Source organism: Salmo salar, chromosome ssa03 (genome assembly GCF_905237065.1).
Source record: "Salmo salar chromosome ssa03, Ssal_v3.1, whole genome shotgun sequence".
NCBI classification, from domain to species: domain Eukaryota; kingdom Metazoa; phylum Chordata; class Actinopteri; order Salmoniformes; family Salmonidae; genus Salmo; species Salmo salar.
This window is the reverse complement of record NC_059444.1, coordinates 22522688-22757596: the sequence shown is the minus strand read 5'-3', so window position 1 is coordinate 22757596 and position 234909 is coordinate 22522688. Positions and strand designations below refer to the sequence as shown.

The following is a 234909-nucleotide window of genomic DNA, read 5'->3' as shown; positions in this document are numbered from 1 at the left end:
CAGATAGAGTTCAGTGTGTCAAATTGGAGGGCCTGTTGTCCAGACCTCTGGCAGTCTCTATGGGGGTGCCACAGGGTTCAATTCTCGGGCCGATGTCACGCCCTGGCCATAGAGAGGTTTTTATTCTCTATTTTGGTTAGGCCAGGGTGTGACTAGGGTGGGCATTCTATGTCCTTTTTTCTATGTTTTGGTATTTCTTTGTTTTGGCCGGGTATTGTTCTCAATCAGGGACAGCTGTCTATCGTTGTCTCTGATTGGGAACCATACTTAGGTAGCTTTTTCCCACAGGGTTGGTGTGGGTAGTTGTTTTCTGTTTGGTGTGTTCACCTGACAGAGCTGTTGCGTTTTGTTCCACTTTGTTTTTTGTTGTTGCAGTGTTCAAGTTATTAATAAACATCATGAACACGTACCACACTGCGGTTTGGTCTACTCCTTCTTCAAAAGACAACCGTTACAGCCGACTCTTTTCTCTGTATATATCAATGACGTCGCTCTTGCTGCTGGTGATTCTCAGATTCACTTCTACGCAGATGACACCATTCTGTATTCATCAAAGCCTCCTTCACTCATGTTGCCAAATATACACTCATAAAACTGACTATCCTACCGATCCTATTTATAAAATAGCCTCCAACACTTTACTCAGCAAACTGGATGCAGTCTATCACAGTGCCATCCGTTTTGTCACCAAAGCCCCATATACTACCCACCACTGTGACCTGTATGCTCTCGTCGGCTGGCCCTCACTACATATTCGTCGCCAAACCCACTGGCTCCAGGTCATCTATAAGGCTTTGCTAGGTAAAGCACCGCCTTATCTCAGCTCACTGGACACCATAGCAACTCCCACCCCTAGCATGCGCTCCAGCAGGTATAATTCATTGGTCATCCCCAAAGCCAACACTTCCTTTGGCCTCCTTTCCTTCCAGTTCTCTGCTGCCAATAACTGGAACGAATTGCAAAAATCACTGAAGCTGGAGACTTATATCTCCCTTTCTAACTTTAAGCATCAGCTGTCAGAGCAGCTTACCAATCACTGTACCTGTACACAGCCAATCTGTAAATAGCACAGCCTACTACCTCATCCCCTTATTGTTACTTATCCTCTTGCTCTTTTGCACCCCAGTATTTCTACTTGCACATAATCATCTGAACATCTATCACTCCAGTATTAATGCTAAATTGTAATTATTTTGCCTCTATGGCCTATTTATTGCCTTACCTCTGTCGTGTCTTTGGGGTACCATTAAACTGAAGACATGCTTATCAATTAACTCCCTGTAATTATTATCAGGCGATTAAACTGATTAATCGTTTAATTGTAATTAACTAGGAGATCGGGGCACCAAGGAAAATATTCAGATTACAAAGTTATAATTTTCCTAATATAACTTTCCTTTATTATAATATAGGCCGATTATCTTCTGGTTTAAATGGTGTATTTTACCTCGTGTTCAGTCTCATTCCAAATGTCGTAAATTGTTGTATCTGCACGAACCCAGTCTTTACTAAAATCATCCATACATCAATTGTCTTAAAATCATTTATTTACTACACTAAGTAATTAACAGAAAACATACAAACAGTCATTATCGTCACAAAGGATTGGTATAGTAATGTGCCCTAATGGCTAACAGGCATGGCTGGTCTGTTAGACAATGGGTCATAAACGGTCAGCTGAGAAGGTACACAGAGTTCATTAATATTAACAATTGACAATTGAAGGCTCGCTCATTCGGGAACAATTGCAATCAATATATATTTACGCTCATGTGTCGTCGAGATCCTTGTTGGAGCGTCGTTCTGTGGAGAGTTTTGTCTCTCTCTCTCTCTCTCTCTCGGTTAGAATGGATCTTTCAAAGCGACATTCATTAATGTCGTCATAGAATGGATGTTTCGTTGGTCTTCGCGTTCGATGATATAATTTACTTAGCTGCAGACTAATAATTAATATCAAAGACTTGTTCTTATTCTGTCGGTCTCGATAGTCTAAAAGTTAACCACGTGGTGTAGTTCACTTTCAGTAGAGGAATTGGATGGTAAAACCTATTGGCCATGGAGTGGAGGCCTGGTCTAAAGAAATGTAAATCAGGGTGGGTTTTATAGTGACCCTTGAACAGGCTTGTCAAATGACGCCTGGTCCTGTCTGTGTCCCTTGGGGGGCGTGCCGATGGCTGAGTGAAGCTTGGTACAGAAATCCAATTCTATCACATTAACATCAGTACATAGCATCTCAATGTATTACAAATAGCTTTATCCTTATTAATACATTTTATACAACCATTATGATGCAAGTCTCAAGCTGAGGCTATTATATAAACAGTTTTATGGTAATATGGCTATATTGTCTCTTCTGAGTATCACAAAATTGTACCAAGCGGACCAGTTCGTAGCTGGATTCTTCACCAATCTTCCATACCTTCTCCAGAACACAAATGTCGCTTGGCTCCCCAATTCTGTGAGTTGGAAGAATTTCCTGTGTCTCTCTATGGGCCATGTGGCCAGAGACTCTCCTGGAATTTTTACAACCCTTTCACACAGGGCCTGGGTGGTTGGGAAGGTAGGTTGGGGGATGGTACAAAGGGGAGGGGGTCAACTGTCCTTCCTGTACCCAAAGAGGCCAACGTCATGACACCTCCCTACTCTTCTACATTTGCACACACTGTACATAGATTTTTCTATTGTGTTATTGACCGAACGTTTGTTTATGTGTAACTCTGTGTTGTTGTTTTTGTCGCACTGCTTTGCTTTATCTTGGCCAGGTCGCAGTTGTAAATGAGAACTTGTTTTCAACTGGCCTACCTGGTTAAATGAAGGTGAAATAAATAAAATAAACGTACATACAAAGTTAGCTAACTTAGCTTGTCTTCACTCATATGAATCACTCGGTCAAAACACTTCAAAATGACCAGAAAAGTCATCACAGTGTAGATTAACATGTTATCTCTAGGTTTTTAAGACGAAAGTGTGCTTATAAATGTTACAATCCTGAAAACAGGATAGATAAGGAGACAGGGAGAGATGGCTTCTTTTCACTGGGCTTCTCTTCCAAAACATGAGGTAGAGAGGCACGCGCCTGTGGCAGTTGAGAATTTATGTGATGTGCACGGTCCAGACATTTCGAGAAACGTATTAATACATAATTGGAATTTACTATCCCAGAAATTCCCATATCACGCAAGTGTTTACGGATGTGTGGAAGTCTACGGCAGGGAAATTCCAACCCACGACCACGCACCTCCAATTTCATGGGATTATTCAGTGTATGGCACACGACTTTTGACCAGGGCCAATTTAAGCCCTGGTCAAAATTAATGCACTACATAAGCAATAGGGTGCAATTTGGGTCACACCCTCAGTGATTAATTAATCACGACGGTCTGCTCTCATCCAAGGTGCCACCAGTCACAAGGTGTTACAATGCCATCATTTGTGGCAGAAGACATTTTCACCCAAGAGCTGCATGTGACAGCTTGACCTTTCGCGGAGCTATCGACTCTCTCCTTCCTCTCATTGCTCATCCAGAGGGAGAACTCATGCTTGGGAGAAACTCTCAGGCCATGCATTCAAATGCATGTTATTACTACTCATTCATTAACTGTGTCAATTCACTTTAACACACTTACTTGCGTCAATTCAAATCAACTGAAAATGTATGTTAATTGCAAGATGAGCACTTGCATGGAGACTCCCTTCCATATTCTCACTATTTTGTGATATTAATATTGCAAATGCATCATGTGGCATGTCTATCCAATTAACATTGTTTCTGGTGATCCGTCTCATGTCAAAGGCCCTCCATTGACGTATAACGCACCGCTGTAATTAGATCCACGATAGTGTGATGGAGGGAACGAGACGTGTGAATCCCGTAGTGATAATCTTCATACAGTATGGATATCATTATCTGTGTTATAAAATGAAATGCTGTAATGATTAATTAAAGGGCCTCACACACTATTCAGCCTGATATAATCATGTATCTGAAAAGAGGAAGGAACGAGTTAATCATGTATTTCAATGAGGGGAACAATAGCGCTGAAGTATGCTCAACTGCATAAAAAAAATGTATGAAAACAGCTATTTCAAATTCAAATAAATTATTGGCCAAATGCTGCTCAAGAACGCCACACCACAGAATACTACTCTAATAAAAAGATAGATATTTTTATTAAATGTTTTATTCTAAGGCACTCATTTGTTGATCTGCTAGGTGCCCCTAAAAAGGGGGGCCCCTCCAGCAGCAGCATGTTGGGACTGTAATATTGTAGCATTGACACTGTGTGTGCATCCCAAATGGCACCCTATTCCCTATTGACCCTGGTCAAAAGTAGTATGTTATATAGGGAATAGGGTGCCATTTGGGATGCCCACCAGTATCACAGTCTCAGAGAATTGGTGTTGGCTACCCCACGCTGATCCTGAAAGGCCACAGAAGAATGTATCTTTTTAGAGCTCGCTGAGGACATGGACTTTCTTTCGCTGCCTGGCTAGTCTGTCCCCTCTCATAGCCATCATCACAGCTCAACACAGATCTCCCCATGCCCTGGTTAACACAGGTCATAGCTGACACATGTAGTGTAGCTGTGCAAGTGCACATAGCAAAGGTACTAAATCAATGTGAGTCATTTCGGTGAAAAAACCCATCCAGCTGAATGAAACGATAAGAGTTAGAGGTAGGCAGGTAGCCTAGTGGTTAAGAGCGTTGGGCCACTAACCGAAAGGTCGCTGTCTTGAATGCCAGAGTGTACTATGTGAAACAAATCTGATGATGTGCCCTTATGCAAGGCACTTAACCCTAAGAGTGTAAGAGTGTCTGCTAAATAAATGAAAGGTAAAATTATAGATAATAGACTTAGGTCCTTTACAAGATAGTTACTACACAGAAAAGTCTAAAGGGATCCTTAGGATGTCCCCTCTGATGCCACCCCTTTGTCTTAAAATCTATTTTTAGTAATTTATCAATTTGAACTGACTTTCCACATCACTAATTTAGTTACAGTAAGTAAGTACTGTAAGTCTTGTCCAAGCCAGAACATCCCATTGGGCAGGACCCTATCTGTTTCTGTAGCAAGAGGCAGCTTGACGCACAATCAAGTCGGGTTAAGTCAAATCTAGTCAAGTTTATTTGTCATATGCACAGGATACACATGGTGTAAACACTACAATGAAATGCTTACTTGCAGGTTCACCTCTCAACAGTGTGACAATAATAAGAATAAAGTATGTCAGTTAAAACAAATAAAAATAAAATGAAAGCTCAATGGAATAACGTAGAACGGATTTAGCAGGAATATAAATATAAGGTAGGCTATCACATGATTATTATGAGGACATCAGAAGCAACGATGAATGGGTTTTTCAGGGCCTTTTCACTTTCTAGTGACAAGCACAAAAGTAGTACTGGCAGCCTACTGTATGTGGTAGGGCAACTTTGAGATGTTTTGGGGTTGGCGGTCCGTACTCTGCATGTTTTGCGTGAGGCCAGCCGTCTAAAGTGCTCTTCCTCACATCACTTGATGTACATAGTGAGTGACATGCCTGAATGTCACTCCTAAGGAGTATGGGATAGATGCTTTTATTCATTGTTATTCATCAAAGTATGAAAACTAGGATTCAGTTATAGTTTAAGATTTGCAGTGAATCAATCTAAACCCCCAGGAGACAGGTTGTGTATTCAGCTGCCAATCATCCTCCTTTTCTTATTATGAGTTGAACTTGATATTAAACATTCATATTTTGCCTACACTCATTTATATTTTCAATTGAAGGCCATCTTTCTCTTTGTGAACTGTACCCTACTGCCTGTTATGTTGTTTTCCTCATCATGATTAGGCTATGCAAAACGTGAGTGGTAGAGACTTGGGTAGACCTCCTAGGTCTTATATGACCCCTGTGCTATATCTCATATATCTATATTACATTCTGTGTGGTAAGGGGCGCTCTGGTACCAGTTCAAACTCCAGACTTCGATCCCCTTCGAGTTGAACCCTTAAGTAAACCCAAAAGCTGAAGGTAAAACACTTGGACATGGCAGGACTCAACAGGATTGTGCATTTGCTCAGGCAACTTGAAAAAAGCAGCGTAAGTTGACTCCTAATCGCAAAAATGCGCAAATGCAAGATTGTTAAATGCACTTAAACTTTTGGTAGTGTAATATCTAACTTACCTAGCTTGTTATCCAGAAGCCAGATGGCAGTGCAGCGTCGACATTAGCCCAAGATGTACTCTTATGGAGATTACCGTTACTTCTTAAGGTCCAAGAACCTTATGTTATTTCCAGAGGTAGACTTGCTCTGGCAGCCAAAACAGCCAAATACTCCATTTAAACGTGAATCGATTCTCAATTGCGATACGGTTCAAGAAACATAAAGCCCTTTACTTTCATATCACATCAAAATAATTTCACACTGTTTAACCTGCTTTATCCCAGTTGCAGCCGACAGTATTTTTCAGTGACGACACATTTCTGGCGGCCTTCTTCCTTTACACACAGGTGTTCAGAGCATGCTAGATAGCTAATTAGCACAGGTGGTCCCTCTGTCTCCCATCTGTCTTCCATAAACACGTGCTGTGACATGGACACCCTAACCATTCGAGGCTCTTAACAAAACTCCCCCGTACAGAAGACGCCTTTGTCAAATGACTCTTATGTGTAATGTAATGGAACTGAGAGTCAAGATCAAGGGCTACATCAACATCAACCCAACCTCATTGCACTAGTGCGTTTACTATGCACCATCATGATAGGATATTTACTTGTACTGATTACACAATGCTTTTTTCATTTACAGGTGCAGATGCCCTGCCCATTCTCATACATTCCATCAAGGTAGTACTTGGATAAAATACAAAAAATGTATTGTTACAAACAGCATTCTTGTTAATTAAGTACATTTTAAATTGTAACATCTAACACAACTTCAGGTACAAACACTCTCACCTGAAAAGAAAGGGGTGCTTTTATAAATGTGATAATCTGTACCACTAAATAGGGTCCCCTGGGAAAACATGGACTGAAACTGTGGTTTCTACCCTTGGTTGTTTTAAAGATGTAATGTTTGTGCTCTAGCTTCAGGACATGACTGTGGGAAAAAAAACTGGCTGCGCATTTGAGGTAACTTGAAATATTAAACCATATTTTAAATCCTCTGAATTTGAAGTGGTTACAGAAGCTTTGCATGATAAGCTCTACAAATTGGCAGACACAGGTTACTCATGCATGATGAGGATAATTAATTAAACGCAATAAAAACAATAACTGTCATGAGGCTCAACATATAACACTCTTAAAAACAGGGTGTGTCTGCAAGTGTGCACTATATTCTAGGGCATGGATCATCAACTAGATTCAGCCGCGGGCCTATTTTTTCTTGAACGGATGGTCGGGGGGCCGGAACATAATTAACTATAATTTGTAGACTGCAAACTGACTGCAAGAAGCCCAAACAGATATAATGCTTGACTAAAACATTATAATTTCAAATCTTGCTTATATTTGTGTACGATCACGTGTCCCTGATTTATGCGTGGGAATACTTGGGAACAGATTTCTTAAATTAATATGACTTGGAGCTCATTTCCTGGTGTTTTTACAGTCTTTTATGTCCAACAATGAAAATATATATTTTTAAATATATACAGTTGAAGTCGGAAGTCTACATACACTTACGTTGGAGTCATTAAAACTAGTTTTTCAACCACACACATTTCTTGTTAACAAACTATAGTTTTGGCAAGTCGTGAAGAGGCGACTCCGGGATGCTGGCCTTCTAGGCAGAGTTGCAAAGAAAAAGCCATATCTCAGACTGGCCAATAAAAAGAAAAGATTAAGATGGGTAAAAGAGGAACTCTGCCTAGAAGGCCAGCATCCCGGAGTCACCTCTTCACTGTTGACGTTGAGACTGGTGTTTTGCAGGTACTATTTAATGAAGCTGCCAGTTGAGGACTTGTGAGGCGTCTGTTTCTCAAACTAGACACTAATGTACTTGTCCTCTTGCTCAGTTGTGCACTGGGGCCTCCCACTCCTCTTTCTATTCTGGTTAGAGCCAGTTTACGCTGTTCTGTGAAGGGAGTAGTACACAGCGTTGTATGAGATCTTCAGTTTCTTGGCAAGTTCTCGCATGGAATAGCCTTAATTTCTCAGTACAAGACTGACGTGTGGTTTTGGGTTTTCTGTTTATAGGTGGGTTTTTTCTAGTATTCTATATCTATGTTTTGTTTTCCAGGTTTTGGCCAGGAATGGTTTCCAATCAGAGGCAGGTGTCTTTCGTTGTCTCTGATTGGAAGCCATACTTAGGCAGCCTGTTTTCCTTTGGGGTTTGTGGGTAGTTGTTTTCCGTTTTGTCTACGTACCTGACGGAACTGTTGGCTGTCGTTTTTTTGTTGAAGTGTTATCATTAATAAAGTAATATGAGCACTTTACACGCTGCGCCTTGGTCCCCTTTCAACGACCCCTGTGACACTACATGTGCACCACCAAGCCAGAATAGTACTCGAAATTAAGAGGTGAAAATGGACCAAATTATTAGGCCGAGGCACATGGGCTACTAACACAACATATTACTTTCTTAGCTACAGTATACATATCTCCCTGGCATATTACATTATTCATGCAGCAGCATACAATCCATTTTTGGACTTACGTTGTTGTGCTGTGCTCACTTGAACAAGAAGGTGGCGTGGCGGTCCTTCTTCGGCAAATTGTTATTAAACTTTGTTATCAAAGTCTGGCATTCTCTGGATGTATGGTGCTTTCAAGATAACTGTGAACTCGAGAGAAAAAAAAGGTGGAATCGTGATGACGTCAGTGATCTTCAGGTCATAGCTCTAGAAAGAGGTTTGAGTTTCCGATTTACAATTACGAGTTGGATGAAAGTTGAAAACATATTTTCCCAGTCGTAGCTTGTTTATCCCGAGTTCCCAGTTGTCTTGAACTCACTAAAGTCAGATTTTTCAATTCCGAGTTAACAGTTGTTTTGAGCGCGGCACAAATCATGCTTCATTGACAGCAGGGCCAATGTTGAATGTTAATCATTTTAAACTAGGACAAGAGACCCTTAATCTTAGACTTAGGACCACACAGCCACTCCACTGAATAGCAGGCTAATGATTGCTTTGCAATGCTTGCAGTTAGCCACTGATTCCTTCCAAACCACTCATTGTTGAATTTGCAATTTCCAACTTGTTGTGTAATGTTTATGCCCAATGGCTGATGAGCACCGATACGTTCTATCTATAATTTCTCTTATTTCTCTTCATATGACAAGGATTAAAAAGGATTTGCCAATAGATTGTCGACTTGAGTCATCATGATAACTGCTAGCTAAGATTTTGAAAGTATGATGTTGACATGATCAGTCCAATCAAAGCTACTGTAGATATAACTTCATTTGACGTCATTTTATTTGTGGCCAATGACCTAAAGCCTTCTTGGATGAGCACTTCTAATGTAACTCTATGGCAGCACCCAAGGGGCTTGAATTTTCAAGCTCTACCCTTAGACTTGGCGGTGACGTAGTGTCCCCATGAGTGACAGAACACTGAGCCAATCACGGCTCAATGCTCCGTATTTTCTGCTGGCTTGCCCCACCACCACAGAAAGCACTGAGCTAGGCTGAAACACCTGCATTTTGAAGCTGCCTTAATCAAGAAAACAAAAAAGAGACCATGTTTGTTTGTGGCTTTATTAACTCAATGATATATATATTGTTTTACATAGTTTGCAAACTGATATGTGACATGTATTAATGCCAAAATAAAATGCAAAACAGGCAACCCCCCCCAAAAAAAAAAAAATTGTTTTATTTATTTTTGCTTTCAATTTGCTAAAATGTATAAAAACCTGTTTTCACTTTGTCATTTTGGGGTATTGTGTGTAGATTGATGGTTGAGTTGATTGTAGTTTTCCTCAGTATAGTCATTTGTTTAACAGTTTTAAATATAAAACTGTTAAACATATTCTTTCCCCAGCAAATACTTTCCTCAAGCCCCCCCAGTAACCCTGGTAGCAGCGCCGTCCCCGGGAACCCAGCTTACCTCCCCCGGAGTGCTTTGATGGAGAGTCGGGCACCTGTCGGGCATTTCTCGCTCAGTGTTCCCTCGTCATGGAGCTGCAGCCTTCCTCCTTCCCCTCAGACTGCTCTAAGATAGCGTACCTCATCACGCTGATGTCTGGGAGGGCTCTCGCCTGGGTTACGGACGTTTGGGAACAACAGTCGGCCGTATGCTTCAGTCTGGAGGGAACGTGGCGGAGGTGAAAAAAGTTTGCGGCTTCGTTGTCTGGGAAAGAGGCTGCCCGGAAGTTTCTCCAGCTTCGGCAAGACTCCCTCAGTGTGGCAGACTATGCGGTGGATTTCCGCACACTAGCAGCGGAGGGTACCTGGAACCCGGAAGCGCTGTTTGACACGTTCCTGCACGGATTATCAGAGGAAGTAAAGGATGAGCTAGCAGCCCGGGAACTACCGACGGATCTCAACTCACTCATCTCCTATGGGAACGTAGGAGAGAGAAGAGGTCTGATTGTGGTCCCAATCGCTCACTCAAGGATCCCACCTTGCATCTGATGAACTCCGAAAGTCCCAGGCGTCAACGTCCCTGAGAGGATCCGAGCTTACCCGAGTTTCTCCAAGATCCTCCGAAGACTGCTGATTCACCCCTTCCTGAGCCGATGCAGCTTGGCAGGGCTAGGCTGTCTCCAACCGAACACGTACGCAGACTTGACACCCAGAGTTGTCTGTACTACGGTACTGCCGGTCATTATGTGTCTACCTGTCCCTTCAAGAGACCTAGCTCATTCGTTGGCGTGAGTACTCTGGTGGGTCTTAAAGATCATTTTTCCTTCTCCCCTTACTCGCCCCCCTCTCCATGCTATCCTGCTGTGGAACAACCAGTCCAAGTCTGTCCAGGTACTCATCGACTTGGGGACCGATGTGAGTCTTAAGGATGTTACCCTGGCGTCCGAGCTGGGCATCCCCACTCAACCCCTCCCCATTCCCATGGATGTTAGAGCGCTGGACGGGTGCTCAATAGGCTGGGAAACCCACCATACCACCCCGATCAACCTACGAGGGTCAGGGAACCACAGCGAGATGATCAAATTCCTGCTAGTTGAGTCTCCGCAGGTTCCCGTGGTATTGGGATTCTCTTGGCTCCAGCGACACAATCCCTCTATGTACTGTCACGCCCTGATCTGTTTCACCTGTCTTTGTGCTTGTCTCACCCATCTTCCCCATTATCTCCTGTGTATTTTCTGTTTGTCTGTTGCCAGTCTTACCTTAAACGTGGTACACATGGAACTTGCTACATACTGTTTTATGATTTTGAATTAAAATCCATGTTTAAAAAACCTTGCTAAGAAAGTAAGCAATTTACATACCTATAAATGTATAATTTTAGTTACCAGTAAGTGAAATCATTCTACTCTGCATCAGTGTACATTTCATAAACATAAAACTTGCTCTTTGGACACCTATAGAGCAAGTTATTTAACAACCAACTTCCACAATTCAAATTAAAGGATATCTCAGGCAGTGTTCCTCCAGAGGCTTCTGACCCTCTGATAAGTGCATGTCTGTAAGGGGTGTTTAACTGGCGGCAGAGAAGTCAGATGCAGGAGAGAAATAACTGTGTTTCCAACGGCGCAGTTTATTACAAAAAAAACACCGGAAAACATAATAATAAAAATCAATGGATAAACATAACCCGACGCACACCAGTACAGACGTACACAAACACTTACAATAAACAGTCTCCGACAAGGAAATGAGGGGAAACAGAGGGTTAAATACACAACATGTAATTGATGGGATTGGAACCAGGTGTGAAGGAAGACAAGACAAAACCAATGGAAAATGAAAAATGGATCAGTGATGGCTAGAAGGTTGGTGACGTCGACCGCCGAACACCGCCCGAACAAGGAGAGGGACCGACTTCAGCGGAAGTTGTGACAGTACCCCCCCCTGACACAAGGCTCCAGCAGCGCGTCTGCCCCGACCTCGGGGACGACCCGGAGGGCGATCCGGATGGAGACGGTGGAAATCTCGCAGCATAGAAGGATCCAACACGTCCTCCACCGGAACCCAGCATCTCTCTTCCGGACCATACCCCTCCCAGTCCATGAGGTACTGAAGGCCCCTCGCCCGACGTCTCAAATCCAGTCTGGAACGAACAGAGTATGCCGGGGCCCCCTCGATGTCCAGAGGGGGCGGAGGGACCTCCCGCACCTCAGACTCCTGGAGCGGGCCAGCCACCACCGGCCTGAGGGGAGACACATGGAACGAGGGGTTAATGCGGTAATCGGGGGGAAGCTGTAACCTGCAACATACCTCGTTCACTCTCCTCAGGACTTTAAATGGCCCCACAAACCGCAGAATCAGCTTCCAACAGGGCAGGCGGAGGGGCAGGTTTCGAGGCCGGGGCCTCACTGCGGGGCCTCACTGCGGTGACGGTCTGCGCCAACTTTCTGGCGCAGTACGGCGCACTGAAGATGGACATGGGCGGCGTCCCATGTCTCCTCCGCACACCAGAACCAGTCGTCCACCGCAGGAGCCTCGGTCTGACTCTGATGCCAAGGAGCCAGAACTGGCTGATACCCCAATACACACTGGAAGGGAGAAAGGTTAGTGGAGGAGTGGCGGAGCGAGTTCTGGGCCATCTCTGCCCAGGGCTGCCCACACTGCCCACTCCCCCAGCCCGTCCTGGTAATAAGACCTCAGAAACCTACCCACATCCTGGTTAACTCTGTCCACCTGTCCGTTACTCTCGGGGTGAAAACCTGAGGTAAGGCTGACTGAGACCCCCAAACGTTCCATGAACGCCCTCCAGACCCTCGACGTGAACTGGGAACCCCGATCAGACACTATATCCTCAGGCACCCCGTAGTGCCAGAAGACGTGTGTAAATAGAGCCTCCGCAGTCTGTAGGGCCGTAGGGAGACCAGGCAAAGGGAGGAGATGACAGGACTTAGAAAAATGATCCACAACGACCAGGATCGTGGTGTTACCCTGTGAAGGAGGAAGATAAGTCAAGAAATCCACCGACAGGTGCGACCATGGCCGTTGTGGAACGGGTAAGGGTTGTAACTTACCTCTGGGCAAGTGTCTAGGAGCCTTGCACTGGGTGCACACCGAGCAGGAGGTAACATAAACCCTCACGTCCTTAGCTAAAGTGGGCCACCAGTACTTTCCACTAAGACAGCCCCCCTGTCCGATACCAGGATGACCAGAGGAAGGTGACGTATGGGCCCAATAGATTAGCCGATTGCGGACAGCAGACGGTACGTACAGACACACAGCCGGACACTGAAGGGGAGTGGGCTCTGTACGCAACGCCTGCTCAATGTCCGCTTCCAGCTCCCACACCACCGGTGCCAGCAGGCAAGAGGCCAGGAGTATGGGAGTGGGATCCATGGGCCGCTCCTCTGTGTCATACAGCCGGGATGCGTCTGCCTTAACGTTCTGAGAGCCTGGTCTGTAGGAAAGGGTAAATACAAAACGGGTGAAAAACATGGCCCACCTTGCCTGGCGAGGGTTCAGTCTCCTTGCCGCCCGGATGTACTCCAGATTGCGATGGTCAGTCCAGATGAGAAAAAAAGTGTTTAGCCCCCTCGAGCCAATGTCTCCACGCCTTCAAGGCCTTGATGACAGTCAACAGCTCCCGGTCCCCCACATCATAGTTTCACTCCGCCGGGCTGAGCTTCTTCGAGAAGAAGGCACAGGGGCGGAGCTTCAGTGGCGTACCCGAGCGCTGAGAGAGCACCGCTCCTATCCCAGTCTTGGACGCGTCCACCTCCACTATGAACGCCAAAGAGGGATCCGGATGGGCCAACACGGGAGCCGAGGTAAACAGAGCCCTCAGGTCACTAAAAGCCCTGTCCACCATAGCTGACCACTGCAAGCGCACCGGGCCCCCCTTCAGCAGTGAGGTAATGGGAGCCGCCACCTGACCAAAACCCCGGATAAACCTCCGGTAGTAGTTGGCAAACCCTAAGAACCGCTGCACCTCCTTTACCATGGTGGGAGTCGGCCAATTACACACGGCTGCAATGCGGTCACTCTCCATCTCCACCCCTGACGTGGAAATGCGATAACCTAGGAAGGAGATGGACTGTGTGAAGAACAGGCATTTCTCAGCCTTGACGTACAGGTCATGCTCCAACAGGCGACCAAGCACTCTGCGCACCAGGGACACATGCTCAGCGCGTGTAGCGGAGTATATCAAAATGTCATCAATATACACCACTACACCCAGCTCGTGCAGGTCCCTGAAAATCTTGTCTACAAAGGCTTGGAAGACTGATGGCGCATTCATCAACCCGTACGGCATGACGAGGTACTCATAGTGCCCAGAGGTGGTACTGAAAGCCGTCTTTCACTCGTCTCCCTCTCGGATACGCACCAGGTTGTAAGCGCTCCTGAGATCTAGTTTAGTGAAGAAGCACGCCCCGTGCATTGACTATCGCTGTGGCTATGAGCGATAGCGGGTAACTATACCTCACAGTGATCTGATTCAGACCCCGATAGTCAATACACGGGCGCAGACCCCCCTCCATCTTCTTCTTTGACCTTCCTAATCAACCCTGACCCTAATGGTCGACTATCTAAGGCGTGAACGGGGAAGGGCACATCTACGGGAACAATGGTGCCGACAAAGATGGCCACCTCGCTTCGCGTTCCTAGGAAACTATGCAGCATTTTGCTTTTTTATGTGTTATTTCTTACATTGTTACCCCAGGTAATCTTAGGTTTTACTACATACAGTCGGGAGGAACTATTGGATATAAGAGCAACGTCAACTCACCAACATTACGACCAGGAATACGACTTTCCCGAAGCGGATCCTCTGTTTGGCCTACCACCCAGGACAATGGATCGGATCCCAGCCGGCGAGCCAAAAGAACAGCGCTGCAGAAGGGGCAGACGGAGCGGTCTTCTGGTCAGGCTCCGTAGACGGGCACATCGAGCACCGCTCCCGAGCATACTACTCGCCAATGTCTAGTCTCTTGACAACAAGGTAGACGAAATCCGAGCAAGGGTAGCATTCCAGAGAGAAATCCGAGACTGTAACGTTCTTTGTTTCACGGAAACATGGCTCACTCGAGACACGCTATCTGAGTCGGTACAGCCACCTGGTTTCTTCACGCATCGCGCCGACAGAAACAAGCATCTCTCTGGTAAGAAGAAGGGTGGGGATGTATGCCTTATGATTAACGACACGTGGTGTGATCATAACAACATTCAGGAACTCAAGTCATTTTGTTCACCTGACTTAGAATTCCTCACTATCAAATGCCGACTGCATTATCTACCAAGAGAATTCTCTTCGATTATAATCACAGCTGTGTATATCCGCCCCAAGCAGACACATCGACGGCCCTGAAAGAACTTCATTGGACTCTATGTAAACTGGAAACCACATATCCTGAGGCTGCATTTATTGTAGCCGGGGATTTTAACAAGGCTAATCTGAAAACAAGGCTCCCCAAATTCTATCAGTATATCGGTTGTGCTACCAGGGCAGGTAAAACTCTGGATCATTATTATTCTAACTTCCGTGACGCATATAAGGCCCTCCCCCGCCCTCCCTTTGGAAAAGCTGACCACGACTCCATTTTGTTGCTCCCAGCCTATAGACAGAAACTAAAACAGGGAGCTCCCGCCCTCAGGTCTGTTCAACGCTGGTCCGACCAATCGGATTCCACGCTTCAAGATTGCTTCGATCACGTGGACTGGGATATGTTCCACATTGCTGCGAACAACAACATTGACGAATACGCTGACTCGGTGTGCGAGTTCATTAATAAGTGCATTGGTGATGTCGTACCAACAGGGTCTATTAAAACATTCCCCAACCAGAAACCGTGGATTGATGGCAGCATTCGCGCAAAACTGAACGCGTGAACCACTGCTTTTAATCAGGGCAAAGTGACCGGAAACATGACCGAATATAAACAGTGTAGCTATTCCCTCCGCAAGGCAATCAAACAAGCTAAGCGTCAGTACAGAGACAAAGTGGAGTCGCAATTCAACGGCTCAGACACGAGAGGTATGTGGCAGGGTCTACAGTCAATCACGGACTACAAAAGAAAAATCAGCCCCGTCGCGGATCACGATCCCTTGCTCCCAGACAGACTAAACAAGTAACTGAGCTAAATGACTACCGCCCTGTAGCACTCACTTCCGTCATCATGAAGTGCTTTGAGAGACTAGTCAAGGACCATATCACCTCCACCCTACCTGACACCCTAGACACTCCAATTTGCTTACCGACCCAATAGGTCCACAGACGACGCAATCGCCATCACACTGCACACTGCCCTAACCCATCTGGACAAGAGGAATACCTATGTAAGAATGCTGTTCATCGATTACAGCTCAGCATTTAACACCATAGTACCCTCCAAACTCGTCATTAAGCTCGAGACCCTGGGTCTCGACCCCGCCCTGTGCAACTGGGTCCTGGACTTCCTGACGGGCCGCCCCCAGGTGGTGAGGGTAGGTAACAACATCTCCACCCCGCTGATCCTCAACACTGGGTCCCCACAAGGGTGCGTTCTCAGCCCCCTTCTGTACTCCCTGTTCACCCACGACTGCGTGGCCATGCACGCATCCAACTCAATCATCAAGTTTGCAGACGACTCTACGGTGGTAGGCTTGATTACCAACAACGACGAGACGGCCTACAGGGAGGAGGTGAGGGCCCTCGGAGTGTGGTGTCAAAAATAACCTCGCACTCAATGTCAACAAAACAAAAGAGATGATCGTGGACTTCAGGAAACAGCAGAGGGAGCAGCCCCCTATCTACATTGACGGGACAGTAGTGGAGAGGGTGGAGAGTTAAGTTCCTCGGCGTACACATCACGGACAAACTGAAATGGTCCACCCACACAGACAGCGTGGTGAAAAAGGCGCAGCAGCGCCTCTTCAACCTCAGAAGGCTGAAGAAATTTGGCTTGTCACCAAAAACAGTCAAACTTTTACAGATGCACAATCGAGAGCATCCTGTATCACCGCCTGGAACGGCAGCTGCTCCGCCCATAACCGGAAGGCTCTCCAGAGGGTAGTGAGGTCTGCACAACGCATCACCGGGTGCAAACTACCTTCCCTCCAGGACACCTACACCACCCGATGTCACAGGAAGGCCAAAAAGATCATCAAGGACCGCAACCACCCGAGCCACTGCCTGTTCACCCCGCTAACATCCAGAAGGAGAGGTCAGTACTGGTGCATCAAAGCTGGAACCGAGAGACTGAAAAACAGCTTCTATCTCAAGGCCATCAGTCTGTTAACCTCTATGGGCTACTCAACAGCCAGTGTAATCCCGTGGCGCGATATTCAAATACCTTAGAAATGCTATTACTTAAATTTCTCAAACATATGACTATTTTACACCATTTTAAAGACAAGACTCTCGTTAATCTAACCACACTGTCCGATTTCAAAAAGGCTTTACATCGAAAGCAAAACATTAGATTATGTCAGCAGAGTACCCAGCCAGAAATAATCAGACACCCATTTTTCAAGCTAGCATATAATGTCACATAAACCCAAACCACAGCTAAATGCAGCACTAACCTTTGATGATCTTCATCAGATGACAATCCTAGGACATTATGTTATACAATACATGCATGTTTTGTTCAATCAAGTTCATATTTATATCAAAAACCAGCTTTTTACATTAGCATGTGACTAGCATGTGACTAGCATTCCCACCGAACACTTCCGGTGAATTTACTAAATTACTCACGATAAACGTTCACAAAAAACATAACAATTATTTTAAGAATTATAGATACAGAACTCCTTTATGCACTCGCTATGTCCGATTTTAAAATAGCTTTTCGGTGAAAGCACATTTTGCAATATTCTGAGTAGATAGCCCGGCCATCACAGGCTAGCTATTTTGACACCCACCAAGTGTGGTACTCACCAAACTCCGATTTACTATTAGAAAAGTTTGATTACCTTTGCTGTTCTTCGTCAGAATGCACTCCCAGGACTTCTACTTCAATAACAAATGTTGGTTTGGTTCCAAATAATCCATAGTTATATCCAAATAGCGGCATTTTGTTCGTGCGTTCAAGACACTATCCGAAGGGTAAAGAAGGGTGACGCGCCCGACGCGTTTCGTGACAAACAAATTCTAAATATTCCATTACCGTACTTCGAAGCATGTCAAACGCTGTTTAAAATCAATTTTTATGCGATTTTTCTCGTAAAAAAGCGATAATATTCCGACCGGGAGTCGTTGTTTTCGTTCACAGAGAGAGAAAGTAAACATGGTGTCGGCTCGTGCACGTGCCTCCAGTCTCATTGTCCTCAGATCGACCACTATCCAAATGCGCTAATGTTTTTCAGCCAGGGCCTGCAAAGCCACCATTCATCGTTCTGGCGCCTTCTGAGAGCCTATGGGAGCGTTAGAAAATGTCACGTTATGCCAGAGATCCCCTGTTTTGGTTAGAGATGATCAAGAAGGCCAAGAAATAGTCAGAGAGAGCGCTTCCTGTTTGGAATCTTCTCAGGTTTTGGCCTGCCAAATGAGTTCTGTTATACTCACAGACACCATTCAAACAGTTTTAGAAACTTTAGGGTGTTTTCTATCCAAATCAAACAATTATATGCATATTCTAGTTACTGGGCAGGAGTAGTAACCAGATTAAATTGGGTACGTTTTTTATCCGGCCGTGCAAATACTGCCCCCTATCCCCAACAGGTTAAACAGCCATCACTAACATTGAGTGGCTGCTGCCAACATACTGACTCAACTCAAGCCACTTTAAAGTGGGAAAATTGATGTAACCAATTTATCACTTGCCACTTTATATTATTTATATTAGATAATGTTTACATAACCTACATTATTAATCTCATATGTATATACTGTACACCATACCATCTACTGCATCTTGCCATCTTGATGTAATTAGATGTATCACTAGCCACTTTAAACAATGCCACTTTATATAATGTTTTCATAACCTACATTACTCATCTCATATGTATATACTGTACTCTATACTATCTACTGCATCTTGCCATCCTGATGTAATGTATCACTAGCCACCTTAAACAATGCTCCTTTATATGTTTTCATACCCTACAATACTCATCTCATATGTATATACTGTACTCCATACCATCTACTACATCTTGCCTATGCCGTTCGGCCATCACTCATTTATATATTTTTATGTACATATTCGTGTTCATTCCTTTACACTTGTGTGTACAAGGTAGTTGTTGTGGAATTGGTAGATTACTTGTTAGATATTACTGCATGGTCGGAACTAGAAGCACAAGCATTTCGCTACACTTGCATTAACACCTGCTAACCATGTGTATGTGACAAATAAATTTGATTTGATTTTGATTTGATTTTGGAGGTCCCTAAACTATGAGCTAACGCTCTATCAATGAAATTCCCAGCCGCGCCTGAATCTACAAGCGCTTTATACTGGGAATGCGGGGAAAACTCAGGAAAAGTGACAGACACAAACATATGTGCAACAGAGGGCTCTGGGTGAGAATGGTGCCGGCTCACCTGGGGTGACGCCAGAGCACCCTGCCTGCTGCCTCGATTCCCAGAGGAACCAACCCGGCACCAACCGGCAGTGTGACCTCTGTGGCCACAGATGGTGCACGAGCTGGAACCCCCTCCGGTCTCCCTGCGCACCGCCCCTCCCAGCTCCATGGGTATCGGAGAGGGGGTGCGGGAGGATGGAACCACCAGACCCTGATCTGGACGTCCGCGAGTAGCCAACAGGTTGTCCAGCCGGATGGACAGGTCCACCAGCTGGTTGAACGTGAGGGTGGTGTCTCTGCAGGCCAGCTCCCGATGGACGTCCTTGCACAGACTGCAACGGGTAATGGTCGATCAGGGCCCTGTTGTTCCATCCCGCGCCAGCAGCCATGGCCCTAAACTCCAGGGCGAACTCCTGAACGCTCCTCGGCTCCTGCCTCAGATGATAGAGGCGTTCACCCGCCGCTCTACCCTCAGGGGGGTGGTCAAAGACTGCCCGGAAACGGCGGATGAACTCTTCAAACTGGTCCAACGCCGCATCTACCTCTCTCCACACGGCGTTGGCCCACTCCAGGGCTTTCCCGGTGAGGCACGAGACGAGGGCGGACACCCTCTCACGACCCGATGGAGCTGGGTGGACGGTGGCCAGGTAGAGGTCTAATTGTAACAGGAACCCCTGACAGTTCGCAGCCCTCCCGTCGTACTCCTGGGGCAAGGAGAGATGAATCCCACTGGGTTCAGGCGGGAAAGGGGCGCTCAGGGGAGACCCTGGCTGTGCTGGTGGAGGCGCTGGAAGATCTCCCTGTCTCTCCCAGCGGTCCATTGTCTGGACAATGGGGTCCATGGTGGTGCCAAGATGGTGTAGTATGGCTGCATGCTCCTGGACGCGCTCCTCCACTCCTATGGCCGGGGTACCGTCTCCTGCTGACTCCATAGTAAGGTCGGAGATTCTGTAAGGGGTGTTTAACTGGTGGCAGAGAAGTCAGACGCAGGAGAGAAATAACTGTGTTTCCAACAGCGCAGTTTATTACAAAAAACCCACCGGAAAACATAATAATAAAAATCAATGGGTAAACATAACCCGATGCACACCAGTACAGACGTACACAAACACTTACAATAAACAATCTCCGACAAGGACATGAGGGGAAACAGAGGGTTAAATACACAACATGTAATTGATGGGATTGGAACCAGGTGTGAAGGAAGACAAGACAAAACCAATGGAAAATGAAAAATGGATCAGTGATGGCTAGAAGGTTGGTGACGTCGACCGCCGAACACCGCCCGAACAAGGAGAGGGACCGACTTCGGCGGAAGTCGTGACAATGACCTGCTGTCTCTGTAGCAGCAATAACAATCACCTCCATCAACTTTACTTCTGGTTAATAACAACATTAAATTATAACAAAATATGCATGCTCCATCCAAAGAAATACACACATCTTGAAAACAATAAGTGCAATTTGCTTTTGTAATGACAGCTGAGGTGGAATGCTATAAATTGTGTTTGTAAAAATATAGGGCAGATAGTGAATATGGGACATAATGTGCTCTGTGAATGTTGCAATGCTTTCATCTCTAGGGAGACACATTAGTTAACAGTCTGCAAAGTAGTAACAGTAAATTTCAATATACGTTTTGAAAACTATACATTCAGTATCAAACATGATTCACTGATTAAGTGTTAACAACTAAGATCAGGTGGGGTTTTGTTAAGCAGTAAAACAGCATTAACTTAACTTCAGGTGTGCAATATAAATATTATTTTGGATGACAAAATCTTCAAAAGTTTCAGCACAATAAATTAAAAAGGTACCATTACAATTTCTTTGCACCTTCAACGCAGGAAACATTCATGAAATGCCTCCAACTCTCTCTTGTTATTATGGTCTTCAAGACTTCAATTTATGAATTTCTCTTCATACACACGTATTAAATAATACGTGCTAATGGAGCAAATTCAGAATAAGGTTTTTACATAAAAATAAGTAAGTATGGTAAGTACCAGTTGTAATAAGTGTGATGGGAAAGAGAGAGCTGGTTTCAAGCGCAGGGCGCAGCAGGTGTTTATTAGTAAAGGACCACAGGGGGAAGCAGGTAGCTGGGTCCAGGGACAGGCAGAAGGTCATACACAGGGAATCCAAAAAGGTAACAGTACAGGCAGGGAAAAAGGCTAATAACGTAGTCCAGGAGATCAGGCAAGAGGTTAATGACAGGAAATCTGATAGGCAAAAGTACAGGCAGGGAATAGGCAAAAAACTTTGCTAAAACAGAACTAAACAGCGCTCCGAATAGAATGTGTACAAAAACAAACAATACCTCACAATGATGGGGTGCAATGAACTGAACTAAATAGTGTGTGTAAATGACATACAGGTGTGTGAACAGGTGATCAGAATTCAGGTGATTGGGATCTGGAGAGTGAGCTGCGTTCAGGGGATCCATGTATTTGAGAGTGTGAGCTGGAAAGTGGGCTGGAAAGTGAGCTGCGTTCAGGGGATCTACGTGTTTGAGAGTGTGAGCTGGAAGCAGACGTTACACCAGTATGTAAGAACCAGTATGGTTCATTGGCTACATGTGGTTATGTAATTTTCCTATTAACCTCTAAGCAAAAACAGTCAAATACAGGTGGTTGTTTTGTGTAAAAATAAAAGTAGGAAATCTGATGTTTTGTACCTACAGTAAGATTGTCTAGTAGTATTATACATCTGGGTAAGAATGATCTGAGTGACTTTTTATCAAGCCCTGACCTAAGAGAGCCGTTTTTTCTGTTTTGTTAGGTCAGGATGTGATATGGGGTGGGCATTCTATGTGTTGTGTTTCTATGTTTTGGCCGGGTATGGTTTCCAATCACAGGCAGCTGTCTATCGTTGTCTCTGATTGGGAGCCATACTTAGGCAGCCTTTTCCCACCTGGTTTGTGTGGGTAGTTGTTTTCTGTTTCGTGTATGTCACCTGACAGAACTCTTGGCTGTCGTTTTGTTTCTTTGTCAAAGTGTTTCGTTTTCATTAAATATAAATATGAGCACTCAACACGCTGTGCCTTGGTCCCCTCTATACGACGCCCGTTACAGAACTACCCACCACAATTGGATCAAGCAGCGTGCCCGGGAGGAGATGGATACCTGGTCTATGGAGGAGTGGAGTGAAAGGAGAAACTGGACTTGGGGCCGGGTATTGGACAGGTATCGTAGCCTACCGGGGAAGAACGAGAGGCAGCCCAGAGTCTTCAGCGGCGGTCCGCAGCCCAGAGGCTTCAACGGCGGTCCGCAGCCCAGAGTCTTCAGCGGCGGTCCGCAGCCCAGCGTCTTCAGCAATCTTCCCAAATACCACAGCCTCTCACTCACAGCTCACCTGAAACGTTGACACATTTGTCAGTGTTTCTGATGGTAACTTGACTACTGAATGATCTTCTCACTGATCCTCTCCTCTCACATTGAGGAGATCTTGGGAGTAGAGTTGAGCACTGGCAGTCCTTACTCCAGGGATTTCCTAACTCTCCTGGACGGTGCGTCAACCTGGGTTATAAAACATGGAATGGACAGGACCGTCATTTTATTTTATTTCCATCTATGTTTTATACTCATATATTTATTGGATGGCACTTTGAAGGCATTACCTCTCATGTTCTATTTAGTCTGCGTGTTTTTTGTTGAATGTGTCTGAAGCACAGCTATAACCCTGACATAATTGCCCTAAGGGGACAAATAAAGTTACTTGAATGGAATTGAATTACTTCATAATTACTGGGTGCAAATATCTACGGATGGTTATGGGGTTAGGATACATCATGTTTCCAGGAGGAGCAGAAGCCAGCCTGTGTCACTCCATGAATTAATATATCCACCTCAATCTCCTCTCTCAGCACCTCTTTCTCCAGGTAGGCCAGGGACTGGGGCAGCTGCATATAACAGAACACACACACAGAGAAGCATGAGCAAGGACGTGCACACACACACACACACACACATCTAACAGAACACACACACAGAAGCATGAGCAAGGATGTGCACACACACACACACACACACAGGTACAGTTGCAGAGTACAGCATCCCCTCACACACTGAACAAAATACAACACACCAAATAGACGGAAGACATTAGTTAGAAATGTGTCATTAATGTGTTATAATAAACATACCATCATTTTCAACGGACCCTGCATCTTTTCTTGGGTGGCCGTGGCAATCTTGAAGGGCTTTTGAGTTAGTGGCATGGAAAGCATGACAGCTTTACAAACCTTGGGGGTCCTGAACATTTGTAACACTGATAATACATGTATGGTGTATATGAGAAAACTTTTGGATGTAATGAAATATCAACATAGAACTTCCCTCGAAAACATACTTACCTAGCATTCTCTTTCCAATGCTTGTGTGTTAAGTCCTTGTGGAGGGGGGTGGTGTTGGCATGTTTGTGACCAAGCACTGGGGTGGACGTCAAATCCTCAACTTCAGACACGTTGGAAAACTATAGAGAAACAAAGACAGAACCATCAAGCAAATAGGGATCATAGTTTTTGCCCCATATACTTACTTACAGTGGCAAGAAAAAGAATGTGAACCCTTTGGAATTACCTGGATTTCAAATTTGATTTGATCTTCATCTAAGTCCCAACAATAGACAAACATAGTGCGCTTAAACTAATAACACACAAATTATTGTATTTTTCTTGTCTATATTGAATACATCATTCACAGTGTAGGTTGGAAAAGTATGTGAACCCCTAGGCTAATGACTTCTCCAAAAGCTATTTGGAGTCAGGAGTCACCTAACCTGGAGTCCAATCAATGAGACGAGATTGGAGATGTTGGCTTGAGCTGCCTTGCCCTATAAAAAACACTCACAAAATTTGAGTTTGCTATTCACAAGAAGCATTGCATGATGTGAACCATACCTCGAACGAAAGAGATCTCAGAAGACTTAAGATTAAGAATTGTTGACATGCATAAAGCTGGAAAGGGTTACAAAAGTATCTCTAAAAGCCTTGATGTACATCAGTCCATGGTAAGACAAATTGTCTATAAATGGAGAAAGTTAGGCACTGTTTCTACTCTCCCTAGGAGTGGCCGTCCTGCAAAGATGGCTGCAAGAGCACAGCACAGAATGCTCAATGTGTCACGCCCTGATCTGTTTCACCTATTCCTGTGATTGTCTCCACCCCCTCCAGGTGTCGCTTATTTTCCCCAGTGTATTTATCCCTGTGTTTCCTGTCTCTCTCTGCCAGTTCGTCTTGTATGTTTAGTCAAGTCAACCAGCGTGTTTTTCCCGTACTCCTTTTGTTATTCTCCTTTTTCTAGTCCTCCCTATTTTGACCCTTGCCTGTTTCTGGACTCTGTACCCGCCTGCCTGACCATTCTGCCTGCCTTGACCATGAGCCTGTCTGACACTCTGTACCTCCTGGACTCTGATCTGGTTTTGACCTTTTTGCCTGTCCACGATCATTCTCTTGCCTACCCCTTTGGATTATTAAACATTGTAAGACTCCAACCATCTGCCTCCTGTTTCTGCATCTGGGTCTCACCTTGTGCCTTGATAGTGCGAACTAGCCATGACAGACCCAGCAGACTTGGACCAGCTCCACCACGCTGTCTCCCTGCAGGGAGTCACCAATAGGAGACATGAGGAGTTGGTACAGGGCCTTTTGGAAGGGCTCAGGTCCTTGACGGAACACCACGACCATGGGTTAAAGGCTATTATGGAGCAAATCAGGTAGTTAGCTCAGAGGCTACCTGCCACCTCTGAAAAACCCCAATCACCCAGTAATGTTTCCCCTATCTGTGGTGAGTTTGTACAGCCTATCCCGGCTCCCCGAGAACCCCGCTTACCTCCTCCAGAGCGATATTCGGGGAATCCTGGTACCTGCCGGGGTTTTCTTTCTCAGTGCTCGCTTATTTTTGAGCTACAACCATCTTCGTTTACTTCAGACAGATCGAAGATAGCGTAAATTATTACGCTAATGTCGGGAAGGGCTACGGCAGTTTGGGAGCAACAATCTGCCATTTGTGGTCATCTGGAGGAATTCATGGCAGAAGTGAGAAAGGTATTTGAGTCTCCGGTTTCCGGGAGAAAGGAGGCCAGTAAACTGCTCAACTTACGTCAAAACTCCCGTAGTGTGGCAGACTACGCAGTTGATTTTCGCACGTTGGCCGCCGAGAGTGCCTGGAATCCGGAGTCTCTTTTCGATACTTTTTTGCACAGATTATCTGAGGAGGTAAAGAATGAGCTAGCTGCTCGGGAATTACCGATGGATCTCGACTCCCTTATCGCCCTTACCATTAAAATTGATGGACGCCTAAGGGAACGCAAGAGTGAGAGGAGGTCTGGTCTCGGCCACACTCGTGCACCTGCTATGGCACGTTCACCTCCAAGGGAATCTGGAAGGTTCCGAAGGCAGCTCTTCTGAGAGGATTCGAAGCCATCCGAGCCCTCTCGGGAATCTACGATGGGTGAGTTGGATAGTCCTGAGCCTATGCAGTTGGGAAGAGCTAGGTGATCGGTTGGGGAACACTCACGAAGGATGAATAATAACTGTTGTCTGTACTGTGGAGGGGCAGGTCATTTTATAGCTACCTGCCCTATTAGGAAACCGTTGTCTCTAGTGGGTACCAGTACTATGGTGAGTCAGACTGGGAGTTCCCTAATTCCCATCACCCGCACACCCCTTTTTGCTCTTGTGCTGTGGGGAGACCAATCTATGTCTCTCCGAGTGCTCATTGACTCTGGGGCTGATTAAAGTTTTATGGATGCCACGATAGCTTTGGAACTTGGTATTCCCACTCAGCCTCTCTCTGTGCCCATGGATGCTAGGGCACTGGATGGCCGCTCTATAGGGGAAGTCACCCATAGTACTGTGCCTGTTTAATTATGGGTTTCTGGTAACCACAGTGAGACACTACAGTTCCTCCTCATTGCATCTCCCCATGTTCTGGTTGTTTTGGGATTTTCCTGGCTTCAAAAGCACAATCCAATGATTGATTGGACCACAAGCTCCATCCTGGGTTGAAGCCCATTTTGCCATTCCCACTGCCTTCAAGCAGCACAGCCTTCCTCAAGTCGTCTTCCTCTGGATGTTAGCAAGACTGTGGATGTCTCTGCTATCCCCACAGAATACCATGGCCTCCTGGAAGTGTTCAGTAAGGCACATGCTACTTCCCTTCCCCCACACCGTCCTTATGATTGTGCCATTGATCTTCTCCCAGGCACTACACCACCTCGGGGTCGATTGTATTCTCTGTCTGGACCAGAGACCAAAGCTATGGAGGAGTACATAGAGGAGTCTCTGGCCACTGGGGCCGTCCATCCGTCTGCATCTCCTGCCGGCGCAGGGTTTTTCTTTGTAGAGAAGAAGGACAAGACCCTGCGTCCGTGTATTGACTACCGGGAACTTAATGACATTACTGTCAAGAATCATTACCCCCTACCTCTCCTCTCCTCGGCATTTGAACCTCTCCAGGGGGCCACCATATTTTCCAAGTTGGACATTCGAAATGCCTACCTCCTGATTCGGATACGCGAGGGGGATGAGTGGAAGACAGCCTTCAACACAGCCAGTGGACATTATGAGTACCAGGTCATGCCATTTGGACTCACCAACGCCCCCGCTGTTTTCCAGGCTTTGGTCAATGATGTGCTTCGGGACATGCTAAACCAGTTTGTGTTCGTGTACCTTGACGACATCATGTTTTTTTCCATCTGCACAGGAACATGTTCTTCATGTCAGACGACCTGTCTGCCCAAGGTACCGTTCAAATGGTCTCCAGCTGTCGACAAAGTCTTTGTGGACCTGAAGCCTCGGTTCACAACAGCACCCATCCTCATCCATCTGGACCCCTCGCGTAAATTTGTGGTGGAAGTGGATGCTGCGGATGTTGGAATGGGGGCCATCCTGTCCCAGCAATCTGCCCAGGACCAGAAGCTTCATCCCTGTGCCTTCCTGTCCCATCGTCTCAATCCTGCTGAAAGGAACTACGATGTTGGCAACCGAAAACTCCTGGCGGTGAAGATAGCGTTGGAAAAGTGGAGGCACTGGCTGAAAGGAGCAGAACAGCCATTCCTGGTCTGGACCGACCATAAAAACCTGGAATATCTCCGTACAGCCAAGCCCCTCAACTCCAGGCAGGCCTGGTGGTCACTCCTGTTCACCAGATTTAACTTCACCATCTCCTACCGCCCAGGGTCAAAGAATGTGAAGCCTGATGCACTCTCCCGACTATACAGTTCCTCTGCCACACCATCGACCTCTGAAACCATTCTCCCTACCTCATGCCTTGCTGCCACTGTGAATTGGGGTATTGAGAACCTGGTCCGCGAGGCACAACGCTCCCAGCCTGGACCTGAAGGGGGCCCGGCTAACCGGCTGTTTGTCCCTAATCCAGTCCGGTCCCGGGTCCTGTAATGGGCTCATTCCTCCAGGCTGACCTGTCATCCAGGGTCCTGTCGTACACTAGCCTTCCTCCGACAATGTTTCTGGTGGCCCACAATGGTCCCTGACGTCTGACCTCCTTCAGTCACTACCGGTCTCTCATCGTCCCTGGTCTCATATATCTCTGGACTTTGTCACTGGGCTTCCTCCATCTGATGGCAACACTGTCATTCTGATGGTAGTCAATCGGTTCTCCAAGGCCGCCCATTTCATCCCTCTCCCCAAACTAACTTCTGCCAAGGAGACGGCCCAGCTTATGGTGCAGCATGTCTTCCAGATCCATGGACTCCCGGTAGACATGGTCTCCAATCGGGGTCCTCAGTTCTCATCTCAGTTCTGGAAGGCATTCTGCACCCTTATTGGGTTGTCGGCCAGTCTGTCATCCGGATTCCATCCCCAAACTAACGGTCAGTCGGAGCGAGCCAACCAAGACCTGGAGACCACCTTAAGGTACTTGGTCTCAACCAACCCCACTACCTGGAGCCGTCAACTGGTCTGGGTGGAGTATGCAGGAACACCCTTCCCAGTTCTGCCACGGGACTCTCCCCTTTCGAGTGCTCCATGGGGTATCAGCCTCCATTCTTCCCGGAACAAAAGCAGGTCAGTGTATCCTCGGCCCAGATGTTTGTCCGCCGCTGTTGACGTACCTGGAGGAGAGCCAGGGTGGCTATTCTCAAGACCAACTCCAGCTATCGTCGACAAGCGGACCATCGCCGGAACCCAGCTCCCCGCTACCGCATTGGGCAGACGGTATTTCTTTCCACTCGGGATCTGCCACTTCGGGTAGTCCCGCAAGCTGTCTCCCCGGTTCATTGGTCCTTTTCCCATCTCCAGAGTCCTGACTTCCACTGCTGTCCGTCTTGTGTTACCCCGTACCCTCCGTATTCACCCTACCTTCCATGTGTCTAGGATTAAGCCCGTGTCTCACTGTCCTTTGACTTCTGTCTTCAGGCCCATCCCTCCCCCCCGGATTATCGGTGGCCAGCCAGCGTATATGGTGAGACGCCTTGATACAATGAGGTTAAGAAGAATCCTAGAGTGTCAGCTAAAGACTTACAGAAGTTTCTGGAACATGCTAACATCTCTGTTGACGAGTCTACGATACGTAAAACACTACACAAGAATGGTGTTAATGGGAGGACACCACGGAAGAAGCCACTGCTGTCCAAAAAAAACATTGCTGCACGTCTGAAGTTTGCAAAAGTGCACCTGGATCTTCCACAGTGCTACTGGCAAAATATTCTGTGGACAGATGAAACTACAGTTCAGTTGTTTGGAAGGAACACATAACACTATGTGTGGAGAAAAAAAGGCACAGCACACCAACATCAAACTTCATCCCAACTGTAAGGTATGATGGAGGGAGCATCATGGTTTGGGGCTGCTTTGCTGCCTCAGGGCCTGGACAGCTTGCTATCATCGACGGAAAAATAAATTCCCAAGTTTATCAAGACATTTTGCAGGAGAATGTTAGGCTATCTGTCCGCCAATTGAAGCTCAACAGAAGTTGTGTTATGCAACAGGACAACGACCCAAAACACAGAAATAAATCAACAACAGAATGGCTTCAACAGAAGAAAATATGCCTTCTGGAGTGGCCTGACCTCAACCCGATTGAGATGCTGTGGCATGACCTCAAGAGAGCAGTTCACACCAGACATCCCAAGAATATTGCTGAACTGAAACAGTTCAATATTCCTCCTGACCATTGTGCAGGTTTGATCCGCAACTACAGAAAATGTTTGGTTCAGGTTATTACTACCAAAGGAAGGTCAACCAGTTATTAAATCCAAGGGTACACATACTTTCCCACCTTGCACTGTGAATGTTTACACGGTGTGTTCCATAAAGACATGAAAACGTATAATTGTTTGTGTTTTATTAGTTTAAGCAGACTGTGTTTGTCTATTGTCACGTTGGCATGAAGGATCGGGAGACAGATGCAGGAATGCGTAATAGTTTTTTTTATTAAGCCCAAATTACAGCGTACCGTGTAAGGGCACAGGGACGAAGACCAAACAAACACGTAACAAAAACACAGGGTTGAAACCCAAACAAAAGAGCGAGGAGTACCTCGAATAAATAACACTAACACACAATGATTATCACACAGGATGAGACCCGTAATTATCTGCTCAATCCACAAGGGCACGAAAGCCCAAAACACACAGCACAGGTACTCACACGCACCAACGGACATTGTAACAATAATCGACAGACAACGGAAACCAAAGGGCACACTTATACAAGTACTAATCAGTGGGAATAGGAGACAGGTGTGCGTGATGAAAGTTCCGGAGGGATCCGTGACATATTGTTGTGACCTAGATGAAGATCAGATCAAATGTTATGACCAATTTATGCAGAAATCCAGGTATTTCCAAATGGTTCACATACTTTTTCTTGCCACTGTTTATCACAAACGTACTCTGCTGTATTTCACAAACATACTTTAATATCATACATCATAGATCTGTGGTTTGCATAATGACTCAATGGTGTTAGATTAGATATTATTTGAACAGGAAATCCTACCTGGGATGGAGAGAATGGCAGTGCTTTGACAGGAGAGATCCTAGGTGAGGAGGTGCTGTGACACTTACTGGCAGGAGACTGCTCCCCCTCTCCCTCCACCTTTTCAGGATGGAGGGAGGTGTGCTCAGCTTGGTCAAGGTGGGTGAAGAGGCAGGCATCAGCTCAGTGTAGTTCTTATTCAGGTCAATTATGTATGACTCATCAAAATGGTAGCTAGCGCCTTCTGGCATCCCCACCTGGGAAACAGACGACATCACTTCCTGTTACAGGGGCGAAGTCATTTCCTTCAGGCTGAAACTGGGCACCTCACTCCAAGCCACTGGGTCCTACAGGGTCAGTCCAGACAGAATGGGATATTATTGACATAAACGTATATAATACAATGACTATGATTAATTGTGTTTGATTGTTAACCAGAATTACCCAACCTAACAGTATGTTAAATAAACTCAATGATGAAATAACACCAAATAACACCCTATTCCCTATACAGTGTACTACTTTTACCAGGGCTCATGGTTTTACAGTTTTACAACACGACAAAGAGACAGGAGGAAAAATAGCAGAAACGTCACAAACAGGGACACTAGAGGAACACTGACTGAGTCTATGAGCTTCAGGGTCTCTGTGAACTCGAGGATTGTTTGTAGGGAGTAGAGGACAGCGCTGGCCTCCATGGTCAGGAACCTGCTGGGGGACACAGGGGTGTAGAGAGCTGAGCCATGGCCCTCCGTACTCTAGTCCCTCAAGCTGCTCAGGGTCGTGTTGGTCAGGCAGTCGAGTAGTGACACTCTGAGTGCTGTGGAGCAGGAGGAAGCGAGAGGTCTTGGAGAGGTTAGCTCTGGTCCAGGGTGTTACATTCAGCTTGCTGATGTTGAAGGCTCAGCGTAAGCAAGCCGTACGTAATGCCCTGGATCAGAGCTAGGGGAAGGTCAGAACCAGAGATGAGTAGGGATGTGAGGGCCAGGAGTTTCCCAGATGAAATAATCTGCCCGGGAAAAACTCTTGGCCCTAAACATGATAAGTACATTTACCAATGTAAATGTAATGAGACTAAGGGTGGACATGAGCAGGAGCAGGTGCCTCAGTTTCATTCCAAAACTTTAACATGAACTGTGCATTTTTGCACAGAAGTGAAAATCTACATGATTTTCATTAGAGGTCCACTTCTATCCAAAGAGGCTCACAGGTGTTTTGAACAGCTAGCCTGGGTAAAAGTATGATTCTGCCCTTGCCAACTCCTCATGCAACTGTCATGCCAAGAGAGTAGCTGTTGCTTTGGCAGCAGCAGATGGGGATCCATAATAAATACAAATACAAAAATTGTCATGTTTGGCTTAATCTCCCGTGGGCAGATTCTGTGTGTACAGTAGACCGAAAGAATGTGCCAGGACTGAATGGGATCAGGATTTGCCCAAAGGCAATGCTTAAACTGCTTCGCCTCGAGTGCTTTGTGTGTGTGCCCACACGGATGGTAAGGGGGGGCTTTGGCTGAGAGTTTCCTTTTGCGAGGGTTGCGACTTACTTTTTGCCTGAACGCTCAATTTCTAACACAGAAATGAATCACGGAGCTGACCAAATTACACATGATTTTACCTCTAGGTTAACAGAGATTATGTTCGGTCTGACAATGACAGCATTGGAGTTGGCATGAGCAGAAACAGATGATGAACAGTCACTACTACTCTGAGAAGCTGTTAATGATGACTCACTGCTATATACTACAGTATGAAGCAGGGAGGGACAGGATGGGTAGCAGCTAGGAGGGGCAGCTAACCGGAGGTGAGTGAGATGGAGGATGGGAAGCCGGTGGGAAGGGTGGTAAGGATGTGTTCTAGAGCGTACTACACTATTGACTACACATACAAGGGTTCTGTCTTACACAGGAAGCTGCCCGACTCCCGACTTCGCTCTCAGCTGCCATAAGGAGCTGCTTGAGTTCCTTAATTCTCTGCTCTTTATTGGTCAGTGAATGACTTCTGGGGTACATGCAGCCCAGGACAGATTGGTCAGGAAAAGGAAAAACAGCAAATTTTCTCATTTACAAGTCATATTCCTCTCTTACTGAATTACATAGAAGCTACTGTACGATGGTGGTAGGGGAGGAGTTCACTTGCAACATGGTTAAGTTAAGCTAAGTGAGTGCAGAGATGGGACACTCACTGGGACAAAGTAAGCAGTTTCAGGTACACTGTCCATGTACTGGCCATCCAACAAGCCAAAGGAATATCCTGAAATCTACCAAAACATAAACAAACAAAAAAACAGTGTCATAAAATCAACAAACCGTTTGGGATTGATTTCAGTGATTTTCAATTCAAACACTAGGCTATTGTTCAGTCTAGTTGATTGTGCTGACTGGTAGAAATCATAGATGGGTGCTCAGTGATCACCTTTATGGGGATAATCATGACATAATGATTCTGGCCCCGCAGGAGTCCCTAGAGGAGCAGGATCCTTCTCTTGATGGGAGCCTTGGTCTTGTAGATCTGTGTCGTCCTGCAGGTAGACCTCATGATCCACCTTCCTACGCATGGTGGAGTTCCAGTGATTCTTAAAGAGTTGTCTCTCCTATGGGGGGATTCAGACCAAAGAAATTGAATAAGAACAATATTATGTTCCATATTGTTAACAGTATATTGATTGTTATTTGTTATATATCTCTGCAATTCAGACAAATAAAATATTTGATCAATCTTTAAAAAAATATATATATTTGACAAGGCAAATCAAAATTCTTATTTACAATGACGGCCTATCAATCATGAGATTGACTGCATATCAGAGACTGCGTCCAAAATAGCACCCTGTTCCCTACATTGTGCACTACTTTTGACCAGATCTCTATGGGCCCTGGTCAAAATTTGTGCACTATATAGAGAATAGGGTGCCATTTGGGATGCACACAGAGTGTTAGAGCTTGTTATAACAGTGCTCTAACTTATAAGAGTGTTATTACCTGCCAGACAGCAGCTTAGATTCCTCAATCCAGCGGTTCCCGATACGTTTGTGAGCAGCGTGTATGAACTGGTCCTCCTCCTGAGTCCAGCACAACTTCTTCACCTCAGAGTTAAGGTGGTTGTGCCAGCGCTCCCGGCACTGCTTGCCGATACACCCGTGTAGATGCTTGACAATGATGGACCATTGCTTGGGGCCATACCTGTGCACAGATACATTTACACACGGCGCGTTTCAGAATTTAGCATGTGATAAACCTATTTGGTAGACAGAACACACAGAATAGAAACTGTCTTCACCCTCTCATCTTCCTCCTTGGTCCATGGCCCTTTCACCGTCTCTGGGTTGAGCACCTTTTGCCATCGATGCTGACACTGAGAATCCATGTAAAGAATATTTGCTGGTCTGTGGTGTGTAATGAGGAGAAACCAGGCGCTGCACTTGACGCATTTATGAAATGACTTATTCCAGTTACTAATAACCACGCACCCATTAAGAAAATGACTGTAAAAACTGTTAAATCCCCTTGGATTGATGAGGAATTGAGAAATTGTATGGTTGAGAGGGATGAGGCAAAAGTTATGGCAAATAAGTTTGTCAGCCCAACGGATTGGCAACGTACTGCAAATTAAGAAATCATGTGACTAAACTAAAGAAAAAGAAACAACACTATGAAACAAAGACAAATTATTTAAAGAATGATAGTAAAAAGCTTTGGGGCACCTTAAATGAAATTTTTGGGGAAAAAGCCAACTCAGCTCCTTCATTCATTGAATCAGATAGCTCATTCATCACAAAGCCCACTCATATTGCAAACTACTTTAATGACTTTTTCATTGGCAAGATAAGCAAACTTAGGGATGACATGCCAGCAACAACCGCTGACACTACACATCCAAGTATATCGGACCAAATTATGAAAGACAAGAATTGTACATTTGAATTCTGTAAAGTCAGTGTGGAAGAGGTGAAAAAATTATTGTGACAAGCCACCGGGGTCTGACAATCTGGACGTAAAATCACTGAGGATAATAGCAGACGATATTGCCACATCTTCAATTTAAGCCTACTAGAGAGCGTGTGCCCTCAGGCCTGTAGGGAAACTAAAGTCATTCCACTACCCAAGAATAGTAAAGCCCACTTTACTGCTCAAATAGCCGACCAATCAGCCTGTTACCAACCCTTAGTAAACTTCTGGGAAAAATTGTGTTTGACCAGATACAATGCTATTTCACAGTAAACAAATTGACAACAACATTTCAGCATGCTAATAGGGAAGGACACTCAACAAGCACAGTACTTACACAAATGACTGATGATTGGCTGAGAGAAATTGATGATAAAATGATTGTAGGGGCTTCTTGTTAGACTTCAGTGCAGCTTTTGACATTATCGATCATAGTCTACTGCTGGAAGAACTTATGTGTTATGGCTTTACACCCCCTGCTATAATGTGGATAAAGAGTTACTTGTCTAACAGAACACAGAGGGTGTTCTTTAATGGAAGCCTCTCAAATATAATCCAGAATCAGGAATTCCCCAGGGTAGCTGTTTAGGCCCCTTGCTTTTTTAAATTTTTACTAATGACATGCTACTGACTTTGAGTAAAGCCAGAGTGTCTATGTGTCACGCCCTGACCTGAGAGAGACGGTTTATTTCTCTATGTTGTTAGGTCAGGGTGTGGGGTGGGCATTCTATGTTTTTTATTTCTATGTTTTGGCCAGGTATGGTTTCCAATCAGAGGCAGCTGCCTATCGTTGTCTCTGATTGGGAACCATACTTAGGCAGCCCTTTTCCCTCCTTGAGTTGTGGGATCTTATTTTTGTACTGCTTTGTAAAGCCTGCAAGACGTGACGGTCGTTTTTCCATTGCTTATTATTTTGTTTAAGTGTTCTGATTTAAAATACATTCAAGATGAACACTTACCACGCTGCACCTCGGTCTACTCCTTTTGACGATCGTTACACTATGTATGCGGATGACTCAATACTATACACGTCAGCTACTACAGCGACTGAAATGACTGCAACACTCAACAAAAAGCTGCAGTTAGTTTCAGAGTGAGTGGCAAGGAATAAGTTAACCCTAAATATTTCTAAAACTAAAAGCATTGTATTTGGAACAAAACACTCACTAAACCCTAAACCTCAACTAAATCTTGTAATAAATAATGTTGAAATTGAGCAAGTTGAGATGACTAAACTGCTTGGAGTAACCCGAGATTGTAAATTGTCATGGTCAAAACATATTGATGCAGTAGTAGCAAAGATTGGGAGAAAATATTTTTGATGCATTCCAACAAAGCCACTACACAACACAACACTAAACAATACATTAATTGCACTATAAGGGTGACAAACGGTGCCGACAAACTGTTAGGGCCTACATAAAGCTGTCCCAACATGACATAATGATGTCCCAACAGTCCCTTACCACTGTTACACCTGGCTATCATCAGAGCCTTGTCTGGCAGCAAAACAGCTGGTATGGCTGACTTGCTTAAACAAATCTGGTTTCTATTGACAATTGAGATGTACAAACTATGGCATAAGGGGATGACGAGCAGATAAGAGGCAATCTGTAATTTCGATTAAGACATTACTGAGCGAGCTAGGACAGATGTAGTCAATATAACTATTTGTTCAGCACTTTTGAAATGTACAGCGACAGAATTCAGAACATGGGATATTCTGACAGTATTCTCCCTGTACACCATGTCAGAACCGTACGATAAATAAAGGGGGCATATAAGCAGACAATAAAAGCTCTTACAATATTAAATGATTACATTTTTCTAAAACAGGCTATAGGCTACATGTGCACCACCAAGTCATACCAGTAGGCTAAATTATGAGGGGAAAATGGACCAAATTATTAGGGAGAGGCACACGGGCTAGTAACAGCATACTACACAACATACACTTAGCATTACTTTCTTAGCTACAGTATACATATCTCCCTGGCATATTAAATCATTTATGCAGTAGCATACGAGACACTTTTGGACTCACCTTGTGCTGTGCTCACTTGAACAGGAAGGTGTCATCAAACTCTGTCATCAAAGTCTGGCATTCTCAGGATTTTAGGCTCCCGAGTGGCGCAGCGGTCTAAGGCACTGCATCTCAGTGCTAGAGGTGTAACTATAGACACCCTGGTTTGAATCCAGGCTGTATCACAACCAGCCGTGATTGAGAATCCCATAGGGCGGCAAACAAATGGCCCAGCGTCGTCTGGGTTTGGCCGGTGTAGGCCGTCATTGTAAATAGGAATTTGTTCTTAACTGACTTCCCTAGTTAAATAAAGGTTAAAAAAAATGTATCTTCATATGACAAGGATTTAAAAGGATTTGCCAGTAGATTGTTGACTTGATTCATGATGACTGCTAGCTTGCTAGCTAAGATTTTGAAAGTATGATGTTGACATGATCAGTCCATTCAAAGCTAATGTAGATGTAACGTGGTCATGATGTCACCCCCTTCAAGAGAGGTGCTTGGATCCGCAGCCCCACAAAGACTCTCTTCCCATTGTCAAATATATCAAAATCATTTTCAGGCAGCCAGGTATTTTACAAAGCCCACGACAACACCTGTATTTTTAACTGAGCTGTTGGTCACCAAGTCATTCATGAAGATCTTACAATTACATTATGACAAGGGATAGATGGAACGTGGAATGTTTCTGATATTTGAAAGTTGATGCAATACTACCATCTGGTGGACGACAGATAACAGAGACCCTTGAATTCATAATTGCCTGTCATGAGTCTAATATATATTCTGTCACATTCATGTCTGTACGCCACAATGCAATGACCCATCCCTGGTAAAATTAAGATATACCCGTCAAGTAGACAACAGACAGCGCACACTTACACTGACAACCCTGCCCTGCTGCTACTATTTGTTGTTATTTACCCTGCTGCCCAGTCACTTTTACCCGCTGCCTACATGTACATATCTACCTGAACTACCACTATATCCCTGCACATTGATATGGTACTGGCCTTGTATATAGCATACATTGTTTTTTAATTTTATCTCACCTAGAATGTTCTATTTCTTTACCTTTGATATTGAACACTGCTTTGTTGAGGAAGAGCTTGTAAGTAAGCATTTATTTCACTGTACTGTTTACACCTGTTGTATCGTGTGCACATGACAAATCAAATTTGAATTGACAGGGCAGCAAACTTTTGATAAGAGAACTTCAAGATGGGATCAAACGTATGCTATTGATCAAGTGGGTCTACATGATTGATTTAAAAATAATAATAATTGTAAGTGAATTCAAAGGCAAGTAGTTAAGGAAGTATTAGTGACCACAATACAAAATTGTGAAGAAATTACTTTATTGTTTGGTTGAAAAGTCATCACACATGCAAACAGCAATGTTGTAGCCATGGTATCTTCAATCTTTTATTAGCAAACAAGAAAAAAAGTTAACAAAAAATGAAAGAACTTGAGTTTCTGTACAGATCAAAGTATACTACAATATATACTATTATAATACAACTGGCTTACAATACATATAATTAGTACAGCAGTCACAAAGAAACAAACTTCAAGTTTGTCAAAACAGTGTTGTCTGAGTTTAATATTTCCTTTAAATGTTTCCTTGGACTGACAATATCTATATTTGAGTATATCTAGTATATGTTTTATTCTAATATTCCCTATTTTTCTGAAAGTGCTAAGTTTTACATTTTGTTCACTAGAAAGAAAAGCTGTGGAGCTCTTTAAAAAATGACCTGCAATTAATGTTTTTTTTTTTTTAGGCAGGTACAAATATAACTGCTTTTTGCCATAATAAGAAACCTTGTCCAGAAGTCAGGCCAAGACTCAGTAAGACTGAAGGATTTAAGGCCATAAGCTGATAATGGCAGCATCCAAAGTTACCATGTCATTCTAGAACAACAAGGTGATTTGGAATACTCCAAAATCTGGGTTGGCAACAAAAGTGTAAACTCAATGTGGCCCATAATGCCTTTATCTCAATGGCGACTTAAATTAGTTAACAGTGAGGCCTCTGCCTTTCAATGTGAGGGCCTATAAAACACCAACTCACTTTTTGGTTGAAATTCCAACAAACAAACCAAAAGTTTAATTTTATAATGTCGCGAGAGGAATTGAATGCCACAAAACTGATCTGAATGCAACATGGTACTACACGGTTTGTCTATAAGTTTACAATCAACTGGATTGGCTGAACAACCAATTGGAAATATACTTCACACCACTGAGAGATGTAGTACTTTGTTTACGAGATATCAAAATGTACAACCTCCATGATATCTCTTTCAAGGATTTCTCAAGGCATACGTCACATTCTGCACCAAAAGATCCGACATCTCATGTCACAATCGGCAACAGAAATGTTCACAGCACTTAAAAATATCCCATTGTTCAAGTTCTCTTTGAGTAATTCAAATTGTGGATGTTCTGTTGAAATTCTAGAGCTGAATAGCCATAAAGTAACTAGACATACAGTACAATTCTTAGTAATACCAGCTAATTGTGGTTTCCATTAAATTAGAATGAATAACTATATTTCTATGGTTGGTTCATCCCAAGTTTATATCCTAATGAATGGTAAGAACACTAAAGGGAGCCTACAGGGATCAACACACCCCTGCATAACAACATTCAAGTGCAAACATAAATGTATTAGATTGAATAATAAAATGCCAGCATTGCATGTTTACAAAACAACAAAAACTGCAGGCAGTTCATGGAAAAAGAATTATCCGCTATTCTTGAATTGATTTATCATTCCTAAAAAGATCATCTGTAAATCTGGAAAATTCACAAATCAAGTCTTACACAATTCTAAAGTATTTCAAAAAAATAATAATCCTGCGCTGCATTCCATCTTTCACTAAAGGAAATTGCATACAAGTAATGGAATATACTCCCAGGTGTGTGTAGTATGTTATGCCGGTCCTTCCAACAGAATACAGCACCACATCAAGTAGTTCAGCATTTGCGCAGCACACTTAACTTGGGCCACTCGTTTGGGTTTTATGAGAAATCTCAAAAGTAACATAAATTGCTCTTCAAACATCAGTAAGTAGCCTTGAACCCAAAAGAATCAACAGGTATTTTCCCCCAAACAGTGCACACTTCAATGTCAATCTCTAAATTCCACCAATCAATTGGTTATTTTCAGAACACTGCAACACTTTCTTTCAAATGGCACTCACATTTAAATGATCATTTTAAACAGAATCTTTAAATTCTTATAAAATGGCCCATATACAAACTAAAAAAGATCACAGGGTTTTCCGACAACAAATGTCAGTCGATGCATATGCTTATCATAAGGGCATGTGACGCCTTCCTTCAGGAATTAAGACAGCAAACATTCACATGGAGAGCAAAGTTCAAGAAAAAAAAACTACATTTGGAAAATGTCACTGTTGTTTATAGCAAATATGTTGGTAAATCAGAAAATGTGATGATGGTACTCGTTACATTTACAGTGTGCACTTTGCTGAAGCAGATGTTTGCAGACATTACAATACTGGCGTGGGATGGGATCTCATCAGCTCAAGCTGTTCTACTACCTCTTGTCTTAAGACATGGAGGGTATCTACAGGAATGCATTTCACGCATTAGAACCAGCTTTGCTCCTTGGAGCTTGGTGCATGTTTCTGTATAATAACATTAGTCTGTCACCAAAGGCAGTAACGGTCAACCTCTGGCAATCATGCAGTAAAGACAACAAAACACAATGAATACCAAAGCTTTGATACAACCTGAAGCATTCACATACTAATGTCAACCAGACAGAGGTGTGACTGATCATGAGTGAGAAAACTATAGGACTGGGCCCTTTTCCCATCAGGAATGATCCATCGGCTCCAGGGCGTTGGTATGCTCTGCATCCTGGCTATCCATTTCCTCCAACTCCTCTGACCCTGCATCCTTTCCATCAGGCTTATTCCCTTCCTTCACTGGTGTGCCATGAGCACCAGGAGTAGATACGTCCATAGAAGAGGCTTCCTGGTCACCTACCCCTGGGGCAGATTGGGAAGCACTCATCTTAGCCCCACTTGTCCTCTCTGCAGGGCCCCCAGTGCCTGCCCCTGCATTGCTCTGCTCCCTCAGGTGCCTGTCCATGGAGGCTTGGATGGATGAGACCATCTCCTGTAGTTTTTTCCTCTGTTCTTCGATCATACTAGGGTCTAGGTGTCGGCTGTCTTTCATGGTGATGAAACCAGGAGCCATGCGCACCAGCTCCTTGGTTGCATCTTCTGAGATGTCAGAGAGGTCGGGTCCCTTCGAGACGCTGGCGCTCAGGTCCACCCCGCTGCTGTGCTGGCGGGTGATGGGCTTGTGTTCAGGGGGAGAGCCGCCTGGGGCGCTGCCCAGGGAGTGGCCCTTACCCTGGAAGGCGTTGACACTCTGGAGCTGCTCCTTCTTGCGCACCACACCTCCACTTCCGAGCCTCAGCAGGCTGTGAGAGGGGCTTCCCTCCCGACTCCTGGAGGCAGCCTCGGAGCGGAGCTGCACCAGGGCCTCCTTGACAAGGTCCTCCACGTCAGGGCCCACGGGGAAGTGTCCCGCCGCATCCACACACAGCTCCAGACACTCCTCTGCTGCGTTGTACACAAACGTCTTTCCAGTCAAGTGTGGGAGGGTGCAGTGCTTGCCATCCATCAGGCCTGCAGACGAGACAAGAGCCATTAAAGGTAGTCATGAACACAGATCAGTACATATCACATGCAAAAGTTGAACATAAAAACAAAAAAAATACTGTAGTTGTCCTTTAAGTTATGCAAATTGCAAAGAGCACAATAACAGAAAACATGTTTACATACCCATATCTTTCTTCACAATGTTGAAGAAAACTCCACCTTGCTGGAATAAGTGAGGCAGTTTTTTTGCATATGACCAGACATCTTCTCCTGCGTAGGAATGAAAAATACTGCAATTAGTATGTGAAATAGAATAGAAATTAATAGAATACATGCCATCATGTGGTTTTCCTCAGATAAAAATCCAAATTCTGTAGTTAAAATAGGTTGCCTTGTCATTTGCCTTGCCACCCTTTGCAATTACCAAGGCTTCTATTCCAACTTACATTACTGGCCGTAATATTACAGGCCAGATAAGATTGCATGGCAATATGCTAGTAAGACGGTGAAGGCTGAAGAGTGTCCAGAGACTGGAACTCAGACTCTGTTGTAAGGTGAAGGAGTGGAGATGACCACATCAGCACTTTCATACAGTCTGCCCTCTCCGAGACTGCTGCATGCGTTTCAATGAATTCGAAAAGCCACGTCGCTTATGTACAGAAAAAGCACTTGAATAGATTATAATTATTTTAAGTGGAAAAAAGGCATTATCCCCAAAGATTAGGCCTTGATCCATCCCTGGTTGATCCATCCCACCAGTCACTCAATACCTGTAGCACTATCATTCATCCTGCTTCTTGTAACCAATCCAAGAACAGCATGCCCGTATGCTGTGTAAAGCTACCATCTGTAAAGCCTATAGGCCTATCAGTTACTAGCCTCTCACAATCACACCCATCACATTCTGTTTCTAGCCTTATATTTACTGAAGGGATGATCTAAGAAGGCATGCCTGGTACTATAGTCTTAAAGGTGAATCAACAAACTGGTTCTCCCTCTACAGCAAGTCATTTTTTACTTTTTGTAATGACATCACAGCAGTGTTCTGCATAACTCAAACAGGTAAGTGACGTGTTGCTAGATTGTCTTTTTTTAACAGTAAATAATGATATAAAGTAAAGATAAAGATTCCTAAAGATTTTAATAAGAAACTATTTTCCCACCCTTCCCCTTGCTTACCCATTAAGGTTGCTAGGAGACAGAGGGAGGACATCTCAAGGTCAATGTTCTCCTGCAGCTCTCTGCTAGTATTCATTCTGCTGGAAGTCACTGGATCATCACTCTTCACAGAGTGGAGGGAATGCAGGTTTGAATGGGAACTGGAAGCACTTGGGGCGGAAACCTTGTGATCCTCTGGACCTCTCAGGATCTCCACAGTCACCCTGTCCCCATGTTGGAGAGCCACCGGCTCATTCTCCTCTCCATCCTTGGGAGGAAAAAGTTCTTTGGGAGGAAACCCATGTCGAATACATTGCTGGGCTGGAGACACAATGAACTCGTTCGCAATGCTCCTCTGGAGCTCAGAGAAGGTGGTTTGAGCCTGTAGAGTGAGCATGGCCTGCCGCCCGTCGCTAGTGGTGACACGGATCTTCTTCTCCTTACTGGAAGTGGAAGATTTGGTGGGCGTGGCTGGGGCGGAGGAGGAAGGTTCCTGAGCAGCACTCGGAGAGGACGGCCGCCCATGTCCCTGGACTCCCTTCTGCTCCTGCTTCAGTCGATCTGTCCTCCTTTTCTGGGTCACTAGGGCCTGTTCACTGATGCTCTGCTGAAGGCTCCGCTCTGCTTTACTCATGGTCAGCTCCTCTTTATGAATGGTCTTTGATTTCTGCCCAGTTAGTATGATCTTAGTCGGTGGCTGTGTGTCAACAGCCTGCTGGGTTTCCACCACATCTGTGAGTCTCTGAGCATGCGCACCATCAATGGAGACTGGGTTATACTCATCTGGGTTCTTTTTGGCAGTGTGATGCAAAATGGTGTTCACTACTTTCTGCACTAGGAGCTCACTCCCAAACTCCCCAGGGAAATGCTTGGTAACCAGTTTCATGGCAACATCATAGACGTTGCTGTTCAGGGTCACCTCAACCTCATACTGAAACCAGTACACTGTCTCCCTCACGACACGCCCACCCCACTCCAGAGTGATGGGGAAAGCCTCTGGCAGATTGTCGTACTCCTTTCCCTCCCAGTAGTGCTTGAAGCCGCAGCCGCACTTCCCCCCCTGGGAGCGGGTGTTGGTTCTGTCTCCATCCAAGTACACCACAGAGCCGTTGCCATGGATGTGGCGCACTGAGGTGCCGTGGCACCAGTTGCAGGTGTTCAAGGTGCTCAGTTTGTAGTCAGGAATGAGGATGTCTTTCTCGGGGTCGTAAGAGCAGACCACATTGTTCAACGGAAAGCTGTAGTTCTTGTCGGGTCTGAGCTGCCCGTGGGTGGATTTAGCCAGGTTGTAGAGCTTACCACCTGGAGCCAGCCACTCAGGTAGAACATGAAGCTCAGAGAGTGCATTGCAGATCAGACAGCGATGTAGCCGGTTTTCCATGACTGATTTCTTGGCAGCCTCCGTCACCTCTTCGGGTTGGACGCCGATCATACCGGTCCGTCTGTAAACGTACTGATGCACGTCTGCCACCAGGGAGGGGTGGATTCCATGCTTCTCCATGAAGATCTCCTCCATGGCATTGACCAGTCTCATCACATACTTGTCTTGTAAGCTCCTGTCTCCCGCGATGACGCAGCTTCCGTCTTGCTCCAAATTAATGTACTTCTTGATGAGCTCCTGCGGGACCCCCCAAGCTTTGGGGAGAAGCCTCGGCGGAAGCTTGGGGAGGAGGGTGTTTTTTATTCCGACAAGAGGGATGTAGTGGTTACGCCCAGAGCTACTCCAGGCGATGCATATAGGCTTGTTGAACTTCCCATCTTTTCCCTTGCACTGCTCTTCCGGTACAAGCCCAGGGAGAAAAGTTGCAGAGTAATCCCCAGAGCTCCTCATTCCACTTAGTGAATCTAACAAGATTATGGGGCGGTGCAGCACATTAGCCAAGCCAAATATGTGAATGTTTCGAAGTCCCAGTGGCACACCCTCCGGTGGGATAAAAAGGGGGTCACATTCGTTGATGATGTCCTCCCATTCAGCTGCATCAATAAAATCCTGAAAAAGTGCCTTGTAGCGATCCAGATTTTGCTTGAAATTCTGTTTCAAATTCTCTCTTAAGGCATGCCAGAACAGTTCTCTGCCTACCAGGGCCCTGGACACAGCATGAACAAGGCAATGTCCATCACCATCCACATGAACAGGAATTATGCATTCTTTGTTGCTGTTAGCTTTCTTAATCTCCTCCAAAGTGTCGTGAAGGTATATCAGGCTCCCGGATCTGTCCTTGCCATAGCCAACTGTAGATACATGCTCATGTTCGATTAGAAACGCCCGATCACCTAGAAGTGAGCAGTCGAACATCTCTCCTTGATTCATTTCCCTCAGCAATTTCGCTTTTCCCGTCTGCTTATCCATTCCATACCTTGTGAGAATAGGAGAGAGGAGCTTGCAATGGTAGTTGGAAAGCCCCATCACTTTCACCAGCTCGGTTCCCTTCTTTGGGGCTCCAGTGACACCGAGTAGGGCATTTCTTAACAAATTGTGCAGTACAACATCTGGATCAGTTACTTCTTCCACGTTTAAAAGATTATTCTGTTCGTGGCGTTGGCCACATTCAGTGCATTCAATGCTGATCGAGCCGTAAGCAGGGAAGAATAGCCTCGCCTGGCATTTCGGGTCTGGGCAGGTACCGGACAAAATACGCTTGTCCTTTTTCTTTGAGCCTTGTAGCAACGACATTCTGGCGAATAAAACTACACTAGGTATTGATCTTATAAAACCATTATGGTTAAATCCCAAATTAACTGGCTAGCAATTGCGCTTTGTCTCACGTATTACAAGCTAGCTATTTGCCAGAATAACAACACGGAAGCGGTTGTTTTTTTCTGTTGCGAAACCTAGTTTGCAATGGATTGTGGTACATGTAGTTTTCTAAACTGCGCTTTGGTGCGTTAAGAGTTTCTGTAAAAATAAAGTACTACTTAAGTAGTTTTTGGGGGTATTTATATTTCTGGCAACTTTTACTTCACTACATTCCTAAAGAAAATAATGTACTTTTTACTCCATACATTTTCCATGACACCCAAAAGTACTTGTTACATTTTGACAGGAAACCTTTCCAATTCACAAACTTATCAAGAGAACATCCCTGATCATCCCTACTGCCTCTGATATGGTGGACTCACTAATCACAAATGCTTTATTTGTAAATTATGTATGAGTGTTGGAGTGTGCCCCTGGCTATCAGTCAATAAAAAATAAAATTGAGCCATCTGGTTTGCTTAATATATGGAATTTGAAATGTATACTTTTACTTTCAATACTTAAGTACATTTTAGCAATTCCATTTACTTTTGATACTTAAGTATATTTAAAACCAAATACTTTTAGACTTTTACTCAAGTAATATTTTACTGGATGACTTTCACTTGACTCATTTTCTATTAAGGTATCTTTACTTTTACTCAAGTATGACAATTGAGTACTCTTTCAGCCACTGCATACCATAATTTAACAATACTAAGCAAGATCTTATATTATTGCGTCAATCTTATTGCGTAACTATGCCTGCTTCAATAACGTTTCATAAATGAGTTGTGTATTTACCTTCAAATTGACTACAAGTACCATGATGTATTTTGGTTTTGTTACGTTTCTGTTCAGAGAGGAAGAGGAGGAAAGAGGCGGAAAATCTTGTCTCCCTCCAGCAGGTGGCATTTTTTCGTTGTTTCGCCCACCACGCAAGTTTTTGTAAAGTCAATGACAGTGTACTCCGACCAAACCGAGAGCGACACGCTCCGAATTTACAATTGTCTGGGTCAATTGTGCACCGCCCTATGGGACTCCCAATCACGGCCGGTTGTGATACACCCTGGAATCGAACCATGGTCTGTAGTGACTGATATACAGTGCCTTAGACCGCTGCGCCACTCGGGAGTCATGAGGCTAGTAGCGTCATAGAAATAAGAATTCATATAAAGGGCGTGTCCATTCAAGTCAATGATGGCATAATGGGTGGACTGGCAGCCATTTTGAGCGTACCCATGCCAAGAAGTAAAAGCAGTACGTGTACCCTTCAATCTGTCCTGTGCTTTGTTGAGGGTGTTTTTATAAATTAAATATGGAGTGCCAGAGCTGGGCGTTCGTAAATTCAGAGCGTGTCGCTCTCGGAGCGCACACAGGACGCTGTGGCCGAGGAGTGGGTTGATCCAAGCGTTCTGACCTCACAACGGCACCCAAGCTAATTGGCTAGTTACATCCAGACACCTCACTCTGATCATTTTACTCGCCCTACCTAGCAGAGCTGGTTAGGCTGTTTTCATGTTATCCAGAGCGTTCGTGACTAACTGTGCTGCTGGCAACAATTTAATTACGCTTTTTTCAACTGGTGTTGAGCGTTCGTAAATTCATCGATTATTCTGCGCTCTGGCACACTCAGGCGAGAGTGCTCTGTAATCGGAGTAGATAGCCAGAGGGAATTTACGAAGGTCAACTCGACTGAGTTTACAAAAAATACATTCCATTGCATGAGCCGCATCATTTGAATGAACATTCCACATTACCATGGCAATCCAGCATCAGTTGATTATTGCAGCCATTGCGAGTTTACCGGTTAATTGCCAGAGTTAGAGCTTCCAAGCACGTTCTATTCATTCTTATTTCTATGAGTAGCACAGCGTCCATAGAAATGAGAATGAATAGAACGGACTTCCCTATTCAAGTAAATGACTGCATAATGGGTGGACTGGCAGCCATTGCAAGTGTACCCATAGGAACAAAGCAGGAAGTTAAATCAACTCAAATGACATTACAAAAATGGCATTCCATTGCATGAGACACATCAGCTAGCATAATTTGAATTAACATTCTACATTACATCACAATACCAAACAGCCATTGTGAGTGTACCCATGAGTTTACCAGTCAAATTGCTAGAGTCACTATTCATTCTTATTTATATGACAGCATCTCTCTCCATTGAATACCAGTGGTTGAAGTCAACAACCCTCATACCGCTTTGTGGACAACAACTCCCATAGAGCCCAACAGTGGAAGTGTCATAATACCCATAAAACCTAGCAGTCAAATAGAGAAATGGTTCCAATAGTTTTTCCACCATTCATTTTTCCATAGGGGATTTTAGAAACACTTAAAATAAGGGCTGTGTTTCATGTAGGCTTACCCTGGTGTAACATTTTGATAACCGCGTAAATATCTTTGGCTCAGATTTAAAAATGCTAATTAGCATTAAAGTAGATATCATACAAAACTACAAATCCCTGCATGTCGTCTCTAGCTGACACCTTTGCTAAAAGGTATTGTGTCAATTTAATACTTGCGAAAGACATTTCACAGAATTTTCATTTAAATAAATGTAGCCAGTATATTCAGTACTATATTTAACAAACATTAGATAGTTTATTTTATTTTACCTTTATTTAACTAGTCAAGACAGTTAAGAACAAATTATTATTTACAATGACGGCATACCAAACGGCAAAAGGCCTTCTGTGGGGCTGGGATTACAAAAAATATAAATAAATAAATAAAGGACAAAACACATATCACAACAAGAGAGACAACACAACACTACATAAAGAGAGACCTAAGACAACAACATAGCATGGCAGCAACACAACATGGTAGCAGCACAAAACATGGTACAAACATTATTGGGCACAGACAACAGCACAAAGGGAAGAAGGTAGACAACAATACATCACACAAAGCAGCCACAACTGTCAGTAAGTGTCCATGATTGAGTTTTTGAATGAAGAAATTGAGATAAAACTATCCAGTTTGAGTGTTTGTTAGCTGCAGCGAACTGAAAAGAGGAGCGACCTAGGGATGTGTGTGCTTTGAGGACCTTTAACAGAATGTAACTGGAAGAACGGGTGTTGTATGTGGAGGATGAGGGCTATATACAGTTTAAGTCAGAAGTTTACATACACTTAGGTTGGACTCATTAAAACTTGCTTTTCAACCACTCCACAAATGTCTTGTTAATTAACAAACTATAGTTTTGGCAAGTCGGTTAGGACTTCTACTGTGTGCATGACAGAAGTAATTTTCTAACAATTGTTTACAGACAGATTATTTGCCTACCTTCAAACGCAGTGCCTCTTTGCTTGACATCATGGGAAAATCAAAAGAGATCAGCCAAGACCTCAAAAATAAATTGTAGACCTCCACAAGTCTGGTTCATCCTTGGGAGCAATTTCCAAATGCCTGAAGGTACCACGTTCATCTGTACAAACAATAGTACGCAAGTATAAACACCATGGGACCACGCAGTCGTCATACCGCTCAGGAAGGAGACGCGTTCTGTCTCCTTGAGATGAACGTACTTTGGTGCGAAAAGTGCAAATCAATCCCAGAACAACAGCAAAGAACCTTGTGAAGATGCTGGAGGAAACAGGTACAAAAGTACCTATATCCACAGTAAAATGAGTCCTATATTGACCTAACCTTAAAGGCCGCTCAGCAAGGAAGAAGCCACTGCTCCAAAACCGCCATAAAAAAGCCAGACTATGGTTTGCAACAGCACATGGGGACAAAGATTGTACTTTTTGGAGAAATGTCCTCTGGTCTGTTGAAACAAAAATAGAACTGTTTGGCCGTAATGACTATCGTTATGTTTGGAGGAAAAGGGGGATGCTTGCAAGCCGAAGAACACCATCCCAACCGTGAAGCACAGGGGTGGCAGCATCATGTTGTGGGGGTGTTTTGCTGCAGGAGGGACTGGTGCACTTCACAAAATAGATGGCAACATGAGGAGGAAAATTATGTGGATATATTGAATCAACATCTCAAGACATCAGTCAGGAAGATAAAGCTTGGTCGCAAATGGGTCTTCCAAATGGACAATGACCCCAAGCATACTTCCAAAGTTGTGGCAAAATGGCCTAAGGACAACAAAGTCAAGGTATTGGAGTGGCCATCACAAAGCCCTGACCTCAATCCCATAGAAAATTTGTGGGCAGAACTGAAAAAGCATGTGCGAGCAAGGAGGCCTACAAACCTGACTCAGATACACCAGCTCTGTCAGGAGGAATGGGCCAAAATTCACCCAACTTATTGTGGGAAGCTTGTGGAAGGCTACCCGAAACGTTTCTCCCAACAATTTAAAGGCAATGCTACCAAATACTAATTGAGTATATGTAAATTTCTAACCCACTGGGAATGTGATTAAAGAAATAAAAGCTGAAATAAATCATTCTCTCTACTATTATTCTGACATTTTACATTCTTAAAATAAAGTGGTGATCCTAACTGACCTAAAACAGGGAATTTTTACTAGGATTAAATGTCAGGAATTGTGAAAAACTTAGTTTAAATGTATTTGGCTAAGGTGTATGTAAACTTCTGACATCAACTGTATCTCAGATAGGGGGGGAGTGAGGCCTAAGAGAGTTTTATAAATAAGCATCTTGCGACGGGTATACAGAGATGACCAGTTTAAAGAGGAGTATAGAGTGCAGTGATGTGTCCTATAAGGAGCATTGGTGGCAAATCTGATGGCCGAATGGTAAAGAACATCTAGCCACTCGAGAGCACCCTTAAATGCCGATCTATAAATTGTCGGGTTAGTTTGGCAGCTGGAGTGAAAGAGGAGCGATTACGATAGAGGAAACCAAGTCTAGATTTAACTTTAGCCTGCAGCTTTGTTAAGTGCTGAGAGAAGGACAGTGGACCGTCTAGCCATACTCCCAAGTACTTGTATGAGGTGATTACCTCAGGCTCTAAACCCTCAGAGGTAGTAATCACACCTGTGGGGAGAGGGGCATTCTTCTTACCAAACCACATGACCTTTTTTTTTGGAGGTGTTCACGACAAGGTTAAGGGTAGAGAAAGCTTGTTGGACACTAAGAAAGCTTTGTTGTAGAGCATTTAACACAAAATCCGGGGAGGGGCCAGCTGAGTATGAGACTGTATCATTTGCATATAAATGGATGAGAGAGCTTTTTACTGCTTGGGCTATGTTGTTGATGTAAATTGAGAAGAGTGTGGGGCCTAGGATTGAGTCTTGGGGTACTCTCTTGGTGACAGGCAGTGGCTGAGACAGCACTCTTTGAGAGAGAAAGTTAGCAATCCAGGCCAAAGACCCCTCAGAGACACCAATACTCCTTACTCCTCGGCCCACAAGAATGGAATGGTCTACCGTATCAAAAGCTTTGGCCAAGTCAATAAAAATATCATCACAACATTGCTTGGAATCGAGGGCAATGGTGACATCATTGATGACCTTTAGTTATCCAGTCTTACCTTTGCCTCGATTCGTCAGTCTCGTCCAGATCATCATGGCATTTGTAGTTCTTCATGATAGCCACATTAGCAACTAATTAGATATTAGGTAAATACAGGTGATTCTATTGATAAAAGTCACCTTGTCCTAGAGAGAGTTATACAGTTATCAAACGTCACATCAGGGTAAGCTTACACGAAACACAGCCCTTATTTTAAGTGTTTCTAAAATCCCCTATGGGAAAAATTAATGGTGGAAAAAACGATTGGAACCATTTCCTTGTTTGACTGCTATGACCAATGTTCCCTCTAAACTGCTTGTGTGAAATCAGAACATGAGGACTTATGGTTAGAAATAATAATGGTGATGATGATGATGTTGTTGGGGTTACATTGAAATGCTATTGTAATTCAGTACTGTTGGATTCCGGCTCAAACAGGTTTATGGAAATTATATAGTAGATATAACAGCAAAAAGAGCAGTGAAAAATAATTTTGTGGATATAAAGGTGTAGTTGGTTAGAGGGGAAATTAAAACATTGATTTGTAAAAATGGGTTAGATTGCTGGCAGAGACAATGGGATGAAAGTAGTAAGGGCAGAAATGTGTTATAGTACAAAGAAATCTGTACGGAAGATAGTGTCATGTCATGGGAGCAGAAGGGAGGAGGTTGTGTGGGATGTGATTAGGGCATACGGGATTTAATTAATATTTTAAATTGATAGGTTAACATGGTACTGGAATGTGTAATGGATGTATGGTAGAGGAAACGGTTGAACATGCATTATTATTTTGTGATGATTTGATAGGGTCAGAGATGTTGGACGGGAAGCCACATCGAATGTGGGCCTACATTGAACACCACACATTGGTTGATACTGTATGCTGAATGATAGGACCGCTATTTCCATGTTCAAATGTTATGTGATGCATTTTCTTCATTGTTTTTTATGCTAGGCCCCTCTGGTAGGCCTACATTATGATCAGTTAGCCACAGTAGCCTGATTGGCCACTGTTAGAACAGTAAATTAAAGCGGGTACAGTAAACGCTCGCCGGAAATTGCACAGCAATTTCACAAGGTTCAAGACCTGACATTTGCTAATGTCAATACATATTAGAGGGAACATTTGATTATGACTCATACCGTGGGGCTCAATTGTTAGGGCGGAGAAACGTGTATCTTGTCAGTATATCCATAATCTTTGCTGTTGCTACTTGGCAGCGGTTGCCTTGTAGCTTTAGCTACCTGAGTAGCAAATGTTAGCAAGTTCGCTAGCTAACTTGGTTGCTGAAATGGTGAGTATTGTTTATACCATTTTAATATTTCGCTTGGCGTGTTAGAAAACCAACGCAGCAACAGTTTTCCAGTCTACGCCAGACTTGCATTCATTTGTCGTTGTAGCGTTAGCTAGCAAACAGGTTAACTAGCCAGCTAACGTAATTGAGTTTATAATGAGAATCTGGCATGTTCGCAAACTCGTGTAAAAGTATTCATGTTTGCGTGTAACGTTAACGTCAGTTTGCTTGTTAGCTAGCTAGGTATGGTCTAAATGCTAGTTAGCTAAAACCAGTGCCTGGCCCTAATGTTATTTTTTTTAATGCGCTTCCTTCTGTCTATAGTCAGAATAAACACCAATCAACGGGACCGCTGACTGGACATTCTATTTTTTGTTTAATTAACAACGCAAGAGTTACGAAGTACGATCACATGTCTCTCGCTAAAACATGATTTTTGTGTTCAGTGGTTGCTTGACAACGGAAATTAAAGAGACAGTGGGTCAATGAGATGATCAGAGGATATTACAACAGCATATGTAGATGGTTTAGTTACAGTAATCCTAGCTAACGTTAGACTAGTTGAGTCTAAAGTTCTGTTTCGCTAACGTTACCGGTAACTAGCAATGGGGTAGCTAGCTGCTGCTACTACTACTACTGTACAATAACTTAGCCAGTTAGCTACTAGTAGCGCCCAAATGTTTACAATTCAAGACCTTTCTTGCAAACGTCAACAACATCACTATTTGAACCATTTCACAGAAACATTGAAGTGGCTGTTTACTAGCTAGATAACGTTATACTGTGTGTACGTTGCTAGTACAGTTGTGCTATATTTATACATTATTACATTTTGTCACTGTCTTTCAGTGAGCCTGTATTATAAATGGAGATGGATGATGAACTTGAGAAATTCATCCAGCAACAGAAGGCCAGAGTGGCAGAGGATAAAGCCAGCTTGGAACAGGATCCACCTTACCTTGAAATAAGGGTGTGTTTCAATGCTCCTTTTACTGTGGTGCTAGAATACTGAAAATGTTGGACTTGGACATGAGTGCAATGCATGCTACTTTGTGTTTGGTGACAGCTGAACAAATTATTGCAATTTTCTGACCTGTGACTGGAATTTACTCATCAACAGACAAAAGACTACAAGGCCAATGACCCCACATTCACAAATATCCCAACATTTAAGTCATCCACAGCGCAAGGGAATGGTACAGTATAGATTTGAAGTTATAAACCCAAATTTTAAGCACTTTGTGGTAGATCTAAATCCTTGCTGTTGGGAGGTCTTCTTATTTCATGTATGCCATCCTGTTTTTCAGAGGAGAATTGTTGTCTAAGTTTACCTTTGGGTGAAGACTATGAGAGGAAGAAACAGAAGTTACAGCAAGAGCTCCGTCTGGACTACAGACGCTACGTGGCTCAGGTAATAATATTACCAATGCCAAAAGTTATATCGTTTTTACTACTTTGTAACCTGTCAGCATCCATGCATGGGCCTCAAGATTTACTGGAATGTTACGGGTGCAAGGAGTCAGTGCAGTTTTCTTCCAAATATTTTTCTACCAAATATATATTTTTTTACAATCTCTATGGGCTGATTTGGCCAATTTTGATCCTTAATTATAGAAAAAACATCTCAATGCTGCAGAACCAGACCCATCCCTTCCCCTTGGTGAGAGGAGAGCTGCTAAGGTAACCTAGACAGTTCTGCATATAGCCTATATTATACCATGCTCAGTCAACTGAGGCCACTTAGAGTTAATTGAGAGAGAGAACTTTAGACATCACGTCATCTTAAACATGTCTCAGTAAATTAAGAGAACGTGCTCAACTCTATCTTCTGCCAGTAAAAAGGGTGCTTGGAACCAAAAGTCGATCATCTTTAAGCTGTGCTTTCCCCCTCATACACACAGGAGCAGCTTGCTTCTCTCAGAGCTCCTCCAGACCTACCTGTTGTCCACTGCAGCCCCAGACCCCCGGTGCACCCCAAGCGGGCCCCCTCCATGAGAGACGCAGCCACGCTGACAGAAGGAAGGAGGGGGCTGCACAGGGGGAGGACGCTGCCTAGTGGAGGGCAGGAGGATGGAGGGCCTGTGGCCTGAGGATGAGCTGCTGCTTCCCAGAGAGAGGGCCAGGTTGGTGAGAGTGGACTTTGACTCTGAGGCAGACCTCACAGAGGAAGAGCTGGACCTGATGGTGAGAAGGAGACCAAGGCAGACGAGGCTAGAGAGAGAAGAGAGGACGTGGCAAAGAAGACACTACAAAACAGACTTAAGGTATTTTTTTTAAACACTTCCTATGTGATTCAAATAAAATATATTTTTTGTAATGTTTTTGGACATAAGGTCAAAGCAAATCAATATGTATTGGTCGCGTACTCAGATTTGCAGATTTTATCACCTGTGCAGAGAAATGCTTGTGTTTTCTAGCTCCAACAGAGCAGTAATACCTAGCAATACAAAACAATACACAACTAATCCAAAAAGTTTCAATAAATGAATTAATATCAGAACAAACAATGTCAGAGCCTGGAATATAAATACAGTACCTTCATAAAGTATTCACACCCATGACTTTTTCTTAATTTTGTGGTTACAAAGTTGGATTAAAATGTATTTAATTGTCATTTTTTTGTCAACAATCTACACAAAATACTTCAATGTCAAAGTGGAAGAAAAATGCAAACCTTTTATTTATTAATAGAAATAAAACACATTTTCTTATATAATTATTCAACCCCCTGAGTCCATACCTCTTAGAATCACCTTTGGCATTGATTACAGCTGTGAGTCTTTCTGGGCAAGTCTCTTAAGAGCTTTGCAAACCTGGATTGCACAATATTTCCACCTTTTTAAAATTCTTCAAGCTCTGTCAAGTTCGTTGTTGATCATAGCTAGACAGCCATTTTAAGTCTTTCCATAGATCTTCAAGTGATTTAAATCAAAACTGTAACTAGGCCACTAAGGAACATTCAATGTTGTCTTGGTAAGTAACTCCAGTGTATAATTGGCCTTGTGTTTTAGGTTATTGTCCTGATGAAAGTGGATTTGTCTCCCAGTGTCTGTTGGAAAGCAGACTGAACCAGGTTTTCCTCTAGGACTTCGCCTGTGCTTAGCTCTTTTCCTTTTCTTTTTATCCCCCCCAAAAATCCCTTGCCGATGAAGAGCATACCCATAACATGATGCAGCCACGACCATGTTTTAAAATATGAAGGGTGGTACTCAGTGATGTGTTCTATTGGATGTGCCCCAAACATAATGCTTTGTATTCAGGACATAAAGTAAATTTCTTTGCCACATTTTTTGCAGGTTTAGTGCCTTATTGCAAACAGGATGCATGTTTTGGAATATTTGTATTCTGTATAGGCTTCCTTCTTTTCACTCTGTCATTTAGGTCAGTATTGCGTAACTACAATGTTGTTGATCCATCCTCAGTTTTCTCCTATCACAGCCATTTAACTCTGTAACTGGTTTAAAATCACCATTGGCCTCATGGTGAAATCCCTGAGTGGTTTCCTTCCTCTCCGTCAACTGAGTTAGGAAGAACACACTTATCTTTGTAGTGACTTGGTTGTATGGATACACCATCCAAAGTGTAATTAAGAGCTTCACTATGGTCAAAGGGATTTTCAATGTGTTATTTTTTTAAATGTATTTTTATCTACCAATAGGTGCCCATCTTTGCAAGGCATTGGAAAACCTCCCTGGTCGTTGTGGTTGAATCTAAGCTTGAGATGCACTGTTTGACTGAGGGACCTTGCAATTATCTGTATGTGGGGATTACAGAGATGGGGTAGTCATTCAAAATCATGTTAAACACCCTTATTGCACACAGAGTCCATGCAACTTATCAGACTTGTTAAGCACATTTTTAATCCTAAACGTATTTACGCTTGCCCTAACAAAGGGGTTGAATACTTATTGACTCAAGACATTTCAGCTTTTCATTTTGTATTAATTTATAAACATTTCTAAAAACACAATTCCATAATGGAGGTGTCATAATACCCTTAAAACCTAGCAGTCAAACAGAGAATTGGTTCCAATAGTTTTTCCACCATCAATTTTTCCCATAGGGAATTTTAGAAACACTTAAAATAAGGGCTGTGTTTCATGTAGGCTTACCCTACCGTTTTGATAACAATATAAATCTCTCTCGGACAAGGTGACTTTTAACAATATATTGATAAATCACCAATAGTGACTTTTAGACAGTATGGACAGTATATGAATAGAAGAGGTGTGTACAGCAGTAGTTGTATAGGATGAGACATGACTAGAATACAGTATATAGATATAAAGTGGATAAAACCATATGTAAACATTATTAAAGTGACCAGTGTTCAATGACTATGTACATAGGGCAGCAGTCTCTAAGGTGCAGGGTAGAGTACTGGGTGGTAGCTGGCTAGTAACAGTGACTAAGGTTTAGGGCAGGGTACTGGGCGGAGGCCAGCTAGTGGTGACTGTTTAACAGTCTGATGGCCTGGAGATAGAAGCTGTTTATCAGTCTCTCGGTCCCAGCTTTGATGCACTTGTACTGTCTCCGCCTCCTAGATGGTTGCGGGGTGAACAGGCCAGGGCTCGGGTGGCTGGGGTCCTTGATGATCTTCTTGGACTTCCTGTGACACCGGGTGCTGTAGATGTCCTGGAGGGCAGGCAGTGTGCCCCCGATGATGCGCTGGGCTGACCGCACCACCACCCTCTGGAGAGCCTTGCGGTTGCGGATTTTGCAATTGCCTTACCAGGCAGTGACACAGCACGACAGGGTGCATCTGTAGAAGTTTGTGACGGTCTTGGGGGCCAAGCCGAACCTCTTCAGCCTCCTGAGGTTGAAGAGGTGATGTGGCACCTTCTTCACCACACTGTGTCAAGGGACCATTTCAGGTTGTCCGTGATGTGCATGCCAAGGAACTCCACTGCAGCCCGCCGATGGGGATGTGCTCTCTGCTGTAGTCCACGTTCAGCTCCTTCTGTTGTTGACATTGAGGGAGAGGTTATTTTCCTGGCACCACTCAGCCAGTGCTCTCATCTCCTCCCTGAAGGCTGTCTCGTCGTTGTTGGTAATCAGGTCTATCACTATTGTGTCGTCAGCAAACTTGCTGATTGATTTGGAGACGTGCGTGGCCACGCAGTCATGGGTTAACAGGGAGTACAGGAGAGGGCTGAGCACGGTCCCCTTGTGGGGCCCCTGTGTTGAAGATCAACGTGGTTGAGGTGTTGTTGCCTACCTTCACCACTTGGGGTCAGCCCGTCAGGAAATCCCGGCCCCAGTTGCATAGGGCGGGGTTCAGACCCAGGGTCCTGAGCTTAGTGATGAGCTTGGAGGGCACTATGGTGTTGAAGGCTGAGCTGTAGTCAATGAAAAACATTCTTATATAGGTATTTATCTTGTCCAGGTGGGATAAGGCAGTGTGCAGTGCAATGGCGATTGCATCATCCGTGGATCTGTTGGGGCGGTATGCAAATTGTAGTTGTCGTCAGGTTAAGTGGAGGTGATATGGTCCATAACTAGCCCCTCGAAGCAATTCATGATGACAGAAGCGAGTGCTACGGCGTGATAGTCATTTAGTTAACTTTGCTTTCTTGGTACAGGAACAATGGTGGACATCTTGAAGCAAGTGGGGACAACAGACTGCTATATGGAGAGATTGAATATTTCCTTAAACTCTCCTCCAGCTAGCTAGTCTGCACATGTTGAGGATGCGGCTTGGGACGCTGTCTGGGCCGGCAGCCATGCGAGTGTTAACACGCTTAAATGACCACGGCGAAGGAGAGCGCACAGTTCTCGTGAGCGGCGGGGGCCCATGTCAGCGGCTCAATGTTTTCCTCCAAGCGGGCGAAGAAGGTGTTTAGCTTGTCTGGGAGTGAGGCGTCGGTGTCTTCCACGTGGTTTGCTTTCCATTTTGTAATCCGTGATTGTCTGGAGCCCCTGTCACGTATGTCTCGTGTCTGAGCCGTTGAATCGCGACTCCACTTTGTCCCTGTACTGTCGTTTTGCCTCTTGATTTACAGAGGTCATAGGCGGTATGTTTGTACACGTCCATGTTCCTAGTCACAGTGCCACGGTCGTGCAATTCTTGACATGTGTAAGTACAAATATCGTTTTTTCTTACCTGAACAGCAAACAAAGAAAAAGGCACAAAAACATACAATATGATAATAATATTAAAACAAATTACATTCTATCCCCTCCCTCCACCCATTCCCTGTTGTCCCAACTTGTTAATGATGTTACACTTACCTTTAATGGTTTCAGTTTTTAGCTATGTAATTGGTTAAGTATTTCTACTGACATGGTATTTGCAATATGTTTTTATGTCTATGTTTTGAAAAACTATTGTGCATCGTCTTCCTCTTTTTTTCCCAGGGACATATCAAGGCTCCGGGACAGAGGTGCTGAACTGCCTGATGACTACACAGAGAGTAGTCAATATGCATACAGGAAGGAGACTAACGGGTCTGTTGTTCCTGATGAGGATTATTCGCAGGCAAGCCGGGGGACATCCTCTCTAACCCCCAAACCCAAGTATGTCAAGTAGTATCAAATCACTATACCTATAATTTTGATAACTTTAACATCCAAAGGATTGTGCTAAAACCAATTTGGACAAGTGAACATGATTGGATTGCCATGGCTCTCTTTTTGTTATGGATTTTATAATGCAGTGCATTTTCTCTATGTAAATGTATGTTAACAGTAGACAAAGTATGTACTTTAATCTGGATAAAACACATTTTTTGTTTTAAATTTTAAGGACATTGGATGGAAAAGTACAGATGAAAGGTCTGATGTCACACTGTAGCTGGATCATGGCTTGTTGATTTGGATTCCGCTCGTACAATAAGATCATATTAAATCCCGAGCCAGCCTGAAATCAGACAAACCAATAGTGGACGTCAAGCGTTTTTTTTACCCTCTGCTCTCATAAAACTTCACTCACACAATTCAAACACTCACTCACTAAACAAACATTGAAGAATACCGAGAGACAATCGTCTGTGAGGTATGATGAGTATACTGTGAATGCTGATTGACGTCCTATCTGCCAGGCTGCAGGTACCAGCAGGGATGAGACCCAGTGGAAGATCCAGATCCTCTACCAAGAAGGACGAGCTTGAATTCGCTACCGGGCTTATGATTGGTAAGACCAACTCTGTTCTGAAGTTCATTACTAAGATTAACTGCGGTGTTTTTTTTCTGGACTAATTGAACATTTGATGATATTCCATGTGGTGACATGGCATGTCTGACAGGGGCTGCAGATGCAGCTGCTGCCTTGCAGGTAAGGAAGGAGAGGTACAGGCATGAGCTGCAGGAGCAGATAGCTGAACAGCAGAGGAATAGAAAGAGGTGGGTGTCAATATCTGTGTTTGATCCTGCTGTCCAATGAAGAACAAACCCTTACATTTTCCATCTTAGTGAGATGGGCTACATTTTAGCAGCTTTGTAGTCTGAGGTAGATTTGATTATAAGGCTGCCTTTACACAGGCAACCCAATTCTGATATTTTGACGGATCAGATCTTTTGCCAATAATTATTTAAATATTGAAATTGTATGGGCGACGAGAAAAACATTTGAAGGCCAAATGGAAAACAATAATGCAGGCACTAGGGACGGGGGTGTGAGCATGCGTGTCTGGGAAGATGAGATGAAGTCATTGGGCGGCAGGGTAGCCTAGTGGTTAGAGCGTTGGACTAGTAACCGAAAGGTTGCAAGATAAAATCCCCGAGCTGACAAGGTAAAAATCTGTCGTTCTGCCCCTGAACAAGGCAGTTAACCCACTGTTCCTAGGCCGTCGTTGAAAATAAGATTTTTTTCTTAACTGACTTGCCTAGTTAAATAAAGGGAAAATAAGTTGTTTGTGTGCGTCTGTAAGTTGTTGTTCATATGTATAAGTTTGTATATGGAGTAAAATATATATTTTTATTAAATATCAGAATTGGGCTGCCTGTGTAAACGCAGCTTACAAACAAATCTACCTCCGACCACAATGCTGCTAAAATGTGTCTATGTAGATCATGTAGCCCATCTCACTAAGATAGACAATTTAAGGTTTTCAAACACAGATATGGATACCTCATATGAGCTGTGTGTTATGTCCTTTGTCGTATTAGGGAGAAGGATTTAGAGCTCAGAGTTGCTGTGACGGGGACGACTGACCCGGAGAAAAAGGCAGATCGGATCAAACAGTTTGGAGCAGTGAATAGTGATGACCATGCCAGAAAGAGAAAAGACAGCTGGTACCCACTAGGCCAAGCTGTGGACCTACCAGTGGATGAGTTGAATGGGAGACCCAGTGAGGAAAACAGAGAGAGGCTTCCCCCTGAGCAGCCCGGCGTGGCCTTGCAGTCCCCCCTGCTGGACTACAGCCACACCCTGGGCCTCAGTGGAGGCATCTCCCCTTACAGCCAGGCCATTCACAGGAGCATGGACACTCCCAGGTAAAAAAAAGATTGTCACATAACGTTACACTGGATAGTTTCAGTGAAATGTGCTGTTTTACAGGGTCAGCCATAGTAGTATGGCGCCTCTGGAGCAAAATTAAGGTTAAGTGCCTTGCTCAAAGGCAGATCGACAAATGTTTTACCTTGTCAGGTATTCGAACCAGCAACCTTTCACTTACTGTCCCAACGCTCGAACCACTAGGCTACCTGCCACCTAGGTTGCTATGACAGTAATCCTGGCCTGCGTCCCAAATGGCACCCGGGCTCCAATCAAAAGTGGTGCGCTATATAGGAAAAAGGGTGCCATTTTGAAGAGACCAGGTGTGTTTTCATTCTGATAAATTCACTACATTATTGTTTTTTCTGACATCATTTAACATTGCTGTATGATTTTGAATTTGTGTTTCAGGATGACAGGTTTCTGTCCTCATCCACCATCCACATTGGCAGATGCATATAGAAGTCCCTATGATGAGGCCCATCTCTACCATGGTGCAAGGAACCCACTGGACCCTAACCTGGCCTACTGTAAGCACCACCTGCCTACCAGTCTATTATATATCAACGTTTATTTGTCACATGTGCCGAATACAACAGGTGTAGACCTTACAGTGAAGTACTTACTTACAAGCCCTTAACCAACAATGCAGTTTTAAGAAATAAAATAAGAAAAAAATAAAAGTAACAAATAATTAAAGAGCAGCAGTAAAATAACAATAGCGAGGCTATATACCGGGGGTACCAGTACAGAGTCAATGTGCGGGGGCACCGGTTAGTCAAGGTAATTGAGCTGTACATATAGGTAGAGTCAGTGACTATGGATAGGTAATAAACAGAATAGCAGCGGCGTAAAAGATGGGGGGGGTAATGCAAATAGTCTGGGTAGCCATTTGATTCGATTTTCAGGAGTCTTATGGCTTGGGGGTAGAAGCTGTTTAGAATCCTCTTGAACCTAGACTTGGCGCTCCGGTACCGCTTGCCGTGCGGTAGCAGAGAGAACAGTCTATGACTAGGGTGGCTGGAGTCTTTGACAATTTTTAGGGGTTTCCTCTGACACCGCCTGGTATAGAGGTCCTGGATGGCAGGAAGCTTGGCCCCAGTGATGTACTTGGCCGTACGCACTAGTGCCTTGCGGTCGGAGGCCGAGCAGTTGTGATACCAGGCAATAATGCAACCAGTCATGATGCTCTCGATGGTGCAGCTGTAGAACCTTTTGAGGATCTGAGGACCCATGCCAAATCTTTTCAGTCTCCTGAGGGTGAATAGATTTTGTCGTGCCCTCTTCACGACTGTCTTGGTGTGCTTGGACCATGTTAGTTTGTTGGTGATGTGGACACCAAGGAACTTGGAAGCTCTCAACCTGCTCCACTACAGCCCCTTCGATGAGATCCTCCTTTTCCTGTAGTCCACAATCATCTCCTTTGTCTTGATCATGTTGAGGGAGAGGTTGTTGTCCTGGCACCACACAGCCAGGTCTCTGACCTCACTATAGGCTGTCTCGTCGTTGTTGGTGATTAGTCCTACCACTGTTGTCATCGGAAAACTCAATGATGGTGTTGGAGTCGTGCCTTGGCATGCAGTCATGAGTGAACAGGGAGTACAGGAGGGGACTGAGCACACACCCGAGGGGCACCCGTGTGGCGGATCAGCGTGGCGGATGTGTTGTAGCTTATAGTCTATATTAACACATGAAAAGAGTTCCATGTTACAATAAACTTAGAAAAAAGAAATGGATGTTGTTAGTTGGAGTGAAAACAATTTACTGTGTCCCAATGTCCATACTAGCATACTATTTAGTATGCATAGCCAATGCATCACTTCATACTAAGTAGTGTGCACATTTTGGCATTGGGGTACAATACATGTGTTCTCTGATCCAGCATAATGAGTGTTCTGTGTTTCTATGTTAGATGGTCAGATCCCGCTGACAGGAGGGGTGCAGCCCATGTCCTACCTCAGCCTTCCTCCTGCAGGGCCTCACCCCAGCCAGATGGGTCAACACAGCCCTCACAGCCATTACAATGGGAGCAGCCATCCAGAGCCCCCTCCACAGTATGTGTTGTACCAATCTCATCCTTTCTCTTCCCTTCAACACCTAGGCTACATTCTGATTATCTACCGTTCTCCTGAAGTGTGCACTTGTACACTCCCCCTCATTGATTGAAGAGGAATGGACTGCTGTGAGGAATATGGGGAAGTGAACGAGTGCCCACTTCTGGAGAAGGTTAGAGAATCGGGACTCTTTCTCTTCAACACCTACAATGTGTATCCCCTATTCACCAGTAGGGGGCACCTCCTCTAAAGGAACAAACAGAGAGCTGTTCCCCCTATCGATGGCTAGTGTTCTGTTATGAGAAGGTCATGCCCACTGGCCATCTGGACAGACGGGAGTGTTGACTCCCTGCTGAGTCACTGCTGCAGTCTGCACTGGTCTGGTCTGGATAGATGGGAGTGTTGACTCCCTGCTGAGTCACTGCTGCAGTCTGCACTGGTCTGGTCTGGATAGATGGGAGTGTTGTTCCTTCCCTGCTGAGTCACTGCTGCAGTCTGCACTGGTCTGGTCTGGATAGATGGGAGTGTTGACTCCCTGCTGAGTCACTGCTGCAGTCTGCACTGGATAGATGGGAGTGTTGTTCCTTCCCTGCTGAGTCACTGCTGCAGTCTGCACTGGTCTGGTCTGGACAGATGGGAGTGTTGAGTCACTGCTGCAGTCTGCACTGGTCTGGTCTGGATAGATGGGAGTGTTGACTCCCTGCTGAGTCACTGCTGCAGTCTGCACTGGTCTGGTCTGGACAGATGGGAGTGTTGTTCCTTCCCTGCTGAGTCACTGCTGCAGTCTGCACTGGTCTGGTCTGGATAGATGGGAGTGTTGACTCCCTGCTGAGTCACTGCTGCAGTCTGCACTGGATAGATGGGAGTGTTGTTCCTTCCCTGCTGAGTCACTGCTGCAGTCTGCACTGGTCTGGTCTGGATAGATGGGAGTGTTGTTCCTTCCCTGCTGAGTCACTGCTGCAGTCTGCACTGGTCTGGTCTGGATAGATGGGAGTGTTGACTCCCTGCTGAGTCACTGCTGCAGTCTGCACTGGTCTGGTCTGGATAGATGGGAGTGTTGACTCCCTGCTGAGTCACTGCTGCAGTCTGCACTGGATAGATGGGAGTGTTGTTCCTTCCCTGCTGAGTCACTGCTGCAGTCTGCACTGGTCTGGTCTGGACAGATGGGAGTGTTGAGTCACTGCTGCAGTCTGCACTGGTCTGGTCTGGATAGATGGGAGTGTTGACTCCCTGCTGAGTCACTGCTGCAGTCTGCACTGGTCTGGTCTGGATAGATGGGAGTGTTGTTCCTTCCCTGCTGAGTCACTGCTGCAGTCTGCACTGGTCTGGTCTGGATAGATGGGAGTGTTGACTCCCTGCTGAGTCACTGCTGCAGTCTGCACTGGATAGATGGGAGTGTTGTTCCTTCCCTGCTGAGTCACTGCTGCAGTCTGCACTGGTCTGGTCTGGATAGATGGGAGTGTTGTTCCTTCCCTGCTGAGTCACTGCTGCAGTCTGCACTGGTCTGGTCTGGATAGATGGGAGTGTTGACTCCCTGCTGAGTCACTGCTGCAGTCTGCACTGGTCTGGTCTGGATAGATGGGAGTGTTGACTCCCTGCTGAGTCACTGCTGCAGTCTGCACTGGATAGATGGGAGTGTTGTTCCTTCCCTGCTGAGTCACTGCTGCAGTCTGCACTGGTCTGGTCTGGATAGATGGGAGTGTTGTTCCTTCCCTGCTGAGTCACTGCTGCAGTCTGCACTGGTCTGGTCTGGATAGATGGGAGTGTTGACTCCCTGCTGAGTCACTGCTGCAGTCTGCACTGGATAGATGGGAGTGTTGTTCCTTCCCTGCTGAGTCACTGCTGCAGTCTGCACTGGTCTGGTCTGGACAGATGGGAGTGTTGAGTCACTGCTGCAGTCTGCACTGGTCTGGTCTGGATAGATGGGAGTGTTGACTCCCTGCTGAGTCACTGCTGCAGTCTGCACTGGTCTGGTCTGGACAGATGGGAGTGTTGTTCCTTCCCTGCTGAGTCACTGCTGCAGTCTGCACTGGTCTGGTCTGGATAGATGGGAGTGTTGACTCCCTGCTGAGTCACTGCTGCAGTCTGCACTGGTCTGGTCTGGACAGATGGGAGTGTTGTTCCTTCCCTGCTGAGTCACTGCTGCAGTCTGCGCTGGTCTGGACCGCTCTGAGCTGTCTTGGTCTCTCGCCTCCTAGTGGCTGTATGAAGATATTTTTCACAGTGATACATTGACATTCATTACGTAAGGCATGAAAAGTGACAAACCACATCAATTGTGTCTCCTGTTTCCCATACCTTTTTGCATAGTATTGAACAATTGAAATTGATCTGCTTTTTATAGTAATGAACAGAAGGAATACATGAAAGTGAATTAACATTGTCTCTTGTTCAGCAGACCTGCCAGTGATGCTGCTACCATGGGTTCAGGGATTGGAGTATTCCCTGCAGAGCAGGTCAAGCCATCTAAAGAGAGTGTGTTAAGTTACAAGGAGGCACTAAGACAACAGGTACATTTAGAATGTGATTGTGGAAGTCAGCAGAATCTTTCGTCTCCATGCGTTTTGTCAAAGAGTGTGCTATTTCGGCAGGGAGACCCCAGGAAAGGGAGGAGTCAGATGTTTTGCCAGGTAACAGATGAGTTGTAGCTTGATATAGAATATTACAAGTGTTATAAAAATAATTTAACTGAATATGTTTAGACATTCCAACAGCAATATACCATTGCACTCCAGCCTCTTCCATTGCCCTCTTTGTGTGACCGGTGATGACTCGTTATTTGTGTTATGAATAGAAGACAAATATCTTATTTGGTATTCTGATCAAAGTGTTCCGTCCTAACCTGACTACAGATCCAGGAGAGACGAGAGCGGCGGAGGCTGGACAGGGAGGAGACAGATCGCTACGAGGCCAAGCTGGAAGCAGACATGAAGAACCACGACCCCTGGGGGAGAGGAGGAGGAGGGGCCCCTCTCAGAGACAGCAGGGGCAACCTCATCAGTATGTTCCCTGTGGTGGAATTATTGTAATCAAAAGGACAGACTTTTAGATTTTTTTCAAAACAATCAAACTTTATTTAATTAGTGCAGTCATGTATTCGGTCAGTAACCACTCCTGGAGGTGATCACTAAGAACTCAACCAGCTGGTTTGAGCCACAGCTTTTTATAGCAAAGTCCACCCTCCTTCAGTCTACATGACACACAACAGATGTATGGAATGGGTCACAAGGTTAAGATTTGTATGAAAGATACTTATAATTCACAGCAGACAGTATCTGCTGTAAAAACTGTCCTCATCGTGTAGAGACCAGGGTCTGGTCCCATCTCCCCCTGGTACCTTATAGAACAGAAACATTAACTCATGCTCTGGAATGCGGTATCACCCAAAGACATGGTCAATTTCCCAGAGGCCCATCCTCGGTAGAACACACACAGATGAGCGCTCTAACAACCCCTTATTCTGTTGCATAAAACAACCGTTTGATGCAATAACATTATAACATAATCTTGTAATTTCCACCATATCCCTGTTATTTCCCTCCCTCCACACTATGGTCCACATATTCTCTAAACTTTGTTTCAGTACATACGTTTTGGAGGCTGATAGCAGAGAAAAGCCATTGTGTAATGTTTTTTAATCTTTGTAAAGGATATTGCTAATCCTAATTGTGTTACCAGCCGATCTGCACCAGATGCACAAGCATAATGAAGAGGCCTACATCAACCCTGAGACATGGCAGAAGAGTGCAAGAGCCACCATGGCAGTGCCCCGAGAGGAGGACTCTAGACCTCCCTCCACCCACAGAGTCTCAGGTAGATAGTGGTTTTCACATTGATTTGATTCTAAGGACCGAGAGGAAAGCTGCGTCCCACAAACTACCCTATTCCCTTCATAGTGCACTACTTTTGGTTAATCCAGAACTAAAGTCTTGCGTAATTGGTCAGATGCTCGATTAAGTTCTGGGTCCATACATGTTAAGAGAGAGAGCGGGAACCGGAATGAAAGCTCCACCCTCTCTGCAAGTTACGAGCAAGTCTATTAGCCCTCTGCTTTGGAAAATCAACATATGCTAACACCTGTGAATTCGGGATTTGTCCAAATAACCAGTGACGAAAAACCTAAGCACCGGAACTAATGCTGCTCATTATGTCACGCATCCCGTTTGTATCATGACAGACCTACGGTAGTATTTATGTTTACGTTCTGTCCATGAGCGATTACAGCTTCACCATCCTGTCCAACTCACTGTCAGGTTCAGCTACTATGTTGTTTTGTCTGGTGGGTTTCTCTTCACAGGTTTTGCTCAGGCCCCTTCGTTTGCCAGAGGCAGTATTTTTGGCAACCTGCCCACACCACAGCAGCTCCATGAACAGGAAAAGTACAAGGCTTACCTCAAACAACAGGTACTGGATGTTACACATCAGTACTGTGTGAAAGATGGCTAGAGTAGCGTTTTCATATTATCACCTGACATAAACCTTCCCCTAAACTTGATCACATTAAAAAAAGCTTATTTCTGAGCTTCAACTCAATGTTGTACTGATGCGCATTGATGGTTTGGTTAACCATACACTCAGCTTTGATATCTGATTGGATACACTGTCAGACTGTCTCACTGATGACCCTGGTTGTCTGTCCTGCTGCCTAAGATTGAGGAGAAGCGGAAGAAGGAAGCGGAGGAGCGAGAGTGCCAGAGGCTGGAGGAGGAGAAGGAAGAGAAGAGGCTGGCTGATCAGAGGGAACGCATCCAGAGAGAGTATGAAGAAGAACAGGACAGGAAGAAACGCAAGGAGATGGAGGTCAGTATTAACTGGACCAGGGCTTGGATTCACTAAGGGGGCTTTAGCATTAGATTACACTGCAATATTCTATCTACTATTACAAGTAACATGTCTATCAGCTGAATGCTATCGTTTGACATGAGTCATTCAGTTCAGGAAATCTTTATTGTAACTCACTCATTCAGGGGACTGAGCAAAGTTTCTCTCTCCCTCCAGCAAAAAGCCAAGAATGATGAGCTGATCCGTCTGGCTGAGGAGCGAAAGAAAGAGGTGGAGAGGATGAAGAAAGAGGCAGAGGAGAAGGAGAACTCTGCCCTGAGGAAGCAGTATGAGAAGGAGAGACGGGCACGCCTACAGGAGGTGAGCTCGATTGAAGACTCTCCGTTTGACCCTCTGAACGTTGAGGGTAGGTTTACTGTTCACACATTAAGCCTAGTCCTGGATTAGAAAGCATGCTCAATGAACAATCTCTATTGAAAGTGCTTTTTTAGTCAGGAAGCAGGCCCTGAGAGATTCATATGAGATAAGTGAGGACATTCATGTGGTTGTCTGTCTGAAGGTACCAAGGGAGCCGTCTCCCCCCATTCCCACCCTCCAAAAGAGGCATCAGGCTCCCCAGTACAGCCCCAGACCTCCGTCCATGGACAGCCATCGCGCTACTACTGTCCCCCTGTCTGTGAGTGACTTTCAGAGCACACAGCATGTCCCTTTCCACACCACCATGGAGAGAAATAGTTTGACTGTGAGGAAGTATCAGTGGAGCACAATGACTAGATTTTGTCTTCCTCCCTCTCTTCCCCCTGTAGGAGCGTTCTCTGTCAGGCCTCCAGTCCCCCCCAGTCCCAGCTCGTAGGAACCAGCTGAGAGCTGCCGGTAACACTGCCTCACACTATAATACAGTACACAGCAGGTAGAAACTCAATTTTCTCTCAACGTCTGTGATGCTGACGTGTGTGTCTGTGCCAGAGGACCAGCGGGGTGTGATCAGCGAGCTGTCCGAGCTGCGCAGACAGCTGCGTAGCGAGCAGAAACGGCTGGAGAGCCAGCTACTGCAGTCAGAGTGGGAGGAGCTGGACTCCACTATGAGTGACAGGTAAGACTGGTGAGGTGAGGCCCTCCACTGTTGGTCGTGTGTAGTGCTGTGAGTTAGCGATGCATGGTTTGACTCATAACCCTCAGTCCCCACAGTTATATCCATGGGATGGACAGGTTTAGACTAATTAAATATTGTGTGGATGAAGGGTGGGTGGTTGGTGGGCGGGTGGGTTGAAAACAGAAAACAATACCTTAAATCAATAAATGTATCATTCTTGTGCAATTTATATCCAGAGATCTTTAGGGCCTAACTGTACACGTGGCAAATAGCCTATACACCAATCGCCAAAAGCTTTTGGGAACGGGCAGAAAAAGTTAACATCAATCCCGGAGGCAAAAAGAACAATGTCGGAGTTTAATTCAATAAGAGAATAGCTGCGAAATGCAGAGTTTAAAATAAATAGAAGGGAGGGTCAGAAAAGTAATGTTTGAGAAACAGTCACAAGACGGGGACTGTAGCCTACTGTTCAGATGGGTTAAATGGTAACTGAAATCTGGACACTGACTGTAGGTCTATAACCTCTCACATAGCCTTAATATTAGCTCCTGTAGAATTAAGCATTTCTTGCAGTAAAGTTCTACACCAAATGAAGGCAACATTTTGACTCCGGAACAGCAGGGGAGAAATGATTTATCTTTCAGCATCTTGAGAGAATAAGAATGCTCTGTTAGCACGTCTACAGACGGTGTCTATCTTTATCAGCATCATAAAAGCGAATAGTCCAAGCCGAACTGACATTTTATCAGAAACATGTTGGGTCGATTCCCCAGATTTCTATTTACTTCAGTCAAACTGATGTCGTGAAAATTTTGCACAGAAAATCGTTTACTTTTTTTTATTGTTGAGTTATTGCACTTTCTCCCCGTTCCCTAAACGTCTGTCATCTGCGAAAGAAGATAACTTTTTTTACTGAGTTACTCTTCATATATGGAAACTAATCAGTTGAAATAAATTAATTAGGCCCTAATCTATGGATTTCACATGACTGGGAATACAGATACAGTATGCATCTGTTGGTCACAGATACAGTGCCTTGCAAAAGTATTCATCCCCCTTGGCATGTTTCCTATTTTGTTGCATTACAACCTGTAATTTTAAATGGATTTTTGTTTGTATTTCATGTAATGGAAATACAGAAAATAGTGCAAATTGGTGAAGTGAAATTAAAAAATTACAAATAAAAAACGGAAAAGTGGTGCGTGCGTATGTATTCACCCCCTTGGCTATGAAGCCCCTAAATAAGATCTGGTGCAACCAATTACCTTCAGAAGTCACATAATTAGTTAGATTGCACACAGGTGGACTTGATCTGTCATATGATCTCAGTATACATACACCTGTTCTGAAAGGCCCCAGAGTCTGCAACACCACTAAGCAAGGGGCACCATGAAGACCAAGGAGCTCTCCAAACAGGTCAGGGACAAAGTTGTGGAGAAGTACAGATCAGGGTTGGGTTCTAAAAAAATATCTGCAACTTTGAACATTCCACGGAGCACCATTAAATCCATTATTAAAAAATGGAAAGAATATGGCACCACAAACCTGCCAAGAGAGGGCTGCCCACCAAAACTCAGGGACCAGGCAAGGAGGGCATTAATCAGAGAGGCAACAAAGAGACGAAAGATAACCCTGAAGGAGCTGCAAAGCTCCACAGCGGAGATTGGAGTATCTGTCCATAGGACCACTTTAAGCCGTACACTACACAGAGCTGGGCTTTATGGAAGAGTGGTCAGAAAAAAGCCATTGCTTAAAGAAAAAAATAAGTAAACGCGTTTGGTGTTCGCCAAAAGGCATGTGGGAGACTCCCCAAAAATATGGAAGAAGGTACTCTGGTCAGATGAGACTAAAATTGAGCTTTTTGGCCATCAAGGAAAACGCTATGTCTGGGTGCAAACCCAACATCTCTCACCTTAGAACACCATCCCCAATGTGAAGCATGGTGGTGGCAGCATCATGCTTTGGGGCAGCATGGCAGGGACAGACTGGGAAACTGGTCATAATTGAAGGAATGATAGATGGCACTAAATACAGGGATATTCTTGAGGCTAGAGTTTTAGTCTTCCAGAGATTTGAGACTGGGACAGAGGTTCACCTTCCAGCAGGGCAATGACCCTAAGCATACTGCTAAAGCAACACTTGAGTGGTTTAAGGGGAAACATTTAAATGTCTTGGAATGGTCAAGTCAAAGCCCAGACCTCAATCCAATTGAGAATCTGTGGTAGGACCCCCATTTGTATTTCTTTTTTTCATTCAAATAATGTTTGTGGGCCAGAAAAAACACTCCAAAAAAAGCTACCTTTTGTCGACCCCTGGTCTAGGCTATATGTTAGCCCCAGTGCTGTGTGTACACGCTGAACGATGTGACTGTGTGCTGGTGTCCAGGCACAGGGACAGGGAGCGGCCCCAGTTGGATGTGTTTGACATGGCCAGACTGCGGCTGCAGGCCCCCGTCAGGAGACCCTCCTCTAGGAACACAGAGCTCAACAACCTGCACAGGATCCACGACTCGCTGCAGCTCAGATACAGAGGTAAAGATATACAGTGACTGTTTGAATAATGGGCCTGGCCCAAATGGCACCCTATTCCTTATGTCAGGGGTTGTCAAAGTGGGGTCTGCGGCCAGATCTCAAAATATATACACTGCTCAAAAAAATAAAGGGAACACTTAAACAACACAATGTAACTCCAAGTCAATCACACTTCTGTGAAATCAAACTGTCCACTAAGGAAGCAACACTGATTGACAAATGTCACATGCTGTTGTGCAAATGGAATAGACAACAGGTGGAAATTATAGGCAATTAGCAAGACACCCCCAATAAAGGAGTGGTTCGGCAGTTGGTGACCACAGACCACTTCTCAGTTCCTATGCTTCCTGGCTGATGTTTTGGTCACTTTTGAATGTTGGCGGTGCTTTCACTCTAGTGGTAGCATGAGACGGAGTCTACAACCCACACAAGTGGCTCAGGTAGTGCAGCTCATCCAGGATGGCACATCAATGCGAGCTATGGCAAGAAGGTTTTCTGTGTCTGTCAGTGTAGTGTCCAGAGCATGGAGGCGCTACCAGGAGACAGGCCAGTACATCAGGAGATGTGGAGGAGGCCGTAGGAGGGCAACAACCCAGCAGCAGGAGCGCTACCTCCGCCTTTGTGCAAGGAGGAGCAGGAGAAGCACTGCCAGAGCCCTGCAAAATGACCTCCAGCAGGCCACAAATATGCATGTGTCTGCTCAAACAGTCAGAAACAGACTCCATGAGGGTGGTATGAGGGCCCGTCGTCCACAGGTGGGGGTTGTGCTTACAGCCCAACACCGTGCAGGACGTTTGGCATTTGCCAGAGAACACCAAGATTGGCAAATTCGCTACTGGCGCCCTGTGCTCTTCACAGATGAAGCAGGTTCACACTGAGCACATGTGACAGAGTCTGGAGACGCCGTGGAGAACGTTCTGCTGCCTGCAACGTCCTCCAGCATGACTGGTTTGGTGGTGGGTCAGTCATGGTGTGGGGTGGCATTTCTTTGGGGGGCCGCACAGCCCTCCATGTGCACGACAAAGGTAACCTGACTGCCATTAGGTACCGAGATGAGATCCTCAGACCCCTTGTGAGACCATATGCTGGTGCGGTTGGCCCTGGGTTCCTCCTAATGTAAGACAATGCTAGACCTCATGTGGCTGGAGTGTGTCAGCAGTTCCTGCAAGAGGAAGGCATTGATGCTATGGACTGGACCGCCCGTTCCCCAGACCTGAATCCAATTGAGCACATCTGGGACATCATGTCTCGCTCCATCCACCAACGCCACGTTGCACCACAGACTGTCCAGGAGCATGCCCAGGCATTGTAGGGAGGTCATACAGGCACGTGGAGGCCACACACACTACTGAGCCTTATTTTGACTTGTTTTAAGGACATTACATCAAAGTTGGATCAGCCTGTAGTGTGGTTTTCCACTTTAATTTTGAGTGTGACTCCAAATCCAGACCTCCATGGGTTGATAAATTGGATTTCCATTGATTATTTTTGTGTGATTTTGTTGTCAGCACATTCAGCTATGTAAAGAAAAAAGTATTTAATAAGATTATTTCATTCATTCAGATCTAGGATGTGTTATTTTAGTGTTCCCTTAATTTTTTTGAGCAGTATATATTAAAAAAAAGAAAATGATATCCTCAGTGCTCTACCAATTATACATTTATCAATTAAACACTATTTGTATTCCACAAAATGTTTTGTGTTGTAATTTTAAAGCTAGAATCCTTAGTTGCTACATCCATTTTTGGTATGAAAATAATATGATATACAGTTGAAGTCGGAAGTTTACATGCACTTACGTTGGAGTCATTAAAACTCGTTTTTCAACCACTCCACAAGTTTCTTGTTAACAAACGATAGTTTTGGCAAGTTGGTTAGGACGTCTACTTTGTGCATGACACAAGTAATTTTTCCAACAATTGTTTACAGACAGATTATTTCACTGTATCTCAATTCCAGTGGGTCAGAAGTTTACATGCACTAAGTTGACTGTGCCTTTAAACAGCTTGGAAAATTCCAGAAAATGATGTCATGGCTTTTGAAGTTTCTGATGGGCAAATTGACATCATTTGAGTCAATTGGAGGTGTACCTGTGCATGTATTTCAAGGCCTACCTTCAAACTCAGTGCCTCTTTGCTTGACATCATGGGAGAATCAAAAGAAATCAGCCAAAATTGTAGACCTCCACAAGTCTGGTTCATCCTTGAGAGAAATTTCCAAACGCCTGAAGGTACCACGTTCATCTTGTGACGACCCTTCCACTCTGTCTGCCAAATTCTTTCTCTTTGCTCTTGTTTTCCTTAATAGGATTTCAGCGGGTGGAGCCGGGAGGGTCGTCAGCGAAATGGGATACACGTGGGCTCGGGTGTGTCCCAGGATAAATGCACCTCTTCCCCATTCATTAAGGAGACACACTCCATGCAGACACAGATTTTGGTTGTGGCATTTTTGTGGCTGTTTGCGTTGGCACCTTTCAACACCCCTCTATCACATTTATGCACGCAACCACTCACTTACACTACTGATTTCTGACTACACACACACCATTGTTAATTATTTAGTTTTACTTTAGTTAAATAAATATATTTTGTTATTCCTCATCTCCACGTTGTCTCCTTGTTTGTTACACACTTTGAGCCGGTTCGTGACAATCTCTACAAACAATAGTACGCAAGTATAAACACCATGGGACCGTGCAGCCGTCATACCGCTCAGGAAGGAGACTCATTCTGTCTCCTAGAGATGAACGTACTTTGGTACGAAAAGTGCAAATCAATTCCAGAACAACAGCAAAGGACCTTGTGAAGATGCTGGAGGAAACAGGTACAAAATTATCTATATCCACAGTAAAACGAGTCCTATATCGACATAACCTGAAAGGCCGCTCAGCAAGGAAGAAGCCACTGCTCCAAAACCGCCATGAAAAGCCAGACTACGGTTTGCAACTGCACATGGGGACAAAGATCATACCTTTTGGAGAAATGTCCTCTGGTTTGATGAAACAAAAATAGAACTGTTTGGCCATAATGACCATCGTTGTTTGGAGAAAAAAAGGGGGAAGCTTGTAAACCGAAGAACACCATCCCAACTGTGAAGCACGGGAGTGGCAGCATCATGCTGTGGGGGTGCTTTGCTGCAGGAGGAACTGGTGCACTTCACAAAATAGATGGCATCATGAGGGAGGAAAATTATGTGGATATATTGAAGCAACATCTCAAGACATCAGTCAGGAAGTTAAAGCTTGGTCTTGCAAATGGACAATGACCCCAAGCATACTTCCAAAGTTGTGGAAAATGGCTTAAGGACAACAAAGTCAAGGTATTGGAGTGGCCATCACAAAGCCCTGACCTCAATCCTATAGAACATTTGTGGGCGGAACTGAAAAAGCGTGTGCGAGCAAGGAGGCCTACAAACCTGACTCAGTTACACCAGCTCTGTCAGGAGGAATGGGCCAAAATTCACCCAACTTATTGTGGGAAGCTTGTGGAAGGCTACCTGAAACGTTTGACCCAAGTTAAACAATTTAAAGGCAATGCTACCAAATACTAATTGAGTGTATGTAAACTTCTGACCCACTGACAATGTGATGAAAGAAATAAAATCTGAAATAAATCACACTACTATTAGTGTCATTCTGACATTCACATTCTTAAAATAAAGTGGTGATCCTAACTGACCTAAAACAGGGAATTTTTACTCGGATTAAATGTCAGGAATTGTGAAAAACTGAGTTTAAATGTATTTGGCTAAGGTGTATGTAAACTTCCGACTTCAACTGTGTGTGTGCATATATATCCATTGATTCTTGAAGAATATATATTTTATAAATGCCTCGGGAGCTTGGTTTAATTGTCGTATCCCATCGAACCCAAAATATGAGCTTGTTTTACTCCAATGTTTGTAAACAATGTAAATGTAAACAAACACTGTATAGCCTCAAAACATTGTTAACTATAATTTTGTTATCATGGATGGTCCGTCCTTGCATCCATAGCTCTGTCTATGAATTTGATAATGGTTACATTTCTCCAGGCCCATCCCTCAGCTTTTTTACCAAAACAGAGTCATGTAGAATTGCTGGAAATTAGCAACATTTTCTTTCCTATGCCAAGAGTTGGGCCTTTAAAATGTTCCTTCCCAGGGCCTGAGACTTGGTTCGTCTGGCCATGCATTGCCAAAGTAGTAGTAAAATAATTTGTTTGCTATTGTAATCTCACTCGCATTATGAGGAGTCCCTGTTGAATTTGCTATCACTAAAGGGGTCCCCGGCCCAAAACATTTGAGAACCCATGCCCGATGTAGTGGTTTACCTTTGACCAGTGCCCATAGGGTCAGGTCAAAAGTAACGCATGGAGTGCCATGTGGAACGCAACCCAGGCCATTGATTGTTGAGTCTTAAAAGGGCAATTCTGACACTTTTCAACCTTCTATTCATAATTTCCAGAACGGAACCAGTCTACATGTGTAAAAACAACCACAGATCATAGAAATGCGCTAAGAAACGTAAAAAAAAAAGAAATCTCAAATCACAGGTTAGGATTAAAAGTGATTTTCAAAACTTTAAAACACTGAGTTTCCAATCCCAGGAGGGTATTTTATTGCTCCCCACAGCACTGCAAATGTTAGTGTTTGAACGTCACTGTTTTTAAAACGTAACTTTTGATGTCATTGGATATTTTTATCCAAATTTTTTTTTCAACAAAACGTGGAAATGTGCCGTTTACACTGGTATTGTGCTGGAGATAATGAAAATGAGGTTGAAAAGTGGTGGATTTGCCCTTTAACAGCACACAGTGCTCATCAAACAAATGCAGCAACTGGGGCTGTGTCTGCACTCGTTTTCCTGTTCCCTTTTTAGTGCACTACTTGTGATCAGTATTGTCGTGTGTATTGAGTGGAGAAGTCTTGTTTGTACTGCAGATGTTGACTCCAGCGAGGTGGAAGGCCATGGTTACTGTGAGCACCCTAGCGACAGGGATGGACAGAGTGTGGACATCCAGAGACAGGCAGACTACAGGGAGGAGCTACGCAGGATCAACAACAGCCTGAGGAGGAAACCTGCCACCGGTCAGTAACACACACACTCTCAATATCAAACTCTACTCGCTGACTACAGACTCAATATCAACCTAACTGCTTAAATACTCATTGCTCACCTCTGTTCACTGCTTTATCACTAACTAGAGGACTAACTAACATGAGGATATTTACAGGTGGAGTACTTGCATTTTAAGGGCTTGGAAATCATTTGTCTTTCTATTTTACAGATTATTTTGACCTGTCACCACCCCAGCAACACAACCATTATTTGATGAGTTTCTACTTGCCAGTTTGTTTAGCTATCGCCCTGAACCACAGAGTGGTCTCTTTGCTGTACAGTACATGCTTGTCTGTGTGTGACACGAAGCCTGTACACTCTTCTCCCCAGAGGAATGCAGTGGGGGATCCTATGAGAGGTTCCCTGTTGGAGTCTGACAGTGCCTTCATTGGTAAAACCTCTGGTGGTTCACTACTATCATGTGTAGTATGGGATGGAACGCCTTGAGAATCACAACTAAGGCTGCGTCCCAAATGGCACCATATTCCCTAAGTAATGCGCTCCTTTTGACCAGAGCCCTATGGGGGAGGCCGATGGGAGCTGGTCAAAAGTAGTACACTATAGGGAGCCATTTGGTATGTACACCAGTTGTAAGGGAAGGAGTGTCTTGAGAAGCACACTAACTATTTACCTGTGGTTTGCCCCAAGATCCCATGGGTGAAGCCTTCCCAGTGTCCCCCCCACCTCTGCAGAAGCCCCAGCTCTCAGCCAGGGAGAGGAGGAGGCTGGCCAAGAGGGCAGACCTGCACAATGTAAGAACGCTCTATAACTCATTGTTCAAAGGTCAGTCTCTAATATCTGGGACAGTATTCTCCAAGCATCAGAGTAGGAGGGCTGATCTAGGATCAGGTCCCCTTTGTCCTTGTAATCTTTTTCATCATGATCTAAAAGGCAAAACGGATTCAAAATCGGCACTCTTGAGACACTTGATGCATACAACCCCTGATCCCTACATCATGAATATATCCTCACTTCTTAAATAGAGGCCAGTGGCAGCTCTCCATTGAAAAGGCTATATTCCTCTACCATCATTATACCTTGTGCTCTGGCTTATTTAGGAGCGGGGGAGCTCCAGAGAGCCTGTTGGCCAGCCAGAGACCAGTCTCAACACACAGCAGCATGGTAGAGAGCGTAACCACCATAAGACCAAGAGGCTGCTGGCTATGAGCCGCCATGGCCTCAGAAGAGGTGGGTGTTGCATAAAGATTAAACTGAGGCTGTCAGTGCCCCGATGTGCCGGAATGGAACAATTTGTCAGCCATCTTACCTGGGAGATCTGTCTATGAATCATTGTTAGGTTGATGATATCTGTTTACGGTTTCTCTCTTCCAGCAGACCTGTCTGGTGATGAAGATATGTCTCCGCAGGTTTCCCCTCGCGCCCCACACACTCAGGGCTCCGTGGATACGGTTGCCATGGAGCCGTGGATGAGGCCAGGCACCTCGGAGACGCTGAAGCGCTTAATGACTGGTCAGACCCCCTGCAGGGAGAGGCTGGCCAGCAGAGAGTCTACCGTGCAGGACTGGGAAGGCCCCTCTACCTACCATGGCTAATCTTACCATCTCCGCTCTAACAGGGTCACTCAAAGCACTTTGGTCCCGTACACACTCAGGTTGTACAACTGATGCACAATGCTTTTGACATAACAGCAGTGTTAGACCTGAGATTTTCTGTGCAAAAATAGCCACACAACGGTGGTGGAAAATATTGATTTTGCATCAGTTGTACAACCTGAGTGTGTAGGGGACCTACGTTTGTACACTGCCCTCACTTGGCTTGATGCATCCACATCAGTGGTCATGCTGACAGGATCGATGTGTCTACTAACTTAACCCTTTACTTTTGCAGTGCTTGACTTGTGTATCATGGTCTACCTCAAAATGCCTCTTGCAATGCAGAATTGAGCTTCTTATGAAAAATGCATAGATTGTACTTTCATGGACCTGTAATGAAAAATATGCAGATTGTCTCAGAATGGTTAGTAAGTACAGGGGAGAACAACTCCATTCCTATAAGGACATTGTGTGCAGGCATTTGCACCAGTCAAGCACTATTAAAGTTGATTAGTTGAATCAGGTGTGTAATTGGTGGGCTGTAACAAAAGCCTGCAGCCTCAGCTGCCATCCTCTAAAAGGACAGTGTGCTTGGGTTGCCTTAGGACTATTAATTCTGTATCGCTGATTGCGCTGACATGCATCGTTTACCGTAAATGCAGTCTCCGAACACTGCGTTTAAATTTCAGTCACACTGAACTTCCACAATACGGACTGAATTAGAGCCCTTAGTCTTTGAAACAGTTCAGGACATCTTTCTACAATATTTATTAATTGTATAATAATGGCACTACATTTGTAATGTAAATTGTTCAAATGGCATGTTTTAAAATATTTTTATATGTACCATGTGTAAAATGTTTGGCCAAGATGTGACCTCATTTTCAACTTAACAGAATAAACTATATTTTAAATAAGGAAGTTTTGTACATTGTGTTTCAGTTCACCTGATAACTGTTTCATTTGCGACAGGCTCCTAAGCCATGCATGACAAGTAGCCAAATAAGCATTTTGAGGCAACTGAATTGTCTGTCAGTTACTTCTATTGCAAAGCCAAACCTTTATTGACTAATGAGAATGTTCCTGGTGGTAATTAAGTGTCATGTACACCTCTTGTTCCCCAGTGTAACTGACTCACCAAGAAACACTCCTCAAAGTACAGCTTCAAACACCACGTGCGTCTTGATTTTCATAACTCATCCGTTTAACCTCCACATATTCAATGTAGCATTGTTGGTTTTTTTTAAAATGACAATACATCAAACGTGTGGTGACTGCTAACAAGATTTTGCAAAATCAAATGTGTTTAAATTTAAACAAAGTACTACAGTATATACATAGAATGGAATAACATTTACTTATCTTCATACATTAGTGTCATGGTAAGGTTAAGTTGAAATGACAAGTGCTGTTAGATTTCAAAAGAAAACAGGTTTTAGGCTGCGTTTACACCGGCAGCCCAATTCTGATCTTTTTTTCCACTTAATTGGTGTTTTGACCAATCGGATCTGATGTAATTAGTGGAATAAAAAAAAGATCAGAATTGGGCTGTCTGGTCTGTAAACACGCCCTTAGTATATTACAAAGCTACTTTTGAATTGTCTAGTTGTGTTTGAGGGCTGCTGTTTGGTACTTAGTGGCTGTGCAAAAGAAAATCACTGCTAACGTTAGTCATACTTTTCACTAACAATTTCATACCTCCTCAGTTCCATAAAATAATGCCAAGAGATACCAAAAAGCTCACATCACAGCCTCCACAATGTTAGTTAGTCCTCTGGTCAGAGGGGGAGAAATGACCAGAATAATTGCACTGTTATAACCATCATCTGTATGATCTTGTAGGGTATTTCTATGCTGTACAAGGAAGCCATACTGCAGCCATTCATTCAGTGCTTTTCTGGGCCCCACTCACCACACTACCGTCAATAGTTAACATCACTGTGCAGCTTGGAGGATCCATGGAGGAGCTTCCAGTACCATAATGTAGTGCCATTTGGGATGCACCCTTCCCCTCTCCCACCCCAGAGAGAGACTCTGAGCAGCCTGTGTCTTGTGCTGGTCCTGGTCCACTAGTGGTGATGTCACTGGCTCCCAGCAGGCCCTAGCTCCTCTTGGTGACTAGGCAGCAGTGAGATGTCGAAGGCGTTGCCGATGCGGAGAAAGAACTTACGTAGCACGGCCCGGAGTTCTGGAATCAGGTCAAACTGCATAATCTCACAGAGAAGCGGGAAGTACCTGGATGCATGGGCCTTAAACTGGATAGTACAGGGATACAGGAAGGGACCCAATTAGCTCATTCTCCATCAAAGACATGGGAAGGGAAAATTACAACTGTTCTTTTTTGGTACAGTGTTGTATATGGGGTTTAGGGTGAACTTGCCCCTAGACGCTGATCTTGGGTGAGTCTTACATTTCCCCCACTATGGTTAAAGACTGGGGGAGGGGAAACTGATCCTAGATCTGTACCTCAGGGAAACTTCATGTCAGAGGTGTATGTGGCTCTACTTTCTGATTGACTCACCCTGTCATCGCTGATCTTCACAACCTTGGTAAGGAAGAGGAGGAGGAGATTGGTCCAGGCTTCCCGGTGGCTCTCTGACGTCAGAGTCAGGAAGTAGGCCAGGGCCTCCCCACACACACTGCAATAGACAGAGAGACGTTACAGAAGAGTGAGTGAGTGTGGCACGTATTTCCAGATCCGAGCAGCAGAATATTAGCCTGGTGGAACCCAGCCTGATCTCGGGATAACTCACATTCTGTTTCACTTTAAACAAAATGTGAGCGCAGCAGTCAGTCTGATTGACCAGGCTAGCAAAATATAGGTTCTTGTTTCAAAGTCTGTACTATTCACTCTTGTCCACAATGAGGGACTAAAAGGTGCTGAACAGACAAACTCTTAACACAAGTCAATAGCACCATTTCCTCTAGCAAAGTTCTTACTTGAGCAGTCGTCTCTGCACCTCCTCCCAGGCTGCCTTGCGGCTGTCATCTGTGTACATGCGGAACAGGATGCGGAGGCCACAGGCCAGACTGTTGGTCTCCTGCTTCAACAGGTTGGGTTTGGACTTCCCCTTGAAACCTTAGAAACACCAACATGCTGTGAGACAACTGCTACTGTATGTTAGTCTGGGGACGTATGTATCAAGTATCTCAGAGTAGGAGTCTGATCTGGGATAAGATCCCCCCCCCGTCCATGTCATTTTATTCATTGTGATCTAAAAGAAAAAATGATCCTAACTCAGCATTCCTACTCTGAGACGCCTGACACATACAGCTCCAGATTAGAGTTTGCTGTGACAGCGTGAAGGTACTGAGCAGGGGTGTCGAACCCCCCCTGGAACGCATTTCTTCAACGAGGTCTGGAAGGCCGCACTGAATTTTTCTTTGATTTCCTTGGCATCAAAAGTTCTTCTATCCGTAGTTTTTTAAATTTTCGATGATCCCTGACTGTGCACAGTGATTACTAGCAAGCTGGACAGTCAAGAAACGGTGTGAATATAGGCCCACTATCATTTCTACACAGTTTTGATTCGGTTTTAGTCATTTTAAAGTATATTGAATTAGTACATTTTTTGATTTTTATGTTGTTTACTTATTTAAATGTTTTACTCAAACCACCCTCGGGCCGGATTGGACCCCCTCGCGTGCAGGATTCGGGCCGCTTGACACCCCTGGTATCGAGGGTCCTGAGTCACATACCTGCCTTCCACAGGACAGTCCTCTGCTCGTTGTTGGAGTTAAAGGCCTTGGCGAAGCGGTGGGACTCCAGCAGACAGTCCAGCAGTTTGAAGAGCTGATCCGAGGTCAGATAGTGGTACATTCCCTGGTCCTGGGCCTCCAACTGGACATCTGCATCTACTGTGTCTCTCTGGAGAGGTTGACAACACAATGCTCAGTTAGAACCAAATGTTAGTAAGCCATACCGACTCACAACCTTTTTTTAGTTGTTAGTTGAGCGTTAACGTTGACAGCCCCTCTCAAAATATTATTATCCATAAAATAAATGTTGCCCTTAACGGCTTTGCTTCAGTTATTGAAACGGAGCGACTTCAATACAAACTCTTTGGTTACCTGTGCAGCAGCCAGGTTCTCTGCGTCCTCCTTCCTGCTGGTGGCGGGAAAGAAGACGATGTTGTCTATGGTCTGGATCAGCTCCAGCTGCACAACACACTTAATGAGCAGCGCTGAGAATAACCTCTGCTCCTGCATCTCTGCAACACATCGACAGACACAGCACAGCCAGTTTGAGGGGCAGGAAGAGAGGAATAGGAGGCAGGAGAGAAACATGGACAGAGGGAGAGATTTGGAGGGGTAGGGATGGTGACGGGAGAGAAGGTGAAAGACAGGGACAAGAGAAGAGATGGTGAGAGACAGGGACACAGAAGGTGAGAGTCATGGGTCATTGGCAACGGAGAGACACAATAAGGGTAGTATGGGCTGCCTAGGACTTGCCCATACACCTCCACACAAACTCACTGGCTGGGTTCCTAGCCCTGGGGCCGTCCTCATATGTGCCCGAGGAGCCGCTGTATGTCCTCTGCCTCTGGTTCTCCAGGGAGATCCTGTCCACACTGCACACTGACTGTTGGTCCTCCGTACGAGTCTGAATGTCCACTGACTTCTGGGATATGGAGTCCTGAGAACACAAGAGAGGGACCTGTATGTAGCAGAGATTTTAAACACATCATACATAATCACAACCAATGATTCCTCTAAACTGGGCGTGTACACGCAGCTCCCCACGGACTTCCGTTCAGAAGCAAAATCAGCCCGCGCAGAGAAGTACGAGATTGAACTTTATTCAACTTTCTAGAATTTTCCCCGTTAATTAACACAATCAACGTTTCACTTTAATGTGGGAATTGTGTTCGAATCAACGCAATATACCGAAACAAAAACTATGCAAGACTTAGTAGGTGCACCATAACCAATCAAAGCTGTAGTAGGCCTATATGCAAATAAACCATTGCCATATATGGATTTGTGTCATTCACTTTGAACTGGACTGTTTTACAGCATGAGCGGTCACGATTATTATGCGATTGTTTTGAGATAACAGTGAGCGCTGCATGTAGCCACGTGTGCACATTTGTTCATATTATTTATTAGTTAGTGAGTTATTAGTTATTATTTACTAGTTAATGAGTTATTAGCCCAGTTATAGATCATTTCTAGTCAACAATGGGGGAGTGATTGCTTCCTACAAGAGCACAAAACGTGTACATTTCTAGCCATCTTTGAAATGCAAGTCAGGTAAAGAGCTTTTTTTTATGTCTTAAAGGGGCAGTGTCAAAACAATAGGCAGAGGGTAGCATAATTTGTCTTATTCTCTGTAATAATGGTACGGGAATAATAATCCATTTTATTTTGTAAAGTGGTCGCTTGCATCAAACAACACAACATGTCAGTCACCTCCTCGTCTGAAGGACAAGTGGAGAAACAGGTTCGTGTCAAGCCCTGCCCGTGGGCCTACATTGAACACCACACATTGGTTGATACTGTATGCTGAATGATAGAACCGCTATTTCCATGTTCAAATGTTATGTGATGCATTTTCTTCATTGTTTTTTATGCTAGGCCCCTCTGGTAGGCCTACATTATGATCAGTTAGCCACAGTAGCCTGACTGGCCACTGTTAGAACAGTAAATTAACGCAGGTACAGCCTCAGTGTTCACAGTAAACACAACGTTCAAGTTTGCGCTCAGCTGGACTGAAATTTGCTCAGTGGCGAAAAATATCAGAGGGAACATAGATCATAACTCAGCATGTTGTTTCGATTCATTTGAGCGTTAAGAAGTACTGTATTGGGAAGTCAGTGTGAAGTCTCAAACATAAACCAAATAAATGGTCAAAGTGGAATGGTGAACACACGAGCAGTAAACCTACCAGGTTTGAAAGGTCGTACTGTGGCATCAGCTCTCCCTCTACTCCAGCTGGTCTCCACGTCAGTAACCTAAGGAGAACAGGCCCAACACAGAACAGAGTCAATTTACTCTTGCTCTGAATTCTGCACACTTACAGTAGTAATAACTTCCTGTAATTAAAAAGGGTCTTACGCATGAGGGATGGTTGTTTTGAAGATGTCCAGCATACAGCTGCAGGTTTTGTCCCATATCTCTGGGCTGAACTTCTCCCCGTTCAGAATGACCACGTTTTCCAGACAGTTGGTCCCTGAGCGCGCCAGCTGCTCGTTGTCTGAGGAGAGACAAAGGGCAGAGGGAGGGAGAGACAGAGGGTCAAAGGAAGAGAGGAGGGAGGGAGTGAGAGAGAGAGGAGGGAGAGAGAGCAGGGAGACAAGGAGATAGAGAGAGGGGAGGGAGAGAGAGAAAGGGGAGGGAGAGAGAGAGAGCAGATCAAAGATAGAGTGAAGAAAGAGAGAGTCCTAAACTCTGAGGTGTTTTAGATGAGACAGGGAACCAACCAGCCCTCTCCTCTCACCTTGTTGTACACACCAGTACAGTTGGGACAGGATATCATCCAGGAGAATATCGCTGAGAGGCTCAAAGTACTGAGTGAAGACATCACAGATGGCGTAAAGTGCATGGTTACAGGTGGTGGTCATCCATTCAGCTTTCTGGGTTTGAAGAGGAAAACGAAGTTCATTAATATGCAGCAGCTGGCACCTTATTCCCTATGTAGTGCACCACTTTTGACCAGTACCCATAGTGCCAAACCATTTGGGACACACACTATGTTTTTTATGGCTGTGACACAAAGTTCCGGAAAATTGTGAGCTTAGTCTAACCTCAGTCTGCTGCTCTGGAAGTTTCATGTTGTCAAAGATCCTAAAGATGATCCTGAACAGATCCTGCCACCAGTGTTTCTTGTAGGTGTGACCATAGGTCTTCATCACCTCAAACATCACAGTCAAGCCCCTAGAGCAATGGCAAGGAAACAGGGATGATTTATTAGTAGAACACTCAGAAAAGTTGTTTTCTGCTATTTTACTCATTAAGGCAACAAAAACAGGGATGATCACATCACTTGTGAAACTCCTTCATTCATGCCAGGTTGACAAAAGAAAGACTACGGCTGGTAGTTCATTGTGCATACATTGATTTGACTCATTTTCCTCCAGTCAGGAGAAGAGACAAGGACTAGGGACACAGGTATTCAATCAAACAAACATATTTTATAAAAGTATTTTTACATCAGCAGTTGTCACAAAGTGTTTTACAGGTACCTGGCCTAAACCCCAAAGAGCAAGCAATGAGGAAGCACAGTGGCCTGGGCAAACTTCCTAGATGTTTGTTCCAGGTAGGATGAGAAGGGCCTTACCTGGTCCTGACGTCCAGTTTACACCGGTTGATGATGCAGGAGAGCTCAAACAGGATGGGGAACCATCCTCGCACCCACACCCGGTCCTCCGGGGCTACATTCATGTCATCGCTGGTGTAGTCTTTGAAGGCCTGGCAAGAGAGGGAGGAGAAGTTTACATCCATGGGTAAGAGAGGAATCTCATGGCCATTCAGAGAGTTGGATTGTCCTGAATAAATGATACCTGAATCCATACATTCCCTTTTGGTCTAGGTGATCTCCATTATCACTTATAGAACCCTACAATAGTTTTTGGTTTGTTTGACTATTTCATACTTTAGAACTTCTGCCCAACTACTAAACAGCTTAGTTTTAGCTCTGACATACACCATCAAACTGTTCATTATTGGAGTATTTCAAGTCCTTCTCAATATAGTGCTCACTGCTCACCTGTGGCCTCTCAGACACATATTTGGCACAGTGGCGTATGAGGCGGATGGACTCCATGCTGGTGTCAGGGAAGGAGGCGTTGCAGGCAAACTCAGACAGACACTTTACAGCATCCTGGAAAGAGTCAATGGTGGCCGGGAAGTGCTTCTCAAATACATTCGCTGAGAACAAAAAGATAAAAACAGAGAAATTACTAGATACAGGAACGGGTAATAAACAGGTTTCTCTTTGAGTTTCTCTTTGCACTACCATCCTCTATTATTCTTCATGTTTACATCGGTAAGTCATGTCATTGCCCAAGGGGTAGCTAGTGTTAGTCAGACTCAGAGAACCCAACACTTACTGACGATGTAGCCGGTGGTTTGGAAGGCCAGCTCTACGATGCTCCCGTCCTGGTCCGAGGCTGCCAGGTGGAACACTGAGAAGATGTTCTTCCAGCCCGACCGGATGTTCCCAGCCTGGGAGTTCACCATCTGAGCTATACACCTCACCACCATGTCTCGAATGGTCGGAGACCTGTTGGCATTACAGTTTCAATCATTATGGAATCATTGCTTCATTTCAAGGTTTTAATAATTTTCCAGGTTGGAATTGTTGAATCATTTCAAGGTTTAAATCGTTGAATACTTTCAAGTTTTGAATCGTTGAATCATTTCAAGATTTGAATAAGTGAATCGTTTCAAGGTCTGAATAGTTTTCAAAGTTTGAATCATTTAATTGTTTTAGAAGGCCACAAAGGATACAGCTGCAGCAATTTTGACAAGCATTGGAATTTCATTCCATGCACTAATTAGTGCAGGTTCCAAAATAAAACAAAGCTGACCTGTTCTTTTTCATGATATGTTCGAAAGGCCTCAAGAAATCCTTCTGGAAACGGAAGTTGGCGAGCTCTCCTTTTTCTAAGAATTTCATAGATAGCTGTCTCAGGGAGTCAACAGCAAATATAGCCACATCCTCATTGGAGTTACATCCAACCTGTACAGATACAAATGCATCTCAACCACTGTTGTCTCACCTGAAAACCAGCAAGAGAACAGCGCCATAGAAATACATGCAGATTATGCTTTTTTTTTTTCAACAAAAATTGCCACCTAATTAAAAATAGAAAAAGCAGAACCTTGTTAAAATGATCCCCGATGACTTCCCAAATTCTAGACCATTGAAGCCTGATGCGGCCCATGTTGTAGTAGGAAATCTCCACAATCTTCTGAAGGCTGAACATACGCGGATGTGTCGGTGAGGCAAGCTCGTCCATTGATACGGCACACAACCACCGGACAAAATCAACTGCAAAAAGACAACAAATGCATATCAAGCTGTTAATATTCATGTATATTCAAACAACCAAATATATCATATATTTACCCTGTATAACTTCAGAGTACAAACTACCTACCTCGATTCAAACTGATTTATTTCGTTGTTTCAACCATTATTTTTGTTCAACCATTATTACCTTCAGCACAAATGAGGTTAAATCTACACAGCATTTTTTGTAGAGAAATATCAATCAATACCAACCTATTGCATTGCCATCGAGTCTGGTAGAACCAGTAAATATCCTGAGGAAAAAAAATAAAAATAAGATGAATTTTTCTCCATTTGCAATAGTGACTTCTTTTAGAGGTTTATTGAGTAATAAAACTGGAGAGAGGAAACAACATACTGAATAAATTCCATCATAGGGCCCATTCTATCAGCCTACCTGTCAACAGCAACGACTACACTCTGGGAGCTTGCCTCTCCAATGGACTCCTGAATACTGGCTATTTGTTTACGGTCCACATTACCTCCAACTGCAAGACAAACAATGTGTAATGAGAAATAGCTAAGGTACATATTTCAAGAAAACCCCAATAGTCAGACAATGATGCATAGGATTATATTACACATTATGAATAGAATATAAAAACCAAACCAGGCATTATGACAATAGCCCAGAGACTCATCTAAAAGCCTTGTGCATTCCAAATGGCACCTTAGTATATCCCATATAGCGCACTACTTTTAGCAGAGCCCTATGGGGTTAGGGTGGAAAAGGGAATAGAGTGCAATTTGGGACGCATCCTCTGTCATGGAAAGGCAAGAGGACTGACCCAGTCCCAGGTACTCTGAGCTGTCTGAGGCCTGCTCTCTCAGGCTGGCCAGGAGGCCCCCTTTGGCCGGGACCGTCCCGGAGATGTAGCGAGCCTTCACCCCCGTCCCGATAAGCTGGGCCAGCTCCAACTGACTGATACACTTCAGAATCTGTGAAAGACAGGACAGAAGAGTCGGGGTTAATACTTTTTGTTACTATTCAACCGTTATTTAGCCTGGTAAGTCATTAAAAACCATTCTCATTTGTGATAACTAGCAGGAGAGAAGTGAGTTACCACTATTCAACCGTTATTTAGCCTGGTAAGTGATTGAGAACAAATACATTTTCTGACAATGACGAAGTCGGTCAACAATTAAAAAGCAGTGACAATATACTGGGAGAGAGAAGCCATTGAAAACATTGTCTTAATATCCTGGTTGATCAAGAGGTGAACCATTGACTTAGAATATGTGGATAACTACAAATACCTAGGGTGTCTGGCTAGACTGTAAACTCTCCTTCCAGACTCATATTAAACATCTCCAATCCAAAATTAAACCTAGAATCGGCTTCCTATTTCGCAACAAAGCATCCTTCACTCACGCTGCCAAACATACCCTCGTAAAACTGACCATCCTACCGATCCTCGACTTCGGTGATGTCTTTTACAAAATAGCCTCCAACACTCTACTCAGCAAACTGGATGCAGTCTATCACAGTGCCATCCGTTTTGTCACCAAAGCCCCATATACCACCCACCAATGCGACCTGTATGCTCTCGTCGGCTGGCCCTCGCTACATATATACGTTGCCAGACCCACTGGCTCCAGGTCATCTATAAGTCTCTGCTAGGTAAAGCTCCGCCTTATCTCAGCTCACTGGTCACCATAACAACACCCACCCGTAGCACATGCTCCAGCAGGTATATCTCACAGGTCATCCCCAAAGCCAACACCTCTATGGCCCCCTTTCCTTCCAGTTCTCTGCTGCCAATGACTGGAACAAATTGCAAAAATTGCTGAAGTTGGAGACTTACTGCTAGGGTAAAAACCAAAACGTGCACCCCTTTGGGTCCCCAGGACAAGGATAGAAGACAGAGTGAGACTAACCTCGTGCCAGGAGTTGCCCAGGTAGTTTCCATCAGTGTGGGCGACGGTGATGAGAGTCTTGATGGTGTCGATGTTCTTCTGCTTCATCTCAGAGATACCAGAGCTGGCTGTGAGCAGGGTGAACCGCGCCAGGGCCTGCACGTACGCATCACGCTCCAGTTGGATGGTGAAGATGCAGGCTATCCTGATGGCACAGCGGATCCCCTCCAGACACAGAGAGGCTACCTCAGTGTCATCACAGTCCTGAAGACCCACACTGAACGCTGCTAAGAACGGGGTCCATGCCAACTGGGGAAAAACACACAATGTGAAAACACAAAGAAGGATTTTATGAGGGTTGTAATATGGTCTTAAAATGGTATTCTGCATTTGGTTACAGCATCAGCTACAATCCCATTTTATACTGAAAGGAATGCATTAGTACTGTGAGTAATGGTGACATGGTAGCAGCAGTGGGATATTGTACCTTGAACATTGGTCTGAATATATAAATAGAATGACTTTCATTCTAATGTTTGTCCTACTGGTAATTCATTCTAATGGTCTGACGTGGTCTAGGTGGGTTACCTTGAACATGGGTCTGACGTGGTCTAGGTGGGTTACCTTGAACATGGGTCTGACGTGGTCTAGGTGGGTTACCTTGAACATGGGTCTGACGTGGTCTAGGAGGGTTACCTTGAACATGGGTCTGACGTGGTCTAGGTGGGTTACCTCGAACATGGGTCTGACGTGGTCTAGGTGGTTTACCTCGAACATGGGTCTGACGTGGTCTAGGTGAGTTACCTTGAACATGGGTCTGACGTGGTCTAGGTGGGTTACCTTGAACATGGGTCTGACGTGGTCTAGGTGGGTTACCTTGAACATGGGTCTGACGTGGTCTAGGTGGTTTACCTTGAACATGGGTCTGACGTGGTCTAGGTGAGTTACCTTGAACATGGGTCTGACGTGGTCTAGGTGAGTTACCTTGAACATGGGTCTGACGTGGTCTAGGTGGGTTACCTTGAACATGGGACTGACGTGGTCTAGGTGGGTTACCTTGAACATGGGTCTGACGTGGTCTAGGTGGGTGGCGCTAGTGAAGGGAGCCTGGACGTGGCTGACTGCCTCCATCAGGGCCTTGGCTGTCTTAGCCATCTGCTCCATCTCTACGTTATACAGCAGGCGGCGCTGCTTCTCACTGGCCACACCTGGAGGAAACAGAGACTTGGTGGGCATGCTCTCACATACAAAACACACCTACTGTACACACACTGTCAACAACTAACCACACAAGACCCTATGTTGATGCCATCACTGTGCCTCTGAGGACAGATTAGCTCTGAATTCATTTAGTGTGCTTGTTTCTTCTTGGCCCTTGTCATTTTGTCATCCAGCAACTTACTTTGTTTGCTGGATTTGAGGGTTAATTTTTTGGTTTCATTCATGGCTATTTTCTTCCCTGCGATTTCATCGTAAATAGCTGACAGGTACTCCTCGGGTAAATCTTTGCTGTCGTTGATTCCTCGGTTCATCTTGATGTATTGCTCTTTTGTCATTTTATTCTTCACCTACATTTTTTTAAATATAAAAATATGAAAACATGTTTGGTCACAGCTCATGTATTAACATATGAGAAAATGACCTCTCTTAATCAAGAAACCGTTTGCTTGAGATACTTACTTGGGGACTGTGAAGGTCTGTTGTTAGCATAATGATTGAATAAGCCAGGACATAGGCCGTATCTGCACTAGCAAACTCAGTTTGCCTGAAGGAACAGAGAAAAACCCCAATGTCATAACATGAACTGTGTAATAACATTATGAGGGGTGGCTCCACTTCCCAACACCTAAAAGTCAGAAGCTTTACGCACAGTCTCTGCTCTACTCGTTCGGCTGCCCAGAGAACAGGCTACTCTGGAGAATTTCAGAGATGAATGGAAAAAGGTGATTAATTAAAAAAGTTAGATCAAAGTTGAATCAATATCAGCCAAAATCCCATTATTTCTCTCATGCGGCCAAAACAAAACAGAGTGCGCCACTGGGCTTACAAGATCTATGTAACAACACTGTACATCTCAAGATCTAAATGCACATTCTCATTAAGCTGATCGAGATCAAATGGTAGGCATGCAGACATATGGGTAAAACTTGAAGAATTATCATACACGATTAACAGTGAGAAATGTGAAGGGAGGGTGACCACAAACGTTTGTGAGTAAAGTAGAGGTAAATGAACAGAACGTGATCCGGATCTTCAGCTCTGGGGAAGAGGCTTCCAGGGGGGCGGAACATGCCTGTTACCTTCGGATCCGCAGCCTCGGCCTAACATTAGAACAACCTACATCTATTAAAGCCACACCACGGACTGCATCCCAAATGGCACCCTATTCCATTGTCAAAAGTAGTGCACTATAAAGGGAAAAGGGTGACCACTTGGGACGCAGGCCATGCAGTCTGTCTACTGAGATGGAAAGCATATAGAGACTCACCCTTGGTTACATTCTAAATATCTGGCCGCAAATTTTTCCATGAGACGATCGATCTTCTGGGCCTCTCCGGGCAGACGGAAGCCCTCCAGGAATAGACGCAGAGCCGAGACAAAGTCCTTGCCTTGGAAATCCATCTGGTCAACATAGGCGTACATCACCTCTTTATTAATGCGCTCGTTATCCCCGATGAACTCACCCACCTGAGTCTGATAAGCAAAGAAGGAAGTCCATACAGAGGCATTTCAATATACACAAACACAACCTAAATACAGTGTATATTCAATATGTTTGTGGACATCAGTAAGAAGAACACAAGTTAGATATCTCTTTTTACAGGCTAAGAGGAAATTAGTCTCATTCATTGCATGTAATTTCAGCAGGTGCTTACAGAGTCTAGCCTCTCCTCCTGGTGCAGGAACTGGGCTAGGTCCTCTGGTGTGGTACCCAGCATCCCTTGCTCCTGCAGGTACTGGATGCCCCTCTTTGGCTTCTTGTTGAACCTGCACAGGAAGAGAAAGAGGGGGAAATGACATATCTGTACGACACAGGCATGTTTGAGAGCATCAATTCTGCTCAGTCACTTATCACAGACTGACTGATCTACAAATCATAATGATTAGTTATTTAGGATGCAAGGTGATTTGTAGATTAGCCAGTGTGCTCAGTCCGACTCTCAAACAGCCACACTGAGCACTCTGGGCCACTGATAGCTGCTCTGACTACACTTCCAGTCTCCAACACACTTACAGGTCGATGCCTTGCTCGATGATCTCTTTCTGCTGCTTGAGGACCTCGAACTGCTCTGCGTTGTCCGTTCCTGACATGAGGGTGCTGTAGGAGCCGATGCCTGAGGAGGCGCTGGAGTCCAGGGAGTTGAGGCTGCCGTAGCGGTTGATACTCTCTGGTGGCTTGGTGCTCTCACTGGGCTCCTGATCCACGGGCTTCTCCTGACCTACAGAAGAGGGGCGGCATTTAGGGACATCCCATTATATTAAGAATAACCCTTTCCTTTATAAACACTGTTAGAGGTCTCAACCTGGATCATCTCAGGGGCTCACTACTGTACCAGGTCTGCTGCTGTAAGCCTGAACACCTGTGTTCACAGCGGGTTAACAAACACAGGGCCACACAAGGAACTGAAAGGTAGCTACTACCTAACACTAAGGCAGGGGGGATTTTTGCTAAAACTGATTATCAAGATCAACCTCAGGCTCTAACTGGAACAATGGATTTCTAAGGCTAGGAATACATTTCAGGAATTTACCTGCTCTTCCTTACAAGATAAAAGATAGAGAGCAAAACAGATCCAGATCAGTGATGGAACACGTAACGATGAACAAAAATGTAGTTCAGTGTGAGCTGGAGAGAGATCTCAGACGTGTAGTTAAAGTCTCAGCGGGTTTGCATGTCAGTAAGAAGGGCCTGGGCTATTGCAGTAGCTCTGGTTATGAATGAGGACAGTTTGGTCTCAGGAGAAACACAGAAGCTCTTATTCAACAGTAGTAAGTAAGTGGTATCTTACCAAGACTGGTCTGAGAGTTAGGGTTCACATACTGATCATTGCTCCACTCCACCATACACTTGAGAATGGACACCAGACACTCCAGACCCTTTCTCCTCAAGCTCAGCTCCTACAACAACAAAAAAACACACATTAAAATGGTCACACAACCCGGAAAGGAGATCTATGGATAGTGAGTGTCCATTGGAAGCATCTCTTACCTGAGAAGGTGTGGTGCCAAGCTCATGCCCCACTCTACCCTGCGCTATCTTCGATAGGTAATTGACCAGCCTCTCAAATATATTAGCAGCATTCAGGTCACAGTCGTAGTTGACATAGATATCCACCACACTCTGGGCGTCTGTGAGGAGAGGCAAGAAACAGAGGTGAGTGTCTGTCTGTCAAAGCCTCAGTAGAGCGAGGTTGTATCATACCCGGGGCCGGGGAGACAGAAAACCAAAAGAGAAAGAAGTACTGCTGCTACCTCCCTTCAAGGTACATGAACAGAGGAGCAAACTGAAGTGAAGAGGGAATCCAGCAGCTTTTTTTTATTATTGGTAAAACCAACGTGTTTCAACCCTTCATCAGGGTTTTACAGATAGACAAAGCCCTGGTAGTGTGAAGTATAGTAGACAAACCAGACACCAACCTGCACAGATCCTGGTGAGGCTCTGGATCACCATCCATTTATGATCATAGGAGCTGGTGGACGTCTCCAGGATGTAGAGGAAGATCTCCTTGAAAAACACCTGAGGGAGAAGAAAAAAAACTCAGTGATGAAACTCCACCTCTCTAAATCATTTTGTAATGATTCAAAGGGAATGGGGTGCCATTTGGGACAGACCCATAATTAATCGAGCCAGTTCGGGTACCTCGATTTGCATCTTGAGGTGAGTCTTGAAGTGGGAGAGGAGGGTGAGGAAGATGGAGAGCGAGAGCGAGAAGACCTCGGGGACCGAGGAGACGCCGTTCTTGGACAGCGCCACACACAGGTACTGCTTGATGGCGTTGATGAACATCTCGTTGGTCTTGAAGACGGGCCCCGCGTTCTGCAGGATGGACAGGAGCAGCTGGAGGGACAGCACCTTGGAGCGCAGCTCGTGAGATCTACAGAGACAAACAGAAAACAACATTTACTTAAAGCATCCAAATATAATGCATGTTAAGACTTGCCATGAGCACGTATAGAATAATAGACAGTGGACAATGTCATGCATTGAGCAGTTCTGTTCAATCCTGGTCCTGGAGGGCTGAAACACTTCTGGTTTTTATCCTCTCCTTCTAATCAGGGACTAATTCAGATCTGGGACACCAGGTGAGTGCAATTAACTACCAGGTAGAAACAAAGTGTTTCAGCCATCCAGGACCGGAATTGGACAACCCTGGCATAGAGGGACGTAACATACTATTAGCCTTATTACAAGACATTATAAAAAAAAGTTTAGAACAAGTTATAAAGCTAAGTTATTATACCTGTAGGTTTTAAGTAAAGTTTTAACAAGAGGTTCAATCATACAATCATTTCCTGTGGCCATAGCCTACCGGTCTATTCAAACAGTAAGTAAGTGTGACAGGGTATGAAGGAGAGCTAACTTAGGATCAGGAGGTCCATCAGACAGTGGCTTCATAGAGAGTTTGCAGAGAGAGCGGAAAACTAGAAAGGCATCCTTCTGGAGGATATGGGAGAACTTAGCAACAGGAGACGAACCACTCGTAGCTCCAGATTCCTAGAAAACGAAACGCACAGATTCATCTGAGATTAACAAAAAATTATGCATTTTCATATGCACAAATGTACATGAATACACCAAACCGACCGATGTTAAACCTCCATAGACAATGTATGAATCCCAAATGGCACCCTATTCCCTATATAGTGCACTAATTTTGACCAGGGCCCATAGGGCTGTGGTCAAAAGTAGTGCACTATAAAGAGAATAGGGTGCCATTTAGGATGCATCCAATGCTATTCTATGTTGGGGAGCAGTGTGGGTGGGCACCTGAGTGTCATTGGAGGAGACAGAGATCCTGTCATCTGTCAGTGAGGGGGTGAAGCTGGCAGATATGGGTGTGCCAGGGATACCGTTGGCATGGATGTTCTCTGTGTCGCTGCCCAGCCCGCCCTCCTCCTCCTCCACCACCACCGGGACTGGCATATCGTCTACACACTCTGTAGCGCTGCACACACTCTCCCTGCATTCTACACACACGCACGCACACACACACGCACGTAGGCAAACAGACATATGCATGTCAATCTCTCCTGGCTCAAAGTGGAGGAGAGATTGACTTCATCACTACTTGTATTTGTGAGAGGTATTGACATGTTGAAAGCACAGAGTTGTCTGTTTAAACTACTGGCACACAGCTCAGACACCCATGCATACCCCACAAGACATGCCACCTGTCTCTTCACAATCCCCAAGTCCAGAACAGACGACTGTATGAGAGGCGCACAGAACTACATAGAGCCATTACTACATGGAACTCTATTCCAAATCAAGTAACTGATGCATGCAGAATCAGATTTAAAAAAGATACAAATACATCTTATGGAACAGCGGGACTGTGAAGCAACACAAACATAGGCACAGACACATGCATATACACACATGATAACATATGCACTATACACACACGTACACATGGATTATGTGTTGTAGATATGTGGTAGTAGAGTAAGGGCCTGAGTGCACATGCTTAATGTGTTGTCAAATCTGCTGTCAATGTACTGTAATGTTTTTAAAATTGTATATCTGCCTTAATTTTGCTGGACACCAGGAAGAGTAGCTGCTGCCTTGGCAGCTAAAATAGAACTTTGGATCATCTCAGAAAACATAACCGTGGGGCTACAAATGTATGATAAAGAAAGATAGTTTCTATTTCAAAATCAATCCTCCTTGTGCATGGTCAACAACTTTCTCAAGGAACTAAAGTGAGTCCAATTTTCTACAGACAAGACAGACTATATAAGAGTATAAAGTTAAGAAAATGGCGTGTTACCTCCAACAACTGTATTGACAACTTCCTGCAGCATGGTCTGGACCATCTCTTGAGCCTGCTCCTCCTCATAGTTGAATGTTTCTTGCTCAACAACCCCTTCAGCATCTTGCGGAGAAAAACCTAGAGCGATGTAAACACACTTCACCACACTTACTTAAATCAGATTGACACAGATTGAGCTGCAATACAATTACTTTCAAGTTTCAGTAGAGGACAATATCCTGAGGAATTAAACGTAAATTGTAGGATTTAAGGGCGGCACGTAGCCTAGTGGTAAGAGCAGTGGGCCGGTAACCGAAAGGTCGCTGGTTCGATTACCCTAGCTGACGAGGTGAAAAATCTGTCGACATTCCCTTGAGCAAGGCACTTAACTCCAATTTGCTCCAGGGACGCCGTACTACTATGGCTGACCCTGTAAAACAACACATTTCACTGAATATATCTGGTGTATGTGACAGTAAAACATTTATACCAACAACAAAAAGATAAAAGACTTATGTGCATTGGTTTGAGTTATTTTTCCATCACTTTACTACTGCTACCACGGCACAGCTATATGTGTACAAAACATATTAAACCGCAGAAGTCTCTGAAGACCATTTCATTTTGAATCCCAATAAAGGACCTCTGCCTTGTAATACCTTGTAGAGTTTAACTGCCTCTGATTAGACCAAGGAGTCAAGAATGTACACCATATTCAGACATCACCTATTTTCTATTAAGTGCACTACGTCTAAGTGCACTACTTCAAAAGTAGTGCACTATAAAGGGAATAGGGTGTTATTTAGAACGTAGCCCTTGAATTCTGATGGAAGCTTTATTACCTGTTTCCCGCCATCTAAGAGCTCTGTAACCCTTTACACTCGTGGTAATTGGGCTGCATAGATAGGGCTAAATTGAAATGTTCCTTACAGGAGAAATATGAAAAGAATATGAATAAGCATGGTAGAAATTGAAAGGGACAGTTTCGAGATTATGGGGAAATTATTAGACCAACGTTGAGAACACAACAGTTCACCTGACAAGACTGAATTCAAACATTACACTGTTCAATTTATGTGCATTTTACATTTACTGTACTTTTCGCCAGTGGTGTAAAAAATACTTTAAAGTACTACTTAAGTAGTTGTTTTGGGTATCTGTACTTTACTATTTATATTTTTGACAACTTTAACTTCACTACATTCCTAAAGAAAATAATGTACTATTTACTCCATACATTTTCCCTTACACCCAAAAGTACTTATTACATTTTGAATGCTTTGCAGGACAGGAAAATGGTGCTTTTCACGCACTTATCAAGGGAACATCCCTGGACATCCCCATGGCCTCTGATCTGGTGGACTCACTAAACACAAATGCTTTCATTTGTAAATTACTGTATGTCAGTGTTAGATTGTGCCCCTGGCTATCCGTAAATTTTAAAAACTTGTGCCGTCTGGTTTGCTTAATAAGGAATTTGAAATGATTTCTACTTTTGATACTTAAGTATTATTTGAAACCAAATACTTTTCAACTTTTACTCAAGCAGTATTTTACTAGATGACTTTCACTTGAGTCATTTTCTATTAAGGCATCTTTACTTTTACTCAAGTATGACAATTGGGTACTTTTTCAGGCACTGCTTTTCACCACATTTGTTGATATCAAAATCTGAAAATACTCTGGATACATTCAGTAACATAAGAATATTCCTGGAAAATGTAGGGTAGGTGCAACATAATACAACAAAATGACATGGGTTTGAGTGAGAGGAATAACTGGTGTTTCCAAGTGGACACACACCTCTCCAAAGTGTGTACACTTCCTAAGTCCTTTCAATTAGAGGTCGACCGATTAATCGGAATGGCCGATTAATTAAGGCCGATTTCAAGTTTTCATAACAATCGGTAATCGGTATTTTTGGCCACCGATTTCCCGTTTTAAAAAAATAATGTTTTTACACCTTTATTTAACCTGTTGGGTCTAGGGGGCAGCATTTGCACGTCTGGATAAAAAAAATGTACCCGATTTAATCTGGTTACTAATCCTACCCAGTAACTAGAATATGCATATACTTATTATATATGGATAGAAAACACTCTAAAGTTTCCAAAACTGTTTGAATGGTGTCTGTGAGTATAACAGAACTCATTTGGCAGGCAAAACCCTGAGACATTTTCTGACAGGAAGTGGATACCTGATGTGTTGTATTGAGTTTAAACCTATCCCATTGAAAAACACAGGGGTTTAGGAATATTTTGGCACTTCCTATTGCTTCCACTAGATGTCACCAGCCTTTACAAAGTGTTTTGAGTCTTCTGGAGGGAGATCTGACCGAACAAGAGCCATGGAACGGTGATGTCCCATTAGACACCTGGCGCGCTACTTCATGTTGGGTACCCTCGTTCCAATACGTTATAAAAGGCTATGCATTCGTCCACCTTGAATATTATTCATGTTCTGGTTAAAAAGGCCCTAATGATTTATGCTATACAACGTTTGACATGTTTGAACGAACGGAAATATATTTTTTCCCCTCGTTCATGACGAGAAGTCCGGCTGGCTTACATCATGTGCTAACGAGACGGAGATTTTTGGACATAAATGATGAGCTTTTTTGAACAAAACTACATTCGTTATGGACCTGTGATACCTGGAAGTGACATCTGATGAAGAGAATCAAAGGTAATGGATTATTTACATAGTATTTTCGATTTTAGATCTCCCCAACATGACGTCTAGTCTGTATCGCAACGCGTATTTTTCTGGGCACAGTGCTCAGATTATTGCAAAGTGTGATTTCCCAGTAAGGTTATTTTTAAATCTGGCAAGTTGATTGCGTTCAAAAGATGTAAATCTATAATTCTTTAAATGACAATATAATATTTTACCAATGTTTTCTAATTTTAATTATTTAATTTGTGACGCTGACTTGACTGCCGGTTATTGGAGGGAAACGATTTCCTCAACATCAATGCCATAGTAAAACGCTGTTTTTGTATATAAATATGAACTTGATAGAACTAAAAATGCATGCATTGTCTAACATAATGTCCTAGGAGTGTCATCTGATGGAGATTGTAAAAGGTTAGTGTATCATTTTAGCTGGTTTTATGGTTTTGGTGACCCTGTCTTTGACTTGACAAAACATTACACACAACTCTTGTAAATGTACTGTCCTAACATACTCTAAATTTATGCTTTCGCCGTAAAACCTTTTTGAAATCGTAAAACGTGGTTAGATTAAGGAGATGTTTATCTTTCAAATGGTGTAACATAGTTGTATTTTTGAAAAATTTGAATTTTGACATTTATTTGGATTCAAATTTGCCGCTCTTGAAATGCACCTGCTGTTGATGGAGTGCACCACGGGTGGCACGCTAGCGTCCCACCTAGCCCCAAGAGGTTTTAACTAGGCAAGTCAGATTAAAAACACATTCTTATTTACAATGACGGCCTAGAAACGGGGGTTAACTGCCTTGTTCAGGGGGGGGATTCGTTTTTGCAACCTTCGGTTACCAGTCCAACGCTCTAACCACCTGCCTTACATTGCACTCCACAAGGATTAACAGGCTGACTACCTGTAACGCGAGGGCAGCAAGAAGCAAAGGTAAGTTGCTAGCTAGCATTAGACTTAGAAAAAACGATCAATCTTAACATAATCACTAGTTAACTACACATGGTTGATGATATTACTAGTTTAACTAACGTGTCCTGCGTTGCATATGATCGATGCGGTGCCTGTTAATTTTCATTGAATCACAGCCTACTTCGACAAACGGGTGTTGATTTAACAAGCGCATTTGCGAAAAAAGTACTGTCGTTGCACCAATGTACCTAAGCATAAACATCAATGCCTAACAGGAATATTTAGATTTAGTCACCCGTTAGATAAAATACGGAACGGTTCCGTATGTCACTGAAAGAAAAAAATGTTTGTTTTCGAGATGATAGTTTCCAGATTCGACCATATTAATGACCTAAGGCTCGTATTTCTGTGTGTTTATTATATTATAATTAAGTCTATGATTTGATAGAGCAGTCTGACTGAGCGGTGGTAGGCAGCAGCAGGCTCGTAAGCATTCATTCAAACGGCCCGTCGCTGTGCTTCAAGCATTGCGCTGTTTATGACTTCAACCTGGGTGGGTATAATTTGTGGAACGTTCCAAAACGGAATCTATTCTAAAAACTTCGTAAATAACAAGGTTTCCAAAAAACAACGTATACAAAGTTGTATAGCGGCAGAATAAGATACCGGGTAGGGAGTTGTCTATTTCATTGCGTTTTTCACTCATCACGTTTATTCCGAAAAATGTCTGTCCTCACATTTCTGTTTGCCTATGGACAAACATTAAGAATAAGCTACGTGGTGAGTTGATGCCTATTCGGCAGCTAGTTAGCTAGGTTTGTATGCGTTGCTACATTGTATGCGTTGTTGGTTGGCAACCTTTTACTTTACGTTTTTTGGAACAGATTCCTGTTGGAACGTTCCACAAATTATACCCACCCCTTCAAGCCTATCAACTCCCGAGATTAGGCTGGTGTAACCGATGTGAAATGGCTAGCTAGTTAGCCGGGTGCATGCTAATAGCGTTTCAAACGTCACTCGCTCTGAGACTTGGAGTAGTTTTTTCCCTTCCTCTGCATGGGTAACGCTGCTTCGAGGGTGGCTGTTGTCGATGTGTTCCTGGTTTGAGCCCAGGTAGGAGCGAGGAGAGGGACGGAAGCTATACTGTTACACTGGCAATACTAAAGTGCCTATAAGAACATCCAATAGTCAAAGGTATATGAAATACAAATCGTATAGAGAGAAATAGTCCTATAATTCCTATAATAATATAATAACTACAACCTAAAACTTCTTACCTGGGAATATTGAAGACTCATGTTAAAAGGAAGCACTAGCTTTCATATGTTCCCATGTTCTGAGCAAGGCACTTAAACATTAACTTTCTTACATGGCACATATTGCACTTTTACTTTCTTTTCCAACACTTTGTTTTGCATTATTTAAACCAAATTGAACATGTTTCATTATTTATTTGAGGCTAAATTGATTTTATTGATGTATTATATTAAGTTAAAATAAGTGTTCATTCAGTATTGTTGTAATTGTCATTATAAAAATAAATCGGTCGATTAATCGGTATCGGCTTTTTTGGTCCTCCAATTATCGGTATCGGCGTTGAAAAATCATAACTGGTCGACCTCTACTTTCAATGCACTTATGAATCAAAGAAAAGCCTTGAGCTATAAGATGTTTTTTTTTAGCTCTCCTAGCTGTGCCATTGAGGAGCTAGAGAATACACACTTGTAGTTCATTTGTTTGGAACATCCCCGCCGTCACACAATCACTGTTGTTGTTTACGCAAACCAAAAACAGCCCATTATAAATTGCAATCTGAGTCAAGTGAGCATCAAATCACAAGGCAATTCAGAGAAACAGATCATACTTTTGGTGTGCATAGAAAGGAGTGCATTCAGGTGTGTGTTCTGCAGAGAATTTCCTTCCCAATAGACAAACATAGGCTCATTCGCTTTGGAACAACCCAGGCTATGACGCCATGTCATCTTGTACATCAAACAGTGAACAAAAACGTTGACACTGTGTATGACATGAGTTTTATGATATGGAAATGTGATGTGCACATTTGGACTCATGGGTGTATGGCTTGCTTGTATGGCATCAAAGCAGTATTCATTCTAATCCTCAACGTCTCATCTTCCAAAATACATAGAGTCATCTTAATTTACTGCATTAATCTCACTCAGACAACAAAACATTTTGCCCAATTACTGGGAGGGATGTGGGCAACTTCTTGTCACGTGTGGTGCTCAAGTTCAGAACGTCGGTCATTCAAAAGCCATTCAGAGCTGTGAAGTGCAGAGCCTGAGCTCTGACATCATTTATAGCATGTTATTGTACAGCCACTGCGTTCCAACTTAGGCGCTTATCTGTGACCAAATCTGCCATTTTCAAACTGTGTAAAGGGCTACCATGGCAAACCTCTCTCTCAGCAGAGAATGTATAGGAATACTAATTCACGTGCATGGATTTTACGTCTCCTAATCGAATGCAGTGATGAAGGTGACACACACTGAAATATGGAACAGTGATTTCCATAGAGACCGTAGAGTGATTTCCATAGAGAGAGAGAGAGACTTACCCTGTGCATCAGCTGCGGTAGCTTGGTCCGCCTCAGTCTGCTCATTCTCAGCACTGCAGAACACAGAGCCGTTCTCAGGCTCCAGGTCCTCACGAGTGTTCTGCTCAGGCATCTGGGTGGCCTCCTCCTGAGGTGGGGGTGAGGCGGTGTGCTGCTCCAGATGAGGGGAGGCAGGAGGCTTCTGCTGGGGCGAGGCAGGGGGCTCCTGGTTCTGGCGGGGCGATGCAGGAGGCTCCTGCCCCTGTTGGCTGACTGGTGACGGCTGCAGATGCTGCTGTCTCAGACGCTCCTTCTCCATCTGTCTGGCCTCCTGGAGCTGGTGAGACAAGAGAACACACACACACAGAGAAACGGACACAAATGGAAACACACACAGACACAAGTTTTCACTTAATGCCTAGCCTTAGACGGCACAAAACATAACGATAGGCCAAACAATTTTAGACCATGCACTGTCAAACCAAGCACTAAAACATCACTGGGTATCATTCGATTTTTTTCATGGTGTCTGGTATACAGGTCAATATAAGGAAACCAATCACAACGTTGGTACTAAGCACATACATTGTTTTCTGAATCCAGTGTCTTCAAGTGGTAAATGATAAACAATGTTACATTCTTGATTTCTGACTGGCATTGTGAGATTAGGTTTAAATGAACTCAAACTGGCTGCCGAGTGGTGGCATCACAGCTCATAAAAGGTCAAAGCATTCAGCGCAACAATGCAAACACTGACCATGGCAACATACTTTAGGGAATGCTATACTGTATCTCTTTAATACAGGGGGCTTAGTCACGGTTGGTTCCCTGGTCGGGTCAGCAGCCAGCTGATAGGCTGGCCTGCGCGTCTTTACTGGAAAGAAAATCCCACTTGGCAAAGATAGCAGAGAGAGGAGTCATGCCAAGATGCACACACACCCAGAAGAGAGTTCATATATCATCAGCCACTTCAACACCAAGCAGCGGAACGCAACGCACTTCCCTGCTGCAAGCTGTACCTGACGCACTTGCTTTCTGGACGACCCAGAACAATTTATCCTGTGACTTGAATGCTAGATATCATCAGAGAGTTAAAATAAACTTGAAAAATTCAATAATTCTGTTCCAGCTTCTTTTCCATTGATGCCGGAATCATAGAAATATAATTACTGGAATGGGAAAAGGCCCTCAGACTACACTTATGGGTACACTCAATATGGCCGCTGGTCCACCCATCATGGCACACTGACTTGAATGGGGATGTCTGTTCTAGTCATTCTATTTCTATGGCCCAATTATGACAGAGCGAGAGAGAGCGCTTACTGCTTGGTTCTCCATACGTGCAAAGATAACATTGAGCATCTGTGTGAGGGTGGCCTTGGCCGTGGTCTGGTTGATCAGGTTCTTGCTGGCCAGGTAGATGTTGTAGCAAGTCCTGACAGCCTGCAGCACTGTGCCCTCGTGGATTTCGATGTGTTGAGAGGTCACCGATGTCAGCAGAGCCTGCAGAGTGACAGCACCCATTGAAATAGAATGCTTTACTCCTATGGGTACACCCTAAATTACTGCTAGTATACCCATTACGGCATCATTGGCTTGAATGGGGACACCTTTTCTACTCATTCTATTTCTATGGCACCAAACTAACACTCACTACCGCTCACAGTTAACAAGATAGGCTTTTTATGGCCAAACACAAAACATTATAACAACATGAGAATGTCCATTTTCAATCATTCCTATCATTAACAAATCAATTATGGTTGCCTTCTGTCTCTGAAAATCATGATTTTGATGCTATTGCTTAGTGGGCAGTAATATTGAACAGTAAAAACCAATAACTGAGGACTACGTCCGCTACGTATCTGCCAAAAGTTAGACCGACCAGTGTGGCACAACCTTGAGAGGAAGGGCCTGAACACGCCATTGATGTGCGTTATCTGCTCAGTGGCGAGACGACAGAAAGACAGGCAGACACAGGCCAGTCAGGCCTGACACAGGATTAACACTGAGGGGAGGAGAGGCAGGCTGGGGCCGGTGTGTCTGTCACACACAGTGTGGAGGAGAGGAAGAGAAGAGGGGAGCTCATACCTTTATAATTTGTAGCTGAATACCTTGGTCTGTCTGAGGGCCTTGAAAGCAGCCACATATCGTCTCGATGATTCTATCGATCAACCTCTTACCAGGTGTGGTGTTGTCTGGTGCGTTTCCAGTGAGGTGGCCATAAGCAATGAGTTTCTGGAGAAAGAAAAGTCAGGTTAACCCTCAATGGTGCATGTATTGGACAATAATACACATACATTCTGTAGACATATTTTGATCAGTGGCATTTGCCAAGATAAGACATACATCTAATGAAGCTGTTTTGTGTTTGGGTGTGTATGTGTGTATTTGGGTGTGTATGTGTGTATTTGGGTGTGTATGTGTGTGAGCGTCCATGCGTGTAGTGTAACCTACCACTGACCTGTAAACAATCTAAAGACGTGATGACAATGCGAGGACATTTGGACTGGCAGGCTAACTCAAATGGCAGGAAGTACTTGTCTGCTTCAATGATGGTATCCTTGGACTTGACCGGTGGTAAGGTACTGGAATCAGCATTGTTGACTCCAGGAGGGGGACTGAGGGACACACACACACACACAGTGGCAACTAAATGGTTAAAACATTAGGCCAAACAACATGTCTGAGGAATTCAACCACCTAATATTGGACGTTTGTGCCTCAGTGAGCAATGGCAAACTGATTACAGGGGTAGGGAGGAGGACAGGGGAGGGGTACCAGTGTCTGCTTGGTGGACAATGACACAAACACAATAACTGCATTCCAATTCTTTACCCTTCTCCAGAAGTGTGCACTTGAACACTCCCTACTGCCAATGCTTACATCAACCCAATGCTTTTAAATCCATGAGGGGAGATGTACGAGAGAGCACATTTTGGGAGAAAGGTAGAGAATCAGGATGTAGCCAATGTCAGTTACAGTAGCTGGGGGAGCCAGTCTACTGAGTCAATATTTGTATCACACTTCTCGTTTCAGCTCCATCCACCCTCCCTCTCATTTCCTCAAACATTAATTAGGCTGGCTACGAAGCAGATTAGCCAAAACCTTAATTGCATATTATTTCAGACTCGAGAGGCGTTCATCTCCCCAAAGCATATTTGTTTTTGTCAATACATTTAAAAAAAAGTGTCTTGTTTTTAACATTGAGTGAGAAGTGATGAAAGCTTTATAGACTGCTGTGCTACAGTGTGTGTAGGAGTGTCCCAAATGGCACCCTTTGTGTACTGTATAGGGAGTTGTGTACTGTATAGGGGGTAGGGTTTGATTTGGGAATCACATTGTGTCTGGTCAGTGTTCCAGCCTGGGGGTGGTGACTAGGACATGTGTGAGCTCAGGTATGACAAGGATGAAACCTCCACACAGAAGCCAACAGGAGATGTGCGGGTCACAGCGCTGCATTGAACTTCAGGCCTCTCTGGCTTACCAACCAACAACATATTCAGAAAGGAAGATTGTTGTTCTCAGGAGCCAAGAGAAGGAGACACATCAAAACAACCCATTATTTACTACAGACGACATCTCAAACATACACGCTTGCACGCACACACACACACACACACACACACACACACACACACACACACACACACCATCTCAAAGTAAACCTACCTCAGCTTCTCTGTTTCTTCTTTAATTTCCTCTGAAAACAGAAAGAGAGAAACAATTAACCAAATACCTTTGATATTGGCCCTGCATGACCTGTATAATGCTGTACATCAACAGCCAATGTTATATGGCACCAGTAGAGGGTTTCATTACATGAAGGCATGGGCACTTTGTCAAATTAGCCCATGTCCTCCACGACTATACATTCCTGCCCTTGACCTTCATAGAAGATCCCGCCAAATTGAATACTCCGTACAGATATTGATGTCCGCTGGCAATACAATTACAGTTGAGATGCTCTGTGAACAGGACAGAAAACATCCAATACCGTAATATAATTTATCTTCATAGGAGCTACTGTCCATTTATGATTACTTCATGAGTCATGATGAGATCATCACCAATGGCCTCATTATCAGTGACATCATCCCCCCTGGCCTCCACCAACCAGGGTTGTATTCATTAGTGCACACAGTAGCAAAACATTTTGCAAAAACTAAAAAAGAAAACAAGAGTTTCTTATTGGACAAATTCAGGTAGGTCCGTCCCTGTTCTGCCTGGTTTTCTTGTGTTTGGTGTCTAGCGAATAGTATCTAGACCTGTAGGATGGAGATCACTCTGGGCCAGATAAATAATAAGAGCAACACTGTTGGACCAGATACAGAGATAACCTCCCCTCCATCATCATCATCATCTACAATACAATGGAACGGGAGGCACTGACCACTCAACAGTGTACCAGACACAATCAATACAGAATGAAGACGAACTAAATAACAAACCTAGTGTTTGGTGGAACTCAGAAGAAACAAATGCACCCCATGACTTGTCAACCCGAAAGGCAAATCAGTAAACGATCTGAGAAAGTCTTTTTTTAATCACTCCAAGTTAAGAGGCAGCAGATCATCCAGACGTTTAATGCAGCTAATGAAACAGTCGGGTATCGGTGGAGCAGCAGCCAGTGAAGGGGAGGCTGGGGTCATGGTCATCATCCACCTGGTTTCATCTTGGATGGCAGTATACTTAAAAGCAATGACGCATGTTTGGCTGGCTGCTTACATAGCTGACAGTGAAGTTGTGTGCATAAAATATGCAAGTCTATCTAAGTGTCATACTGATTCAATAGTGAGCAAATAGTCTTCGGTCTTGACAAACTGGCTTTTCTGTTCTGGAATTACTTCCATAGCACAGCTGAAAGTTTACCCTATGTAAAGAAGTCCATATTATAAGATTAAGATAAGATACTGTCTAACAAACAACCTACACATTCTCTCCATTCCCCTTTAGATTTCTTCCTTAAACAAAACACAAGAAACTATCTGGTACATCTAGTGTTGTATAAGTGTGTTCCGGATCTTTACCAAGCTTAGAAGCAGGTGCAAGCATAGACATTAAATTATTAGAACCGGTCCCACCCATTGAATTGAATAGATATGGCCGCTCTAGTAATTATGTTTCTAAGACAAAATATAAAACGCAACATATAAAGTGTTGGTCCCATATTTCATGAGCTGAAATAAAATATCCCCGACATTTTACATAATTACAAAAAGCTTACTTCTCTAAAACGTTGTGCACAAATTTGTTTACATCCCTGTTAGTGAGCATTTCTCCTTTGACAAGATTTTTATGTATTTTATTGAACCTTTATTTAAGATAATCCATCCACCTGACAGGTGTGGCATATGAAGAAACTGATAAAACAGCATGGTCATTACACAGGTGCACCTTGTGCCAGAGACAATAAAAGGCCACTCTTAAATGTGCAGTTTTGTCACACAACACAATGCCATAGATGTCTCAAGTTGAGGGAGCATGCAATTGGCATGCTGACTGCAGGAATGTCCACCAGAGCTGTTGCCAGAGAATTGAATGTTCATTTCTCTACCATAAACTGCCTCCAAAGTCATTTTAGAGAATTTGGCAGTACGTCCAACCAGCCACACAACCGCAGTCCACGTGTAACCATGCCAGCCCAGGAACTGCACATCCGGCTTCTCACCTGAGACCAGCCACCCGGACAGCTGATGAAACTGTTGGTTTGCACAACTGAATAATTTCTGCACAAACTGTCTGAAACCGTCTCAGGGAAGCTCATCTGCATGATCGTTGTCCTCAACAGGGTCTTAATTTGCCCATTAAAGCGGTAACCGACTTTAATGGGCAAATGCTCACCTTTGATGGCCACTGACACACTGGAGAAGTTTGCTCTTCACAGATGAATCCCTGGTTCAAATGTACCGGGCAGATGATAGACAGTCTGTATGGCGTCTTGTGGGCGAGAGGTTTGCAGATCCTGAGGCCCATTGTCGTGCCATTCACCTCATGTTTTAGCATGATAATGCACGACCCCATGTCGCAAGGATCTGTATACAATTCCTGTAAGCTGAAAATGGCCCAGTTCTTCCATGGCCTGCATAATCACCAGACATGTCACCCACTGAGTATGTTTCGGATGCACTGGATTGACCTGTACGACTGCGTGTTCCAGTTCCCGCCAATATCCTGAAACTTTGCACTGCCATTGAAAAGGAGTGGGACAACATTTGACAGGCCACAATCAACAGCCTGATCAACTCTATGCTAAGGAAGCAAATGATGGTCACACCAGATATCGACTGGTTCAGATCCACGCCCCTACCTTTTTTTAAGGTATCTGTGACAAACGGACGCATATCTGTATTCCCAGTCATGTGAAGTCCATAGATTAGGGCCTAATTAAATTATACGAGTTAACTGATTTCCTTGTATGAACTCTAACTCAGTAAAGTCTTTGAAATTGTTGCATGGTGCATTTATATTTTTGTTCAGTGTATATGCAATTGCATTTTCGTTATTGTTGTCAACGGCTGGCAAGCATAAACCTGATGGCACTGGATGTTTTTCAGCACTACCACAGACTGACTTTAAGGAATTATGGATCAGAGCCGTCTGTGGACAGTTCACTACTTGGGACATTTTTGGGATCCTAGCCTATTTAGACTATTACGACTAGAGACCAAAACCGTTGACACAATTAGTGGATTAGTGGTGCACCCACAAACGCACACACGTATAGTGCAATGCTTTTGACCAGGGCCCATAGGGCTCTGGGTACAAGTAGTGTACTTTATAGGGAATATGGAGCCATTTGGGATACATACCTTATCTAGTTTTGTTTAGGAAACTCTTGTCCCATTGCCACAGTCCCGCCCACAGTACCCTTCTTGAGCCACATCATTCACTGTGATGTTGTTGTCTGTCTCCACAGGGTGGGACAAAGCTCCCAGTGAATAATTGCATCAATTGCTAATGTTAATCCTGAATTAAAATAATGTAATATAATATATTTTTACCATGTTTCCTCTCCCTAAAGAATTACATCAAAATGTATACAATCTTTGCATCTGTGTGAATCTGCCTATTTATAAACGATAAATCTGCCAATGTAAACACTCAACATTATTAAAGCAATGATGGCAGCATACAAATAGCCTTGCGCTGATCAAAATTTAAAACGAATTATTTAGTATGGATTCGTAACTAAACACGCCGTCTTTGGAAGGCACAGGGTCATTACGGGATACTGGTGTGGTCACAATGGAGTGGACCACCCCTCTCACACCTGCGCCCTCTCCCAGGCTACACCCCAGACGACAACAAGCATACATATCCTAACAAACTAGATAACTGGTATTGATCACGCTTGATTTTGTATAAGCTTGTTTTCGGCCCAGGATTTAAATCGAATCTCGATTCTGCAGCGATTTAAAAGCAATACTTGTTTTGAACGCAGCCCATATTATTAACATTACTACAATGAACGAATTGCAACAATGTATCCAAGCACTTCAGGTATCGAACCGATAGTCATTGGTGCAGTAGCACGATGTGTGTAGCCTATGACAAATGATGATGACACCCCAAACTTACACACTGCCACAATATAACTCACCGAGTGCCACCTCACAGGCTTTGCGCAACTGGGAATGGTGAGCTTTTTTCACCTCCTTATCGGCTAAAATCTTCTCCAGTGCTCGGTTTAAAAACATGTTTCTCGTTTTACTCTCATACATGATGTGATGGAACTGTATTCAAAGTTGCTGCCCCGTGGACAGAATAGTGTTGTTGTAGTCTTATTTTGTTAGAGAGGGTAACATTGGAGCACTAAGAAGAAACATAAAAATATCCTTTATTCCAGAAAGGAAATCCCACCGATTTCTATTAGCAACCTGTCAGCGCCATGTTGAAAGGAAGTAACGTCATTCCGTCACTTACGTCAGCAATGAAATCTTGTTTCTGCGGGTTGGGGGAGAGAGTTACTCCAACGCCATTGCTTTACGTTGGGTCATTCCACATAGCTATATCACAGAGGGTTAGTTATAACAAATCTTTGTCTATATGCTGCTGACTGAGGCCAATCCCCCGACGCTGGCTATACGGTTTTGGAAACATTTGGAATTTAACTTTCATATGAGCGAGACATTTATAAACATTAAAACAGAGCTTCTGGATTGTAATTCAAATGGAGCCAGCAGTGGTCCATACCTTCAGTTGAGAACCCAAGAGGGGGACTGGCTGTACGCCCCTTGGTACCCCTTGGGTTCTCAAGAGCTAGGGACATCAAAAACTTTTGCACCACTGTGGATCACCAATGTCCAGTTTGATCAATGTTCCAACATTAAGTTTCGCTGTATTATATCCAGAAAAACATATATTACACATTTACACTGTCCAAAGAAAACTGCCTTAAACTATACAGTTTAAACCATCTATCAAATAAAATATAACTCCTAACTAGGAGCTTAAAGGAATAGTTCACCCAAATGCAGTGCTTGACTTGGACTGAAATAGGTTCCTGTACTAGTTTCGGGTGCCAGTATTGTTTATATTAGGTGCAGGAGCTCCACAATACTTTTGATCTAATATTCTATAAAGGGAACAGGAACTCAAGCAGTGGAAAATTTGAGGTGCCGGTGAGCTCCTGTCCAAGTCAAGCACTGCCCAAATTACAAAATGCGTTCCCCTTTTGGCAGCAATTAGAGCTGTGGATCAGTTTGACTAGGATTCTACCAACTTTGCTTAACTCTTCAGGCAACATATAGTTTGATTGGTAGAATATCTTTATGTTCTGATTTTTTGGTCAACATTTCAGTTGTTTGTAAAAGTTTAGAGAAAATAAGTTGTGGTTACTAAAATAGGCTGCATCATTTGATTGATAGAATAATTTCTGTTCTGACTTCAATTTTGAATAGCATAAAAGTAAACTAAGATTCTGGACACTAAATTTCTGTATAATTTGTTCGAAAAGTTGTCAAAATGAACTGAGATGTGTGTGGATCCCAAATGGTACCGTATATCCTACCTATATAGTGCACTACTTTTGAGGGCCCACAGGTCAAAAAGTAGTGCATTGTGTAGGGATTAGGTTACCATTTGGGACTCAGTCCATGACCAGCTTCAATCATGACAAAATGTTATGTTTATTACCTGCTCCAACAAGCTCTTCTTTAACTACCTCCCAGGCTTTTTGTTGCATCAGTCAAAAATCACATTTCAATACACGGGATTTGTTTATTTTTCACATTTTTATTGACAGAGGTCAAGTATCCAAGGCATTTGTAAACAGTGTGTCCGCAAACAATTGACATTTTTCTTCCTATGATGATGTTGACCATATAACTGAGGCATCAACTTGTCATTAAACACTAATTTGAATTGAAATAAATACAATACTGACAAAGAAGATACAACTACAATCTACCTGAAAGTCTTTATCGTAGCATCCAGGTCAAGTCCTCGTTTTATGCCACATAAAATGACAGCACTACACAAGGAGGTAAGCTAGAGCTCTTCGCTCCAGAGGAACAGTAGGTTTGAGGGTGAGTATCACAAGATTACCGGAATTCTGCAGCAAACATCCTGGTACTGTAGGTACAGGGTGAAAAGGTCTATTGATGGCAGCAAGTAAACAAAAAGTCCTAGAGTTAAATTCTTCAGTCAGTCAGTCATATCATTTAGTGTCATTACTTGAAGTCAAGAGCATTTCAGAATCTCCAAATAAAAATGTCATAAAAGGTTAAAAACACTGACGTATTAATCCATCTCAACTGTAATCAATGAGTAGGAAAAGTAGGCACTGAGAAACATAACATAATGTAGCCTTTCACTAACATTGGATTCAATAACACTGACGTTAGCATCCTTGATTCAAAATGTAGCTAGAAATGTAATACATTTGCCCCTAAATGCGCACTACATACACTGCATTTCATGTGAAAGAATACATGTTTGACTAAGAATTGCGATTTCTATCCTTTAATAGTGTATTTTTCCACTGAGTACTGACAATTATTACAATTAGTCTATGTCTGTCACTACTATTGGCAGATACATGGTCATCTAGAATAACATTGCAATGTCAGTTTAATCATTTAAAAATCACTTAATCATTCAGTTTGTTTTAAAGAGCTATGGTAACTTTCCATATTAAAATCGGCAACATCTTTTATACTGAACAAAAATACAAAATGCAACATGTAAAGTGTTGGTCCCATGTTTCATGGGCTGAAATAAGATCACAGAAATGTTCCATATGCACAAAAAGCTTCTCTCTCAAATGTTGTGCACAAATTTGTTTACATCCCTGTTAGTGAGCATTTCTCCTTTGCCAAAATAATCCATCCACCTTACAGATGTGGCATATCAAAAAGCTGATTAAACAGCATGATCATTACACAGGTGCACCTTGTGCTGGGAACAATAAAAGACCAACCGGCCTCACAAGTTAAAGGAGCGTGCAATTGACATGCTGACTGCAGGAATGTCCACCAGAGCTGTTGCCAGAGAATTGAATATTAATTTCTCTACCATAAGATGCCTCCAATGTCATTTTAGAGAATTTGGCAGTACTTCCGCCCTGCCTCACAACCACATGTAACCACGCCAGCCCAAGACCTCCACATCCGGCTTCTTCACCTGCGGAATAGTCTGAGACCAGCCATCCGGGGAGCTGATGAAACCGAGGAGTATTTGTGTCTGTAATAAAGCCCTTTCATGGGGGAAAACTCATTCTGATTGGCCTGGCTCCCCAGTGGGTGGGCCTATTCCCTCCCAGGCCCACCCATGGCTGTGCCCCTGTCCAGTCATGTTAAATCCATAGATTAGGGCATAATTAATTAAGTTGACTGATTTCCTAATATGAACTTTAACTCAGTAAAATCATTGAAATTGTTGCATGTTATTTTATTTTTTACTTGAGTTTATTTCTTGAACTGCATTGTTGGTTAAGGGCTCGTAAGTAAGTATGTGACTAAATCTGATTTTCATTTGTTGCATTTATATTTTAGTTCAGTATAATATCCCAAAGGCAACGCAAACCATAGCTTTTAATGCTATTAACTCTAACCCAACTGCCACATTGTATCATGTAAGTGCTGTCCCAACTGCCCAAATTTAACATAGGTACATAGAAAAGCATCATTTAAACTTCCAACATTAAAGTGTTAGATTGAACTGAAAATTAAAGATTATTCCACCAAATAATTGCCTAGTTATTTCACTTTGGAAAACACTCAAATTTAATTTCTTTCAACAATATTGCTTACCACATCTGACCAGCAGGTGTCCTCAAACACCCTGCAAAACTAACAGAAATATGTACTTGAATATTGCATGTTACACCCACAAGCTACTTGAATGTGTCAACAATCTTGTTGCCCTCCAGCTCATGGGCCTTCTGTATCAAGTCTTAAAGTAGGAGTGGTGATCTAGGATCAGGCCCCCCCCCATCCATGTAATCTTATTGATTACTGAGCTGTGGGAGTTTAGGAAGTCACAGCCCTAAGCGCGACTTAGCACTGTTTAAACAATTAGTCTGACTTCGTTTGAGTTAGTAAAAAAGGGTTACACCAAAAGGCAAAACAAACAACCTCAGAAGCCATGATTGATATCACTGACAGTGGTTCAGTAGCACATGCTGTATGGTAGACATACTGAGTAGTTGGACTTTATACGAATTCCCTTAAGAGTATTGTTTAAAAATGATAATGTGGCTCGGTTACACAGTACATGGTAGAAGTTGCCCTGCTGGTATATGCATTAATTTACACATCCATACCTTTTACTCATGCTTGGTGTGGTACAGACAGACTGAACTAAACTGAGCCTCAGACGCCTAGGCTTTGCTCGAAAATGAGGTGAAGTCTGACACAGGCAACTAAAATACTGACACTAACTTATGTGAAAGAGTGGTGTGTGTGGTTTAGCTGATCATGGGAAGCACAACAGTCTCTTGGCACCAGCAGCAATGGTCTGGACTGCTCCACCACAGAGCCAGCAGGGGGTCTGGTTGGTTAAAAGATTGAATGCGTGCCAAATGGCACCCTATTCCCTATATAGTGCACTACTTTTGACCTGAGCCATACGGGCCCTTGGGGACAAACATTTAAGGATGAATTATGCAGAAATTGCTCCACCATTTTCTGGTTGCCAAAATTCTAATAGTTCACCCAATGTCAATTTGTGACAAAACAAGAAAGTGTAGTGTAGAGAATCATTGTACCATCTAAAACTGCTGTGAAATATATTTTCCATAACCAAAAGTATTGCATTTTCAGTTGGTGTACAAAACCAAAAGTAAAAATAATTAAAAACGAGAAGCATAGAAATAGCGCACATAGAACAGATCTACTGCTTCTTAGACTTGCATTCAATCAGAATGACCAATCAGATGCCCCAAAAAGTTACATATTGCAGCTTTAAATAAGGAGCTTTGTCTAAAACAAGTTATTAGAGACCAGTAAGCAAAATACACCTTCGTTCTGTAAAGCCCGTAGCACATGAAGCAACACTAGGGGGGTCATCATGAGTGTACTAAGCTGGTGTCCCAAATGGCACCCTATTCCCCATGTAGTGCACTACTTTTGACCAGAGACATGAGCACTTGTCAAATGTATTGCACTATATAGGTATTAGGGAACCATTTGGGATGCAAGCCAACTGTCTGAACTACAACTACGGCGAGGGAATTATTTGTGGGCCTGCCTATGAGGTTACCACAGAATACAGGAGAAGAGGTTCCAATTCCAAATGTTCCAAAAATATCCTTTCCAAGTCAACCAGTCATCATTACACGCAGGTCTGGGGCAATGCTGAATGACCTTTGCACATTGTATGGGAAGGCAACACTCACTGTGTGCCTTTAATACTGCTTGCCATTGTATAATAGGGCAAAAAGACCTTGCATAGTACAGGATTTAGTTGTGCTAGCCGGCCAAGCTTCTTAGCTCAATCACCTCATCCTGCTGAGGTCTTAGAATTAACAATAAAACTGAGCAATGAAGGATATTATTCATGTCATTTTCACATAGCACCATCCTATAATACCATCATCACGATCATACTTGCAATTTTCTAAAGAAATGATACGCAGGGATAATACACATTCACTTCCATGATGAAAACAAAAAAAAGCACACCAACATACTAGGTCGAGGGAAGAGAAGATTAGCTAAGTCGAGGTATCCATCCCAATGTCTTCCTGTATACGTGTTGACCAACCGCTGACTGTTTAAGTGACGTCCAGTGCCTGTGTGTGTGTGTACACACTATAATACTATACAAGTGAGAACCAGAATGAGAAAGGTACACATTACAGACTGATGCTAGCAGGGAGGGCTGGAAACAACACCCAACCCTCAGATACGGGCAGACACCTGTTCCAGAGAGCGAGTGGGAGGGCGAGGGGCCGGCGGGGTTATTGATTTCAGGCTCTTCAGGCTGTTTCCCGGGCAGCTCTGGCTGCTGAGGCCCCTGTTGAGGATGGGGATGATGGGAGGTTCGTTGCGTGGTATATTTACGGGACAGGAGCGGGTACGGGCGTGCCCCTTGTGACCCCCGGCGTGGCAGATGAGGTCGCTAACCGTGTCCATGGGCGAGAGGTGTTTCAGCCAGCGCTCCAGACGATCTTCCTTGTACTTGATGGAGTACCAGGTGAGGAAGATGAAGATGAAGCCAATGAACTTAAGGCTGGCAGCCAGGCCGAAGTAGACGAAGCGGAAGGAAGTGACATCGTACTCCCAGCAGGAGCCGTGAATGCCACAGTCCTGCTGCCACAGCATACAGGTTGTGTCGATCACTGCCCCAAAGTAGATGGGAGTAGGGATATAGGCTGGGGAGAGAGGAACAGTTACAACACAGCAGAAGTAAGATTGGTATAGGGATGTAGGCTGCGGGGAAGGAAGAACATCTTTCAGAGCAGGAAGCCAAACACATTCCCATTTCTAAAACCTAATATCTTCAGTCTAATTACAATAAGTTTTCAACTTGATCTTGAGATATTTAATATCAACAATTAGGGCTGTTAAGAGACTAAACATTTAAAACAATGTAGATGGTTGATTGCAGAGGTTAATGTATTAATTTATTTTAGAAATTGTTCAAATTTGACCCCATTTAAAAAGAGGTTCAATATAAAACTCATTCCATTGGGTGTAGGTGTAATATATTTTGATTATAGGGTTAGGAAACACAAGATAAAAACTCAGCCTGTTCTGATATAAAATATCATACAGCTCGGGCTCCAGAGTGGCGCAGCGGTCTAAGGCACTGCATCACAGTGCTAGAGGTGTCACTACAGACCCTGGTTCGATCCTGGGCTGTATCACAACCAGCCATGATCGGAAGGCCCATATGGTGGCGCACAATTGGCCCAGTGTCGTCCGGGTTTGGCCAGGGTAGGCCATGATTGTAAATAATAATTTGTTCTTAACTGACTTTTCTAGTTAAATAAAAGGTAAAAAATAAATAAATATTATATCTAGCCTTGGCTACTTCTTATCCATGTCCAACATGAACTCGTCACAAGCTGCTACTACACTAGAATTGGGATCATTTGCTTTCATCTTTTGAACTGAGATCTACAACAAAAACAGTAGCTAAATGGAATGGAAGTTATTTTCTGATTAAAATCATTGTGCTGAATCTAGAGGCATTAAGCCATGGCATTGTAAACATTATTGTTTGGTTAGCATAACTAACATTAACATAACTGGCTAGCTACTTCTGTGCACATTACATTTTTGCTGTCATCTTAAACACCTGGGAAAGTGTTTATGGTAAAACGTTCTGTAAGTTTTCCTTCCACTTTGTTGCTCAAAGCTGAGTGCAGAGTGGATGGTTTAAGCATCACAAGAGAGACCACTCCAGTGTTAACCCTACGTTCATTTAACAGCAGTGGCACACCATTGCAAAATGAAAGGCGTAAAAAAAAAAAAAATCTAAAAGTGAACTGTAATTAACACGTTAACTTTGACAGCACCATCACCAATCGAAATGTAGAGAATATTTAATAAAAAAAAATTTACTATTCCTCTTAGTAATGCTCTCTGACAGGAAATGGGAGCCTGTCTTCCCAAATTACATTTCCCTTTCATTACTCCTCATGGAGGAGACAGTCAGATCACACTTAACTATAAAAAAAATAACCTCTCAGAATGGCACATTACTGTATTTCACTGGTTAGCCAAGCTGCATCCCTCACCAAGGGTCCTGAGGAGAACAAACTGCATCCCAAGTGCAAAGGGTCTCTCCTGCTCTTCTACGGACCTAGAGGAGAGAAAAAAAATGTATGAAACCAAGAAGAGTGCTCACAATATAACTACTACTTCACACAACTTCTTGTTTGTGTATTTTGTTTTGTACCGGGATGGATCCCTACCTCAACCTCATACCTTACAAAATAGGTGTCTATACAGTGCATTCGGACAGTAATCAGACCCCTTGACTTTTTCCACATTTTGTCAAGTTACAGCCTTCTAAAATAGATGAACGTCCCCCCCCCCCCATATCAACCTACACACAATACCCCATAAAGATAAAGCAAAAACAGGTTTAGAACTGTTTGCAAATTAATAATAAAAAAAAATACAACTGAAATACATTTATGTAAGTATTCAGACCCTTTACTCAGTACTTTGTTAAAGCACCTTTGGCAGCAATTACAGCCTTGAGTATGACACTACAAGCTTGGCACACCTGTATTTGGGGAGTTTCTCCCATTCTTCTCTACAGATCCTCTCAAGCTCTGTCAGGTTGGATGGGGAGCGTCGCTGCACAGCTATTTTCAGGTCTCTCCAGAGATGTTCGATCGGGTTCAAGTCCGGGCTCTGGCTGGGCGACTCAAGGACATTCAGAGACTTGTCCCGAAGCCACTCCTGCGTTGTGTTGGCTGTGTGCGTAGGGTCATTGTCCTGTTGGAAGGTGAACCGTCACCCCCGTCTGAGGTCTTGAGTGCACTGGAGCAAGTTTTCATCAAGGATCTCTGTACTTTACTCCGTTCATCTTTCCTTCGATCCAGACTAGTCTCCCAGTCCCTGCTGCTGAAAAACATGCCCACAGCATGCATGCATGCTTCTCCAGAAGTGATGCTTGGCATTCTGGCCAAAGAGCTCAATATTGGTTTCATCAGACCAGAGAATCTTGTTTCTCATGGTATGAGAGTCCTTAGGTGCCTTTTTGCAAACTAAGCGGGCTGTCATGCCTTTTACTGAAGAGTGGCTTCTGTCTGGCCACTATACCATAAAGGCCTGATTGGTGGAGGGCTTCAGAGATGGTTGTCCTTCTGGAAGGTTCTCCCATTTCCAAACAGAAACTCTGTCAGAGTGACCATTGGGTTCTTAGTCACCTCCATGACCAAGGCCCTTCTTCCTCGACTGCTCAGTATGGCCGGGCGGCCAGGTCTAGGAAGAGTCTTGGTGGTCCCAAAATTATTCCATTTAAGAATGATGGAGGCCACTGTGTTCTTGGGGACCTTCAATGCTGCAGACATTTTTGTTATCCTTCCCCGGATCTGCGCCTTGACATAATCCTGTCTCGGAGCGCTATGGATAATTCCTTCGACCTCATAGCTTGGTTTTTGCTCTGACTTGCACTGTCAACTGTGGGAATTTATATAGACAGGTGTGCCTTTCCAAATCATGTCCAATCAATTGAATTTACCACAGGTGGACTTCAATCAAGTTGTAGAAACATCAAGGATGATCAATGAAAACAGGATGCACCTGAGCTCAATTTGAGGGTCTGAATACTTATGTAAATAAGTTCTGTTTCTGTTATATTTTTGCTTTGTCATTATGGGGTATTGTGTGTACATTGATGAGGAACAAAATGTATTTAATCAATTTTAGAATAAGGCTATAGCGTAACAAAATGTGGAAAAAGTGAAGGGGTCTGAATACTTTCCGAACGCACTGCAAGTGTGCTTTCTTTTGGTCTATACCTGAGAGTGACGATAATAGCAGAGGGCTGAGCGCAGGCGGTGATGAGTGTGACGATGAAGAGGAAGATGAGGAAGGGGATGAGTGTGCTGCAGGTGCGGTCACACTTCCCAGACACGGCGTAGCCGTTCTCATTCAGGTAGGTCTTGACGATGACCAGCTGCAGCTGGTTGCCCTGGCCGTTGGAGGAGGGGGTGATGACCTGTCTGCTCTGGACACACGCACAGTCCGAGTAGTTCCGGATCTGAGAAAGGGAGGGAGGGACAAAGCATCACACTCAGCTCATCTTATTGTACTATGGATGTGAACGTCTAAGGAGCAACTGTGCGTACCACTAGGAGTATTATTCAAGTACTACCAATGTGGGCTGTACACTGTAAATAGATGCTTAACGGATGTTTGTTCAATGAACAGTTAGCTATAACTAGGGCCTAACAGTATAGTTTTTCCTGGTCAAGTCACAATGGCCAAGAAGAACTCCTGGCCCTAGCTTTAATGCTCTCACACACACGCACCAGTCCGAATGTTGATCTGCCGATCGTTCAGCTCACTGTGTTTTGGGACATCTCACTGCCGACATTTTTCACACGATTCTACACGTAAAATTGGTGCTCACTTGGTTCGCAAATTACGTTCAGAGGAGCTAAGTACTCTCGGCCAGCTAACACTATTGGTGTGTCTGAGCACTTAGGGTTAGCTTTAGGTTGCAAAGTTCTGGTAACTTTCCCCAAATTCTCAGAAATCCTATTTGGAATATTTCTGGAATCTAGAGGGAATAAGTAGGAAATCCGGGAAAACTTAATGATAACAGGTTATCACTTTGCAACCCTACTGTCGTGACTCACTCCTTTGCTGTCGTTGCCCACACTGCTACAGCCTGCCAGGCAGGGGTTAAAGTATGTGATGCCATCAGAGCCACAGACCGGCGCGTACTCATGGATCTTACAGCCACAGTTCACGTTACACCCTCCAGTCAGGTTACGATGGGTCATAGTCAGAGTAGGACTGAGAAGAGAGAGGGAGAGAGATCTATTATTTAGAGAGACAGAGTATAGTGAAGGAGAGGGAGATGAAGGGGGAAAGTATAGGAAGAGGGAGAAAAAAGCAAGAGGTGAAGTGAGAAAGAAAGAGGAGAAAAGGGGAGAGGGATGAAGAGACCCAAATACCCTTAGAGGAAACTGTCCATCACAGCTTTATCCGAAGACTGCTTAAACATAATATTAAGTCAGAATATCTTACCGTGCTGCTATTCAAAATCAGCACATTTACACTGACATTTCCCAGAACAAGGGCAATTACAACAATTGAAGATATATCAGGGAGGGATGAACAAATCATAATTGGATCAGGAGGAAAATGGGTCATAGTCAACAGTAGTGCACTAAATGGGAATAGGGTGGCATTTGGGATGCACAAGTGGTTGGACATAAGAGAGGAGACAAGGCCCCAGGACTGCAGAACAGAGAGTTCCCTTCTAGATCGAGCCCCACCGATAAATCGGTTGACCGATATTAAAATCGTCTGATACTAGCCTTTCATTGAGATATTTGTATTGATCTTTATTCAACAGATAAAGCACCGGTATTATATACATATAATAAACTAATCTGCGGTAATTTTTTAAAATGTTAACTGTTTGCCTGAAGAGGGCGCTCTACCAGATGCTCATTGAACATCATTCAGCTCTCGGTCACATTGTGAGATAGACTAGGCATGGTGGTTTGACGATGAGCAGCTCGCCACAGCCAGTGTATTTGAATAAGTAAATAATCAACATGTAGACGTCACCAAGCAAGCAGGCCTGTCCTCAGCACATTCTTACTTAGTTAATGTAAGCTAACTAGCCCACAAGGTAGTTAGCTTAGCTTGCTAGCAAGCAATCTGTGCTACTTATGTGCCAACACTGGACTGGCGCCAAAGTGAACAAGTCCAGTAGCGGGAAGTAGGAGAGGATGGAACTAGATTAAACTGGGCCGACATTCTGCTAATTTTCGTAAACAATGAAAAAAATCTCAATACATTTCTCAGTTCCCAAAACTAGAATCTGTTACGAACATAACGCTTTACCAAAGCAAAAAAAAAAAAAAAATACATGCTACAACGCGCCAATAGGGTCTCGCTAGCTCATGCTGGACTTTGCCCACATCCTTGCTTGTTCTGCCCTCTATGCCTAATTTTCACCCACTAAACAACACAGATGAACTACAGTATCTTGCGTTAGTAATACATATCTATGATGTTACTGTCTGGTCCCATTATGTTATCTTGTGGGCTTATTTGGTTAGTTTTTCCTGAAATATACAATCTGCAAACAGCAAGATAGTTGGCGCAGATCTAAGAAGCTAATGTTAGCTAGCTAAATTAGAACGTGTTGACTAAAACCAGTGCGACAAGCATTTGGCTGCATAAAGGTTTTCAGTCATCAGCACATGCAATTTGAAGTTCAACTCTAGCCAATACATTTTGTATTGAATAACAGTGTAAATGTATATGTGCTTTCTGTAAGAAAACTTTCTGTAAGACGAGCTTGTGCTTGTCATAACCACTGAGGTGCCATCAAGTGTTTGTTTACATGACCTTTGACTGTTGTAAACGCTGTAGATAAATCTACTCAAGACAAATGCTGACATTACGAATGGCATGCCACTGCATTTCAATGCTTATTTGTAAACGGTGCAGTTTCAGATTTACCTTGAGACAAAGTTTAATTCGTCAGCCAGATACCCCTTGTGGTGGTTTAGCACAAACACTTTTGCATACTTCTTATCCACTTCCATCGATATACACATCTTTAAATGGTACCTAAGAAAGGTAAACTAAACAAGTGTTGTATTTATAGAGGATACATATCTGCTTCATGTAAACCACAAATAAAATGTTCTTAAATAAATCATCATAATTTAGAGTAATCTGTTAATCCTTGAGCACAATGTGTCAATTTGTCTGTTTTTTATTCCACCTCTAAAAAAGCGCTCTATCAGCAGATATATCGGTCATCAGTGACTTTTGCCTTCCTAAAATCAGTACCGGACCCAAAAATCGCATATCGATCCGCCTCAAATTCTAGATAAGTTTCATGCATCAAAGTTGTTCAGTCTGGTGACAGCCACAGGGGCCTTTAATCATGACCTTCACCTCCCCTTATCATCACTGGGAAACACTCACAAATGCACACACTGCTGAGTGCACAAACAAAAACAATTCTCACATTGCTTAATTCCTTGATATTTGGTTTTTGGAGGCAGGAATGTTTGCAGAGAAAGAATCAAAAGAGTCAGAGGGATATTGAGTGAAGGAAAGAAGGAAGGAGGGCGGTCTCCATCTTACCCGGTGGTGTATGGTATGTTGATGCCTCCTAGGTTGATGCTCTCACAGCCCACTATGAACAGAGTAGAGAAGCAGAGCAGAGACACCCCACTACAGATCATGGCCAGCTTGGCTGACTCTCTGGCTCCCAGCTTCAGCTTCTTAATGATGTAACCCCCCAGGACTATCCCCACCCCAGCACTGGGCACGATGATCACACCTGGGACAGCACAAGAAAGATAGTCAATGGTGTTCTCTAGAACGGAAAGATTAGATCACGGCAATCTGTTCATATTTACACGTATGCAATTCTACAACAGAATTTACTTCGGGCCTTCTGTTCACTTCCAAACACACCATCCAAAGTACACATGACACAGAGTAGATACTCCTTTCTAGGGGAGTGGTGAGGGAGCTTTAAGACACCCCCTCAAATAAAGGGGGCATCTGGGACAGGCTCAAGCAGTGAGTAGTGAGTGTGAATCTCACTGTGGCCCCACTGATGTGGAGTAGTTTTAAAAGATACAGGCAACTTCAGGCTGAGTCCCAGACTGAGGTGCTTTTGAGGAATGGGAAGGCTCTGACTTCTAATTGATCTCTGTGGTGAAGCTGGAGGTCATTTAGATCCAACAGACCTGTGTTCCAAGCTATGCGCTTCAGAGTGCAACTCTAGTACAGGTGAACAGTTAAATTGGATACAGTTACAGAGGGATGTTAAAGGGGCGCCTTTACCTGTGCAGCTACCAGGGGCGCCTTTACCTGTGCAGCTACCAGGGGCGCCTTTACCTGTGCAGCTACCAGGGGCGCCTTTACCTGTGCAGCTACCAGGGGCGCCTTTACCTGTGCAGCTACCAGGGGCGCCTTTACCTGTGCAGCTACCAGGGGCGCCTTTACCTGTGTAGATACTAGCGCTGGACGCCGGGATGCCGAACTGCGACTCTATGAACTTGGGTATGAAGGTGATAAAAGCGGTGACGATGGCGCTCTCCGCAGTGTAGGACAGGCTCACAAACAGGAAGGTGACATTACTCAGGATTCTCACTGCAGCCTTAGGCAGCTCTACACAGGGACAAGGAGGGAGAGAAAGAGTGAGTGAGATCGAAATATAAAGCGAGAACACCGTGCGAAACAAAGTGTTTCAGACCTCCAGGACCAGGATTGAACAGCCCTGACGCAGAGAATAGGGTGCCATTTGGAACGCATCTGCTTTCTGTATAGCATACCTTTGATGTCTTTCCCGAAGCCCATGGACGATGTAACCGTCTGGCTCTTGGTCTTCTCCTTGGTGATCTCATCATCACTGGACACGTTGTCCAGGCTGATCTTTTTCCTCTTCCTCTTCTTCTTCTTTTTGTTTCTGGGAGGAAGCTTCTTGGGGAAGGTGAACATGGGGAAGATGACCAGCAGCATGGCGACAGAACAGAGCAGGAATCCACTCCACCTGAGAGAGCAGGGAGGGTTTACCTTAGGCCCTATTAGTTACTAAATTAATTTATGTTCAGTGTAATGTACAGTATTTATTATGTATACAACTACTGTGTGTCTAAGACAATCTATCCTATTATCTGCATTGAGTTCAATAGCACATTCCCACAACATACAAGCCCCACATTAAACACACCATGGAACACTACAAGAGTAATATGCATTTCAAAGTCCAACACCATTTGACAAGCTAACATGTACATTTCTAATATATCCAATCATATTTGACATATTAAGCCTTGGCAACCAAACATGGAAATGGCATATATCTTTATTCAATCACAATTTAAAATATTCAGTGAAAAGTCTGGAACATTACCAGTTGCCAATAAAGCGAGGGTCGCTCTGATCTATGTTGACCACAGTCTTGGGGTCGACGTAGAAGCCGATGAGAACTCCTCCTAGCAGGTACCCAGCAGCCGGACCCAGGGCTCCCATCACATACATAACAGCTGCAGAGAGAGACAGGCGTGAGGCATCAGGACAAATTAAAATGTAACTTAATGGGTTAGAAGAGTATGGATGCTAAGAGAATGGATCAACAGAATGGAGAATCAAGAGCATGGGTGCGTCCAATGGCACCATAGTCCTGATATAGTTCACTCCTCTTGACCAGAGCCCTATGATCAAAGGTAATGAACTATAAGGAATAGGGTGTAATTTGGGGTGTAAGCCAATGTTCTACCCCTGACTCAGTCATGTGAGACATCTAAGGGTATTTTCACATATAGTCCTCTTTAAAAGAACTGATCTCAGTGAACTCTGGGGTAAAAAAAATAACTCAGTTCTCTTTGTATTCAAAACTGCCGTTGCCTTTGAATGAGGACTCAACTCTTATTTTTGTGGACAGAGTCCTCTTTGTATTAACATTGCTATGTTTAGAAAGGAACCAAGATCTTTTTCCAACATGCAGGTTTTTACAAAGTGCAGGACAAGCCATTCAATCAGAATGTGTTATTGGACAGCTAGATATACCTACTTACATTTTGGAAGCTAATAGATTGAGCCATAAGAATTGTAATCAGAATATACAGTCATGGCCAAAAGTTTTGAGAATGACAAATATTAATTTTCACAAAGTCTGCTGCCTCAGTTTCTATGGTGGCAATTTGCATATACTCCAAAATTTTATAAAGAGTGATCAGATGAATTGCAATTAATTGCAAAGTTCCTCTTTGCCATGCAAATGAACTGAATCCCCCAAAAACATTTCCACTGCATTTCAGCCCTGCCACAAAAGGACCAGCTGACATGTCAGTGATTCTCTCGTTAACACAGGTGTGAGTGTTGACGAGGACAAGGCTGGAGATCACTGTCATGCTGATTGAGACTGGAAGCTTTAAAAGGAGGGTGGTGCTTGGAATCATTGTTCTTTCTCTGTCAATCATGGTTACCTGCAAGGAAACACGTGCCGTCATTGCTTCGCACAAAAAGGGCTTCACAGGCAAGGATATTGCTGCCAGTAAGATTGCACCTAAATCAACCATTTATCGGATCATCAAGAACGTCAAGGAGAGCGGTTCAATTGTTGTGAAGAAGGCTTCAGGGCGCCCAAGAAAGTCCAGCAAGCGCCAGGACCGTCTCCTGAAGTTGATTCAGCTGCGGGATCGGGGCACCACCAGTACAGAGCTTGCTCAGGAATGGCAGCAGGCAGGTGTGAGTGCATCTGCATGCACAGTGAGGCGAAGACTTTTGGAGGATGGCCTGGTGTCAAGAAGGGCAGCAAAGAAGCCACTTCTCTCCAGGAAAAACATCAGGGACAGACTGATATTCTGCCAAAGGTATAGGGATTGGACTGCTGAGGACTGGGATAAAGTCATTTTCTCTGATGAATCCCCTTTCCGATTGTTTGGGGCATCCGGAAAAGAGCTTGTCCGGAGAAGACAAGGTGAGCGCTACCATCAGTCCTGTCATGCCAACAGTAAAGCACCCTGAGACCATTCATTTGTGGGGTTTCTTCTCAGCCAAGGGAGTGGGCTCACTCACAATTTTGCCTAAGAACACAGCCATGAATAAAGAATGGTACCAACACGTCCTCCGAGAGCAACTTCTCCCAACCATCCAGGAACAGTTTGGTGAAGAACAATTCCTTTTCCAGCATGATGGAGCACCTTGCCATAAGGCAAAAGTGATAACTAAGTGGCTCAGGGAACAAAACATCAATATTTTGGGTCCATGGCCAGGAAACTCCCCAGACCTTAATCCCATTGAGAACTTGTGGTCAATCCTCAAGAGGCGGGTGGACAAACAAAAACCCAGAAATTCTGACAAACTCCAAGCATTGATTATGCAAGAATGGGCTGCCATCAGTCAGGATGTGGCCCAGAAGTTAATTGACAGCATGCCAGGGCAGATTGCAGAGGTCTTGAAAATGAAGGGTCAACACTGCAAATATTGACTCTTTGCATCAACTTCATGTAATTGTCAGTAAAAGCCTTTGACACTTACGAAATGCTTCTAATTATACTTCAGTATTCCATAGTAACATCTGACAAAAATATCTGAAGACACTGAAGCAGCAAACTTTGTGAAAATTAATATTTGTCATTCAACTTTTGGCCACGACTGTACTATTAACATGTACATTTGATTGGTAACAGAATAGCAATAGAATAAGTGCAGAATAAATAATGCTGTAATTGAACATTGTACACCCAAGGTAGGCTACAGCACCTTTAAGAGCTACAATAGATTTTGTACCCTGTTGTGATTCTCACTAAGTATTTTGTCTTCTCACACTATTCGAACCCCACAATCAATAAACAGCTTATGAAGCTCTCTTAGCCTATAGATCACATATTTCAAACAAATAATCTGAACACACACATTTTGGAATTTCTGTGCATCCTTGACAATCACTAATCAATATGCAAATACAGCACATTTTTTTCCCCGCGAACCACCACATCATCATCTCTCTTTTGAGGAGTCATGGCAGGGGAAATTGTGTTGCAGTAGTCTAGTGTGTGCTGCGGGAATAATGACAAGCAAACCTGGGGAACCCTTATTCTCTATGTAGTGCAATACTTTTGACCCTCTGGTCAAAAGTAGTCCACTATCTAGGGAATAGGGTGCCATTTGGGACACAACCCAGGCATTCCCTTACTGCATCCAGCAGTTCACACCCACTTGACACAAAACTGCTTAATGTCATCATCCACCAAGCAGTCTTCTCCCTGACTCAGTGTCAACAAATTTGTAATGCGTGGGTTGACTCATACCCAACAGTCCCCGTGGTCTTATCCGCAGGGCAGGCGGGTTTAGGGTCATGAAATAATGTTTGGATGAAGGGCGGGTGGGTTGAACAAAGAAAACAATACCTTAAATTCCAGAAATGTATAATTCCTGTGCAATTTAAATCTATAGGCTACATTGAGGTTTTTCTTTCATTATTTGAGTCTATCTGTAATAGTACATAAGCCTGCTTTAGGGCCTAACTGTTCGCGTGCCAAAAAGCCTACACGCCAATCACCAAATGCTTTTGTGAACGGGCAGAACAAGTCAACTTTGATCCATAGAGGCAAAATGGGCAATGCCGGAGTGTAATTCAATAAGAGACCGGCTGGAAAATTGAGAGTTGAAAATAAAGAGAAGGGAGGGGCAGAATAGTAATGTTTGGGAAATATTTGGTGAAGTGGTAAAAGCGAATGATAGCAGTGCCGGCCGGTTATGTTATGTGTGATGTTAGGCGCTATTCGAAAGTCACAAGAAGGGGACTTCAAATATGGCACGTCAAGGCAACTGCAGTCTACTGTTCAGATGGGTTAAATGTATCAGCCTAACTGAAATCTGGACACTGACTAGGTCGATAACCTCTTACACAGCCTAATATAATATCAATTTCTGCAGGATTAAGCATTTCTTGCAGTAAAATTATACACCAAATGGACATTTTTACTCAGGAAAAGGAGATGAGAAATATGACTGAGAATGAATGCACGGTTAGGGACGTCTGTAAAGATGTGTCAAAAGGTGATATTATTTCAACCACAAAGTACGCAATCCAAGCTGAACTGAAATCTTATTCGAAACACGTTGGGTAGTTAGTGCTTTTAAATTTCCTTATACCGGTCAAAGTGATGTCATTTGGACATTTTGCACGTTAGATCTTTCCAATTTTTGGGGGTTATTGCATTTTCTCCCCAGTCCCCAAATGCCTGCTGCAAGAGAGAAGCAGAGATGAAAGAGCATTTTACCGATGTCAACTAAATTGAAGCATTCATCGATTTATTACATTATTCTGGTGAGCAAGTTTATTTAGTCTTCTAGGGCAGTAATGACAGAAGAGAAGCTGCATGTATCTATTAGAGAAGTTGACTAACAAATAGCCTACCAAAATGTCAGAAATTATAAGCAGAAAAAAATACTAATATTGGGTTAAAAGAAATCCTGCAATCCCTGAAAAAATATTGCATGTCTTCAAACCCCAGACTTAGCCTAATACTTGATGGAAGCACCTTTTGTAGCCATTACGGCTGAATAATATTCTACTAACTTTGCACAACTCTTATGGCAACATTTATCCATTGTTTTTGTCAAAATTGCTCAAGCTCAGTGAATTTGTTTTACTGAGTTTACAATCATTGACAGACAGCAATATTCAAACCCACACAACACCTTTTGGAAAATCCATTCTGCTGATAGCATTGAAAATAATGTAAATAATGTAATTGTCCCGCTAAAAATACATCTCTATCCCAAGGTTAGCTTTTCAGAAGACTGAGGGGGTTTTCCTCTAACATTGTACCTGGGCTTTGCTCCTTTCATATTTATTTTGACCCCTGACAAAATCCCCAATCCCTGCTGGTGACAAGCATACAGTACCCATAGCATGATGCTGCCACAACAATACTTGAAAATACACAGGGTTTCATTGTGTGGTATTGGATGTAGCCCAAGCTTGTAGGTTTTTACATTTAGACCAAAAGGTTAATTTCTTTGCCATGTCTTGCAGTATTACTTAACAGCCTTTTTGCAGTGAATTTGGAGTGGATTTGTTTTTTAACACAGGCTTAAATTCTTTTCACTTTGTCCTACAGGCGGGTAATTTGAGCGCATGGATTTTTCTGCCATTTAAATCCTTGGGCGGGTTGCCTAAGTGGTTTTTCGGGATGCCTAAATCCAAACTGTGAAAGAAATAAATACATGTTCGGGATTGAAAAACACTTAACTTAAACAGCTAAACCCAGACAAAGTTTGTAGGAAAGATAATGTGCCTATATATTTTTTTCATAATATAATATTTGAGAACTAACAATCACCATAATAAAAGCTAGACAATCGGGGGAGAATTGAAAATTCCAAAAACAATGAATTTAACAGTATTTATTTTGTTATCATGTTTGAGCAAAAAACTAAAATACAGCATTTGGGGCGGCAGGGTAGCCTAGTGGTTAGAGCGTTAGTTAGACTAGTAACTGAAAGGTTGCAAGACCGAATCCCCCGAGCTGACATGGTAAACATCTGTCGTTCTGTCCCTGAGTTAACCCACTGTTCCTAGGCCATCATTGAAAATAAGAATTTGTTCTTAACTGACTTGCCTAGTTAAATAAAGTTAAAATATAAAATTAGCCATGGCAAAATGCATAGAATTGCAGGAATTTAGCTTTAAAACAGAACATTTCTCTCAGCTCCATGCCAGAATATGTAAAACTGCAGGAAATCAGCTTTAAAAGCAACATTTTTTCTCAGCAGCATAGCAAACTGTGTAGATGTGCAGGATATTAGCTTAAAAATGCAAACATCTCTACACCGTCAAGATGGGGGCCTCTAAAATGTTGCCGAGCAGACCATGCAAATTGCCACTCTGATCATTTCTTTCACTTTGTAAATGGAGTAAATTACGTACATTGGTAGAAAACATAATAATTTGAAGACTGTGCAAGAGGTGTGCAGACTTTCAATAGGCACTGTAGTTCTTCCAGTGCATTGGCCATCTTAGTCACGTCCGGTTTCTGTAAGCTGCTTTGTTGAGGTCAAAATGAAAACATAAATCTAAAACGCCTCAAAGATTTACTACTGTTTCCAACCAAAACAACGTGTTATAGGAAGCTATCAGCTACAACCTATCAACAATTTAAAATCAAATTCAGCTTTCATATCAATCCACAAACTCACCAAAAATGTTCTTTAATAAAAGATCAACATTATGAAAAGGTATGACCGTCTTTCTGTGAGAGGGACATGCTGCTGACTACTCAGCATGTGGATCGGATGGCCGGCACATACCGAAGGGAGTATGAACAGAACGCTAGGATCTCTCTGCTGCAGCCACACTATCCGCCCATTTCCATTGACCTGCTAGACTAGGGACAATGGCGATCACACATCACTGGCTGATTCACAACACCCACCGGGCAGTCTGCAGCTGGGCTTGTGTGTGTGTGTGTGTGTGGAGCAATACAGTTCAACAGAGCGCAAGGCGATGGCAAGCGACCCCGTTCACCAACTGCTCTTTGGTCCGTCACCGAGACCAGGGGAGATTCAGAGACATGTACGGATTTTGAACTGGTTGTACTGTACTGAGTGTGGCCAATTTATTTTCAAATGGGGACAGACTGGTGAACTAGCTTGTCATTCAGTCCATAATTACCATTAATGGGCTTTGCGCCTTTCATATTTATGGAATTGCCTAATTACATATCGTAACGGTCAGATGAAAACCTCCTCTCCAAAACAGAAAAACACTGCCATATTTTCCCATTAACCAAAATACAATTACGACAATTCAGAAGCTATTTTGAACACATTTTCTTAGTCCTAGAGTCATGATTACATTGGGGGAAGTTACTGCTTTCAATACATGTAAAAAAAGAAAAGAATGGGCAAATACGGAGTTACAAGGTTTTCATCAGGCAGCGAAGATATGTTCTATGTCTCTACAGCCTTGAGTAAATGAGCTCAGATGAGTGAAATTAGGTGTTACTGTCCTGTACACAAAAGAGATTGATGCAGGAGTAATAATGGGCCAGGGCCGTACGTTACAGGAAAGTTATGCGAACCTCAACCTGGCAGCTGGACCAATTTGGACCGTGTGACATTTTTACATTAACATTTTAGTCATTTAGCAGACGCTCTTATCCAGAGCGACTTACAGTAGTGAATGCATACATTTCATACATTTTTTTATTTTTTTCTGTGCTGGCCCCCCGTGGGAATCGAACCCACAACCCTGGTGTTGCAAACACCATGCTCTACCAACTAAGCTACAGGAGAGAGGGAGACAGACACAGGCAGCAGGGACAGGCACAACGAAATGTGGGATAGCAGGTTGCCATGGCGATGAAGTTGACACAGCACCGTCTTCTTACAACTTCCAACCGACCTGCTATCTTTCCCACAGACAAGGCCAGCCTATCAGACCAACTGATACAGAACTGCCTTTATGACCCACGTATGGTTTTACATCACAGCCTGCCAGGAGGACTCATCTTGAACAAACATCAAAAGTCAAAGTAAAGGCCTAGAGTGCCTTCAGAAAGTATTCACAACCCTTGATTTAATTGTAACTTTTTGTCAACGATCTACACAAAACTCTGTTACTGAGGTAATAGTTTTAACTTTAAAATAAAAAAAAATGGCTTAAAAATCTATGGCAAGACTTGAAAATGGATCTAGCAATGATCAACAACCAACTTGACAGCTTGAGCTAATAAATCTTGACTACATAAATATTCAGACCCTTGAGTCAATACATGTTAAAAGCCCCCTTGGCAGAGATTTCAGCAGTGAGTCTTTGAGTCTCTTATGAGCTTTGCACACCTGGATTGCACATTCTTCTTTAAATAATTATTCAAACTCTGTCAAGTTGTTTGTTGATCATCGCTAGACAGCCATTTAAGTCTTGCCATAGATTTTTAAGCCGATTTAAGTCAAAACTAACTTAGCCACTCAGGAACATTCAATGTTATCTTGGTAAGCAACTCCAGTGTAGATTTGGGCTTGTGTTTTAGGTTATTGTCCTGCTGAAAGGTGAATTTGTCTCCCTGTATGTGTTGGAAAGCAGACAACCAGGTTTTTCCTCTAGGATTTTGCCTGTGGTTAGCTCTATTCTGTTTCATCCTAAACAACTCCCTAGTCCTTGCCGATGACAAGCATACCCATAACATGATGCAGCCACCACCATGCTTGAAAATATGAAGAGTGGTAGTCAGTGATGTGTTGTGTTGGCTTTGCCCCAAACATAAAGCTTTGTATTCAGGACAAAGTTCATTTCTTTCCCACATTTTTTGCAGTTTTAGTGCATTATTGCAAACAGGATGCATGTTTTGGAATATTTTTTTAATTCTGTACAGGCGTTCTTTTTACTGTCATTTAGGTTAGTATTGAGTAACTACAATGTTTATCTGGGGCGGCAGCGTAGCAGTGGTTAGAGCGTTGGGCTAGTAACCGAAAGGTTGCAAGATTGAATCCCCGAGCTGACAAGGTAGAAATCTGTCGTTCTGCCCCTAAACAAGGCAGTTAACCCACTGTTCCTAGGCCATCATTGAAAATAAAGAATTTGTTCTTAACTGACTTGCCGTTAAATAAAAGGTCAAATAAATCCATCCTCAGTTTCTCCTATCACAGCCATTAAACGGTTTTAAAGTCACCATTGATTGGCTTCATGGTGAAATCTGAGCGGATTCCTTCATTTCCGGCAACAGGAAGGACGCCTGTATCTTTGTAGCGACTGGGTGTATTGATACACAAAGTGTAATTAATAACTTCAGCATGCTCAAGGGGATATTCATTGTCTGTTTGTTTTTTTAAATTACCTCTATCAATACCCTTTGCAAGGCATTGGAAAACCTCCCTGGTCTTTGTGGTTGAATCTGTTTGAAATTCACTGCTCGACATATGGACCTTACAGATAATTGTATGTGTGGGGTACAGAGATGAGAGTTATTCAGAAATCATGTTAAAAACACTTATTGCACACAGAGTGAGCTCATGCAACATGTAACTTGTTAAGCACATTTTTACTCCTGGCTTTTAATTTTAATACAATTTCTAAAAACATAATTCCAGTTTGACATTATGGGGTAGTGTGTGTAGGCCAGTGACATCTCAATTTTTAATTCAGGCAGGAACACAACAAAATATGGAAAAAGGGGTGTAAATACTTCTTGAAGGAACTGTAGCCTCTACCCTCCCCCTTATTTCCATAGAAACCAGAGCATAATGCTCCAGGGTTTACAAGGCTAACCGAGGTGTGAAAGCACTAAGTCTGATTGTGTTGCACCAGCTCCTCCCTCCACACTCAGCGAGGTGGCAGTGGTTTGCACATGTGTGAAGTCATCCGACCCAGCACATACGCAATAAAGCTACAGGCCAGGGACCTCAACTGACGGCCCACGGGCTGAATGTGGTCAGCGGGTGATTTTACTTGGCCCCTCAAGTTATATTGTTGGACATAAGACTAAAAACACCATCAAATCAGCTCCAAGGGATTTTACATTTTGGAAACCTGTTCCAAAGTATTCCCACGCATGAAGAGGGATACATTTGTATACGATCACATATACTATAAGCAAGGTTTGAAATTATTAAGTTTTAGTCATATCTTTTTATGCTTCTCACAGTCAATTTGCAGTCTACAAATTGTTTGTAATTATGTTCTGGCCCCCTGACCATCCGCTCAAGAAAGAAATTGTCTCATGGTTGTATCTAGTTGATGATCCCTGCTATAGGCCTAGTGTTAGACATGCATGCTTCATACATCGTCAAGTACCATGAACAAATGTCAGCCTAGGCCTACAGAGTACAATTGAAAGTCAAAATAGCTTTATGTACAGTACCTAATGAATGTCTATACATCCCTTGCAGTTGTCACATTTTGTTGCCTTAATTAATTAGTTAATGTAAAAATTTAATTAAATTAAATATTGGTTACGTATGTCTTCACACCCCAGAGTTAATACTTGGTGGAAGCGCCTTTGGCAGCCGATCATTTTGAATAAGATTCTACCAACCCTGCATAACTCTTATGGCAACATGCTGTATATCCATTGTTTTTGTCAACATTTCTCAAGCACAGTAAATAAGGTTGCCAATCATTGGACAGCCATATTCAATCAAACCGTGTCTCATTTTTAAGCAGATTGAAGTCAGAACTGCGACTGGACCACATCTTGGAAAACCATTCTGGTGTCTTTAGCTAGATAACCAATGTTATTTTACAGACTAAGAGAGTGCTGCATTTTCAAGTATTGTGGTGGCAGCATTATGTTATGGGTATGCTCGTCGGGACCAAAAAATATATGAAAAGGAGCAAAGCCCAGGTAAAAAGTTAGAAGAAAACCTGCCTCAGTCATCTGAACACCTAACCCTGGAATAGATTTTTATTTTCAGCGGGACAACTACACAACATTTAATGCCAAAGACACACCAGAATGGTTTTCCAAGAGGTGATGAGTGTTCCTGAGTGGTCAGTCTCAGTCCTGTGTTGAATTTGCTTGAAAATCATTCCCAACCACATTAACTGAGCTTGAGTAAATTTTTACAACATTTTTTTTTTTTAAGGGATTATGTGTATAAAACATTAGGAACACATGCTCTTTCCATGTCAGACTGACCAGGTGAATCCATGTGGAAGCTATGATTCCTTATTGATGTCAGCTTGATCCCTAACATGGAACCCAAACCGGCTGCTTGCGCCATCTTGCATAAATTAATTTTGTCCCCCCACACCAAACACAACACGCAGGTTAAAATATCAAAACAAACTCTGAACCATTTACATTAATTTGGGGACAAGTCAAAAAGCATTAAACATTTACGGCAATTTAGCGAGCTAGCTTGCACTTGCTAGCTAATTTGTCCTATTTAGCTAGCTTGTTGTTGCTAGCTAATTTGTCCTGGGATATAAACATTGAGTTATTTTACCTGAAATGCACAAGGTCCTCTACTCTGACAATTAATCCACACATAAAACGTTCAACCGAATCGTTTCTAGTTCTCTCCTCCTTCCAAGCCTTTTCTTCTCTTGACTTTTTTGCGATTGGTAACTTTTATAAATTAGGTGCATTACCGCCACTGACCTCGTTAGTCTTTGTCACCCACGTGGGTATAACCAATGAGGAGATGGCACGTGGGTACCTGCTTCTATAAACCAATGAGGAGATGGGAGAGGCAGGACTTGCAGCGCGATCTGCATCACAAATAGAACTGACTTCTATTTCAGCCCTTGGCAACGCAGACACTCGTTGGCGCGCGAACAACGATAATATAGATTTCTGAATTTATTTTGCAACGCTAGCGTATGTGACGCGAGCGGTATAGTCAGCATGTTATTGATATCACCTTCAATCAGTGTAGATAAAGAGGAGGAGACAGGTTACAAGATTTTTAAGCCTTAGTTGAGACAATTTAGACATGGATTGTTTGTGTGTGCCATTGAGGGTGAATGGGCAAAACAAAATATTTAAGTGCCTTTGAACAGGGTATGGTAGTAGGTGCCAGGCGCACCGGTTTGAGTGTGTCAAGAACTACAATGCTGCTGGGTTTCACACTCAACAGTTTCCTGTGTGTATGAAGAATGGTCCACCACCCAAAGGACATCTAGTCAACTTGACACAAATGTGGGAAGCATTGGAGCCAACCTCCCTGTGGAACGCTTGACACCTTGTAGTCTATGCCCCGATGAATTGAGGCTGTTCTGAGGGAAAACGTGAGTGCAACTCATATTAGGAACGCGTTCCTAATGTTTTGTAAACTCAGTGCATGTCGCCCTTAAGAGTTGTGCAGTTGGCAGAATCTTACTCAAATGGATTCACAGCTGTAATTGCTGCCAAAAGTCCTTCCACCAAGTATTATCTCTGGGGTGGGAAGACAAGATTTCTTGATTGCCTCATTTTTATACATTTAGAAAATGTTTTATAATTTCTCTTTCACTGTGAAAATGTGGAGCAGGTTGTTTAGATTGGTAGGGGGGAAAAAAATCCAGCTTAATCCCTTTTTATAAAATCATTAATTTTAAGGCAGTAAAATGTGGCAAAAAAAATACAAAAAAACTGTGCAAGGGGTGCATAGACTTGCACTAGGCACTATGTGAAATAGATACGTTTTCTTACTGTATTTGGTCTACTTGAATTGCCATGCATCTATTGGTGGTGCTGAGAGGCATAATCTTTTATTCTGTTTAATGATAACACGGACCAATTTTTTTCAGTATTCATCTCTCATGGAACACCCCCTCTTTTGGATCTGTTTCAACGTGTGCCTCTTTAAATAACATAACGCTCAGAATAAAATAATATTTTGTTTCAGGATGATGTCGGTCCACCCGTTCTTGTTGTTATATTATTAGTAGTGCAGTCGCAGAAAATTTTGTATTTTGTTGGTGAGACATGTCCACACTCCTCATAACTTGACCTACGTAATAACTCTAGTAGCAACAAAATCTCATACACTGATTATATATAATCTCAGATTATATATACACAATCTCAGATTATAGGATACTGCAGGCACCCTCTTAATCTGGTAAAGACCATTGGTTATCTAGCCTTTTTTGGACTAACTATAGGTCCATTCTCTCATTTCCAAAGTTTATAAATGGCTCTTCCTGGAACTCCATGAACATACAATGAATAAACCGTTGCTATATTACCCAACAGTCCTGTCCTCACAGAGTAACTGTCTGTGGCTATACTGACCAGAGATCTGTCAAGGATCATTAGCGTTGTCCACTCTAGGCTGTCTCAAATGACACCTTATTCCCTATGTAGTGCACTACTTTAGACCAGAGCCCTGATGGGTGTCATTTAATACAGTGTGTTCCAGCCAGGCGGGTGTGTCCTGATGGGCCATCCCCTCACATCCTGGCCAATGCATAACCAGCCACCATACTGCTGGTTGGCACCAAATGACAGACCGCATGATCAAAGCACCAACTCCTTTGTGAACTGGCCTTCCACAAGAACATCATTAGAGACAGGATTGAGGAGAAGAAAGGCGACTACGGCCTGTGTCCCAATTGGTACCCTAGAAGGCTCTGGTCAAAAGTAGTGCGCTATATATAAAAAAAAAATTGGGTGCCATTTGGGACACATCCGAGGAGCTAATCCCTTTGTGTAGGTTTTTTTCTCTGAGTGTAATGGAGGCAGGCACCAGGCCACCACAGAATACAAGCCTGTTTCATAACTATTCTTTTCTTTTCAGTGTTAAGGCCTTAATGAGTTCACATTGTTTCAGAGCACTGGAAGGAGAAGATCTAGGACGACAGTTGAAAGGGACAAGGCTTGATCGAATAACTGAAGTCAAAGTTTAAGCAGCCGGGACTCCCGAGTGGCGCAGTGGTCTAAGGCACTGCAGCACAGTTGCTAGCTGTGCCACTAGAGATCCTGGCTCGAATTCAGGCTCTGTCGCAGCCAGCCAGCCCGGGAGACCCATGGGGCGGCACACAATTGGCCCAGCGTCGTCCGGGTTAGGGGAAGTTTTGGCCAGCAGGGATGTCCTTGTCCCATCGCGCACTAGCAACTCCTGTGGCGGGTGGGGCGCATGCACGATGACACGGTCGCCAGGTGTACGGCGTTTCCTCCGACACATTGGTGTGGCTGACTTCCAGGTAAAGTGGGCATTCTGTCAAGAAGCAGTGCGGCTTGGTTGGGTCGTGTTTCGGAGGACGCATGGCTCTCGACCTTCGCCTCTCCCGAGGTACGGGAGTTGCAGCGATGAGACAAGACTAACTACCAATTGGATACCACGAAATTGGGGAGAAGGGGTAAAAAAAATTTAAAAAAATTTAAGTAGCCAATTTGGTAATACACAAATGTGTATTGTAAGGCCTTGTGTATAGACAGAGACAGGTGGAAAAGAAGCTAAAATGGCTAATGCTACTTTGCTGAATGCTGGGCGCAACAGAGGTAAACTGCAACCTGATTGGCTGAACACAGTGTGCAACAGTCGGAAAATGTGGTTATATTAAGACAGTACGCATATTTTTCCCGTTTTCTTCCGGCGGCACGCCGTTAAAGCCAGTTAAGGAGGACGCCGATACCTTTGTAGGCTTCATGTTGGATGTTATGTACGAACCAGTCGTTGGAGACAAGTGTATTACCAGCTGAGCACATTAAGCCTAGACAATACTGGAGATCTAGTGCCCACTAGCAGCTACCTAGGCTAATTCTGGAGCCCTATTTTAACAGTAAAATATAACAATAGCATAATTGTCTACCCAAAATACATAATCACTGGATAAGGTTGCACATTAATATTTTGAGTCACAACATGAAAAGATGATTAAACAACTTATTTCTTCAATACCATCTCAGTAATCTCTGGGCATGACATTAACGCTTGTAGGCTTGCAAGAAGAAAGAAAAAAATTGTTGGACAAGTAGATTTAAGTTGTCCAAACGGACAAGTAAAAAACAAGTTCATAAAATAATCCCAATATCAAAGAGTCAGGCTATTCCGATCAGAACTGGATCAAGTGTCTTCCGGATGCGATGTGTTGGGCGCTGTCCTTCCAATCACTGCAGAGGGCATCGGAGCATAATTGTAGTTCTGCGTTGGCAGGCATGAGTAGTCTTTCAACCATGCAGTCGTGAGAAGCGTTTGAGTTCAAAGCGAGCCTAGTGTGTGTGCATTGCTAGTTGGTGAATTACTTGCTCAGTTAAAGCACATTTTTGGTCAGCAATGAAAATCCTGGAAAAGTCATGGTGTGTGCATCACCTGTGTATGTGCCAGTGGGTCATTGAGAGAGAGAGGAGACATTGCACAGCAGGTAAAATAATGATATACTGCACAACAGACTACCTAGATAGCCAATTCAAAACATTGTGTAGTTTGGCTGGTAATCTTGCTAGTTAACTATTTAGCATGCATTAATGTCATTGCCATGACCTAAAATACCTTTCCACCGGTACTTGAGAATAACCGCAAATGGACAGTTGATACAGGTGCACAGTTGATGAAACCAATGCTGCATATTCCAGTTGTAGAACAGTCGCAAGAGCTCAAACTTGGGTGTTAAGAAATAATTCTGACACCATTGCTAAGCTAGGATTCTCCTCCATTCAATATTGGCCACGTAATTCTGACAAAGTATAAAAAATATTCTTAGAATAGCCTAATTTACAAGTAACTATGCTGTCAAGATCTACCCTGAACAGTGAATATTTTAGCCTTACAAATAGACAAACATGTGTTAGTAGCTACATCGCCCACCTCAGCCATTTAATCCCGGTTCATTGAATGAGTGAATTATTTCATAAAGACATAACAAGTATTTGGTTGTGATTGTAATGCTGCAGGGCGGAAAACCATTCTCCCGGAGAGCTACTGGGTGTGCAGGCTTTTGCTCCAGCCCTGCTCAAAACACACTGTAAAAAAAAAAAAAAAAAACAGCTGCTCAACGGGACCTTGATAAGCAGACTTGTGTTTGAGCAGGGTTGGATCAAAAGCCTGCACACCCAGCAGCTCTCCAGATGGAGGGTTGACGGATCATGTGTTTTATACAGTAGCCCATCAGTGCAGTTAAGTGCCTTGCTCAAGGCCACAACGGCAAGAGATATAATTCATGGTATCAGAGACCAGCAGCCATCCATCGTCCAGTGATAATAATCAATGTTATTTTATGAAGTGGTTCCTTCCGTCAACCAACAAGCTATGCTGTTACAGACCATTTTTTTAGGGGGGGGTGACAAGTGACTTGAGCTTTCAGACAAGTAAATTAATCCTAAAAAGGTTTTATAAGATGATACTTTTCTATTGCGTGATACCGGAAAAAAATAATGGTGCAACCAAATCACGGGATGCTGCAACCAACTGAAAAATGTTGTGGTACCAGTGCCACCAGGGGATAATGTTGGTCTGGAGCCCTGGGCCTGATCAACACATATTTGCTAGCTGAGCTACCTTCCTTTATGTCCTAGTAGTTTATTAACTTTGGTTGGTGTAATCTTCACATCTTTCAAACCCCATGACAGACACACAGTTACTTACCAAGATAAAGTGAGGCGTTCTCTTTCTTGACGTTGTCGTCCAGGTAGGTGGGACCCAGGGTGTAGATGGGCGTCGACCCCATACCCACAAGGATCTGTGCTATGATGAATAGGGCCACGTACAGGTTGTGTTCATTACCCTCTTGGTCTCTGGGGCAGGAGGACAAATCCAGGAAGTCCTTGCCACTGCCGTTGTTCATACACAGGCCTTCATTGCCCCGTGATGAGTTCACCTCCAGGATTTGGTACGGAGGGGAGATGAAGTGAGGCAAGGAGAAGAGTGCTGCTCCGACTGCTATAAACACTGCACCCACGGCCAACCATCTGGGCCTCTGCCCTCGGCCTCCGAAGTAACTGATGAAAACCACCACCAGCAGACTGCCTATGTCAAAGCAGCTGACGAGCAGGCCAGACTCAGAGCTCCGGAGGCTGTACCTCTTCTCTATGGTGGTGATGACACTGCTAAGGTAGCCAGACACCATCAGTGACTGGATGAATGTCAGGTAGCACATGCAGCATAAAAAACAGCGAGAGTCTTCGAGAATCACACTGATGTATTTCCTAGTGGGTAAACGCATCAGGGGTAGTCTCGTAGGATTTTTACGCCTGGGTTTGCTGACCTGCGTCTCTGTGTTAAATGAACGACTCATCCCCACCACACTAGACCTGGAAGGGGAATAGTTAACATTAGTCCTGGTGGGGGATTCAGGTAAAGGTTGGTTCAGGTTTATCCTCTGTGGGAGTTGGATGAATTCAGTACTCTTGTCCTCGGCTATTGACACCTGTTGCTGCATAGACTTGGTCAACAAGGCCTTGCTTTGCTGGCCTGAGTCATTCAGAGTGGGCAAACTTTTGGACATGAAGTTACTCCCAGCAGGGTCCTGATTCTGACTCAATAACTCATGATCCATTTGAAGGGGTTCTGACAGTTCACTCCCTGTCTTTTCGTGGTCCCTCGAAGCCATTATGTTTTGTGGTTGTTGAGATGGCTGAATTCACAAGTGTAGGTTTAAAAGTCCAATCACTGCATTCAATTTCTGACACCACTTACACTATAACATACACATTTCATCCAGTAAAAAAAAAATTGATTCAGGCTGCAAGCCAGGCCCAATAATATTGAGAAAATATGGGCATATGGTTACTGCATTGGCTTATCAGTGTTGCTGTAAGCAGCACTGCCTCTGTTTATCTCGCAAACACTTGTGCTCTGCTGGCATGTGATTCTGAGCTCGAGGCCGCTAGTTTCGTTGACTCGCACGCCTTCAGCTAGCTAGATTTGCTGCAGGATCTCACCATCACTACTTGGCAGGTGGTGGAGGATGTTGGTGTTTTGAGTCAAGCAGAAAGAAAATGGCAGACATGGGCAGATGACACAGTGGTGTTGACATGGTTCCCTTGGAATCACCTTCAATTAAGAAAAAAATGATACATTTCAGACATATTGAATGTTTTCACCTCCCTCCATACCCTCTAGTTAGATGTCATCATTGTCATAAGCTGTATAGGGTTAGGGTTCCCACCGGCCATTTTTTTCATGTTACAGCACTTGTTTACAGAGGACAGAGACATCCAACCACCTGTTCTAATTAGCCATCAAAGCATCTCTGAACATCGATGAGTAACGAAAGGAGAAAGCCAGAATAGTGTTGTAACTTAAACCGTATATAGCAAGTGTATATTTTGCATTTGTGAAATTATTTTGATGTGACAGTATGTTTATGTTTCCAAAACCATATCGCAAGTGAGGATCATTGAAGTTTATAAACGTTAAAACAGAGTGTCGGGATTGTAGATCACATGGAGCCAGATTAGCTACACCAGATAATGTGATTTAACCAAATATTTTTTTGTACTGAGAGCTACAGGTTAGGTACTGTTTGGTGTAGCAGATTTCTTTTTTTAAAACAACCTTAACGATACCATCTTTGTTCTCGATTAGGCCAAACATACATCTTCTAAAAATGTTAGAAGATGTTAGAAGATACAGTTAAAATAATTGTTTTGCTCCATGAAGTAATGCAACAATGTGTACGCCGCCATCTTGTCAATTTTAAATATTGAGTGAATTCTATTATGCTGGCCCAGGTTGAACCGGGCAATGGCCCGTAACATAATTGGGCGAAAGAGGAGAGGCGCGCCCATCTCAAATCATACTGTAAATCTGCACCAATCGGCCATGTTGTCAACAAGGCAGCATGGTGCATCATCCAGAAACATACATTTTCATTGGGAAGGCAGATAAAGCGTTTTATATCAAAAGCAATCATATCTGGATGTGAAAAGGCAGAATCCTGCTTATTACATCACCTTTGTTTTGAGTGAACTTCGCCATCGCCAGAGCGGGGCACCTGGCTCACGCTCAGTTCCAAAACTAATGCAAATCACTTTTCACCCGGCACAAACTCCTCCCAAGGGCAACCCGGGCCAGAGACTAAATCTCTCCATGATAGAGACAGGTGGGTCCACCCCAAAGTGCGGCATGTCATTCTGACACTCACCCGTCTAAATAGAACATATTTGCAAGACAAGATAGCAGCGTACACATTGGAGGAATTCTAGATTGAACAAAACAATTCTTTTACTTAAATAATGGAACATTTTCTAAATTCAAACACCACCTGCAACTGGACAAGGACGTTTCAAATAACGTTACATGTTTGGCCAAATCGAGAACGAAGATAGCTAGCATCGCCAAGTTAAAGGTTGGTCGAAAATGATATGTTACACCAAACAGTACGTAACCTGTAACTCCCAGTAATGGATGGCAAAAATATTTCTTAAATCATATTATCTGGTGTAACAATCTGTAGCTATAGCCAGCTGTGGTCGATACGTCCAGTTGAGAACCCAAAGCAGGGGAAGCTGTAAACCCTTGGCTTCTCCCAAGGCAACGTTAACGAGTAGCTAGGTACTGTAACTACCAGTACCTAGACATGAAAACGAACAAATTAAACCAGTCTTGGCATTGAATAAAAATGGACATGTTACTAAAAAACGGTGACTGTCTATTTAGCATTTACCGACGTGAACCTGTTTTCAATACAATCCCCACAGAGTAGGCATAGCCTACCGTTACGCTAACTAACTAAAAGCCGCGGTTAGCTCTGGTGAACGGCTGATGATCTGCTGGTGGCAGGCTTGTAAACTCGCGTTGTAGCTGTGGATGAAAACACAACGTTAACTAACACATTTTACTTACCAACCTGACGATTTTAAGCAATATCAGGGCCCTTAATTCCTACGAAAATCCCATTTGACGGCCGTTATCAAATTGCACTTGATAAAACCATCGTCATCCTATACCGTAGCAAGCTGTACATTATAACCCTCTCACTGAAGAACATCTGAGATGTTTACCACAACCCAGTTTATAGGCTTCTGCAGCGTCCGACTGAGTGAGTCACCTTATTGGTTCGATTTTACTGGGGCGGAAGTGTCGTCGGGAGGGAGAGGGGGAGTTGCCCCTAAAAAACGATCTAGAATCAGCTTATTGTACAAAGCCCAGTACTTGACCATACAGCTGTTAATGGTCACTGCAGACTTGTGATCACTTGTCGGTTTGCTCCTGCATCTGGCACCTGCCAGTGATAACATCCTCTCAATTCATGCGTGACTTTGTTGCATTCGGAAACATGTTCACTTCATACAACTTTTTAAAAGACTGATATAGTAGCATTTACCAGCTTTACTGGATGGCGTAAATAAAAAAAGGGGTGTAAATAAAAAAATACTTTTAAGTAATACTTAGTTTTGTTGGGTACCTGTGCTTGGATGGCCCAACCATGTGGTCAAACGTTTGGAGACAGCGACTCATTCAAGGGTTTTTCTTAATTTTTTACTATTTTCTGTTGTAGAATAATAGTGAAGACATCAACACTATGAAATAACACATGGAATCATGCAGTAACCAAAAAATTGTTTAAAAAAAATCTAAATATATTTCAGATGAGATTCTTCAAAGTCACCACCCTTTGCCTTGATGACAGCTTTGCACTCTCTTGGCATTCTCTCAACCAGCTTCATGAGGTAGTCACCTGGAATGCATCTCAATTAACAGGTGTGCCTTGTTAAAAGTTAATTTGTGGAATTTATTTCCTTCTTAATGCGTTTGAGCCAATCAGTTGTTGTGACAAGGTAGGGTTGGTATACAGAAGATAGCCCTATTTGGTAAAAGACCAAGTCCATATTATGGCAAGAACAGCTCAAATAAGCAAAGAGAAACGACAGTCCATCATTACTTTAAGACATGGTCAGTCAATACAGAAAATTTCAAGAACTTTGAAAATTTCTTCAACTGCAGTTGCAAAAACCGTCAAGCGCTATGATAAAACTGGCTCTCACGAGGACCGCCACATGTAAGGAAGACCCAGAGTTACCTCTTAGTTAGTTGTACGTTTGGCTAACTGATTTGATAATTTGTTCAGTCTTACTACGATTGTTATGTGTTTTCGTGTACAACTGAATAATTACATTCTGGAAACCTTAGTTAAATGTCTTACCAAACTGTCAACCATGTGTCTTTTATGGGACAGGGACATGAATTGTAGACCAAGTCAATCAGTAATTACACGTCAATCAACAATAAAAAATAATTTATTTACAATGGCATAAATCATAAATTAGCAAGCAGCATTGGCAAAAGCAATATTAGTCAACAGCTTGCATAAGGTGTAAATAAAACTTTTTACATAAATGCTCCCACTCTGGATAAACATTGATGCAGGTGAAGTGATATTTAATATGAACATCACACCTCGAAAAACATCTCTGAACTGCAACACTGAGCTTTCTACACAAAAAACTCATGTTTTACAATATTGCTTTGATTTACCATTGTTTACATACTCATCTTAAAGTCAAAATATGAAACAATTGTACAAATAATAAAACTCACTGATCACAAATAAAATGTGGGAAAAAGAAAGATCTGAAAACCAACTGAATAAACCAGGGGTGTAGTAGTCTAACCATAGCACAAGTACATTGTCTGCATCTAAAATGACACCCTATTCCCTATATAGTGCCCTAGAGGCCCTGCTCAAAAGTAGTGCACTATATGTAGTGAATAAGGTGCCACTTCAGATACGGCCACTGAATAACAATGCACTCTTCAGTATTGTCACTTCACTATACATATATGATACAACTTTCAACTTCACAGCAATGCACATGACAGAACAACAGGTCTAAGGCATTATGCTAGGTCTTTAGCATGTTAAGGTACTTGCATGTAATATTTACCAATTGATAAAATAGCAAACTATAAATTCATAACACATTTGACAACAAAAAAAGTCTTGATCAGTCAGAATTGAAGAAAAAAAATCAATTCAACCAAACTATGCGAGTTATATTTGTATGCAGACTCTTTCCTTAACTTGTCGTCATGATTGCCAAAATGCATGCCTTACAAAAGGCTGTTAACACAGTTAACACATGGCTTCAGTTTATTTTAAAGGTAGTAATAACATCTTTGGATTTGCAATGAGAGCAGTACATCGTTCTATACATTTTTTGTTGTTGAATATATATTTATATCAGAGCATCCTAATCTTAAAACTTTGCCCAACTCTTTAATAATGCCTTGTTTAGGAAAATGTTTCATTAATTGGGAGAAATTGTCCATCACAAAAAAATTGAAATATCCTTTGCATCGTCAGAGTGACATAATAACCAGTGCAAACCTACAAAATAGATATTTTCTGGCCACACATTATTAAACACATGATTATGTGAGCCCAACTTCATTTCAGTGTTTGCAGACAATTTGGAATTTTCACATTCTACTAAATTTTTGTGTAAATTCTATGAGTTCCTATTTGCTATGTGCTTACAGACGATAAACAAAAACGGGAATAGTACAGGAATATGGCTTGAAAAATACATATTACCTGTTCATTTTACACTTCCAGCTTTTTTATAGGCCAGCATACAAAATTAGCACAGTCAGAGCACCCTAAAGTATTCAGTTATGCCTGTTGGTAGGTCTGTCCATTCCTTTCATTGTGATGAGGTCGAGGTGAAGTGCAAGGAAAAATCCTTACGCAATTGGTTGGAACCCTGATAAACAGTCCTTTGTTAGTTAATCCAACACAAACGGTATGACTGTGAAGTCAAATTTCAGTGGTCGTAACACCAGGCTAGAGAGAAAAAAATACATCTTAATTAATTAATCTATACTGTAATATATACAAACTATGAACATTCACCTTCATACATATCGCAGCAGGGGGAGTCATTTGACAATTTCATCTGAAACTACAGGACCTAAAATATGTAATTCAAATAGACACAATAAGGTACCATTAAGGGATACTTGTTAAGAAACTTAACCCTTGCCCCCTTTTTATAGTTTCATACAAAGAAAGTTTCTCAAGTTTAAAAACGATAAATACCTGTAAAACAATTATTTTATAAACCTTTCAAGTGACTACTTTAGTCAGGCTTTACAATGTAACCATTCAAAATTAACATCATTGTATAGTTTATGCTCTTCAAACCATTTATAATATCACTTATTTAATTTTTGAAACCATGTGATATAATTTTGTCTCACACCTGTGCATACAAAGAAACGATCAGACAAAGAAAATATTGTTACTAAGAAAATACCTAAAAAGAGAAGTAAAGAGCATTTGAGGGGAGCCATAGTCTGCATTCTATCCCCTGAAATGAATACATTTATCTGACCAGATGCCTGCTGACAGGATCAGTTTTGCTTCTATATTGTGTGAGTATGAGTCCATATATATATATATATATATATATATATATATATATATATATATATATATATATATATATATATAATATAGTGTGTGTGTGTGTGCAAGTGTCAGTGTGTGTGTGTCTGCGTGTAGCCTATTTGGGAAGGACCTAAGTCACACTAAGGTGAATGCGGTTGGTTGGTTCAGGGAGAACTGCAGGAGCTCCTTGATTGGTTGGATGCCAGTGTTTTCATTGGGTGTTGACCTTTTGTAAACCGTGTTGTCCAACAATAGACCGGGGTCAGCAATAGTTCTGAAAAAGAAAATGTTTATTTGATTTAAACAAGGCAACATTTCCATTGATTGCTATACTGCCCCCCTTAGGCCAATCAGTGTAATATTGTAAATGCCAGATCTCTATGGCAAGACACATCATTCACCCAAGTTTAGTCAAAATCGGGCCAGTGGTGTCAGATATCATATCTAACTATCATAGGACCGGAGACAGATCCACAGTCTCCCATCCAATTTCATTGTGGGGGACAAAAGGGCAGAATTTAGTGAAATACGACTGACAACATTCGAAAGAGAGACAGGGGATTATAAGGACATGGGAAGTAGGCCCTTATCGGTGCTGTCTGTTTTGATGTGTAAACATTTTTAAATACACTAATCCCTAATGTTGGGCAGACAACAACAGAAGATGAAGCGTTACTCACTGGAGTTGTGTCACCTTGTGTTAACATGTCAATTCCAGCCAACCGGTCTAGAATGATGCTATCCCTTCGTCTCAAGGCATTATCATGATTCACCTGTGGTAGTAGGAACACCCAAAGACTTGTTTGATGTTCCACTACATCACCACACTACGGCTACCTCCCAAACTACACACTATTCCTTATACAGTGCCTTTGGAAAGAAAAATCAGACCGCTTGACTTTTTCCACATTTTGTCTCGTTACAGCTTTATTCTAAAATGGATTAAATAAAACAATTTCCTCAGCAATCTACACACAATACCCCATAATAAAGCCCTTTTGTGCAGAAAAACTCATTCTGAATGGCTGGGCCCTGGCTCCCCAATGGGTGGGCCTGGCTCCCAAGTGGGTTGGCCTATGCCTTCCCAGGCCAGCCCCTGCCCAGTCATGTGAAATCCATAGATAAGCACCCAATTCATTTCTATTGACTGACTGACTTCCTTACAGGAACTGTAACTCAGTAAATCTTTGAAATTGTTGCATGTTGAATTTATATTTTTGTTCAGTGCATTTCCTGTCACCAAGTCATTTACGGTTTATATACCTTTAGTTTTTCCATGTGGACCAATTTCTGTGAATTCTGAAAGGTTATCCAAGGATTGTTTCATAAGGATGTGGTATTAGAGAGTGATATTGGTTCTTGTAGAATACATTTCATATTGTTATAGTGTTCTTAACTATGAAGTTGTTAATGTTCTTAGCTTTATCCTTTGAAAATAGACACGTAAAAATATTCTGGGGATGAGGATCATCAATATGTACCCATTGTTCCGCTTTAGTGAATTTAACTATATGCCGCAAGTAAAAGCTTTAGGTAGCAAGTTGATAACCCTCCAGTCTTGGAATTGAAAAACCACCCTCAGTTTTAAGAAGCGGTTCAATTGCCAGTGCAAATAGGAGGGGGGAAGAGGGGACATCCCTGTCGTGCCCAATTCTAAAGCAATTTAAATCAGATAATGTATAACAGTTGAAGTCGGAAGTTTACATACACCTTAGCCAAAAACATTTAAACTCAGTTTCACAATTCCTGACATTTTATCATAGTAAAAATTCCCTGTCTTATGTCAGTTACGATCACCACTTTATTTTAAGAATGTGAAATGTCAGAATAATAGTAGAGAGAATGATTTATTTCAGCTTTTATTGCTTTCATCACATTCCCAGTGGGCCAGAAGTTTACATACACTCAATTAGTATTTGGTAGCATTGCCTTTAAATTGTTGGGTGAAATGTTTCGGGTAGCCTTCCACAAGCTTCCCACAATAAGTTGGATGAATTTTGGCCCATTCCTCCTGACAGAGCTGGTGTAACTGAGTCAGGTTTGTAGGCCTCCTTGCTCGCACACGCTTTTTCAGTTTTGCCAACAAATTTTCTATGGGATTGAGGTCAGGGCTTTGCGATGGCCACTCCAATACCTTGACTTTATTGTCCTTAAGCCATTTTGCCGCAACTTTGGAAGTATGCTCGGGGTCATTGTCCATTTGGAAGACCCATTTGTGACCAAGCTTTAACTTCCTGACTGATGTCTTGAGATGTTGCTTCAATATATCCACATCATTTTCCATCCTCATGACGCCACCAATTTTGTGAAGTGCACCAGTCCCTCCTGCAGCAAAGCACCCCCACAACATGATGCTGCCACCCCCGTGCTTCACGGTTGGGATGGTGTTCTTCGGCTTACAAGCATCCCCCTTTTTCCTCCAAACATAACGATGGTCATTATGGCGAAACAGTTCTATTTTTGTTTCATCAGACCAGGGGACATTTCTCCAAAAAGTACGATCTTTGTCCCCATGTGCAGTTGCAAACCGTAGTCTGGCTTTTTTAATGGTGGTTTTGGAGCAGTGGCTTCTTCCTTGCTGAGCGGCCTTTCAGGTTATGTCAATATAGGACTCATTTTACAGCGGGTATAGATACTTTTGTACCTGTTTCCTCCAGCATCTTCACAAGGTCCTTTGCTGTTGTTCTGGGATTGATTTGCACTTTTTGCACCAAAGTACGTTCATCTCTAGGAGACAGAACACGTCCCCTTCCTGAGCGGTATGAAGGCTGCGTGGTCCCATGGTGTTTATATTTGCGTACTATTGTTTGTACAGATGAAAGTGGTACCTTCAGGCATTTGGACATTGCTCCCAACTATGAACCAGACTTGTGGAGGTCTACAATTGTTTTTCTGAGGTCTTGGCTGATTTTCTTTTGATTTTCCCATGATGTCAAGCAAAGAGGCACTGAGTTTGAAGGTAGGCCTTGAAATACATCCACAGGTACACCTCCGATTGACTCAAATTATGTAAATTAGCCTATCAGAAGCTTTAAAGCCATGACAAAAGTTTCTGTAATTTTCCAAGCTGTTTAAAGGCAGTCAACTTTTTTTATACCCCTTTTTTCTCCCCAGTTTCGTGGTATCCAATTGGTAGTAGTTACTGTCTTGTCTCATCGATGCAACTCCCGCACGGACTCGGGAGAGGCGACGGTCGAGAGCCATGCATCCTCCGAAACACAACCCAACCGCACTGCTTCTTGACACAATGCACATCCAACCTGGAAGCCAGCCGCACCAATGTGTCAGAGGAAACACCGTACACCTGGCGACCTGGTCAGCGTGCACTGTGCCTGGCCCGCCACAGGAGTCGCTAGTGCGCGATGAGACAAGGATATCCCTGCCGGCCAAACCCTCCCTAACCCGGACGACGCTGGGCAAATTGTGCGTCGCCCCATGGACCTCCCGGTCGCGGCCGGCTGCGATAGAGCCTGGGTTCGAATCCAAAATCTCTGGTGGCACAGCTAGCACTGCGATGCAGTGCCGTAGACCACTGCACCACCCGGGAGGCCCAGGCACAGTCAACTTGTGTATGTAAACTTCTGACCCACTGGAATTGTGATACAGTGAATTATAAGTGAAATAATCTGTCTGTAAACAATTGTTGGAAAAATTACTTGTGTCATGCACAAAGTAGATGTCCTAACCGACTTGCCAAAACTATAGTTTGTTAACAATACATTTGTGGAGTGGTTGAAAAACAAGTTAAATGACTCAAACCTAAGTGTATGCATGTAAACTTCCAACTTCAACTGTATTTGTGTATATTTTTGCTTAGGGACATTTATGCAATATTTTTAGTAAATGTATTATTTCAGATGGAAAGTTGAAAGCTTCCAAAGTTTTGAATAGAAAAGGCCATTCAAGACAGTCAAAAGCCTTTTTGGCATCAGCCATTATTGATAAATCTGTATATCTTTTTGTTGTTGTTGTGTATTAAACTGACATGTTCTTGGTTGTGTCTATTTTCAATAATGCCTGTTTGATTGATGTGTATCAAGTCTGGTAAGACTTGCCATTCTATTGCGTGTAAGTTTTGTTATTATTTTGCCACAATTTATTAAACTTATGGGTCTATTATCAGCAGGGGACTACAGATTTTCCTGGTTTTAATATAATTGAAATAACTGTTTGATACATGGAACTAGGAAGCACTGAGTTGAGTGACGTGTGTTGTCATTTGTGTAAATAGGGGGGCTACTTTGTCCCAAAATGTTGAATAGAATTCTATGGGAAAGCCATCAATTTCTGGTGCTTTTCTCCATGCAAATGTTTTAACAGTATCTAATATTTCTTCTTGAGTAATCTCTGTTTTTAGTGATGATACTTTTTCTGCTGATAAATGCTTCAGAGTTGTTGAGTCTAAGAAGGCTATAGGATCCATCCAACTGTATAATTTTGATTCATATACATTTTCATTGAAGATTGTATTTAGAAACAACGCGATTTGACAGTTTTTATCTTTTAAAATTCTAACTGGTTTAGCAAGAGGTGAGAGATATTTTACAGCTTTATTTGCCATTAAGTAGTATTCTTTATTTGAGTTTAACCTGTAGTTGTTGGCTCTCTTCAAAAGTAAAAGATCATAGTTATGAAATTGTATTTTCCTTCTTTAGCTTGTAAAGATTTTTTATTGGCTTTTTCTAAGATGGTGTTCTTTTTTTCTTTCATTTTAATTTCTAAATCAGATTTAACTTTAGTTTCTGTAAAAGTACCTCTAAATGATAAAGAGAAACTGAAGTACACAAAAGAGTGGGTGGAACTTGAACTGGACACACACACACCTGCTCAGGGTCCATGGAGGACAGGCTTCCTGTAGGCATGGTCATCTGGCCTGTTGACACTTGGTTCATGTTGCCGTTGGAGGCCATGGGGACACCCTGTATGTTCATGTTCAGGTTTGCGTTTGTGCCGGTGTACATTCCACCATTTGACTGTTGGGGCATGTACTGCTGAGATTGAGACTGTTGTGTGAACATGCTGAAACAGAGCATGGAAATCAAAAGGTACATGTTCAATCACAGATTTTACCCCAGGTTGATGAAAATGTGTATCATGAGAGCATACTGGATACATCCTACAGACAGTGTAGATTCATGCAGAAGCAAAACATATAAGTCTATGATCATTACCACGACAACTAAATACAAAGGTTAGGAGTAGGGTTGCAAAATTCTGGTTTTCCAGAAAACCTGGATGAAGAATTACAGATATGTTTATTTCCTCCTGATTCAGGGAATCCTCCAACCAGGACTTCCTGGAAACCCTTTCCGAAGTTACTTGAATTTTGCAACCAAAAGACTTCTTAACAGCTTTTACCCCCAAGCCATAAGACTCTAAACAGCTAATCAAATAAGTCTCTGAACAGCTAATCAAATGACTACCCAGACTATTTGCATTGTTTCTCCCCCCCCCCCACCCCCACCCCACCACACACTGCTGCTACTCTCTGGTTATTATCTATGCATAGTTATTTTAACGCTTTAGCTCCCGAGTGGCGCAACTCACTGCATCTCAGTACTTGAGGCTTCACTACAGACACCCTGGATCGAATCCAGGCTGTATCACATCCGGCCGGGATTGGCAGTCATTGTAAATAAGAATTTGTTCTTAACTGACTTGCTGGTTAAATAAAAATTTGACGCATGTGATAAAATTTGATTTTGATCAAAGATCCAGTTAGAGCTGCCAGTCAGTCTCACCTGTTTCCTGACATGTTGCCCTGAGGCCAGCCATTCATCTCAGAGGAGGGCTGGTAGGAGGAGTTGGCCTGGGCCTGCTGCTGCATCATGGGGCTCTGGGCGTGACTCATGCGGGGGGACATGAGGGGGCTCTGGGGGGTGGTGGCTCCTGTGAAGCCTGCGTCCTGCTGCTGCTGGTTTATACCTGACAGGACCAGGGAGGAGACATTTGTTATCAGTACTGAGGGGTGGAGAGTACAGTAGACGTTACCTAAACATTCATTTCATTGTCAAGATAAGATTGCTTGAATGCCAGTCAGTTTGTTCCACCATTCCAACTCCTTGTCATCCCATGTTTGGCTTGACAATGACAGAAATGGAATTGCCAAAATTACAAATAGATGTGGGACCAGGCTAAAGATAAGCTATGTGTTGTAGTTGACTACCGCAGATATGTTAATGAAGAAACAGAAATACATGAAGAGCCAAAGTAAAGTACATGCAGTTGGTCAAAAACGTTTCACAATCAAATCTATACAGTCATATGAATGAATAAGAGAAGGAGAGGAAAAAAATTAATTCTACAGCTCAGCCACCACCAACATCCATGTGAACACCAACATGAAACCATCTGATAATGCTGTTAGTAATTCTTATCCCTGTATCATATGTAATGGATTGTTTTGACTAACATGAGAGACAATGAGTTAATACTATGGATCACAAGTCCTCAGATATCTTTAGGTAGATAGACCTGTGAGATTACATGAGGCATACACTACCGGTCAAAGGTTTTAGAACACCTACTCATTCAAGGGGTTTTCTTTATCTTGGCTTTGACATTGTAGAATAATAGTGAAGACATCAAAACTATGAAATAACACATATGGAATCATGTAGTAACCAAAAAACAGTGTTAAACAAATCAAAATGTATTTATATTTGAGATTCTTCAAATAGCCACCTGTTGCCTTGATGACAGCTTTGCACACTCTTGGCATTCTCTCAACCAGCTTCACCTGGAATGCATTTCCAACAGTCTTGAAGGAGTTCCCACATATACTGAGCACTTGTTGGCTGCTTTCCTTTCACTCTGCGGTCCAACTCATCCCAAACCATCTCAATTTGGTTGAGGTCAGGGGATTGTGGAGGCCAAGTCATCTGATGCAGCACTCCATCACTCTCCTTCTTGGTCAAATAGCCCTTACAAAGCCTGGAGGTGTGTTGGGTCATTGTCCTGTTGAAAAACAAATGATAGTCCCACTAAGCCCAAACCAGATGGGATGGCGTCTCGATGCAGAATGCTGTGGTAGCCATGCTGGTTAAGTGTGCCTTGAATTCTAAATCAATCACAGATAGTGTCACCAGCAAAGCACCATCACACTTCCTCCTCCATGCTTCACGGTGGGAAATACACATGCGGACAGATCATCCGTTCACCCACACCGTGTATCACAAAGACATGGTGGTTGGCACCAAAAATCTTAAATTTGGACTCCAGACCAAAGGACACATTTCCACCGGTCTAATGTCCATTGCTTGCGTTTCTTGGCCCAAGCAAGTCACTTTTTATTGGTGTCCTTTAGTAGTGGTTTCTTTTCAGCAAATCAACCATGAAGCAAATCCTCTGCAGCAGAGGTAACTCTGGGTCTTCCATTCCTGTGGCGGTCCTCTTGAGAGCCAATTTCATCATAGCGCTTGATGGTTTTTGCGACTGCACTTAAAGAAACTTTCAAAGTTCTTGAAATCTTCCGTATTGACTGACCTTCATGTCTTAAAGTAATGATGGACTGTTGTTTCTCTTTGCTTATTTGAGCTGTTCTTGCCATAATATGGACTTGGTCTTTTACCAAATAGGGCTATGTATACACCCCCTACCTTGTTACAACACAACTGATTGGCTCAAACGCATTAAGAAGGAAAGAAATTCCACAAATTAACTTTTAAGGCACAATTGAAATGCATTCCAGGTGGCTACCTCATGAAGCTGGTTGAGAGAATGCCAAGAGTGTGCAAAACTGTCATCAAGGCAAAGGGTGGCTATTTGAAAAATCTAAAATCTAAAACATTTTTGGTTCCTCCATGATTCCATATGTGTCATTTAGTAGTTTTGATGTCTTCACTATTATTCTACAATGTAGAAAATGGTAAAAAATTAAGAAAAATGCTTGAATGAGTAGGTGTTCTAAAACGTTTGACCGGTAGTATACTATTTTACTGGCAGCTGTTCAGCTAAACCACCATGGAGTATGTATGAGAAACAAATACCACTACAGTCATGCAGCCACCGAATTAAACCCACGTATGATTAAACATTTTTCAGTTGAAATTAAACCAAAAGCTGTGACAGGAAGCCACACAGCGAGGTGACCGGGCAGTATTATATTACAGTATACCTGAGCTGGGAAACTGGAAGGCACGGTGTTGCTGCATTTGTGGATTCACTACGGCTCCAAACTGGCCACCTACGTTTCCCATCATCCCTTGCTGGTTAGCTAGACTCATCTGGGAGGAGCCATGCGAGATTGGGGAGGAGTGGAGAGGGGAGAGGAGCTGCTGAGCCCCAGGGAGACCAGGGGACAGCGGGGGGAAGGGGCTGGTGGAGGGTGGCGGGGACGTAAGACCAGTACCGTAGCTGGCCGGGTAGGGGAACTGCTGGGGGTTTGCCTGGGGGATCCGAGGGTTGGTGCCCATGGAACCAGGGGCCATGCCAGGGGACTGTGAGGGCTCCACTGCCCCAGCCGCTGAAGCCATGTTGGGGGGGGCGTTGAGGCCCTGGGCCCGCATCAGCATGGCTCTCTGGTGGACGTGCTGCTGGCGCAGGATGTTACTCAGGTACTCCCTCTGTCTCTGGGCCAACATCTGAGCATTCAGGGTTCCCTAGAAGGACAGACAGACAAGACACATTTAGACTTTTAGTGTGCAGCCCAAATGGAACCCTATTCCCTATAAAGTGCATTACTTTTGAACAGAGCCCTATAGGGCCTGCTCAAAAGTAGTACACTATATAGGGAATAGGGTGCTGCCAAAAGAAGTACACTATATTTGAAGTTTATTTTTTATTTATTTAACCTTTATTTCTAGGGAATAGGGTGCCATTTGGGATGCAAACTCACAATGATCTGCTACAGTATTCTGACTAACCTGGTTGGGTACACTGGGTCTGAGAGGCAGGTTCATGTTGGACACACCCATCTGATTCATCATTGGCTGACGATTCTGCTGAGGAAATAAGAAAAAGAAAAATTTTGTTGTTGAATTTAACCGACTTAAATGTGTTAATTACATAGCCCTTTACATTCTATTAGACCCATTACTTGGTGAAATCCAAAGACATTTATGATACTGCACTTCATTTATAATGTAATGAAATCCTGCTACGACCTCTGACGAGCGATCAAACAGGCAGTGTCAATACAGGACTAAGATGGATCCTACTATGCCAGCTCTGATGCGTGTCAGATGTGGCAGGGTTTGCAAACTATCCCGAATTACAAAAGGGAAACCCAGCCACGAGCTGCCCAGTGACGCGAGCCTACCAGACGAGCTAAATGCCTTCTATGCTCGCTTTGAGGCAAGCAACACTGAACCATGCATGAGAGCAATAGCTGTTCCGGATGACTGTGTGATCTCGCTCTCTGTAGTCAATGTATTGGTATTTTATTAGGATCCCCATTAGCTGTTGCAAAAGCAGCAGCTACTCTTCCTGGGGTCCACACAAAACATAATACAGAATGACATAATACAGAACATCATTAGGACAAGAACAGAACTACATACATTTTTAAAAGGCACACGTAGCCTACATATCAATGCATGCACAAACTCTAGGTCAAATGTGAGTGAGACCTTTAAACAGGTTAAAGGAAAAATCCACCCTAAAATACCAATTCCTTTCATTTACAGTGTTAAATAAAACTAATATGTGAAAATATTTTTTTGCGAACAAATGTTTCATTTTGGCATTATAAGGTTGGTGGGAACCTGGAAAATCGTTCTGGAAATGTGTTGCAGCTCAAGTCGACTACAAAATACACTCTATCTATGGGCTAGCTGGCTAGCTAGGCAGGTAGCAAGCAAACATAGCTACACACAGTAATACCAAAGACAATATCAGCATGTAACATAGCTAGGTATCTGTAAAATCACCTAAAACAAAATGCACTATCAATTTAGGAGTCTACAATCTCACCATGTTCAACCTAACGCCCAACCTAACATTCGCAACGACAGATATACTTTCGAGGTGATGGGAAACGTTGCCCATGCTACGTCAATGGGCCACACGGTGTATTCTGGGTGATTCTGGGACAAGGAGCTTTGGAATCGTGAAATTACGTACTTTCGAGGAAAATAAGCACGTTTCTCAACATACACACTGACTTTGAGAAGGGGTTGCATGACGATTAGCTTAACAACTGCGTGAAGCAGAATTACAAAGTGGACGCGATTGGTCGACAGTCTGCTGGGTGGGACGGTATACGTTCCTTCATTCATTGGACTCCTATCTACTTTTTATAATATCTCTGGCAATGGCACTATGCAATGCACCCTGGACTAAAGAGGCAGACAAATGGGAATAATGTGCTAGACCCTCCGTTAAATTACACATTTCTCGAGGTAGGAATATCGTTCAAATATGATCAATGGCTCATTCGAGAGAAGACAACCTCCCGAGTTATGACATCAGTTTGTATTGAAATCTATGATAGACGTTTTTCGCAATCCAAAAGTCGTATTTCTATTAACTACCAGTATAGTGAGAGCAACTATCCCGGTGCTACGTCATACCGGATGGATTTCTCCCTGCTTGAAGGCCAACAACTCAGATACACATGAAAACATGGAATTATCCAGGGAATCAATCGTACATCACTCAGAGATGCACAAAAACGATATAACATTCAAATTGGGTGAACCTTTCCTTTCTTCTGGCCTCGGGCCAGATGGATTACCAGAAGGAATACTCAGAGCATTCACTGACCACCTGGCATTCACTGACATGTTCAACCGCTCCCTGACCCCATCTGTAATACCTACATGTTTCAAGCAGACCACCACAGTCCCTGTGCCCAATAATGCCAAATTAACCAGTCTAAATGACTATCGCCCCTGTAGCACTCACATCTGTAGCTATGAAATGTTTTGATGGTCATGGCTCACATCCACATCATCATTCCAGACACCCTGGACCTACTCCAATTCGCATTCCGCTCCAACAGATCCACAGATGATGCAATCTCAATTGCACTCCACACTGCCCTTGGATAAGAGGAAACCTAGAAGAAAATGTTGTTCATTGACTACAGCTCAGCATTCAACACCATAGTGCCCTCCAAGCTCATCACTAAATCAGGACCCTGGGACTGAACATCTCCCTCTGCAACTGGATTCTGGACTTCTTGACGGGCCGCCCCCAGGTAGTAAGGGTAGGTAACAGCACATCCGCCACGCTGACCCTCAACATGGGGTCCCCTCAGGGGTGCGTGCTTTGTCCCCTCCTGTACCCCCTGTTCACACACAACTGCGTGGCCATGCACGACTCCAACACCATCATTAAGTTTGCAGATGACACAAGGGGGTAGGCCTGATCACAAACGACAATGAGACAGCCTATAGGGAGGAGGTCAGTGACCTGGCAGTGTGGTGCCATGACATTTCCTTCAATGTCAGCAATGCAAATGAGCTGATGGTGGACGACAGGAAACGGAGGGCCAAAACAGCCCATCCACAGGGCTGTAGTGGTGCGGGTCGAGAGCTTGAACTTCCTTTGTCCACATTACTAAGAAATTAACTTAATGGCCCACACACCAACAAAGCCTCTTCCCCCTCAGGAGGCTGAAGATTTGGCATGGGCGCTCAGAGCCTAAATAATTTGAGATCATCTTGACTGGCTGTGTCACAGCTTGGTATGGCAACTGCTTGGCATCCAACCGCAAAGAGCTACAGAAAGGAAGTGAGTACAGCCTAATGAATCACTGGGTCCAAGCTCCCTGCCACCCAGGACCTCTATACCAAGCAGTGTCAGAGAGCCCTAAAAATTGTCAAAGACACTCTGCTACTGCAAAGCAAGCGGTACCAATGCACCAAGTCTGGAACCAACAGAACTCTGAACAGCTTTTACCCCCAAGCCATAAGACTGCTAAATAGTTAACCAAATAGCTACCTGTACTATCTGTATTGACCCCCCTTTGCACAAACTCTTTTGACTCATAACATTTACTGCTGCTACTGCTTATTATCCATACCGTTGCCTAGTCAATTTACCCCTACCCATATTAACATTTAGTATCTACCTCAATTACCTCATACTGCCGCACATTGACTCAATACACTGTGTATATAGTCAAGTTTTTGTTCCTCATTGTGTATTTATTCCGTGTGTCATCTTTCTATTATTAATTCTCTGCATTGTTGGGAAGGGCCCCCAAGTAAGAAATTCACTGTTAATCTACACCTGTTGTTTACGAAGCATGTGACAAATCTCACAAATTATCAAATGAACCTACCAGGTACAACCCCAAATCCGTAAACACGGGCACCCTCATAGAAATAATCCTAACCAACCTGCCCTCCAAATACACCTCTGCTGTCTTCAAAGAGGATCTCAGCGATCACTGCCTCATTACCTGCATCCGTAATGGGTCTGCGGTCAAACGACCACCCCTCATCACTGTCAAACGCTTCCTAAAACACTTCAGCGAGCAGGCCTTTCTAATCGACCTGGCACGGGTATCCTGGAAGGATATTGACCTCATTCCGTCAGTAGATGATGCCTGGTTTTTCTTTAAAAGTGCTTTCCTCACCATCTTAAATAAGCATGCCCCATTCAAAAAATGTAGAACTAAGAACAGACATAGCCCTTGGTTCACCCCAGACTTGACTGCCCTTGTCCAGCACAAAAACATCCTGTGTTGTACTGCATTAGCATCGAATAGCCCCCGCGATATGCAACTTTTCAGGGAAGTTAGGAACCAATATACACAGGCAGTTAGGAAAGCTAAGGCTAGATTTTTCAAGCAGAAATTTGCATCCTGTAGCACAAACTCAAAAGTTCTGGGACACTGTAAAGTCCATGGAGAATAAGAGCACCTCCTCCCAGCTGCCCACTGCACTGAGGCTAGGAAACACTGTGACCACTGATAAATCCACTATAACTGAGAATTTCAAGCATTTTTCTACAGCTGGCCATGCTTTCCACCTGGCTACCCCTACCCCGGTCAACAGCCCTGCACCCCCCTCAGCAACTTGCCCAAGCCTTCCCCATTTCTCCTTAACCCAAATCCAGATAGCCAATGTTCTGAAAGAGCTGCAAAATCTGGACCCCTACAAATCAGCTTGGCTAGACAATCTGGACCCTCTCTAAAATTATCCGCCGCAATTCTTGCAACCCCTATTACTAGCCTGTTCGACGTCTTTCTTATCGTCTGAGATCCCCAAAGATTGGAAAGCTGCCGTGGTCACCCCCCTCTTCAAAGGGGGAGACACTCTTGACCCAAACTGTTACACACACACACACACATATCCTATCCTGCCTTTCTAAGGTCTTCGAATGTCAACAGATCACCGACCATTTCGAATCTCACCGTACCTTCTCCGCTATGCAATCTGGTTTCCGAGCTGGTCATGGGTGCACCTCAGCCACGCTCAAGGTCCTAAACGATATCATAACCACCATCGATAAGAGACAATACTGTGCAGCTGTATTCATCGACCTGGCCAAGGCTTTCTTATCGGCAGACTCAACAGCCATGGCTTCTCAAATGACTGCCTTGCCTGGTTCACCAACTACTTCTCAGACAGAGTTCAAATCAGAGGGCCTGTTGTCCGGACCTCTGGCAGTCTCTATGGGGGTGCCACAGGGTTCAATTCTTGGGCCGACTCTCTTCTCTGTATACATCAATGATGTCGCTCTTGCTGCTGGTGCTTCTCTGATCCACCTCTACGCAGATGACACCATTCTATATACTTCTGGCCCTTCTTTGGACACTGTGTTAACTAACCTCCAGATGAGCTTCAATGCCATACAACTCTCCTTCCGTGGCCTCCAACTGCTCTTAAATGCAAGTAAAACTAAACACATGCTCTTCAACCGATTGCTGCCCGCACCTGCCCGCCTGTCCAGCATCACTACTCTGGACGGTTCTGACTTAGAATATGTGGCCAACTACAAATACCTAGGTGTTTGGTTAGATTATAAACGCTTTCCACTCACATTAAGCATCTCCAATCCAAAATTAAATCTAGATTCAGCTTCCTATTTCACAACAAAGCATCCTTCACTCATGCTGCCAAACATACCCTAGTAAAACTGACTATCCTACCGATCCTTGACCTTGGCGATGTCATATACAAAATAGCCTCCAACACTCTACTCCGCAAATTGAATGCCGTCTATCACAGTGCCATCCGTTTTGTCACCAAGGCCCCATATACTACCCACCACTGCGACCTGTATGCTCTCGTCGGCTGGCCCTCGCTTCATATTCGTCGCCAAACCTACTGGCTCCAGGTCATCTATAAAAGTCTTTGCTAGGTAAAGCCCCGCCTTATCTCAGTTCACTGGTCACCATAGCAGCACCAACCCGTAGCACGCGCTCCAGCAGGTATATTTCCCTGGTCACCCCAATGCCAATTCCGCCTTTCATTCCAGTTCTCTGCTGCCAATGACTGGAACGAATTGCAAAAATCAATGAAGCTGGAGACTGATATCTCCCTCTCTAACTTTAAGCAAACTGTCAGAGCAGCTCACAGATCACTGTAAATAGCCCATCCAAATACCTCATCCCCATACTGTTATTTATTCTTCGCTCTTTTGCACCCCAGTATCTCTACTTGCACATTCATCTTCTGCACATCTATCACCCCAGTGTTTAATTGCTAAGTTGTAATTATTTCGCCACTATGGCCTATTTATTGCCTTACCTCCCTTATCTTACCTCATTTGCACACACTGTATATAGACTCTTCTATTGTGTTAGTGACTGTATGTTTATTTATTCCATGTGTAACTCTGTTGTTTGTGTCGCACTGCTTTGCTCTATCTTGGCCAGGTCGCAGTTGTAAATGAGAACTTGTTCTCAACTGGCCTAGCTGGTTAAATAGAGGTGAAATTAATAAAATAACATTTGATTTGAGTCATTGCTATAAAATAGTTTAGCCATTTCTCAAACTCTCCAGCAGGTGGCAGTAGAATCCTCAGAGTTTACTGCAGAAACTGAGTAGACTCTTAACAGTTATTTTCAGATGTCCAGTTCAGTTTGAAATGTTCTTAAATGTCCAGTTCCTGTTTGATTTTGACAAGGGAGAGGGGCAAGGTTGTTCAATTATCGATGTCAATATTGCAAACTATTAATTCCAAATTCCATGTCAAGCTTTAGCTTATCAATTGTCCTTTTCAGGTCAGGACTTCTATATGCCCTATGATTTACATTGAGGGCTCTTGGGGTGGTGTGTGTGATTTTGAAAGAGGCAAGTTTGTATTTTGTGCCTTAGGTCTAATATGTAAACTTTGTAAAGCATTTATCATTTCGAACATAATTTCAAGCTATTTAAATGTTTCTTTGCAGATGAAGACATTCATTAGGATAGGGCCTATATTATTAACAGTGGGGGCTCCAGGGATGGTGTCGCCATACCAGCTGTGCCTGTAGTCGGTGCTGCAGCTGCAGCCTCAGGTTGTTGGGCTGGGCAGGCACCGGGCCTCCTGGTCGGGCAGGGAGTCGGAGCATGGGGTACCCCATCCGCTGGCCCATCTGACCGGGCATACCGTGGAAGCCAGGGTCCTGCTGGCTCATGTAGTTGCCCTGTGCCATGCTACCAGCCTGGGGGTACTGGCTATACATGGGTGGCTTCCTCATGGGTGACTCCTGATTGGCATACTGCTCCTGCGCCACTGGCTGGCCCTACAGAGATCAAACCAAGTAAGAAATTGAGTCACATAGCAGGACATAAAAAAAAAAGCTACTGTAGGTCAGTGTTCGTTTGGCTGTTTTCCTTCCGTTAATAAGTAATGGCTTGCTAACTAGTCAGTTAATTTCAATTGTAGATTTTGTAGTCAATCCATTCAAATGACAGAACCCACAGCAACATACAAATTCCCTGTAGACCTTAGGGGACAGGTAACTACTGTACAGCAGTCAGTGAATTACAGTACCACAGTAAGGCCTCAAGGGAAAATGAGTCCAGCTGCCTGCTATAGGCTTGTTGGCCTGGGCCATAGAGTTGGATAGAGGGCACACTTGGCCCAAAGCCTGTGTTAGCATGGACAGCGCCATTGAGGGCGTACACCATTTTGACGTGGCCATTGCAAAGATAGGAGATGAGCTTTCTAGTACAGGGTTTCCCAAACTCGGTCCTGAGCCCGCCCCGGTAAACATTTTGTTTTTTGCCCTAGCACTACACAGCCGATTCAAATAATCAAAACTTGAATCAGCTGTGTAGTGCTAGGGGAAAAAACTAAACGTGCCGCCGGAGGGGCTTCAGGACCAAGTTTGGGAAACCCTGCTCAAGTACATATCTGTGGCCTGCGCAGATAAGAGCGGCTAATAGAGATTACCTGACTAATCAGAGTGGGGATTCCCAGGGCGCGGTCAATCTCCTCCAGGCCGTCAAAGTCTTTCAGCACTGAGTAGAGCTGGCTGAGCAGGGCGTCCCCGTCCGAAGGCCCCTCCCCAGGCCGCAAGGGAGAACACAGCACCTCATCCTGGGGGTTACCATAAGCCTGTCTGTGGGGATCACAACGTTTCATTACATTAAGGTCATTTAGCAGACGCTCCGATCCAGACTAAGGTTCAGTAGGAAAATACAATCACATATCACAGTTATTGCAAGTAGACCCTCTCGAGGTAGCCGCTATCAGCAGAATTGGTGCAAGAAAAACAAAAGTGTGGGTGTTAAGTGCAAGAACACAACACAAGGTCTGAGGTTCGAGGTCAAAGGTCAGACTGGAAAGGGCCGTGTGGCCAAGGAGATCATCACGGTGAATCATCTGCTTCTCATCATACACACACCATCATGTGCATACCATACCACTGTCATTTTCACTCAGTCAACAGCCATTGACTGAAGTTGTTGGAGCATGTGTCGATACTGATAGGATTGAAGGAAAGGGGAGTGCTGCTCTCAGATCAGCTTTATACATTAAAATATTTCCTTAACATTACAATTATTTCACAATACTGACGACGGATCAGCGCCTAGAGAGATATCACTTATTGAGGTGACGTTTTCTAATGTTTACCCAATAAAAATGCACAAAAGTCAGATTGCGCACAGCATTGCGCACATGTTAGGCTACACATCATGAAATATGTTCAGACAAATTACAGACAGTAGCCTACAAGTAGCAAAATAGAACGCAACTGATTGAAATACATTTCATGTTCAATACGACCAAAAATAGGCCTCTTACTGTTTATATTTTAATGCAGTCATCTCAGTTTTCATTTGAAGCATATTTTTATACAGTATGTAGCTTGTTTGTATCAATTGCAAAGACATTGGCAACTTTTTATTTGTAGTCAACTTTGTTTTAAAGTTATCGGTGGTCACAGAGAGATGGATAAAGCATGTGATTTTATGTTTAGCGGAGATCTGTGTATAAAGTGATGTGGGAGGTCAAACAAAAGCACCTAGTGATGCACTTCTACGAGTGGTCTGAGGCAGGCGTTAGTGCAACGTTAATAACGATGGTTTTGGGAAACAGCTCGGAGAGTTAACGATGCTCCTACTAAGGTTCTAACGAGGAACTTAGCCTTAAGATGCTTTTGGTAAACCGGGCCCAGAGTAGGTTCAGACTTAGTAGTTTGGTCCCAAATGGTACCCTATTCCCTATATAGTGCACTACTTTTCAAAAGAGTGCGTCAGACAGCAGAGAGGTGTATTGTACTATCACTGAGAGAAGGGGTCTGTACAGTGTGTAGCTAGTTACCGGTTCTGGTTCCCATAAGGCCCGTGATCCACTGACATCATGCGGTCAGGCCACGGGGCTGTCTGATTGGGCGGTGCCTGCTGTCCTGGGTAGGGAGGACCAGCCATCTCCATATCTGATTGCACTGTTCAACAGACATTATGAAAAGACTCAGAATAACTTCAATTACGGGCTTCATATGGCTCAAGATGGATACAGAGACATTGGAGACGTTTGTGTGTTTGGAGAAACAAGGGCAAGTTGTGAATGTGTGTGTGGAGAAACAAGGGCAAGTTGTGAATGTGTGCGTGGAAAAACGGGCAAGGTGTGCGTGGAAAAACGGGCAAGGTGTGCGTGGAAAAACGGGCAAGGTGTGCGTGGAAAAACGGGCAAGGTGTGCGTGGAAAAACGGGCAAGGTGTGCGTGGAAAAACGGGCAAGGTGTGCGTGGAAAAACGAGCAAGGTGTGCGTGGAAAAACGGGCAAGGTGTGCGTGGAAAAACGGGCAAGGTGTGCGTGGAAAAACGGGTGCAGCACCAGCACCTACCGTTTCTCATCATCTGCATTGGGACCATCTGTCTGGGTCCAGACTGCTGGTTGCTGGGCCTCATGGGGACTCCAGCTGAGACGTTGGGCACCATGCGACCATCAGGCCCCATTCTCTGCTGCAGAGCCTGGCCCATTGGCCCCTGAGGACCCCAACCCTGCTGCATGCCAGCCTGGGGAATGCCTGGGACAGGGGGAAAGAAGCAGACAGACTAGAAGTGATCCTGACTCAGCTTACAAACACTGAAACTGGACCCTACAGACCCTGGTCAAAATTAGTGCACTAAATAGGGAATAGGGTGCCATTTGGGACTGATCCTATAACACAGAGCACATCTCTTAAATTTGCACTAGACATTTTGATGGTAATGCTTAATGAATTTTTAGACGACTCACCTGGGTTGCCCATGTTAGCCTGGTTCTGCAGCATTCCGTGGTTTCCCATCATGGCTTGCTGCTGCATGACAGAGTAGGGGCTGCTGTTCCTGGGAGGAGGGAAGGGTCGGGGAGAACCATGGGCAGACATGTTGGACTGATCCAGGGACATACTGCGGACAGGAGGGCGTTGGCCTAGCTGACCCATCCTGGGACCATTGAAGTCTGGGAGCACAAGACAGAAAAAGTTACACAATCATCGTACTAAACTATACTGGCTTGACCAAACAATCTTTTCCATATCAAAAGTGGGACAAAGTAGGTAGAAGTTGCCCCTAACTAACCACTGACACCGGGTCAGATATTCTTTATGATGAAGGTTATTAAGATTTGGGGAGGGTAAGCTGATCTCAGATCTGTGGTTAAGGGCTACTACCATCTCATGCTACTTGGGTTGCTTCCCAAATGGCACCCTATTCTCTATACAGTGCACTACATTGATCAGGGCTCATAGGGAAGAGGGTGCCATTTGGGATGAAACCTAGAACAGCTAAGAGCAGGGGTGTGGTTAACTCACGTCCTGGGCCCATGCCTGGGAAGGCCTTCTGCTGGGTGTTGGTGCCCGTGGGACTGCTGTTGTTCTCTGTCATCTGCAGGATGTCGTTGATGATGGACTGCTTGTCTACGTTGGCGGGCAGAGACACGGGTCTGGACTGCTGCTGGTGGTGCTGGACTGAGAAGAGCTGCTGCTGCTGCTGGCGACACTGCAGATCATCCAAGATGTCTTCCAGCGCACTAGACTGCATGCACACACACAGAAAGACACAGACAAGTCTTATATGCATTAGAGTAGACTGCGGGAGCAGACATGAGTAGGATAGTAGAATGTAGAGACAGTGTCCATGAGCATTTAGAACATCTGACTACTACGTACATAAATAATATATAGATATTATGGAACATATTTTCTAGCGCAGGAAAACACTGAATACACCACAATAAAATGTAAAAAAAAAATGTGGATTGCTTTCAAATCAACAAAACCAGTGCATAGCTAGCCTAGGCTAATTACTGTACCCATCACTGAGAATGAGCTACATTTTTCATTTAAATATGATAGCAGAGAGAAAGAGCGAGAGAGAGAGAAAGAGGAGAGAAGCCTACAGATGGGAATGGAATCTTCCTGCCCAGGCCATTTCATACAGGCAGGCCAATGAATAGAGGGGAGGATATAAATAGCAAGCTGAACTAATGAGGTCATGTATGATGTAAGGCTGCTCTGTCCTCCGATCCTCACGGCTCGCAGCTCTACTCTGCCCTCCTCCCTGTGCACTGCACGTCTGCATGCCAGGGTGACCTGCTGTTGGTTAGTTCCTGTTCCACCTCCTGCCTCCTCTCGGGCAGTGTCCCGATTCTCTAACAATCTCCCAGTGTGCACTTGCACACTTCCCGTCATGATCTAAAAGTATTGGATTGGAGTAAACATTGGCTGGAGTGGAGTCTTCACCATTGTTAAAAATGGTGTGTGCAAGTGCACCCTTTGGGAAAAGGGTGGAGAATTGGAACTCGCATATTGTGGCTATGCTAAAAGGGATCTGTGAATGTAGTGTATTTCAAGAGATTTTCAAAAAAAATATGGCATACAACTAAAGGCTGTAGTTTTTCTCTCCCCATCCATCCATCTCTTATCCCCTGAACACAGACTTACTACAACCTCCACCTCCTACTTCAGACTCTCGATCAGTGGTTGTGTCCCAATTCCCTATATAGCGCACTACCTTTGACCAGGGCCCATAGGGGTAATAGGGTATAATTTGGGACACAAATAGTGTATCATGACCATACACATTGCTGCTCTACTGACCTGGTCTGCCATGTTGTATCCCGGGTCGTGCTTCTCAGTCTTCACATTGGCCAGCTTCATCTCTGTCCCGGGCTCCATCTTGATGCCTTTCTCCTGCATGGTGTTGTCGTCCTTGTCCAGCAGGTAGCGCAGGAGCGCGTTGTCCTTCTTCTTGGGGCTGATGGGCTCCTGCTTGGTGGCCATCTCAGCCATGGTGGCAGCCATACTGTCTGGTCCTCCCTGGTCCTGCTGGCCCTGACCCAGCTCCTTCCCCGTGGCCTCAGCCGTCAGCTTGGCCAGCTCCACCGGGGACGTGCTGTTCTGGAGGAGTCTATGGAGGATCTTGTGTTTCTCCTTCAGCGAGGTGGAGTGGTTGTTGTGGCCCCCTGGTCCCATCCCGGGATCCTTCCAGTTGGGCTCCCCTCCCCCAGGGGCCCCGTGGGGCGAGCAGGGCTCCATGTGCTCTGACTTGTTGGTGAGTAGCTGCAGGAGCTTGGTGTGGCCCTTACTGTTGAGGAGCCTTTTCTGGGCCTCGGTCAGCTCTCCTCCTGATCCTCCAAAAGGCTTGAGGGTGTCATCTTTCGACTTCCTCTGCTCCACGTTCTCCCTCTCCTCCCCGTCTGGCTGGGACTGCTCCCCATACGCTCCAAACATCTCAGACGTGCAGCTGCTGTGGTTGGCCAGCTGGCTGGAGTTGAGGTTGAGGTTACTAGTGCTGCTAGCTCCACCACTACCAGGGGGACTCTGCATCATGTTGCCTGGCTTCCTGTCAGGTGACCCTATGGACTGCCCCTGCTGGGAGACCCCGTGGCATTCGCTGAGGGCCTGAAGTGCATTGAGGGAGCTGTTACCAGTGTAGACACTGTGGTTGTTCCCCACCCCTGTGCTGTTACACACCCCTTGTGGAGAGTGCAGGCTGCCCGTCGGGGAGAAGGGTCCTGTGGGAGGAGCGTGGGGGCAACCCGCCACACTGGGGCTCTGGCGGTGGCGTGGGGACAGCATGGTACCACCGCCACCTTGACCCCCCTGAGAGGTCACACTGGGGCTGCCCTGCGAAGGGCTGTTCATCCCCATCTTGAGTGCATAGTTGCTGCTACCCCGAGGAGTGGGAGAACGGTTCATAGCCCCCTGGCATCTGTAACGTCCACCCATGGTGGCCATGTTAGTATTGCTGCCAACCATCGTGTCCTGTCCCCCCAACCCTGGGGACAGCCCACCCACACTGGGAGGAGTCAGTGAAGACACAGTGTTCATTGGCTGCTTCCCCATCCCCTGTCCCTGGACAGACATGTCTTGGTTCATCCCACATATCGTCTGCTCCCTGGAAGAGGGCAAATCAAATAGACACACAGCTTTAGGGATGGAGATGGACATAAATCATAGGCTCAATCCCAAATGGCACCCTATTACCTATATAGTGAAGTGATCACAGCCCTATAGGCCCTAGTCAGAAGTAGTGCACTATAAAGGAAATAGGGTGCCATTTGGAATTCAGACATACTTAAGGAAGCGGTTTTCAGTCATTCTAGCTAAACTATAGGAAAGCATAAAATGGCATTCACTGTCAATGTTTTCCATTCACACAGTACTACTTCCATGACGGACACTGATAAAAGATAATGTAGGCGAATAACTAAAGTTCCCTCCTATGAGACAGCGCAAACTCAAACGCCAGTGGGGTCTCCAGTCCACAGCAGTATGCACCGAGCGAGCTTTAGCAGCTTCAGGCACAGTTAAAAACACAAAGGCGTCATTGTGCACGGCACTGAAGAAACATTATGAGTTGGAGAATTAGACAAGAAAGCGCCAAGTTTGCAGTTGATCCACTCATTCTCAACAACAGTCCTGTTATTGTTTCCTGTTCCTGTCGAGCTCTGCCCCAAGGCTGCCAGATAAACGGGTGAAACACTGGGGTGGCTTCCGAAATGGCACCCTATTTCCTTGATAGTGCACTATTTCAGAGTGCACCTCATATAGAGCTCTCGTCAACCAGCCCCTGACTATGTTTAAGAGGTGGGGCACATCATATTAGCTGTGGCAAGGGATGAACTGAGCCTCCATTCTGTGGATGCACCCATAGAATTAGAATCAGTAGAACGGCCTGGGGTCCATGTCAATGGCTGCTGAGGCCCAAACATTGGGGGTTGAACTTTCACAAGGTCCTTTGCTGTTCTTCTGGGATTGATTTGCACTTTTTGCACCAAAGTTCGTTAATCTCTAGGAGACAAAACGCGTCTCCTTCCTGAGTGGTATGACGGCTGCATGGTCCCATGGTGTTTATACTTGCGTACTATTGTTTGTACAGATGAACGTGATACGTTCAGGCATTTGGAAATTGCTCCCAATGATGAACCAGACTTGTGGAGGTCTACAATTTTAGCTGATTTCTTTTGATTTTCCCATGATGTCAAGCAAAAAGGCACTGAGTTTGAAGGTAGGCCTTGAAATACATCCACAGGTACACCTCCAATTCACTCATGTCAATTAGCCAATCAGAAACTTCAAAAGCCATGACATAAGTTTCTGGAATTTTCCAAGCTATTTAAAAGGCAGTCAACTTAGTGTATGTAAACTTCTGACCCACTGGAATTGTGATACAGTGAATAATAAGTGAAATAATCTGTCTGTAAACAATTGTTGGAAAAATGACTTGTGTCATGCACAAAGTAGATCCGACTTGCCAAAATTATAGTTTGTTAACAAGAAATTTGTGGAGTGGTTGAAAAACAAGTTTTAATGACTACAACCTAAGTGTATGTAAACGTCCGACTTCAACTGTATATTAGGAGTTGTGAAATGAAGCTGACATCATTAGAAATAATATATTCTCTTCTACTGTAGATAAGTAACAAAAAATGTGTTTATTCTGTTGTTGCAAGCAATATAACTAAAGACAATAACCACCGCAGTACCGCAGACAATAACCACCGCAGTACCTCCGTGACCCCTGGTTGGGTTGAATAACCCTGAACTAGAGAGAGGTGATGTTCAGGGGAGACGTACCTCTGGAGGATGTGGAGGGACATGTAGAGCTGAGGTTCGTTGGTGGCAGGGGAGCGCACCAGCTTGCTCTTGGTGTGGGCCGACACAATGGTACCGTCGGACAGGGAGAAGCGATACAGAGGGCTGAACGCATGGCCCTGTCTCAGGACTGGAGAGAGAGGGATGGAGAGACGGAGAGAGAGGGATGGAGAGACGGAGAGAGAGGGATATGGGGGAGAGAGAGATTTCATGACATGCTTTCAAATTTGGGCATTAATCAACAGAAGATCAAAGGCCTAGAGATCCCGTGAGACGTACCTTCTTGCTGATGCTTTTTGGCAAATGACATCTCCCCGTCGTTCTGCAGGTGGAACATTTGGATGCACCTCCTGACCAGGTCCTCCCAGCCTGGCTTCATGGAGGCTCTCAGCAGACTGGTGTCCAGCGACGTGATCTTACCTACGATTATAATGCTAAGTTAGTTTCCCCAGCTTCAATCAATGAAACAACTTTATTAATACATTTTTACATCAGCATGTAGTCAAAGTGCTTTACAATTACCCTGCCAAAAACCCGAACAGCAAGCAAAGCAGAAAGAAGCACAATGCTTCATTGCATTGTCTTACGTCAGATCGCATCACTCCTACGCAACGCTCGTCCCTCAACCCATCTTTCTTGTAGGACGTGGAACTCAGCTCTAAAAATCAAGATTATGCTCATCCGCCTAACACTAGTTCCTAATTCTGAAAATCACTCCGCTCTCGGAAGATATGACGCACTAGCTACTACGACAAACCATGCTGTAACTAGCAGCCTAGTGCAAGCTTGTTTGAATGGCCATACGGTAGCTAGTTTGCCAGCTTGTTGATTCAATTGTAAGGCACCAAAGTTATGGGACTGTTCTCAAAAATCTGCATCTGATAGCTGGAACTGTGCCTCGCTACTTTGTATCATTTGGCCAATGCGATAACGTCGCCGAGAGCAGTCAGCTCTGCTGTAGAACTCGGTGCACTAATTACAACAGGTATCATGAAAACTCTGCATTAGCTAGAACTTCACTATGCTTAGTGGGAGTATTCAACATTGAGTATGTGAATTGGCATTGTTAGCATTGATTTGAGACTGGTTCAGACAGCAAGCAGACACGTTAGCTAGCCAATTTTTGTGCACATTTTGAATTTCATAAATACTGATTCTACCACCACAAAACACCTCAACTAGACTTGGATTTAGCTAGTGAAGACATGCTCATGAAAAAAACACGTATATTACAGGTTTATAGTTTTTGGTAAGATTTACTCTGACTCTTGAGGATGAAAGGGGGTTCAGTGGACGATATCACCTTGGTAACATTTTCAAATGTTAAAACAGCACATTGTAGACCGACTTTTTAGATATCCCATCAGTACTTGCAAGTCATCAGACAAACGGCCTTCTGACATGAGACAATGGCTTCATTGCACATAGGCTATTCAACTGGTGTCAGAATTGTGATCCTAATGTAGATTTCAAACAAACATTGAATGCGAATGATGAAACTCTGACACCCAACCCACAGAGGTGATGAGACTTATTTAGTACAGATGATTACAGTACAGTAGCACAGTAGTAGTTGTCCCCTACCTTGGAGATCCTGCCTGGTGGTAAAGCTCTCGTACGTTGGGAGCATGGGCCTCTCTTTGACAGGAACCCTTCGTGCTACACAGATCAGGCAAGACTGGAAATCTTTACGAGGGGAACCAAAAACAAACATATTAAAAGCTTTACCTAGAAGTAGCCCAAGTTCATGAACATGACCTCCAACTTATCCTCTTGGTTGGAGGCAGTAGGTGATACAACTTGGCGATGTTCAGTTCACACCCTGCCTCAACTCCCTTAGCTACTGTCCTTACTCAACATCAATACGTCTCCATTGAATTTGCAGCTATCATGCGGTTTCAATGTCAAAATACATTTTTTTGCAGAATATCTTGGAAGCAGCGGCGAATGGACGGCGGTACTAAAATTAGACAGACATATTTCCCTGGGAGTTCCAAGGGAAAGGAGGAAGTGGCAGACATTAATTAGACGTCCCATGGTCCTCTCTGAGGATGTGTCTGACGGATGACAGGAATCTAAAGGAGGACAGGACACTGGAGAGACTGAGATGAACGGAGAGGAGAAGACATCCAACCACACAGTGCCGTATTCACCAGGAACGAACGGAAACAAACAGGCTGAAAAGGGGAGGGACTACCTGCACATGTCCAATAAGGAACGCTTGTTTTTCATTGTAAAATGTTTTGCACTAATGAACACGACCCAAGTCTGTGATTTCTGTCCAAACCAAAGCTTCAGCACTCCAATATGGCTGACCATAAAGTGTATTCTTGTGATAATCATACTAATAATAGCATCCAAAATAGGAAAAACTCTAAAACGAATCATTTTAGGAATGCAGAGTGTAGTGCTCTTGAAGTGCACATGTAACATCTGACACAAACATATTAATGTTCCATGTTGGAAGATTTAGTGACATTTACTCATCATTCCAAGTGTTCAGCATTAACCCCTCATGGGAAGACAAGGGAGTGGATAACTGATTATAAAGGTACTTCATGATGACAGTAAACATCCTTTTTCTTTTATTCACCTCTTTTATGTTAATCATTACATTTTTTGTGTAAAGTGTGTTTTCAACACAAGTTTGATTTGATGATAAACATTTATGTACCTTCTCCCTCCTCTTTGATGGACTTTGGCTCGGACACGGCAAAACACTGCATGGTCTCATACTTCTGCTGCACCTCCTGGTCCTGGGGCTCCTGCTCACCTCCCTCCCAGGGCCCGTGGGGGTTGACCAGCATGCGGCAGTTAAACGTGTGGCTATTCCTGTTGGGGTTCTCACTGGACCGCGGTGCTCTGCAGTTCACTAGGGGGCACACACAGTGGGCAAAAGGTCAAAACGATCAACTTACTATCCCCATTGGCACCGAATATCAAATCCTAATTTCCTGTCTCAGTCATAATTGACTCATTCACTGGCGATCTAAAATCTTCTTAAAGAAGGTCTGACAGCAACCAATGCTTTGGTTTTGTTTACCTGGCCTATGGTTTCAAATGCTATCTTTTTAGCATTTGTGACACAAATCCAATGCAAGTCAATGGTACCTATATTAGCATTTTCACACTTCATGTTCAACTGAATTAAATGACTTATAGATGATTTATATATTTAAAATGTATACAAAGTTGATATATTTGATAGATGGGTCACAGTGAGTGTGAGGGGGTACTCAACTCACCCAGGCTCTTGGGCAGCAGGTTCTTGATGAACTCTGCGTGGTCTCCTACGTGCAGGACGCTGTAGACGCTGGTGTTCATCAGCTCCTCCTGGTTATACTGCAGGTACTGAGTCACGTTCTCCGACACAAACACAATGTTCCCCTCCATGTTCACCACAAAGAAGAACCCGTCCAGCGCCTGTGGAGGAAGGCATTGGGAGAAGATGAGGTTTATTAGAAGAAGAAGACTTAACTGATCCTTACAAGACAGAAATGTGTATTTTGATATACACACACAAACACCAATTAGGTCGGCGAGGGAGTACAGGAAGAAGGTTATTAGTGAATTGACAGAAACTGTAGACAGAGTATAGAAAATGGGAGAAACATCAGCTACCTTTGGTATATCCAGGGTTGTTATCTATTGTGTCCCAAATGATGTTCTATTCCCTATATAGTGCACTTCTATTGACCAGAGTCCTATGGGGCCTGGACAGTAGTGCATAGGGAATAGGGTACCATTTGGGATGCAAGCATGGTGTTGATCCAGGGCCTGGGTTCCAATGGGTTAAGAGGAGATTTGTGTGATATTACTGAGACATGGCTCTAAGAACACTGGCTAATTACAGGATACAAAATAGGAAGCCATCATCTACGGAATATTATAAAAAACATATATTTTATTTTTACAAACAGACACCCGTATTTCTACTATACAGCCATTACGAAGAAAAGGGCATAAGTAGTTAAGTTCCACACAAAATTATAGTCAATTATGGCTGAGCAGCACAAAGCAACCATACTAAAGACATGCTCTGAGATCAACACTTTAGCAGGGAATGATTGGACGTAAAATGGGCTAGCTAACAGCATGTGAAAAGTGAGTTAGTGGCACTTTATTTCCTTTATAGTGCACTACTTTTTACCAGGGCCCATAGGCTTCTGATACAAAGTAGTGCATGATATATAGGGAATAGGATGCCATTTGGGATGCATCGTGGGCTTCATCATTAAAACATGACGGCACGCAAGTCGAACAGTCAAGTCGGAATATAACCGTACAGTATAACCATGCATTACTGCATAGCGAACCGACTCAACTGAGAGCATTGTGTAGCAACAGGCTCATCATCCTCAGTGAACTAACTAAATAGCTTAGAGAAAAGGAAGTCTCAGCCAGAGACTGTGTGTGTGTGTGTGTGTGTGTGTGTGTGTGTGTGTGTGTGTGTGTGTGTGTGTGTGTGTGTGTGTGTGTGTTAGGACGGGAGAGTGTGTACAAGACAGCTAGGCCATTAAACGCATTCCCTGAGCCGAAGCCTGTACTCGCTTATTCTGGCCTGGCAACAATTCGCTGTCATATTAGTGGGTTTGGGTTGTACACAATGTAACTAAACTACAATGACAAATGGGTCAAACTAGGGTAAAACTATGCTTGAAACACTAACACGATTAAAAGAGGAATACTCTTCCTCTATCAACTTGCTTTAGCCATGGTGCTACTGCAGCTATTCTGTGTGCAATAGAAAACACAGTTGGAACTCTTCATAGACAGAAACTGGTTTTAAAAGCTACGATTTCGGGTAAATCGCCTGACCTCTTGGCAGCTACAGAGAGGTTTCTCAGAGTTTGCTTTATGGCCCATGGTTGGTTACCGTCAGGACTGATGAGTAATCCTCTCCTCCACCACGTCAGCAGCCCGGCTGTGAATTGTCCCTGCTCCCAACCTGCACCACTTCAAACAGCGCGGACAACCAGCCGCAGCAATTATATTTAGAGTCTACTGTGCCAATGCCATGACATAGGCCGTTTAAAATGGCACCCTATTCACTATGTGGGGAATAAGGTGCCATTTGGGACACATACACTGTCTGAATGCAGTGATGTATGAGCCAGAGGGAGAATAAATACCCACCGACAACAGATTAGACTGAACTGGAGAATAACACTGGCAGCCACTCACTGATGACCACTTTCCCTGCTTATAGATAGAGGGACCCCTCTGTCTGTCATCATATGAGGACCAGGCTAGTGCATTGGTGAACAACTTGTCCTGACGAAGACCCAGTTTTGAGTCAAAATGCTGTCTTATTACACATTTTGGGAGCATTATACCAGTGTGAGGATTTACTTTTTGTTCTATCGTGCACTACCAAACTTGCAGGGGCGTTAGCTACAACCCTATGCAGGGGGAGTTATACACCCCTATATATTTTAAATGTGTCGATTTCACAAGTCCTGCTAATTATGTGACTGGTGTGTGTTCAAGGATCACATGATCCAAAGTGAGTCGGTGTTGTGAATAGTGTGTGTTGCTCACACCCACCTCGAGCATCATTGGTCCAAGAGCGTCTTTGTCAATAACACTTTGGCCTGTTGACGAGACGTGTGCTTTCTGTACCTCCTCTGCATTGGCAGTAGTTGTTTTCTCTGCAGGGTTGGAGAGAGTGAGGGGGGAGAGGGAGCGAGGCGAGGGAGGAGGGGGGAGAGGGAGGAGGAGAGGGAGGGGGGAGCGAGGAGGATGAGAGCGAGGAGGGGGAGAGGGAGGAGGAGGAGAGGGAGGGGGAGAGCGAGGAGGATGAGAGCGAGGAGGATGAGAGCGAGGAGGATGAGAGCGAGGAGGATGAGAGGGGGGAGAGCGAGGAGGAGGAGAGGGAGGAGAGCGAGGAGGAGGAGAGGGAGGAGAGCGAGGAGGAGGAGAGGGAGGAGGAGGAGGAGAGGGAGGAGGAGGAGGAGAGGGAGGAGGAGGAGAGGGAGGAGGGGGGAGGAGGAGAGCGAGGTTGTTAGACATGTTTCACAAGTTTACATGTAATCATGTCAGCCCCAGCACAGCCATTGCAAAGGGAGTGTTGTGTTGAAAGAAAAACACGACTACTTAAATATATCATAGTCTAAACAAAACTCCTGAGATGGGAGGATCAAAAAGACAATGTGACTAATTTGTCATTCAAACTAACAGAATCCTGTCAACAGAAACAAATTAAAATTTATATTTTAAATAAGGCCAATTAAATGTAGTGGTTTGTGTGGGTGCTGATTAATTTCTAGGATGCACTCATTTTACCAACCCTGAGAATGACCTACAACAGGTTGTTGTGTTAATATTATTTTGTCTGGGACAACTGATAATCATTAGCAACATCATTTCCCATTAAAAACAGTCTCCCACAGTCTATACCTAGCCAAGTGCAAACAGTAAACCACTATACTGTTGATGTACTTGGGAATGTGTGTGTTGACTTAAATACCAGTGTGCATCATTGAGTGATTGGATATTGTATTAATGCCTCAATAGGCCCGTCCGTCCCTTCCAGTCATCCTCCCCCCGGAGCTCCTCTTCCCCCCCATATACTTCTCCCTTTCTCTCCCTCATACTGTGGTGTCATTGGTTGGTGCCACTAGAGTCAAGCTGTCCGCTGTCTGTCCCGTCTGCCTCAATAGGGTACATAGCTGACATTCCTGTCCACCAACTACCACAACATTAACTGTAGCAAAAATATTAGAATCCTTGATTAATTCTCAGCTAAGATCTTTTTGAACTAAGAGTCGGTATTCTAAACGCAGGGGTGGAAGTAACAAATTACAACTACTCACATTCCTGTAATTGAGTAGCTTTTCTGTGTACTTGTACTTCGAGTATTTTTCAAAGGCTGTACTTTTACTTAAGTACATTTTCAAAACCATCCATTACAGAGTACAATCTAGAAAAGGATACACATCATGGCAAGCATGAAGTTCGCACCTTTTGTAGCAGCTAGAACTGTTCACTTGTTCGTCAGTGACAAGTAACATGACCAGATGGACCAATACAATTCAATTTCACGCATCGCGCAAAAACAGCCCAATCACAGCTGTGTATGCAAACCAAATGATCGGTCGTAGGATTTTCTAACAGTGTAATTTTTTTTTTTTTTTTTAAAGCTACGTGCCATGAAAAAAAAAGGTTTCCTAATCAACTTGAAAAATAAATGGAGCCTAACGAGATTGAGCAGGTTCAGGAGACGACACAGAAACCGAGCCAGTGACCGGGTCTTCTGAAGACCATGAGGAAGGAAATCCCTGACCGCATCTCAAAGAACACTTCAGCTTCAAGCAGAGAAACAAGGTGTAATTATGGAATGTAAGCTCTGCTTACCAAAGATGGTGGAGGTGCCTGCCTACAAAAACTCTGTCAAACTTGAGGAAACATGTAATGGTACGAAAAGTTATAAATATATTTTAATCGCCATGAATGGCGTTTGTTGTGTAGGCTGTGTAGCTAACAAAGTGTTGCTACTAGCCAGTTGCATTCAATCTGTAGCATAATGCTAACGTTAACTAGCTCATCCTGTTGCTAGCTAGTTAGAAGCTAACCCTGACCAACATCTTTACACAGCTCAAGGAACTATAAACTGTAGCGCGGGCTACTACCGCATTGACATTATGGTAGCTAGTAAACTCTACAAAAAAAGAAACGTCCCTTTATCAGGACCCTGTCTTTCAAAGATCATTCGTAAAAGTCCAAATCCAAATAACTTCACAGATCTTCATTGTTAAGGGTTTAAACAGTTTCCCATGCTTGTTCAATGAACCATAAACAATTAATGAACATGCGGAACGGTCATTAAGACACTAACAGCTTACAGACGGTAGGCAATGAAGGTCACAGTTATGAAAACTTAGGACACTAGAGAGGCCTTTCTACTGACTCTGAAAAACACCAAAAGAAAGATGCCCACGGTCCCTGCTCATCTGCGTGAATGTGCTTTAGGCATGCTGCACGGAGGCATGAGGACTGCAGATGTGGCCAGGGCAATAAATTGCAGTGTCCATACTGTGAGATTCCCAAAAGAGCACTACTGGGAGACAGGATGGACAGCTGATCATCCTCGCAGTGGCAGACCACGTGTAACACCTGCACAGGATCGGTACACCCGAACATCACACCTGCGGGACAGGTACAGGACGGCAACAACAACTACCCGAGTTACACAAGGAACGCACCATCCCTCAATCAGTGCTCAGACTGTCCGCAATAGGCTGAGAGAGGCTGGACTGAGGGCTTGTAGGCTTGTTCTAAGGCAGGTCCTCACCAGACATCACCGGCAACAACGTCACCTATGGGCACAAACCCACCATCGCTGGACCAGACAGGACTGTCAAAAAGTGCTCTTCACTGACAAGTCACGGTTTTGTCTCACCAGGGGTGATGGTCAGATTTGCGTTTATCGTCAAAGGAATGAACGAGGCTGTACTCTGGAGCGGGATCAATTTGGAGGTGGAGGGTCCGTCATGGTCTGAGGCGGTGTGTCACAGCATCATCGGACTGAGCTTGTTGTCATTGCAGGCACTCTCAACGCTGTGCATTACAGGGAAGACATCCTCCTCCCTCATGTGGTACCCTTCCTGCAGGCTCATCCTGACATGACCTTCCAGCATGACAATGCCACCGGCCATACTGCTCGTTCTGTGCATGATTTCCTGCAAGACAGGAATGTCAATGTTCTGCCATGGCAAGCGAAGAGCCCAGATCTCAATCCCATTGAACACGTCTGGGACCTGTTGGATCGGAGGGTGAAGGCTAGGGCCATTCCCCCAAGAAATGTCCGGGAATTTGCAGGTGCCTTGGTGGAAGAGTGGGGTAACATCTCACAGCATGAACAAATCTGGTGCAGTTCATGAGGAGGAGATGCATTGCAGTACTTAATGCAGCTGGTGGCCACACCAGATACTGACTGTTACTGTTGATTTTGTCCCCCCCCCCCCTTTGTTCAGGGACACATTATTCCATTTCTGTTAGTCACGTCTGGGGAACTTGTTCAGTTTGTCTCAGTTGTTGAAACTTACGTTCATACAAATATTTACACGTTAAGTTTGCTGAAAATAAAACGCAGTTGACAGTGAGAGGACGTTTCTTTTTTTGCTGAGTTTAGCTTGCCATCCCAATAATGTAAGTTGTTGGGGATAGCTAAAAGTGAAATTAATGCACTTGTGAAGATAAAATAAATACTTTTGAGACCTGGGATTTTTAGGTATGTGCATTATCTTTTTTTTGCTTCTTATTATCTAGCTATATCTGGTTGGATCACTGAGTTTCGAATAATAGCCAAAAATCCTGATTGGTAAAACTATAGTTCTTATAACTGGGGAAAAGAACGAACAATATTCCCCAACATCCGTATGTATTTGGACAGTGACATTATTCAAAACATAATATAATTTCTAAATGGTTCATTTGATATGAATAAATGACACCTTATAGCTGACAGTCTGCACTTTAACCCCATTGTCATTGTATATATTAAAATCAAATGTGCTGGACTACAGAGCCAAATCAAAAATGTTGTCATTGCCCAAATAATTAGAGTGCACTTTATGTACTGGTTTAAGTTAATTTGTATAAAACCGAAACTGGTCAGGCTATATACATTTTGTCCAGAGGAAACATCCATTAAAGATGACAAACTACAATATGCTCACCTCTGCAACCACAAACAAACAAACCAAGGAACTATGAAACACCTCTTCAACTTGCAAGCAAGCAAAGATGTCTGAAATGATGGCAGTGGGAGGAGCCAGGTGCGTCTCACAGCAACTGTTGACAAGCTTGTCATTCATTTGATCTGTGAGGGCCAACAGCCACTCTGTGGTCCAACAACCAGTTTTTAAAGAGTTGGTAACAGCCCTGCATCCTCAAAGCAAATAGTGATGGCTACAAAAGGTTGTCCAGGTTGTCTTTTGCCAAATGCCATGTGGAATAAAACGGGGCGGTCAACCTTAGCTGCCGAAGTTGTCGAGAATGAACGCAAACTGCAGTTGATCCGTCCAAATCAAACATGTTGGAACTCAACTTAACTGGCTGTGGAGAGGATCACACGTATCATACAAGAGAAAGAGGAGGATGCCATAAGAAATGTGTGTGAAGATTTAAAAGTGAAAATGTGAGTAGCAATTCTTTGAATCAATGTAATGTTGTCCTATTACAGTAATATTTATTGTCCATGAAATGTTAGAATTCTAAGAGGTATTACATTTACCTTATCTTTCAAGCTGAGCCCGGCAGAAATGTTCTTGAATGAGTACTGCAAAGCGATGAAGCCTTTGGTCTGAGTTTTGAACATTCTACAGTCTGAGACCAACACACATATGGGGTGGCTGCTGGCAGTGATCTTCTTACTAAAAACAAACTTCAAATGCTGGAAGCATCCTGCCAAATGTGCCTACACTTATCAGAGCCATTCAGAACGGTCTCCAAAAGCACTTTGGCGAAATGATGGAGGAGCCACAGCTTATTGCTGCTGCAATCCTTCTGCCAAAGTTCAAGATGTCTTGGACTGACAAAGCTGATGTCATCACAGCCGGTATGATTTCTTTACTCAAAGGTTAACGTCATTGTCCATTTGAAGATGATGATATCTTTTGGTCTTTGAGTCTTTTCTTTAATTGCGTATGTTTCTTTTTTTTCATTATCTAAGTTTCATTACAGGTGCTGGACAATAACCTTTGCATATAACTATGTTTTGGTACAGCCAGACATGGACTCACCTCAACATTAGAGAATTTGTTAGGTCTGAATGTATTTGAACAACTCCAATCTCAGTATCTGAGAATAACAAGTGTGGAAGTCTGTGTTAGAGCTATTGCAATGCCAATAACATGATTGGCATGATCAGAGTTTCCTGAAACATTGAATGTTGTGTTGTTTCCAATGTACAGGTTTGGCGTACCTGAAGAATCATCTTGACACAATCACACAGGACGAGACTGAGCATCCAAGACAGCATTAATCTGATGAAGAGGATTTCTTCTCATCGCTGACAACCAAATGGTCAGAATGTACAGGGGAGCTGGATGGGTATCTTGCTAGTCCATCGGACAAAATGGATTTACTTCATTTGTTCCGTACATACAGAAGTTGTCCCTAAAACTCAACACATACCTGCCTGCATCTGCCGCCTGTGAGCGTCTTTTTAGCTGTGCTGGACTGCAAAGCGAGCCAGGATAGACTCAATTAACCTCTCTTGGGTAGGGGGCAGTATTTTCACGGCCGGATGAAAAATGTACCCAAATTAAATGGCCTACTACTCTGGCCCAGAAACTATAATATGCATATTATTAGTAGATTTGGATAGAAAACACTGACGTTTCTAAAACTGTATAACAGAACTCATATGGCAGGCAAAAACCTGAGAAAACTCCAACCAGGAAGTGGGAAGTCTGATGCTTGTAGTCTTTTCAAGTCATTGCCTATCTAAACACACAGTGACTTAGGGTTCATTTTGCACTTCCTAAGGCTTTCACTAGATGTCAACAGTCTTTAGAACCTAGTTTCAGGCTTTTGCAGTGAACAGAGAGCGAACAAGAAGGCCGGGAAGTTGGTGACTCAGAAAATGACATGAGATAATTGGCACGCGTTCACGTGATGAGGTAGCTGTGTTCCATAACGTTTTTCAAGACATTGGAATCGTCCGGTTGGAATATTATTGAAGTTTTAAGTTAAAAAGGCCCTAAAGATTGATGCTATACAACGTTTGACATGTTTCAACAAACATAAATATAACTTTTTTTCTAACTTTTCGTCATGACATTTTGGGCACGCTTCCTACATTTGGAGTAGCTTACTGAACGCGCAAACAACAAGGAGGTATTTGGACATAAATTATGGACTTTATCGAACAAAACAACATTTATTGTGGACCTGGGATTCCTGGAAGTGCCTTCTGATGAAGATCATCAAAGGTAAGTGAATATTTATAATGCCATTTATGATTTTAGATGACTCCAAAATGGCGGGTATCTGTATTGCCTGGTGTATGTTTCTGAGCGCCGAACTCAGATTATTGCAAAGTGTGCTTTCCCCGTGAAGCTTTTTACAAATCTGTCACAGCGGTTGCATAAAGGAGATGTTTATCTATAATTCTTTGGATAAGAGGTTTAATATTTTATCAACGTTTATGAGTATTTTTGTAAATTGTTGTGCTGGTTTTGGAGGCCAAATATTTTCTGAACATCACGCGCCAATGTAAAATGCTGTTTTTGGATATAAATATGAACTTTATCGAACAAAACATACATGTATTGGCTAACATTTAGTCCTAGGAGTGTCATCTGATGAAGATCGTCAAAGGTTAGTGCTTAATTTTAGCTGGATTTCTGGTATTTGTGACCCCTCTCCTGCTTGGAAAATGGCTGTGTGGTTTTTCTTGTGTTGTACCTGTCCTAACATAATCTAACTTTATGCTTTTGCCGTAAAGCCTTTTTGAAAATCGGACAATGTGGTTACAATAAGGAGAAGTGTATCTTTAAAATGGTGTTAAATATTCGTATGTTTGAGAACTTTGAATTATGACATTCTGTTTTGAATTTGGCGCTCTGATTTTTCACTGGCTGTTGAATAGTGTGAACCGTGGGTGGGACGGTAGCGTCCCACCTGCCCAAGAGGGTAACTTTTTTTAAATGTATTTTTTTTTTTAAATCTGCTCCTACTGAAACAATGGCAAATTCAGAGTGATGTGAAATGAGGTGTGTTTTGGTTGGTAGTTCCACCAAAAATATGCCTTTTGAACATTTGTATACGTGAAGTTAATATTTAATATTAAAATCAGCTGTGCTGGATCTTATCTTGTTGGTTCTTTTCTGGTGTTTTATGGAAGCATTACATGTAAACAATATTGCATTTACAGTAGTATATAGAAAATTACTTTTTAATATTCATTTGTGAAGCTTGCATTCAATTGCCACGCCCTTTTCACATGAACTTCAGTTCTTGTACAAGGAGAATAAAAATAACCATCAAAATTGAAATAGCTAATTATTTTACAAATTAGTAACTTTTACTCTGAGTACTTTTTAATGTGCTACTTTTTACTTTAGTAGTTGTTTTTTTAAACCAGTACTTTTACTTGATTACAATTTCATTAAAGTAAAAGTACTTATATTTGAGTAGGATTTTACAGTACTCTTTCCACCCCTGTCTAAATGTAGTCGTCAGGTTTCAGACCAGGTTATAGCACAAGCACCATCTGATGCATCCATGTTTTTAAACATGGTTAATAGGAAATTGTGCTGGCCTTTTCATTGGCCTGTCTAAGGAATTCGATACTGTTGATCACTTATTGCTTATTCAGAAGCTTTACATGAACAGTATTGGTTTATCTGCAAACAAAAAAACATTTAAGCTGCACTTGTATGCCGTTGACACTTGTGTATGCTTTTCACCCCACAGTCAACCAGGTTCTTTGAGCTGAAGTCTCCATTCATTGCTTTACAGAAAGTCTTTGTTGAACTGAAATTGGTGCAGATAAAACCAAGTATATGTTGTTTTCCAGAACACTTAAAAATGTATCTGATGATTTAGGCATATGTATTTTGGATGGTGCCCAAATTGATCGTGTCTCAGCTTATAAATATTTGCACATACATACATACATACATACATACATACATACATACATACATACATACATACATACATGAAAAGCGATCTTTTAAAAAGCATATTGAAGAGAATTAGGTTGTGCATAAAAATGGCCTTATTCTGTAGAAATAGGTCATGCCCCTTGTTAAATAGCAGAAAGCAGGGGTACTCGCAATGCCGCCAGGGGTACGCCAGATAAAAATGTGATTCACACACACACACACACACACACACACACACACACACACACACAGCTCAAAAATAAAGGGAACACTAAAATAACACATCCTAGATCTGAATGAATGAAATAATCTTATTAAATACTTTTTTCTTTACATAGTTGAATGTGCTGACAACAAAATCACACAAAAATAATCAATGGAAATCCAATTTATCAACCCATGGAGGTCTGGATTTGGAGTCACACTCAAAATTTAAGTGGAAAACCACACTACAGGCTGATCCAACTTTGATGTAATGTCCTTAAAACAAGTCAAAATAAGGCTCAGTAGTGTGTGTGGCCTCCACGTGCCTGTATGACCTCCCTACAATGCCTGGGCATGCTCCTGATGAGGTGGCGGATGGTCTCCTGAGGGATCTCCTCCCAGACCTGGACTAAAGCATCCGCCAACTCCTAGACAGTCTGTGGTGCAACGTGGCGTTGGTGGATGGAGCGAGACATGATGTCCCAGATGTGCTCAATTGGATTCAGGTCTGGGGAACGGGCGGGCCAGTCCATAGCATCAATGCCTTCCTCTTGCAGGAACTGCTGACACACTCCAGCCACATGAGGTCTAGCATTGTCTTGCATTAGGAGGAACCCAGGGCCAACCGCACCAGCATATGGTCTCACAAGGGGTCTGAGGATCTCATCTCGGTACCTAATGGCAGTCAGGCTATCTCTGGAGAGCACATGGAGGGCTGTGCGGCCCCCCAAAGAAATGCCACCCCACACCATGACTGACCCACCGCCAAACCGGTCATGCTGGAGGATGTTGCAGGCAGCAGAACGTTCTCCACGGCATCTCCAGACTCTGTCACGTGCTCAGTGCGAACCTGCTTTCATCTGTGAAGAGCACAGGGCGCCAGTGGCAAATTTGCCAATCTTGGTGCTCTCTGGCAAATGCCAAACGTCCTGCACGGTGTTGGGCTGTAAGCACAACCCCCACCTGTGGACGTCGAGCCCTCATACCACCCTCATGTAGTCTGCTCAAACGGTCAGAAAGAGACATGCACATTTGTGGCCTGCTGGAGGTCATTTTGCAGGGCTCTGCCAGTGCTCCTCCTGCTCCTCCTTGCACAAAGGCGGAGGTAGCGGTCCTGCTGCTGGGTTGTTGCCCTCCTACGGCCTCCTCCACGTCTCCTGATGTACTGGCCTGTCTCCTGGTAGCGCCTCCATGCTCTGGACACTACGCTGACAGACACAGCAAACCTTCTTGCCACAGCTCGCATTGATGTGCCATCCTGGATGAGCTGCACTACCTGAGCCACTTGTGTGGGTTGTAGACTCCGTCTCATGCTACCACTAGAGTGAAAGCACCGCCAGCATTCAAAAGTGACCAAAACATCAGCCAGGAAGCATAGGAACTGAGAAGTGGTCTGTGGTCCCCACCTGCAGAACCACTCCTTTATTGGGGGTGTCTTGCTAATTGCCACCTGTTGTCTATTCCATTTGCACAACAGCATGTGAAATGTATTGTCAATCAGTGTTGCTTCCTAAGTGGACAGTTTGATTTCACAGAAGTGTGATTGACTTGGAGTTACATTGTTTTTTAAGTGTTACCTTTATTTTTTTGAGCAAGATAGATATATATATATATATATGTATATCTATCTATCTATCTCACACACGTGTGTGTGTGTGTGTGTGTGTGTATATATATATATAAAAAAAATCTTAACATTTTCAAACTGTACATTTATATTTTCCAACGGGGCTATACATTTGGGTGAGGTCCCCCCCTCGCCTGAGTCGCCTCGTTTCACTGCCAAAAAAAACATCTAGTGTTCAGTGAAATAACAACACAATGTCAAATACAGGTAGCCTTGTCAAATAATTAACATCCAATCACATTAACCGTTATGCTCTCGCGGGAAACCTTCACTCGTTACGCAGACATTTGGAAACGAAACATGACAATATGATAAATAAGCCACGGAAGTTTGAGCGAGAATAAAGACTACTTTAGTAAGACATGTATAAAAGCAACAGATACCATTATGGGGGGGGGGGGGGCAATTAAGGAAGACATCCTCTTCTGCAAACCACTGGAAACCAGGACAACATGAGGATATTTTTAAAAGTACTGGACAGCTTTGTGACATCAAATGGGCTTGTGGTCAAGAGGTATTGATAGCTGTACTGATGGTGCAAAAGCCATGACAGGGAGACATAGTGGAGTGGTAACGCGCGTGCAAGCAGTTGTGTACCGAAGTGGCGTCGGGAACTGCAGCATCCACCGAGAGGCTCTTGCTGCCAAGGGAATGCCTGACAGCTTGAAAGACGTTTTGGACACTACAGTGAAAATGGTTAACTTTGTTAAAGCAAGGCCCCTGAACTCGTGTATTTTCTGCATTATAACGATATGGGCAGTGACCATGTAATGCTTTTACAACATACAGAAGTGCGCTGGTTATCAACGGTCAAAGTATTGATACGCTTTTTATAAATTAAGAGACGAGCTTAAAGTTTTTACTGACCATAATTTTCACTTGTCTGACCGCTTGCATGATGAGTTTCTCACACGACTGGCCTATCTGGGTGATGTTTTTTCCTCTCCTGAATGATCTGAATCTAGGATTACCGGGAATCTCCGCAACTATATTCAATGTGCGGGACAAAATTGAGGCGATGATTAAGAAGTTGGAGCTCTTTTCTGTCAGCATTAACAAGGACAACACACAGCTCTTTCCATCATTGTATGCTTTTTTGTGTGCAAATGAACTCAAGCTTACTGACAATGTCAAATGTGATATAGCGAAGCACCTGAGTGAGCTGGGTGCGAAATTACGCAGGTACTTTCCCGAAACGGACAACGCAATCAACTGGATTTGTTATCCCTTTCATGCCCTGCCTCCAGTCCACGATATCTGAACAAGAGAGCCTCATCGAAATTGCAACAAGCGGGTCTGTAATTTAAAAATCAGAAGCCACGGACAGATTTCTGGATTGGGCTGCATGCAGTTTCTTGGCAAATCGCACTGTTAAGACACTTACGCCCTGTGCAACCACGTACTTATGTGAGACTGGATTCTCGGCTCTCACTAGCATGAAACTAAATACAGGCACAGACTGTGTGGAAAATGAAAAGACAGACTCTCCAATACAACCCAACATTGCAGAGTTATGTGCATCCTTTCAAGCACACCCTTCTCATTAACCTGTGGTGAGTTATTCACAATTTGATGACCAAATAAGGTTTTATATGTTAAATGGCTTAATAAAGAACAAAATGATTTACTATTAGTGCCTGTGTCCTTTAAGAACTCTGTCACTTCCCACGAACCAGGTTGTGACAAACTCACTCATTCTTATGTTTAATAAATGTATTGTATAGTGCGTTTGTGGCAGGCTTACAATGATGGCAAAAAAACAACCTTTGAGAGTGCTGACCCAGGTACGCAGCTGGAGGTTGAATGTTTGAAGGGGTACGGGACTATAAAAAGTTTGGGAACCACTGACCTATATGAATGCAGTTGCCAATACATGAAAGCCTATAGATGCAGTCTATCATAGCGCACTACGCTTTATTAAAGTGGAACTGACAGCCCTAACTACTTTGCAGATATGAAAGTCAAAATCAAATTCCCAGTTCATGCGACAAAACTAACTTTATAACAGGTTTTAAAAATAGGTTCTACTTGACTCAAGATTCCATGATGGCAGAATAGATGGATGCAGTTCAATGCACGATTAATACAATTTTCCAATACATTTCTTGGTAGGCCAAAAAAATATTACTATCAGGTTGTAAATCACAGCTGGCCTGGTACATTGTTTGCTGTCGCCACCCAGTCGGGATGCACTGTTGATTTCAATGACAAAAATGGACGAATGTAACTAAGGCCGAGATTGATTTTATTGACAAACTAGCAAGGGCAATAATCACAAGTCAGTTATAACGTGGCTAATAAGCTAGCGTATCTATTTATCTAGTAAGCTAAAATCCCAGAGCCTAACATTAGCTAGCTCCTGGGAGGATGTCATGTCATTGAAGGAGTGGGTGAGTGACCGACTCTCTCCTAGCTAGCTATTCTAAACTTGATTGACTGTTCTTCAGTTAGCATCTCTTGCATTCATAAATTCACTCTGGATATCTACTCCGATTTCAGAGCACTCTCGTCAGTGTGCTAGAGCGCAAAATAACTGATTAATATAGGAATGCGCAAAACCCGCTGAATATGACTGGTGTCAGTAAACGTTGGCAAAAAAAGTCATTGCCAGTGTTGCCAGCATCACAGTTAGTCACTATCGCTCTAGGTAACATGTAGATACAGCCTAACCAACTCTGCTAGAGTGAGTAAAATGGTCAGAGTGAGGGGTTCTCATTTTCCCTGGGGCGGCAGGTAGCCTAGTGGTTAGAGCGTTGGGCCAGTAACCAAAAGGTTGCAAGATCAAATCCCCGAGCTGACAAGGTAAAAATCTGTCGTTCTGCCCCTGAACAAGGCCGTCATTGTAAATAAGAATTAGTTCTTAACGGACTTGCCCTAATTACATATTTTTTTAATTATGTCTGCAAGTAGCAAGCTAGCCAACTTCAGGACAGTTAGCTTGGGTGCTCGACTGCCGTTATGAGGAACGCTCGGATCAACATTACTCATCGGCCAGAGCGTCCAGTGTGTGCTCTGCGAGCAAAATGCTCAGAATTTATGAACGACCCACTCTGACACACTGGAGGCAATATACAAACGCACCCTTAGTTGTCAATGAAACACAGTACCAGTTAAGTTGACACGCCTACTCATTCAAGGGTTTTCTTTATTTTTACATTGTAGAATAGTGAAGACATCAAAACTATGATATCATGTAGTAACCAAAAAAAATAAAAAAATAAAAGGGTTAAACAAATGAAAATATATTTTAGATTCTTCAAAGTAGCCACCCTTTGCCTTGACAGCTTTGCGCACTCTTGCCATTCTCTGAACCAGCTTCACCTGGAATACTTTTCCAACAGTCTTGAAGGGGTTCCACATATGCTGAGCACTTGTTGGCTGCTATTCCTTCACTCCGCGGTCCAACTCATCCCAAACCATCTCAATTGGGTTGAGGTCGGTGATTATGGAGTCCAGGTCATCTGATGCAGTACTCCATCACTCTCCTTCTTGGTAAAACTGCACTTGAAGAAACGTTCTTGAAATTTTCCGCATTGACTGACCTTCATGTCCTAAAGTAATGGACTGTCGTTGCTCTTTGCTCATGTGAGCCGTTCTTGCCATAATATGGACTTGGTCTTTTACCAAATAGGGCCATCTTCTGCATACCACCCTTAACTTGTCACAACACAACTGATTGGCTCAAATGCATTAAGGAAAGAAATTCCACAAATTAACTTAAGGCACACCTGTTAATTGAAATGCATTCAATTTAAGTCTTGCCATAGACATTCAGGCCGATTTAAGTCAAAACTTTAAGTAGGCCACTCAGGAACATTCAATGTCGTCTTGGTAAACAACTTGTGTATATTTGGCCTTGTGATTTAGGTTATTGTCCTGCTGAAAGGGGGATTTGTCTCCCAATGTCTGTTGGAAAGCAGACTGACCAGGTTTTCTATGATTTGTGTCTGTGCTTAGTTTTATTCAGTTTCTTTTTACCCTAAAAAACTCCCTAGTCCTTGCCGATGACAAGCATACTCATAACATGATGCAGCCACCCCGCTTGAAAACATGGAATGGTACTCAGTGATGTGTTGTTGTGGATTTGCCCCAAACATAATGCTTTGTATTCAGGACAAAGTTTTTCTTGCAGTTCTAGTGCCTTATTGCAAACATGATCCATGTTTTGGAAGATTTGTATTCTGTATAGGCTTACTTCTTTTCACTGTCATTTAGGTTAGTATTGTGGAGTAATTACAATGATTGATCCATCGTCAGTTCTATCACAACCATAACTCTGTAACTGGTTTAAAGTCACCATTGACCTTTATCCATAGGTGCTCTTCTTTGTGAGGCATTGGGGTTGAATCTGTGTTTGAAATTCACTGCTCAACTTTGGGACCTTGCACATAATTGTTTGTGTGGGGTACAGAGAGGACGTAGTACATTAAACCACTATTATTACAGCTAATATGCACATTTTTACTCCTGAACTTATATAGGCTTGCCATAACAAAGGGGTTTAATACTTAGACTCAAGACATTTTTAGCTTTTCATTTTTAAAATTAGTAAAGAATGTCTAAAAAGATCATTCCATTTTGACATTAATAGGGTATTGTGTGACGTCTCAATTTAACCCATTTTAAATTAAAATCAATCCTTCTAGTGTATGTTTAAAAGTTATTTTGAAAGAATCCAATATTAAACGTTTCTTTTTCTGAGTTTTAAAAATTAAAACCTTTGCCAGCAGAATCAAGCGATTGTATATTATGTTGAATCTGTCCCATTCACTGTGTTGATGGTACTCATAAAAATGATGATAACTTCAGAATTAGCAGAGCCCACTTGTAGAGTATATTGTTCCAAAAAATATATTTGTCTTAATGAACAAAATCTAAAAATGGGTAGTTGATAAAATATTTTTTATGATGAATAAATGAACGTGAAATGTTTTATTTCAGAATCAAGATGCACTCCATATCTTAGAGCACACTATACGGAGGATAATGACACCAATATGTCTATCACGTACAGAACACAGTCTTGCAGGAGGCATGTATAAGTCTAAAAAGAGTCCTAAAAAATGGCCTTGTATCATGATTTTCACAAAAATGGTTTGTGAAACATATGTAATAAGCATTTCAAAACATCTTTCATCACAACTGAGATTGTGAGAATTGACAGAATAATCTGATACCAAAAATATATGTTACGCTGCCATGGAATCGCCCATACAGTAGAAGTCGGAAGTTTACATACACCTTAGCCAAATACATTTAAACTCAGTTCACAATTTCTGACATATAATCCTAGTAAAAATGTCCTGTCTTAGGTCAGTTAAGATCACCAATTTAATTTAAGAATGTGAAATGTCAGAATAAGAGGAGAGAGAATTATTTATTTCAGCTTTTATTTCTTTCATCACATTCCCAGTGGGTCAGAAGTTTACATACACTCAATTAGTATTTGGTAGCATTGCCTTTAAATTGTGGGTGAAACGTTTCAGGTAGCCTCCACAAGCTTCCCACAATAAGTTGGCTGAATTTTAGCCCATTCCTCCTGACAGAGCTGGTGTAACTGAGTCAGGTTTGTAGGCTGACAGAGCTGGTGTAACTGAGTCAGGTTTGTAGGCCTCCTTGCTCGCAAACGCTTTTTCAGTTCTGCCCACACATTTTCTATAGGATTGAGGTCAGGGCTTTGTGACGGCCACTCCAATACCTTGACTTTGTTGTCCTTAAGCCATTTTGCCACAACTTTGGGAAGTATGCTTGGGGTCATTGTCCATTTGGAAGACCCATTTGCCACCAAGCTTTAACTTCCTGACTGATGTCTTGAGATGTTGCTTCAATATGTTAACATAATTTTCCTCCTCATGATGAGGCCATCTATTTTGTGAAGTGCACCAGTCCCTCCTGCAGCAAAGCACCCCCACAACATGATGCTGCCACCCCCGTGCTTTAAGGTTGGGATGGTGTTCTTTGGCTTTTTTTTAACCTTTATTTAACTAGGCAAGTCAGTTAAGAACAAATTCTTATTTTCAATGATGGCCTAGGAACAGTGGGTTAACTCAGGGACAGAACGACAGATTTTTTTACCCTGTCAGCTCGGGGATTTGATCTTGCAACCTTTCGGTTACTAGTCCAACGCTCTAACCACTAGGCTACAAGCCTCCCCCTTTTTCCTCCAAACATAACGATGATCATTATGGCCAAACAGTTCCATTTTTGTTTCATCAGACCAGAGGACATTTCTCCAAAAAGTGCAATCTTTGTCCCCATGTGCAGTTGCAAACCGTAGTCTGGCTTTTTTATGGCGGTTTTGGAGCAGTGGCTTCTTCCTTGCTGAGCGGCCTTTCAGGTTATGTCGATATAGGACTCGTTTTACTGTGGATATAGTTACTTTTGTACCCGTTTCCTCCAGCATCTTCACCAGGTCCTTCACTGTTGTTCTGGGATTGATTTGCACTTTTTGCACCAAAGTAGGTTAATCTCTAGGAGACAGAACGCGTCTCCTTCCTGAGTGGTATGACGGCTGCGTGGTCCCATGGTGTTTGTACTTGCGTACTATTGTTTGTACAGATGAACGTGGTACCTTCAGACATTTGGAAATTGCTCCCAAGGATGAACCAGACTTGTAGAGGTCTACAATTTTAGCTGATTTCTTTTGATTTTCCCATGATGTCAAGCAAAGAGGCACTGAGTTTGAAGGTAGGTCTTGAAATAAATCCACATGTACACCTCCAATTGACTCAAATTATATCAATTAGCTATCAGAAGCTTCTAAAGCCATGACATCATTTTCTGGAATTTTCCAAGCTGTTTAAAAGGCACAGTCAACTTAGTGTATGTAAACTTCTGACCCACTGGAATTGTGATACAGTGAATTATAAGTGAAATAATCTGTCTGTAAACAATTGTTGGAAAAATGACTTGTGTCATGCACAAAGTAGATGTCCTAAACAACTTGCCAAAACTATAGTTTGTTAACAAGAAATTTGTGGAGTGGTTGAAAAACGAGTTAATGACTCCAACCTAAGTGTATGTAAACTTCCGACTTCAACTATATAATACAGTAGGCCGTCTCTCTCCCTCTCTCCTAGTTTCCTCTGAGTCTTACATCACATTGCTCATCATTATATAATCCAGTCAGTGAGTAACAGCCTGCTTTTCATTATCATCAAGAAGAGTGTCTCATCTGATCTTCCACTGTGTGTGCGCGCATCTGATCGGCTGTTGTCTGCCCTTCAAGCACAGACACACAACGCAGCTTGCAGCTGACTGACATACACACACAGTCCTTCTCGCTCACACACACGTGTGGTATTAAGTGTGGTATTTTGAAGAAAGCAAGAGATTGCTGTGACAGAGGAATGTGTGTGCTTACAATGGAGGGGAATTAACTCAATATTAGAAAAGGGTCAATGAAGTCAAATAAAGCCTTACCCTGCTCTTTTATTTGACGAATCTGCTTCACAGTTTCTTTCAAGATTGCACATTTGTCAGGCTTGACATTGAAGTTGTCAATGTCGTTGATGTTTGCAAAGATCAACTCCGCCAGTTCTTCAATGTATTTGTTTTCATGCTCCCGGTTTGGTTTTTCCGTGCTCCGCTTGGGGCTGTGGAGACAGAGACCGGAGGTAAGACAACCGACAACCCAGGGCACGTGAACAACACTGATTAGGAAAAATACCTTCACAGCAATACATGTGGTATCTGTTTATCAAAACTTAAGCAATATAGAAATCCTATTCATGTACTTAAGATTAATAGACGGCAAGAAAAAAAAACACGTCATTCTGTATTCCGTCATTGCATGATGGCACCATATTCTCTACAAAGTGCAATTATTTTGATCACAACTAGTGCACTAAATAGGGAATAGGGTGCCATTTTGAACGCAGACATGCTCTCTGTATGACCGGTGTACAACCGGACTGCTGAATGACCTTCTAGAGCCTTGCATCGGAAAGGGATCTGTAACTAAGGTTGTGTTGAGGCGTATGTGTGCACGCGCATATTGGAGAGGGATCTGTAAGAGCCCTAATCAAAAGTAGTGCACTATATAGAGGGAATAGGGTGCCATTTGGGATGCATACTATGGTTGTGTGTGTTGGACAGCTGATCTTACCTGGGCCCCAGGAGGTCCGGGCCACATTCTTTCCGCTTCAGAGACTCTCCCCTGGCAGCAGGGTCGGGGGTGTTGTCCCCCGCACTACTCATCTTCAGCAAATATCACCAACTACAGAAAAAGAGAGGAGAAGACACCATTAAGGCTCAAGCCTGACGAAGACCTTCAGGTTGAAACGTTGCAATAAACCGCTGGAGCATTAATCAGTATACAGGTATCTAGCAATATTTTATCCATTCATTTTTTCTACCCTAGCACCTGCAAGTTACTGGATGTCTGTACAATACATTTGAAACAAGACGCCTTTTAGGACAATGAGCAACCCAGAGACTAGCTACATAATTGAATTACTTGTTACTTTTGTCTCTTAGCCGCATTTTTTGAAACTGCACTGTCGGTTAGGGGCTCGTAAGTAAGCATTTCACTGCAAGGTCTACACCTGTTGTATTCGGCACATGTGACTAATACAATTTGATCATGCAGTTAAAATTGAATTGCAGATATATGTTGTGGATCATCATTGTACTAACAAAATGTGTTGATAGCCGCTAGTGAACCTATGAGAGACTGAGATGGGTGTTAATCATGACTGTCAGCCACAGATCTAGTACACATCATCCCACAATAAGCTACATTGTGTGGGAAGGCTAATTGTAAGAGGTGTCAATGTTTACCTCAACATAAGGCAATTTGTGTGGCTGTGATATAGCATGGGCTTCGGTTTAACACGTCTCTCATCAAATCCAGGCAGAAGGTGGAAGAACCAAGTGTATGGCCACCTTGTGTTTCTGCCCCATTTGCAGCCGAGGTACCCCTCCCCCCACTAGTCTGTTTGTCCAAGACCCTTCACCGGTCAATGCTCTGTTTGTCAATTACAGAAGTAATGCCGCATTTCCCCCAGTGTTTTACCCAAAATGCTCAGCTTCCATCTACCGGGGCCGTCACCCGTATCTCACTGGGCCATGGCTCTGGTGGATCAGCTTTCACTTGAGTGCAAAGCCAGGCCACTGGTTCTGTTCAGCCTGCATTTACATAACAATGGCTGACTGTGAATTTTAACACCTTCTCACAAAGCAACCGTTTTGATTATGCAGAGGTTGTTGATTCTGCTCTTCACAAGTCCTCACTGTCAGCTCTAGCTATGGAAACAATTTCCCTAGTATAGTATATACACTGGTGATACAGTCGAAAAGCAGCATAAAAGCGCCTCTTAAAGGGGCTGTATAACCAGGACAGAACGAACAATATTGGAGACTTCACCCTGCCTGTATCCCACATTGCATCCAATTCCCTTTATAGTACAGTACTTTGACCAGGGCTCTGGTCAAAAGCAGTGTACTTTAAAGGGAATAGGGTGCAATTTGGGACACAGCACCTTAGTAGTCCAAACAGAGCTCTTTCCTTGTGCCCAGTACGTGTGGATGGCAACTAGGCTGACATTCAGGTCCTGCATTAGCTGATACTTGAAAAGTAACAATAAGAGATCTGTCAACAACAAGGGGCTGTGAACTATTGGTTTGTTCAGATCGCCACTTGCTTTTGCTGAAGCAGTAGCTATTCTTCTTGGAGGAGTCCACACAAATACATGAAACAACAGTGGTACAGATAGACAAGAACAGTCACGCAAATAACTCTTAAAAACAGAGGATAATCACAACGACTGATCTGAATAGACAGATTTGTGGCCTCATTCATTAGCCAGAACGATGGTTGTAAGCAAAAAGCATCACAGATTTCTGACTAACTTGTGAAAATACACTTCTACGGTGATCTGCATCTACCCGGAGGACAATTTAAATAAATGAATCATAATCAATGCCCCAATTCCTGAATAAATATATCCAAAATAAAAACAGCAAAAGCATATTATGTACAGTGTGGCCACCTAGCTTGTCTTTAGGGCAGTGGTGTCAGCTAGCCTAGCGTTGAGCTGATATGCTGGTGGAGCAGCAGCCTAAATTACTAACAGGCCAGGCCAGCACATCACCTGATCATTACATAACACACAGCCTGGACCTGCCACTGAGCAGATGAGAGGAGTAGAGGGCCGGCTGGAGCAAATCTCCCTGCTCATCTAAATGAATAATCAGCCCACAGATCCTTACTAAGAGTACAATGGCCCCATTTGATCAGGAGGATGAGAAAGAGGGGAGTAGGAGGAGGAGTGGGGAGAGGAGGAAGGAAAGAGGAGGAGGAGTAGGAGGAGTCTCAATCTACTTTCATGTATGCATGCTTAGCAAATTTATACAGGAAGGAATCATTAGGGCTAATCACTTGATCAGTTAAATGAGAGGGAGAGCGCGCTTATCAAAGCTCTCATGAAACGAAACAGATCATACAATCATCTTGAGACGTGATTATGGCAATCAACATGTTCATGTTAAACCATGCAGGGAAACATGTTTCCTTGCGCACATTGATGGGTAATTAATTACAAGACTTTCTCACTGTAAAGCTTCAACTGATTGGGCATGTATGTAAAACTGTACTGTAGGCATTAGATAACAGTGAGAATATTGAAGACATCAGCCACCGTCCCATTTAGACTGTAGCACTTTCCATGATGCTGAGAAAAGTAGCTTACCAAACGTTGGAGTTTAAAGTCAGAGAAGGTGTTTGGGAGAACATAATATTATGTAATAGAACACTATATAGCCTAACCTGTGAAACATCCTCCGATCCTGATGAAGAGACAACAAGAGATGCCCTCCTAAAGGTAATGGTAGTACAATACAGAGGCATGGTCACACATGACTCTCAGTAAACAGAGACCTATAGGTCCTGGTCAAAAGTAGTGCACCACACAGGGAATAGAGTGCCATTTGGGACGCAGCCCATTGTAAACAGCCTCGTATTTGACTGGCTGCTTGCTCTAAATGCATAGACATAGCCTACATCCTCATTCCATTACAAGGTAGCAGCTAAAAGTTACAAATCATTTCAGAATGTTGGCCACTCAGCCATTTCCACCATTGAGTAAAATACTATTATGACTTGGAGCAAGGTCTTCCAACTTATAATACTTTTTCACATAAAAAAAAGGGCAAAAGCCCTTTAAAAATGGTCTGATAACGTAGGAGTAACCTTAAGCCGGGATTCAATCCAATCGTGGGTTGTAGACGATGCAGCTTTTAATGGCAAATGTAGACACATTTGCAGAGATTTAGTGACATCGTCTTACGCCTCCTCGAAATGCAATGGAGGAAATAGATCTTTATGATGCCTTACATGCCGACTACACCGGGTGAGCGCATCTCATGCATAGCGATTTTATCCACTCACACCAGACACGATCAGGACACACAGGTTGAAATATCAAAACAAACTGAACAGGTCAAAAGCATTAAAACATATGACAATTTAGCTAGCTAGCTTGCTGTTGCTAGCTAATTTGTCCAGGTATATAAACATTGGGTTGCTATTTTACCTGAAATGCATAATGTCCTCTACTCCGACAATTAATCCACAGATAAAAGGGTAAACTGAGTTTGTGTCTTGTAATCTCTCCAGGCTTCTTCGGAATATATAACACACACACACACACACACACACACACACACACACACACACACAGACAAGACGCCTGAAGGAGAGATTACAAGACACAAACTCAGTTATATATATAAATATAAAAGTTGGCAACCAACTTTAAGGTGCAACTGGACCTCAGTTCATCTTTCAATAACCCACATGGGTATACACTCCTAAAAACCAAAATCAGGAGAAGGGAGAGGCGGGACTTGCAGCGCATCAAGCGTCAAACAGAAGCGTCAAACAGAAGTGCCTGGCTACGCAGATGCTCGTTGACGCACTCGAGCAGTGAATAACACGTGTACATTTATTTTGCAACGCTCGCGCACGTAATGCAACCGGTGTGGCCAGCACATTAGTCTTCCAATTTCCACAGGTCCATAACACGTGAGGGAAAGTAGGCGTAAGACTCTCGCTACTCCTAAGTATAAAAATGTCCTAAATTAAAAATGTAAAAAAAAAAATAGTATGAATGTTTTAGGCATGCTGCACAGCATGCAAAGGTGCACAACGCGATTAAAACAATTGTTATTATTTTATGGTTGAAAATAACACTACATGACAAGTGATTCTCCCAAAAGCAGAACAGTGGTTTGTGTTTTGATCAGGAAGATAATCCTGCTAGGAAGCAGTGATCAATCCAACTGTTCATTCTTTAAAATGGCTCAGTTGATCTCTGAACGGTTTTCTTCTCTCTGCCGAAAGTGTTTTAAAATGGTTTTACTTTGACGCACTTGGCTCTGATTTCATTAGCATTGGATTGGAAGGAGAAGATGCTGGGGTGTTAGCATTTTGTGGTAGGCTTCATCACTGTTAATTCATCAAGAGTGTGCCTGCCTCGAGCGGTGATGGAACAATCTGTCCCAGCATGCTTTCTGTGAGGTCACCACCCTCCTGGGAGCTGAGAATGGGGCCACATCGGATCAACGCCATGATGTCATAATCAGATGTAACTGCTCTCTTCATCATCATCATCACTGGAGAGTCAAGTGCTTTGACAAGAGTATCAAGGCTGGCCAGCACAACCAAATATAGCAATAATATAAATCAAAATATTTCTGATCACATAGGCCTGATTGCTTTCCTGCGTAACGGAGTTCAGAATAGCCTTATTGAGGATGTTGAGATGCCACGCATGCAGACTGACATGACGTGGACCCTCTTAGTCAGTGAGATATCAGTCAGTTCGACTGTTGGAGGATGTCTAAGCCTGTATAAAACCTCACGGTAACATGGCTGAAGCCCTCCCATCAGACATATACACTGGGTATTAAATCTTTAGTGTACATGTAGATTAGGAGCCTTCATTTTTCTGTAGCTACGTATGTTTGTGCGCAATCTCTGTTTGCAGCTGTTGTTTATCCTGTAACCTCTTCGCTGTCTGGGAGACAAAAGACATATGGACCAAAATAGACTAACACACACAGCCCAACACCACCACATTGGGTAGACTAAAACAATTACTCTTGAAAACTAGCCCTTGGTGGGCTAAAAGATCCTAATAAACAAAACCAAATTAAATACTGCGGTTTTTCCCATTGGTCACGAGAGTCAATTCCTAAACTGTAAATTACAAAAAGGAACATCAAACTCAACTCGCTGCTGCTCTGTTCTTTATTCTTACTCTTATTAGCCATCCTGATGCCTAGCCACTTTACCCTGCCTTTATGTACATATATTTTTCTATTGTGTTATTGACTGTATGTTTGTTTATTCCATGTGTAACTCTGTGTTGTTGTCTGTGTCACACTGTTTTGCTTTATCTTGGCCAGGTCGCAGTTGTGAATGAGAACTTGTTCTCAACTGGCCTACCTGGTTGAATAAAGGTGAAATATAAATAAATACCTTGTACCCCTGCACATTGATCTGATACTGGTGCGACCAGGGAGGCAGCAGACTAAAATAATCAATTCAACGAGACGTCGGATGAGAGCTGGAGCCAGCCATTACCAGGCTGATCCCTCAGGTCAAATTGAATCAGGGCTCAGCCCTGGCCTGCCGACATCCCCTGGCCCACTCATACTATACCTGGGTATATCCCAAATGGCACCCTATTCAGTGCACTACTTTTGACCAGAGCTGTATGGTCCCTGGTCAAAAGTAGAGCACATGTATAGGTAATAGGGTGCCATTTGAGATAACGTCCCCTGCCTATGTCCCCTAGCCCTTCTCCCCTATAGTAAGGGTACACACTTAGCAATGCCAGCCGAGACAAAAGTCAGACCTAAATAAAAAAGGCACTTTAATGGCCATCAAACCTGGTCCAAGAGGCTGGCGTCCCTGCTCAGTCTTCAGTGGACAGCTATGGTACGTCCCAAACAGTACCCTATTCCTGTTGTGGTGTACTACTTATGACCAGGGCTCATATGCACAATATAGGGAATTAAAAATGTGGAATAGAGTGCCATTTGGGACACATCCTATTACTCACACCCCAAAGTGGAATTAGCAAACCCTTCTCTTGTGAATGAATGGTGATATCATTGAATATCCAGAAGAAATGAGTCACTCCTAATAGACAGAAAGCATAGGACCAACCAGATGTTATCTGCTCAGCCCTGGCTGCTACCATTGGTAAAGCAGGATAGGCATTTTTAACAGTCTTTTATTGTGTTTTCCTAATTTACTGATGGCTTGTGACACTTGTGCGCTGGAATGTGCACCAAACGACTTACTGTGTGTGCGCGCTGTGAAGTGTAGTCCAAGTGTGCGTATCGTCAATGACCCACTTCTGTCCCATTAATACATCCACAATTGCTATTTGAATGAAGCGAACAGTCAAATGTAATTTATTTAGAATTAGTCCAAATTATCCTCTAAGAAATATTTCTATACACTGACTGTACACACAAAATTGGTTTAGAGTTTAGATTATGCTCAATGGGCCGATGGAAGGCAACATGGAAATAACAGGCTGACCTTACATTACAGCCCGTGTGGGCTTGGCAATGTCTGCGTCAGAAATGGCACCATATTCCTTATATAGGCCTATTGGGCTCTGGTCAAAAGGTAGTGCACTACATAGAGAGCCATTTGGGATGCAACCAATGTTATAATGTATTGATCATGGAACCAGATCAATACCATTGAACACATTTACACTGTGGCGAACTAGTTTTGGCCTGCGGCCCACCTGTTGCTGACACCTGGCCCATGCTTTGCTATGCCAGGCAAGAAGCAGGCAGGGTGAGAGGTGTGTTAAAGAGCCAGGTTCACCTTCCTCAGCCCTCTACTGAAGAGATGCCCCATGACCGACAGCTAGGGGCCTACTATACGACTTGGTTTAAAAAAAAAAAAATAGTATGTAGTACACCACTTTTGACCAAAGCCCAATGAAATGCACTTCTGAGCCCTCGTGTCTGATGACAGGATCCAGAAGCCTAAATTCCTTACTGTCAGTTAACTGTACACATTTATTTGGCCACACATTCACAGCTCTATATACAAAGTTAATTTACAATCCCAGCCCCCTCACCAGACTGGTGGCCCTTATGGGGTTGTTTACAGAGGGGCTTGTCCTGTTCATCTCCGGTGGCATCAGTAGGACTGCTGACAGCACACAACAAAGAGCTAATGGAATGTTCTGTGGACATCTAAATTCCTCTCATGATACCGTAGGAAGTTTGTTGTGTATTTCAAAAGACACAACATAGATAAAAATGACACACACAAAACACTCGCCTAAAAACAGCAACAATTCTATACCAAGAAACAAACAATTCTAAACAAACACTTAATGTGATCTCCATTGGGAAACAATAGCCATTTATTCCATTCCTTGATTACTTACCCCTTTGACCAAACATGGGTCCATAAATCAACAATGTCTGACCCATGGCTACTGTAGATTCAGTTTCACAGCAAAAACAGGAGAAGCCCTCCCATATAGCCTGGTTAACGTTGAGCCCAGGCAGACAGGCAGTCACAGCGCTGTACACGCTACGCAGCGATGTAGACAGAGGCACATGCTGGAGCAAGGACATGCACAAACAGCAGATTACCTCCTGTGTCATCTGCTCCTAATGACAGCTGACAAACTACAGCACAAATCCCCTCAGAGCCGCAGTCGATGATCTCCAATCCCCTCCCCCACTCTTCCCTGGCCCCGCCTCCGGAAATCCAGCAGCTAGAGAGAGCAGAGAGCACTCGAAAATTCCAATAGTTTATGATGCCCGGCCCCGAAAAGTGGTTTCCTTTTCACCAAGATAATGGCCTGCTCTTGTCACATGAGACAAAGCAGCGGCAACAATGGGCTGGCAAAAGACAAAAGAAGTGTGTGTGTTTTAAACACAGCAGGCAGCTGGCTTTTGTTTCACTAGCCAGTTAACCTGCAGAGGCCTGTCGCTTCTCTTTACTTTCACTTTGCAGATCATTACATAACATCAATATTTGGTTTACAGCAGTTCTATAGAACCAACAAACAGCTTATTGTTGTTGTCATAGAGTTGTGCATGTCAGTAATTGCCAGTAAATGTAGATTGTTGATAGATACAAATATAGTGTACACTATATTATACACCGTTGGCTAGCGTCCTGTACAGGGGTTGTACTTGTACATCAAACTGCCTCACGCCCTCAGAAACACGAGACAGGCTCCTGCCTTATGGCTCAGACAAGGCTTACGTTTCTTATAGTAAACAGGACGGTTTCAAAGCAGAAATGACACAATATGATTACCTCACCATGATTACCTCACTTCAATGTGTGAGCAGCATGACATGACATTGAGAGCAACAAGTCAGAAAGCACTGCAGTAAGAGAAAGAGTAGAAAGGGGAAACATTTCTTGGTGACTGGTCAACTGTATACATCTGCTAGAGCTTCCCCGGTGGTGTTTGTCTGATTTGTACTGTATGACAGACGCTGTATGACAGACGCTCAGCAGGCTGCAGCCTCAAACCACAGAGCACTTAAAGATGCACCTGGTCCCAGAGAGACCAAAGGGAGGTGTGGGGAGTGGGGCCGACAGCTGATCCTAACACACCATCCCATTCAGAGAGAGGTGCAGGGCCTAGCACACACTGGTTCCATTTCAGCGTTTCTTCTTTCAATGCATATTGATGTAGGCCTACATCCATCACATCTCCTGTTAAATGAATTTCAAAAATATGCAGGACAAAAGCAAGTCAAATAGTCTTCAAATGAGAACAGGTGCTGTGTGCGCACACAAAGCAGTGGCAGACACAGTCCAGCACTGAACAGGGACAGGTTAAATCTCCCCAGTCAGTCAGGACTATCATGTAATGCTGTGTGTTGAGAGCAGCAGTGCTTTCCTCCTGCTGTAACATGATCTCCACCAACCACAGGGCCCCGGAGAGAGAGAGGGGATGGGTGGGGGAGCATGGCCAGAGAACATCAGCTTTCTGTTGATAGTCAATCAGTTAAAGGAATTCAGAACAAACAATGAGTTATGCTTAGGATGTACAGTACCAGTCAAAAGTTTGGACACCTATTCATTCCGGGGTTTTTCTTAATTTTTTACTGATTTCCTACATTGTAGAATAGTGAAGACATCAAAACTATGAAATAACACATGGAATCATGTAGAAACCAAAAATAATTGTTAAACAAATCAAAATATTTATATATATTTGAGATTCTTCAAAGTAGCCACCCTTTGCCTTGATGACAGCTTTGCATTGGCTCATTCCCCCCGGAATGAGCCAATGACAAGGCAGCTCGAAGAGCAATGCTGGCTCACCCAGATCAATTCATTTGATCCAGGCATGTGATCTGAACACAACACACATCAGGATAAAATGGCACCTCACTCAGATGGAATTTCGCTCCTGGTTGATGGCTCGAAGCTACAGTAGATACCCAAGCAGATCTCTGAGATCCTGGGCCGAGTGCTTACAAGTCATTACTCAATCGACACGGAATGCTGTCATGAATTTTCATTTGTCCAACTGGCTCATGGTAGACTTTGCCCCCTGCCCGCACAGATCTAAAATCAGATGTTTCTCAACCAATCCAAGCCTTAGCCATTACATGGTATGAAGTACAGCTGATCTTAGATCTGTAGAAAGTAAATATCGTTTTCTCCATAGTGTTTTCTAGGTGTCTAGTTTCAGATCCGTACACCAACATAGTAAACCACAGAAGCACAAGCGATGGTAGTCATCCTTAAACCATTTAACACATACACACTTCCAGGCTATGATTCATGTGTTACCAAGCAACCAGATGGTAAGCATCTAGCCTTAGTAGCCTTTAGTCATTATGGTATTGCAACAAATACTTCTTGCCTTCCGATATCAGCAGTGATGACAGTTAGGATGTTAAATGGTCGATATCATGATCACATTGTAATACCTGCCGATTTTACATTGATCCTAACTTAAAACCACCATAACCACACAACTTATTTTCATAACATGGCACAATTAAGCCTTGTTCACAATGGTAGTTTGAAGTCACTCAAATCCCAATTTTTTTTTTTTTTTGCATGTCCAACTCAAATCTGTTATTTTTCCTGCAGTCTAAACAGCCAAAAAGCATATGGAACCTGATATTTCAAGCCACATTTCAAACCACATTTCAAACCACCTTGGCCATGCGACTTGTCTCTGGACGGTCAAATTTGATTTATTTTCCCTCAAGTGGTTTTTAGACTGCTATTTGGCATTTCTTGTTGCTTGCTAGCTATTCTGTTGACAGTTTGCCAAGAACACGTGGTAGCTAACTAGCTTGTTAATTGTTTATAAAACAAATGAGTGAATGTGCTAGAAAGCTAAACAGCTAACTAGCTAGTTCAGTGCTGTGGCTAGCCAAAAAGGACTAGTTTTGAAAGTTGGATCATCTTATCCATTGAGACTTAATTTTTTTTTTTTTTTTAATAAGTTCTTACACTATGATTTTGAACATTCAAAGCAACTGGGAAACATCCATGACAGGCATTGTTGTCACTTTAGCTTGCTACATAACTTCTGAGTGATCAGAAGCACGAGAACCACTACCAAAATCAGCCTACACCACTGCACACACACCCATCGTTACTATGATAACTATTGTAGCCATGTCAGCAAATAACTGCTGTCTGAACACACACAAATCCAGTTTGCTCACTTGGTGTTTGGACAGTCAATATTCCAAAACAGAATTGAAAAAACAAAGCTGATTTGAGCATTAAGGCCTGCAGTGTGAACAAGGCTTTAAAGTTTATTGGTAGGCTTTTCACATCCATACTACCTAATATTATTCCAGGCTAATTCATGCAACCACTGCCTCCAGGTTTCTCTACACATGCAAGCAAATACTGCAGAACAGTACTTGTGCTAACCACTGGTGGAGTTAATATGTGAGCACCTACATGAAAATGCTGCTGACCCTTCTCACAGCAATGTGGGATTCCCGAAGAAAGAAATAACATTCTAAACAAAACAGAGGTTGGATCCAACCATGCAGGCTTGGCTGCTAGTCATGTTAGTCCACAGTGTTTCACGTAGGGTGTAGCACAGGGGAGACTTTACCACCAGGGCCCTGTCACATAGCTGCAGAATTATGGCCACAGCTCAAACCAAATTAGCACTTGTTATGCAACCCTGGACTTGGCTCCCTGGCCACTGGTTCATTCTGCTGCATTCCCTCTTGTTTGCTGGGTGGCCTAGAAACAGTTTACCATGGTGGGTTGTGACTGTATGTGTACACTATCGCTGCGTTTACACAGGCAGCCCAATTCTGATATTTTTTTGACTCATTGTGTCTTTTGACCAATCAAATCAGCCCTTTTGCCAACAATTTGGCAAAATATCGGAATGGGGCTGCCGGTGTAAATGCAGCCTAAGTACACTTATTCGACTGTGTGTGTGTGCGGACTGTCCACGGAGGGGTTCACACACGCACACAGATACACCATTTGAACCAGTCTCCTCCTCAGTCCAGTATGTTACATCCACCATTTCATGACAGCAATTGCCATTTTTCTGCATTGCTGAATGCTAGAAAGGAATGGACCGCTTACTGTAAGGTGACAGTCCATGCATGAACCGTCATTGAGGTATTCGAGGAGATGACTGCCAGGGGGGTGGCAGCTCCATATGCACACACTCTCTCCTGGGATGTGCCCTTGTAAGCAGCACTGGCCTGCATGCTTTTGGAAGAAAACTGTCATGTGACTAATTCTCCAGTACCAAGCTAGGTCCAGTCATTTAGAATTGTAGTCACCCTACAGAGCCATTCTGTCCCACAGTATGGTGGACAACATATAAACAAACAATGATGTTGTATCATAACCTGGTCTGCATTGTACACAAAAATAAAAAATGGTAATGAAATGAATCCATATGAATAGATCAACTGAACAACTGACAGGAAGTGGGCACGCTAAAGTAAAAGAGAAAATGTATGTCCAAAAGAGAGAATTCCAATAGTAACATGAATGCAGAATGGAATGAACATTCAAGGGCTCTGGATAAATTAATAATCATACTGTAGTAGTACACAGCCTCTCATAACTAGGTCACATAAGAACGGATATACAATTACTGAGAGAAGCAGAAGATTACCCTGGAATTTCAATGGCCAGTGGAGAAAAGCACAAGGTGAGATGTAGGTTAGAGCACTCAATTTACTGATGCAGCGCTTCAAATATCAGAGTTCTGATTACTTTGAAATGAGTAAATAAACTCAGTGCAAAGGGAATAACTGAGGTTGCTGTGATTTCAGCAGATGGGATTTAAGTTCAGGCAGGGCTGTGACATCATGGAATTTTCAATAATGGTCATTGGTCAGCCAAATGATCGCAGTCACTGTTATAATCGTTTGAATAGTATTTTGTTTTCATAAAAAAAATGTAAAAGGCACACATTTTCTCCTCTCCTGACTGACTGCATGTTCTGCTGCTGAAGTAAAGGGGGCATAGCCTAGGCAACCAGACTCCTTTCCTAAAACACCTAGCTTGTTTCAGCAAGGATCAACACAGTTTCATCACAGCTGTAAAGAGTTCATGTTACCACAGAAAATAGAGTAAACTGCAAGAATGCCTGGCCTGTCTTCAGTCAGCTGTTCATTCCACAAAAAAAAAAAAAAAAATTATAAAAACGGTTATGACGGTAATTTTATTTTAGTCGTTTACACGAGAACTTTGCAAGCCCTAAATTCCTGTTTAGCCTGCAGAAACCTGCTAGAGAAAAACTGCCCAGTCAAGTCCCAAGCACCCTCCCACTCCTCTGCCATTGGTCCAGGCATTATTCTGTCACTCACATAGCTGGCAGATTTCAAGCCACTAAGGACCACCCTTTGGGAAATCTGTCAAATTCATGTTTTGCAGATATGAAACAAACAGACAATCATAATATTAGTGAAAAACGTAAAATTCCCAGTTTATGCTAGAAAACCAACTTTATGTTTTAAAAATAGATTCTATTTGACTCAAAATACCATGATGGAGAGTAAGGCATTGTTGTCAGAATAGAATCAATGCATGATTAAGATAGGTATTGGTGAATGAACTTTCTTGGTAGTCCAACAAATATCAGGTTGTAAGTCACAGCTGGTCTGGTACAATGTTTGCTGCCTCCTGCCATTCAGGATGCACTGTTTCAGTTTCAATTACTCAATATTGTCAATACAATCAAACTAGCAAGGGCAATGATCACAAGTCCTTCATAACGTGGGTAATAGGGTAGCTTGTCTATTTATGTAGTTATTTATTTAGCGAACTAAAAACATGGCGCCTAACGTTAACTAGCTAACTAACTAGCTGTTTGGAGGATGTCATATAATTTCCCCTCCATATTGTTTTTTCAGTGTCTACAGCTAGAGATGCAGGTGTCATTTGGTTAGCTAGCAAGAAATGTGAATCCCTTTGCTAGCTAGCTATGCTGAACTTGAACAATCATTTCTTAGTTGTCAATCAAATATATTTGGTATCGATCAAAATGGGCGGGCAGGCAGGCAAGTTCCCATTCAGTTGTCAAAACGTGGGTTGGGACAAGCATGCACTGGCAGGCAAGCTGCAGAAGGACGAGCAGCCTACTATTCCCCATCGTTTATCAGTTCAATTTTGACTGCCAACTACAAGCTGAAAGTTTGAGAGGGTTTATCTACTGTTCCCTCATTAGATTTTACCTCATTTCATTCTGGTATTTTGTGGCTTTTGGCAAATGCTTTTCTAATGATCTAAAATGTCGCTGTTGCTACTGCCTGTAAACACAGTCCAAAGTTCAAAGTGAATGATGGCAGGCCCATGTGGAAAATTGCTTATTTGCATATAGGCTTACTGTAGCTCCGATTGGCTATGGCAAACCGGTCTGTGTAGAGTCCAGTCCTTGACAAGACTGCCACGTTTTTATTAGGCGTTATTTACTGAATTGTCTATTAAATTGTCCAAATGCACGGCCGCTTTCCCACTCTATATTGCTTGAGAATTTTTCACAAAAGTCATTCCCCAAAAAAGGCATCATATTCTTCCTGGGGGGTGAATATGAACAGATTTGAATAAGATTTCATGCCAAGAGCGTTGGGCCAGTAACCGAAAGGTTTCTGGTTTGAATCCATGAGCCAACTGGGTGAAAAATCTGCCAGTGTACCCTTGAGCTAGGCACTTAACCCTAATTGCTCCAATATGTTTCTCTGGATAACTGTATTTTAAATGCCTAAAATGTAAAATGCTAAAACACTGTCAGTTCCACTTTAAATGTTAATTATAGTCATCGAGCAATGCAATGAAACGGCATCCCTTCAAAAATCACTCACTGTATGTTTGAAGCACATGCCAAGTCTTCTGCATAGCTTACTAAATAATGGCAAAAGAACAGGCTAAAATGCTCTAAAACGATAAGCAAAATAAGATCGAAAATACTACATGTTCCACTACTAAACAAATATAAAGTTGCCCATCTCTGTCAACAAAGTTCAGTTTTTCATGTAAGATTGGTGCATTTAATAATGAAAAGATGGACAATGACAGAACAAGGAAAGTGGCTGTGTGATGCAATACCTTTCAAAGTTCACTGGTGTGTAATACAGCAGCAGAGAATAAAGTCGTTAAAGGGCCACTAGTCCAATATGAAGAGATTCTCTACCAATAGATCAAGCCTTTTGTCCAATCTTTATATTTCTACTCTAATAGCAGTTTGATTTATTAGGTAATCTCTCACTATGGATAACACCATGCACCTGCCATATGGTCAACCTTCTGCAGGCCAATTTATTGGTGGCCCACTGGCCCTGCTCAATGTGAACTGTATTCGATTGTGGAGCCATTCCATTCTCCTAAGATTCTTTACTAGCAATTTAAAGCTGATGATTCATCATGACTCATTATCACACAGTAACACAGAGAGTCTCACTACAAGGCAAGCAATAAAATACTATGATTGAGATTTGTTTTAACCGTTTAGGTGATAGTCACTGATAAACCAACACTTAGGTTGTAGGAACGAATTGCGAAATATATTTGTGTTTTGGAACTTTTTATTTTTATTTTTTTAACAGTTATAGATAACTCCTGTGGGAAGACTTGCGTCACGTTAGCCATATGACGTCACTTAAAGGTTGATGAACAGTTGAAGTCAAAATGATATCATTCCCTTGAATGTGTCAGTGTGATTGATATATAATGTTGCACTTCTCAGATCGCAAACGTTTCTAACAGTGTTAAATAGTTGATAGGACGGATTACCAATCGAAAATGTGGTGCCGTGCTTGCTGAGGATTTCCTACTTGAAATCATACGCCAGTGACGTTTGGTTTCTTCAACCACATCTGTTCTTTTGGTTTCAATAAGCTATTTTGCATTATGCAAAAAACCTCGAACTACGTGCAATGTTTACCACTATATCCGCTATCGACGTCGTTGTTCAATCTTCAAATGAATTTGCAAATTGAAATCTCCTTCAACTTCTCTCTGAAACTCAAACACAGTAGTAGCCTATAGACTCACAAGCCAAAACAAATGTGATTTACATTGCTTAGTAGCCTAAACAAAGTTAAACTTCAGCAACGCTTCAAAACAAAACTAGTGTGGAAGTAATCTTCGAACCATCTAAAGAAATATCTCGCTTCAGATAACAAGCAACAACGCAGCTTCCCAATGGTAAACCTAAACTGGCATTATGGATTATAGCATAGACATTAACTATCTGCACAAAAACATACTTCACTACAAAATGCATATATTGTAAGTTACTCTCCATAACTTACCGTAACTTGAAGTCCCATAAATGTGAACTGCTATGTCAGGACCTTCGCATTCGTGAATCGGCAATGTAACAGCACTGCCGCCATGTTCCTCTGCGATGACTGGGTGCTTGTTTATCATGCCCGTAGTCCTCCCCCACACGCGCAGCGCACCAGCCCTCATTACCACAATAGACTTGGCTGCTCACAGAACAGAAGGCCAGAATAATGACACTGCAGCCAGCCATAACAGCTTAAAGGCAGACATACTCATGGTATCAATGCGGCCGATTAAAGTTTGTTAACAATGTATTTTTTTAAAAACTCGAATAGGTTGACCCTGCTGTGCTTACTCAGAAGTGTTTTAGTCATATCGTCCTTTAAGGTTGAATTTAAATAATGAAACATTACATTTTGGAGTCTTTCAAATGTAGGCTACCAACAAACACCCCGTTATTTTAGGCCCAAATTAATAAGTAAAAAGGTGTGCTTACTCTTCAGGTTTGTATGTGATGTTAGGCTTTGTATTTGCCATGCAGCCCAAGCTACCACACATTAATATAAGTAGGAGTCATGCCTCCACACAAACACAGTAAAATAGTGCCTCTCTTCACATTATGAATTTTGTCTCTATGGCATGTTAAAAATGTCTCAGGCAGAGATGTTCGAACTGCTCATAAATCATCTCTGTCCATACCATAGAGCTAGATAGAGGACTCTAGTGCCCAAAAGCCAGTTAACATGGGCAGTGCCATTGAGGACTTTCATAATTTTAAACTAGTCAACTGGGTGGGACTTCCCATGAGTTAAGGAACGATCACAATTCCATCCACATCATCAGGAGGGATCAGCCAATTAATTATATTCCCGAGCAAACATTCCATAAATGCAGGTGGCAGTAAATCGACAACCTTGGTTTTATACCTGTTCAAACAACACAATCCAGGTGGTATTATGTACCCTTTCAGTTTGTTTACAAACTCATAGAAGTAGTAGAAGACAAAAATGTACTACTTCAAAATGGAGATGGATTTAATGGTGCTGCCCATGCTCTCAAAGACACTATAAGGGGACAGATACAATGTTGCATCCTCAAATATCCATAGAACCAATTAGGCTACTTACTTTCCCCCGTTTCTGCCTTTATAGTGGCCACAGCCACTTACTAATTGGCCAAACCTGCTGTTGATAAAATAAATTGTTGTTAAATAATGTGCTTCAATTAAATGGAGATTGTTTGGGCAAGGTAAAGGGTTTGCACATTTTGAAAGAGGGACTCATGTAGATGTTTCTCTGCCTTATGTTATACTCGTTTCAAACTTTTTAGCAGTATTTTACACATTTTAATTCTCTATTCTGTAAATATAATATTTATCTAGTTTGAGGAATTTGGGGGATCTAGTTCCATACATTTCATAGGGTGGAATAAAGGGCAGCCAATCATTGCTTTGGTTGCCTATTACAGTTTCAAAATCACAATTCAGTAGTACATTCAAAAGCCACCCATGGAAGGCAATTGGTAATATCCTAATGTTGTTGCTTGTTGAGTGGTTCCCTGCTTATGGGCTAAATGCAAAATCTATACCATTATAGGCTGACATTCTACCAAGGTCAGTTCCGGTCTATTTAACGGGGAGGGTCTCCCATAGGCACCAATGCAATAGCAGCTAGTTCTGGTCTACTTAGTTAATTGACTTTGAACCAGAAAAAAACATTGAGTGGGTTGTCTCTTGCTTCCACTTCCGTTTCTGATTCTACTCCTCTTTCTCATTTTCCAGTTCGTTTATTCTTTCTTTGATATACACTGCCACCTAGTGAGTATTTCTCAGTGTGACGTTAGCACATGCATTTGCGTTGATCATTGGCCCCCATACAAGGTTTAAATTGCACAATCAGCAAAGGCAATGAATGATGAAATTAGAACGTTCATTAGCGTTTTGTTCTATATTGAAAAACTATAATTTATTAGGCATCTGTACATTTTACATTATGGATTCATATAGTTTGATCTTGGTGTTTCAATTGGAAAATCAGTGTGATCTTGGTTGAAATTAACTCTTTGCACAGGGTTTCAATTTATATTATCTTGAGTTCAGCTGTCCCTTGGCACATACCGAAGTTTAAATGATGTCCTCAAATGTCCAAAGTCGGCATGTTAAAAATGGATGAAAGGTGGCCACCAGTACATTGGTAGCGCCCTAAATTGATGTGCCGGGCCAGCTATACTCTTCTTTCACATTTCAACTTTCTCCTTTGGCTGTATTCAGACAGTACAGACACAATCATTTAATTGATATGAAGAATAACTTCATATTCTTGCAAAATACTCTTCACATCACACCAAACCAAGCTCATTTGTGCGTTGCACAGGGAAATCCAAGATCTCAAGTGTCCTTTGTCAAATGAAAGTGTGGATCACAAACTACTCTTCCATTTACTTGTGTGAGAAGATTCATCACTGGCTGAATGAAAATTGGAGACAAAATTATAAACATCTAGAACATAGTATTACGGTACATTAATCAAATAGTGTAACATAAGATGACAATTTAATTGACGGAAATGAAGACAAACCAACAGTTATCTTCCCATCCTTCTCAAATTTCTTAAGGTGATGCACAAGGTACACCTTTGTTGCTTTATGCAGACGTTCAAGTGTCTCCTTTTGCAGAGAAGTAAATGTTACAAAGTGAGATACAAAGTAGAGTATAGCACAAGATTCCACAGATTTGTAAATGTTCCTTTCAATAGGCAAAGCAGTGTTCGTATGTTTTGAATGACTTAACCTTCTTGGTTCAGCATCTACACATACTGTATATCAATCTTACGGTTACCAACAGAGGATCATAACTTTAAGTTACAATTCCCACACCTTGTAGACGACTTTGACCAGTTCCATAGAAGTCAATGTGTTCCCTTACGGCTGCCTGGAGGACAGTGAGGAACTGTTGCTCTCTGAGGTTTCTATGGCTGATGTAATGCTGGATCTTAGAAGCTGCATCTTGGACCACAGGGCTATGCCCTGCAGATATTAGATAAGGAAGAAATGAATGACTCTTGTAGAATAAGTTTTTGTGTTGATTTCTATACATAAAGTGCCTTCAGAAAGCATTCATACCCCTTGACTTATTCCACATTTTGTTGTGTTACAGCCTGATTCAAAATGGATTAAATATTTTTTTTTCTCACCCGTTTACACACAATACCCCATAATCAGAAAGCGAAAACATGTTTTTAGACAATAATGTATTGAAATGGAAACACTGAAATGTATCATTTGGGATTCTCTGCCTCTACCCCTATTACAGGGGCTGAGTCACTGGCTTACTGGTGTTCTTCCATGCCGTCCCTGGGAGGGGGTTGAGTCACTGACGTGGTCTTCCTGTCTGGGTTGGCGCCCCCCCTTGGGTTGTGCCGTGACGGAGATCTTTGTGGGCTATACTCGACCTTGTCTCGGGATGGTATGTTGGTGGTTGGAGATATCCCTCCAGTGGTGTGGGGGCTGTGCTTTGGCAAAGTGGGTGGGGTTATATCCTACCTGTTTGGCCCTGTCCGGGGGTTTCTTCGGATGGGGCCACAGTGTCTCCTGACCCCTCCTGTCTCAGCCTCTAGTATTTATGCTGCAGTAGTTTATGTGTCGGGGGGCTAGGGTCAGTCTGTTATATCTGGAGTATTTCTCCTGTCTTATCCGGTGTCCTGTGTGAATTTAAGTATGCTCTCTCTAATTCTCTCTTTCCTCGCTTTCTTTCTTTCTTTCTCTCTCTCGGAGGACCTGAGCCCTAGGACCATGCCTCAGGACTACCTGGCATGATGACTCCTTGCTGTCCCCAGTCCACCTGGCCGTGCTGTTGCTCCACCCCTCATAGCCTGGTTCCTCTCTAGGTTTTTTCCTAGGTTTTGGCCTTTCTAAGGAGTTTTTCCTAGCCACCGTGCTTCTACACCTGCATTGCTTGCTATTTGGGGTTTTAGGCTGGGTTTCTGTACAGCACTTTGAGATATCAGCTGATGTAAGAAGGGCTATATAAATACATTTGATTTGAATTTGATTTATTCACACCCCTGAGTCAATACATGTTAGAATCACCTTTGGCAGTTATTGCAGCTGTGAGTCTATCTGGATAAGTCTCTGAGCTTTGCACAACTGGATTGTTAAATATTTGTACATTATTTTTCAAATTCTTCAAGCTCTGTCAAGTTGGTTGTTGATCATTGCTAGACAGCCATTTTCAAGTCTATTGACTTTCAAGCTAATTTACACTGAACAAAAATATAAATGCAACATGTAAATTGTTGGTCCCTTGTTTCATGAGCTGAAATAAAAGATCCCAGAAATGTTCCATATGCACAAAAAGCGTATTTCTCTCAAATTTTGTGCACAATTTTGTTTGCATCCCTGTTAGTGAGCATTTATCCTTGGCCAAGATAAACCATCCACTTGTCCGATGTGGAATATCAAAAAGCTGATTAAACAGCAATATCTTTTTACAGGTGCACCTTATGCTGGGGACAATAAAAGGCCACTCTAAAATGTGCAGCTTTGTCACACAACACAATGCCATAGATGTCTCAAGTTTTGAGGTAGTGTGCAATTGGCTTGCTGACTGCAGGAATGTCATCAGAGCTGTTACCAGAGAATTTAAAGTTCATTTCTCTACCTAACCCGCCTCCAACGTCGTTTTAGAGAATTTGGCAGTACGTCCAGCCGGCCTCACAACCACAGACAACGTGTAACCACGCCAGCCCAGGACCTCCACATCTGGCTTCTTCACCTACGGGATGGTCTGAGACCAGACACCCGGATAGTTGATGGGCTTGCACAACTGAAGAATTTCTGCACAAACTGTCAGAAACTGTCTCAGGGAAGCTCATCTGTGTGCTCGTCGTCCTCACCAGGGTCTTGACCTGACCGCAGTTTGGTGTCATAACCAACTTCAGTGGGAAAATGCTTAACTTTGATGGCCACTAGCACACTGGAGAAGTGTGCCCTTCACGGATGAATCCCAGTTTCAACAGTACCGGGCAGATGGCAGACAGCGTGTATGGCCTCAATTGGGCGAGCGGTTTGTTGATGTCAACATTGTGCCCCATGGTGGCGGTGGGATTATGTATGGGTAGGCATAAGCTAGGGACAACAAACACAATTGCATTTTATTGATGCCATTCATCCGCCACCATCACCTCATGTTTCAGCATAATGCACAGCCCCATGTCGCAAGGATCTTTACTCAATTCCTGGAAGCTGAAAGAGGCCCAGTTCTTCAATGGCCTGCATACTCACCAGATATGTCACCCATTGAGCAAGTTTGGGATGCTCTGGATCAACGTGTACGACAGCATGTTCCAGTTCCCGCCAAAGTCCAGCAACTTTGCACAGCCATTGAAGAGGAGTGGGACAACATTCCACAGGCCACAATCAACAGCCTGATCAACTCTATGCAAAGAAGATGTGTCACGCTGCATGAGGCAAATGGTGGTCACACCAGATACTGACTGGTTTTCTGATCCCCACCGCTACCTTTTTTAAACGGTATCTGTGACCAATGGATGCATATCTGTATTCCCAGTCATGTGAAATCCATAGATTAGGGCCTAATTTATTAATTTCAATTGACTGATTTCCTTATATGAACTGTTACTCAGTAAAATCTTTGAAATTGTTACATGTTCCATTTATATTTTTGTTCAGTGCAAGTCAAAACTGTAACTAGGCCACTCAGGAACATTCAATGTCATCTTGGTAGGCAACTCCAGTGTGTATTTGGCCTTGTGTTTTAGGTTATTGTCCTGCTGAAAGGGGGATTTGTCTTCCAGTGTCTGTTGGAAAGCAGACTGGTTTTCCTCTTTTGTCTGTGCTTAGTTTTATTCAGTTTCTTTTTATCCTAAAAAAAACTCCCTAGTCCTTGCCGATGACAAGCACACCCATAACATGATGCAGCCACCCCCATGCTTGATAACATGAAGAGTGGTACTCAGTGATGTGTTGGATTTGCCCCAAACATAACACTTTGTATTCAGGACATAAAGTTAACTTTGACAATTTCTTTGCAGTTTTACTTTTTTGCCTTATTGCAAACAGGATGCATGTTTTTGAATATTTTTATTCTGTACAAGCTTCCTTCTTTTCACTCTGTCATTTGGGTTAGTATTGTGGAGTAATTACAATGTTGTTGATCCATCCTCAGTTTTCTCCTATCACAGCCATTAACTGTTTTAAAGTCACCATTGACCTGCATCATTGTGAAATCCCTGAGCGTTTTCCTTCCGTTCCGGCAACTGAGTTAGGAAGGACGCCTGTATCTTTTGTCGTGACTGGGTGTGTTGATACACCACCCAAAGTATAATTAATAACTTCACCATGCTCAATAGATCCCCTTCTTTGCGAGGCATTGGAAAACCTCCCTGATCTTTGTGGTTGAATATGTTTGTAATTCACTGCTCGACTAAGGGACCTTACAGATAATTGTATGTGTGGGGTACAGAGATGAGGTAGTTATTCAAAGATCATGTTAAACACTATTATTGCACACAGTGAGTCCATGCAACTTATGTGACTTGTTAGGCAAATTTTTATTTCTTGCCATAACAAAGGGGTTGAATACTTATTGACTCAAGACACTTCAGCTTTCATTTGTAATACATTTGTAAAAATGTCTACAAACATAATTCCACCTTGACATTATGGGGTATTGTGTATAGGCCAGTGACACACATCTCAATGTAATGCATTTTAAATTCAGGATGTAACAACAAAATGTAGAAAAAGTCAAGGGGTGTGAATAATTTCTGAAGGCACTGTAGCTAATGTGAACTAGCCATTTGAAGGTGTGATTGACAGTAGAATTTGTGTAATGTAATGTGTCTTTTCTAATGGATGATATCCATGCCTTTTTTGAACACTTTTCATTCAGTTATACCATTCAGTGTTTCAGAGTTGGGTATATTAGGTCAGCCTGTGAGTCCAACAGGATTTGCAGAGATTTCACATAGTCATAGAGATCTTCAAACACGGCAGTTCCCTCCCCCAGAATACAGTCTCCTGAGAAGTTGGCCTTCTCCTACTCCAACACGAGGACCTCTGTGTGTCCTGGGGAGAACAGGACCATGCACAGACCAATAGACATCCATGCTCAGACTGTGGATGAGACACTGCACATACATACAGCAACAGAGATAGACAGACATACATGACACTGGCTTTGGCCAATATATTACTTAGTAACACTAGACAATCAACTCACTTCAGTGTGGCCCCCTCTATCTCCATGCTTCAGGTAAGTGTACGTCTTACTTTCCACTATTCTTTCGTCAGTTGGAGGACAGCGAGGAAGTTTAATGACTTTGAACTCCGAACCTGCATGCGAAAATAAAAGCACATTGGCCTCTAGCTCTGGTCCAGGGCACTCCGCTTGCTGACACAGAGGCTCAGTCTCAGCAAGCCATAGGTTATGTCCTGAACCTGACCTAGTCTCTGTAGAGCTTCAGTGCCGTCAAACTGGAGCTGACCAAATGACAGAGAAGCCTATCCTCTGGTGTCACTCTCACCTCCAGTGATGTCCCTGCTGATGTCTATCCACCTGTATGGTGGTGCTGCCAATGGGTGACAATGATCTCCTGGATGGTAGTGTTGAACTGACTCAAGGCTTGTTTGAGACTGCTGATGTACTCAGAGACACGGGAGAGCCTGCTGTCCATCAAAACTCGTCTGAAAACAAGTACACTTTTGGTCAATTTCAATATCCATACAAACAATAGCTGGCTACAATCTTACCGCATTTGACCTAGCCCATTCATAGACGCTAACTACGTCTATTGAAGATAGTAACTTCTGGTCGGGGTCGTTTTGTTAAGAGCCCTGACGCTCGTTATGGACTTTAAAACGCATCGCTTGCAGTACAGTTTTGGAAACATAAGAAACTGAAATCTAGCGAGAAATACTTTTCTAAAAACAAAAGGTTAAATTACTACACACCTTTAAAGGGTTAGAATTCCCACACTGCCATGTTTCCATGTTACAGGGCATGTTTAGTGAAAAAAGAGGAAGACAGGCTTACCTGTGCCAATTAGGTATCTGAGTCAGAGTGTAAATGTAATTAACTTTAGAACGTGTTGTCACTGAAAAATACAGTCGCATTCAAATGTGTAAAAAACGGTTAAAACAGCGTACAGTAAGTGCATATTTTGCATTTGTGAAATTATTTAGAGGTGATATAAAAGTAGAGCGCTTTAGCTATGTTTGTAGAATTGTTCAGCAATTGAGAATCTATTCATTTAGATGTAGCCGATTAAACTCCAACTCCGCGATTTAAGATGGAGTTGAGCGGTGACTAGTGTGGGAGCACTGAACCTCACAATAAAGGAAGTTATCAAAAACGACTGATTGTGCGCTAAAATAATTGTGCGCTAAAATAAGTATTTTTTGATAACTTCATTTTATGTGACTTCGGAGCTCCAGTGCGCCCACACAAGTCGCACACGGTGGAGTTGAGTTTAGTCGGCTAGTTTAGATGGAATATTTGTCAGTTTGGGTTGCCAGGGCCAATTCGCCTCTTAACAGAACATGTCAGGTCCTTGGACTATAAGGTGTAACGGTAGGCTCATTTAGTCCATTATTGGGCTACATTAGACCAACCAGAAAGAACGGAACCCTCTTTGCTACAATATCACCTTGAAAGCTGAGCCGATGCTATCTAAGAGGGGCAATCGTGGCTAGCAAATGTAGTATATTTTACAAAATGAAAATCACATTTTCTCGTTTCCACTAAATATGTATTGGTTTCTTGTAGTGTCATTGGACCAGGGTTGCATGCCAGAATTCACACAACTGGAAAACTACTGATCGATACGAGGGAGTGTGGCAGTCATGGTGCGATTTACGGCAAACAACCAGGTTAGAATATAAATCTCAATGTAAATCCAAAGGCCTGTGTGCAACAGGAAAAGGCGAGGCCAAAGACACGGAAGATTCAGCTAGCAATTTGCTTAAGAACTTGGAAATAAACATTCACCCAGTGGAAGATTACTACCTGTATAACGTATCGCCTCGTTTTCAAAATAAAAGTATTGTGTGAGGAAAAAAAGCACAAGCTGGTAGGTAGATCAGTAGGTGGAGCCATTGTCATCTTGTTCAGAGATAATATACGTGTGCAGTCTAGACTTGGTTCCATAAGTCTTAATCAGTATGTTTTAGAATATATAAAGTGCTACAAAACAATACAATTACAACTAATTTGCATTTATCTGTGGAAAAAAAGATGAACACATATTTTTCTATAAAATGTTGGGTTATAAATTGTGTGTGTGAGCATTAGGTTTTCCCATCTTAAAAAATTTCCATGGGTTTGTCCAGCCCACAGAACAAGAATGATTATATTTCTATGGTTTAGCCTCTCTAAATGGATTGACCAGGATTCTTTAGAATGAGTAAAGTCAGATTAGTTGTGTCTGCTAGATAGACAGTCTCAATATGCAATAGGAAATAGATACATTTCTTATCGGATTTAACAATTTCCATTTGTTTTGGCTTTGCAGTTCCCCTGCATTATCCCCCTTATTGTCAGTAGGCCCATGCACAACATAAAGAACAGCATGATCTTTTATTAAGGGAATTGATTAGAGGATTGATTTTATTCATTCTATTACCCCCTTAGTGCATCATGAGTAATACTGCATGCATTACAACACAACAGGATCGATACATTCAAATGAACCCATAAAACTGAGATAAAGATGCAGCCATGAATCGTACAATGGGGCCAACAATCCATCTCACTGAATGCTGTGTTTTGATATAAAAATGGCTGCTTGGTCTATATAATATTTACAGGAGCATTGAGAGCTAACAGAGACCGTTCCTAAATGAAATGGATACTGCCATCTGAGCATCAGGGCCCTTTACTTCTCCTCTCTCCCTCTGTAATTACAACAAAATGGCTGCCCAATCTGCCTGTAATCTCACATTATAATCACTCTGCTTTCCTTCCCTCCATACCTCACTCTCTCCACTGCCGCCTATTCAATATAAATGTAATTGACTTAGAGAAAGAAAGGAGAAAATAAATATAGAAATTATATTTTTATTTACATGCCTAATCACAATAAATTCTTCTGTGTGAATTTCTGTGAAAAATAAATGGGGTAGTAGAGGGTAAGGGGGAAATGAGAGAAAGTTGAGGATTACTGAAGGCTCCTTTGGTTAAAGCATTTTGTTACACAAATCCATCACGCTGCCTTTGTTATAGCCCTGCAGAGGCATAGTGCTATTCAGACATTAACCCAGGGCAAAAAATGACACAGAAAAAAATATCATAGAACCCTTCATAATTCATAAAAAGAAGAAATATAATGGCACTAATCTTATCATAATTTATTATTCAAAATGCAAAAAAATGTGGTGTAATTACATTTCCCATTTAGAAACTTAATTTACCAATGGATTAAATGGAGAGAGAGAGAGGCAGAGAGAGAGAAGCAGAGAGAGAGACAGAGTGAGAGAGAGACAGAGTGAGAGAGAAGCAGAGAGAGAGACAGAGTGAGAGAGAAGCAGAGGAACCAGCTCATTGGACCGAGACACCGGTTGTTAATAATGTATGACCAAGCAGGTGTAGCAGGATGAGTTTTAAATATGGATCATAGATAACAGCCATTTTAGGATAAATGCCTGATGTGTAATCTCTCCCCCATCCTTCAACACTTCGCTGCGATCTACGCCCATTAATCTTTTATGGAAGCAGACAGTCGTGAGGATGCTGAGTTCCAATCATCTCTTCAATATCCCACTTTGGAGTATGTTGTTATCAAAGTATTATTATCCAAATACAGCCTCCCGTTTGCCTATGTATCTCTTAGAATATTCTGACTGCACTCCAAATATTGGCTGTTTACTGTTTCACCATTCAGAATTATTGTATTCAAGCAATATGCCACCATTTATTGCACTCCACCCTGTCAGTCCTGAGTCCTTTCAAATAGAGAGAGAAGCAATGAGGTATGCATGAGCCATGAGTGCAGGACTGTTCCGGTCAAAGTTGTGATATCATTTTCTGTGCATGTGTATCAACCATGCATGAAATGTGTCAATATTTTCTGTCCCATGGCATCCTTTGTCCATGCTCTAACCCTGTATGATGTCCCCACCAATGAAGGATACTACCCCTCCTCTTGCTGTGGTGAAGCTTCTTGTACTGTAGTCTACGGATACATCCCAAATGGCACCCTTCAGTAGTGCATTATATAGGGAGAAGGGTGCAATTTGGGATTCAGTCATAAAATATGCTGTTCTTTAAAGTTCTGTGGCTAGAGGTCATATGGGGAGACTGATGAGAGTGCTGAAAGGCAGAAGAGACATCAACACATTCTGATGCGAGATACAAAATATACACTGAGTGTACAAAACATTAGGAACACCTGCTTTTTCCATGAATCCAGGTGAAAGCTATGATCCCTTATTGATGTTACTTAAATCCACTTCAATCATCGTAGATGAAGGGGAGGAGACAGGTTAAGTTTCAAGCCTTGAGACATGGATTGTGTATGTGTCCCATTCAGAGGGTGAATGGGCAAGACAATAAGTGCCTTTGAACAGGATCCTGTAGTGGGCGCCAGGCGCACCGGTTTGAGTTGTGTCAAGAACTGCAATGCTGCTGGGTTTTTCATGCTCAAGAGTTTCCCAGGTGTATCAAGAATGTTCCACCACCCAAAGGACAGCCAGCCAACTTGACACAACTAACTGTGGGAAGCATTTGAGTCAACGTGGGCCAGCATCCCTGTGGAACGCTTTTGACACCTTGTAGAGTCCATGCCCCGATGAATTGAGGCTATTCCGAGGGCAAAAGGGGGTGCAACTCAAAGTAGGAAGGTGTTTCTAATGTTTTGTACCCTCAGTGTATATAACACAGCGGGATTGACAATTTACACCAGCAATGAAAGAGCATGATGCTATTGAGCTGTCCCCCTACCTTGGCCACAGCATCGTGTCAATATTGCCAGCCAAAATCAATAAGATGTGTATAACAAGGCTCTGCATGAGATATGTGGGCAGACAGACTTAGGTTTCAGCCCAAATGGAACCCTATTCCCTATATGGTGCACTACGTTTGACCAGAGCCTGGTCGAAAGTAGCACACTATGTGAGTGCCATTTGGGACATTGCCAGACTCAGTTAGCCTACCTTACCTTACTCTACCACATCAGCATTCTCAATGTTCCCCTGTCTGACCGCTCCTGGCTCTTCATTAGAGTGGAGGGTTAGCTAGATATTGCTTAATTTGTTTCGTCAGCTGGAATACATTAAATCCGGTTACACCAAGAGACAACGAGACCCTTTGTAAAAACATATTCAAGTGTATTGATTTTCCACACTGAATAAAACCTTCATTTGATTGTACTTGAGAGAGCTGCTGTTTGGGTACTGCTGTTGAATTTCCAGACCTCATCATGTCCTACTCATCTCTTTCCTTCTCCATGCTGCTCCTCAATTACCATAGTCTTTTATAACTGCTTGACTACAGTAGCTACTTCTACTGAACACAACCCCTGCCAGTTAGATAACTTTAGCTTTTGAGCATGGTGCTATATCATTGTAATATTCAATATTGTATTTTCTGATAGCTCCATGTTGTCTGAAAACTGCAGCTTCTTCATGTTCTAAGTTAAATGTAGGCTCTCTTGTTGCATGTGCAGAAGATCCAACATCTCATTTTAAACATATTCTTCGACCCGATTGTGTTGTTGTTATCAGTTGTTAAATCCTGCTGTCAAGGAGATTCACACTCCTTTCATATGTGCAGGTACCAACTGCCATGTTGGGTCCTTTTGTTGTCTGTTTGAATAATTCAAAACAGTGTTGGAACAAGGGGTGGAAGTGAGAGATTGTTACTCAGCAGCTTGTATCCCCTCAGGACTAAATTACAACTGTTCCATTTGCCAATATGCTGATTCACGGCAGGCTCGTGTCTCAGGCTGATCTGGACCAGAGCCAACTAGGGGAAAACTGTCAGACAGCGGCAGTAAACTGCTGATTAATCTAAGCAGTCATGGAGAAAAACAATAGTGAGTGTGTGTGAGAGAGAGAGAGAGAGAGAGAGAGAGAGAGAGAAAGAGGATATCCTGAAGTGCGACCATGGCATCCATTGCTAAATTGTTAATAGAAGAAGAGCACAGACTGAGGTGTTGAGACATAAATTGCTGCCTTGTGAAATCCCGAAAGCTACGGCAAATAATGTGCACCATACGGAACCTGGCAAGGATCCATGGCAACGTTCTACATGTGAAGAATCAGACATATGAACATTGAACTGAAGTAATAGGAAAATACTGATCTATTCTATGCTAGGACAGGTTATTGCATGGCTGGTTACCCAATCCGTACCGCTTTTCATTCGTCCATGCCGTACTATTCTGATGGGATTTTTCTCACCCGACTAGCACATTCAGAGTCATCACCTTTTAAAATAGAAAGGTGACTATTGTTGGCTAAGGGGAAATGATGAACTGAATTTGCAATTCAGATTTTTATCACATTTGTGAAAGTTTTAAATATTGAATATCTATGGGGTTCCAAAGTGTGATCCTTGCTGATTGCATAGATGTCAACAGCGAGACCCTATAATTTTAATTTAATCTGGAGATGATGATTCATTCTCCCTCATTTAGAACTATATATCTAGGTCCCAAATGACACCCTATTTCCTATGTAGTGCATAGGGCTCTGGTCAAAAGTAGTGCACTATGTGGGGAATAGGGTGCCATTTGGGACATATCCTATGTCTCTATATGATTCAGTGCAGTGTCCTTATTTCTAATAGCACATTGGGAGGCCACCACCTGTCAGGGGACCTGCAGTTTTCTGATCTTGATCCAAATGAGCCGTGTGTCACCCAGTCGTCACACAGGCCTGGCTAGCCCTTTAATGGGGTCTCTACCCACACACTGTCTCATCTAGAATTGTTTCAATTACATGCTCTCTGAATTCACATTTTAAAGAGAGTAATATTCCTCCCTACTTACACATTTTCAAAAAGCAAGGGGATGGTGGTAACGATGAGATCTGATGAAGTTCAATGTCACTTTCAAATGAAAATATTGACATGTTTTTTTTCTTTCTCTTCAGATAGGAACAGCAGTTTTAACTTTCTGGAGACAGACAATATAACAACTATTAACACTAATTAGCTGCTGTTATATCTGTGTAATATCGTTGTAATTACTTAAGTAACATTTTACTAACATGTTATTTAGTTGCAGCTTTGTAATTACATAGTGGTAGAGTTCAGCGATTTTATTGGTTGACACAACTTGATATTCCCCCACAGGGCTCTGGTCAAAAGAAGTGGACTGTATAGGTGTCATTTTGGACTCCACCAAAGTAATAGCACATTATCTGTAGCTGATGCCCTGGATAGACAACACAGAATATAAAACTGACACCCCCTTTTCTGCATCATGGACAAGCCCTTTAAATCACGTTACAAACAGCAGCTCTTCTATTTTTATAGAAATCATCTGAGATGAAAGTGTCTGTGATAGATTGCCTGGTAGAGAATGGAGGCATGAATGAGCAGTGTTAGCTTTTGAAAGAGCAGGTAAGACTCCCATTTTCATTTTTAGATTAAGCCAAATAATACATCTCTAGATAATACCCACCTCTGGCCAGGAAAGAGAAAGAAGCTGTTGTGTTTGTCAGATGCAAAGCCATATTGGATTCAGTCAAAGAAGTTAAAGTTAAATACAAGCTTTTCCCCCTCATACCATAGAATGTCCCTGGGCTGATTGTGGCCCAATTGTGGACTGATTGTGGCTTGATGAAATCCTGCAGGAAAAATATATCCTGAAGGAATTTAAAATATCTTGCACATCTCACGTATATTCTTGCAGGAGCCTGTAGGAGTAGAACCACTAGGATTTATGATATAGTGTAGGAGGACATGCTCATTTCGATGTTTCCTGAGGGATTCTGGTGGGATTTCTTGAAATATTCCTGCAGGAACTTTTTGGAAGGGAGATATTAAATCTAAGCACATTATATAAAAAAATATTCAGGGTTCCAAATGTTTGTGTGCTAACATATGCTAGTAAACAAACCTGAAGAAATGTGTCTACAGGTATTTTTGCAATAGCAGAGAAAGTATAATATCCGCTTTGCTTTCTGTAATTTTTAATAATGTTAATTTTAATGTTTTGATCAACATGATCTACGTCATGACAGTTGTTATTATTTTTGTCCAGCCTCTGTACCAAGGTGGGTATGTATAAAGCACTCTCTATTCATAAGTGTTTCTCCAATAAACATGGTATTTGTCTGTGTGTGTGTGTGTGTGTGTGTGTTTGTGTGTGTGTACCTGAGCAACAGACACAGAAAGGTTGTGAGTTAGTGGTATGTCCACACAGCTGGGGGAGAAAGGAAACATAATTTTTCCCTCTCAGTTCCTTCCCTCTCTCCATTGGCTAAATTGGATCAGACATGCAGGTTCTTGATAGGGTGAGGGGGTGGTTGTTGCTGTTGCTAGGATTCTGTTGCTAGGATCACCTCTGTCGCTAGGCTCTGTAGAAAACGTAATGAATTATGGATGGTTGATTTTTCTCATAGAGGCCTCATCTGAAATGCAGATGAGCTCAATCCTCCCTCCCTCCCTCTCTTTCTTCCCTCTCTCCACCCTCCGCTCCCTGCTTTCCCAATACACACACTTTATTCTGGGTTCATTAAAGAAATCGGGAATTTGGAAATCGGGAGCCGGCCATTGTGTAAAGCCATTTGCCGCTGTCGGTACGCTAGAATATTGATATTCAATTCAATTCTAATGCAAAAAGAGGTCAGAGGTCAATATAGGTTTTTTTGTCTCTGGAAGGAAGGCATGGATGATGACTCGGAACAATCCCCTCAACCCCCCCCCCCCGAGGGACGAAACACTGGCAGCAGAGAAAACCACAATACAAGAGGCATTATCGGACAGGAAATGGCTAGTGAGAGCAATGTGGAGAATGAATGCCAGATGAACAGATTCTACCTGATGTTCAATGTGGCAGTAGCTGTCATTTACCTTATATAACAATATCCAAGGACTGAGCAACATAACCTATTATAAGCCTTATAATAACACATTATCGAAGGTTCATAAGCCTTATAACAAATAATATATCCTTATACTTGTATATGAAATTCAACTAATTTCAGAGTTACTGTTGAATTGGCAGCTTCAATAAATATTAACCGCAAAACACCAGTCTCAACATCAACAGTGAAGAGGCGACTCCGGGATGCTGGCCTTCTAGGCAGTTGCAAAGAAAAAGCCATATCTACAACTAGCCAATAAAAAGAAAATAATCAGATTGGCAAAAGAACACAGACACTGGATAGAGGAACTCTGCCTACAAGGCCAGCAATCCGGAGTCGACTCTTCACTGTTGACGTTGAGACTGGTGTTTGCGGATACTATTTATTGAAGCTGCCAGTTGTTTCTCAAGCTAGACACTCTAATATACTTGTCCTCTTGCTCAGTTGTGCACCGGGGCCTCCCACTCCTCTTTCTATTCTGGTTAGAGCCAGTTTGCGCTGTTCTGTGAAGGGAGTAGTACAAAGCGTTGTATGAGATCTTCAGTTTCAAGGGAATTTCTCGCATGGAATAGCCTTCATTTCTCAGAACAAGAATAGAATGATGAGTTTCAGAAGAAAGTTATTTGTTTCTGGTCATTTTGAGCCTGTAATCGAACCCACACATGCTGATGCTCCAGATACTCAAGTAGTCTAAAGAAGGCCAGTTTTATTGCTTTTTTAATCAGGACAACAGTTTTCAGCTGTGCTAACATAATTGCAAAAGTATTTTCTAATGATCAATTAGCCTTTTAAAATTATAAACTTGGATTAGCTAACACAACGTGCCACTGGAACACAGGAGTGATGGTTGCTGATAATGTGCCTCTGTACACCTATGTAGATATGGCATAAAAAATCTGCCGTTTCCAGCTACAATAGTCATTTACAAAATGAACAATGTCTACACTGTATTTCTGTATTTCTACAATTTTTTTTCTGAGGTCTTGGCTGATTTATTTTGATTTTCCCATGATGTCAGGTAAACAGGCACTGAATTTGAAGGTAGGCCTTGAAATAAATCCACAGGTACACCTCCAATTGACTCAAATTATGTCACAACGTCCACAGAAGGTGGCGCCACTCCCCGGTCGGGCGGCGCTCGGCGGTCGTCGTTGCCGGCCTACTAGCTCCCACCGATCCATGTTTCATGTGTCTGTTGGTTGTCTGTTTAGTACGCACCTGTTCCTTGTTTGTAATTAGTGGGAGAGTATTTAGTTTGTCTGTTTCTTGTTTGGGATTTGTGCGGGATTGTTCTGTGTTACGTTGAGGTTAAGGGCTGGATGATTTTTCCTATGTGTTTTTTTACACAACATTTTTGATAGGCTATAGGGTTGCCGGGCTGCGCCCCGTGTATTTTTTGAGTTTGGAGCTGTTCTCCCTCTTGGTTGTGGTTTTCACCCTGCCTAGTCGTTGTATTCACTCTGGACATTATTAAATATATATTCTACGGACATTTCGTTGCCTGCGCCTGACTCACCCGTTTCCTGCTCCTTGAGATACGTGACAAATGATGTCAATTTGCCTATCAGAAGCTTCTGAAGCCATGACATAATTTTCTGGAATTTTCCAAGCTGTTTAAAGGTACAGTCAACTTAGTGTATGTAAACTTCTGACCCAGTGGAATTGTGATACAGTGAATTAATTATAAGTGAAATAATCTGTAAACAATTGTTGGAAAAATGACTTGTGTCATGCACAAAGTAGATGTCCTAACCGACTTGCCAAAACTATAGTTTGTTAACAAGAAATGTGTGGAGTGGTTGAAGAATTAGTTTTAATGACTCCAGCATAAGTGTATGTAAACTTCCGACATCAACTGTATATAATTCACGGTTGTTTTAAATGCTCATAAGTGCGGTAAATGTGTACATTTTCCTGTTTCAAAATATATTGTTCAAAATAAGTTTTCAGGGGCTTCCCAAGTGGCGCAGCGGTCCAAGGCACTGCATCACCCATCATGTTGTGGGGGTGCTTTGCGGCAGGAGGGACTGGTGCACTTCACAAAATAGATGGCATCATGAAGAAGGAAAATTATGTGGATATATTGAAGAAACATCCCAAGACATCAATCAGGAAGTTAAAGCTTGGTCACAGTACATCTGACGGCCAGCTGCACCACATTGTCCACCTCATTTTCTACTGCTGGTATACTCTTCGGCAATGTGAACATCCACTGCAGGTTAACGTGGTCACGTCTTTGCCTGCATGGTAACAGTCACATGAGGAGTCTGGTTCCTTTTGCGACAACGCATCAGCGTTTCCATGCCGAGCTCCAGCTCTGTGTTCTTATCTGACGGTCATACAGGCTGAGTTCCTCTAGCCACCGTGCTAGCTGCCCTTCAGGGTGTTTGAAGTGGAACAGCCACTCCAAGCTGTTGTGAACCATGCGAAGGACAATTTGTCGACCCAGTAGGTAGTGTCTGAACTGCCTGGTGAACTTCACCACTGATAGGAGCTCTCCCCTGATTACGCAGTAGTGCTGATTGGTGCTCAATAGGTGGGAGCTGGCATATGCTTTCTCCTCCCCCTCTTGAAGTTGAGACAAGACAGCCCCTATGCTGAAGTTCGAGACATCTGTGTCCAGTATGAACAGCCCTTCAGATGTAGGGTATGAGAGTATAGGAGCTGCTACATGTCTGCCCTTGAGCTCCTCGAAAGCATGCTGGTGTGCCTCACCCCACTGAAAATCCACATCCTTTCTCTGGAACTAATTCAATGAGTTGCAGATCGCTGAGAATGCTGCCGATAATAGTTACAGAGCCCCATAAATGCCTGCAGCTCCTGCAGGTTGGTGGGTGTGCTCCATTCCTTGACATCCTGGATGCGCTTTGGGTTTGGACCGATACCTTGACCATTGACCACATGACCAAGAAAGAGCACTTCATCCTTCTGGAGATGGCACTTTTGATGGTTTCGGTTGAATCCTTGCTGTTTCATGTGACTGAAGACTTCCGCTAGGTTCTGTAGACTGTCTTCAACTCCTTTGCCTAGTATGATCACATCGTCAAGGTATATGAGGAGACTTTGCTACTGCAAGCCCCCAGAGAACAATCTCCATGTCTCTTTGGAACGTACTCAGTGTGTTACACAGCCCAAAAGGCATTCTTGTGTACTCAAACAGCCCATACCTTGTTATGAAAGCAGTCTTGCGGCAGTCTTGCTCATGGACAATCTGCCAGTACCCGCTTTCCAAGTCTAGGGTGGAGAAAACTGTGGCACCCCCTAGTGTGTCCAAGCATTTTTCAATCTTTAGAAGCGGATAGGCATCCTTAAGGGTCAATTCATTCAGCTTGCGGTAGTCTATGCACCACTTGTCTCCTCCATCCTTTTTACGGACGAGCACTACTAGAGACGCCCACACTGAAGTAGAAGGGTTGACAACACCACTATCCAAAATTGCTTGAAGGTGCTGTTCATTCTTCTTGGAATGCAAGTGGTGTGCGCCAGGTTGGTTCTCTCACATGCCGTGCATCTCCAGTGTCAATCTGATGGGAGACTGTAATGAAGTGACCCAGATCTTGGTCACTGGTGGCGAAGACTGACTGATACTCCAGGTGTAGGCTGATGAATTTCTCATGTTGAGTATCGCTTAAGTCTTTTCTTGATGTAGTGAACAGCTCACGCAGGTTATCAGGTAGGTCTAGAGCATTTACTGGCTGGACGCGTCATATCTGTTGCTGAGGGGAGTTGCTGCTGGGGTGCACTTGTTATTTCAGAAATTGACTCTGTGGGCTGGAGGCCAGCCTCAATGAGTATTCCAGGGCAAGTACCCTCTCGTAATTTTGCGCTTACAGGAGACAGGTTACAGAAACAGATGAGCACCTGCTTATCCATTTCGATGAGTACACTGCCCGAGAGCCTGTCTGCTAAGCCTGCTGGCTCTAGAACTACTGCTACTCCAGGCCTTGGGTCTTCTACAACTCCACACACATGGCATTCACTTTGAGTTGTAAGGGTTGAGGAGATAAGTAGGTGAACTCAGGATACTGCATAAGTCTGAACTGATCCTCCAAAGATATAGCTAGGTACTGGCTCACCGGCAATGGCAACTCTACCTCCTGCCTGTATGGTCATTTCAGATTCTATAAGGGCACAAGGCGAGACCCAAATGCAGACACAGGAGGCAGATGGTTGAGCTCCGATATTTATTATACCAAAAGGGGGAGGCAAAAGGCAGGTCGGGGACAGGCGAGAGTTCATAAACCAGGTCAGAGTCCAAACAGTACCAGATGATAGGCACGCTCGAGGTCAGTACAGGCAGGGGTTCAGTGAACAGATCCGAGTCCAAACAGTACAAGGGGATAGGCAGGCTCAAGGTCAGAACAGGCATAGTGGTCAGGCAGGCGGATACGGTGTCAGGACAGGCAAGGATCAAAACCAGTAGGGAAAGGAAAAAACAGAGACTGGGAAAAATAGTAGGTAGGAGACACGCAGGTTGACTTGGCAAAACAAGACGAACTGGCACAGAGAAACAGGAAACACAGGGATATATACACCAGGGACTAATGGGGAAAACAGGAGACACCTGGAGGTGGGTGGAGACAATCACAAAGACAGGTGAAACAGATCAGGGTGTGACAGATTCAGATTCAGATCAACGATATTATCCCACCAGGGGGAAACATGAAACAACACAATAGAATTAATTGAAAGTGCTATAGATTCACATTTAAAGTGAAAGTGTAATATGCTGTATACTCAAGGGACCAACAGACTATCCATTATACAGCCCAATGGCTGTTGGAATAAAAGAGTCAACATATGTATCTATCTGTTTTGAAAGAAGTCTCTTTTCCCTTGTCCGGATGCTGCTGTGACTGAGTTTTGAGTGAAGGGGATGAGTACAGTCCTGTAAATTTGTTATTTATTAAAAAATGTATTTACCCTTTATTTAAATAGGCAAGTCAGTTAAGAACAAATTGTTATTTACAATGATGGCCTACCAAAAGGCAAAAGACCTCTTGCGGGGACGGGGGCTGGGATAAAAATAAAAATAAATAAACATATAAATATAGGACAAAACACACATCATGACAAGAGCGACAGCACAACACTACATAAAGAGAGACCTAAGACAACAACATAGCAAGGCAGCAACACATGACAACACAGCATGGTAGCAACACAACATGACAACAACATGGTAGCATCACAACATGGTAGCAGCACAACATGGTAGCAGCACAAAACATGGTACAAACATGATTGGGGACAGACAACAGCATAAAGGGCAAGAAGGTAGAGACAACAATACATCACGCAAAGCAGCCACAACTGTCAGTAAGAGTGTCCATGATTGATTCTTTGAATTAAGAGATTGAGATAAAACTGTCCAGTTTAAGTGTTTGTTGCAGCTCGTTCCAGTCGCTAGCTGCAGCGAACTGAAAAGATGAGCGACCCAGGGATGTGTGTGCTTTGGGGACCTTTAACAGAATGCGACTGGCAGAACGGGTGTTGTATGTGGAGGATGCAGTAGATATCTCAGATAGAGGGGAGTGAGGCCTAAAGAGGGTTTAATAAATAAGCATCAACCAGTGGGTCTTGCGATGGGTATACAGAGATGACCAGTTTACAGAGAAGTATAGAGTGCAGTGATGTGTCCTATAAGGAGCATTGGTGGCAAATCTGATGACCGAATGGTAAAGAACATCTAGCCGCTCAAGAGCACCCTTACCTGCTGATCTATAAATTATGTCTCCGTAATCTAGCATGGGTAGGATGGTCATCTGAATCAGGGTTAGTTTGGCAGCTGGGGTGAAAGAGGAGCGAGTACGATAGAGGAAACCAAGTCTAGATTTAACTTAGCCTGCAGCTTTGATATGTGCTGAGAGAAGGACAGTGCACCGTCTAGCCATACTCCCAAGTACTTGTATGAGGTGACTACCTCAAGCTCTAAACCCTCAGAGGTAGTAATCACACCTGTGGGGAGAGGGGCATTCTTCTTACCAAACCACATGATCTTTGTTTTGGAGGTGTTCAGAACAAGGTTAAGGGTAGAGAAAGCTTGTTGGACACTAAGAAAGCTTTGTTGTAGAGCATTTAACAGAAACTCCGGGGAGGGGCCAGATGAGTATAAGACTGTATCATCTACATATAAATGAATGAGAGAGCTTCCTACTGCCTGAGCTATGTTGTTGATGTAAATTGAGAAGAGCGTGGGGCCTAGGTTTGAGCCTTGGGGTACTCCCTTGGTGACATGCAGTGGCTGAGACAGCAGAGTCTCTGATTTTATACACTGCACTCTTTGAGAGAGGTAGTTAGCAAACCAGGCCAAAGACCCCTCAGAGACACCAATATTCTTTAGCCGGTCTACAAGAATGGAATGGTTTACTGTATCAAAAGCTTTGGCCAAGTCAATAAAAATAGCAGCACTACATTGCTTAGAATCAAGGGCAATAGTGACATCATTGAGGACCTTTAAGGTTGCAGTGACACATCCATAACCTGAGTGGAAGCCAGATTGCATACCAGAGAGAATACTATAGACATCAAGAAAGCCAGTCAGTTTTCCAACACTTTTGATAAATAGGGCAAAATAGAAATAGGCTTATAACTGTTAGGATCAGCTTGATCTCTCCCTTTGAATAAAGGATGAACCGTGGCTGCCTTCCAAGCAATGGGAACCTCCCCAGAAAGGAGAGACAGAATAAAAAGGTGGGAGATAGACTTGGCAGTGATAGGGGCAGCAACCATAAAGAAGAAAGGGTCTAAACCATCTGACCCAGATGTTTTTTGGGGGTCAAGTTTCAGGTGCTCCTCTAGCACCTGGGACTCAGTGACTGCCTGCAGGGAGAAACTTTGTAGCGGGGCAGGGGAAAAAGAGGGAGAAGTATCGGGGATAGTCACATTAGAAGGGGTGGGAGATGAGGAAATGTTGGACGGGCAAGGAGGCATGGCTGAGTAAAATAGGAATCCTGACTTAATGAAGTGGTGATTAAATAGCTCAGCCATGTGCTTCTTGTCAGTAACAACCACATCATCAACATTAAGGGACATGTGCAGCTGTGAGGAGGAGGGTTTATTCTCCAGGTCTTTAACCGTTTTCCAGAACTTCTTGGGGTTAGACCCACAGAGAGAGAACTGCTCCTTAAAGTAACTAACTTTGGCCTTCCGGATAGCCTGAGTGCACTTATTTCTCATTTGCCTGAATGAGAGCCAGTCAGCCTGAGTATGCGTGTGCCGAGCCTTTCGGCAAATGCAATTCTTGAGGTAGAGTAACTCTGCAAGATCACGGTCGATCCAGGGGCTGAACCTGTTTTTAATTCTCATTTTCTTTATGGGGCGTGTTTGTTAACAGTACCACTGAAAATATCAAAAAAGAAGGTCCAAGTGTCTTCGACAAAGGGGATCAAGTTGATTCTATACCATTTTACAGAGGCCAGTTCATGAAGGAAGGCTTGCTCATTAAAGTTTTTTAGCAAGCCTCTATGACAAATCAGGACAGGTCGTTTCACTGAGCAGCCATTACGAACACAGGCTGTAAAACAGTGATCACTAAGGTCATTACAGAAAACACCAGACTGATACCTATGAGGATTATTTGTGAGGATAACATCAAGAAGATTAGCCTTTTCTGGGTGTTTGGAGTCATACCTTGTGGGATTGGTAATAATCTGAGAAAGATTTAGGGAGTCCCATTGCTTTAGGATTTGGTCAGGTGGTTTAAGCATGTCCCAGTTTAGGTCACCTAGCAGGACAAATTCAGACTTGGTGTAAGGGGCCAGGAGAGAGCTTAGGGCAGGTAGGGTACAGGCCGGTGCTGATGGAGGACGATAGCACCCAGCAACAGTCAACAAAGAGCTATTTGAAAGTTTAATACTTAAAACCAGCAAATAAAATTGTTAGGGGACAGACTTGGTGGAGACAACCGAGCACCTTTGGAAGATATATCTTGCCGAAAAAGGTTATAACCAGAAAGGTTAACATCAGTAATCAAAACACTCTTCCTTAACCACGTCTCAGTAATCTGGATTGGAGCTGTGAACCCACACTTTCAATTGATCCATTTTAGGTATTAAGCTTCTAGTGTTAACGTGCAGAAAACCCAGGCAGAAATCAGTGAAGCAGATATCAGAGCACAAGTCAGAATAGTAGATAGGCCAGGGTGTACATGCACATTTCCAGATATCATCAACAGTAATACAATCAAGGCACGGCATAGGACAGGGAGAGCTCTGCAGTGCTGATTTATGACATCTGAATGTGCATCAGATGGCAACAAGATCATATTGTACAGCAATTTCATCAGGTAGTATGACTACAAAGCCGGGGAGAGGTGTTTAGAATGGGATCGGGAGGCCAAAAGTGTAACCAATAGAGAGTCAGAGTCCCGAGTGTGGGAACAAACAGCCTGTCCCACGGTTGGGTAAAGAACGTTTGTAGTCAACAAAGCATGATGCAGGAGTCATGAGGCAAATAGTAAAATAGCAAACTGCACAAGAATTTGTTTTAATATATAATGACTTGGGCCTAGCCATTGTAAGTTCAGAGTCACTCGCCCCAACACTGCATGTGTGCTGGAGGTGAGTGGAAACTCAGGAGAGAGAGAGGGGGAGGGGGGGTCTGGTGGGGAGTGTGGTGGGGGTACCTGTACCAGACAGGAGAGACAGGCCAGGGCAGACGGTGAACAGATCGCCAGGTGGAATCCAAGCAGGAGTGCAGCAGGCAATGGGAGTAGGTGTCACCCATTTGGGAGAATATTTTATTTCTGGAGGCAGATTTCTTGTAGAAAATGCCAGTGGATGGCAAAATGCTTTCAAGTTTTAGGAGGATGAGTTTTGTGTACAGGTTGGTGGCCGATTCTTGGATCTATACCAATTATCCTTCTGCCCTGCACTGGTAGCCCTACCTAAAGCAACTACTGGTGAGTTGTTGGCTTTTCCGTTCTCTTTGATAGTGTAGCCGCTGGAACTGTCGGCCAGGCCCGGGCCATGGGACCTGGCCTCTATTAATTTCCCAGGACCGTGGGGCTCGGGGACCTGAAACAGTCACGCTTGTAGTGTTCAGTCTCACCACAGTAGTAAGAAGGTCCCTTAGTAGCAGCTGTGGGACTTGGGGACCGGAAGCAACTACTTCAGATGGGGCTGGCGTGTGGGAGACCTTCCTCTTGATGGGTCCAGTTTCAGGCTGTAAGACCTACTGTATGTCCATGACTCAGGAGAGTTGTGTCAGTCGTGACAGTTTCCATTGTGTCTTGGAGCTTTTCCACTTTATCCATCAGGGACAGCAGCTGGTTGGTGGTAGCATACAGTAGCTGTCTGTTTGGGTCACTTCGAGGAGTCACTGTTGTAGGCCTCACTACAATGGCGACATTGTCTTCTGCCCAAGATATGCGCCTCATCTTGCCTCGGTTATCTGTCACTTATATGTCACTTGCCTCGGTTATCTGTGTTGCTCAGCTGATCCTCAGCTGATCCTGCAGTTCAAGGTCAACCCCTGGGTATGCCAATGTTACCAGGCGTCTCACTTCCTCTGCAAACTCTGCAGTGGTCTCCTTTTGCTGGCACAGTTCATTCAGGCAGTGACAGACAGTGGTAGGAGGAGACATCTGCCCGTAATGCTGTTAGCTGCTCAATGAGGAGGGCGTAGTCCTCTCTGACATGCTCCGGCAGAGAGCAGACAAAGTGGACTGCGGAGCCTCTGAGTCTTTCATGGAGTTTATCCACTCTTTCCGCGCTAGTCTATGTCTGTCTCTGAGCCTTCCGGTCGAACGTTATGAAAAAGGTGTTCCCGTCATTTTTTTCTATCGAAAGTGGTGATGAGTTTGGCACTGCAACAGCAGGAGGCAGAGCGTGAGGTGCCATGAGAGCCACTGAAGTTGCTGTGTGGCGGGTTACTATCTCTGAAGTCATCTGTCTCTCTATCCGACTTGTACAGGTGGGTGCTGGTAGAAGGAAGAGTGGCCATAGTTGGGGTCGGAGCTCCGCCTCTTCTCTCCGTGTTGCAGTCGTCGGACGACAGGCTCTGTGTCTGGGTACTCAGGATTCCACATATGGCGTGGTGGTGCTGAGGTATGGGACCGTTGTCGGATGATCTGTAGCTCTGGGGCAAAGTCTGGAGAAGCATTGGCGGAAGCTGATGAGGTGTCATATGTGATTAGATGGGGGGGTTTACCTTGCAGAGTCATCACGGGAAGGTGTGGAGAAACTCGTTTGGAGTGCCATTCTATCACAATCAGGCGGACTGTTTTCCTGGCCATGATGGGGCTTTGGATCCAGGTCATGAATGCTTTTTACAGCCGCTTCAACAAAAAAAAAAAATATTCAACAATAGGTGTAGCCAGGCCTAGTGCTGTTCTGGGTTAGAGGCTGCAGTAGCACTTTTCTCATTGTCTCCAGCTGTCTCCATTTTGTTGGTGATTTATTTGTTTTGCTCGTATCTCCTGTGTTTTTACAACTCAGTCTTTATTTACAGTTGTTAGCTAATTATGTATCTTTACTTTTTAATGAATTTGCTTTCAATTTCATGAATTTTCTCCAATGTCCCTTTAATGAATTTTCCCAGATGGCCTTTTAATTAATTCTCCCTTTAAATCACGTTTATTTTGTTTTT

General features: G+C 43.3%; 5 protein-coding genes and 1 pseudogene across 28 annotated transcripts; 1 reads left to right on the top strand and 5 right to left on the bottom strand.

Annotated features, from left to right (window-relative positions):
• Positions 1 to 37775: 37775 nt before the first annotated feature.
• LOC106599449 (deubiquitinating protein VCPIP1) lies at positions 37776 to 45229 on the bottom strand. Its single transcript, XM_014190685.2, has 3 exons — positions 42260 to 45229; positions 41264 to 41350; positions 37776 to 41107 (listed from the first exon to the last, which is right to left on the bottom strand). The coding sequence occupies exons 1-3, from the start codon at positions 44910 to 44912 to the stop codon at positions 40284 to 40286; spliced, it is 3564 nt and encodes a 1187-aa protein (XP_014046160.1). The 5' UTR covers positions 44913 to 45229; the 3' UTR covers positions 37776 to 40283.
• Positions 45230 to 51096: 5867 nt separating this feature from the next.
• LOC106599453 (centrosome and spindle pole-associated protein 1) lies at positions 51097 to 78180 on the top strand. 20 transcript variants are annotated; one of them, XM_045714649.1, is made up of 28 exons: positions 51097 to 51714; positions 52564 to 52684; positions 52835 to 52910; positions 53022 to 53125; positions 53329 to 53394; positions 53616 to 53978; positions 58072 to 58230; positions 58755 to 58846; positions 58959 to 59055; positions 59821 to 60147; positions 60560 to 60678; positions 62061 to 62202; positions 64598 to 64712; positions 64794 to 64832; positions 65055 to 65202; positions 65881 to 66015; positions 66500 to 66606; positions 66853 to 67002; positions 67201 to 67344; positions 67544 to 67660; positions 67791 to 67857; positions 67951 to 68077; positions 70463 to 70608; positions 75529 to 75675; positions 75876 to 76097; positions 76355 to 76458; positions 76765 to 76894; positions 77074 to 78180. In XM_045714649.1, the coding sequence occupies exons 6-28, from the start codon at positions 53785 to 53787 to the stop codon at positions 77277 to 77279; spliced, it is 3234 nt and encodes a 1077-aa protein (XP_045570605.1). In that variant the 5' UTR covers positions 51097 to 51714; positions 52564 to 52684; positions 52835 to 52910; positions 53022 to 53125; positions 53329 to 53394; positions 53616 to 53784; the 3' UTR covers positions 77280 to 78180. The 20 variants fall into 20 exon arrangements, 15 of the variants coding, with proteins under 15 accessions (XP_045570605.1, XP_014046173.2, XP_014046176.2 ...); XM_014190698.2 differs by having other exon boundaries at positions 51098 to 51714; positions 77042 to 78180; XM_014190690.2 differs by having other exon boundaries at positions 51101 to 51714; positions 77039 to 78180.
• A 413-nt stretch (positions 78181 to 78593) lies between these two features.
• Positions 78594 to 109172, bottom strand: LOC106599451 (brefeldin A-inhibited guanine nucleotide-exchange protein 1). Of its 3 annotated transcripts, none has more exons than XM_014190686.2 (38): positions 108856 to 109172; positions 104925 to 104955; positions 103717 to 103873; positions 103344 to 103490; positions 102576 to 102755; positions 101274 to 101589; positions 95125 to 95244; positions 94122 to 94321; positions 93715 to 93848; positions 92994 to 93228; positions 92771 to 92870; positions 92343 to 92482; positions 92143 to 92251; positions 91368 to 91572; positions 91009 to 91120; positions 90621 to 90826; positions 89813 to 89897; positions 89535 to 89700; positions 89189 to 89340; positions 88154 to 88441; positions 87064 to 87214; positions 86673 to 86763; positions 86489 to 86529; positions 86085 to 86254; positions 85791 to 85942; positions 85311 to 85483; positions 84968 to 85128; positions 84539 to 84669; positions 84006 to 84135; positions 83699 to 83834; positions 83317 to 83455; positions 83147 to 83213; positions 81736 to 81895; positions 81331 to 81470; positions 80959 to 81127; positions 80200 to 80338; positions 79781 to 79898; positions 78594 to 79514 (listed from the first exon to the last, which is right to left on the bottom strand). In XM_014190686.2, the coding sequence occupies exons 1-38, from the start codon at positions 108974 to 108976 to the stop codon at positions 79341 to 79343; spliced, it is 5646 nt and encodes a 1881-aa protein (XP_014046161.2). In that variant the 5' UTR covers positions 108977 to 109172; the 3' UTR covers positions 78594 to 79340. The 3 variants fall into 3 exon arrangements, with proteins under 3 accessions (XP_014046161.2, XP_014046163.2, XP_014046164.2); XM_014190688.2 differs by having other exon boundaries at positions 95125 to 95229; XM_014190689.2 differs by lacking the exons at positions 78594 to 79514; positions 79781 to 79898; positions 80200 to 80338; ... (2 more) ...; positions 81736 to 81895; positions 83147 to 83213 and having other exon boundaries at positions 83418 to 83455; positions 83713 to 83834.
• A 1297-nt stretch (positions 109173 to 110469) lies between these two features.
• Positions 110470 to 142301, bottom strand: LOC106599461 (solute carrier organic anion transporter family member 5A1). Of its 2 annotated transcripts, none has more exons than XM_045714647.1 (10): positions 142100 to 142301; positions 138899 to 140305; positions 123288 to 123420; positions 122707 to 122924; positions 122378 to 122542; positions 121505 to 121703; positions 119023 to 119182; positions 118180 to 118421; positions 116443 to 116507; positions 110470 to 115071 (listed from the first exon to the last, which is right to left on the bottom strand). In XM_045714647.1, exons 2-10 carry the CDS (start codon positions 139860 to 139862, stop codon positions 114599 to 114601), a joined length of 2619 nt encoding a protein of 872 aa, XP_045570603.1. In that variant the 5' UTR covers positions 139863 to 140305; positions 142100 to 142301; the 3' UTR covers positions 110470 to 114598. The 2 variants fall into 2 exon arrangements, with proteins under 2 accessions (XP_045570603.1, XP_045570604.1); XM_045714648.1 differs by having other exon boundaries at positions 142104 to 142297.
• A 1174-nt stretch (positions 142302 to 143475) lies between these two features.
• LOC106599465 (nuclear receptor coactivator 2) lies at positions 143476 to 208523 on the bottom strand. 2 transcript variants are annotated; one of them, XM_014190712.2, is made up of 23 exons: positions 199940 to 200222; positions 192619 to 192729; positions 191934 to 192106; positions 174609 to 174712; positions 172307 to 172484; positions 171736 to 171933; positions 170646 to 170747; positions 169341 to 169481; positions 169044 to 169191; positions 166062 to 167361; positions 164775 to 164997; positions 164219 to 164422; positions 163824 to 164006; positions 163299 to 163422; positions 161925 to 162093; positions 161005 to 161271; positions 154511 to 154588; positions 153763 to 154246; positions 151388 to 151571; positions 150470 to 150665; positions 146327 to 146419; positions 145718 to 145920; positions 143476 to 145624 (listed from the first exon to the last, which is right to left on the bottom strand). In XM_014190712.2, exons 2-22 carry the CDS (start codon positions 192708 to 192710, stop codon positions 145909 to 145911), a joined length of 4653 nt encoding a protein of 1550 aa, XP_014046187.1. In that variant the 5' UTR covers positions 192711 to 192729; positions 199940 to 200222; the 3' UTR covers positions 143476 to 145624; positions 145718 to 145908. The 2 variants fall into 2 exon arrangements, with proteins under 2 accessions (XP_014046187.1, XP_014046190.1); XM_014190715.2 differs by lacking the exons at positions 146327 to 146419; positions 199940 to 200222 and adding an exon at positions 208296 to 208523 and having other exon boundaries at positions 143476 to 145625; positions 145719 to 145920.
• LOC123741834 (endoribonuclease LACTB2-like) lies at positions 200204 to 234484 on the bottom strand (annotated as a pseudogene).
• Between the last annotated feature and the right edge of the window lie 425 nt (positions 234485 to 234909).

Excerpts from the sequence above, each read along its gene's own strand:
- LOC106599451 (XM_014190686.2), bottom strand. The coding sequence starts at position 108,976 with ATGTATGAGAGTAAAACGAGAAACATGTTTTTAAACCGAGCACTGGAG. Across the intron at positions 93,229-93,714 it reads GATGGACCTCCTGATCCTAA|ATCTCACGAGCTGCGCTCCA; the intron begins GTTAGCTCTCCT and ends TTGTCTCTGTAG. Across the intron at positions 92,252-92,342 it reads TTGGCACCACACCTTCTCAG|GAGCTGAGCTTGAGGAGAAA; the intron begins GTAAGAGATGCT and ends TTGTTGTTGTAG.
- LOC106599453 (XM_014190701.2), top strand. The coding sequence starts at position 53,785 with ATGGAGGGCCTGTGGCCTGAGGATGAGCTGCTGCTTCCCAGAGAGAGG. Across the intron at positions 66,607-66,852 it reads AGGCTTACCTCAAACAACAG|ATTGAGGAGAAGCGGAAGAA; the intron begins GTACTGGATGTT and ends CTGCTGCCTAAG. Across the intron at positions 67,858-67,950 it reads GAACCAGCTGAGAGCTGCCG|AGGACCAGCGGGGTGTGATC; the intron begins GTAACACTGCCT and ends TGTCTGTGCCAG.
- LOC106599461 (XM_045714647.1), bottom strand. The coding sequence starts at position 139,862 with ATGGCTTCGAGGGACCACGAAAAGACAGGGAGTGAACTGTCAGAACCC. Across the intron at positions 122,925-123,287 it reads CCTCGCTTTATTGGCAACTG|GTGGAGTGGATTCCTGCTCT; the intron begins GTAATGTTCCAG and ends CTGCTCTCTCAG. Across the intron at positions 119,183-121,504 it reads AACATACCATACACCACCGG|TCCTACTCTGACTATGACCC; the intron begins GTAAGATGGAGA and ends CTCTCTTCTCAG.
- LOC106599465 (XM_014190712.2), bottom strand. The coding sequence starts at position 192,710 with ATGAGTAGTGCGGGGGACAACACCCCCGACCCTGCTGCCAGGGGAGAG. Across the intron at positions 154,589-161,004 it reads ACCGACTACAGGCACAGCTG|CAGAATCGTCAGCCAATGAT; the intron begins GTATGGCGACAC and ends TTATTTCCTCAG. Across the intron at positions 154,247-154,510 it reads GACCCAGTGTACCCAACCAG|GGAACCCTGAATGCTCAGAT; the intron begins GTTAGTCAGAAT and ends CTGTCCTTCTAG.
- LOC106599449 (XM_014190685.2), bottom strand. The coding sequence starts at position 44,912 with ATGTCGTTGCTACAAGGCTCAAAGAAAAAGGACAAGCGTATTTTGTCC. Across the intron at positions 41,351-42,259 it reads TCTCCTAGCAACCTTAATGG|GAGAAGATGTCTGGTCATAT; the intron begins GTAAGCAAGGGG and ends ATTCCTACGCAG. Across the intron at positions 41,108-41,263 it reads CATTGTGAAGAAAGATATGG|GCCTGATGGATGGCAAGCAC; the intron begins GTATGTAAACAT and ends TCTCGTCTGCAG.